This window comes from Ambystoma mexicanum, chromosome 8 (assembly GCF_040938575.1).
Source record: "Ambystoma mexicanum isolate Mex_15411 chromosome 8, UKY_AmexF1_1, whole genome shotgun sequence".
Lineage (NCBI taxonomy): Eukaryota > Metazoa > Chordata > Amphibia > Caudata > Ambystomatidae > Ambystoma > Ambystoma mexicanum.
This window is the reverse complement of record NC_090929.1, coordinates 453,349,040-453,637,397: the sequence shown is the minus strand read 5'-3', so window position 1 is coordinate 453,637,397 and position 288,358 is coordinate 453,349,040. Positions and strand designations below refer to the sequence as shown.

The 288,358-nt window shown below is 45.5% G+C and overlaps 1 long non-coding RNA gene across 1 annotated transcript; it reads left to right on the top strand.

Annotated features, from left to right (window-relative positions):
- The first annotated feature begins 147,099 nt into the window (after positions 1-147,099).
- LOC138473611 (uncharacterized) lies at positions 147,100-250,095 on the top strand. Its single transcript, XR_011268811.1, has 4 exons — positions 147,100-147,411; positions 248,875-249,046; positions 249,169-249,289; positions 249,465-250,095. It is a non-coding gene; the product is annotated as an uncharacterized lncRNA (long non-coding RNA).
- The last annotated feature ends 38,263 nt before the right edge of the window (positions 250,096-288,358 follow it).

Here is a 288,358-nt window from a genome sequence, read left to right as displayed (position 1 = left end):
AAAAAGAAAAATGGAAGAAAATCACCTGGCCCACCAGGGACTGGGTGATCTCCAAAAAGAACACCAGAACTTGTTAGAGCACACCAGGAGGATGGAGGATGCTCTAGCAAGAAAGGAGCAGGCCAATAGGGACACAGCTCAGGAGGTAACCCTCCTGCAGCAAAGACTGGCCCAGTTCTCCAGGACCAACCAGGAAGCACAGAGGGAAAACGAGGCCCTCTGTGAACACAATGATAGGCTCCAACAACAGGTAGCGATGCAGGAGAGACTGATAGAGTCCAGTAAGGCCTTAACTGAAGAACTGAAGGCACAAATGCAGGCTCTTGCATTGCAACAGGGAGCAGGGGCGGATAGAGATGAGGTTCGCTGGGAAAGGGAAACTCCGGAGCATAACCTCAGGAGCCCTAGTACCAGAGGCCCTCATACCTCTCAGTCCCTGGACTCTGCCACCCCCATGTTCCCTGGCGCACATGAGCACAGGGCCACAGGGATGGCAGATTACTATCCAGCTAAGAGTATGGGGCTCATAGGCCAGAACCACTCAGGAATGGAGGGGTGGGCCTCCGGGTATGGGCACCCAAGTACAGTACAGTTCAATGGGGAACCCCAGGAGAGTAGGCCCATTAAGGGCATCCTGAAAACCTCTGCCCAGTTAGGTCAGTGGAGGGGGTACCCATCAAATCCTGGCCGCAAGGAGGAATCTGAAGACTCCTCTGAACTGCGCAGGGCACAGGAGACCAGGTCCCCACATTCTGCCAGCCATTCCCAGGCTCGCAGAATCCGGGAAAACCTGGAAGAACAGATGGGAACCTCGGGGAGCAGTGCCTCTGAGTCCGAGGAAGAATGGACAAGGGTTACCCGAACCAAAAAGGCCAATAAGGCAAAAAGGGCCTTGCTTAAGGACCCCTTAAAGCAGATTAAGGCGATCAGGAGCGTCATCACGCCTTACCATAAGAACGCTAAGTATTCTGTTTGGGAGCACTTAGAGTTGTTTGAACAAATGATGGAGACTTTCCATTTGAAGGACAGCCAAAGCTGTATTCAATATGTAAAGTGGACATTCTCCCCGGAATACTCCAGTTCTTTGCGGGGCTGGAGGATCAAAATCATTTAAGATGGTCCACATATAAGGCGGCCATCCTGAAACATTTTTCTGTTCACAGAAATCCTCAAGAGGCTCGCAAGGCAGCCTACAATTTGCAATGTGGGGAGGATCAGGCCCCACAAGAATTTGTGCAGGAGTTAAAGCGTGCTTTCGCACAGACCACAAGAAGGGTGCGCACAGACAGTCGAGAATTCGTTAATACATTTTTTCATGCCTTGCCCAAATATATCATGACCCAGCTCGTGAGGGATTTTCACGAGAAAAGATCTTTAGACTGGGTCATTGAACAGGCTACCCGGATCTATGAGGTGCAGAAACCGGTAGATAGCAAAAGTAATGCCCAGAAAAACCCCAAAGCCAACAGCACCCCTGCTGCTGCCAAGGTGGCAGAGGTAAAGGTCACCCCCGTTTTGGATTTGGAGATGGGGGGGCCTAAAAACCTGCCTGCACCTAATAATGCTAGGCCCAGGAGGTCCTCGGGTCAGTCACAGACAGGGAGCCAAGGAGGCAGCCCCACAAATGGGGTCCCTCGCTCTCCTGATTATGTAAGTCCCCGTTCCAAGGGAAATCGACCCATCCTGGGTTATGTGTGGACTCCTCCAGCCCAAGGGGGGGGATCCAGACAAGCACCTAACCCAGGGAACTTCCCTCCAAACTTCCCACAGGAGGGCAGAAATTTACCAAACCCTGGGCAGAACTTTTTCCCCAGATATCCACCCGACTTTCACCCCCAAAACCATCCATCCTTCTTTCCCCAATTCCCTGAGCCCAGACCACTGAATCCGGGAGAGGGGAGGCCAAGGGTGGAGGGGTACCCAAATCTTCCCAACCGGGGGTATTACCAGAGGAGGGACAGCTACCCTTCCCGGGATCAGCCCAGGGGAGAAAACAGGGCCCCGTATCAGCCTGAGCGGGTTTCCCAGTTAGAGCGCCAGGTTCAAAACATGGCGCGGAACCTGGGTCACATACTGAGGGCTCAGCAGAACCCTCAGATGGGCGTGCCGGCGCAGAACGCACCCAACTCTGGACCTGGTGCTCCAGAACAATGACGGGGGCAGCACCCCGATAACTCACCGGTTCCCAGGGAGGAGGCACAAAGGGAAGGGGGGTGTAAAGCCTTGGAGGAAGCTTCCTTCCTCACTTGTAAACAGCCCCTGGAAACCCAGGAACCGGAAACGAAATCTCTTGCCCCTGAAAGTCTGCCTCCTAAGGAGCAGAGGGGGGGGTAGGAGAAACAAAAGACCCAAACAGACTCAGTTTGAGGAGGAGGTACAGATCTTCCAATTTGAGGGAGAGGGATCCTCAGAGGATCCTGGGAAAAGGATCTTCTCCTTCAGAGAGGGGGGAACTCCTCCTAAAGAAAAATGGGTCCCTAGGGATGCAAATCCAGACTGGGGAGATGTGGAGACTGAGCTACCGCCGCCCACCATCTCATCCCAGAACCAACAGCATGAAAATCCCCTGGTTCAAACCCATCCTGGGGACTGCCTCCAAAAAGGGGGGGGCAGCCCAGAACCGGAACCAGGGGAACCCACAATGGCTCTGATCTCCAGTTGCCAACTTTTTCTTTCAGATTCCCAAGGCTCTCCACAGAATTCTGCCCAAATCTCTTCTCTTGCAATGTCCAAAACCAGAAAATTAGCCCACCAGTTGTCCAAAAATGTACATTATCTGTGCCCCTTGGGGAGAAGGAGGGAAGATATTATGCCCCGGTACAAGTACAGGGGCAGGGTACAATCTCGGCACTGGTGGACACTGGATCTCAAGCTACCCTAGATTGTGTAAACAAGATCCTCTGGACCCAGACTAGCCGACCAATAAAATTAAAACAGAGTGTCAACCATGTTAGTTTAAACGGCACCTGCCACATGGTTGAACAAAAATCTGACCAAGTAGAATTTCACTTCCAGAACAACCAGATTCCAGACGTGACAGTAATAGCGGTAGGACAACAGACTGGTGATGGGGGGTCCTCTCTATTTCTGAAAATCAACCTTCCTTCCAATTTAAGGTGGTATTCCACGCTGGAAGGAAACACTCTGAGATTCTATACTAATCCACAATCAGAAACTCACACTCCTATAGTCCAGAAAGATGTGAAATCAGCTCAGAGCCTGGCTGATATTCAGCAAATTGAAGAGCAGTTGTTCATCCCTGTTCAGTTAAATGATGGGAAGGACTCTGTTCTCGCTCGAGTGTGTGTGAACAACGGTAAGAGCTTCATCAGCGAAGCCATGTTTCGCCAACTCCCAAAAGATCCAGCCATTCCCACCTTCAAACTGATAGACAAATGGGAAATGGACCTGGAAGCACCTAATTCCAAACATCTCCTGCCAAGCAGGTGTATGCTCAAAATCTCCATTGGCAACAAGAGCATAGTCCACAATTGTTGGGTCGTGCGAGACGTCCCTGCCGCCTTTTACTTAGGCAGTGACATTCTCAATCGCTTTGCCATTAGTTTGGACCTAATAAACTTCAAAGCTTGGTCCCGATTAGCGGATAATCCCATGGGCTTTGATGATCCAGAAAAAGCATTTAGGTCAGCTCAATTACTACCTTATGCAGTTGAAATTCAGATTAAAGAGGAAGTCACCATCCCAGAAAGGACCCGACAATTCTCCCTGGAAGTGAAAGTTAAAAGGGGACAAGAGTTGAAAAACCCTGATGCTTACATACATCTAAATGCTTCTCTCCAACAGCAAGGGTTGGGGGTAAACCCAACACCATTAGTCAACATAGAACATGACACCATTCCAATAGAGGTGGATAACAGCGACTTAAAGAGTATTACTCTAGCCGCAGGCACCATTATTGGAATGGCGGTTGATGACCGACATTTTTCCATCGACTTAGTAAATGAACTGTTAGGACCAATCCCCAAGGACTGTCTTGACAGTGACAGTGATGACAATACAACACCAGACAGGATCTTTACCCGGCATGGGGGGAACTTCCTGGTGTACACTTCCTGCCCCTATGGTAAGGAAGATGTGACTTGTGACTTCAGGAGGGATGAGGTGATTTTCCAGGTCCATGAGGGCTGCCTTTCCCACCTGAAGCCTCCGGTCCAAATCGGCACTCTGACCAGGGACTTCTCCACCCAGCTGGAGGAGGCCGCTGAAATAGCCAAACCAGAAGTCTTTCCAGGCTTCAGGCAGATGGTGGAAGAGAGAGTCAACCTAGCTGATGCCTGTGTGACTCTGGAACAAAAGCAAAAGTTGAAACAAGTTTTCTTGGATTTCCAAGATCTCTTTGCGGTAGACTCATATGACTGTGGTCGCACTGACATCCACACAACAACAATCCCCACGGACCCTGGCATGACTCCTGTGTTTGTGAAGCAATATCGCTTGCCTCTCGCATCAATGGAGTCCCTTACCGAAATAATTAAGAACCTTGAGTCCCGGGGAATAATCCGTCCCGTCCACAGCACCTTCAATAATCCGGTGCTGGGAATATTGAAGCCAAACGGCCAGTGGAGACTCTGCGCCGACCTCAGGGAGCTCAACAAACGGGTCCATACTTCCCGATGGCCACTGCCCTACATTGACCAAGGGCTGGCCCAGATCCAGGGGTCACAGGTATTCACTGCAATAGACCTGACCAATGGGTACTGGACCGTGCCTGTCAGTAGGGAGGACCAATACAAACTGGCTTTTACCTTTGGGGGCCAGCAGTACCCATGGACCCGGACTCCCTTCGGATACCTTAACTCCGGTAATGAGTTCAATATTTTCCTACATAAGGCCATGCCCGACCTGGGTGCAAGGGGTAACCTGGCTTATGTAGATGATGTCCTCATCAAAAGTTCATCTGTGGAGGAACATATAGCGGAGATCCGTTATGTTCTGACACAGTTGAGGGCCGCCGGAGCAAAACTTTCCTTTCAGAAAGCACAGTGGTGTAGAACCCGTGTTAATTTCTTGGGGCATGAGATTACTCCTCAGGGTCTTTGTCCCCAGGAAAAGAAAGTGGAAGCACTTCAGAAACTGAAAGACCCCACAACTCTGCGGGAACTAAGGAGCCTCCTTGGACTGACTAATTACAGCAGAAAGTTCATTGAGGGCTACGCAGAGATCACCAGACCCCTGATTCATCTCCTGAAGGGGGGGGTCAAGTGGGAATGGGGTCCAGAACCAGCCGAGGCAGTAAGACAACTCAAGAGAAGCCTCTCACAAGCGCCTTGCCTAGCTTACCCGGTCAGAAACAAGGAGTTCTTCCTGGAGACAGGTTTCTCTAATACGTGCTTGACGGCAGTATTATATCAAAAGCATGACAAGGTCAATAAAGTAATCTCCTATGCGAGCAAAACTTTATCCTCTGTGGAGGAAAAATTCAACGATTGTGAGAAGGCACTCCTGGCAACGGTGTGGGCATTGAAGAATTACCGCCCGTTTATCCAGGGGGAACACATCATAGTGGAGACTCCACACCAGCCTCTGCAATATCTCCAAAGTGACAGAATCCGGGCCGGAAATGTGAGTAATTCCCGAATTACTTCCTGGATTCTGTCAATGCAGGGCTTTCCTGTGGAGGTCCGATATGGCCAAAACAAGAAGAGTCCCCTCGCGCAAGGTCTGGCTGACTTGCATGATTGTGCCAGAGAAAACTGTCTCGAGGACGAAAGTCTAAAAATCAAGGACAACATGGAGGCATACCTTAATTCCCCACACAAGGTCTTTGAAGAAGACAAGTGTGAGGGAATGCCCACTGTCTATGTGGATGGATGCTCTTACCATGTTGACAACAACGGGGAGAAAGAACTGGTGGCCGGCGTAGGGAATGCATGGGTGAATGAGTCCCCAGAACCCTCCGCTGGATACAAAATTGGTCCCCGAAGTAGTCAGGTGGCAGAATTGATGGCTGTGCATCAGGCCATCCTCACTGCTGTCCAGCATCAACTCCACGAACTGGTCATAATCACAGATTCGGATTATGTACGGAACGGGTTCGTGGAGCACCTGGTTAATTGGAAAACCAGAGGCATGTTATGTGCTAACAACAAACCCTTGAAACATGGGAAGTTGATCCAAAACATTGATGATCTGGTCACATCGAATGGGATGACCATCTATTGGAAAAAGATCAAGGGTCATTCCAAAGTAGAGGGACCAGACAAAACTGGAAATGACTTAGCTGATCAGCTGGCCAAAACCGGGGCCATCCAAGGGGATCTAATTGAGATTGAGTCCCTATTGGGGGAAATCCAGGTCACTGCTATCACTAGGTCCCAGACAAATGCTCACAACGACCTTTCAATTGCACAATGGAGCAAGGAGACCCCTGATGCTGATTTGATTACCGCTCAGAAGGGGGATCCAATAATTGGTAAATTTTACCAGCACCTTGAGGACCCTGAGAACTTTCCCCTGACGGATACCGATTACACTGGGAAAGAGGACCTAAGAGTGTTGATGAAATGTCCAAAAATGTTCAGAATCCAAGACGGTTTGCTGGTAAGGAAATCCAAAGCTGGCCACGATCAGTGGGTGGTTCCTACCTCATTCCGAAGCCTGATGTTAAGTCACGCCCACGATGCGGCCACTGCCGGTCATAGGGGGTTTCACACAACATTGGAAATCTTAAGAGAGGTTGCATACTGGCCACACATGGGGCAGGACCTCGACCAATACTTGAAGGGGTGTCTTGTGTGTGCACAATTTCAGCCATCATCCCTCACGCACTGGGCGCCTTTACAAAAGAGGGGAATGACACTGCCATGGTCAGATTTACAAATCGACTTTGTGGGCCCTGTGATTCGCTCGGCTAGGGGGAATAAGTACATGTTGACTGTGACATGCTTGTTTACCAAGTGGGTGGAATGTCTCCCAGCCCCAAACTGCAAGGCAGAAACGGCAGCTGCCTTGATGATTAACCACATCTTTTCCCGTTTTGGTCTACCTCAAAGGATTGAGTCAGACAGAGGTAGCCACTTCACCAGTGAAGTAATGACAAAGATGTGGGAGATACTGGGGGTCAAAAGGAAGTTGCATATTGCTTATCGGCCAGCTTCTTCTGGGGCAGTAGAGAGATATAACCGGACAATTGTGAGCATATTAAAGAAGTTTGTGGCAGATTCTGGGCCAAGTTGGGATATCCGATTACCTCTGGTCCTAATGGCTATCAGATCTACCCCTTCATCTGCAACCAAAATGTCACCATTTGAGTTGATGACTGGGCGCAAGATGGTGCTTCCTCAGCATTTGCTCTACAGGACCCAAGAGCAGACACTGATAAATGCCTCCACTACTCATGAGTATGTGGAGAATTTAAGGAAACACCTTCAACATGCTTTTGCTTATGCTCAGCGGAATCTAGAAAGATCAGCTGATAGCATGAAGACCCATTATGACCTGAAAACTTCCAGGAAGGAATATCAGGTGGGAGACCGGGTCTATCTATACAACTTCCAAAGGAACCAGGCCAAGCAGCGCAAATTTTTGCCTACATGGAAAGGACCCTTTGAGATCGTCGATAAGATCTCCCCTGTGGCCTACAAAATCCACATCCCCAAAGGCGGTTCGGCAGAGGGGGAAGACAAGTGGGTCCACATAAACCAGTTGAAATGTTGCCATCCCAGGCACACTCTGCAACAACTGGAGGAATCCTCTGGAATCCTAGCGGGTACTGTCTCAGACTAATTCAGTTCCAATCATAAAACATACCACATCTAGTCTCTAAAATATTGTGATTTGCATGAAACTGTCTCTTAGTTATACTGTTTTCTTTATCAAAATAAGAATGTAATGTTTCGTCATGATGAAATGCATATGCTGTCCCACCATCTCAACAGTGGTGGAAAAACGTCTATGAGTAGGTATTGCCGCTCTTCCTTTGTCGTCCTAGGAGAAAGAAGACCTTGAGACTGGCCAAGGAGGATGATCCGGAGACCGGGAACGAAGATCCAATGGGCCCAGTGGACCGCCCAATACTCCCATCAGGACTGGCGAGGAGAACCGCTCGATCAGTACCGGATGGAGAAGAAGATGCTGAACTGTGCCATCTACAGAAGAGGAAGAAGATTATGCGGACAGACCGGTGCGTGGGTCAAAACCCATGGGCACGCGACTCCCCATCGACTCAAATTCAAAGTGCAGTCGCGTGGGGGGGGCTTGTTGGGTGTCCTGACCCACGTTTAAGCTATCATGCTGCAACATTTGGTGCTGTGGGCTTAGAAAATTCAAGATGGCGGAAAACCCACATGTGCGCTGAAAACCAGGAAAGCTGCGCAGTTTGTGCACACACTAAAATGGTTGCCTCACTTGCCACCCACCAGTGCGAGAATGAAAGGCTGGGTTGCCATGAGGGAAATGGGTTGCCAAAGGAAAAACAGTAGCGCCGGTTAGCTTCAAAGCGCTTTAAAACCACCATTGGACTACCCGCACAGTAGTCTGAAACCATTGGGAGTGGCAATGCTGATTGCCAAAAGCAAACCCATAACTGTTGGGAATTCATTTTCTTAAATCCCAAAAATGGGTGCAGTACCAGTACTCACCACTATCCAAAAGCCGGCAGTTTAAAACCACCCTGTGTTTCTCTGAAGGCAGGCTCAAACTGTCTATTTTAAACATTGCAACACATCTAAAAACTCACTGGACACCAGCAGACATTTGGTAGAATGGAGTGTTGTGTGCCTACAAAATCTGGGAAATGAAGAGCCCAAAACAATGCTTATAACAAAACTGCTATGGAGTCAGCAGTTTAAGTTGCACTGGATTTAAAGACACTTAAATCGAAAATGTTTAGATTAAATGAGTGAGCTATGTTTGGTGTCACATGCCTTTGTAACTGTTTAAATGTCATAGTTTTAAACTTAGAATCAGCCTTCTAGCTGCATATGTAAAAATGTTTAGTTTTATTTGAATGCAGAAACTGGGGAACAAAAAGTGACATTTTATCTGAAACCCGGCTTAAGGAACTGAATTCTGCCTGGCAACTACCCCCATCAGGAGGGAAATTTGAGTCACCACTGTGTTCCCAGGCCAACCTTCCTTTTGCTGCCCACACGAAGGATATGCCATCTATCTGATAATTGAATTATCTGTGCTCTGCAGGAGAGTGAACAAAGCCCTCTTCACTCAGGCAAAGGTTTTTATTACCGCAGTCGTAAAATGTAGCTTCCTCTTGGCAAGAGCTGGGAGGGGCACTGCCTGTGAGAGCAAGCTGGCTTGGCAGAACTGGAAGAACCAGAAATTCAACCTTTTGCTGAGGGTAAACCACACCCCTTTGGAGCCAGAACATAACTTTAAAAAGATGAATAACTCATAGAGCGGACATGTGAAAATTTTATAAATGATACCATAATTCTTGTGATTTTTCTGCCCACATTTTAAGAGGTTTTTCGACCCGGTGGCATGTTCAGGGGGGTTTTAGCGGAAAAATGGATATTACTCTAACTGTATGCATGTTAAAAATCTGAAACTTCATCAGTTAATGTCCCTACTCCCTGCACACATGTATGTAAAGTTGGGTCAATGTCAGAAATTGCAAAATCAGTTAAAAAGTGAAATATGTGCCATTTCTGAATGCAAGCTCCCAGGAAGAGCAGAGTTTGAACAGGGTATACCTCCTGTAATGCATGATGGGTGCATATGATTTTAAAACAATATGTACCTCTGCAAATATGTATTTGTTTCAAATCTAGATTTGTGTGTAAGTTGACAGGAGGAGTGGACTTTCTGCAGGCTGTAAAATGACATCACTCTGACTCACAGTTCATTCCCCAATCAAATGATAAATGGAAGTTTGACCAATTGGAAGCTGAGAGAGAGGTAGGGTCAGTGATGCTAGAACACACCCACATTCTAAACACATAAAAGCAGACAGACAGGACAGATAGGGACTTTCCAAATCCATCTGCAGCGGGACGCTCTGCCGGAAAAATCCATACTTTACCTCCATCAACCCTCCAGAGAGCCAAACTAGAGACTTCAATCTATCCAGAACTAGAGACCCAGACCAGAGAACCAGAGAGAGCTGACCCAGATCACTGTGAAGTGCAGAGGCCAGACCAGACCAGACCAGAGTCCAGTCTAAAACCCTGACCAGATCCGTGGCGAGGCCCATTTCACTCAAGAATATAGTGTGAGTACCTAGAAAACTGTGCAGAACCAATCTCTTAGTTAAAATAATATAATTCAATCCTATTTTAATCTAAGTAGAACTGTCTCCTAACTGTCACCTGTCACTTGTAAAGCTGTCACCTGTGATTTGCTAGTTGCAAGCTGCACTTGTCATTTGAGCTTTTGAAATTTGCAAACCCAAAAACGACCTTTATTAAATCGCTCATATCTCCGCGACCGTTTGGGCTAGAGACTTGCAGTAACTTTCCTCTGATAGCTTAGAATCGTAGCTTTGAATCGCACCAAGAACCGCATTCCTACCCCTTATAGTTTTACCGCAATCGCGGAACACGCATCCGCGAATTTTACCGCGATTTGCAATTTCTTCACATGTAAAAACTGCTGCTGCTTGCTTTCCATTTGCCAGAAATTCGTTTAACCTGCTAACTATCCCTGCATCATTGCTAGTGTGAGTCTGGACTAATATTAACTAGATACCACTCACCCTGAACCTCTGAAAGGGAATTAAAAAGCATTTCCAGCATATTTCTCATCCATTGCTAGCACATATCAAAGCATTTGGGCCTGTGTTTTCAAAACTCCTATCTGTTTTCTGTAAGCTTGCTGGGATTGAACTGAATCACATTTGATCGCATTTCTGAGAACTGTGTGCTTCCTTCCATTTCCTTGCCTTGCATCAAGGGGGGGAGGGAATTGCCAGAGAAAAGTGATTACATTGTTTTGTTGAAATCATATTGAGTATTTCTATACTGCATTTCATTCATTCAACCTTGCATCCATTTGAACTCTATAAAGCATTTTGTACCACCTTCTTCTTTTGTTCCTATTTACCAGTGTGCTACCTTATCCATTTCATGTCAACTCATTAGTGATTATAAGAAGTGTGCTAGTGCCAGATTCTCCGTTGTTGATCTTTATCATATCAGATTAAGTGTGCTATTCAATTATTAATTTATTATAAAGTGTCATATATATATCTATTGTTTAAATTATCAAATAAACCTTTTAAACTTGCAAAACAGAACTACTTCTTGGCTCAGTGGGGTCAGGGGGATTCCAAGAGAGGGGTGTTATATAGGGGTAGTCATCCAGAACGCATGAACTGGACCTAAAGATATATCAATAAGGGTTTTCATTCAGTATTATAGACTAGGCGTTGACTTAGCTGTAGTGTTGAATTGAATCCTCTTACAGGATCAGGGGTTCAACTGGCAGGTAAGTAAGCAGCATGGTCTGCTGCAGGTAAGTCCACCCAAGCATTATGAGCCCGGCGCTTCCAGCGCTGGGACTGGGCATCTTTATGAGCCTGGTGCCACTGGCGCCAGGACAGGGTCCAAAAGGTCCCAATTGGGACTGGCTGGCACTCGGAACCGGGGTTATGGGTCTGCTTCCAAGGGAGTCGGGCAAGTCCTGATCTTTTGGAAGCAGAGATCATGACAGTGTTGAGTTCTATCCGCCAGTCGCTGTACCACTTTGCGATGGTATCCAATGAAGCTTGCAGGTTCTTCGCCACTTCCTTTTCGCTGAATGACTGGGAGATGACTGCAACATCATCTGCATACAGCGCCAGGTTCGTCTTGTGGAGGTGCTCAGGTTGCAAAAACATTGCTTTTATCAGTGGCAGTCAGAGCCTTTTATATGCATGATGGAACATTTCCAGCTCAAAGAGCTCACAAGGCACCAGTTGCCTTGCAAATCTGTGCTAGTTAAAGTGAGTGACACACAGCGCCCATTTAAAAATGTGTTTATATCCATGATGTCTCTACTATCTTGATATGCAATGCAATAAAGTTGCTTTAAGTCACTAATTAAAGGTTTTCAACAACATTAATTAATTAAGAAAAACGGACAGACTGTGGTCCGCGGCATCACAGCAGCACAGTGTGCCATGGTAAAAAATCTGCACTGAGAGATGCCGTGGCAGAAGAGGTTAACAGCTGTAGGATGCAGGAAGCCAGGAAGAGTGGTGGAGAAGGGCATGCTCTCCCGTGTCGGGTACATTTGGGTCAGGAGGCCGAAATAAAGGCAGGCGCGAGCACGTTTTCTTTTTTTTTATAGCAGTGGGCGAGCACCCAGTGGGGCTCGTGGCCGGCCCCTGCTTTGGGCAGACACTGGCCCAAGAGGGGGGTCAGGCCAGAGCCCTAGATGGTGCTCGAGCCCGCCCGAGCCCCGCCGGGCTTGCCACAGCTATAGTGTGGAGCTATGCCAAACACTGTGAGGCAGCCAAACAAACAAGCACTGGCAATGTCAACAGTTTGGGCTTTTGCGTGGGCATGGGAATGGCACTTCGTAGTGGCATTAACTGGCTATTGATGGAAGCAGGCGAAAATGGTGTGGGAGTACCTGGGTATCTAACACCATAGCCTGGCAAATGCCTAATACTTCTACACAAGCCAAAACTGTTGGCTTTGCCAAGGCTTGTTTTAACAGATCTTCAGTGAAGCACATGCATAGTGCTTATAAATCGAGTGGCTGAAAGCAGACATGGTTGACATTTTTATTACACTCTTAGAGGGTTCACAACTCCAACTAAGTCATTAACTCTCAGAAGACAGCTTTGAGAAAACACTGGCAGGCGCTTCCAGTGCAACGTTTAATGATAAGGCTTGATTAAAGCAAAATAAAAGAGTTCCCATAAGGAGGCGTTTTGGGCATGGAGGGGCAGGAACCGGGTAGGAATGGCCATAGGGATTAGCATGGCCATGGACAGTCAATGGGTGGCCAAATAACCAAACAACATCTACAAGCTTTGTGTCCTTCCTCGTATGCTATTTCTCCCCATCTGTACTCTAATGCAGTAGTTTCGGCTTATAGGTGACATTAAAGCACCACCGAATAGCCCAAACTAAAAATACATGTGTAACCCTGCATTACACAGAGGAGACCTGGTCCCCCATCCATAGTGTTTCCTTTAAAGGGGCATGATGGTCGGGAAACCAAGCATTATAATCTGGCATTTCAATCCACTGTGGCAGCATGTCCGGCCCTTGACCTCCTCATCACATCATTCTAATCAGAAACTCTTCCAACAGAACTCAAAATGCCCTTTGCCAAACACTTACTCAAGAAATGCACTCTTGAGTATGATGCCTTTACCCGAAAAGACAGACCTATTTCAATGGCTACTTCCTGATAGGAACACTGAAATACCATCCCACCTAAAGGTTCTCATCCGCAAGCAATCCTCTTGAAGGCCAAGCAGAACTCCATCCACGCGGTGGGACCGAGTCATCACTTACCAACCCCGTGGACAACTTCAGGAATCAGTCAGAGAGGCTTGGAATGCCTGTCCTCACCCTGCTGTGCCTATTTGCTGCCTTCAAAACAGTAGATCATCTTGTCTCAACCGTCTAGCCCAATTAGCAATTTAAGGCCAAGCTTGAGACTTCATAGCCTTGTTCCTCTCAGTCAGACCAAGGCCAAATATTCTCTTGCCCGACTTTTTTCTTAACTTCTCCCAACACACTTTAGGATTCCCGATGGCACCACTCTCTTTGCCCTCTTCTATTCAATCTCCATTTAAGCCCATTTGCCATCCTGATTCCATCTTTCAGAATCACCTGCTGTAACTACACCCCTAAAATCCAGATGTTTAGTTGAAATTGACAACTGGAGGGTCCTGACCTATCCAAAATGGAATGTATGCAGACAAAGGTTTTGACCAATAGCTGCTCCTGCTGCCATTTCCTCCATACCTAGCTGACCTGCCTACCCCTCCCAAAGCAACTAATGCAGTAAAGAACTTGGGTGATATCTTAGAGTTGGATCTCTTCTAAACACCTCAGGTCAATGCAGTACTTATATCTTTCCTTCACTTGCTGACGGGCCTAAGGCACATGTTTCCCTTCATGACCTGTTGCCATTACATTTAGGCAAAGTGCCATTAATGCTCTCATGTATCGAATGTGTCAACAGTCTTTACTTAGTGGCTCCTAAATGGCAGAAACACAAACTCTGTCATGCACAGAGCTATCCTCCACTGTGTTGTACAGTGGGTACTCCAGAGATTTGGAAACTAATCCCTGCAGTCCAAACAGCACATCTACCAACAGAACTTCGATCAGAATCCCCAGATTCTCCAAATCCGCCAGAATCGTGCTTCCTGTGTAGCCAAACTACCAAGCTCCAGATATCTGTTCCAGCACCATATGGCATTTTTAAAAAGCCATTAAATGTGACTATTGTCCCCTTCTCCATGCCCCCATTTCCTCCTACAGACCCTTACGAATCTAGTCAGGCAAAGAAACTGGCAACATCCCATGACTACTTGAATTTCCCCGATAACTTGGACAATTGCAAGTAAACATATTCTTTCAAGTACCTATGATAAGACTTTTTGAAGCAACACAGGCATGCATGCATCAGAAGCATTGAGAAGAAAGCAGTGGCATAATCCGAGCACACCACTGACCTTCACTCATCTGGAGAACCTTGTGAAATTCTGGAGATCTTGTCAGTAATATTGTGCCTAGATCAGAATCGTAGTGCTTTAGAAATATTGTACCTATGTCCGGAGTCCAATTCCAGTTATGATGTTAAATTGTTAGTATTGGGTCCACTTCTAGTACAACATCTGGAGTATTGTTGCTAGTTTTGAAGACCATGTCTGGAGTATTCTGTATGGCTTGGGAGTATGTGTCCCACCTGAAGGGGTATCTGCAATCCCTCCCTAACCACCAAAGCCGAAGGGAGTACGACCCTCCCACCTTGGTTGTGCACGGGTCCATGATGCTTATTAAACAGGTCACCACGAGACAGCCAATGGGGGGGGAGAGAGTTAGGGAGAGGTTTTGGATAGGTAGGGAGATGTTATGGTCACTGGAAAGAGGGTTAGGGATGCATACATGAATGGGTATGGGAAAGTTAGGGAAAAACCATTCAACCTACATGCACAATAGCTTAACACTCTTTTAGTTAAGTTTGGCCTGTGGTTATCTCTCTTACTACCAATACCTAACTGGGGTAATACATGTCTTACTCTTAGAAATGAAATCACTGTAGTCCCAAAAATGCAGCCCGTTGCATCACAAGACTAATTCATGTACACCGTGTTGACTCTTTTTCCACAAACATGATTCAAACAAACATGGTTCCACGTTACATCGTTACAGTGCTGTACTTATCTTTGGCTCGGGGAGCCTTCGCAGCATCCCCGAGCAGGTTGCGGCAGTTGTTGGAAATATGACGCTCTCAGTCTGGCTTTCACCGGCAATCACCACCGCTCCCCATGTCGAAGAATATGGGAAGCCTTTCTCCCCGCAGGTCACACCGGAGCTCTCCACCACTTCTGGGACCAACCCAGTCCCATTATCCGGATGTCTTTTGTGAAACAACATTATCAACCTTGGTGCATGTACCTCTTCTGCCAGCTCCCAGGAGCGATCTTCCAGTCCATAGCCAGCCCAATCCACCAAGTACCATAGATGTCAGTGGCATCTTTTGGAATCCAGTATACTTGGTACTTCATTTTCTTCCTGCCCATCCTCCAGAATGATAGGTGGTTTGTTGGGCTGACTACCAGGGGATGCAGGTTTAATCAAAGATACATGAAATACAAGATATGTTCTCAAGGTACCAGGCAACTTTAATTTCACTGCTGTGTCAGATAAACATTTAACCACTACATATGGTCCTATAAATCGAGGGATATGTTTTGTTCCCCCACCATACGTATGTTCTGGGTAGAAAGCCACACCTCCACTCCTGACACATACTTGGGAAATGTCTGTCTTTGCTTGTCTGCATACCCCTTGTACGTTGCTTTAGCCTTTTCCAATTTTTGGCGTGCCTTTTGCCTGATGCCCGGAAGCACCCATTTGCACTCCATGAGTGCTGGCATGTTAATTGTTGCTGAAAGATGTTCAGGGAGCATATTTTGTTCCTGGCCATATAAACACATGTTGGGTGACATTCCCAGGGATGCATGTTCTGAGTTGTTGTAGGTAAACTCTGCTACCCAAACGGCATGTACCCAAGAGTTCATTCCATCAGCTAATAAGCACAGCAAATATTGATCCATAGTTTGATTCACCTGCTCGGTCTGTCCATCTGTTTATGGGTGGTAACTTGTGAATAGCGCACAGTTGATTCCCAGCAACTGGCAAAAACTTTGCCAAAGCCGCGAAGTAATTTGTGAGCCCCAATACGCCACAATGGTGTGAGGTAAACCATGTAGTCGAACTATGTTGTGCAAGAATAACTCAGATAATTTGCCAGCACTTGGAATACCAATGCAGGGAATGAAATGCGCCTGTTTTGAAAAGTAGTCTACTTCCACCCGAATAGTGTCATACTTGTCTTCAGGTAACTCTGTCACAAAATCCATCGATAAAAGTGACCACGGCCCTTCTGGAGTGGGTAATGGCTGTGACAACCCTCGCTTCTTCACATGATCTGCCTTGCTCCTCGTACAAATATCACACTGCTGAATGTAACCATGCACTTGTATGATCATACCCGGCCACCACCAAAAGTATTTACCCAACATCTGTTGAGTCTTGAATTCGCCTGCATGCCCTGCTAAGGGGGACTTATGGCACCATAGTAATGCTTTGTCTCTCAACTGTACTGTATGAAGAAATAGTCTGCCCATGTTATAAGGTAACCCATTGCGTATAAACCTAAGAGATTCCTGAGCCACCCAATCTTGCAACTCTCCCTTCTTGAAATGATTCCACACTTCTTCTAACAGACTTTGTGTGATGGCTCCCACAATTCTTTCCGTCACTATTATGAATTGAGATTCCAGTGCAGCTGTTTCAGAGGCTTGCTGTCTGGTTAGCGCATCTGCCTTCCCATTCTATATCCCTGGCCTGTAGGTGATGACAAGATCAAACTCCCCAAAATACTGAGCTCAGCGCAGCTGCCTCAAACTCAGGGTCTTGGTGGTCTTACGGTACAGCAAATTTCTATGATCAGTCAAAACTGTTATCTGATGCCAAGCACCCATAAGGAAATGCCTCCACTCTTGAAAGGCTGCACTAATAGCCAGTAACTCCATATCTTTGATGGAATAGTCCTGCTCATAATTAGTCAATTTGCATGAAAAAAGGCTACTGGGTTGAAGATCCCCTCTTGATCTCTCTGCGAAAGAACTGCCCCAATGCTGCATTAGACATGTCAGTTCAACTTGAAATGATCTCTCAAAGTTTGAATGCTGTAAAATGGGTGCCCTGGTAACTCTCCCTTGAGCTGTTGAAAAGCGAAGTCTGCCTCTATGTCGCATCTGAATTGACTTGCCTTTCGTAGCAATCGGGTGACTGGTGTGATAATCTGGGAAGTATTGGCAATAAATCTCCTAGAAAAATGTGCAAAGCCCAAGAAAGTCTTCACCTCTTTCACATTATTTGTGGGATGGCCAACTGCTTGAACCTTTTTCCTGTCCATCTCAATACCTTAGGGTGTAAGGATGAATCCTAACAACTTGACCTTAGAAGCTTGTAAGATGCACTTCTCAAGCTTAGCATACAATCAGTGTTCTCTCAAGCGTTGCAGAACAGCTTGAATGTGCTGAACATGCTACTAAAAGGTTTCCAGTATCTCAGAATATCATCAATATAGACGATTACAAAAATGTCTATGTAGGCCTTCAGTACGTCCGTATGAAGTGTTGGAATGCTGCTGGGGTATTACACAACCCGAACGGCATCACCAAGTATTCATACAGGCCAAACATAGTACGAAATGCTGTCTTCCACTCATCACCGGCCTTAACTCTGATCAAATTATAGGTCCCCCTATGGTCCAACTTTGTATAAATGACTGCTAATTTCACCTGGTCCAGCCAAACCGATATCAGGGGTAAAGGGAATATGTTCTTAATAGTCACTTTATTCAAGACCCTATAGTCTATACATTTTCTCAGGGGCCCTTTCTTTTTAGGAACAAATAACAAAGGAGGTGATATAGGAGACTTGAACACCCTGATTAATCCACAAGCTAATATGTCATCCAGGTATTTTCAGAGATGTTGATTCTCTTGCTCGGTAAGGGCATACATCTGACTCCATAGTAGCTTGGCATTAGTCTCTAGGTCAATCACACAATCATATGGTCTATGAGTTGGTAAATATTCCGCCTGCCCTTTATCAAAGACCTCTGCGTATTGTGAAAAACCAGAGGATATTTCACTGCCTTAACCCCGGCAATCCCTTACTCAGGCGGCCAGGTCACGGACATCGGCTTTGGTTTCAAACCCTGGAGGCGGACAAGTGTGGGAGGATCACCTTTGTGAGCGGTCCTCAGGGAGTGGGGGAGGAACGCCCGATGCGAGATATGGTATCCCCCCTTTTTAAATACCCCTGTCCCATCCTATCTTATAGTATATTCCAACATCCCAGATCCCCCCCTTTCCTACACAAACACTGAGCTGAGGAAGAGGTCGTCTGAGGCTGAAAGGAGTACATTGGACCTGTCCCACTAAAGAGATCAGGCCGGGTCAGGCACTTGATCTTAATTACAAACACCTAGTACCTATTAGCTCTAGCAACATGGCCAAAAGGTGGAACCCTGAGACACACTCTGCGCAAGGCGATGCATGAGAAGGAGCAGTTCTTCCAGGGCAATGGCGAACCAGGCAGAGCAGAGTGACAGACCGAGGGATGGAACCGAGGTACAGAGAAACCTTGGAAACCCTGGCGAGAGATCTTTACCTCCGAAGGGCCTTCAAGGTTGCTCAAGGAAGCCCAGCTAGTGAGAAGAGACAAACCTCTTTTGTGTTTCAAGCATACCGATCCGGCCACCCTCCCGGGTGCATGACAGAGTTGGGGAGGTGCAGCAGCAGTTGCAGTATCAGCCTTGACTTCAGGATCAAAGCCGCGAAAGACGAAAATGAATTAACAGAACCGGTGAGTTGATGAAAGCAATGAAAGTCAAGTCTGTTTTTTTAATGAAACTTGACGGCAAAAGTATCCGATGAATGAAGGTTGCGTGTGTGCCAATAATATGTGAGAGAAAGCAAAGCATTGTAAAGAACTGTAAATTAAAGATACAAAGTAACAGAGTGGTCTGGCAAAAGAAGATAGCCCAATAGAAAGTCTCTGTGAAATGGCTGATGCCGTAGAAGTGGCAGGAAGAGAAAGAAACGGAAATGCACGATTTGAACTATTGTTAGGTTTGATCCCGGCAGAGGGTAACCTGGATGTGAGAGATGTCTTTGAACTGTTAGGTTTCATCCTGACAGAGGGAAACATGGATGTGAGAGATATCTTTGAACTTTGAAATAGGTACTGTGCTGTAAACTACATTTACCAAGAGGCCTTGGTATAGGAGAGAAAAAGTGACGCTGCAGGAAAGAAGGTCAAAGTGGTCATGCAGAGGTAAGAGCAAAAGCGTTGTAGTTTTGAAAATCTTCGACAGCGGAAGGAAAGTGATAGGAGGGTTGAACCTGATGGAGGGAAGCCTATGAATGTGTGATTGAAGCTTGGGGAAGGGAACCCCACAAATTGTGATTTAAAGGTTTGAGCCCGGCAGAGGGAAACCTGTACTAAATTGTGGTAACCAGAAGGAAACAGACTTTTATTGAACTGTATTACAAGCAAAAAGGTGAGCACAGTAAGCAAGGGTTCCACGTCTGGATGACCCTAGGAAACCTAGGGTGATCAAACCAAAGTCCCTTAAACAATCAGAAAATAGTCCATAGGCGCCCCTCTGTGAGAACGAACACAGCTTCACTGTACCTTTCACAGAAGGGAAATATCATTTGCATATCACTCTTTGTCCCGCCCACATGGGCAGTCCAGCACCGAAATGCTATGACAATTCTCTTCTCTCCTCTTCTGCTATGCTAACGGCTGGGAGGGGGACTGCATTTGGTTTGGGTGGTCAATCTTCTCGAATGGGGGCTTATTGTTAAGTCACATCTGAACGGGTATCTGCAACCCCTCCCTAACCACGCAAGTCAAAGGGAGTACGACCCTTCCACCTTGGCTGTGCAAGGGTCCCTGATGCTTAGTAAACAGGTCACCACGAGACAACCAATGGGGAGGAGGGTTAGGGAGAGGTTGTGGACAGGTAGGGGGATGTTAGGGTCACCGGAAAGAGGGTTAGAGACGCATAAATGGGGTACGATGTACTTACATCGCGGGATGTTTTTTCGCAGGGTTTTTTACCGCAATTCTTTTTTTTTTAAAAAACCCATCGAATTTTTGGAAAAATGGTGGGTTTAGGGGGTAACCCCCCCAAAAACAATTAAAAATAAATTCGATGGGTTTTTTTCGTTAACAAAATTGCAGTAAAAAACCCTGCGAAAAAACATCCTGCAATGAAATGACATGGAACCATAAATGGATGGGTAAGGGAAACCTAGGGAAAACTCATTCAACCTGCATGCACGTACGTGATAGCCCCTACACTCTTTTAGTTGAGTTTGGCCTGTGGTTATCTCTCTTACCACCAATACCTGTCCACCTTCTGCCAACTGTTTAAGGCTCACTACCCTGCCTTTCTCCCTGTCACCTGGTTCTTTCTCATACTCTTAGACATGTGAACACATGGATGAATGTGATGTACAAACACAAATACATGATGAGAAGTAGTACATCCTACAACACGCAATGCATGATGAGGAACACAACAACTGATGTTGGGCACATGAAACATAAATGGACAAGGGCTTCATTACGAGTTTGTCGGTAAGTAATCCCAGTTTCCGGGATTCCGGTGCCACTGTTTACGGCAACCTGTGATGCCGGAATTTCTGGATGATTACGTGTTTTCGTGCACATGCATACCAGCATGCCGGAAATGGCAGTACCGGCATCACGGAAAAAGCATCAAGACCCCCCAAAAATGGCAGCATCTGTCGTGCTCAGTGCCGGTGCCTCCGAATTTCGGTAACACGGTCCCGGACCCACCGGCACCGGTAACAGTGGTCCCGCAAATAATGTGACCGGAACAAAGTGATCACCGGAACAGGAAATCGTCCGGCAGCCATTAAAAAAACACAATCCATTGCGATCCTGAAAACACAGGTAACATCCACCCCTCCTGACCACACAAACCCCACTGTGACCATGACATCAAGAGACTGTGAGACCCGAAAGCAGAAGCCAAGCTTCAGTGAGGCTGAGTTGAACATGCTAGCGGACACCATTGTCTAGCATGCTGCAGAGCTCTTCTCCAATGACCAGCGCAGGCAGGCCCAGCTGTGAAAAAAGGGCATCTGGGAGGAGGCGGCCCAGAAGGTCTCTGCAGTCAGCACAACCCCCCTGCACAGTGCGAGACTGACACAAGCGGAGGGATGACCTGCGATTGAGGGTACGCAACCTTCTCTCAGCCCAGCGCAGATAGGGCATGGCCACAGGTGTTGGGTGCGCATCCCCAATACGCCTGCTGCCATGGAAGGAGATGTGCAGCAGTGTGCTGCACCTCGAGGCCATTGAAGGGGTCGGTGCTGTGGAGGCCGGAGCTGGGACACCTGAAGAGGCTGGTGTGTACACGTAACCCCAATGTAATGTCAACCTCCCTGTCCACCCTGCACCCACTTCTGTACCAACATATGACATGAATGTCAATTACATCATCCACAACACCAAAAAAACCTGCATGACCCCCCAAGAGGCCACCAACCTGGGTGCATAAACCAAAATACACCTTGGCTGCAAAAACATGACACATGCCACTAATACACCTTGAATACAGCACAAGCGCCCTGTACTGTCAACAGAACATGGTTCTGCTTCCACACAGACACACATCACCCTGCCACAGCTTAATGTATGTGTGCCCGCTATGACTCCCCTGGCACAAAGTCACATCAGTGCTAAGCCCCATCTCTACCCACAAATGACCACCGTCACACACAAAGGCAACATGTGAACCCCTCGTCCCAGCCAGCCCGACCCATGAGCATAAATGCTCACGTTTATCTGTACCTGCTACAGGCAGAAGGCACATGCTTACCCCATCCATACCGCCCCCCTCGCCGCCCCAACTTCCCACAGCAGGAAGGTCCAACCCCTAACCCTGTATCCAGCAATTGGCAGTACACCACAACAGTATCCCTAGTGCACTACTCTACCATGTACGAACATCACACATCCTCCCGCACAGTACGCATGACACAAGCATGTGTGCACCATGCCATGTACCCCGATATGTCCACAACACAGCACAGCCACAACCAACATAATGCATGTATCTCTGCTTCATCAATCCACATTGTTCACTAACAACCTGCCTTTCTGACTCCCTCAGGCACATCATCTGACAATAAGGAGGCCCAGCCAAGCACCTCAAGCGGCACCAGCCGTCGCAGGACACCACAGACCACCACCACCTCCACAACAGGCACAACTGCCACTGCCACCCCAGCTGCACACATCCAGGCAGCACCGGTTACCCCAGCTGCACCCATCCAGGCAGCACTGGTCACCCAAGCTGCACCCATCCAGGCAGCACCAGTCACCCAAGCTGCACCCGCTCATACAGCACCGGTCACCCCAGCTGCAACCGCCCAGGCAGCACCAGTCAACCCAGCTGTACCCATCCAGGCAGCCCTAACTGCTGCAGTACCACCACCACCAGCAGAGCAGCCACTTGCACGTGCACATCTGTCCAGTGTAGAGAACATAACAGACGACAGTGGAGTGGACACAGGGGAGACCACCGACCACAGCACCTATGAGCCATTGGTGTTCAGCCCCATGGACCCAATGAGCCCATAACACCCACCCTTCCTCAGTTTGAGGGAAATGGTTGGCAGACTCTGGTGCATAGAGGAACGCCAGGATGCCTTGACTCCCCTAGTGCAGCACCACCTCCAGGAGGCACAGTTGATGCGGGAGAGTGTCTGGGCTACTGGGCGTTGAAATGCTACTGCACTTTGTCATTGTACGAACGCCAAAGTACAGATGTCCCGAAAGGTACAGGAGGACAACAGTGTGATGTCCTCAATTGCAGAGACAATGGCTTTGTTCCTTCAGGCATTCCTAGACAGACAGTCCACGCACCATCCACCAGTTTAAAGCCTGCTAGTTCCGTGCCCAGCAGCTCAAGGTGGCGTTCAATACATCTGTCCAGCTCTGCACACAGTCGCACGCCAGACACAAATAGGTTACACAAATAGGCCCACAACAGGAATGTGCCCTGTCTGTGACTTGTGCAAGGACTACTTGCAAAACATGACAGGAATTGTGCAGAGACAGTTGGGGAGAGGGAGTGGGGGGAATAGTTGGGGAGGGTGAGGGGGGAGGGATAGTTGGGGAGGGGGAGTGGTGAGGGATAGTTTAGGCAATTGTTGTTCCAAATGTGTTAATCATACCATTGGACACATGAAATCATGACTGGACATTGATTTTTTAGTGTAAGTGAGTGATTTATTTACTGTGCAGTGCTCAGTGCGTTAGCTGCCCTGTGCCAGGTGTGTGCGTGAAGTGATACAAAATAGTGGGGAATCAGTGCATCGCATGCATCACAGCCATCCATGGCATCCCTGCAATGTGCCAATGGCAGTTCATCATCACTGTCATCCTCCTCCACCTCTGGTGGGTGCATGTCCAATTCGCGGGGTAGTGGGATGTTGCGCCTGATACACATGGTGTGCAACATGGAGGCCTGACTATCTTGCCCACCTTCACAGAGCTATACATAAATTCCTCCTCCCCCCAATCTGCTTAGGCAGCAGAACCTTGCCTTTAACAGGCCAAATGTCTGCTCAATGGTACGAGTCCGGATGTGAGCCTGATTGTATCCCTGCTCGTGCTGGTTCTATGGTTACCTCGCGGGGGTCGTCAGCCATGGCATCAAGGGGTATCCAGCATCACCTGCACGTGAGCGACAGAAAGGTGAAAAGGTCATTGTTGGGCCTGTATCTTGTTGGAACAGTCTGTATAGTGTTCAGTAACCAATGCCAATGTTCACATGCAAATTGCTGAAGACATAGCATATGTCATAGTTGGGCAGGTTGACCTGCGCATTGTCAGTGGAAATGGATGTCCATGCATTGCATGGACATTTTTGTGTGGAATCAGGGTGATCTTAGGGATTAATGTCTGCATTAATCAAGGTCAATGTAATGACACATTCAAAATGCACATGTGGCTTGTGCGAGTGTAATTGTGCCAGTGCTATTTCAGGTGGCATGTTTCTGGGCCTGCAAAACAGTATTCGGCCTGACACAGCCGGTGTGCCTGACACGGCAGACCCTGCAGGGGGCCACAGACCTGGTAGGTAGAGTTTATTAATTTGGGATTCAGTACATGCCTGAAGGCATACTTGCGTATTGATGTACATGATGTGCTGCATTGGAGTGGTTGCACAGCATCAATGAATCTTGAAAAATTTTGGATGTGGATATATTCACAGAGGGGTACCATACAAAGAATTGAATGGATGGGGACGGCGATGACAGCCTAATGATTGCCAGCCAGCCAATACGCCTTGTCAATATGCGTGATAGATGTGTGGTTTGCAGTCGTTTTTCCATGGCCCATTCACACCCACCTTGACCTCTGACCCTTTCACTACGACACACACAAATGAGACTGGTGTGTGTTCTTCAATTCAGGCCTGCTATTTCTGTGTCAGACATTGCATTGCACACATGCACTTCAGGTAGGTGTTGAACATCCCTCCATTCAACAGTGCACATGCTTTGGTAAATACACTCACCCAACAGCCAGGTACGCTATAGTGTATCATGCCCCCCCCCCATTCAACAGTGTACATGCTTTGGTAAATACACTCACCCAACAACCAAGTACGCTCTCCGCTGTGACTGCCATCAACCCTGGCAGCATGGAGCTCCGCAGCACCATGGAATCATGGGTTGAACCTGGGAATCTGGCACAGCAGTGGGTGATGAGGTGGCGGGCATCACACACCATCTGCACATTGAGTGAGTGGTATCGTTTTCTGTTCCTGTACACTGCCTCAATGGCATGCCTGGCCACCAGCTCCACGTGTGTGCAGTCCAATGCACTAATGACATTGGGCATGCATGCAACGGCATGAAAGGCTATTTTCGTGGCATTGACCTGGTCAGCTGTTCTGGGTCGGCCTTTGTGATCTGCCACGTGCCGCAGGAATGCATCAATAACCTAGAACAGGACACGCGAGAAACAGGGTTGTGGTAGCCCATGCAGTTCACCCACAGTGTGTTGATAGGTGCCCATGGCAAGGAAGTGTAGCACAGACACCACCTTGAGCAAGTGGGGGATGGCAGTATGGATCTGTACGAGGCTGACAAGGTCATCATGGATCAGGTCCACTATGCATGTGATGGTGTCCCTGTCTAGCTGGTACAGGGTGTGGATCTGGGTTTGGCTCAGGTTGAAGTGTGTGGTCCTTATGCATGGTATGGGTGGCTGCCTGCAGGCTGCAACCTGCTGGCCATTGTTGTTTTGAAGCATGGCAATGATGGCTCTCCTTCTCCTCCAGCACCTCTGCTGCATCCTCTGCCTCCCTGCCTCTTCAGGTTGTAGGCCTCCATGCAGGGCCTCCAGCTCCAGTACTGCTACTGCAGCTGCAAGCTTGGTAGTGTTGGAAGGTGTGTGGACTGTGGGAGTGGTCCTTGTGTGCTTTTGCAGTGCTCCTGGTGGCCACCTGGGCTGATTTGGACCACCTGTGGGCTGTTTCTGCAAACCTGACTCTAGTGAACAGCTGGTTCGCGATGCCGGTATTTCCAGCGTGGAATTCACGGTGCTACCAGCATTTCCATGCCGGTGTTTCTGTGTATGTGGTGCTTGGAATGTGCATGTACTAAATCCATGCCGGTGTCTCAGGGATGCATTTTGCTGCAGATTCCACTCATGGTGTTGCTGGATACGGTAGGTCACTTGCGGTGACCGTGTTAGCGGCATCGCAACTCAGAGTATGCGGGACCGGAAAAAGGCTTTTTCCGGACCGGCATACTTGTAATGAGGCTCAATGTGCCTCATTACAATGTTGGCAGTCCGGAAAAAAGGGTGCAGGTAAGCTCACCTGCACCCTTGTTTCCAGACCGTAAAACTACAAGCCTGTCTGCCGGACCGCTGTGCCCAACAGGTCTGACCCTGCCGGGCACAGCTGCCATGGTAGGCAGACATGTCATGGGAGCACCGGCACCGTTGCTAACGGTGCCGGTGCTCCCATGTCCCGACTCCCATAGAGTCCCATAGGACTCTATGGGAATGGGGACTAACATATTTGCCGGCGCCTGACCTCCCGGCTGCCAGCCTCGTATTGAGCCGGTGGCACCAGGAGGTAAGGTGACAGTCAATTATTCCGAGTTCGGTGGCAAACCGCCGGTAGCACTGGCAGGGTTACCGCCAGACTCGGAATGAGGCCCAATGTCTCCATGCAATGAAAATACATGGGACTGAGGTTCACTGCCCTACCAAACGCGCCCCATTGCCTCACAGGGCTAATGCATGTGTAGCTCATCAGAACTGTTCTTTACTGTAGTCCCATACGTTGCCCCATTACCTCACAGGGTTAATACATGTATTGCTCTTAGAAATTAAATCACTGTAGTCACAAAAACGCTGCTCTGTTGCATCACAGGACTAATTCATCTATGAGTGCAGATTCTATTTCCACAAACATGAGTCTCAAACAAACATAGTTCCACCTTACACTGTGATGGTTCAGGGAGCCTATGCTGCGTCCCCGAGCAAGTTACTGCAGTCGTTGGAGATATGCCGTTCTCAGTTTTGCTTTCCGCCGCAATCACAGTCGCTGCCCGGGCCGAAGCATAGGGGAAGCCTTTCTCCCCATATGTCACACCGGAGCTTACCACCACTGCCGAGACTGACCCAGCTCCGTTACTCAGCCTGCCGAAATGCTGCTGAGTCTCCTGCTGTCCTCAGATGCAAGCCTGCCTGTGCCTCCGAAGGTCAAAACAATCAGCAAAGAGCACAGGCAGGTGCAGATCTTTTCAAGGACCCGGCAGCACGTGCTGCAGGCAAGTTGCCCCGGGGATCGTGGGAACTGTAGTGTCACGGCCCTCTGGTGCCCACAACGCCTGGCCAGCCCAAAAACCCTCACAGTATTCAACTGTAACCATGTAGAGCATTAAGTGGGGTGGGGGTACTTTGTGTTGACTTTGTCTCAGCGCCCCAGGCCGCCCCTCACGCATACAAGCATAACGCTCAGTAAGACACAGACACGTCTTGTCGGTATGGGATCCCGGCGGCAACTGCCGTCCCAGGTCCGCGTTTATTTGCAAACCACATGCGCGAGCCGGAACGAAGCTCGCGCATGCGCATAACTTGCGCATACTAGGCAACATCCCTCCTTTTCTTTAAACAAGAAACACAATTAAACGTTAACATAGCAACAACCAAACATGAGTTAACCAAACTGTTCTCAGCCTGTTAGGACGCAGGGTCCATGACATAGTATAGGAACCTGGTGGAGCGTTAGCGCTCTTCTCTGCTCGGGTACCTTCGACTGCCCTCTGGGGACGGCACGGGCGATTCGTAGTGGGCCGGACTCCCACCTCCCTCCGGTGCCTCTGTCGGCTGGGTGTTCTCTGGGTCTGCTTCCCCGGTTCTTCTCGCAGTCTCCTCTGGCTGGTTGGTTTCTATTCTCTTGAAATAAAACACATTTCTCGTTACAGTTCCTCGCCCGTTGGCCCCAGGTACCATGGATCCCTTTGCGTGGGTCACCCCGAGAGGCTGCGGTTCGTACGTGAGGGATAGTTTCCCTTCCAGATGACTATTCCTCACCAGCACAGTGTCCCCTACTCTGATCTGTTTTTCCTGGAGATTCCTCCGCTCACTTTCCTTCTCGTTCTTGGCCTGTCGCTCCTGCCTGACTTGTTCGTCATCGATTACCCCTGGTGTTCTCCCCTCAGTCTCTGGCATGAGTCCTCTAGGGCAGCGGTTAAACAAGGCCTCGGTCGGTGCGACCCCTGTGGACTGATGTGGGGTTGTCCGATATTCTCTCAGGAACTCGAAGAGGTTCTGGCACAGCTCCCCTCCCCCATTCATTGAGATCCTGAAGGTTTTATTGAGGGTACGCATGAAACTTTCGGCCTCTCCGTTCGCTCTCGGCCAGAGCGGGGTTATTCTCCTGTGCTTGATGCCTCTCTCCTCAAGATAGTTGGCAAACTGCTGCCCCTGGAACGGCGGAACATTGTCCGAGCACAGTTCCAGCGGGAACCCATGAGTGGCGAAGATCTTCTCTAGTGCCAAGATTGTGTGGTCAATTCAACTTCGGGGTATCTGGACCACTGATCTACCACAGCCAGAAAGTACATCCCCCTTCCCGTGGACCCAAAGTCGGCGTGTACCATTCCCCATGGCTGCTCTCTCCTCTCCATGGACCTCATCGGGGGACCTCTTTCCACCGGGCTGGCAGCCTGGCAGGGTACACAGGCACGTACAAACTCATCTACGCGCCCCTCTAGGTTGGGGAACCATACCTTCAGTCTCAGGTGTGCTTTTGTTTTAGCCGCTACTTGGTGCCCGTTATGTGCCAGCTCCAGAACCCTGGCTACTAGGGCTCGCGGGATGATAATCTGTCAACCTCGTAGTGAGAGACCATCCTCAACCACCGATAGTTCATTGCATGCTTTCCACATCCCCTGCAGGGCTCTTTGTGCTCCAGCCTCCCGCCTGGCGTTGTTGGCTAGCACATCTCTCCACTCACAGATGTTCATCGCTGCTCGGATGACTTTAAATATTTCATCACAGTCGGATGCATCCACAATTTCTTGATGCACCAGGGCCACCGGCATGGCTGCCTCCACAATGTTGCAGACCATTTCGATGCAATTTACCACTTCGATATTGTCTCGATCATGACCAGATCCAGGGTGCCTGGACCAATAGTCTGCCGGATTGTGGGTGCCCGGCCGGTATTGCAGTCTCACTCCATACTCGATCAGGGACAACATCCACCTTTCTATCTACGGCGGGGGCTTGGAGGACGCCCCAGCCGTGATGGGTATGAGTGGCTTATGATCGGTGATGACTACCACGGGTTTGCCCAAGATGTACAGTAGATGTACCTTTTCTCAGTTTCCGTGAGGGCTTTGCTAGCATACGCTATGGGGCGCATATGTCCTTGTATGTCTGCTTCCAACAATACAGCGCCCAGTCCAACTGGACTGGCGTCTACAATAATTTCCGACTCTCTGTCCGGGCTAAAGTAGGCCATTGTGTCTTGGCCTGACAGTGCATTCTTGATGTCTGTAAATGCCTTTTGTTCTTTGGCTGTCCATGTCCATGCCACATCGTTCTTCGTCAGCGCCCGCAGAGGCTCTGATAGAGAGGCCAGGTCACGAATGAACCTCTCACAGTAGTTCACCATGCCCAAAAAGCTTCTAATTCTGTCTGGAGTCTCTGGGGGGGCTGCTTCGTGAATGTCTCGCACCTTTTCAGGGTCCGGAGAGATGCATCCTGCGTGGAAGACAAAACCGAAGAACCCTATGCGGTCTTTGAAGAACTCGCACACCTTCCTATATAACGTGAGGCCTAGACCTTTCAGTCTGTCCAGTGCTCATTCCAATCTTTTCAGATGCTCGGCTTCTGAGGGCGCAAAGACTAGGGTATCATTGCTCATGTTAATCACCCCTTTTAGTCCCGCCAGGGCTCCATGAATTACATTTTGGAACACCTCTGCGGCTGACGAGACTCCAAAGCTCAGTCCTTTGAACTGGTATAATCCTTTGTGTGTGGTTGTGATATAACGGGACTCAGGGTGAAGTTCCAGCTGATGATATCCCGACCTTAGGTCTAACCTGGAAAACACGTTGGCCCCTTGTAGTTCACCCACAATGTCGTCCAACGCCGGTGTGAGATGTCTTTCCCTTTTGATGGTGGCATTTGGTAGACGCATGTCAACGCAGATGCAAACTGCTCCCGGCTGCGTGGGCTTGGGCGCCACTACAATTGGGGACACCCATGGAGTCGGGCCTTCTACTCTTTCTATGATGTCCATGTTGATCAACGATGGAAGTTCTTTCTCGACTTTTGCCCTCAGATGAAATGGTATTCCCCTATGTTTCAGGGCTGTCGGCCTTACAGACCCATCGATATTTAGTCTGATCGGGTCTCCCTTCAGCTTGCCTACTCCATGGAACAGGCTTTCGTACTGGTTTAGGAGACGGTCGATATCTGTTTGGCATACCAACATGGTAAAATTGACAATGTCTAGCACTTCTGAGGCGCGCACTTAATAGGGAATGTGGGCTTACATCGGTGACAAAGAATCTAGCCTTGATTGTATTTTGTCCATGGGAGACAGGTGCTACAAAGACACTGTGAATTGGCAGAGGTATATTCCCTGCAAAAGTGTATATTCTAGCTTTGGAAGGTTCAAGTTCAGGAGGACCTGGGAGAGACTCATAGTGATTGGCAGCTAGAATACAGACCGACGCACCCGTGTCAATTAAAATGGACGCTGGTGTGTTCTCAATGTTTACCATGCATGTTGGTTGTCTTCTTTTCTTTGTCCCCGTTGCTTTGTTGGAGATAAAAAATACTTCCTCTTCGTCCTCCTCTTCCTCCGCAATGTCTAGTTCCTGCACCCCTTGTTTGATGGAAGCCACATTCCTGAACCTTCTGGGGTTTCCCCCACTTACTCTCGCTGGTCCTCTAGAGGTGGCCACCGGGGCAGCCGCTCTACACACCCTTGCGTAATGTCCGGGTGTGCTGCATCGGCCACATATCCTTGCCTCTGCCGGGCATTCACCTACATGGGGCAAATCATACCCACAATATTGACAGGACTGCGGGCTAGAGGAAGTCGGAGGGCCCTCAGATCTTTTCTGGCCCCATCGTGACTTCACCTGTGTGGGCCGACCAACAGCAAAAGCTTCCTCACTTCTACCTGGGCGCACCGCCGCGTCCATCTTGGCTCCCCTGCTCTCCGCCAGCTCATAGGCCCGCCCAGTGTCCAGAATCTGCGCTAGCGTCAGGCCGGGCTCTCGTAGGACCTGTCTCCTGAGTTTCCCTGAGCTGCAACCTTAGATTAATTGTACCACACCATTTCATACTCATTCACCCACCTGCGGGTACTACCCAGGTGCCTCACTCTTGCACAAAATTGTTCTAGGGACTCTTCCAACAGCTGCTTCTCAGCACACATGACGAATCTATCGAAGTCCACATTCGCCATGGGAAGGAACTGGTTCTGGAGGGCTTGTTTGACAGCGGCATATGTAGTTGCTTGTAGGCTTAAAGAGTCAAATATTCTGTGTACTTCCGTTCCTGCTGAGTACAATAGGGTGGCCGTGTTTCCTGTCTCTCCTGTGGCTCTGAAGAACATTTTGAGCTTTTACACCGACAGCAACCATTTTGGTCCAAGTTTGGAAGGGGGGCCTGAAGTGTCAAACTCTGGCATGGGCGCAAAGTACCTTGTTGCCTCGCGTGGAATTGGCGCAGGCGCAACAGCTCCATCATCCTCTTAACCCATTTAAGCAGACTGCACGAGCACCTCACGTGGAATCATGAGGCCGCAAGTCTGTCGAATCCCAAATCTGACAGGGGTCCCCACTCACTTGGTGTGATGACTTGTGCCACTTCTCCACTGGTGTGCTCCTCCCCAGGGTTTGTGCCTTCCCAGTTCTAGGGTGTGTTCCCAAAGAGCTTCAACACCTCTGTCCTGAGGTAGGCTGTCTTTGTCCAGTTGATCCTTGGGCCCTCACCCTTTTGCCAGTAGGATTGACAGGTTGCAGGGGCCGCTGACGTACGTAGGGTGTCTCCAGCACCTTCAAAATGTTCCAAAACACGGCCACCGGGTGACCGATAGCTGTGTGGGTCCAAAAAATTGATTCTTTGTGGCTTGTGAATGGCGCACGAGCACCCTTTCCGGCCGCAACCGTCACAAGTAGGAAGTTAAGATGGCCGCCAACACGCTGCGTCGGATCCGTTGCTGTGTAGCGTGTCGGAGGGCTTCTTCCGACTCATTAATGTAATCAGAATGCCTCGCATACACACACACAGCACTTCCTCGTCGCCAGTGTTGACTTTGGCTCAGGGCCCCCAGGCCACCCCACACGCATACAAGCATACCGCTCAGTAAGACACGGACACGTCTTGTCGGTATGGGGTCTCGGCGGCAACTGGCGTCCCAGGTCCGCTTTTATTTGCAAACCGCATGCGCGAGCCGGAACGAAGCTCACGCATGCGCATAACATGCACGTACTACGCAAAACTTTGGACTAGCCCTGATTGGAATATAAATGTACTGTGGAGATAGGGCCCTGCCAAGCCCCCCTGACCATTGGTCAGATTTCCCAATTCTCTTACAACAAGCAACTCTGAACTCAGACTCTGTCCAGGCAAGGGCTTAGTGTCAGCCCTTTTTGATGAAAGTGGGGCATGAGAGGGACACCATTATGGGGAGATGTAGATAGGGAGGCTGTCTCCTGAGTAACTTTGGCAGTTGCCTGTGTTGTGGCTTGAACTGCTCCCTTTTCTTAACAGTTATATTATTTTCTGTTTCTTCGAGAAAGACGTTCCCAAAGTGTCATAAAAAAGCTCTCCACATGGTTACATGCCTTGACCACAGGAGACAGAATGGATCTAAAAGGGGAAGAAGGTAAATGAAAACAAGCATTGACAAAGTTAATAGTTTGGGATTTATTGTAGGCATGGGTTATGCATTTTCCAGACAATGCCATATTGGTATTATCTGGTCATAAGAGGGAAGCAGCTGGTAAAGGGTGTTAGTATCTGGGCAAATTATGACAGTCCCTGGCAAATGCTTATCTGATGCCATTACTGTTGCCAAAAAGGTTAACTTTGTGAATGGGTGTCTTTTAAAGTGATTTAGTGCAAGGAACAGATACAAGGACACATATAGTTTATAAATCAAGTTGGCCAAGACACACTGGTTAAGCATGTTGTTATTATACCGGGAGTTGGTTTACAGCTGCAATTAGGCAATTACTTTGCAGAGGACTGCTTACAATAGCATTGGCATCCCCACCAAATTCACAAAGCTAGCTCAGAGAGTTTGTTGTTGAGCTTGTGCAAGTGGCTCTATGTCACCAGCCCTAAGCCCCACCCACCTATCAATCACTGGTGATCTTCTGGTGCATTCTTGTTTTGCCGCCCTTTTGCCCTACTTAGGTACCCTTCCAGCCTCTTTTCTTTTGCAGTTGGTGAGCTGATGCAAGTCTTTCTAGGTCATGTGATCTAAGCCCCACTCACCTGCTTGTCCTTGCACCTTCCTTTCCTTTCTTAACTTTTAAATCAAGGGTATCTCTCGCCTATACATCCATAGTGAAGGGCAGTAGAGGAAAAGGCCAATTCCTGCTTGGACCTGTTCAGAACGGGTCGACCAATGGACCAGAACCACTGTTCCTCTGGCATAAGGTAAGCTACCTTGAATATGTGTTTCACCCCTCACTCACAAAAGCCCATCCCCACCATCACTACTCATCGGCAACCAAGCTGCACACAGCAACATCAAGGACACTGAATTGCAGCAACCTCACCCGCATCACCATAGACCCTATCAGCACTCTATCATCCACCACTACATGAAAACGGACGTTAGCCAATTTTGGCTCAGCAATTATAATAGTTTTTTTTTATAACGCACTTAATACCAAAGAGGTTTCTAAGCACAGACCCGGGATTCGAACCTGTGTTGCTCTGCATTGTCTTGCTTCCAAGACGAGCGTGTTGCCACTGAGATATACTACCCGGGCCGATGAGATGAGATGAGATGGAAAGTGGCTGGGTCCATTGGGGAGAGTGGGAAGTGGCAGGAAAGGTTTTTGAAAGAGCCGATGGTGGCGACACCCAGTTGGGTGCATGACCATGGTACCTTATGAATGATGGTGAGACCTATGCCAGTCTTCTTTGGATGGTCTCATTGTAGAACTCTGTAGCTGTTGGGGTTGAGTGCATCTTGGATGTGGGTGGAGGTGAATGTCATCCAAGTCTCAAAAATGAAGAAGTCATGTGTGATAAAGAGGTTGGCGATGTCTGCTGCGTGTTTGATTATAATCTACAGACACACATCTACAGACACAGAAGCCCAACACTTCCTTTATAGAAGACTTCCTATACGACTTCAACATCCCTGGTAACCCAGCCACCAAATCAATAAAGGAAGAGCTCCTGTCCCTACTCAGCGCTCTGAACCTTACAACCTCACATAGCACAAGAAAGATCCAATTTACAGGAAAGGTAATATCCTCAGCCTCATCATCACTTCCCTGCTCAGCTTCCATCACTGCTCTCCAATTTCGCTCAACTGGTCGGACCATCTGGAAATCCCGACATTAGTCACTCCACCAGTCACTCCACCCTAAACAGGCACAGCCATCAGAAACCCAGCAAACAAGCCTTCAGATCATTCAAGAATGTCCCACTGGAGGCTCTCGCAGAAGACCTCGCAAACCTCCACGTCACATGGGCCGTCCTATGTGAGCCCTACCAGCACTGCGACTTGCTTCTCCAACAGCTCAACACTACCCTCACAACCATGCCTGAGTGAAACAAGACACCCTCATACAGAAACCGTTCACATCCTGCTCAACTCAAGAACTCACCTTCAACACAAGAACCATCAGTAAACAAGAAAAAACCTGCCACGCCTCCAGGCCCCACTGCTCAAGGAACTGCATGCTACACGCAGATGATCGATCACCACTGCCAAGGCTAAGTACTACCAAAATACCATAGCCAAGGCTAACAAGGAAAGCAGAGCCCTCGTCAACGCCATCAACCAATGCATCAACCCTCTGCCCTGTTATCTTTAGCAGGGGTTTGCAACTAACCACTGTGCCGAGGAAGATGACTCCCGAGACACTCTCTCTTATGGTTAGCTTCTGCTTTGGTTTGTGGCCAACCACTTCGCCTGGGAAAATGACTCTCGAGGCACTCTCTCTAATGGTTAGCTTCTGCAGTGGTTTGTGACCAACCACTGTGCCAAGGACAATTACTCCTGAGGCACTCTCTCTTACGGTTAACTACTTCTGTCACATCCTGTCCCCACCTGGACTTTCTCACACGCCACCTGTTTCCCAGGAGCTCTTTGGCAGTTCTTGACAGGGCTGCGGGTCTTGGCTTTTGCTTTTTCCTTCTGCTTGGTATGCTCCTGCGTGGCTCTGCTTCAGGTTGTTGCTGGAGGTCACAGCGACCGTTTGTTCAACCCGCTTCGGATCATGCCACAGCCCTTCAGCTTCCAGCTCTGCCTCATACTTGTCCCACACCACCAGGTTAAGGATTCCCCACTACAACCTCTGCACTTGGGGAGTGGGCTGCTTGCAGCTTCCTTGTGTCCGCTCCTTGAACTTATTGGGCTGGATTTCGTCTCGCACTGGTTGGTTGTCTCAATTGTTGAAGTCCTTTGACTATTTTTATAGCAGTTGGTTGGCAATGGTTGGAATTAGGGTGTAAGTCCTTCTGTAATGTCTTTTATCCTTTGATATTTATTCCTATGTCCCTCCTCCTTGTCCCAGTACTTCCATCATCAATCTCCTTTGAGTAGTCAATGCACTCCCTCGTCTCAGTAAAAGTCAAGTCTATGGCCCCACACAGGTACGTGGGTTGGTTAGGTGTGTGACTGTAGTCTTCAAAGTGGGGAGATGTGTAGGGTGTTGGGTGAGGGGTATAATACACTGTTTCCCTTAGATGTTTGTCCTTGGCCCTGGAGGGTTAGACTCTCCCCATGAGATCCTCCCACTGAGCACCACCCCTGAGAGACTATTGGGTAGCAGCCTCACCTCCCTAGCCTCATGGGAAGGGGCTCCCCCTTGGAGAGAAGTGGACAACATCTAAGGATTTGTCACCTTAGTTTAAAATAGAGAGGGCAGGCCATTAACTCGTTTGCCAGTGTTGATGTTTTGAAAAATGGCCCTTGATGCATTAAAGCCTCTTTTATGTGAGATTTCAGGGTGCCCAGATCAGCCTGCATTATCCTTATATTAGTCACTAGCATGCGCTGTTGACCTCCCATGCAAAGGACTTAAATCCAATCTCAACTCTGAGGTACTCAATCAGAAGTTCAGATAATGTTATCAATTATTTATTCTCCAGTAAACTTATACTTTTCAGTCGTTTAGGCGCCCATATAGCATGATTGGATAAATCTTAAGTTTAATGGTTTTAATTAGTGGGATAAGGCTACATAGGTAGAGTTTAAGTTTTAATGTCAGTGATGAGCATTTATCTGTAAATTGTATGATCCAGTTTAAAGTTCGATCAATTGTGACACGCAGATGTGTACGAGGATACGACCTCCAATTTGTCATCGTCCATCATCCATACATTTTTAGTCGTGTTCGAACATTAAATCTCATTATTTTAGTGCTTGCTAAATGAATCCACAAACACGGGATTTAGAAAACTGTTGCAGCTCTAACAATATGTTCTGGAGGCCAAAGGATGTTGTATCCAACAGAACAATATAACCGCCATATCCCATCCATCGTAAATGAGTAAATCCCAAATTGGGTGTGAATGCATGACATCTATTTAATACAGTTGTTAGTTCCTTCAGTTATAAATTAAACAAAAAAATTGCCAAAACACAGCCTTGCATGTGTCCAACAAAAATAACAATATTACGGCTAAGCCAACGAGTGGTGTCCAGCTTGACTTTCACCGAACTATTTGCATGCAGTGCCATCATCTTTTTTTTTCAACTTAACATTTTATTAGCATTTTAAGAAATAAGAAAGACATCAGACATTGCATGCATACATATGAAAATACGGTATTAGCACGCTCTTAGTGCAGTCTCATTTAGGGGTTTTGGGGCCTGAGGAGGTGTGCAGGCTTCTGGGGGAATGGACAGTCAATGCAGTATTATCTTATAGTCTCTCAGCTCATTCCAGCCAGCGTGTTAGTGGGGGCCTTCGGGTGAGAGCAGGGAATTTTACTGCGTAGTCCACGAATGGGGCCCAAGTGTTATGAAAGGGGTTCAGGTTCCCTGATTGTAGTGCTGTGCTCTTTTCGGCTACTACAATGCCCAAGACTTCAACCACCACAGTGGGAATGAGGGGCCCTCTGGTTTTTTCCAGAGCCTTGCTAGTGCGATTTTGGCTGCTGTCAAAAGGTGGGTACATAAGCGGGCTCTGTGGCCTGTCAGTGGAAATTCCCTGTCACTGGTATCCCCCAACAGTACGATCCCCGGATCCTAGGGAATTGTAAGGCTTGTGATCGACTTTATGTGGTCTAGTACCCCTCGCCAGTAGTTCGCAGCTTGCGGGCAAATCCATAGCATGTGCCATCATCTTTTTAAGTTTTCCAACTGGTAAACCCCGGTAGAATGGTTTTTGCCAAAGTAAATTCTGATTAGCCATATCAAAAGCTGCAGTGTAATCAATAAACCTTACAAACACTGGTTTGTTATATCATTTTTGAGCCTGTTCAGTAATGGTGATGAGAGCTCTAGGATTGTCCGAATGCGCTCGTCTACATCCAATTTGGTTGAATGGAATGATGTTGAATTGTGTCGCCCACTCTTTAAGTTCGTCCAATAGTACACGGCAAAAAGATGTTTTGGGGGTTAATCGATCATGGCTAGTAGTAATTTTTTGAGTCAGGGCAGGCACCTCATTTATGAACCGGATTCAGGATACTTGTGTTCCAGGTTCTAGAAAGGACCCCTATTGTACGTAAGCAGTTAAACAGGACGTGTAGGACTTGCACCCATTTATTAGGTGCCTTTTAAAATAATGAATTACAAATACCAGCAGAGTCTGGGAGGTTTTTAAAATGTTTCTATTGGTCTGGTTATGGTACAATTTGTCCTGCTTTGACCAAATATTACTACTGTCTGTTTTATTATTATCGCCAAACATTTCTCTATATAGCCTATCCAAATGTGGGTTTTTTTGCATTCTCATAGGTCTTTGCACATTTCCACGGGGATGGATGCACTCTTTTACATGTGGTGGGTGTTTAAGGCAGAGTGGGGCAGGTAGAGAGGGGGGAACTGGCCACAGAATCTAGCATAGCCATGGACTGTCAATGGAGAGGCAAAATAACAAACTAAACCCACAGGCCCCTCCTCACACCCCTCTCCTATCTTTACTTCAAATGCCACACACATCCCAATGTTGTCAGGAAAAAAACTGATTGGCCCTGAATCCTTATATATGAATTCCTTATATCAGCTGTATAGATGTGTATTGATGCAGCTGCCATGTTTAAGTCAGGCCACAAGCACATCGACACCAGCTCTGCATGCTACGGAGCCACGTACCACTTATGCACAGGCTTGTCTTGCGTGGGCAGCATAAACGTACATCACTCAAGTCTCCCGTGGCCATTCGTGAGAAGACCACCCAGTCCCAGGTGGGCGAAGTGGGCGGGAGCGGTTCGAAGCAGTGCTCCTCTACTTTTTCTTATTAAGTTTTACTGTTCCAATACTTTTATTTTAAAAAGAAACCATTCCGGAATGGTTTGATTTTGAAATAAAAGTGTAGGAAGAAGTTGAAACTTGGACTATCAGTGCATTGCACTGAATTTCCCCTTAAACAGAAGGCACATGTCTTTGGGGGTTTGTATTGTGCGTGGGAGGGGTCATGGTGAAGGGGTTTGTAGGGACTGGGGGCAGGCCAGTAGGGAACATAGTTCCACTACTTCTTATCATACACTTCGACCAATGCCCAAGTCCTGTTTTTTCCGTTTAGATTCTGGGACTTGTTTTTTCTTTCTCGTTTGAATTATAGGAAAACTACAAGTCCCAGAAGCAAAAACAGACTTATGCCCGGGGTGCACAACATGTGGCCCGTGGGCAGAATGCGGCCCTTCGGGACATTATTCATTGCCCTCCAAGTGACACGAGTCGAACGATTAATTGTTGCCTGCCATAAAGTCAGTCCATCCTAAGTCTGTCATGTCAGGTGTGTTAAGCCTCTGTGGTCCATTGTTTGTCTTTGCATCATGATATGTGCACTTTTACTTCGATTTAAGATACTATTTCAGTGTCATAATTCAGATCAATCAAAATGTAAATGGCATTAAAAGGATATGTGAACCTCAAACAGGTAGATATATTACCCCAAAAGTTGACTCCTAACGGTCAGCCTATCTCCATGGTCTGGGGTAGACCTATATATGCATAAAAAAGAGATAGATACACCACTTTTGACAATAACTATCTCATGAAGGGTGAACGAGCAGTGGTGCTCTCACAACTAGTTGTCCTGAAAAAATTGACCTAATTGTCATACCACAGTCATGTACATTTTATAATAATTCAATTTATTAATTCACACATTAAATCAATTCATTAAAACCCATACAGTCACAATGCGAGTCATCACTCGATACAATAACACTTACACAAGGTAAAAGATGTATCAACATGTACACGGTTCAAAAGACACAATGATAATGTAAACTTGAACACTCCTAAAGTGTCTTGGTATTAGAATCCCAACATGTTTCTGTTCTTGGCTACCACGCTGGTCGAAAATTCATTTTTTTCATAGTGTACTTAGGGACAATGCTATGTGATGCCACTTCCTGTTTTGTCAAGGGGTGAAAGGTCGTGTTCCATGGCTTCCTGTGATGTCACTTTGGGATGGGGTCAAATGACATCACTTCCTGTGATGTCATCAGAGGTCAAGGGCCGTGTGGTGTCACTTCTGCTACCCCTGGCATTTTGGTGAAATGACGTCGCTGGAACACAGCAAGGCAATCTTCATGCAGTCGCCATGCACTCCACTCTGCCAAAACCTTGAGCATGACTAGAGGAAGTGACAATGTGCTGTTCGTTTCTGTTTAGGCCAATCATAAAGGGGCAAAAAGAAATAATTTTACAAGAGGCCACTCACTGAGACCAATGAACTCGTATTGGGACAAAGGGTGTATTGCGTGTAGGCCAATATTACAAATGCCATATTGATATAGTGTCTCATGTGAGATTTCACCTACTTCCAAAGCTGTAATTCTAAGTTCTCTTATTACACAATGTAATGGTACACAATTTGTCAATTGCAGGCGGATGAAAGGGCATTCCCAGATTTTAAACTTGAGAGTGGCTTTAAAAACATCCCTGCAGCAAGTGTTTTACTCATCGCACTTACCTTACAGACACCAGAAAACGTTTCTCAAGGTTAGACTATTATGGAACAGCCTCCAGCAGAAGATGTGAATAAATAAAAAAAGAAACTGTATCTTAAATAGCATGTAACAGATAAGGGAGAACAGAGGTGCCTGAAAAGCAGAGTAAATCTGGAGACCAGGTAAGGGGTGCCGCCCTGCCGAGCAAAGAGGCGGGGGCGGGGGGCGTCGGCAGACTGGGCCCGGAGATATGTCCGCATTACTTACGTGCATGGCTTTGTGTGCATGGGAGGTGCTGTTATCTGAAACTAATCTCTTATTGGTTGGGGTGCACTGGTCCACGGATGTACCAGCCCTGATTTTGAGTTTATTTCTGGTTGGAGAGGGAGAGAGAGAGAGAGAGAGCGAGAGAGAGAGAAATGTGGGCGAGAGCGAACGCGTGAGAGAAATCGCATTCTTCTCAAAGGGGGAGTGTGAGGAAAGCGGGCGATCCATCGTCTGGGGAGAAAGGGGGAGGCAATGTAGAGGCGCTGAATAATCCATGCGATGGGAATGGTGAATTCCTGGGCGCCTTCATTATTTATGGCAAACACAAGGTGCGGGTCTGGCATCCTAGGATGTGTAGACGTGCAGACGCACACCAATGGCTTTCAGGTGGGCTGGGATGCAACGTCAAAGGAAGGGTTGGCCTTGTGCATGCTCCCCCAAAGCCCTGAACAACACTTCCGCAGAGGTAACCCCCCAAAAGGCGCACAGAGGCAACACATTGGAAAGGATTGCAGCACGATGCGCAGAAGAGCACACACGTAACACTAGTCTCTGCAGGGCCGGCCTGTGTGGACAGCAAACAAAAATGGGGCGCCCCCTCCTCCTGCCTCTCAGCAAATGTTTCAATAGGCGCTGATGGGTAAGCATCATCGCCCTATTGTTACTAAATACGCCCCGCTCAAGAGAGGGCGGTTCATTTAATTTCAATAGGGTGCCTGCCGCACCTTCACCCACAGCGCCAGCTCAGGGAGAACTTGAAAGACTCCCCCCCGAGCTGGTGTGGCGGGGCGACAGAAAAGGGGCCAAGGACAGGGCGCCCCGGGCGGACCTGCCCTAAGGCCGGCCTTGAGTGTCCACTACATCATTAGAGGCTGACCGGCCCCCGCAGGGGGCGCTAGAGGGACAGCCTACATAGCGGGCTGTCCCCTCTGGCCACCCCCTTCCGGTTGCTGGGCATGCCTCTCCTCTTCCTCCCACCTCAGCGAGGCGGAAGAGGTGTCCCCGGGGACCTGGCTTCCGGTCAGATCTCCCCGGGGACACTTATAAGGGCGGGAGCGGCAGGCCATCAGTCTTTTGCCCTGCAGCTCCCGCCTAGTGTTAATCCCCACCCACCCACGCTTGATAGTAAAGTCTTGGGGCAAACAAGTCGAAGGTCTGTAAGATTTGGAGTGTAACCAAAAGCGCTGTCAGCCTGTGCCAGTGGCATATATGGGACAGTGTCCTACTGGTAGTAATCAGTGTTCTCCTGGTAGTAACCAGAAGCGTTGTCAGCTTGTGCCAGTGGCATATATGGGACAGTGTCCTACTGGTAGTAACTGGGAGTTAATACGTGCAGACCGGTGGTAGAGTAGGATCAGGGTGAGGCTTTCGCATCATCAATAGGAGTGATAAGGTGAACAGAGTTAATTAGTGATAAGATAAGTTTAGTGTGTTGTATGAGTTGTTCCTAATTCTCTTCTCTTGTTACAGGCGGAGTATCGGGGCGGTCCTAGCCAATGAGGGACTTCACGCTGCAGCTGCAGCGGCTCGGGATTGGCCGGGCTCGAGCCGATCCCTCGACGGGCACTGACTCCCTTACTTAGGCCTTTAGGCCAACAATCTCCTGGTCAGTGCCCCTGAGTGTCCTGCTGGTAGTACCAGTGTAGCTGGAATAACCAGCAGTTTTTGTCAGTTTGGCCAGTGGCTAAAGAGGTGACATGGTTCACCCGTATCTGACTGTGGCCAGTGGCTAAAGAGGTGACATGGTTCACCCGTATCTGACTGTTTTTTGTGATGTGGCTGGGACCGTCCCAAGTTGTCTTGCTCCAAATAAACTGTGACCTTGTGTTTTCCAAAGAACTTTAAAAAAGTTGTCTGTGTATTAATTTCAATGTACTATTATTCTGACCTAAGGAGGTGGGGGTGTCCAATGGGGATCTCCCCGCTAAGCAGTGCTCGGGATCGCGCACCTGCAGAGGCACTCATTTTCAGTGTTCGGTGGGGCAGCGCCGGCCCAAGGTACGCTCAGTGGGTGCGGCTGCGCAAGGGCTCCCCCTGGTGCAGCAACCAAAGGGTGCCTTGCCGCCAGCTAAGTGTCATGTAAACATAAGTAAAGAATCACGCCACGCCGAAAAAATCTCACACCGGCTGCTGGCAGACCCGGGGCCGGCACTGCTGTGGTGCTCTGACCCCACCAAGAATTCATGCTGCAGTGGTCTTAGGGCACAGAGGCCTGCCCCGTATTTACCAGCGGCTACATAGCAGAGTGGCCACTGCATTATTTAATTAAGCACCCTCCTCACCCTTCTGAAGATTCGCTCTGCCTGCTGAAGGCTGCCTTTTTCAAGGTTTCACACTTCAAGCTGGAGTGGCATGCACAAGTCAATAGTCCCTTCTAGGGAGACATCTGCCACAATAGGGGTCTCCGGGTACTTAGGCAGACCTGGGTCAGGGATAAAAAGATGAAGGGGGAGGATGGAGAGGCCTAGGAGCAGCAGGAGCATAGAGTAAAGATGGGGGGTCATTAGGTGCCGCAGATGGATGGTGGGGAGGGGGGGGGCTTGTTTCTGCTCGGATATGTGGCATCGCAAAATGGCTGGAAGTAGAGTGGCTGTGACTGTAGCGCACATAGTTACAGCAAGTTAGTAGTTTTGCAGTTCTTACGAGTTGGATCTTAACTGAAAAAAGGGGGGTGAGTGTAATGCCCTTTTTTTGTCAGTGTGCCTTATTATTACTTTTCAAACTCATAAGGCACTATACATCTCGTAGTATGCATGGAATTATTAACTTCACAAAAGTGGCAGTATTACAACTAGTGGTAAAACCGCCATTCCCAAAGGAATTTTGATGACATTTCAGAATGGAGTATAATCAAAACTCATAACCAGGCAGAGGTTCACCAGTTACCACCAATGTTATACTGTGCGAATACCGTGCAAATACCTAGTGAAGCCCTTAGTACTTAGTTAAAAAAACGTATAGGAGGGCTGCGATTGTGTGTTGGGCTCTAGATGTGCCCAAGCCTTCCCATGACACAGGGCAGCATCTTTGTAGGGGCATGGTTATGTTCCGCCTTCATCCCCGAAGCTTATGCTAATCCCAAGAGGGAGTGCAGAGCTGATTGTGTAAGAAAGGCAAACAAGCAAACAGTAGGAGAGAAAGCTGAGGGTGGACTAGCCGCATTGGAATGTCAAACATCAGTGGCCACAGTCTGGGATTGACTGGCCTCGATCATGTGTGTGATACCTTAGACAGCTCACCTTAAGCAATAAAAATGATCACTTTCTGGTTCTAGCATAGCCCGTTCATCAAGGGTCCGATTCATGGAAACGTGCACATTTCCCCCGTAATTGCCACGTGCTGAGAACGACACTGCGCAAGCCAGCGAGAGCCTCTACGGAGAATAAAAAATGTGTACCCCGCGTATTCATAGAATGCACTGCGCAAAGTAACTGTATTCGCAAGCCACTCCCGGAATGCCCCCTGCACCCCCACACCCAATGGGTAAATAGCCAAAACAGCTACATGTACGTGCTCCCTAATTGCACCCACCCTTCAAACAGTGCATCGAGTCCCCTGCAAGCAGGCCTGCATCACGGGAACCCCTCAGGATCCCCCGTAACTGTTGCCGACACCCCGATAACATGCGTATGAAAATATGTAAATCGGGTCAAACTCCCGTAAACTGTACCTGCACCCCGCTATACTGCCTATGCGCATCCCTAAATTAGCTTGAAACCGTGGGTGCTTATATGCACCCCTAAATCTGACATGCAAACCCACCTCCACCCTATGATTAGTATGCACAAGTGTCTTTATGCCTGCCTTTGGGTGGCATAGAGATCGAGGGATTTGCGTGGCCATTTTGATGCTGAGAGGCTGAGAGGGTGGTTCCATGAATAAGTGTCATTTGGTGCAATTGTGGGCGTGCAAGGGACTGCCTGCGTGCCGTCCATCAGAACGCCCAATTTTTTTCGCTTCTTATTCCCCATTTTCTGTGTTCCACCCACTTCCCAGCCCTCTGTGCAAGCCGTACCCATGCTCTGAGTGGTGTCTCGCGCAAGATGCTCGTTGACTCGCACAGACCTTCCGGCCCTGCACAGAATCGACAAACGCGGATTTGCGCACAGTTGGGCGCGCACGTTCCCTATTTTCAGCTCAAATAATTCCATGAATCGGTCCTTAATTGCATAAAGACCTCAGAGACTAGACTTTAAGGGGAGAAACTTGCTACCTTCGTAAATATATTCTATACTGTGTACTCCCAGCCTGATGTGTCTAGAAATTGTCATTTAAACCAATAAACTGCCTCCAAAAGAAAAGTACAGCCTCAGAGATTAAATGGAACTCCCCTTTGAAGAAGTGAGTTACATGTCTGTGCTTGTATATATATTTACTAGTTTGCCGCAAATGTGACTCCAAACATTAATTTCTGTTTCTTTTGAATCTTAGGAACAAGAAAGGTATTTGAATATGTTTTCAGCCAGGTATCTGTGTATGTGATTTTGTAGGCCCAACCCGCTGTTCTTCCCCATTCTCTTCCAGGTCGCAGCATCATTTACCAGTCGACAATGGGAGAAGAGCAAACAGTAGTAGACGGATTGCATTTGAGTGCAGCCTTGTGATATTGGACAAACCCCATGTATATTGAGCTCTTGTGCCCTATTGTAAAGTATTACTTGGTACATGTGATGTGGTTGGATAGCTCAGCAAGTTAATTACTATTATGGTAGACTTGAATGCAACTTAGAATCAAAAGTTTCAAACTTGAAATGGGCAAACCAGACCTTTGCCCTCTGCAGTACATATAAATACATTGACTGCCATTTCATTACGTCATAGTAACACGTGTCATTACAAATAATCGAAGTTAGAGGAATCCATTGCTAAGTGCTATACTAAAAATGTAATATATTATGAATGTATATTTAATAACATAGGAAACTGCATTGTTTTTTTGTTTTTTTTATTTAAAATGATATCGTTTATAAATAACCTTTTTCATTTGTGAACTTTTCCAGAATACTTTACATTATGAAAATGTTAATTGAAAACGATTTACAGCATCATAGCAAAAACAAAAAAACAAAACGGCAGAGTAAAAAAGAGAAAGAAAAGAAAAGGAAATCAAAATGGTAAAAAAACTATATGCAAACTTTGTCAGTTTTCCCAATTCTAGAATATTGGAAAGAAATTGCGGGATCATGAAAATTGATTTTTTGTCTTGTTCGATCAGCATCAGCGCCCATCTATTTGCCGCGTCTAGTTGCAACGTAGAGATCTTAAACAGATTGCCAGACTTCTTTTTTGAGCAAGTGCAGGGCAAACCATGATTTGATGGTGCAATGTTTCAGGTTAATTTGAGGTCAGACAAAACCGACAGTATTGATCTGCCATTGGTAATTGTCTGGTTTCCGTTAGTCTTTCTCGGGTTGGCAGGATATTCAAACGAATTTTCAAAAACACCTTGTGGACTTTTGGATCTGGAAATAGTGACAGATATTTAGGGAGTTCATTGATCGCACGTATATATAACCGTTGGAATGGAGATTCATGGAGTACTTTGCTTTCTCTTCAATGGTCTTTAGCCAATCGTTCCGCTGGAGCTTAATTTTGGCATGTTGAGGACACTGGATTTGCATTTCAAGGGGAATGCCTTCTTTTATCAGTTTCTATTTAAGGTCATGTATCTAGGTTTTCAGGATAAAGTTGTTCATTGTGTTGGAAGTGTCTCGTAATATTTGTATGGCTGGCGTTTTTTCATCTGAAAGCACTTTTCAAAGAATGTCTAGTTGTTTCCATAAGACAATGGAGGCTAGGGACTGAGTTGCTATTTCATGTCTTATTAAGCCATTGGATAGTTATTTGGCAGTCTCAAAAATTTCCGCCAAAATAAGGCTTCCAGCTTTTGCCACTTGATGTTTCCTGCAATAATTATCGCTTCACTCCCACAGGTGGTAATAGGGATCACTTTTTGTCTGTAATAAGCGATTACCGGTTTTAAAGAAAACTTTCCGTATTTTCTATGAAGAAGGCAACCTTGTCTCGCAAGGGACTGCATTTTCTCTTCCACATTGGTTGCCGATTCTTTTTCAGACCTGGATTGGTTAATTTTTATTCCCAGGTACTTGAAAGTAGTAACTTCTGCAAGTGGTTTGCCATCTACTATGAATTTATGAGACCTTTTTTTTCCAACGGTTGTTTCGTCAGAGTCATATATATTTTTTTTTCATTGATTCGCAATTCATTGAGAACCATGTATTCACCCATCCTTCGCAGGCTAGTTTGTAGGCCTGATACCGTTTTATCCAACAGTACGATATCATCTGCATACATCATTGCGGGATATGGACAGAGTTGATTTTTGATGAGTTTAAGGAACTGTCTTTGAGAGGATCTTCATAATCTGTTGTATATAAATTGTACAGGGTTGCCACAAGGGGACAGCCCTGTTTCAATCTATTCTCTTAATTGGGGAGTTGATAACTCCTTCTTTTGAAAGTCTGATGGTGATTGTCATGTTGGAATACAAAAGTTTGATCAGTTCAATGATCTCTAAGGGGTATTTCCAGGTCGTTAATTTATTTCATAGTTTTTGTCTATTTATGGCGTCAAAGGCCATATTGAGGTCAACAAATGTTATATGGATTGTGGAATTAGACCTTGAGGCTTCATGTTTGATCACATTAAGGGTCAAGAGGTTGATGTTAGTACCAACATTCGCTGTGAAACCCGTTTGCCTCTACGCAAATCTATTAGTTTGTTTGGCCCATTCCATTAGTTTTTTAAGGAGAAAAGTAGCAAACAGTTTGCCTAGAGGGTCGAGGAGGGTAATGAGACGATAGTTGGAAGGATCATCCCTAGCACCCTGTTTAAAAATCGGTATCAGAGTTGCGTTTCTCCACGACGTCAGAATCTGATTTAGTTTGTCTATCAGGACAAATAATTGATCCATCAGATTCGCCCATATCTCAGGGGCTTGTTTAATAGTGGCGTTGGACAGGCCAGCTGGTCCGTGAGCATGTATAACATAGGAAACTGCATTGTTTTGTGTAACAATGAGCACAATTTAAAACAACGATCAGCCCTGACCTCTCGAAACCAGCTTCTCCATTTTAATATTATTTTCAACACCGACCATATGATTTGGGCCTCTATAATATGTGTGTGTGAATCCGGATCATGTGGCATGAGGGGTGTGATGGCCTATATTGATTTTCATGCAATTCTCTGTGAGAACTTGATTTGCATTAATTCATTACAGTAAGCTGTGATTACATGGATCTCTGTGATTGGATAATAACACCAGGTTTTTATATAGAGCTTTGTGCGGCATTGCTACGGGAGATGCCCTCAGATGCCCTCAGAAGGTGCATTCTTTTCAAACATCGAGCGAGGTTCTGCATATGTCTGTGGTTTTGCAAATGGTTCTTTCTCTTTGTTATCCTCTTCTTTCATACATTTGGGAAGTGACCGTTGCTCAGACCTTTATCAGCAGAACTCTTATCTCTCCCCATTGTTAGAGTTTATACAAACCTCTGGCCGTGGGACCTCGCATGCAGGGCTCTGCTCTTGTTTGGTTCTTCGTGTACTGCCCCAATTAAAGGATAATGGAATAATGACACAATTCTAATTTTTTTAGGTTTTAGAATGGTTAGGATATCATTCTTTTGAGTGTTTTTAAGAATCTTTAAGCGAGTATCTGACTTCTGCGGTCGACCTAGAGCCTTATTGTCGATACAGAAATACCTGCCACATTATTTGGTAATATTTGCCAGTGGTACAGTACCCACTCATTACAGATATGGGCAATACTACGTAGCTGTACATTCAACTCAGTACATCTATGCACCCTGGTGAAATCACTACTGCATTAAGACTAGTGGTATTTGTATTGCCTCGTGCTTTGACCAGCAAATTACAAAATATCACCTATCAATGGTGTAAATGACCCCCTCCCCAAAAAATACCAATAGCTTAGAGATTGTCATAATTCATAATCAGCTGCTGCCATGTCAAGACATCAGCCCCTCAAATAATGATGGAGGCGTGGTTTATTCTGCATAGACCCAAATATTGACCCTGACATGTAGATATATTTTGGCCAGGTCTTCTTTTTTTATCACCATCTGTACGTTTACCCAGCACCTTATTTATTTATTTAGTTAGTTGTTGTAAAAAATAGAAAATATTTGCCTTTCTAGTTCTGTTTTTACCACCCGGGGAAATCACCTCTGGTGTTATTTACTACAAGGTGGTATTTTCATACCATATACGGTATTTAAAAAATACTATTAAGATTATTACCTAGCAGAGAGGTAATCTGCAGGGGCCAGTAATTTCCCTCCTGAAGTAGTTTTTAAGGAATAAGCATGATAGTGTGCAAAGGCGTGCAAGGCATGACTCAGGGTGTACAGAGTGTCAATAAGGGTCTGCAAAATGTAACTGACTGTGTGCATAGCACTACTGAAAGTGCAAAGTGACAGGGTTCAGTATGTGATGGATGGTGATTGTTTTTCATTGGAGAGGTGGATATATCTCCCATAAACAATAGAAGCAACCAAGTGTAGCAAGGAAGCCATAACCACCTACAAGATGTTTTGGGGGGTTCGCTCCAGAATAAAATTGTTAAAGTAATAGGTTAAAATTGTGCATTTTGCAGCATGCTTTCAGTGAAAAATCAGGTAAAAGCCAAACAGTTTACTCATTATTGTAGGGCAACATAGGAAAGAATCCAATACACACCAAATCACCAATTGTGACGGGGGCATTTTACAGTGCATTTTCATGATGTCTTTGCCCACAATATATGCCAGTATAAATACAACGTTAATGCTAGCTGTGCCCATACATGTCCATGTTGGCTTTGCCAATGTCATCTGTATTTAGAGATAAGAACATACTCATGTTTCCTTTGCCCATAATGCCAGTAATAAATCTATAAGAAAACATGCTCATGCTGGCTTTTCCAATATATGCCAGCATCGCCATGTAAGAAGATACTCCTTGTAAAAATATACACCGGTTAGCTTTACCCATAATGCCAGTAAAACATGCCAAACCACAAAAGCAAAACATGCTCATACTGGCCGCACCAATGTAGGCCAGTATGGCCCTGTAAGAACGCTCATCATGTTGATTTATCTGTAAAACCAGTAGAAAATGGCATGCCACTGTAAGAAAGCATGTCCATAGTGACTGCACCAATGTAGGCCAGTGTGGCCACACAAGAACACTCATCATATTGGCTTTCCCCCATAAATGCCAGTATAAAATACAATGCAATACTGTCTGTTTGCACCATTGTATGCCGGTATCCACATATAAGAACACTCATCATTTGGGCTTTGTTCATAATGCCCTTAAAAAATGCACTGCCACAGAAAGACACCATGTCCATACTGGCTGCAACAATGTATGGTATTATAGACATGTAAGAACACTTGTCATGTTGGCTTTGCACATGATGCCAGTACAACATGCTACTGTAAACAAATCTATACTGGCTGTCACAAGTAAGGAGTCCAAGCCACACCAATAGCGCCCCTGTTCTCCCACTCCCTCTGAACCTACCCACACACATGCTGGCTGTGAAATTGCAGTGGCAGTGCCTCTTTCCCCTGTATCCCCCCAACCACAATTTGGGATCTCATCCTCCCAGCCTGCCTGCACACACATTACATGCAATGCCACAGAAAGAAAACCTGCCCGTACTGATTGCAACAATGTAAGCCAGTGTAGCCATGTCAGAACACTCATTATGTTGGCTTTGGTCATAATGTCAGTAAAACATGCCATGCTGGTGTCAGCATGTGTAACACACACTATCTCTGGCTAGAGGAGAAGCTGGCGATGCAAGACTTCCTACACCCACTGGCCTCTCAATATTACGTTCTGTGGCATTTGCATAGAGTCCGTATTAAAAAAAAGTCAAGTGGCATGGGATGCTACGTTCGGAGGCAGACAGGAGCAGCGACTTTGTCAGCAACACCAGGTCAGATGTGGCACGTAAGTTTAGAATTTTGATCTAAACTTACATCTCTCACCTATTTAAAGGGGGCAGCACTTGACAAAAGCTATCACAGGGTTCAGTGAACAAGTGTGGGTGTGCAGAGCATTGGTTACAGTGGATAGCAGAACGTGTGCAGAGCATTACTGAGGATGTGGAAACCCTGGCCAAGTGTGTAGAGTGGGTCAGTGAGAATGGCTACATTCTTCATTTCTTCTCACTGCACACCCACACCACGTGATTATGGGTGTGCTGTGAGAGGAAGTGAAGAGTGACTGTGATTCAATATGAGTCTTTCATGGCTTATAGAACGGTGGCAACACATTTTCTGTATCATGATAGTGTGGCCCCCACATTCCCAATGTGGGCTCCTAAACATACAGATGCCAGGATCCAGCAAAAATAGCCTAATGTATTTCATTGCACAGTGCCATGAAACTAGTAATGGCAGGGAAATCCATATGACGAATCTCTGTTTTGCCAGATTGATTCTGGGTGGATCTTCATAATGCAACCAACCGTGCTGCGGACAGGATGGATTGTACTTGGCTGCTATGATTGCTTTGTCTTGGTAGGAAGTGTGGGTGTTTTTGTTAGTCAGGGATTGCTGTTGGCCTCTGGCTCTGTCCCATGACGTGGTTCCATGGGCGTCATTTTAGGGGGGGACAGGGGTGTTTGTCCCCCCAACTTTCATGGCACACCATATTGTCCCCATTCATTTGGTTGGGGCACCTTTTCTACAGATGTCATGCCCCCCTCCCCAACATTTTCAGTAAAGTTACTCCACTGCGTGGTTCTGCTGGTCCTTCAACATATAGGCTCTGCGAGGCTTTTGGTGGACAGGCTGCGGGCAGTGTTTGGGGGATTGTTCTTAGGTCCTATTCATAAAGCCAAGATATTCCAACCTACTTGGCTTACAGTATTTCCTGTGCTAACCCGACTTTCCAAACAGTACTATAATTAAGCAGTTCAGGCAAACTCTCTGTAAGGAGAAGGATGAATAAAAGAATAAAAGGTATAGTAAACACTTTGAGTAAACACAGAATAAGGGACTGTCTATGCAATATATTATTAAAAATACATATTACTATATTAAAGTTGTGCAAATAAAAGAATACAATAAGAGGTAAGTAAATAACTTATTCTGAATATAATCTTACAGAAAATGTGACCTAACAGAATTATACAAGTGTCCAATAGTCGTACGAAGTCCAACAGGACATGTGAAGAGATGTACAGGGCTTTTTATGATTAAAGCCCCTCAACCTCAAGACACAGAATACTCCTTAGAATGAATCTCGGCTTTGATTGATTAAGTAGTAGGACTCTGCTTTCCAGTGGTCCAGTGCAATTTTATAGGTGAAGGTTTAAGGTCTGCACATGGAGCCCTCAAAGGTATGGGATCTACAAGAGGGCCCAGGAGAAGATAGGGGACCCCACTAAGGAAGTCAAGTTACTGATGATGACTCACCACCTTGCTGCCTTGAAATTGCTGTGTGGCGTTCTGATGTCAGCAGCTAAATGAATTGTGGTGCAATGCCATATGGGGAGAGGTCTACAATGGATCCCTATAGTGTTATGTTATGTTGTTATGTGATGTTACTGGCATTTCATTTCTTTTGTGCACCTCTCCAATTTTCATGGCCTCCAGGCATTCCCGTTGATCTTGATGAACAAAGGGTGAGTTTATGTCACGTTTGATAGAGGCAAGTGGACTATCTACAATATCTGATACATCAATGTCCTCCTCCCCTTCCTTCTCACCTGTCTCTTCAGAGGAGGGTTCTCGTCTGGAAGTCTTGTTCTTGGGTCTTTTCTTCTTTGTGAAGAGATACGGCCGTCCGCGGGAAGAAGCCACCCTGATTCCCTGATAAACAGGGAAGCAGCTGGCCCCCGTCCCACAGGAACCAATACGAAAGGAAAAAAGCAGCCGCTTAAAAAAACCTCTCTACGGATGTTGCTGTAGCGATTCCGTTCAGGACGCGATGGCAAATGGCGTCCGGACTTGCAGGTAAGACGAGCAGGAGCAGCAGGTAACCTCGGAGATGGAGGTACAAGTTCCACAAGGCAGCTGAGGACCAGAGACGTCCGGACTTGGAGCAAAACTGGTAATGAGCAGGAGGCAGTGCAAAGGACCAGAGAAAACAGGCACCGCAAAGGGGGAACCCCTTCCGGCCCGGGAAACGGGCTGTAAGGGAAGCACCGACAGGGACCAGGAAAGCGGTCCGGAAAAAGGCAGCAGGAAGGGAAAAAACCACTATGGTGCGGGAACCATAAGGAAGGGAAAACAGAGAAGAAGAAGAGAGGGGGAGCTTGCACGGGGGGAAGTACCCGCGCGAGGAAAAACAGACCATCAGGTACGTAGCAAAGGTATGGAGTAGCACGGCAACATAGTGAAAGGAAACAAAGTTGCAACGCACAGAGCCCAGAGAAGGGTGTGGCTAAATACGGAAAGGAAAAAGCAAAGGAAAAAGACTAGACTGCCAAACCAGGAAGTGAAAGAAAAACACGGGACATTCTAACGGCGCCGCCAACGCCAAATCTTCCATAGCCGCCATCGGCCACCAAAAGACGGCGGCATGACAGTTTAGGGGAGTAGAGGGAAAAGGCATGGTGCTGTGCTAAACTGTTGGTATTTGTATAACCAGGTGCAACTGGCATCTGTGTGGGTGTGTCTTGTAGGTGGATAGCGTTTTGTACACTGAAGGCGTTTTATTTCCAGATGGGAGACCTGTCTTGGGAGGATCTGGGGGTTTTGACCAGTGGGCAGGTTTTCAAGTTAATTCGAGAGGTGTTGAGTTGCGACGGTTTTGGCGAGGTTGACATTTGTGTTGGCAAGTTTGGTGAGCATCTGGTGAGTGAGGGTGAATGAAACGTGAGGTTGTCAGTGGGTTATATTCTTTGCAAGCAAAGTTAGTTTTGATGTGCTTGGATCTTCCTTATTGCTCTTGGAGATGGAGGACCTTTGAGAGAGGGTTCAGGTTCTTACCTTTGTTCTGGTTTTGGGCCATGTTCCAAAGATTATTGGTTGATTAGGTTCGTTCTGATGAGCTGCGCTTGAGTGGTGTGCTGGTCCAAAGGTGTTCTGGGTAAGTTCCATTTGAGTATTCCTGCAGGTTTGTTTCTAATTGGTAGTTTGTTCCTTGTGTTATTTCAGGTGAGATGTTCTTGTTTAGTGGGTGTAATGTTTCACTATTTTACATAAGATCCCAGGAGAGTTAAAATACCCTAAAGACGAGATCCAGTCACAGAAAAAGTGTTGGCATAGCACAGAATTTGAACTTGCAAAGAGTATTTCCTGGATAAGCAGCCAGAGTTGATGCCAGGTGAGCAGGGTCGGCACAGGGTCTGCATCCGAAGACCCCATAGATGGTGTGACGAAACCAACATCCCAGATATAACCTAAAAGATAAAAGATCAGATAATTGGTGTGGGCCAAATTCTCATTGATGAAGAGCCTGCAGAATGGTGTCAAAACCTCACAGCCAGAGGGGTGTGGTTACCCACAGATAGATGGGGACAGCAAAATAAAAACACCCCCATAGGGACAGAGCAACCACCTTGGGACAAGTTGGAGGAGTCCACATATGCAGCGAGAAAAAGGTATTGCAGCAGCTTCTTTTAGAAGATATCACAATGGTAACTCTAGCACGTGTCACAGAATCTATTTCTGGACAACATGCATCAGTACAAGTCACTGAAGGTTTCCACGTCGGATGAGCCATGCCCGAGATTTGCTTGATGGTCCAGGCAGTGCAGAAAGCATCAGCCAGCCGGAGCAGCGATGCCAGGCCATTCTAGGCAGGGATGTTCCAGGTTCTAGGATAGGCAAAACAGGTTCTCAGGGAGCACAACAAACCTTTCAGAGGCATGGTTTTGACTCGTCCCACTCCATCAAGGGGAGTGACAACCATACTCAGTTCCATCTGGCCAAAGGAGAGTAAGAAGTTTTTGTTAGGGGTTTTGCATGGTCTGGTGATTCTGGTGAAGATCTCCAATCCCCTTCTGCAGGTAAGTCCTCCTTCCTGGTTCTTTGTGGTCCAGCGTTTTCCAAGTTGCTGGAGAATAGAATCTTCCTTGTCCCTAAACCGGTGACCCTCACCCCCAATCAGAGACAAAATGACCTCTGCTTTGCAGGAGTGCAGGGCTAAGTAGTGGTCGAAAATGTAGTACTGTGATACGAAAGTAAAATAATTTTCAGCCAAGGTTCTATAAATACAGACAACTAATAAATGCACTAATAATCCAACACTGTAAGAGAAGACACAGAAATGTAGACATTGGAATAAAAGACAATGATTTCAGCAGCAATGGTCACGTTCAATGACAATGGCTTTAGAAATGTAGCGAGTGGTGTCTTCATTGTCACTAGGGTCCTCCAAGGAAAGCCTTGGGGAGAGAACTACTTCAAATACCTTGTCGACTTGTTCCGGACGATCGACATCATAGATTCAGGAGTCTGGGATCTTTCTCGGGTGGTGATTCAGCGTTTGGTTAGTGAGCGAGTTCCCTGGGTCCAACACGCAGTGTGGTTCAACAAGCAGCAGTGGCACTTCGCAAAAAGATACTTTAGATGTCTGTGTTGGGATGGCAAACACGAGTTTTGAGGCGGGATCCAGATCCTAGAGCCATAACATTTTTCCTGAGTTGCTGTGTTACCCGGTCCAGGGTCACAACAAATAAGGTGAGTCCTTCCTTCCCAGCCAGGATGGTTGCCAGAGAGCACTTTCAGGCCAGCCTCTTCCAGGCGGCAGTGTCCTCGATAGCAGTGCCTCAGCAGACAGGAAAGTCTTGTTCCAGAAGCAGATCACCTCAAATGTTCCTCTCGGTAGCACTCAGTTCCAGAGAGCTTATACACACAGCCCATGTCAAAGGAATGGGTCGAAAAACGGTATTCCTCACTTTCACCACATTACACTTTATCCAAATCTTTTTTGCTGCATTTTATACCACTTTTATTTGACCACAAATACACATATGGTAAATTGGGTTCAGGTATATAGAAGGGGGGCTACTGGGTAAGGGGCTGGGGTCTCCCCCTCATTTTTCTGTAAAGCAATTGGTAAAATCGGTAAAACATTTCAGGAAAGGTTTATTTCAGCGAAAAATTGTAGGGTGCATTCATTGATCCCTAGAAACCAGTATGACAATAAAATGATATCTAAAAGTTTGGGCCAGTTTAACTGTAGCGTGCCATAAGCCACCATATCAAATCAGATATGGATTCAGGCTTATTTTTAATCAAACCACTGCCACATCTAGGGAAGTTACAATTACATTGAGAACTACTGGTTTACTTTCAAAGGAATTCTCCATTTTACAACAAAAAAGTCAATGAGAAGATTAGAATGACATTGGTTCTATACACGCCAGATGGAAATATTCTGGATGCGTCTTCCGGAATTATTCATGAATGTTCCTGCCAAACTGATGTCACGGTTTTATTACAAGGCACACTCAAGCCAGGGACTCCTTCCCCGACAATGAATTTGGCGTACAATAATATGGGCTACATTGACCCACTGAACAGAATTTCGCCAAAACCAAGCTGCATTTGTTCAGAAACAGCAAAATGGTTGCGCTGGCTCCTGTGAGCACCATGGCCTTAAAAATGCGTTTTTGCAGCAATAAAAAGAAGGCTGCTCCGTCTTGCCAAGCACACATTGGGCAGGATGGAACAAGGGGGCACACTGAGGGAGTGTGCCAGTGTGTTCTTACCTGTACAAAAGAAATAGAGTGAAAAGGCAGCACTGCCTTACTGCAAGCCCAAAATCCCCATTAAAAAGGAAACTTTTTCACCCTTAAAATAATGCTGCTGACACTATTTCCATCTATTCTTCCTTAAACCAATGTGATTAATAAGGCCCTGCCATGCCCAGTATATCTCATTGTGAGCAAAACCAGGCATGATTTCTGAATGACAGGCCCTGTCAAACCAACTCTGAGAAAAATCAACAAGGAACTCCACTTTTACCCGCACGGGAAAACATGTTCATTTTCTTTACAAAGTATCAAAGCTCAGTAGTTCAAAGAAACTCCCGCTATCTGAGCCATGTCCATTTCAAGGCATCTGTGCTTCAAACAAAACTCCTGCATACACGAAATAACTATAGCTGCAAGACAGTGTAGCAATCCAGAGGGAGATGCAAAACCGAATTGAAAAATAAATGCCAGCTCTTCACCACACATGTAAAATGGGCTTTGCAAACTCAAGGAGAGAAAGCACCGTATTAAAAGTAAACTATTGAATGAAAGCCTGACATTATGTAGCATTGTGAAGTGGTTTGTTGCTGGGGAAAATACACACATCGGTTATTTCATTCAACTGGCTTGTTTAATTCAGGACCAAATATAAGAAAGTAAAACTGTTAAACTATATTGGCTGGATTTTGCAAGTTTCAAAAAGGAAAATAGGTTTCTGCTTGAGGGGGATGCTACCAACAGGAGGGCCTCTCTCAGCAGATACTAACACCCCTGTGAAAATCATTAGGTTGGATAGAATCTAGTCTAGGCTGAACCCACTGACAATGGAATTTCCAGGTCAAGGAAGTGATACGTGTGGAGGGAGTAATAAACCTTCAATCAAGCTGAAAACCCCCAGCTTACTCTGGAGTAAATGACAGTTGGTGGCAGCTGAAGAAAGAAATAATGGTGACAGACAAAGGACTGCCATTTGTTTCCAAAGACTATTTATGAATAAAAATGTAAATACTTTTATCTCTGCAGCAAGACTTTGTAAAAAGTTTGCAGTTTAAAGGTGATTTTATGGGCTTTCATTGAAGACATGGTAGAATTTACTTACTCCTTGGGAATGGAAACGGCAAAGAATCACGGATTACAAGGAAGGTATCCATGATGCCAATGCACATTTTTATACTTAACTCCCTTATGTTAATCCACAGATGTGTATAAAGTTATGGAATTTTAGGCCGAATCGTTCATACTCAAAATTACCAAAAAATATTAAAAGGGCAAAACAATGTCTCACAGATTGCAGAGTTGGAGTGCTATGCTCTACATAAAATATGTAACCTGTGTATATAATTTACTAAGAGATTTCAATTGTATTAATGTACCATTTGTGGCAAAATCGGATTTTGGCTAACATAACTGTGGGAGGTTTTTGAACATTGTAATCTCACATCATAAATCTGCCCTCCTCCTTTGAAAACCAATCAGTTGAGAGCGAGGCAGAGACTAGCACCCCTGACCAATCCCGTGAGTTAAAGGTGTGTATATCTAAGCCTGCCCAGCCATATACTTTGATGATGTCACTATAGATTATAAATAAGAGTCCCTGACAAGACTCTGAACACACACTCTTCCTGATTTTCCTGAGTCGGCGTTCCTGTTCCATTCGTCCTGCTGAGTCCAGATCCCAACTACAAGGCCAAAGCATTGCTGTCCCTACTCCAGAGCCACTGCAAAACCTGAGCATTGCTGATCCTATCCCAGCAAGGCCTCAATTCTAAAAATCCCAAATAACCAAAGGGAGAAAGCTGTGGTATTTTTTGGGAAGCTTCCTGAACCAGCCTGGCTTGCTGCCCACTAACTGCATCCAGAGATACCGGTGCCATCCAGTGCTAGAATATTCATCCAGTGACCCGACCCGGCTGTTCTTTGCCAGGCACACTGCTGGGTAGTTACCAGAACCCTTGACGGTCCAAAAATTCCAAAACTAATAGTGGACTGTAAGTATAATCCCTACCCCATAGAAATCCATAGCCTATCTTGTCTTGCATTTGTCCTTATCCCACCCACTCTCTAAGCCATCCTATCCTTATCCTGGTAACTTGTTAAAACTATCACAATTCTCTGTGTTCTTGCCCTTTATCTCCAAGTGTTAGCACCGCTTTTCTCTTCATTTCTGTCTTGCAAAGATCACAAGTCATTAGCGATATTGTGTTTAAATAAATACATTTTCCCTAAAGAAAAGGGGTACACTGTTGAACTTTTATATTCACGGGTGGCATTCTTCTTTTCTTAGCCATTAAATCTAGTTTAAGTACAATTTGCCTTTCACTTTTAAAAAAGATTTTCTCTTTTTCACTGCTGTATTTTCTTTAAAATGAACGTCACTCTACCTTCCGCATCCCTCTCAATTCACCAGCTAGAGACCTATCTTCACCTCTATGTTGTACCTGTGATATATATCTGTCTCCCATTCAGCCTAAAATCTGCTCAGTTTTCAATTGTATGCTCTTGGTAATCCATTGCTGGCGATTGTTAGTGTCTATTCATTGTTGCTTTAGTGAGAAATTGTATTTACCTTAAAGTTCTAACCGCACATTAATTATCCCTTTTCAGAGTGTCATTTCATAACATTGCAAGGGGTTTAAAATCCGTTTTACACTCTTATTTGGTGAGGGAAGGTCAGATTTTGATTCCGTTTTCTGCCTCTTATTCCTGATTACATGCTGTGTCTTTCTATCCATTCAGAACTGATTATTTGTGGGTTGAGGGAACATTGCAGGGGGAAATCCTAACTCAGGTGCCATCTTTCCTAAATCCAAAAGTGCTCCTATTCCCTGGGGTTTTGTATATGTTCCACTAAAAGGTTAAACCAAGTGAATTTCTTACATTCTCATTGTAACTATCACCCCATTGGTGATTGCTGCCCCATATTAAAAAGTGTATGATTTATTTTGACTTTTAAAATAAATAAATAAATATAGCATTTTACCAACCAGCCTGGTTCATGGTCCATTGTGACCCGGGGTATTTGAAAAGGGGGTCTGATACGAGTTGTGTACCATCTCAAATTGAATCTGCACAAAATAAGGAGAAAAGCATCTCAGTTGTGCACTACATACTAGGCCAAGACCAAAGTGTGTGTCGTCTGATTGAAATCCTTAACAATAAAGTGCTTTTTATTTTTAATAAACCACAGGTTCTTTTGTGTTTGAGTAGGCCTCCAACCCGTCTCGCACCCAGCCTTCACAAACACCCCAGGTCACAATGGACCAGTAATCAGGCCGGTGTGTATCAATAAGATATTTATTTTATTATTTAATGAAAAAGGAAAATCAAACATTTTTACAGCCACTAAAGTTGTGGTACACAATTGCACTAATCTCTACAAAACAATTAGGTTAAGATATCTAGTTACAATTCACACAATCTTTAATGGCAACACAGAGACAGAGCAATTTTAGAAAGGGAAAGCACTAGCAGTTTAGCACTCCCCCTGCAACACTCACCCCCAAACATTAGTTAACTTGATTCCTTTGAATGGAAGGCGTTGGCAAGGAGTATGGATATAGGGAGAAAATCGGATTTGGAGTAAAGCCCACCACCCCAAGATCGGAGGCCACCAAAGAAAGTGAAAACCCGTTTTTGGAGGAAAACGGCAGAATTGGATTTTGATTTATTACTCACATGGCTATAGGACAGAATGAAAGGAAATGTGTGTTGCTACACTTGAGGAGATAGGGAAGCTAAGAGACTACTAATCAGCACACCAGGGCAATTTAGAAATAAAGTAGGAAAATTGTTTTTTGGGAGAAAGCAAATGCAAAAGGAAAACTACAATGGCAAATGGAAATTCATTTTACACTGGATTTACAATGACAGGCAGCGCAAGGAAGGGGTTTAGCTCAGAATAGGAACATTTGTTTTTTACTGACAAGGACCGAGACACATAACAGATAATCTTGTAGGCAAAAAGGGATTGCTCTCAATGGGACTACGGTTTGGGTTTTTACTAGGACAGATGCAAATAGGAATTTGTGGGGTGATGCACACAATATACGGAAAAACTCGGTTTTCAGTTACAAGGAGACTAATTCTTTTGAAGCAACACTTTAATGACTATAATGATTAAAGCAAGACATCAGGGACAAGGTGGTTAATTTCGAATTGTGACCAACCTGTACCATGAATTTCAATGGGGGAATTAATTGATTTACTTAAAAATATGCTAAGGGTTTACACAGACACAGAGAGGTTTACCAAAGGGTATATGCGAATATACACAGGCTAAACACAGTTTCGTCTATGGCAGGGTGACTGAATTACACTAGCAATGTGGGGGTTTCAATGGGGGTTTCACTAGGGGGTTTCAATGGGGGTTTCAATGGGTGCAATGCTACAAAAAGGAAGGGCTTATGCAATTTAGGGCTGGGGTTATTTGCTACTTACAAAGTAAGCCTTGGCTTGGGATTCTGGAAAGCCAGCTGGATCTCAGGACTCTCTGGACAGCTAGGCAAGGGGTCTGGTCACCATACTCTCAAAGGTGGTATGGTTCAACTGCCTCCTCTTCATCCTCCTTCTACTGTCTCCCTGGATTTTTGTGTCCTCTTACTTAGTACAGTCCCCCTTATAGAGCCCAAATGACATCACTCACTTTACAATCTAGGGGTAGTAATCTATAATTACCCCTACCCCTCAGATAGGACAGGTTACCACTCCTTTCTCCACTCCCTGGCATGATTGGTTCAAGGGAAGAGAGCACCATCTGTCTGTTTGCACTTTATTACTAATCTTTGGTCTCTTGGCCACTTTTTGCAAAACCCAGTTATGCCTCATAACTTCATATTTCTACTAGCCCCTGTCATATGCATTAGATATGTGGTTTGAGTGGGTCATAGGGAATTAAGTAAGCTGATCGCCAACTCCTTACGAGGCGGCATGGACCTTTGCTACATTTTTGTCATTGTCATGAAATGTATAACAGTTATGACTCTGCAAATGGTCAAGCATGTTCCTAATTTCACCTTCCATCTTTCCATCAAATCTCATAATTGTCACATTTTCTGAGCAGCCACAAACTAGTCTTAACTGGCCATTTCAGTCCCCAAATCCCTAGGAAAATGCACTACAGCTCTTAAAAACTGCCTGGAAATTACATAAAAACATAGCATAAAATGAAATTATTTCTCATTCTAATTGCTGCAAAAATGCCTATAAATTGAATCGGGCCTTTAATGTCAATTGGGAGGATCGGCCCCCCTCTGTGGGAGGGGTGCTTTATCCCCCACAGCCAGTGACCAGAGATTTTTATTACCCCCTTTGAAGTTTGTCAGTTTGTCCTTGGTACTGGGTGCAGGAGGAACTCACACCTCCCAGTCAAGTTTTTAGCCACATTTGTTTTCCTTGAAATCTCAGAGTCCCTGCCTTCAAGTCTGGCAGAGCAGGGAATTATAACGCCCTCAGTACATCACATGTCATTGCAGACTGATTCACTAGTAGGTGTGATTTCCAGTGGGAAACAGGGCTTTCAATGAGTAGTTTCCTGCCTGAGCCCAAAAACAGTTTTTTCCGGTATTATGAGCCTCTTCCAAGGTGATTGAAGTCTTGTGGGTGGAAAGATAAGGTACATTGCTTAGTTAACCCCACTCCCACCCCACAGCATTTTTCCCTGCCATTTCTGTGCATGCAGAGCTATCCTTTCACAGTGGCTTTTTAAAGTCATTTTTCTTTTTCACACGTGTGCAAGCCGTTTCTTTGCCTGTTTGCAGTGTTTCAAAGGCTGCTGTTCAAATGAAATGGAAAGCAAAAGATGTGTCGGTTAGTAATGTTGAAATCCTTGCCCCTCATGTGAATTAAAAGTAAAACAAGGGTGTTTTTGGATGTAGAGCATAACCTTTCGTCATTCAGATGAAATAAAAGCAAGGCAGGATTGTTTTTGGGATGTAGTGCATAACTACACATCATTCAGGTGAAACAAAAGCAACGCAGGGCCGTTTTTGGATGCAGTGCATAACTTCTTGTCATTCAGATGAAATAAAAGCAACGCAGGATCTTTTTGGGATGTAGTGCATAACTACACATCATTCAGGTGAAATAAAAACAACACAGGGCCATATTTGGATGCACTATTCCAATGCTTGCCACTCATGTGACAGGGAAAGCAAAGCACAGCCGTTTTTGGTCACAGGGTTTAAATACGATGTTTCAGGTGGAGGGGATTTCTGTTTAGGGCCTTAAATGCACCCCACACTGAAGACACGTTTAAAAGGAAAATATATTTATTTATGTATTGTTTATTTATTGTTTGCTTGTGAGATGCTTATACAATAAGAAAATACTGTTTCAAAGCGCCCAAAGGGCAAGGGAAGGGAGCAGGAGTGGGAAAAACATTGAAATACATAAAAAACACAATATTTAAGAGCAGTGGGGGGAAAGGGAAAAGAGGACGAACCTACTATGCCTTGTGAGTATTCAGAACATGCAAGTGGAGCAAAGAGGAGGACAGGGGGGTAAGTTCCGGGGAGTATGAGCTGATGGGGGAGCCACAGATAAAGTGCTAGGAATGTTGAGTGATACACAGCCTGGAGCCGTGAGAAGCCTAAGTGTGAGCCTCCAGAGCGGAATGTGTAAGTGCAAGTGCAGAGAATAGACAGGAGCTGGGTCGATTGGGTGTGGGAGGTCAGGGCCCGAGGATGCATAAGGACCCAGAACACCAATCGCAGCAACTGTGGAATAAGCAGGGGAGAGAAGAAGGGGAGGAGAAGGTAAAGAGGTGAGTTTTAAGGAGCTTCCGGAGTTTAAGAAGATCCTGCTCAAGGCGCAGAGGGAGAGAGAGGCTGTTCTATAGGAGGGAGCCAGCTGAGGAAAGCGAACAGACACCTGCCCTCTGTTTAGCAAAACACTTTACCCACACTGAGTTGGAGCCAGAGGAGCGTAGTGGTCTAGAGGGAGAGTATTTAGTAAGATAAAGTTAAACATGAGAAGGTGTATAGTACAGCAGATTGTGTAGTATAATACAATTTTTTAAAGTTTGTTTAAAGTTAAGTGATACACAAATGTTGCAATTCACTTTCTCCCACTTTCCACAAGCTTGTACTGCTGTTGCAGATCTAGGTTTCAGAGCCTCCCCGGCCTGCACACCAGACTCGCAAGCAGGCCAGACTCACAGCACCTAGTCCCAGAGATGACAGGTTTCTCTTGGAGCACATTTCACATAAGTTCTCATTGCTTATTTTTTTTAACTACCCTCGTCCTCGTGGCTTTGCTAGCTTGGACAGGGTATGCTCTCCCACCCCACTCGAGCATTCCAGGAAAGTATCATGCCATGTAGTGTACGAGGCAAGCCACCCCAACTCCGCTAAACCCAGGTCTCCCCTGGCACACCTCCAAAATAGAAATGCCAAATTCTCACCAGCAGACACAGTCACCAAGAGAGATAAGAGCAGGAGCCACCAGGCTTATATCAGACTTGCGTGTATTGGGAGCCTACATGGACTTCTGCTCCCACCTGCACCATGTGCACTAAGCATGAATAAGCGCCCGCATATGTGCTTATGCTTGTTTTGTTTTCTATTTGTACTCCTGTCAATATTACACTCTGCAAATGAGGTGATATTTTTCAGTTCTCAATCTTAACTCACATGTATGTATGTGAACTACGTCATGCACATGCATGTGAACAATTGTTTTTAGCTGCAAAGAGAACTGGCAAGAAACGTCCTCCGCTAAACGAAAGGTGCAGTCAAACAACTTTGCCTTCCGTGTAACCCAAACAAAATGGGACATTTTTGCAACTGCAGGTTGCTATCAAGGTGGGAATTTTGCAAAATCATGCTGGTGGGGAAATATCCCTACCTTAAATACGCAGTGAATTAGTCTCCTGCACATTTTGCAGAAATCGGCCTTTAAAGAAAGCACAAATGTTGTACTTTTCTGAGATGCTCAATTCTTTGGGAACTGGGCACTTTAAGTCATTGATTGGAAGTTGAAACTTAGAGTCAAGTGGGAGGAAATGTGCTACTTTAACTCTATTAGTCAATAAACTATACATAACTCTCAGAAGTGCTCAACAATTAAAGACACCCTTTTCCCTATTTAGGGCTCATTTGTGTCCCTAATGGGTACTGGGGGGACTTTGATACTAAACAATCTCTAACACATTGAGCAACTTGGGCGAGATCAATGATGGCATTACCTCGGCTAATTCAGACTGGAAATTCTTTGTAATCCGAGTGAGTGATCGGCTGAATGAACACGAGGCGTTAGATGGTTAGACTGACAGTTTGTTTGTTTGTTTGTTTGTTTATTATTTATACAGCGTGCCACACCCTGAGGTATCTGGGCGCTTTGCAAGACATCTTAAGATACAGGAGTACATACAGGTAGAGACTGATACATAATAGATCGTAATGGGGGAGGGTAGAAGATATGTGGAAGCATAACAGTTAGGTACATTTGTAGCTACACACAGCTAGGCGTACAGGAATACATTTGTCAGTGAGAAGGCGAAATGCATCAGAGGAGATGTCAGCAGGAGTGGTCATAAGTGCGGGTGAATAAGACCAGTAGTAGCCGATTTACAGATCTCAGGCCAAGGAGGCAGTCATTTCGTTGGTGAAGAGCCATTGTTTGGTATTGGACCTGAATCTGTGGAGGTTTAGGTCAGTGCGTATGTTGAGTAGGAGGGCATTCCAGGCTAAGGCTGCTTGTACCAGGAAGCTGGTACCTCCGGCTCTTTTTAGGTTGAAGCGCGGCAAGATGATGCAGGGGGAGTTAGCTGATTTTGTAGGTCTGGATGATGTTTTTAGAGTGATTTTATCTGTCAAGTATTTAGGGGCAGCATTATTGAGACATTTGTGGGAGACAGAGACAAGTTTAAAGTACATTATGTCCTGGATAGTTTCAGAGATGTGGTCCTTTCTTGGAATGCCGAAGGCGATTCTTAATGCATTATTTTGTAGAGTTTGAAGTTTGTTTAGCACTTGTTTGTTTGCTCCTACATATAGTGCATTGTAGTAATCGAGTTTGGACAAGATTAGTGCTCGTGCAAGGATCATGCAGCTATTTGTGGAGAGATAGGTTTTGCATGCGTGGATAAGTTTGCATGTATAGGCGGTAGCCATCGCAGTGGCATTGACTTGTTTCCTAAGGTTCAAGGCGGAATCGAGATGGAAGCCTAAGGTTTTTGTTTCCTTGGCCGCTGTAATCAGGTTACTGTCTATGTTAAATGAGGTGTATTCGGGGTACAGTTTTTTGAGATAGGTAGGGGCGTCTAGTATGAGAATTTCAGTCTTCTCATCATTCAGGCACAGGCTATGGGTGGCCATCCAGGCCTGAATGACGAGGCAAATTTTGTTTAGTAAGTTGTTGTCAAAGTCGCAGTTGCCAGATAGTGGGATCAGTATCTGGGTGTCATTTGCCTAGTTGGTGTAGATGACACCCATGCGGTCCAGGATGTCGAATAAAGGTTTGGTAAAAACATTGTACAATGTAGGGGAGACACAAGATCCTTGTGGCACTCCTCAAGTGATGGCAATGGGGTCGGCAGCATCTGATGGAGAGAAGACGCTCATCATTCTATTATTTAAGAAGGTCTTAATCCAGGTTCCAGCTTCGGGTGAGAAGTTTGCCGCTGAGGAGAGATGCTCACAAAGTATATTGTGGTCCACCAGGTCGAAAGCGCCAGAGAGGTCTAATAGGAGGAGTAATGCACATTGTCTGTTGTCTTTTATTAGGTCTATTTGTGTTTTCAGGTCTATTAGAGCTGTATCAGTTCCATGGATGGGTCTAAAGCCAGATTGTCTAAGCCCTAGGAGACTGTTTACCTCTAGATACGTCTCAATTTGGAGGTCGGCGGCCTTGTCGATAATTTTGAGCAGGAAAGGGACAGTAGTTATAGGTCTGTAATTAGTTGGGATGGTAGGGTCGAGCAAAGCTTTTTTGAGTAGGGGGAGTACCTAGGCGTCTTTCAGATTAGAGGGAACCTGGCATGATTTGAAGGAAGCATTTATTAACCTAGTGATGAAAGGGGCGAGATCTCTTGCTGCATCTTCTATAATTCTGGCAGGGCAGATGTCACCTTGACAACGCAAAGGTTTCAGCGAGTTAATAATTTTTTCGACCTCTAATGTGGTGACTTGAGCAAATTTAAATTCTGGTATAGTATTGGTAAGGAGGGTGGTGTCATGTTTCTGGGCTATGTCAATGCCGTTGACGTTAAGTCTCTTAGAAGCAATTTTCTTTTGAAGGGTTTTGATTTTGTTGGCCAGGGCGTTTTGGATGCCTGTGCACCAGTCTTTACTTTTAGGGTGAGAGTCGTCGGGTGCTATATGTGATTCTAATTCCCTTACGATTCCAAATAGTTCCTTGATGCTGGAACTGGCATTCTGGATCCTGTCGTTGTAAGTTTCCTGTTTAGTTCTGATGATCGCTGCTTTGTAGCGAGCAGAGATTTCTTTTACTAAGTCTTTGTTCTCCTTAGAGGGTAGGTTCTAACATATAGCATTTCATTTTTTCAGACCTGAGGGTTTTCAGTTGTGGTGTAAACCAAGTATTAAGGTGGTCTTTAGGTTTACATTTACGAAGTTTCAGTGGAGCAATGGAATCTAGAGCCACGGTCATGGTATTATTGAAGAGATCTATTAATTCTTCTGGATCTTCAGTACTGGTAGAATTCAGTATTGGTATCAGGATATGGGTTAATTTCTCAGCTGTAATGTTGCGCTTGTTTCTGGTGAGCAAGGGAGGCGCGATAGTCTTAGTTTTAGTGACTGGGCGGTTAGCATTGATGGTGAATGCTATAAAGGAGTGGTCCGTCCAGGGTTGTGGTTCAATGGCAGTAATAACAGTAGCACAACTAAAGTCTGCCAACCAATCCAATGTTCGTTCTTTCGTGTGGGTAGGTTGGTTGATTCTCTGAGTGAAGTTTAGTTCACTTAAGGATTCTTCCAAGGATTTAGCGGCCCGGTCATTAGGGTCAGATAAGCCTAAATTAAAGTCACCAAGTATTAGGATTTGTGACGTTGGTTTGGTGTTGTCTGAGAGCAGTGTGATAATGTCCTCCTCAAAGTCTCCTGTAGGGCCAGGAGGCCGATATATGAGGTGGACAGTGAGGGTACTGGAGTGGGAGGTTGTTATTTTGACTGTTAGATGTTCACAGGATTTGAGCAAGAGGGTGGTCGAGGGTCTGAGCCAAGATAGCTCGAGCTATGAAGGCAACCCCTCCGCCGTTTGAATTTTATCTATCTACTCGGGTAATAGTGTAAGAGTCCGGAATGGCTAGCATAAGAGAGGGCCCTGCGGTGGCATGAAGCCATGTTTCTGATACTGCTAAGAAGTCGAGATCGTTGTCATTAATTAGGTCTGCTATGTCAGTTGCGTGTGCAATGACAGATCTAGCGTTTATCAGTGCCCCTTTGATGACAGAAGGCTTGGTCTGTACTAGTGGGTGAGGCAACACAGTGATTTTAACACCACAATGGCCTGGGGCTGGGGAGTATGGGGTTATAGAGGGGCTCCCAAAAAGTTGTAAAAGTAAGCAGGTTATCTTTAAATTTCTTGTAATACGGTATAATCTAAACTGTATTTCCTATGGGCAGGGCTCATGCCCTAAAAAGAAAAGTGGGCGGACTCCGGGAGCAATGCGAAATGACGCCACAGGACATCAACGTAAAATCTGCACATTTCATTCAGGCTTGTCATTCATGATTGAAAAAACAAAAAAACATTTGCCAAGGGAACAGATTTTAATATTACCTTGCTGCTTGCTTAAGTATAAAATGCATGCACCTTTTAAATCTGAGAAACTATAACACAACATGTCCGTATAGAAAGATGCCAATATGAGACATTGTACATCTTTCCTCCCAACGGCTGCTGTGGTCTTAGGTTTAGAGTCTCCTTTCAGATGTATGAGGCCAGTGTTCGATTCCCGTCCAGGGTTCAAAACTCGTCGGCAGCACTGCAGCCTGTTGCTATTCTTTCTTTCTTTTTTGATTTCTTACTCACAGGGGGGCGGTGCCTGCCCTCGCAAAACGTGGGAGGACGCCATCCACTTGGGTGTTACCTCGACTTGGGCCTTGACTATGCATTATGGTTCAGGTTGCCTCTGCTCTGTAGTAGAATGACAATAGTTGCACCCTCTTGTAGTGGCTCACTTCTGTGAGTTGCACAATGAGATGGCTTGACTGGTGCTTTGACTCTTAGAGACAGGCCTCTGGATCAGCTGTCAAATTGAATTCTGTGGCTTCCTGCCTCTCGTTAGCCATTCATAGGACAAACGTAAGAAAAGGAATGATTCTTGAGTTGCTTGGTCCAAGCACTCGGTGTGCAAGTGCCCCGGTGCAGCATTTTCCTAGTTCACAGGAGGGAACCCTTTTGGAATATTTCCCTGGATGATCATTGATGTGCACTCCATTGAACTGATTTAACCTTCCTTTGGTGAGAGTGACTGGCTGTGGCAGAACCAGAGGAGCCGCCCGCTTGCACCAACTCAACCAGCATAAAGGAGAGCCCAAGTATTTATTTATTGGTGAGTTACATGGAACCCATGACAGCAAGGCTGCAACATGGAGCCAAGAGGAGGAGTGGTGGGTGGAGGAGGGAATCATGTTGGAGAGACCAATAAGCAAAAGAGGCGGGCCTGGAAAGACCCAATGTGGTCTATACTAGACCATTCAGAGTATTATTTAACATTCCAGGTTATTTACGTGCACACAAACAATCCTTGTTCCTTATTAGTTGAAATGAATTGCTAATTTCTCTGGGAGTCCAATGTATGGGCTGTTGTACTAGCCAATACGGGTTATCACCAAGGTTCTTGGATTCTCCACTCTATAGTTCATGTTCAGGATATTGTGTTGGTTGTGGGTTCTTCTGGAGAGCTCCTTAATCTGGGATTTGTGAGGCAAATATGACCCCTGTATTTATTGCTTCCTTGGCAATGGGTGGAGGGATACCCATGGTGTGGGGTTATTTGAGTTGTAAGTGTGGGGGTTGCTGTTCCTATGAAGGGCATTTCTGAGTTAGATGCATTCAGGCAGAGGTCATTTGTTTGCCATCCGATGTTGCATCTGGGAGAGGCAAGTTGTTATATGTTGATAACCCATCACGTCGCTTGCAAGTTGCAATGCCATTTGGCGGTCGCCAGCCACATGCTTTCAGAATGATGAGAATGGACTGATGATGTCTGCCAGTGGTTTAAGAAGGGCCTTAGACTGCCAAGGCTAGAAGGCTGGGCTTTGGGATGTGCTGCAGGTAGCATCCTGCTCTTACTGGAGAGGTTCTATTGAATGTGAAGGGCGGTGGCCATTTCAGCGCAGGGGCTTCGATTCCCAGGAAGTGATTCAAGCAGAGGATGAGCTGGTGGATATTTTCTATATTTTAGGCTGTGGGCAGATCCAATAACGTGAGGATCGTTTGGATGTTGCCGAGCGGTGAAAAGTGGAGCAGATTCAGTCCATCTTGTGGGTCTGAATACTTATGGGCGGTCCTGGAATCCAGTTTGTGTTTTACTGTAATTTTGAAATTGTGTAATTGCTGCTTTTGACAATATTTTTCCCAGGAAGGGGATATTTGCAATGAGTAACAAGTTGGTGAGGATAAATAGGCACTTGTTACGTTTTTCTTTTTAAATAGTATTGATGATAAGTGTGTTTCAATGTGTTAGGAGCGCAGCCTTACTGTAATAAACTATTTCAGAATTCTGTAAATCCAGTGACAGAGGGCTGATGTTATCTTTGAAGGCTGTCACTGGTCAGGGGTAGCTGTGTTCAAATGAAGCTTCAGAGATTGAACACTGTATTATTTCCTTGGTGTTTAAGGGATTGAAGGAAGGGGACGTTGTCTGCGTTTTAACGTGTATATCCAGGAATGCATGTCATCAGTGATCTTATTTGTACGGTAATTCTGTCATAGACTCTGGGAACAAACTCATTTTCCCATGAAAGAATGTAGCTGGTTCTATGTGAAAAGACCACATTATTAAGGTCTCATGAGAAAAAGACCGATTTTTATTGGCCGTTTTTCTTTTGATCGAACATCATGACACCTTAATAATGAGGTCTTTTCACATAGAACCACCTCTTTTTTTAACAATTCGGGGAGTTTCACCCTCCGAGCCCCTCTTTGCTCCCCCAGACCCCACTTTCCCACACTATTACCTCGAAATCCTGTTTTATCCCCCAGAACCTCCTTCTGTCAGCCCCTGCCCCATCCCTCCCCCATTCAAGACTCCACTGATCCAAAACACATACATACACAACTACTCACCCACCCACACACACCCACACTTTTTACCCGGTCTCGTCGTCCTGCGCTTCCGGGTCCAGCCGAGCTTGTCAGCCCCTGCGCGCACTCATGTGCGTTTAGGGGTGTTCTTTCTAAATCGGTTTTCTTTGAAAGAGATCTTTATAAAATGATCTTTTCACTTAGGACCATTTAGCAAGGTGGTTGCTCAGGAGATTTTTTTAGTCCTTATGGTCAGGATCTTCAGGTGTGTCTTCGTGACTAGGTACTGTTAGTGATTGCTTCAAGCTAGACACTTTCTCTAAGTGATAGTAGGGCAGAGCAACTGAGGCCTAACTCTCAGGAGGTGGAGTGGGGGGAGAACAGGTACAGCACACACTTTTCCGTCTACCAAATGAGAGAACGGTCACACACTATTTGTATAAAAATGTAATCTTTATAATAAAACGCAAGAGAAATATCACCAATTTACAGGTAAGTAAACATTGTAAAAGAGAAGATGCCACAGCTAGTGCAAAACATCGGTGAAACAGTTTTAAGAAGAGTTTCCAGAGTTCTTTCCTAGAAGAGAAAATGCAGTTACAGGTTAGGAAGAAACATACATTTCCAGCTAGGCCAGAAATAAAGATGTTTGCAAGGGAGGGCAGTTATGCGAATTCTGGGCAGTATTTGGCAGGACAAAGTTATGCTCCTCGGAAATGTCCTAAGAAGCAGTTTCTAGAGTTCTGATGGAGTGAAACCCACAGAACATTGATGCTGACGAAGAGACTCAGGAATTAACAACAAATGAGGACAGAGCTCACTAGCAACACCAGAAAGTCAAGCAAGCAATTCCCTGGGACCAAAAAAGCAGCTCTGCAGCTGCGGTTTGGCAGTTTCCAGAGGCGGTCGAGCAGGAGCTGTGATACAAGGAGCTCTACAGTGGGTTCCTCCTGGTCATTCTGGAGAGGCAGACTTTCCCTGACAGTTTCTTGAGAGCATTTAAGAACGCTAGTGCAGATGTACAGTCCTTCCTTGAGCATCAGACCTTCCATGAATGCAGGTAGAACATTCCAGCAGTAGAGAAGGTGTATAGGTAAGGGCATATGCTTTTATCCCCCTCAGGAGGCAGTGAGGGAACACAGCACCCAATCACACACGCAGAATCATTTCAACAGAGGGATGGTCGGCAACTGGCAGACCCTCCCTCCAAACACACCCATATAATTTAGAAGGCACCCACGCACAAAGAACGTGACTGTACACTATCCCAAACAGTCATCTAAATATGCCAGCCAGAGGTGCTAGTCCAATCCTGGTTTTAACTTTACATTCTGGGACTTTGAGTCCTGGATTTTCCCATTATAAATCTAGGACTACAAGTCCAAGGATGCAAAGTTAGAACCAGGGCTGGACTAGAATCTCTCGAATGGAATGGATAATGTTAGCATGCATGAATATATTGCCAGGCCCTTTGAAAGGCCAAGACAAGTCGCAGTGTCTTTTTTGTCTTTGTGTCCTCTATGTCATGTTTTGAATATTAGTGCGTGAGAGGGGGAGGGTGACCCCAGGGGCTGAGCTATCTGCCTCCTAGTATAATTACTAAGTATATATCTAGGAACTTCCTGGGCGTGGTAAGCCACTTCTTCCTCCTGGAAACACGTGTGTATCAGTGCCATACAAATGTCCTATAAATTAAATTAAATTAAACTAAGGGTGGGTCATCGATAGTCTACGGGGGATAGGTGAGTCAGATGGGACCTGGCCTGCCAAGGACGGCAGGTTCGGCTGGAATCTGGGTCTGGTACCGCCAAAGGGCCGCATTACACTCTCTTCCACGGAGTGTCTGAAGTTTTGACCTGGAACTTCCTCTCTACGAGGTCATGGCCCCGGTCCCATTAGTGTTGCGGGCGGCCCCCACAGACTCACCGCCCGGCATCCGCATCGCTTAATGGCTTCTTGAACAGAAGGGAGGCTCATAACCCTCGCAGCTGGCCAGCCCCCGGGATCGCCGCAGCAATCGGAGCAGGATGGAGGTGATGCATCACGAGTCCAATGGTAATGCGGAGGGGCCGGCGTGGGGCCAGAGGGAATAGGGCTGTCACCGCGGCTGCGTCGCCGTCCTCTAATCTGCGCCTGTTCAAGTGAACTCTGTCAGAATGTGTAGCTTGGGAGCCTTCAGCACAGTGACAGCTCCAGGACAGGTCTTGACTGCTGCCAGATCTGGCCCCAGGCTGCCACTCACTTGGCATTCAGGCAGAAGCATGGCAGCAGGGGCATCGCGGTCCACAGGGGGAGTGGGGGTGTAGAGTCAGTGCAGCGTGTACTGGGTGTCCCCCTCCCTCCCTCCCCAGGAGCCTTCTGCCGGGTAGCATGCTCGAGCAAGGGGTGCTCTGCAAAATGCTGCTACATTCCCACCTTTGGCACCCCCTTGTATTCAGAGACCCAATTCTGACATGAAGCGCCCCTTCTATTCCAGGACAGGGCTTTCACCTAGCTCTATCAATGTACATCACTCCTGTTGTGCAGCACCATCTACCATTCCAGGATGGGAACCCCTGCATGCCTCTGCCAATGCACCGCAATCCGGATATCCTGACGTGCAGCATGCCCTTCTATACCAGAACGGGGCCCCAACCTAGCTCTACCAATGTACCTCAATCCTGCTGCCTGGACGTGCGCCACCCGATGCTATTCCAGAGCCAAGGCCCGTGCACGGCTCTACTAGAGCTCTCAATCCTGAAGAGCTGCACCCCCTGCTATTCCAAGGCTGGGATCCATTGAGCACACAGCTCTATCAAAGTACCTCAAACTTTTAGAACCATCTGCTATTCCAGCAACACCACACAGACCCGAGAATGAACCTCGATCCTGGTCTACACACCACCCCCACTGTTCCAAAATTGAGCCCTTGCTCCCATATAGCTTGAATGATTCTCCCTTACTTGAAACCCGTGGTGGGCTGGCCTACAGGAATTTTGCAGCTGTCTCTGTTGGCCTCTACCGCATAGACCTTTTTGTGTGGGTACCCTGTTTTTTGCATCTCTGGTCCTCTCTCCCAGTCACCAAACTCCTTTCCTTCCATCTCTCTCACCCCACACACCTGTTTGAAGCAATGATTTTGCTATAAGTCTTAAAGTATGTTATTCTTCAACTTTAAGAAATGTTTTATATTTTCTTTTCAATATGCTTTAAAATTCACTATTTGCACCCCATGTACCGAACCTTCTTGGGCTCTGCTTAGTGGGGATGGACTTTCACGCACAGTGTAATCTGAGGCCACTTTGAAAAACGTTTCCAGAGCCAGGGTTGCCAGTCTAGCCTTGCTTGAAACCCACACATCGCTCTAACAACGAACCTCATTTTTACCCTGCCGGATCCCCTGCCAGGAGAGAGATACCATACAATGCTACAGCTCAGATAGTGCACCTACACTCTTGCCTTCAGCACCCTCTGTGACTCCCCCCACTGTCTCTGAAGACGTGCCTTACTCCTGGCGTGCCGCACCCCCTGCTGTTTCAGTAATTGCACGGAACCCGCATACTGCTAATGCACCTCAATGTGGCTCTGCAGCATTTCATGCGATTCAATGGATGAGCTTCAGACAGAGTCCGCTCTGCCCCTGTGCTCAAGATATAAGAGGCGCCAGCCAACAGCTTGTCAATGGTTTTACCCTCAAGTCCACCTGACGCTCCTAGTTGGAACCTCGGAGCAGCTAGGGCAGAACTCTCAGCAGAGGGCAGGTGGCTAAAGCTTCAGTATGCATGTTGTAACATATAGTAAGACTGGCTATTCACTTGTTCTCTTCCCCTCCTTACCCTTTCTCTCCACTCCCCTCACCCTCCCTCCTCCCTCTCCTCTTATCATTCATGCACTGCAACAATTTTCATCAGGCATAGTAATGTTACTGCTAGTCTTGTCTCCTTTTTTCCTTCCTCTCCTCTCCCTTATTGTTCCATGCGCTTGTACTATCTGATATGATATGATAGTTATTTTTCACATTCTGATTTGTTTCAAGGACCTGTAAGAATGTAATTTTATTCTCCCATGTTCCCTCCCTTCTTGAAGCGCTTTGAAGCACAGTGTGTACAGGCGCTATACAAATAAACAATCAAATCAAAACAATCAAAAGTCAACTCGTGAAAATGCTACCTGAGAACATCTGTGACCACTGAAAGTCAGCATGTCATCGTGCTACCTGTGAACATCACTGAGCACTGGAAGTCAACTCGTGATTGCGCTACCTGTTCTCCTGCAACTAAATACCCTTCTTGCTGAATCTAACTGTTTGTTGGTCAAGGTAAGGGCAGGTCACCTAATCATCTCTTCTTGATCTCTAAATTTCTATCTATTTCGAACAAATGTACCCAGTAGTGTAATGTTCATTCATCTCATTGCCATTACCATTGACTTCTGTTTAATTTGTTCTGTTCTCGATATATAGCAAATGTCATCAGTGTCAATTGGGATAGAATTGCATCCTTCGCGGACCGTGTCTATAAGCATGTTTCCTTCTGATGCACGAAAATATATTCAACGTACGAGTAACAAGTACGATTTGCATCACATCCATCAATTCTGTATGAAAGTTATCCTAGTGTATAGTCGACTACGCTACACAGGTTTTGCTTCTGTGACCAAAACAAGCATTGCATAGAAAAATGCATGATATAATTCCATCTTTGTCAGGCATTCATGAAAAACAATTTTTTACATATGTGTACTTTTTTTTACAGGTTTTTCAACAATGGCTGCTTGTATGGTTTACGGTTGGTGTTCTAAGAACCATACCAAACCTAAAGGCACAATAATGCATACATTCCCGAGGAATATAGATCTAATAAGAGAATGGGTCAGATATTGTGGATTTGCGCCGGGCGAGCTTGAAAGTAGAGCCCAGGATGTCTTGGGGGACTTGAGGGGTGATCGATTCTGCATCTGCAGCCTGCACTTTACCCCGGATATGTACGACCAATCGCAGTACACAAAGAAGCATTGACTCAGAGCGTCTCATAAATTGTTTCCAAATCCAATTCCAACTCTATTTATGCACATGCTGCCTCAGGTGAGTCCCAGTTCATGAATTAGCTGTAGGCCTTGGGGTTCTGAACAGGTAACTACATGAATGGATTGGTGCTTTCGGTGTGAATGTTTCTTACTAAACTTGGCATATTTACCAGATTGTATTGCTTTATAACTATACCCCATTTTGCTAGACATCTGTCCCTGGTTTTAGGAGCATCAAAGAAAATAATTATGAACATAGAAAACTATGACATAGAGCCCTTCAAAATAAGCATAATCTTTTCGTAATCGAAACTTATATACTTATATACAAAGATTGCATTGGTGGATATGTGTATCGGACTAAGTTATATCAGTAATGGAATATTTCATAGGAATGGACCCAAGTAAAAGTCTTCATTTAGGCCTAATGGGGTCGTGGCATCCAATTTATGGATCCAGTATAGTTCTCTTTGTGCCAATCGTTTGGCCAAGTCCCCCCCTCTCGGGGCTGCTCGAATCACCTCAAGTACCACTAATCTTAATTGGGATATGTTATGTCCGTTTTCTTTAAAGTGTCTGGCAACTGGGGATTTAGTGTTGCCTGTTCGTATGTTAGATTTATGTTCAGTCCATCTCTCACGTGCTTTGCGAATGGTCTTGCCCACGTAATACTTTCCACATGGACACTTTAGTGCGTAGATCACATTTTTAATTTCACAATTGGGAAAGGGCCTCATTACGACCCAGGCGGTAAGTTACCGCCTGGGCCGTGACTTTACCACCATGGCGTAAACTACGTTTACGCCATGGTGGTTGGCGGACTTACCGCCCCATTCCGACCTTGGCGGGGCGGTAAGTCCCCAATCCCCATTTACCCTTCCCCATTCCCATTTTTGCCCCATAGGGCATAATGGGAGTGGGGAAGGCGTTAATTACGCCACCGTAAATTACGGTGGCGTAATTAACTCCATGGTCCCTTAGCGCCATGGATTTTAACACCTGCTAAAAGCAGGTGTTAAAAGCGCCATGGCGCTAAGGGACCTCGTACTTAGGCGGTAAGGGTCGGCGCTGTTAACGCTGCCGTAAACCCCTTACCGCCTGGGTCGTAATGAGGCCCAAAGTCTTTTAGCATTATTTTCTTGCCGCTGTTAGGATGTCTTATGTGGTCGCCCTTGATGAGGTTGGAGCTGTGTTGGCAATTGAGGCAGGCATGTGTTCCTGTCTTCTGTTTTCTTAATGTGGTTTGTGTTGGTTTCTTCGTTCTCTCTGCCCTGATTAGGCTGTCTTTAAAGTTTTTGCCCCTCTTGTAAGCCAACATTGGCGGGTCAGGGAATAGGGTGTTCAAATTTGGGTCTGATTTTATCAGATCCCAGTTTTTGTTGATTATTCTTTTTACTTGAAAACTTTGGCTGGAATATTTTAAGGTATGGATGAGTCTCGTGGTGTCTTTCTTGGGTTTATCCTGTAGTAGATCCTCTCTGGTTATGGCGTTGGTGCATACTAATGCTTTGTCAATTATCTCAGTAGGAAATCCTCTTTTCTTAAATCTGTCTTTCATAATTTCCTGTTCTGTTTGCAATTCTGCAATTGCAATTTTTGCAATTCTTCATAGAACTACAGGAAGACTTATCATGTGCAAATCTAACCACCCATATCCCATCACGAATTTCCTGTAAAAATTCATTTAAACAGCCACCACCTATGTTGGACCTTTTTTTCTTAACCCAGACCAGCGATCACATATAGGCACCATTCCGCCGCAAGAGGCGTAAGCTCATAAGCTTCTTTCTTTTAATTCACACTATGAATTATTCTGCTATGCTGTAATCAGCATCTATTTTTTCATTCCTCTAACTCCAATTGAGTCTCGTGATCAATAGTTAAAAATGTCCTCAATAATATTTTGTGTACAAGATGGACATTATATCCTATGACGTCCAATCATCTAGACGGCACACTACTCTTCTAAAAAAATATTATTGTATTCGCATTACCATCGTTATTCTTGTTACGCTCGTAACGCACGTATATAACAGTTTCCTAATGTTTATATTAGTGACGTCACCACACGCCATTACGTGGTGATGTCATTGTTAAGCGCTGCTATTTTTAGGGCCACCCGTTGCTCTGATTACGAGCACGGGAGCGGACTAGTCATTGTAACACTCACCTGATTCTCGCAGAGGCGCCGGTCTTGACTGGGCGACTACCGTATCTTCAAAGGTGATGTGTAGCACCCGGTTGGCTCTTTGGGCTGGACCTCTGTGCACTGTATGCCTGACGTGTAGAGTAAGATGTCTGCAGATAGAAAATAAGGGGTTAATGAACTGGGGTTATTGGGGTGTCCCTATCTCTTTCCTCTTCTCCTCTCCTGTAGACCCCCAAAGGTTAACGCTCTCACCTTAGGTAAGTGAATGCCGACCTCTCCATCTGCCTCGGGGCAGGGTGCTGTAACCGGATAGGTAGCGCAGGCCTCTTGACTTCAGAGGACTGCTGTCCGTCGTTTACTGCATGAACGGTAAGTTTCGAGTCATTCAAATGTCTGTAAAGTCTTTAGTAATGATGTCTCTTGTTTTGCAGGGTTCCGGCGATGGCGGATGACGGGCTGAAGTGAGTTGAAGATGGAGCCCGTGTGATGAATAGAAGCGCCTGGAAGCACGTAAGTAAGCGCTTGTTGCCTGCTTCACGATGCGCTCTAACTGTCTTTTTATTTTGCAGGTACGAGTTCGGAGCGGCTGCAGGGTGCCGGAATACCCACTGGATTAGATGTGGAAAGGAGTAATGGCACGTGAGTATTAAAGTTCCCCAATGTCTTAAACGCACCTTGTTTTGTCTTTCAGATGCGGGATGCAGCGCCGAAGGCCTCCGGAGCGTGCAAAGAGTTGGTAAGCTTTTGTCTTTCAGATGCCGGAATGCAGTGTGAAGACCTCCGGAGCGCACAAAGAGTAGGTAAGCCTTTGCCTTTCAGATGCCGGAATGCTAACCTGTTCTTCCTTGTCTTTATAGGTGTTGCTGAAGACTGGATTCAAGATGGTAAGCCTTTGCCTTTCAGATGCCGGAATGCTAACCTGTTCTTTCTTGTCTTTATAGGTGTTGCTGAAGACTGGATTCAGGATGGTAAGCCTTTTTCCTTAGGCCCAGGACCGGATGCAGAAGACACGATGAGCGTTTTGCTGCAGAGGTTGCAGAATAACGCAAAGCAAGATTCATCCACCGGGTGTGGTTTAAATAGCCTCCTGTAGTGCTTCGGTGTCTCCTTCCACAGCCACGCCTAGGTAAGAAAAGAGTTCCTGCTTTCCAGAAGAGTTCCAGTGTTCTGAATCTAGGGAGTGGCTCCAGCCCCACCCAACAGGAAAAGTAGTTCCAAACAGAAGGGGATCAGAGACTCACTGGCAGGCAAGTAAGCAGCATGGTCTGCTGCAGGTAAGTCCACCCAAGCATTATGAGCCCGGCGCTTCCAGCGCTGGGACTGGGCATATTTATGAGCCTGGTGCCACTGGCGCCAGGACTGGGTCCAAAAGGTCCCAATTGGGACTGGTTGGCACTCGGAACCTGGGTTACGGATCTGCTTCCAAGGGAGTTGGGAAAACCCTGACCTTTTGGAAGCAGAGATCATGACAGTACCCCCCCTCAAGGCCCCTCCCAAACCGGGCTTCTCCGGGGGTTTTGGCTTGTCAGGAAATGTTCGGTGAAACCTTTTGATTAGGCGAGGAGCGTGGACATATTCAGCAGGTTCCCAGGATCTCTCTTGGGGGCCGTAGCCTTTCCAGTCAATTAGGTAGAATAGTTTAGATTTGGAGATCTTGGAGTCCAGAATGCTTTTGACTTCAAACTCGAGTTCTCCATCAACTAGGATAGGTTTTGGAGATTTGGTTAGTCGGGTTTGAGGTTGCACGGGTTTTAATAGAGAGACGTGAAAGACCGGATGTATCTTCATGTGCGGGGGCAAGTCCAACTTGACCGCTACTGGGTTTACTATGGTAGTGATGGAATAGGGACCAAGGTATCTTGGGTTGAATGTGCGTGGCCCTTTTAGAGATAGATATTTGGTGCATAACCAGACTTGATCCCCTACTTGATAGTGAGGGGCTTCCTTCCGATGTTGATCTGCTCCTTTCTTGTATTGTTCTTTATCCCTTTGAAGGTGAGAAACAGCTTCCTTAAAGGCTTGGGTGATTGTAGAATGCAGGTAGTCTACTGCTGGTGTTTCAAGATCTTGGAGGGGATCCAACTCCGAGGTTCGAGGGTGACTGCCGTACAAAAGAAAAAACGGGGTTTTCCCAGTTCCCGAATGGACAGAGTTATTGTAGGCATATTCGGCTATCCAAAGGATATCTTTCCAAGTTTTTTCAGTTTGTTGCAGCATGCAGCGTAAATACTGTTCCAGAGTTTGATTGGTCCTCTCGGTTTGTCCGTCGGTCTGAGGGTGGTGACTGGTCGATAGTCTCACATCAATTTGAGCCGACCGACAGCAACTTCGCCAAAAATGAGAAATAAATTGACTACCTCGATCCGAAATTAGAACCGAAGGAAAACCGTGCAGTCGGACGATGTTTTTGAGAAATTCTCGGGCCAGAGTTGTTGCTGTTGGCAAGCCTTTGAGCGGAATGAAATGCGCCATCTTGGAGAATAAGTCCACGATTACTAGAATCGTATTGTATCCGGAGCATGGAGGCAGTTCGGTGATGAAGTACATAGAAAGCGTATGCCAAGGGCGAAGTGGGATGTCAATAGGGCGTAAGAGGCCTGCTGGTCTTTCCTTTTGACTCTTGTTTTGGGCGCATACTCCACAGGACATTATAAAGTCTCTGATATCTTTCTTCCAAGACGGCCACCAGAAGTAGCGCTTGATCTTTTCTGAGGTCTTGGCCATACCGGGATGACCTTCCATTAAAGAGTCGTGATAACAAGAGATTACTTTTTTCTGTAAATCTGTGCTGGGTAGGTATAATCGTTCTTGGAAATACAATAAGTTGTCCTTTACTGCAAAGTCCTTTCCCTGCAGATGCCAATTCTGTATGTCTGCTGGAGTTACAAGTTGCCTGGCTTTATCCTTAACTTCCTCTATGGATTCGGTGGCGATTACACCCAGAATTCTTTGTTCGGGAATGATTGGTACAGGTTTAGGGTTGATCAAGTGTTCTTCCACTCCCATCCGAGAAAGGGCATCAGCTTTACCGTTCTTTGTACCAGGTCGATAGGTAATTATGAAGTCAAACTCGGCAAAGAATAATGCCCAACGGAGTTGTCTAGAGGATTGGGCTTTTGCGGTTTTCAAATATTGCAGGTTTCGGTGATCCGTAATCACAGTAACGGTGTGTCGGGCCCCCAGCAGATAATGCCGCCAAGCCTTAAAGGCAGACTTGATAGCCAGAAGTTCCTTGTCAGTAATCGTGTAATTGATTTCAGGAGGCGAGAATTTGCGGGACCAAAATGCCACGGGATGCAACTGATTGGTTACCGGGTCCTTTTGTGATAGAACTGCCCCCATGGCAAGGCTTAAAGCATCAGTTTCCACGATGTAGGGGAGTTCGGGGCGAGGGTGTTTTAAGATTGGTGCAGAGATAAATTTAGTCTTCAAATCCTGGAAAGCTTGTTCCGCCTCGGTAGACCATTCAAAACGTTTGTTTTTCTTTAACAAGGCAGTGATGGGCTGGACTATTCGAGAGAATTCGGGGATAAACCTGCGGTAAAAGTTAGCGAAGCCTAACATGCTTTGCACACCTTTTACGGAGGATGGTGATGGCCATTTGAGAACTGCATCGACCTTCTTTGAATCCATACGCACTCCGCCAGGTGATAATATGAATCCCAAGAATTCAACTTCAGTCACGTTGAAAACACATTTTTCCAATTTAGCGAAAAGTTTGTGTTGACGCAATCTTTCGAGGACCATTTTCACGTGTTTCCGATGTTCAGATTCCGATGAAGAATAAACGAGGATGTCGTCAATGTAAACAACAACACATACATCTATGAGCTCTCTGAGGACATTGTTCATAAAATATTGAAAGGCGGCCGGGGCATTGCAAAGTCCGAAGGGCATGACCTGATATTCAAATAGCCCATACTTGGTGCGGAAGGCCGTTTTCCATTCATCGCCCTCTTTTACTCGTACCAAGTGGTAAGCTCCTCTAAGATCCAGCTTTGTATATATGCATGCTTTTCTGACTTGGTCCAGGAGTTCAGGGATCAAAGGTAACGGATATCTATTCTTAACGGTGATCTGGTTCAGGGAGCGATAATCGATACAAGTTCTAAGGTCTCCTTCCTTTTTTGGAACGAAGAACAAAGCTGAAGAAGCAGGGGACTTGGAAGGACGAATAAACCCATTTGCCAGGTATTGATCCAGGTATTGTCGAAGGTGAAGGTTCTCAGGCTCGGTGAGGGCATAAATTCTACTACAAGGAGGAGTAGATCCAGGTATCAGGTCTATCTGGCAGTCATAAGACCTATGAGGAGGTAGAGAGTTAGCCTGATCCTTCCGGAAAACATCTAGGTATTCGGGAGGTAACTGGGGAGTCTCTGAAGAAATTGCGGCCAGTGCAACACCAGGTGGAGGGTGACAAGTAGAGACACATTCTGGAAACTGGACCGTTCTTGCTCGCCAATCGATCAGAGGATTGTGTTTCTCTAACCAAGGTATTCCTAGAATAATCTGAAACTGAGGGGCCTTGATCACATCGAACACGATCTTCTCATGGTGTCCATCTTGACTTACTAGCGTCACCTCTTGAGTGGTATGCGTTACTGGCCCGGAGGCTATCTCCGTACCATCCACCGTAGTAATGACGTCCTTTACAGCCTTGGGACAAAGAGTTAGATTCATCCTCAAAACCATTTCATGATCCACATAATTGCCGATGGCACCGCTGTCGACGTAAGCTTCAATTGCATGTAATCGATCCGGATTATCAGGGCTAATGAGGACCATCGGTATCACGAAATGCGAGGTCACGGAACTGGTTTTCACGCTCGGCAAGAGGACCTCTATTCTTGTCGGGCGAGGTCGTTTCCCTGCTCAGAGTTTGTAACTTTGGTAACTGCAGCTCCTACTGCCTTCTTGGCAGGTTTCACCGGACAGTCTCGAAGAAAGTGTCCTGAGTTTCCGCAATATAGGCATAATTGCAACTGTTTCCTCCTTTCCCGCTCCCTTTGTGTTAGAGGACCTTTCAGACCCCCTATTTGCATGGGTTCCCCGGAGTCTACTCCTTTGGAAGGAGTTGGCGGTTTGGAAAATACTCGAGCATCAAACTTGGAACGATCGGCCTTCCTGTTCTGCAGCCTGTGATCTATTTGAACGACCAAGTCTATATAATCCGAACAGTCTTGTGGGGGATTCACTACTTGGGCTAAAACGTCTTTGAGCTCTCCACGTAGACCTCTATAAAACAGCGTAATCCTTTTGTCCTCAGGCCATTGAGTTTCCACTATTAGTCTATTGAAAGATGCAATATAAGCCAAAAGGTCTTGATTACCCTGTCGCAACGAAAGAAGCTCATTGTCCAAGGCCTGCCCCTGTGAATGTCTTGCGAACAGTTTTTCCATACTAAGCTGAAAGGCTTGAAAATCATGGAGAACCGGATCACCCTGATTAACTAGAGGGATCGACCAGTCTGCCGCATTGCCACTAAGGTACGAAAGTACAAAAGCTACTTTTGCTTGATCAGTTGGAAAGGCTGCTGGCCGGCATAAGAAGTGCAACCGGCACTGATTGATAAATACTGCAAACCTCTTTGGGTCACCAGAAAATCGTTCGGGCGGAGCCAGAGGTACATTCCCAGGTAGGTTGATCTGCACTGGATTCATAGAGGAGGTTGAAGGAAGATTTGCCCCTGATGTGGGTAACGGGATCTGTCCGGCTTGTGACTGTAGCACTTGTCTAGCAAGATTGTCTGTTCTCTCCTTGGAAATAATTAGTTCCCTTCTTAGAGCATTTGTTTCCTGACGAGCTGCATGCACTTCTGCCCTTAGTTCCCCAAGTAACCGGGCTAGGGGGTCAGTATCCGAGGTTTCCATAGCGCCTGGGCGAGAGTTTTGCGGTCGGCTTTGCGTTCTGTAACGCTCACCTGATTCTCGCAGAGGCGCCGGTATTGACTGGGCGACTACCGTATCTTCAAAGGTGATGTGTAGCACCCGGTTGGCTCTTTGGGCTGGACCTCTGTGCACTGTATGCCTGACGTGCAGAGTAAGATGTCTGCAGATAGAAAATAAGGGGTTAATGAACTGGGGTTATTGGGGTGTCCCTATCTCTTTCCTCTTCTCCTCTCCTGTAGACCCCCAAAGGTTAACGCTCTCACCTTAGGTAAGTGAATGCCAAGCTCTCCATCTGCCTCGGGGCAGGGTGCTGTAACCAGATAGGTAGCGCAGGCCTCTTGACTTCAGAGGACTGCTGTCCGTCGTTTACTGCACGAACGGTAAGTTTCGAGTCATTCAAATGTCTGTAAAGTCTTTAGTAATGATGTCTCTTGTTTTGCAGGGTTCCGGCGATGGCGGATGACGGGCTGAAGTGAGTTGAAGATGGAGCCCGTGTGATGAATAGAAGCGCCTGGAAGCACGTAAGTAAGCGCTTGTTGCCTGCTTCACGATGCGCTCTAACTGTCTTTTTATTTTGCAGGTACGAGTTTGGAGCGTCTGCAGGGTGCCGGAATACCCACTGGATTAGATGTGGAAAGGAGTAATGGCACGTGAGTATTAAAGTTCCCCAATGTCTTAAACGCACCTTGTTTTGTCTTTCAGATGCGGGATGCAGCGCCGAAGGCCTCCGGAGCGTGCGAAGAGTTGGTAAGCTTTTGTCTTTCAGATGCCGGAATGCAGTGTGAAGACCTCCGGAGCGCACAAAGAGTAGGTAAGCCTTTGCCTTTCAGATGCCGGAATGCTAACCTGTTCTTCGTTGTCTTTATAGGTGTTGCTGAAGACTGGATTCAGGATGGTAAGCCTTTGCCTTTCAGATGCCGGAATGCTAACCTGTTCTTTCTTGTCTTTATAGGTGTTGCTGAAGACTGGATTCAGGATGGTAAGCCTTTTTCCTTAGGCCCAGGACCGGATGCAGAAGACACGATGAGCGTTCTGCTGCAGAGGTTGCAGAATAACGCAAAGCAAGATTCATCCACCGGGTGTGGTTTAAATAGCCTCCTGTAGTGCTTCGGTGTCTCCTTCCACAGCCATGCCTAGGTAAGAAAAGAGTTCCTGCTTTCCAGAAGAGTTCCAGTGTTCTGAATCTAGGGAGTGGCTCCAGCCCCACCCAACAGGAAAAGTAGTTCCAAACAGAAGGGGATCAGAGGCTCAACTGGCAGGCAAGTAAGCAGCATGGTCTGCTGCAGGTAAGTCCACCCAAGCATTATGAGCCCGGCGCTTCCAGCGCTGGGACTGGGCATATTTATGAGCCTGGTGCCACTGGCGCCAGGACTTGGTCCAAAAGGTCCCAATTGGGACTGGTTGGCACTCGGAACCTGGGTTATGGATCTGCTTCCAAGGGAGATGGGAAAACCCTGACCTTTTGGAAGCAGAGATCATGACAGTACCCCCCCTCAAGGCCCCTCCCAAACCGGGCTTCTCCAGGGGTTTTGGCTTGTCAGGAAATGTTCGGTGAAATCTTTTGATTAGGCGAGGAGCGTGGACATATTCAGCAGGTTCCCAGGATCTCTCTTGGGGGCCGTAGCCTTTCCAGTCAATTAGGTAGAATAGTTTAGATTTGGAGATCTTGGAGTCCAGAATGCTTTTGACTTCAAACTCGAGTTCTCCATCAACTAGGATAGGTTTTGGAGATTTGGTTAGTCGGGTTTGAGGTTGCACGGGTTTTAATAGAGAGACGTGGAAGACCGGATGTATCTTCATGTGCGGGGGCAAGTCCAACTTGACCGCTACTGGGTTTACTATGGTAGTGATGGAATAGGGACCAAAGTATCTTGGGTTGAATGTGCGTGGCCCTTTTAGAGATAGATATTTGGTGGATAACCAGACTTGATCCCCTACTTGATAGTGAGGGGCTTCCTTCCGATGTTGATCTGCTCCTTTCTTGTATTGTTCTTTAGCCCTTTGAAGGTGAGAAACAGCTTCCTTAAAGGCTTGGGTGATTGTAGAATGCAGGTAGTCTACTGCTGGTGTTTCAAGATCTTGGAGGGGATCCAACTCCGAGGTTCGAGGGTGACTGCCGTACAAAAGAAAAAACGGGGTTTTCCCAGTTCCCGAATGGACAGAGTTATTGTAGGCATATTCGGCTATCCAAAGGATATCTTTCCAAGTTTTTTCAGTTTGTTGCAGCATGCAGCGTAAATACTGTTCCAGAGTTTGATTGGTCCTCTCGGTTTGTCCGTCGGTCTGAGGGTGGTGACTGGTCGATAGTCTCACATCAATTTGAGCCGACCGACAGCAACTTCGCCAAAAATGAGAAATAAATTGACTACCTCGATCCGAAATTAGAACCGAAGGAAAACCGTGCAGTCGGACGATGTTTTCGAGAAATTCTCGGGCCAGAGTTGTTGCTGTTGGCAAGCCTTTGAGCGGAATGAAATGCGCCATCTTGGAGAATAAGTCCACGATTACTAGAATCGTATTGTATCCGGAGCATGGAGGTAGTTCGGTGATGAAATACATAGAAAGCGTATGCCAAGGGCGAGGTGGGATGTCAATAGGGCGTAAGAGGCCTGCTGGTCTTTCCTTTTGACTCTTGTTTTGGGCGCATACTCCACAGGACATTATAAAGTCTCTGATATCTTTCTTCCAAGACGGCCACCAGAAGTAGCGCTTGATCTTTTCTGAGGTCTTGGCCATACCGGGATGACCTTCCATTAAAGAGTCGTGATAACAAGAGATTACTTTTTTCTGTAAATCTGTGCTGGGTAGGTATAATCGTTCTTGGAAATACAATAAGTTGTCCTTTACTGCAAAGTCCTTTCCCTGCAGATGCCAATTCTGTATGTCTGCTGGAGTTACAAGTTGCCTGGCTTTATCCTTAACTTCCTCTATGGATTCGGTGGCGATTACACCCAGAATTCTTTGTTCGGGAATGATTGGTACAGGTTTAGGGTTGATCAAGTGTTCTTCCACTCCCATCCGAGAAAGGGCATCAGCTTTACCGTTCTTTGTACCAGGTCGATAGGTAATTATGAAGTCAAACTCGGCAAAGAATAATGCCCAACGGAGTTGTCTAGAGGATTGGGCTTTTGCGGTTTTCAAATATTGCAGGTTTCGGTGATCCGTAATCACAGTAACGGTGTGTCGGGCCCCCAGCAGATAATGCCGCCAAGCCCTAAAGGCAGACTTGATAGCCAGAAGTTCCTTGTCAGTAATCGTGTAATTGATTTCAGGAGGCGAGAATTTGCGGGACCAAAATGCCACGGGATGCAACTGATTGGTTACCGGGTCCTTTTGTGATAGAACTGCCCCCATGGCAAGGCTTGAAGCATCAGTTTCCACGATGTAGGGGAGTTCGGGGCGAGGGTGTTTTAAGATTGGTGCAGAGATAAATTTAGTCTTCAAATCCTGGAAAGCTTGTTCCGCCTCGGTAGACCATTCAAAACGTTTGTTTTTCTTTAACAAGGCAGTGATGGGCTGGACTATTCGAGAGAATTCGGGGATAAACCTGCGTTAAAAGTTAGCGAAGCCTAACATGCTTTGCACACCTTTTACGGAGGATGGTGATGGCCATTTGAGAACTGCATCGACCTTCTTTGAATCCATACGCACTCCGCCAGGTGATAATATGAATCCCAAGAATTCAACTTCAGTCACGTTGAAAACACATTTTTCCAACTTAGCGAAAAGTTTGTGTTGACGCAATCTTTCGAGGACCATTTTCACGTGTTTCCGATGTTCAGATTCCGATGAAGAATAAACGAGGATGTCGTCAATGTAAACAACAACACATACATCTATGAGCTCTCTGAGGACATTGTTCATAAAATATTGAAAGGCGGCCGGGGCATTGCAAAGTCCGAAGGGCATGACCTGATATTCAAATAGCCCATACTTGGTGCGGAAGGCCGTTTTCCATTCATCGCCCTCTTTTACTCGTACCAAGTGGTAAGCTCCTCTAAGATCCAGCTTTGTATATATGCATGCTTTTCTGACTTGGTCCAGGAGTTCAGGGATCAAAGGTAACGGATATCTATTCTTAACGGTGATCTGGTTCAGGGAGCGATAATCGATACAAGTTCTAAGGTCTCCTTCCTTTTTTGGAACGAAGAACAAAGCTGAAGAAGCAGGGGACTTGGAAGGACGAATAAACCCATTTGCCAGGTATTGATCCAGGTATTGTCGAAGGTGAAGGTTCTCAGGCTCGGTGAGGGCATAAATTCTACTACAAGGAGGAGTAGATCCAGGTATCAGGTCTATCTGGCAGTCATAAGACCTATGAGGAGGTAGAGAGTTAGCCTGATCCTTCCGGAAAACATCTAGGTATTCGGGAGGTAACTGGGGAGTCTCTGAAGAAATTGCGGCCAGTGCAACACCAGGTGGAGGGTGACAAGTAGAGACACATTCTGGAAACTGGACCGTTCTTGCTCGCCAATCGATCAGAGGATTGTGTTTCTCTAACCAAGGTATTCCTAGAATAATCTGAAACTGAGGGGCCTTGATCACATCGAACACGATCTTCTCATGGTGTCCATCTTGACTTACTAGCGTCACCTCTTGAGTGGTATGCGTTACTGGCCCGGAGGCTATCTCCGTACCATCCACCGTAGTAATGACGTCCTTTACAGCCTTGGGACAAAGAGTTAGATTCATCCTCAAAACCATTTCATGATCCACATAATTGCCGATGGCACCGCTTTCGACGTAAGCTTCAATTGCATGTAATCGATCCGGATTATCAGGGCTAATGAGGACCATAGGTATCACGAAATGCGAGGTCACGGAACTGGTTTTCACGCTCGGCAAGAGGACCTCTATTCTTGTCGGGCGAGGTCGTTTCCCTGCTCAGAGTTTGTAACTTTGGTAACTGCAGCTCCTACTGCCTTCTTGGCAGGTTTCACCGGACAGTCTCGAAGAAAGTGTCCTGAGTTTCCGCAATATAGGCATAATTGCAACTGTTTCCTCCTTTCCCGCTCCCTTTGTGTTAGAGGACCTTTCAGACCCCCTATTTGCATGGGTTCCCCGGAGTCTACTCCTTTGGAAGGAGTTGGCGGTTTGGAAAATACTCGAGCATCAAACTTGGAACGATCGGCCTTCCTGTTCTGCAGCCTGTGATCTATTTGAACGACCAAGTCTATATAATCCGAACAGTCTTGTGGGGGATTCACTACTTGGGCTAAAACGTCTTTGAGCTCTCCACGTAGACCTCTATAAAACAGCGTAATCCTTTTGTCCTCAGGCCATTGAGTTTCCACTATTAGTCTATTGAAAGATGCAATATAAGCCAAAAGGTCTTGATTACCCTGTCGCAACGAAAGAAGCTCATTGTCCAAGGCCTGCCCCTGTGAATGTCTTGCGAACAGTTTTTCCATACTAAGCTGAAAGGCTTGAAAATCATGGAGAACCAGATCATCCTGATTAACTAGAGGGATCGACCAGTCTGCCGCATTGCCACTAAGGTACGAAAGTACAAAAGCTACTTTTGCATGATCAGTTGGAAAGGCTGCTGGCCGGCATAAGAAGTGCAACCGGCACTGATTGATAAATACTGCAAACCTCTTTGGGTCACCAGAAAATCGTTCGGGCGGAGCCAGAGGTACATTCCCAGGTAGGTTGATCTGCACTGGATTCATAGAGGAGGTTGAAGGAAGATTTGCCCCTGATGCGGGTAACGGGGTCTGTCCGGCTTGTGACTGTAGCACTTGTCTAGCAAGATTGTCTGTTCTCTCCTTGGAAATAATTAGTTCCCTTCTTAGAGCATTCGTTTCCTGACGAGCTGCATGCACTTCTGCCCTTAGTTCCCCAAGTAACCGGGCTAGGGGGTCAGTATCCGAGGTTTCCATAGCGCCTGGGCGAGAGTTTTGCGGTCGGCTTTGCGTTCTGTAACACTCACCTGATTCTCACAGAGGCGCCGGTCTTGACTGGGCGACTACCGTATCTTCAAAGGTGATGTGTAGCACCCGGTTGGCTCTTTGGGCTGGACCTCTGTGCACTGTATGCCTGACGTGTAGAGTAAGATGTCTGCAGATAGAAAATAAGGGGTTAATGAACTGGGGTTATTGGGGTGTCCCTATCTCTTTCCTCTTCTCCTCTCCTGTAGACCCCCAAAGGTTAACGCTCTCACCTTAGGTAAGTGAATGCCGAGCTCTCCATCTGCCTCGGGGCAGGGTGCTGTAACTGGATAGGTAGCGCAGGCCTCTTGACTTCAGAGGACTGCTGTCCGTCGTTTACTGCACGAACGGTAAGTTTCGAGTCATTCAAATGTCTGTAAAGTCTTTAGTAATGATGTCTCTTGTTTTGCAGGGTTCCGGCGATGGCGGATGACGGGCTGAAGTGAGTTGAAGATGGAGCCCGTGTGATGAATAGAAGCGCCTGGAAGCACGTAAGGAGGCGCTTGTTGCCTGCTTCACGATGCGCTCTAACTGTCTTTTTATTTTGCAGGTACGAGTTCGGAGCGGCTGCAGGGTGCCGGAATACCCACTGGATTAGATGTGGAAAGGAGTAATGGCACGTGAGTATTAAAGTTCCCCAATGTCTTAAACGCACCTTGTTTTGTCTTTCAGATGCGGGATGCAGCGCCAAAGGCCTCCGGAGCGTGCAAAGAGTTGGTAAGCTTTTGTCTTTCAGATGCCGGAATGCAGTGTGAAGACCTCCGGAGCGCACAAAGAGTAGGTAAGCCTTTGCCTTTCAGATGCCGGAATGCTAACCTGTTCTTCCTTGTCTTTATAGGTGTTGCTGAAGACTGGATTCAGGTTGGTAAGCCTTTGCCTTTCAGATGCCGGAATGCTAACCTGTTCTTTCTTGTCTTTATAGGTGTTGCTGAAGACTGGATTCAGGATGGTAAGCCTTTTTCCTTAGGCCCAGGACCGGATGCAGAAGACACAATGAGCGTTCTGCTGCAGAGGTTGCAGAATAACGCAAAGCAAGATTCATCCACCGGGTGTGGTTTAAATAGCCTCCTGTAGTGCTTCGGTGTCTCCTTCCACAGCCACGCCTAGGTAAGAAAAGAGTTCCTGCTTTCCAGAAGAGTTCCAGTGTTCTGAATCTAGGGAGTGGCTCCAGCCCCACCCAACAGGAAAAGTAGTTCCAAACAGAAGGGGATCAGAGGCTCAACTGGCAGGCAAGTAAGCAGCATGGTCTGCTGCAGGTAAGTCCACCCAAGCATTATGAGCCCGGCGCTTCCAGCGCTGGGACTGGGCATATTTATGAGCCTGGTGCCACTGGCGCCAGGACTGGGTCCAAAAGGTCCCAATTGGGACTGGTTGGCACTCGGAACCTGGGTTATGGATCTGCTTCCAAGGGAGTTGGGAAAACCCTGACCTTTTGGAAGCAGAGATCATGACAGTCATTCACGGTTTTCAGACTCAGGAGGTAAGCACATCTAATCTGCCCCTATTTTCTACTCTACTCATTCTTCATCTACCCTAAATACACCTTCTTTATACTTCCCTGACTCTAGATTACGTCACGACCCAGGCTACTGAGATGTTTTTCTACTCGTGTTCTTCCCCATCATCCGGGGTGAAATTATCATTATTTACCTTCATGGTTACAACTTTTCTATCCACATGGGAAAGCTTGAACTCTTGTGATGAATGCTTTTATGTAGAGGTGTAGCCATTCCCCCATGAATATCCAGTTCTTTTAAAATCTCTGTTTATGACCAGCTTGTCCCATTATGATGAACCTCACGGCTACTTGCAATTTACTCATAAACATAATGTTATTACTACAAAGAACGCCTTTATTAGGCAATAATATGTTAGAATTATCTAAATGAAAACATGAGCATTATACAGGGTACTGTTTTTGAGTTATTTGCAGCAGTATATGCACCACTGACCACTTGAAATCTTAATTAGTTGACCTTGTTTTGGACACACTTGATTATCCGTTGAAAAATAGACCGAACAACTATGATGTTGAATAGCTGAGTGAATATTTTCTTTGTTGATGAAATGTATCTAAGTACTCTACACACTGATGGAATTCTATCAGAGAGTGTATGTGAACAGTATATATTTAACCATGAATGCCTTGGAGAACAAGTTACCATATGGGTAATTATATGTTTTTTTGATATTTCCCTTTAGATGTGATACATTTTGTTGAATATGCCCCTGAAGAAGAGATGAATTTCTCGAAACGCGTTGGGCCATCTATGAATTATTGAAAATTAAAGAAACTGAAAATATCTTCAATTGATGTGTTGAGGTTCTTCATTGAATACAAAACAAACTTCTTGTGTGTTACATAAATTAATAAGTACTGTAAAATTTCTATACACTCTCTGGGTGTATTCAAGTTATATTAACAGTTTGGCTCATCCTGAGCTTGTGAAAGTGTGCAGGGGACGGGAATTCCTCCATTAGGAACTTACTTTGTTTTCGTTTGTTTACATAATGTTTCATTTATGGGTTTTCATTTATACGTACCATTGTCTGCATCCGATTGTCTCTGTTCAATTTCACTGTCAACAAATTTCAATTGAAAGGACATTCTCTTAGAAACGGTTATGGCTAGCTGACTATGGGCAGTGTGACAGCCCCGGAGTTTCAGCAAAGTACTGCACATATCACTTTCAGGACATGGAAACTAAAAAAATGGTGAGTTTGGTGGTCGTGCAGGTGTCCGAATGTAAATCCTCAGTGGCCATGGAGAAACAGGGTTTTATAAAATCCCTGGAAGATCTCCAATCGAGGGGAATGTAAATAGACCTCATAGCCACCAACAGACATGTTTCAATAGCCAAGGCCATGCGAGAGCAGTTTCCAAACATTCGCCATCAAATTGATGTATGGCACGTTGACAAATCAATCAATAAAAAAATCACAGCTGCTAGTAAAAAAAAAAGGGTTCTGAAAATATTATACAGTGGTCCCAGTCTTTGAGCAACCATCTTTGGTGGAGCTCCAAAACTTGTGGTGGGTCTGTGGAAATTCGACTTGAAAAATGGCTCTCATTAATGCACCACTGTTCCAACATTCAATCTTGGACAGAAAACCTACATTTTCACCAATGTGCACATGGAACTTTATCGGAGGAGCAGGAACGCAAGAAGAAGTAGTTGGTTCCATCTTCACCTCCACACAAAGCTCTTGAGAAGATCATGTTTGATAAAACTGTATCAAGAGATCTGAAGGGACTCACAGAATTCTGTCACACGGGAGATTTGGAGGTGTTCCACAATATGTGCCTAAAGTACAGGCCCAAGAGATTGCATTTCAGCATAGACGGGATGCAATACCGAACATTACTAGCGGTATTAGCACATAACGAGAACATAGGGAGAGAACAATCGAGGACTGCAGGAAACTTTAGGATGCTTCATTACACAATGGCCTTTGCGAAAAGAAGCAAAAAATTGGTGGTCAAGCCAATATTCCAGGAAATGGAATTCGATTTTGTGAAAGATCTCACTTTGGCTGTGTTGAACATGCATACTCAAGGAATCGCTCATGATTTTGTTCCTAGGACACATACATTGCCACAAAACATTGCAAACCTGCCCTGCCCACCGAAAGCAGACCTCGTGGAACACTTCACTTCCCGGTTCAAATGATTAGCAGCTATGTACTTGTTCAACAATGTTTATACAGTGTACATGACCAATGGAAATCCATTAAACTTAACTTGAATTTCAAAGCTATTAAAAGTATAAATTGTCAAAATAAAGCATCCAAATTGTCTTTCCAAATTAATCCTCTTTGTCAATGGTCCAAATAAAGCGTCCAAATTGTCTCTTCAAATGTATCTGTAACGCTCACCTGATTCCCACGGAGGCGCAGGTCTGGCTTCGAGTGCTGGTGCTTCTTCAATGGTGAAGCGCAGGACCCTGAAGATGGACAGGAAGGGCCCCTCTACTCTGGCTTCTCTGGCTTGCAGGAATATTCCCCTGTGCGTGAAAAGGGAGTATTACCTACTGACTGAGTTATGCTCAAGCCTCCCACTCTCCTCCAGCCCTCCACGATACCCTTCCACGATTCCCCGTGAAGTCTCACCTTAGGGTCAAGAAGGATGAGCTCTCCATCCTGCTTCTGATGCAGGGGCGCGTTGAAACCCAGTTACTTCACTGGATTGAGGATTGATGGGAGTTCAGGTAAGCTTGACTATTCAGGTAAGGCACTGTAAAAGTTCTGCTGCAAGTTCTAAAGTCCAAGCTTAAAAATAATGTTCATTGTCTTGTTGCAGAATGCCGGAGATATGGCGCCGACCCGAAGTGAAACGTGCAGTTCCAGTAAATGACAGGTAAGTTCCGGATGAGCGCTCGGGTAATGTCTTTGCATTCGCTCATTCAATGTCTTTGTCTTTTTTCTCGATAGGGGCCGGGGTCCGGAAAATGCCTGGAAGCGCCAAGACCCGAAATGAAATGGGAATGACCCAACAGAAGTCTTAGAAGGAAACTGAGCTTTTCCTATTCCTTTCCTTCTCTCACCTTGTTCTTGTCTTTTTCTCTCTAGGCTCTGGGAAGTGGCTGTGGATCCGGATGATCGCTGCTGAAGATGGAGGAGTCCAGGATAGGTGAGTGAAATGCAGCGCTGCAGCGATCGTAGCGAAATGCTTTTAAAATGATGTCTTCCTTTTCAGGATCGTCGGTGTGATGTCTCCGTGGTGCTGATTTAGCAGGTAAGGTCTTTTGTCTCCCTTTGCAGGTGACCCAGGATACTGACAGGCGTGGCTGAGGTCCAGATGCAGGAGCTGACACGGTGAGCGTCCAGCTGCGAGGAGCAGAACAACGCGAAGCGTGAGTTGCTGATCGGGTGTGGTTTAAATAGCTTTGGAAGAAGTTCCCAGTGTGTATCCTTCCACTGATCAGTTATGTATCCTTCCCCGACCACACCCGGGTGGAAAGTAGTCCCACAGGTAAAGTAGTTCCATTCAGGCCTCAAGAGGGCCTGGATGTAGCAGCATGGTCTGCATCAGGCAAGTGCACATTAAAACACTTGAACACATGTCTAGCTTTATGAGCCTGGCGCCTAAGGCGCCAGGACAGGGGTCCAACATGAGCCTGGCGCCTAAGGCGCCAGGACTGCGTCCAAAGGGCCCCAGCTTGGGCCCGCTGGCACTCCCCTGGGGGAAATGATGCCTGCCTCTGGGTCGGACCTGGCTCCTTGGAGGTAGGCATCATGACAGTATCCTCTTTGTCTATTTATTTTGCAAGAAGTGCCTGTTGGAGGATGCCATACATTGCAACGCTGTGCTTTCACACTTCCAGCTTTCGTCGAGCTCTTGTGGGTCCCTTCACTGATCGGGGGAGTGCCAGATGGATATCAGCATGAAAACAACTGCAGGGTTGTAACGCTTACCAGGATACTCGGCGGGGATGCCCTTGAAGAATCCTCTTCTACTTCTAGAATAGCAATTCCTGTAGCGATGACAAAAAATAATAACCTTCCTCACTATGGTTTCCTAATAAATTCACTCCACTAAGACTAAGTATAAATGAGTTTACCCTATACCTCTTTTGGCTCACCTTAATCTCTATTTTTGTGAGCTCTCCATCCTGCATTCACACAGGGGCGCATGTCCTGAAGAGTATTGACGATGTAGTGCCAGAAGATTATTTAAAACGGACAATGACAATGGGCAAGGAAATAGGGAATTAATTGGAAACTTGTAATTATAGGCTGTAGTGGAAAACTGGCTGTGGAGATAACATCATCATGTAAAAGGAGTTCCTAAAACATTAGGAAACAACTGTACGTAACCAAACCAGTTCAAAATATGTATTGTACATGAATGACCAAAGTGGGGTAAATAACCCAATTCAGCATACAATACTATTACCAACTTTGGCTCTTAGGAAATTCAACAACAATTGGCTCTGGCTCTGAGGAAATTCAACAATTTGCGCTGGCTCTGAGGAAATTCAACAAATTCGTTCAACCATGTTCTAAAAGGACACGGTGAACAATGGCGTGTATCTAATAATTAAACGTGTTAGAACTCTGCAGAGAGGAGCCGTTAATAACATGTACGCGGAAACTCACTAAGCGCACAGCTGAGGTGGACTGGCAGAAAATGCTAAACAAATGACTAAAACACAGTCGCTGCACAATAAGTGAGTAAACTCACACGAATCTCACAAAAGGCGTTTCAATAAACTTGGAAATACTGACACTGTACTTGCGTGAGAAAACCGCTGTCCTCCTTCAGAACCTCTGAGAGGGAAACCGGGTGTCGGAAAACTACGAGTGCAGCTAAGGAGAAAATAAGTAAAACGGGAGGGAGGCTGGACACTTGACTATAGTGAAGGGCAGAAAACGATAATCTGAGGAAACATGGAAGGGGAAATAACGGGCCTAGATTAACAGGCTGAATACAGTGAATGGAATTCTAGGAACAACCGCAGTAAGCGTCCGTACTGCAAGGCAGTCAGTAACACGAAGCGCGAATTGCCTCATGAAGCAGCTAGTTATAACCAAGGTCAGTCAAAGACTAGACCTGTAAAGTTAGTTCCTCAATGGCACAACAGGGCGGCCATTGAGGAAACAAGACTTCACTTGATTCTAAATTAGACTGACTTGAAACATAGGACCTCCAAATATTTGAGCAGGATTAACCCCCTAAGGGACCATAGACTTAATCTGGGAACTGGCTGGTGTTCCTGACAAGGGTCTGCTGTTGCCTTACCAAGCATGTGTTCACATAGCTGAATAAATGTGCATCCCACAAAGGAATGAGACGTAGGCTTGATAAGAAATTTGGCACGCAAGAACTACTGACTGTAAGCAAAACAACGCATGAAGGGGGCTGTTGGTGTGAAATAGGTGCATTCAAACCTATATTTTTATGGGGGCATGTGCTAGGGGGCGTTGCTATAGGATGCCTTATCAGAGGGGCCGATCTTTGATTTGCAGCCTTTGTAGTCTTACGATTTCAAACGCAGTGGGGACAGGTGTCAGTGTTACCAAAATATATGACCACTCCTGATTAGGTATATGGGAGGTGAATTTGAGGTGGTGCAGGGGTAGGGTCTGGGGACCAGATGCGTTCAAAGGGAACAGGGGTCATGGGTTCAGGAGACCGCAGCCTGGCAGGAGGGAGTTGGAGAATGCATGAGTCAGTGAGCAGAGATGGATTGTGCACTAAGGTTGGAGCAGGGCTTGCTCTGACATTCTCGTACGAGCACATTTTGTCAGGGCTCGAGACTCGCTACTTGCAAAAATGAATACCTGCATTGGCGTGAGAACAGGAGACTGGCTGAGCTAACAGGTGGTGGGGGCTGGCTGTGCGAGGCACTGGGAGAGTGAGCAGTTCCCCAGAGGGCCAGAGGGATACACATTAGCAAAGCGTTAATACACATATATGAAACATGGGTGATGCAAATAGGTACAGGAGGGGTGGAGGTGTCTCCCACCGTAGCTTAGACATCATTTGACAGATACAAGAATGGTTCAGCGGGGGCCGGATATACCGCCTCTCCAACATTTGTTGGTGCGTGCGAAGTTCAGTGGAGATGGAAGGGTGCCTGTATTTATAACTACTTGTGAGTGTCTCACGTAATCCACACATCACATTCCTCCTCGAAAACAGGGCGCACACAGATGTGACAATGGGGAGGACACTAACTGTAACTGTTTTCATAAAAAAGTAAATCACTGGAAATTGTGCGCAGCATTGGTGGATGCCAGCAAACAATTTGTTTTTAGAAAATATTTGAAATGCAACGTTGGTCTGCAGGGCTAATCGCTCCAATGGGAGTGAAGGTCACCGCGTTTGAATTTTGCTTGTGAGCTGTGCACACCCACGCATCCTACACAGTATAAGGTTCGGTTTATTTAGTCCTTAGAAGAAATGGAGGAATCGGAATAGAATTAATGAAGGGAGGTGTGTAATACCGTCAAATATGATAAGGTTCACTGTTCCAAAACCTGACAAAGGAACATGTAATTTCATTTTATGAAAAGTTGTTGATCTGAACAGACACTCTGCGTTACGCTGAGAGACTGGAAATGCCGAATATTATGCACGTTTTACTGAAGACAAGTTTAGAGACGAACAAATCATGGTTTCAGTTTATGACCGGTATTGCTGGCTAACATTGAAATGGGTTGTTGTTTTTGGCATATTGAAACGACACGCAAAAACAACCTGTGTGTACTTGTCTTTGTCCCAGGCACATGGGCAGTCCAGCACCGAAATGCATGGAGTCCACATCTGGGTTCCCGTAGGTACCACCAACGCCAAATTCTACACTAATATTCTGTTAAAATGCAGTATATGTGTTCTTAGAATTCTTCCGTCAGCTTCTGCATCGGCATCCCATTGCAAGCTAAACATACTCCATAGCACTAACCTCTCAAGCACATCGTAGACTCCAACATTCCACAATGTTTCCTCTGTGTTTACATTGTTTCACATTTGTGTTTATCATTGGTTTTCGCATGGTGCAGAATTAATGGGTAAATTGATAAATCAGAATAAAGACTGGCCACTGAGACACATTTCTGTTATGTTTTCTACACAGCTACATCATCCCATTCTGCAAATGTCATCGTTTCCAAATACCAATTGATGGCTTCTTCAGCAGGCAGTTGTAGATACACCTAAATGGCTGGATTTCAATCACGCTGTTTTGGGACGATTGCCCCAGGCCGATATGCCCTTTCACGGTACCAGCATTAAGAAGCAACCTAATATTGTTTACGATGGTCTAGCAACAATCTGATGCAGAAGCCTTGTGATTCACGGTGTGTCCATTTCACTTCTTATACCCAAAGGACCACCGTGTGACTCACGATAGAACATTTGTGGATCGAGAACAAAGAAAGAAATTAACAATGTGGTTGAATATGGAAATCAGCAGATGTTCTCGGAGCGTTTATTGTGAAATAAAAGCACAATATAAATTGCAGAGTATTGCGGTTTCCTTTAAAAATTATGTTTTGTATTCAGAATTGGGACGTGCTGTGCTGTGAGAGGATGTGTGTTGATATTCCGAGTTCTGCATAGGCGGAGAATATCGCCAGGAATGGTGATGTCAGCTTCAGGCAACAGATACGATTAGCACAAGATGGCCGCGCCCTGCTGCCTGATTTCACATGTGTAAAAGTGAGGAAAACTACGCTAAGGTGCATAGGAAATGTTTGTACGATCGATCAATGTATGCTTAAAAACACATGCCCGAACGCTCGGGACAATAATATTTTTGAGCCCACTATTCCTTTAACTTAGAACTTTCTTTTTCCTACTTCGCCTTTGCGTGGCTCGTCCTCTTGCCTTCTTTGTAAGGAGCAGCTCTTTCCTCATCATCCTATTTAACTATCCAAGTCATTCCCAGGTGCCAGACAATCCGTGTCCCTAGAGAGGCAAGTGAGTAAGGGATTAGTGAGAAGACCAGAGTAGAGGGTATTTAATATTGACATTATCTCCAGGTCACCTCTATCACTCCTTTCTCACCATTGAGGCTATATTATTAGTGACTGGGAGCGGCTCAACAAACTACAACTCACACATAACTGAACGCAACACCTATCTTTATCTATCACTGATTCAATTAACCACACCCTGTGCAATAAGGCGTGCTGCAAGCACAATACGTGGGCGAGGCACGCCTGCTAAAATATACGCCTTTACTGTTCAAACCCAGATCCCCCTACCCAATTTGGCAACAGAGGTCTTCCTCCAATGTCCGCTTTTTTCAGGGATCACACTTTTTAATGCGTTCTATCCCATTTAATTAGCACAGAACGTGAACATAGGGCCTAATTCCGAGTATGGAGGCAATCATGGCGCTATTTGCGCCATGACTACCTCCCATACCGGTACCGACTCCGCCCTGGTTCAATGGGGATTTACCGGTCCATTCCGACCTTGGAGGGACCGGTAAATCCCCATTGAAAAAAACATTCCCCATTCCCATTTCAGCCCCCATAAGGCTCAATGGGAATGAGGAAGTAGCTAATAAAGGTACCGCTATTAGCTCTATGGTCCCTTAGCGGCTCCCGCTAAGGGTGTCTGGTAAAACCAGGCGCCCATTGCTTGAACCGCTAAGGGACCTCATAGCAGGGCGCAAAGGGATTACCGGCACCAATGTCCTTAACGGTGCCCGGTATCCCTTTGCGCCCTACTCGGAATGGGGCCCTTAGTCTCTGTTCCTCCAGCCCTTTTGAGGGTGCTCCAAGGGCAGGCAAAACCACTTCCTGGACAAACCTAATAACAGAGGAAAAACTAAGCAAAATCCCAGTCCTGGCCCCAGAACCAGACCGTTCAGTAACACCTTCAACTACGGTAGTCCACAAGATAGGGCAACAAAGCAAAGCAATCTCCTAACCAACGAAACAGCTTCTTAAAATAATGTTTTACAGCCAGGAGATCCATTTCACATTCATGTAAAGATTCAAATGGGAGCTTTTGCAGAGAATCCATAAGCAATTGTAGGTCACACGACGGAGCAGCACATTTGCTTAGAGGATTGAGAAGTGAAAAACCTTTTAATAACTTAGGAACCAGATCATCCAACATTGACAAACTTCCCCAAGTTTGTGGAAATGCTGGTACAGCTACTTATTGTTCTGAAATGGAAGCCACTGCTGAACCTTGAGAACCCCTTCAGTGCCAGGCTCTGATGCAAGTCTATGCAAAAAGGACGAGGATACTCGTCCTTGGCACTTAAGAAAAACATTCAGCAAGAAATACAGAATGCTAGGGAGCTTGAACGATAAAGGATGCATCCCTTTAATCAAGCACCAATACTGAAAGGACGTCCAATGATGGCAGTACGCTCTGGTCATAGAAGGTCTTCCTGACCCCCGAATAGCTTCCACCTTACTTATTGCAGGTCTTGCTTCTCAAAAAGCACTGAGTATATTTATCAATTCTGTCTGGGATAACAGTGGACACCTCAGAGGGGACATATAAACACTAATCTCATCACTGAAGCTGCAGTCAATTTCTGAAACACCAAGATAATCTCTGACCTGGACACCATTCTCTCGGCCAATAGTCTTGGTATGAGTGGATATGTGAGGAACGCATTCAGGAGAACATCTTGCCATGATAATTTCAGTCTATCCACGTCCTATGCCTTTTAACTCAGAGTTCTGGAACAATACAGAGTGTGCTATGCATTGGGGGTCATTACGACCCAGGCGCTAAGTACGCCAACTTTACCACCATGGTGTAAACTACGTTTACACCATGGTGGATGGCGGATTTACCGCCCCATTCCAAGGTGAGTGGGGCGGTAAATCCCCATTTCCCATTTTCCCTTCCCCATTCCCATTTTTGCCCCATAGGGCATAATGGGAGTGGGGAAGGCGCTAATTACGCCACCGTAAATTATGGTGGCGTAATTAGCATCATGGCGGGTTAGCGCCATGGATTTTAACGGCTGCTAAAAGCAGCCGTTAAAATCAGAATAGGCGTTAAGGGTTAACGACGGCGTCAACCCTCAACGCCTGGGTCGTAATGAGGCCCATTGTCCTGATCCACAAATAGTTACACTCAAAGTTGACCCTGGAGTTGGCATATTGAGTTAAATGTTCTTCTTGATAGACATATGTCCATTAATGCAAGGAACACTTTTCTCAAGTGATTTGCCTCTACATTCAGATTCCCTTGACTATAGATTGGCTTCGGATCTAATAAGTGAATCTCATTTGACCTGCCAGGAATGTTGAATGATGAACTAGCTTAAAGATCCTTGCAGACTTCAAAGAATCCCGAATCATCACCAGAATAAGACAGTCGTCCAAGTACAAGTGTATCCATGTTCCTTCCAGGTGTAACTGTGCCACTACTGAATCAACCGTCTTCTTGAATATGCATGTGGCGGATTTCCAACTGATTGGGAGGACTTGGTACTAATGACTGCCTAACAGGGTGAACCAGAGATACCAGAATGTGGTGGTAAGCATCTTGTAGATCCTAGGAAGTCATATTTACATTGTTCTCCAATGATTGGATGACATTTTACAGTGTCTGCATTTTGAATCATATCATCTGTACCAAATGGTTGCGTAGTTTCAGTTTCAGCATTAGGCACAATTGTCTGTATTACTCTGGGACCATGAGAACTCCTGAGATTAATCCCATCTTTTGCTCATTTTTGGGTGCAAGAATGACAACTATTTTGCACAGCTGGTTGTCTGTTATAGTCTTCCTTGCTTCTTCTTTTCCTTTATTTTAGGATTTTGGGTCCACCCTAGTTCTCACCCTGGTGCAGAAGATGTGTATTGTATCATATATTTTGATGACTCCAGATTGCAGACACACAGATCCTGAATCGAGGGGATCTATTCCTTTGGATTTTCACTCAAGTGACCTCCCACCAGACTAGACTGCCAACTAACCCGCTCAGGATAATCAGGATTGATGTGATGCAATAGCTGGTTTCGTTTGGATTTGGGATTTTTTTACCGGGCCTGGAGGTGGGTTTGAAAGAAATTTTTGGAAAGTCCCTTTTTTTAAAATGACTTCTAACTTTGAACTGGAATGCAGGCTTTGTAACATGTAGAAGCGTTGTTTACATTGCAGTGGTCCAGAATATGGTTCTGGTGATGACGTTACAAGACATTGCCGCTGTTATTATAACATTCCTTGAAGTGTCAGAGGCTGTTTTATTTTGTTGTTGAATCCTCAGTAGGTCCTCCCCAGAATCTTTATCTGTATCCCGCTTACCATACTTGGCAATCAGGTCTTTCAAATTAAATTCTGACAAGCTTTCCTGGTCTGTAATCATGCATGAGGAGGAGTTTGAGCTTGCATCTGGCTACTTTAGATCAGCATCTACCTTTCTGTCTACTGCGTCTTTTGGTGTCATATTTCCAGCTCTCATGGAAGGTTTGCTGGATGGATTGGGTGTCACGGATTCCACTTTAATCTGAGCCTGGCAGTTTTGCATCCCCTTTATTTATAGTATGATAGAGTGAAGATGGTTCCAGTGCAAGTGCTCTTACATAAAATCTTTAAATGGCAGGTTTGTTAAGTTGACTTTGCAGATTGTTTACTATATATAAATTGTTACTTCATAATGACACAATTATGATCCACGAATAACTTCACAATGATACATTTATGATCCTCTGGTAAAGGATTATAAGGTCCTCATTACAAGTTTGCCGGTAAACCGCCGGTACGACCAATAAACTCGCCTTACTGTTTCCGCTGCCCGATATCCCGGTGATTCCGGGATATTACGGGTTGCAGCGGAAATGTAAGTTCCCATTTCTATGGAGTCCTATAGTACTTCATGGGAATGGGATCACTGAAGCACTGGAACTGTTGTAATTCAAGTGTGCACATTTCCTTACTTCTGGTGTATTGAAGGCCTCCGGACATCATGAGTTTCTCAGTGAGGGAGCTTGAGGACTTCAGGATGACAGCCTTGTAGTTGTTGCAACAGGATTTGAAGATGATACAGGGGCTTGCAGTGGGATACAGTGCAGTTTGATGGGGGTCGGGGAGATATGGTTGAATTTGCAGAGTCCTTTAATGAATCTTGCTGCAGCATGCAGGACAGATTTCACGGGTGCCAGGGTAGTCACCGGAAAGGCCTGCCAAAAGGGCATTGCCACCATCCGGGTGGGAGAGGACAAAGGCTTGGACAGCAGTTCTGAAGTTGTTTTCTGGAATGAAGTGCTTGATTTTCCACAGGAGAGAAAGTTGTTACCAGGCAGGTTGAGTCTTCCTTGCTATACGCTGTTTGAACGTGAGGTGTCTGTCGATATTGAACTAAAGGGACTTGGCACAGAGGGCAAGCTGGGGTGTGAAACCTTCCGAGGGTCATAGCAGAGAGCCAGGTCTGGATGTCAGGGTGTTCAATGTTGTTGGGCTGCAATAGGGATTCAGTCTTGGAGGGGTTGAGCTTCAGGTAAGCACAAGACATCCAGGACTGGATCAGTGTGAGACAGGACTTGAGCCTGTGGATGTCTTCGATGGAGGATATCTTGAGGTAGATCTGCATGTCATCTGCGTATTGGTGCATGTGGAAGTTGTGTGGAGAGAGGAGGGTTAGGAGCAGTTCTGCGTAAAGATTGAGGATCACGGGGGACAGGGTGGATCCTTGTGGGACTCCACAGGTGATGGGTACAGTTGGTGACAGGGGTGTTGCTAGGTCTGGAAAAGTAACAGGGCTACGGTAATGTTGGGACAAGACGCTGCATGTCAGCCAAGAAGATGCTTGCCAGTGGGTGAGTTTGGAGTCAGTGGGCCTCATTACAAGGTTGGAAGTAGCCTTGCCTGTAAAACCGGCATGGCTACCTCCAAACATGCAAGAAAGTCCGGCACCCACGAATGGGCAATTACACATGGCCATTCCCCGCTGGACCCAGTAATTGCCCTTTGGTGGGTGCAGGAATTGGGTGATCCCCATTCCCATTTGATCCCCATAGGGCTCAACGAGAATGGGGTTGCCTGTAGCACCGGCACCGTTCATAAGGTCAGACCTGGCGGAATGAAAGGCACCCGCGAGCACAACTTGGAGTTTGCCGGTCCGGATACAACAGTACCAGCAAGCTTGCCAGTACTGTTGTATCCGGACCGGTCAAGACTGGAAAGGTGTGGAGCAACTGTCCTCTGGTCATTTTTCATACCAACACAGGTATTTAACATTAACACTGTAAGGGAAAGCAGTAGGGTATTAGCAATAGGGGACATATAAGAAAACCGTAATTACCAGTTGTTTCTCCATTCACAGATGCAGCCTCAGAAGGGTTCCAATTGAGGCAAAAATGGCCGTTTACACAAGAAATTGCAAGAAAAAGGCAGTGGTTTTGCCGCCGCAATCCATGTAAAGAATGCGGGGGATACCCCCGCAACCCCTAGACCCTTTATACCATTTAAGCGCATAATGAGGCCCAGTGAGAATAAAAAGGCATTGTGGGAACTGTAGTATTTTGCATGTGGATGACGGTGTGGGACAATGGTAGGGGTGGTACTATATGCTTATGTTTTGTATTGGGTGATGAGCCATCCACACCCACATTTTCCCACCAGATAATCACGCTGTTATTTTATACGCAGTTGGCTGTGACACTTTATATGCTGTTGTGATGCATCATTACGTTGTCACTGCTATATCGTGTGCCCTTCAGTAAGTGAGCGAAGATGTCTCGAGAGGGCAAACCAGGGCAGATTCCGTATCATTGCTGCCTTGGGTTCTTAAAAATTCCAGGTTATTTTTCATTCTGTTGTTCCGGCTTTTTGGGTATATTAAAGGAAGTATGGAAAGTATTTTTTCCACTTCAGCCAGTTTTTACAAGCATATGTGGATGTTACTTTAGTTTTCAGTAGAAATCTTTGGGTGAGGGGGTAGGGGGGGTCTTCTGCACTTCGTAAGACAAAGTACCCTTCTTAATGTGAAGTTCATACAGTAGTATGGCAAATTTCTTGACACTTTCAGAGCACCTCAAAACTGGCCAGTCTCACTGGTCAACCTCTTGACACTTTCCGAGCACCTCAAACACGGCTCCATCTTTCATTCCTGTGCTCTTCGTTGGTCATGAGACAAACTAGACCCCCAACTCTAACTCTAGGCGACTGGCATTGGTGAGGGGCCCCTTAACTTCCAACACCAAACAAGTAAATTGAGTGCCTACTGCATCATGGCGAAGGGGTGCAAATTACAGCTGCGAGCGCATGTGTCAGGCGATCCATCATGAATATTCATGAGATAAATTTGCATGCAATGGATCCGAATGGGAGCTCAGTTACATGTTCAGGGCTGACCCTGAAAACATGGTAGGTTTGCAAACACAGGGGGGCAGAGTTGCGCACCATTGCCTCGAAGCGCTAGCACATGTATGCCCGGTCTGCGTCTACTTCGCCAATGCATGTGGCTGATTACAGTCTCTGCCTGGGCCCACAGTGAACCCAAGCTTGGATCAGTCATGCCCGCTCTGGTCAGTGGTATCAACTCATTTCATGGACTGGTTAGCACTCTCCACCCGTGGGTCATCTACCCGCCTTTCCTGCCTTCACAATGTTCATCTAGAAGCCGCTGCAAGGGAAGGAAGGGATGAGGGAAAAGGAGTGAGATGAGCCGCGCGAATGAGCAAGTGAAATGACTACTCTAGAAATGATGGACATGTTTACTGGAACCCTGGACTGAACTCTACTCTTTTTCAATGATGTCACAAAGTGTTGAAGCAAAAGCTTGATGTCTTGACTTGCACCCGTGCCTTTGGTTGGTGGGAGCCTCAGGCCTGCATAAATATGTGTTTGTACGAGGTTTCCTGTGTTTCTCGAAAAGCGAGTCCTACTGGAAGGTCTTCGTAAATTAGCTTCAAGCATTGCAGAGATGGAAAGAGATTGCGTATATTTTCAGGTTCTCTGTCTGTGGCCAGCAGAGGTTGGAAGCGTTTGGAAGGTCAGTACTAGAAAGGAGACTTTAAGAGTAATGAGTAATTTTGCTAAAGTCCTTAAGTAGTAATGTGCAAAGTTGAGTATTGCCGCGCCATACCACGATGATGACCAAAGAGATGGAGAGTAGACATGAGAGTCACATAAACATAGCTGCCCCGTGTCATGTGCGACACCTTTAGTCAGTACTGGCTTTGAACTGTGCATGCTGTGCCTTGCAAGCCTATGTGAACAGTGGGAAAAACTACAACTCCCAGCATTCAGAGCGAAAACCAGCACAGGTTTATAAATAGGGCCCGATTCATGGAAAAGTATGCATATATCCCGCAGTGCCTGCGCACCGAGTACGACAGTGTGCAAAACTAGCACACGTAATAAAAAATGCGCACCCAACGTATTCATGGAATAGTTCTGCAAAGCAGGCCTATATGCAAGTCGGGGCCAGAACGCCCCCGACACACCCCCACGCAAAGCCAAAACAACCACATTCACTTTCAATTGCCTGCTCCCAGGTTGCGAACACATGCATCCTGTGAACAGTGCGTGGGATCACCCCCAACCAAGTCTGCACCTCAGCACGACTGTGCGGGGTCCCCCGTTACTGTCGCGATCACCCCGAGGACATGAGTACAGTTCCCCAGAAAGCAGTTTTTGTTTTTCCGATCACACTACGTGCAAAGCCCCGTAGATAGTCCCTGCATCCTGCTACGCTGCGCACGCGCATCCCTAAGTACGAACGGAACACCGATGTGAGAATGAGCTGTCTCCTGTACCCTGCCCTTCTGAGCGATCACCTGAGATGCAAGTACTGACATCCCATCGCCATTTCAATGGCCTAAAAATGTATGCATATCAATAGAAGTGTTAACAATGAGACGCTTAACATTATTAACTGCCAGGCCTTTGTTAACTGTGCAGCCACAAGCAGCATTTATTGGGCCTCATTCAAAGTTTGGTGGTATCTTGGCAGTAAATCCGCCGAGATACTACAAATGGATTTACTGTTCCCACCACTTGGTCCGGAGGAATTACTGACAGATTACAAGTGGTGGTAGGGGGTGTTAGTCCCCATTTATTGGAGTTCATAGGACTCCATCAGGATTTTGGCAGACTTTGTGCCTGTAAAACGGATGAATTATGCCCAGCGTTCCGCTGGCGGTGTTTCCTCCCCCTTACCTCCAAACCCATAGTTTGGTGGTGTGGTAATCCATCAGTAATGCAGCGGTATCACTGCATTTCCACCGTTTTTGGCCACACCACCGAACTCGTATTGTCTGTGGCTTGTCCTGCCACGGCTCTGTAGGTCACCCAGGTCAAGTCAACTAAACCCAACATTTCAGGGGGCGCAGGGGCTAAAGCCTGGTCTGCCCAAGGGCTGTTGTGTCACTAGTCAGAATGCTGGCTTGGTATACTGCAGATCCTGGGTGATCTTTGGAGCCCTGCCTGCTTGATTGACAAATCTTTTGCCACCATCTTTGTACCCAGGCCCACTGTCAGGGCCTTTCACCCTTTCAATTGAGATGGGCCCACTGGGACTCTGAAAAAGAAACCGTAATAACTTTTCTTAAGTGGTCATTTGGGGTTCCATCTCAGGGGATGGCTGCCTTTCTCTATTCAGTTGTGCAGAGAGCAATAAACCCATCCCTTTATAATCTGCAGCTCTCCCTCCATTGCTTAATGTAGAATGCCACAGGATGAGGTTCTAAGGTAGGGCTGATTGAATGCACATATTCCCTAAGTAAGCACCAGCCTCAAACACGAAAGGGTGCATAACTTTAAGTAGGCATCTGCTGGTCAAAGGCAGATCTCTCTAAAAGATATCAAATGATCACACACAGCGGGGGTCATTACGAGTTTGGAGGTAGCCATGGTGCTATTAGCGCCATGGCTGCCTCCAAATTCGTATTCGGGCCCGGGATCTCTGAATGGGGACTTACCGGGTCATTCCAACCTTGGAGGACCCGGTAAGTCCCCATTCAGAAAACCATTCCCCATTCCCATTCGAACCCCCATAGGGCTCAATGGGAATGGGGAGGGAGCTAATAACGGCCCGTAAATTACGGGCCTATTATTAGCTCCCTGGTCCCTTGGCGGCTCCCCCTAAGGATGGTTGGTTTTACCAGACGGCCTTAGTGGAACCCACTAAGGGACCTCGGAATGCAGCGGTAAGGGGTTATGCCATTAACCCCTTACCGCCAGGGTCGTAATGACCCCCATAGTTTCCCCTGTGTTCAACTCTTGTTGAGAGGCAGTGAATATTCAGGGTGATTAATGAAGTGCAAGTTGGGGCTCATATTGTGCAAACTCAAGGATGAAATCGGGGAAACCACACAGTTCAATTTGCATTAGGAAACATATTCTCTATTATAATCTACACGCCACCCAGCAGCCTCCGCCTCCTTTGAAACAATTTAATTCACGTAAAAGCGCCTTGCAAATGCACAATAAATAAATAAACAAAGCCTTTACCCATTGCACTGAGTTCATTCTTCCCATTCCATTTACTACATTGATTGTATACATTGATTGTGTGATAAGACATGCGCTGCAGTGATGCCAAACTGCACTACCTAAAAACTGTGCATGCCACAAAGAAAACGTATTAACCAGCTACATACTAGAGTAGACCAGGGCATTTTCAGTTGCTGACATATGCAGACAGATGTTTCCAGCTTCAGGCAAGATGACCCAGAGCCATCATTCTGGAAGGGGATTCCGGACGGCTTCTGCCAGTATTGCCGGCACCATTTGGGGCCCCATGCAGCATGAGTTACTGCTACACCGATGAAGGACCTCCATTCTGAGTGTATATCCTAGGGTAGAAGTTTCTGTGTCGCCTTGGGCTCCTCACACAGAAGTCTGTTTTTCTGGTAGTCATTTTGAGACTTTCCATTTTCCGTTAGGCTCTTCAGCTGGGCTAGTATGTTTTGTCTGAATTGTAATTGGAATCTTGGTTTTTATTAGTTTGTTTTATAGACATTATTCACATACTATTTACTATCGATCTGTGAAATTTCTAAAGGACTTTTGTAATGTCCCAGCATTAATAATATGCCACGAGGCAAACATTGCACGCTTAGCACACAAAAAATCATGTTTTTGCAGTGGTGGAAATGGAGAAAAGAAACTAGTCCTACTCAGGCTGTATCCATAAACGAGGTAGTGGGGTGGCGGGGGAGGGGCATGGTGGGGTAGAACAGGGCTTGACCTTTGGCTTACAATCTTCATTGGCTCTTGTGGCATTGGCTCTTCACTGGGCGATGCTTTAAATAATAATACAAATTGGCAATAAAATCTGATAAAAAAATCTAAACAACATACAAAAACTATGCAAAACTAAGCTCCCTCGGCCTGCAACACACAGGACTCTGCCTACAAGTCTGCAAGCCATCTGTAGCACTGTGATTAGCTCCCAAAAGGACATGTGACATACTGTCTCCCATATTCATTTTCCCCTGGCCGTCCAACGCAAGTGTCTGCAACCAAGGGCCAAAAGCAGCAAGGAGCAACTTCCTGTTTGGACCTGTGAGTGCTCGAAAGGGCCTTGGACAAGAACTCTGCTCAAGCCACCACTTCACCGAGCTCACCCTTTACCCGACTTATGCTTCCATGCATAGGGTTCCTTCCATGCATTCACTGTAGAGCTTCTATTACCTCATAGGTCCAGGGAACATTGCTCTTTTGCCAACCACCCACCCCTTCCCTTTCTGCTCACCCACCTACCCTCTCTATCTCTGCACCTTTTGTTCATTGTCTTCACTTGCCTATTTATTGTACTCTTCATCATGCATCTTGACTTCGCTCCATTGCTCCTTCTGCTCACTCTTCTCCTTCCCTTCTCTCCAGCCTCACCATCTTCCTCCTTTGCCCCTGTACAGACACCCCTCAAATAAGACGTACCCATTCTCATAGGATCTCCAACCTCATCTGTTCCCTTCGCCTACCGCACAACACCTGCTTCTCTCCCCAAACTCCCATCACTCTTTCACCTGGCCTCTGAAATGCACAATCCATCTGCAACACGTCTTCCTACATTACTGGATGCTTCAACTCTCATCACCCTCAACTTTCACTTCTTGCTATAACAGAAACCTGGATCTCCCTTCATGACTCTGCTACCGTAGCAGCGCTGCACACTGACTCTGCTACCTTCTCCTACTCTCTCTGACCTGTTGAGAAGGGCAGTGGCGTGGGGTTCCTCATCGTAAAGCCTGCAACACTGCCCCCCTACTCCCATCTGACATCACCTCTTACTCATTTCAATATGCCATTATTCAACTCTTCCCTCCTCCTCCTCTCACAGTTCTGGCTCTCTATCGAACCCTGGTCCTCTCAGCTTGCCTTGCTTGATCTGACTTTTCTCCTTGAGTCACTTTCTACTGACCTCCCTATTGTCATGCTCAGGGACTTTAACCTCCCCAACCCTCTGCAGCTACCGGCCTTGACCTTAACTCCCATCTGACCACTCCCTCCAGGACCAGCCTTCCCACTCTGGTGGGAACTCCCTTGACCTTGTCTTTTTTCTCTAATTCATTCTCCTCCTCCGACCTCTGCATTGACCCCTCTCTCTCTTATCTCCCTCTTATCACTCCATTGTTCACTTTAATGTCCCTGTCCCTCAACCATCTACTCCCCATCTCTCCTCTTCTATGACAAAGAGAACATTCAGGCATGGCTCTCTTACCCCTTGCCTTGATGATGGTAGCACCTCTATGATGGACTGTGCATTCTTTGAATCACATACAGGGACAGAAGTTGAGACTGGATAAGGAGGAGCTAAAACCAGATCCTAAGTATCCAGCATAACCAGTGACCTGCGCTACCAGTGGAGAACCATGATCTAGTGCATAGTGTTCCACAAATCTAACTTCCACATGAGATGCCAACGTATAATTTTGTCCCTTATTTATGACCCATCATGCCCTAAATGTCATATAAATGTCTGCCAATGTTACTCGCTTCACCTCTATTACAGAAGGCCTGGTACTGCAATCTGCACTTATCAATGCTACATCTCCCATAAAGCACTGTGCTGTTCTACTAGAAGACCACGATTTGCAGTTTTCTGTTGCTAGAAAACACGCCCCAAAACCTACATCCCCCTGAATGCCTTGTACACTGAGCTTTTAGATATACCAGATCATGAATCTGCACTTTCAAAGAAATTAACGGGCAACTGAGGCAGCACCTAAACAGATATATATCACAAACATAGCTAGGAAGCTCCCCAAATAAGTTGTGTTTAACAGAGGTTGGTGGAAGGGCACATTACAGGTTATTATATTACCTTGGGTATTAAGATTGGCTTGGCAGTCCCAGAAGTACTGATGTGGGAAATGTCAGCAGTAATTCAAATGAATGCAGCAGATTAAGCCGACTGTTGTGCTAGGATTGCCTGAGCATGTTCTCTAGCCCCTCACCTACTCAACACTACTCAATATTTAATACATAGCACCCCGAAACTGCCGAACAAAATGACTTATGTTATCTCAACACATATGTCTATTCTCCAACCACCTCCAGAAGACAAGCCATTTAAGATGGACTGACACGCATCCACCCTTACATAAAGCACTTCCCTTTGCTCACTTGCCCAAATTGCCTTCTACTTTCCCCACTCTCACTCTAGCAATCGTCATCTTGCTCAATTTTCATCCAAGCAGATTAAGGTCTGGAGCGCCCAGGGGGGGGGGGTCACAATACGTCATGGACAAGGACCAGGTGCTCTAAAACTGCTATGGTGGAGATTTGATGCATTATAAAAGCAGAGTAACATAACGTAACAAAACATCCCATACTACAGGGATGGTATGTAGCTAGTTTAACCGGCTGTAAGGGACCCTCTGTATTTCCTGAGGAGCAGGGTCGTGAGTTCCTTCCCGAATTGCATGAACTTTGGAACAGCCATGATTTCGACTGGGATGATGTTAGAGTAGGCTGGTGTATAGCAAGAGAAGGCATATTTGTTTTTCTCTTTGCATGCCAGTTGAGTCTCGATCTTCACAAGGGTCCGGCTCCTAGAGCAGGACATCCCACCGGAGGCAACGTGTTGGGTAGCTGGGCAGGCTGGTGTCATGGCAGTAGTTGCCTTATAGGTGATGCAAGCAGTTTCAGAGAGTATCCTGGCTGGGATGGGAAGCCAATGCTATTCTTTTAGGGGGAGATGTTGCCAAATGTCTTAGTTTCCATTATGAGGAATGTGGTTGCATGTTTAATGGTCGTAAGGCAGGCCAGGTGTGTGGCCAGGACTGAGGCGGATGAGGTGTGAGATTACCACGACCTGGATGAGGTTCTGAAATCTTCAGGTGGGAGGAACGGTTTTATCTTCTGGAGGAATGGTAGTTGACACCAAGCATTTTGTGCTTCATTGTTCATTTGTTGCTGGAAGGAGATTGGTCTCAATAATGAACCCGAATAATTTGGCACCAAGTGAGGTTTATGTGAATCAGCCACCCTTGGATGGCCTCTTGTTTAGATGGAGCGCATATCAGGAAGAATTCCATTTTGCTGGGCCTGAGTGTTTGGTAGGTGCTCGTCAACCAAACGTGGGAGGGGGCAAGGCATTTCCTGAAGCATGAAATGAATTGAGTAGTTCACTGGTCAATGGCAGTATGGCCCTTCTGTATGAGCTTTCTGACTCATTCTCGAGTCATCCAGTTATTGCACATTTTGCAAACAACAGTCAATCCACCTGACACATCTTCTAACCAGACATTGCCCTGATGAAGGCCCTGGAGGTCTGAAATGCATTGGCCAATTAGGGTCTGCATGCTATCCTTGAAGATGATGTAACCATGCAAGAATATGTTGAAAACCTAACATTACATTTGATATAAACGTTGTCTACTGTTTATGCACGCTTTAATGTAACTCATATTGGCCCTCATTACGGGTCCGGCGGTAACCGTGCCAGTAAAACTGGCAGGTAGCCACGGGACCCGTAATGATTTACCGCCGCCTGACTTGCCGGAAACACTGGGGCATAACAAACCCGCTGGTCCGGTAAGTCAGGTGCTGGTAAAATGTTGATCCCCATTCCCATAGAGTCCCATAGGACTCTAAGGCAGTGGGGACACAGAAGCACGGCACTGTTAATAACGGTGCCGGTGCTTCCATGAACGTTTGCGGGGGGGTGCCGTTCTGTCCACCAGGTCTGACCCTGGCGGGCGGTAAGCTTACCGGCACAGGTGTTGCCAGACCGGCAAACTTGTAATGAAGACCATAGTCTTTACTACCAAGGTGCAGAGAGTATGATTTCCCCTCTCTTTCTTAAGTCCTTATAACCGTTTCTTCACACATATGCGAAGCAGCAAATCATATTTTAAAACTGAGTTTATTGGATTGAAATTTTAATTGGTGCCCACTCCACATCATTGTTCAGACCTGGCATGGTAGCCATTTTGATGTCGACTACAGTAGTTTCAGGGTTCTACCGAATGGGGTTACCCAAAGTGCTGCGTTCTTCTGAGGGCAGGTACCCTAAACTGGCTGGCTGTGTGCAGACTATCTGGTTGGCGGCAGTTGCACTGGTATGCTGTAGCCAGGGGTCATTCCTACCAGCCACCATAATACAAATGCAGGTAGTGGGACAGCCAGACTGTGATCGCTGAAAATGATGCTTCAGTGAATGCTAAAATAGAACAACTTAATGCAGGGGGAAGCCAGCCATGACCATTTAACAAGCTGTTTTTCTCTGAATGGCTTCTAAGGATGAATTCATAGCCTGTTTGTGCCAGAAAGCTACTGGGTCCTATCAACCAAGTTTAAATGGAATGCTTATGAGTGGCCAGAACGTACAAATTCAAATAAATGCACAAATCTTATTGGTGCTGTGACCACTGTCTCTGCCTCTAGCTCACCATAAACACGGGAGCCTTTGCATCAGTACTTCGACCTTGAATGGAGCTCCATGAAGACTTCTGAGCTGCTTCCGTTCTAGAGTGTGGCTTTGCCATTCGCTTGCTGCCCAGTGGAGGGAGCCAAAACTAAATCCATTTCATTTTGGAAATGGCTCCTCCCTATCACCTAAGTCCATACACCATCCACTCCCACCATACCTGAGACTCGGTGATCTGATCCCCACTATTTCCTCCCCTAGTTACTTGATGATCCATTGCTGGCAATTGCTCCCACCCCTTCCCCTGTTGTTAGATCCCCACTCCCTTGTTTCTGTGCTCCCTAGCCTTGTTTACTGCCCTATGATGGTAAAGCGCACCGTTGCTTCCCAAAGCTAGGCCTTGCGCTCAATAAATACCCTAATAATAATAATAATAATTTTGGACCCTGCTGCCTGCATGTAGACTGAAGAAGTAACTATGCACCAAAAGGAGAACCCTTCCACCAGGAGTCTCAACCTTTTCCCGCTAACTTCTGCCAAACCCCAACCATCCCATAGTAGGCAGAAACAAGAGAGAGTGAAAGAGACCAGCAGTTCTACATATATGACTCATGTCACAAGGTGGGAAGTGACACCAAAAATCCCACAATGACTGATAGTGGATTCAGCACTTGGCAGATGCACCAACTCACTCACCTCACTCAAACACTCTTGAGAACCTCATGGTGGCGGCTCTGCCGGGGGAGTGCACCCCTGGCCACAGCCTAAAGAGTGTCAGTCAGGCACTGGTTGCGAAATGTGCCTGCTACCTCTTCTCCTGACCCCACCACAGCACCCAGGCCCAACAGCATTATGTGTTTAACCCCCATGCAGTTGAGTTCTGGGGAGGGGCCACCTTTGCTGTGCCTGCTGTGATGGAGCCACAGGCGATGGATCAGGAAAAAGATGCAGGGAGACCTTGGGCACTGGGGAAAGCCACCTGTTAAATGATATCAACCTGGAGATGGTACATGGTGGATCCACAGGGCCTCTTCCTGACCTCCCACAATGTGTCACCTAATGGGCCCCAGATAGTTGCAGAAGTGATCCTATTTCCAGAGGTTACCATGGGTCAAAGCCTGAGCACAGTCAGCAAACCCCTAATAGCCAGACTCAACAAACTGCAACTTAAAACAAAGCATAAAGAAGTTGCAATTTGAAAAGATAACCACAAATACCATCCACGGTGTAAACTGCAAGGCTCACCAGCACTGGAAGTCAGAGGGTCACTGCTGGGAATTTGGGACAGAGGGATAGATAGGCCACTGAGCAATGACACTGATGAAGCCATTTTGGAGTCGGGAGGCAACCATGTCGGGACTCCCTGATTCGATGATGGTGAATCACAAATGTAAACTCTCGTCCTGTGACTCTGTGGGTTGACTAACAAGACGTACAGAGAAACATCCATAAAAGGGTGAAAGGAAGGTTGACATTAGAGAAGGGGTGGACATCTGTAAGAAAGAATGAAAGAGGAGACAGGCAAAAGGAGAACAAACCAGAGACGGTAGAAGAAGTAAAGAGGGTGGCAATCAAACCCCATGAACCTTATGCCTGGCTGAATTAAGGGAGCCAGGAAGTAAGAAAAGTGACAGAAAATGGTAGGTGGAGTTAGGAGTTGGTGGAACTCCAGTCTAGATACCCCTACCAAAATTAAAACTGAGGCTAGCCAAGAGCACTAAGAGAACTGGATCTGATGGAATCATCAATTCCAACAATGACAATAGAGAACACATGCTACTCAAAAGAAAAGAGAGTGCGCCAGAGAGAAAGTGATGCTTAGCTGGCATTCAACACCAAGTTTGTCAGTAGCACCAGCACCGGATTTGGTAGGATTGGTAAACCCACCAACATTATTAAAAACGCTTGCCCACCAGTTTGAAGTCATTGGGCCTCATTATAAGTTTGCCGGTCCGGAAACAAGGCTGCCGGCACCTTTGTTTCCAGACCGGCAAACTACAAGTCCGCCTGCCGGGGCCACTGTGCCCGACAGGTCTGACCCTGCCAGGCGCAGCAGTCACGGTAGGCAGACTTTTCACAGGAGCACGGCCACCGTTAGCAACGGTGCCAGTGCTCCCGTGTCCTCACTCACATGGGGATATACAACGATACCAGTACCTGACTTCCCGGCCGCCGGACTCAGAATGAGCCGGTTGCACCGGGAGATCAGGTGCCGTACTCGGAATGAGGCCCACTGACTGCTGGACAGAGGCTCCCTAATCATATCCAGGACCAGGAGGCGTCCCCCAAGATCGAGCTTGGATGCAGAGGAGAAAGAAAAGATTTGAGCATGTGATAAAGCTTCTGACCAAGGGAAATCCACCAAGCCCAGTGAGATGCACATAGGAGGAGGGGTAGGAGACTGTAATGATGACAGCTTGAAAATCTTCCGACACCACCAATGGGGATAACTTGTACAGTCAAATGATAATTCATTGATATCACTCTTCACATTCCAAAGGCTCTCACTTGCACAGGGCTGAGTATTGAACTCTGTGTTTCTTTGTGGATCTTGTCTTTCAGCTTTCATCAGTTGAACTTTGCATGAGGGGAATACCCACTGTCAGGAATCCTGTCGTCAAACTACAAAGTGTTCGGGCTCCTAGGAGCCCCACAGGCTGGTGGTTACTCTGGCGTTTACACCAGCACTCCCGCCATTCCTGTATCACATATCCCAGAAACACGCAAGCAGAGCAAGTTGTTTGTGATAACGCCACAACGTTCTGAAAGTGTGCAATGACATCACACATGCTGGATCAAGCAGCCTGTACTAAATCATGAAAACACTGGAGTTCCAAGACCCTGTCCTTTCAAGGTAAGCTGTTGCTGTGATTAGCACTTTGTATTGTTGTCCTCTGTTTCTGCATCCCATTTTAGACATTGGTTGGGTAGCCTGGCTCCAGCTATTGGACTACTGGACTATCCCTCTTGGTGTTGGGTACATTCTATGGAATACCTGGTGTTTTACCCTGAATCTCTTGACATCTGCTATTGGATTATCCCTATTGGTATTGGCTATGTTCTATGAAATGACTGGCTTTTGACCCTGCATCCCCTGTCATCTGTTATTAAATTGGTTCCATGTCATTTCACTGAAAAAAATGATTATTGACAAATTTTACTTTGATTTTCTTTTTTGGGCGTGTCTTACAAAGTAATTACTGTTGTTGAAACCATGGGATACAATTGGATTGACTTGATTGGTTGTTAGGCTGCACTCTTTGGTTTTTCTTTCTGTGTTCTACTTTGGGTATGGACTGTGCTTTGGTTTTTGTTCACATCTTCTTGGATTCCATGGCTATCAAGACTCACCTTTTTGGGAACTGGAATGTACAAGCCTTCCTACCTTTCAGTTTCACCTCCTTTCTGCCTGTCCTGCTTAGTTTTGCATCCTCGTGCCACCTGGACCAGGTCACTTACAAACTGCTTCCCTTCCTCGGCCGAAAGGCAATTATCCAGCGGCCGGTTATTTGGCCTATGGACTTTTCACTGTTTCGCTACACAACGGAGCAACCATACAGTGCACACATAGGTTCACCAGTAGCTCTATCAGCACATACTGTGGGATATATTTACCCACTCAGTTGTACTCCCTTCCATAACCAAGCTGCACTTCAGCAGAAACAACAAAATGGCTGTGCTGGCTCCTGTGAGCACCATTGCCTCACAGCAAAACTGCATTTTGCAACTACAAAAAGATGACCGCACCATCTTGCCAAGCGCATATTGGCCAGGATGGAACAAGGGGGCACACTGAGAAAGCCTGCCAGTGAGTTCTTACATGTACAAAAGAAGGGGAGTGAAAAAGCAGCGCTGCTTTGCTGCAAGCCCAAATTTCCCATTGAAAAAGGGAAATATTTACATTTAAAAAGATGCTGCGCTGATGAGCTTTCCCTCTGTTCCTTATCACAGTACTTTTATTAATGAGACCCTGCCATGCCCATCCACATTCACATTGTGTTCCAGCAGACAAGAACAGTATCCCTGAATGACAGGCTGTTGTTCAGCTCTGAAGAGATCAAAAGAAGCTTTACTTCAGCTACACGGGAAACACTTACTTTTGGGCTACAAAATATCAAAGATCAATGTGTCAAAAAGACCCTGGCTCTCTGGGCCTATGTCAGTTTCAGTGCATCTGTGTTTAAACAAATTGCTGCATACAAGAAACTAACTATGGCTATTAAACAATGTGGAAATTCAGAGGGAAGAGAAACATTGAATTTGAAAGGATAAATGTCAGCAGTCACCACATGTTTAAATGTACTTTTGCAAATAAAGAAAAATACTTGTTTAAAAGTAAATGTTGGATAAGGCCCTGCCCTTATCTGGCAATGTGAAGGGGTTTTGTGCTGTGAAACATGTATGGGAGATCTTATTTAACAGGCTTTATTCTGATGTATAACAAAAATACATAAAATAAGGAATTAAATTGCATTGGCTACATGGGGGAAATCAGCCCAAACAGGTTTCTGCTTGTGGGTTGCCAGCAACAGAAGGCCCCTCACAGTAGATGCTAGAACACATAAGTGCTAATTGCTACCTTGGCAGACTTTTGTCTGTGCTGAGGGTTCTTACAATGGAACTTCTGGGACACCAACCTGTGAAGTGGAGGGGGCCATAAACCTTCAGTCAAAATGGGAACCCCTTCCCCCCCACACTGGGCTGAATTGACAGTTGGTGGTAGCTGAAGAGGAAAGAAATGTTCCAGTGATGGACAAAGGATGCCCATTTGTTTCAAAACACTATTTTATTAAGAAATGTTTAAAGACAGTTATTTTTGCAACAGAAATTTGCAGGAATGTAAAAAGTTAACAGTTTTAATGTAATTTTGTGGGTTTTAATTTAAGACGTTGTAGCCTTCACTGCCACCTTGGGAACAGAAATGGCAGAGAATTGGGTATTCCGAAAAAAGTGTACATGATGCCAATGTAAAATTCAATACTGACATGCCTAATGATAATCCATATACACGTGTACATTTATAGAATTTTAGCCCGAATATTTCATACTAAAAATGACAAAAATTATCAGAAGGGAGAAACAATATCTCACAAACTGGTGAGCTTGACTGGCATGTTCTGCATAAAATATGTAACCTGCTTATGTAATTTGTTAAAATGCCCCAACTGTGCAAATGTTCCATTTATGGCAAAATTGATTTTAGCTAAAATAACTGTGTGAGGTTCTGGACATTGTAAAACTCACATCATAAATCTGTCATCATGCCCTTGAAACCCAACCAGCTGAGAGGAAGGCGGTAACTATCACCCCTGACCAATCCAGTTATTTAGAGGCGTGCTTAGCTAAGCCTGCCCTTCCTTATAATTCTATGATGTCACCATGCTCTATAAAAAGGGTGGCTGCCAGAACTCTGGACACACACTCTTTCCTGAAATTCCTGCGCCTGCGTTCCTGATCTTCTACATTCATCTTGCCAGATTCCAGATCCCACTGCAAGGCCAAAGCATAGCTGATTCCAGATTCCACTGCAAGGCCAAAGCATTGCTGACCATCCCAGCAAGGCCTCAATCCTGAAATCCCACTAAAATTCCCAATGACCAAAGGGAAAGCTGTGACGTTCTTTTTGGAAGCATCCTGAAACCAGACCGGCTTTTTGCCCACTAACTGCATGCCCACTGCAAACCTGCCATGCAGCTGTCCTTGTATCCAGTGAGCAGACAGGTTCTTCTAGGAGAGTCTGCCGCTAACTGGTGACCCGAGCCCTGGATTCCAGACCCCGATTGACTGTTCCTAATCCAAAATCTAAGAGTGGACTGCAAGGTCTCGGGAGGATAGCTCAGGGCAACGTGCTTGCCTTGGAAGCAAGACAACATGGAGCAACACAGGTTCGATCCCCGGGTCCACGCTTAGAAACCTCTGGGTATTAAGTGTGTTATAAAAAACCTATCATATCATGTCATATCCCCCATCCCATAACACATAGTCTACCCCATCTTGACGTTTGTCTTTGTTCCACTCTCTAAGCAACTCTATCCATACCCTGATAACTTTCCTAGACTGTTCTAATTCTCTGTGCACCTGTTCTTGCTTCCTAGTGTTAACGCAACTCTTTCATTCACCTCATCTTGTAACTCATTAGTAATATTTGGAGTAATTTAAATTAATTCCCACATAGATCAGAACACAGCAGGAAAAGGTTGATGCCGCAAAGCAATTTTTGAGCGTACTGTGGCTTTCTTTAACAATATAGTCTAGATAATTTAGTTTAAGCAAAATTTGCCTTTCATTTTTTAAACTGATTTTCTCTTTTTAATTGCTCTATTTTCCTAAAAACGAACCTCATTCTACCTCCAAATCTCTCTCAATTCACCAGCTATAGCCCTCCTTTCACTTCTGTATTGTCCCTGTGCAGTGCACCTATCACTCTGCCCAAAAACCGCATTCCGATTCAGTGTTTTTCACCCGTTTAAAAAGAAAAACGTTTTGGCATTTAAAACTGCAAACTAGAAAAATTCAACTTTTCCATGTGTGAATTCGGCTGCACTGGGTTTTCAATTTCAATCTGTTTTGTGAACTGTATGATTTTGTGATACCTTACCTTATGGTTGATAGTGACATACCATCCCTGATACTGTGATAAAGTATATGTATAGCCTTATTTAAACACACATATAATTAATTATTTGTAAAAATCTGAGTTTCATTTTAGGCCTTGCAAAGGGTTTAAAATCCGTTTCTGCCTCTTATTTTGTAAGGGAGGTCGGAATTTTATTCTGTTTGCTGCCTCCTATCCCTGACTACCTGCTGCTTCTTTCTATCCACTCAGAATTCAATTATTTGTGGGTTTATGGAACATTTGCAGGGTGAAACATTAACTTGGATGCCATCTATCCTAATTCAAAAAGTGCTCCTATTCTTGTGCTTTGGATATGTTCTACTAGAAGGTTAACCAAGAGCATTGGTTCAATTTCCATTGTCATTATCACCCCATTGATGATTGCTGCCCAATATTAAAATATTGTGTGATTTTTGTGAATTTAAAAAATAAATAAATATTGCATTTTCACCAACCGGCCTGGTTCATGGTCCATTGTGACCCGGGGTATTTGTAAAAGGGGGGTGTGAGACGGGTCAGGTACCGGCTCAATTTGAATTCGCTGAAATTAGAGAAAAAGCATTCATATTGAACACCACATCCCAGGCTAAGACCAAGTGTCCTGGTCCTGTGTGTGATGCTCGACTGGAATCCTTAACAATACAGCCGAGTCCTATGTCATTCTGCTCCTTCTGTCTATTCATCTGAGCCGCCTGGTTACCATGTGTACTTATCTATTACGGAAGCCATGCTCTCGAGAGAAAAGTCACCCTGTTACCGGAGGCTTTAGGCCGCTTTAATTTAGGGTCGTTGTGAGGGGGTGTTCAGAGAGTGTGAACACCGACACCCCGTCAGAGACTGGCCAAGAGCCTGGAGGATATTCCCTGCAATTTCTCTTGGCCTCATCACCTTTGTAGAGTTGCATCCAGTTTTGCTTTTCACTTTTGCTCCTCTTCAGTTGTGTGCACTGCAGCACAGTAATCCTTATTTTATTAGTTCACTTCTCTGTGTTGACTCCTCTATTCGTCCCCTTTTTTAATTGTTATTTGGTTACTTTTTTTTTTACTTTTAACAAAAAACTAATTTTATGAAAACAATCAAAAATCATTGTCGATTTAAATACAATATATAAAATACACAATACCGTTCATTGTCACATTTCATGTTTCAACAAAGAAATAAAAATAAGAAAGCAATATAAAGAAAAAAGAAAAAACTCAATAGATAAAAAAAACTATAAACATTGCAAGGGCCACATATTTAAAAGTAATTATCATGTATGGTTAAGTGGTTTGTGGTAGTACTTGTTTTAGGAAGTCCAACGTAGCAAGAATCCAAGCGTTTGGGCCGTTAGAGTTCATAATATTTTGCCAAACAATTCCACTAGATAAGGTCCTGTGTCTTTCTATAAGGTCTTTAAAATAAAAGGATCACCGGTCTTTAAGGCGTGACAGTCCAAAATAATATGGCTCAGGGTTTCTATTTGGCCTTTCATATTGCAAAATACAACACAGCGTCAAGTCCCGCTGTACTTTTTCCATAGCCTGCAGATTTTCCCTGGTCAAACCTTTGCTTCAATAATTGTGAGCGCCAGTAAGGACTTGGAAATCAGATCAGGTAAGGTGGTATTGCTCCCACAGGTCACACGTCAACCAAGACACCCAAATACGTATGGTGTTTCCTCACTTCTTCGATTGTGTGAATCCAAACAAATTCCCAAAGTTTCTGTTTGGTCTTATTTGGGAAAAGGTTAATCGACTCGATGGTTACATTATATATATGCATGATGTCATTAATGTCTGACACCCACTGATTAAACTGGGGCTATGTTTCGGCTCCATTAACCTCTCTACTGTCACACTGCACAGCCCATTGTGCTCCTTGTTCCCCTGATCTAACCTCTGCTTCATCAGTACACCCTGAAGCACCACCAAATCCATGTTCACAGGACTGCCATCACACCTGCACATATCCACAGAAAACATCCATTCAATGTCACCCAATCTCCAGGAACTACCATGACCAGTGGACAAAGTGACCCTCTGTTTCTGAAGCAGGAGTGGTTCGCCTCAGTATTGTACCTCTCTGTTGTTTTGAACCAACTGCAATATCCACAACAACAACACCAACAAAAGGCACCAAAAACCCCGATCATGAGGCCTTGTTCTCAAGAAAATGATGTGATACACTAGAAATCGACAACCAACTCCAAGGACCAAACGGATGTAGAACTCCCTGATCTTTAGGTCGAGGAACATCATCAAAGTATAACGAAAGGGAAGGTCGCCCCTACTCTGGTAGGATTGGGGACAGCGAGAGATCAGTACAACAAAGGGGGTCCTACCAGGGAGAAAGAAATCCATGTATTATTTTAATTATTAGTCTGGATCTGTTTCTTATGCGTGTGTCAACTCTATAGTTCTCAGGAATAATAGCAAAGGTTATATTACTACACCATTCACAATATGATTCAATCAAATATTAATTCAATGATTTTTTAAATATATATTTAAAAAAACATCCACAGGTGTGGTCACATACTAGGCGGATGGATTATTTTATTAATTTATTGATAGAAAATAATAACTGAATATCAATCACCAAGTTGTGATGAGACACAAGACAAATAGTGACCAACAGATAGAAACTAACTATCAATTGGAACACATCAAAGTAAAGTACCAGTTTCCAAGGTCGACGCATGTGCAGCATTTCGGCTGAGCTAGATGTACCGCCTTCTTCAGGACAAAGTACCCATGGTTCTTCAAAAGTTCAACCGTCTCAGTTTCCATGCGTGGAGTGAGTGAATGGCCTCCTGGTAAAAAATATAGCCAAGATTGAGCAGCTCCCTCCTGAATCTAATCCTCTGTGTTGTATGGTTGATCTAATGTTAGCATTTTCTATGCACAGTGAACTTTCACCTCAAAATTCAGGCAGCCGATCAAGAAATAAGAACCCGCAATGGCACATGTTGACCTAACCTACTGTACCATATACCTAGGCTAGGACTTGACCATGTCTGGTTTCCATGTACAATCATAAGAAAAAAACATTCTAATTGTAGTGCAGATTAAAAGGAAATTAACATAATCCCTCTTTTTTGTTTGTTTTGCAAACTCAGCCTTTTCAATATAAATATATTTTTAGAGATATTATCAACAGCTATGCATGGGGTTAGTAAGTGCAATCTTTCATACAAACAGAATAATATTTAAAAAATGATGGGCTATCATTCACCATGATTATGAACTGAGGGAGATTCAAGAATACATTAGCGCTCTTGGAAAAGAGTTTCAATCTCCCGTGTGATGAATCAAAGTTTAAAAAATAATGTATCTGTATACCAATCCTCAGACATGTGCTAGATATTACACCAGTAAAATAATATGTCACTAACCAGTGTTTCAACCATTGTAGGAAGATTGCATGATGTTGCCTCTGTACCACTATTTAATGGTTTAAAAGGCCTTCATCAGGACATACAAAGCTCATTTTTATACTCTATTAATGTGTTCCCATTGGGCTGGTGCTATTGATTCTGAAGAAGCAAAAAAGGGAGTATACAGTAGAATGAATTAGAATGAATATATTTAATATTGCTGGTTGTCTGTTCATATAGTGTGTATATTAGGATAATGGTGATCATCAGAGCCATTCCATGAAGACGTACATGCAGTTGAAAGCAGCGTACATGTTACTGTGTTGTACCTAGTTAAGGTCAAGGCAGGGATTGATGCAGACGGGGCCAACTGTCAGTTCTGCAAGATTGCTTTATGGTGCAATCGAAGCAGAGTCTATTTACCAGAAGGGTCTTGAGGCAATGAGAATAAGCAATTTTGTAGGTCTTCAAATGTACACAAGATCAACAAGGTTCAAATCCTTAAAAAGTGTGGGGTTCATCTACATACGCACAGTAAGTGAACATATCTTAAAGTGAAATATGAAAATGATATCCAATTGGCTTTCCTAATAGAAGAAATTGCACAAGACAAATGAGCACTGGCCTTTTCAAAAAATGAATCATCAAAACCTGAATTTCTTTTTTGTATTTTGTATTTATTTGTTATTTATATAGCGCCTTATGCCAAGGCACTGTACAAAATCAATTTACAGTACAATAGAAATGCAAAGGATAATACCATAAAAAATTTAACTTACAATGAGACTAAAATACTATTAAGATAAAAAGTAAGAAGGTTTTCAGGGTAGCACGGAAGGTAGAATAATAGTGAATAGAGTGCAGAGAGAGCATTCCATTAGAGAGGAGCCAACAAAGAAAAAGAACGGAAGTGAGAAGAAGCACATGGAGGTAGAGGTATGGTTAAAAGAAAGCGGGATTGAGAGCAAAGAGTATGAGAAGGAACATAAAAGGAAACAAGAGAGGTAAGATTAACGGGAGCAAGTCCACGGAGGGATTTGAATACTATACAGAGAAAGTTGAATTTAAGTTGATTGTGGAATCGTAGCCATCGAAGAGAGGCCAAAGAGGCAGCGATGGAGTCATGACTAGGGAAGGAATACAAAATACAGCTAGAGGAATTAAAAACAGATTTAAGAGGAGCTAGATGACAGACAGGGAGACCAAAGAGGAGTACAGAAAAATCAAATAGTCCAGAAAAGATTAAAGATGAGATTAGAAGCTTAGTTGCACCGAATGTTAGAAGAGATCAAGCTTTCTGAATATTGAAAAGATGGAAATTACAGGAACGGGATGTGATCGAGATGTAATGAGCGAAAGAAAGATTAGTGTCAAGATGGAAACCAAGATTGCGGGCAGTAATAGAAAAAAAAGATGAGAAGGGGAAAACAGGACAAAGGGAGGAGAAACAAGCAGAGGAATAGTATTTTCAAGAAAAAAGAGGACTTCAGCCTTACATGGATTAAGGACAAGAAAGTGGTCCAATATCCAGATTTTGATAGCAGAGAGACAGGCAGAGAGAGTTATGTGATGTGTATAGTAGGTGCAAAACAATAAAAGTATAGAAATAGTTGGGTGTCATCAGCATAACAATGGTGAGACAACCCAAAAGAAGAGATAATTTTAGCTAAGGGAGAGGTATAAAGAGAGAAAAGAAATGGGCTAAGAACAGACCCTTGAGGAACACTGTGCGAAGGAGGAAGGGGATCAGAGAAAACACTGGCCCAAGATACTGAGTAAGTGTGTTTAGATTGATAAGATTGAAACCATGTGATTACAGAACCAGAAAACCCAAAAGAGGAAAGGGATTGAAGACGTTATGTGTGATCCACTGTATCAAAAGCAGCAGATAAATCCAAGATTATAAGAATATAATAGTGTTCAGCAAAGGGGTGGAAAGAAGAGAGTCACAGACAGAAAGAAGAGCGGTATCCATAGAATGAAGGGGTCGAACAACCAGACTGGAAACAAAACTTGAAAAAATTAAGAGTGACTAAAGAAGAAACCTGGGAGTAAAGAAGATGTTCCAACAATGTAGAAAGGTAAGGAAGGAGAGAAATAGGATGAAAATTAGAAGAAATGGCAGTATCCAAGGTTTTTTTTAAGCCAGGAAGAATAATGGCATGTTTAAATACAAGAGGGAAAGTAGAAGTGGTAAGAGAGATATTAAGAAGACTGGTAATGTAAGAATTGAGAGAGGGATAGATTTTCGAAATAAGAGTAGAAGGAACAGGTTCTTTGGGAGAAGCGGTTGGATGAGCCCAGGAGATAAGTAAAGAGAGGGGTATCGGAGTTAAAGATCATTGAAAAAGAAGAAAGAACCACAGTAGAAGGGGAAGGGGAAACAGGGCAGGAAGAAGGCAGAAAAATAAGAGAAATGGCAGAACGAAGAGAATTCACTTTATAAGTGAAGAAATTAGCAAAGTCAAATACAGTAAGTGTGGAGAGAAGGGAATGATCAGATGAGAAAGGGATTGGAAAAGACAACGTGGGTGAGATGATTGAGAGTGCAAGAGATCAGAGTAATAGAGGTGTTTAGAAGAAAGAAGTGCATCATCCTGTAGAGTACAATAAGAAGAGAAGGACACACCATCGGACATAGATCGAGATCTATGCTAGTAACGCTCGAAGCAACAGCGAGCCCCTTGCATGGACCGAAGATAAGGAGTAAGCCAAGGCTGTGAAGGTTTATGAGAAGGGAGACATTTAGAGAGAGGATATAGAGCATCAAGAGAGGTAGAAAGGGAAGTGGAGAAAGCTGAAGCAGCATCATCCATTGAGAGAGCTAAAGATGTTGATGGAAGAGTGGCAAAACAGGAAGATACAATGAGAGGGTTATTGAAAGTATGAAGATCGCGGAGGGAAAAAGAAGGGGTAGGAACAGAAGGGGGTAAGCAAGTGCCAAGAACAAGAGGGTAAATAGAAAAGAAGAGCAAATGATGATCAGAAGAGTAAACAGGATTGATAGAATTTTCCTATGTAGACATAGAAGAAGCACAAATAAGATCCGAAGAGGATATAGAGATGTGAGAAGCGAGGATTAAGAAGGGGAGAGAGAGAGAATAAGAGTCAATAATAGCAAGAAATGGAGAGGCAGCATGAATATAAGAGAGATGTAAATTAATAACCAGATAGAAGAGAGTTTCCTTTAATGTTGCTGGCAAAGTATAAAAGATGTGCACCTTTTAAACCTCAAAATCTCCATTGAAATATTACTGAAAACCATAATGCAAATATGAGACGTGCTTAGAAGACACTTTCATGTGGTCTTGTGGGTGTCTGGAAACATGATGAACTGGGTTCAAATGCTGGTGGAAGAATGTGATGCTGGAAATGCATTGGAGGAACAGGCCTCCCTGTCCTTATCCTGTAGTCCTTTTTAACTTATGTTCTGTATTGCTTTCTGCCCAGGAGTCCATGTGGGACTCCTGGCGGTGCAGCTCTTCCTGGTTTTGGTTTGGTTTACAGACCCATGGGATACCCTTATGGCACCCACAGGTGGGGGTGTAACCCTGTGCCCCTAGTGTATGATTTTGGGCACCTGAGTGTGTGGCCCACAGAGCAGGGTAAGGGCTGGTGGCAGCTCCATGCTGAATGTGACCGGTGCCCTGAGTATCCTCCATTTTGGGATACTCAGGCCCTGCTATTGGGATCAATTGATTCCTGATAGGAAACAAGATGGCCCCTGTGGCCTCTTTCTTTCTATTGCCTGTTACCTTGTTTTCCCAAAGTCTTGGGAAGCCCTGACTCTGTCCCTTCCCCCTGACTGGCTGTTGGGTGGAAGTTCCATATATATGGTGTTGTTGTGAAGTCCAGGCCAGACTGGATGGAGCCTTCCCAGTAACCGTATGTTGTGGGTACACCCTGTGGGTGGGACATGGGTGAATGGAGTGTGTGACCAATATGCACTTCTTGTTGTGGGTGTCCGGTTTCTGGTATTAGAGACAAAGACTGAGACAGCCCTGCCCAAAACTGGTATGAATGCAGTGTGTAGTGTTGAATGGCTGGTTACTTGTCCCAATACACATTCCTTGTTGTGAGTGTCTGAGAGGGAGGAGTATGGCCTGAATGCACTGTATGCCTGATTGGCTGACTGACTGCATGAATGCCCTTCTGTATGATTGGCTGCTGAGTGGGACCCAGCAGTGTGGATGAGAGGCAGAATAGTATATCTGGGGACCTCTCACAACTGGAAATTGTTCAAAAGCTAAGTCAAATTGAAGAGTAACTGGAACTGCTTATCCTCGACGCCCAGCTGGAAGAAGAAGAACTGCTGCTGCATTTGATTCGACACAATCCGAAAGCTGTCGAGTTGGTTGAGGACTGATCCGAGAGAGGACCTGGCTAGCCGCCCTCTTCCCGTGCTCCGAGGGACCATCAAGCACCGCTAACTTCGCCGAAGCCCCCTGGGAGTCAGACCCTCGAAAGGCTGCCGACCGGAGACGGGGACTGCCGAGGAGAATGAAGTGAAGCACCCAGACATCGACGCTGTTGAAGTCCATTGCCGTAACCGCTGGAGGCCCGTCGAAGCCGTGTTGCCCAGAAGAGGGGACCACTTGACGTTGTGCCGCCGACAACCGGAGCCGCCCCCTCGTTTGCCTAAAACTGTTGAATCGAAGGACTCCCTTGTCCGCACCGTCGACCACTTTATCCCACCGGAGAAAGTCGAGGATGCCGATGCGCTGAGGATAATCCGCCGGTGAGTTTCCCGCCACCCAAAGACCACAAAGACTTCGACGACTCGACACCCTTGTCGGGCCACAGTTCTTCAGAAACTCTTTGCGGTCCTGAGCTATCCAACGCTGAGGTGCCCCGCACACCTCATCCTCGCAGGACGTCGCCGACGATCACTGCCGGGATCGACGCCATGGTCTCGGCACCCTCAAACTTTTCATCAACGCTACCTTCTTCGATGCCTCTCGACGATCCGTGGCTCCTGCTTTAAAGGGAGTCACTCAAGAAGGCTCCATCGACGCCTCTTCGAAGAACTCTGCTCTACCAGGTACATTGGGGGGGTATAAACATTATAGAAGGAAAAAAGACTTATAGAACAATATATGGACTGGGCTTGTTATATCTCTTTTTTTACAGGTTGCCCAGGTGGGGGGATCTTCACACAGAACTGTGTCTAGTGGTAGGAGCCAGTATTCTGCCAATTGTTCTAACCAACTGCGTTCCTCCTATGTCTATTGTTGGCTACCTTTATTAATTGATTTGTGTGACATTTAACCAGAGTACAGTTGATGCGCTTAAATGAAATCTGATAATAATTGTGGTACCACTTAGAACTGTACATATTTGCCATTGTAGATTTTCTGAGCACAAAGTGAGTTATTGTGATAGTGTACATAACCTTGAATATTAATTATATAAAGACTGTATTTTCAGTAATACAGTGTGTGGACATTCCTTTGTGGGGGCTTGGGGACTACACTGTGCTTAAGAACCAGCCTGCATCAACTCCTGGAGAGCTAGGCCTTGATTGCTCGACCACGTACAAATAATAGAAAATCTTGGCTGGGGTCCTCTGTGCCTCTCCTCTGCCATATAGAGAGCAGAAGTACAGACACCCCCCTCCAGTCTTTACAAAGAACATTTAAGCAAACTGTTTTTGAGTGCCAGCCTCAGTAACACCCAAACGGGATAGAATCCACCCTCTGAAAAAAAGTGGTTGTACGCCATCCCCCCACGTGCCCTAAATATCATCAATGGGCCAGTACCAGGGAGAACAACATCTCCGGTCTCAAGGTCAGCAGCATCAAATTCAACATCCCTTTACTTGTAAAGATCAGGACCCACTAACCCTTTCCTCTGTTCCCTTCCTCACCCCCATGTTTGGCTTTCAACAATACTCTGTTTTATAAAGAGGATTTGAAAAGTACACAAATCTTGATAAAGTACTTGCAGAAATATGCCTTGCACATTGTTTATGTCGGTAAAACCATAATACAAATACACCAACAATTCATTGGTTGGTACACAATAGAACACAAAATTGAAACAATTACCTCTGTCTATATAAAGTATACCTACAATACCAATGGATAAAATAAATTATGAATAAGTTTACAACTTTTTAAAGAGCTATAGAACAGCCTACAAAACCATGCCAACACCATAAAATAAAAACGTGAAAGACGTCAAATAAACCTAGAACAACTGATTTAGGAATTGGCTGCCAGAAAGGCTATTCTCTTCCACCAACCACCCCTCATGTACTAAATTAGTTGGTTTTATTTGGACATGTCATTATACATTTTGCAAAATTTGAGGGCCGGTTGTACATCTCTTATACTTCCAAACAAAAAGAGTGATTTCAACCAACAGCTATTCAGCATTTGTATAATGGGCACATAAAGAGAAAAAGGACTATTGACTCATCAAGTGTTTTACAATAATCATAATTCGTCAAATGAATCGCCCTCCATTTGGATGCCAGTGTCTTAACTGGCAATATGCCCATGTAGAGTTTAATCAGGGATACCCGATACTTGGGGTGTCGCTTTTCAGAAACATATTGGCGAAAGTAATACTGCCCTCTGCACTCAGGCGTCGAGTCTCCAGGTCCACCTATATTGAGTAGGCTTTAATTAAATGGGCTTTGGCTTGGGTACCCATACAATGTGGGTTAGACCAGAGCTCAGGAGGTTGCACTCTAGCCAACATAACTTTGACATTGTTGAGCCATGGTAGTTCCCCACACCAGGGGTTAATTAGAATCTCCCAATAGGCCCTCAGTGACTCAACTAACCATATTTGTGTTACTTGGTTTTTTATATAGCGCCTTATATATCATTGATATGGCCTCAAAGCGCTGGTAGGTTGAACGCCCTCAGGAACCGTAGTTCAAGTCAGTAGAGAGAGAGAGTGTCGTATGGTGCGTGGATGCACCGGATATGTGTGCAGCTGGTGTGGTTGTTGGATGATAGCTGCTTCATAGCAATAGGTGTGGTGCTGAGGAAATCAGTTGGATGTGTTCAGTCTGGAGGGTGGACACCCAGACTGGGTTCTGGCTGCGTTAGGCCTGAGGAATGCCTAAGCTAGCCAGAATGTGTTAAGCTAGCTGTGTTTGTGTTAGGGTGATGAGGTGCTCATGAGGCTGTGTTTGTATGTGAACAGCTAAGCGGTATAGCTGTGTTCAAGTTGAATGATGGTGTATAGAAGAGAGTAAGCGTAGTGGTGTGATATGGTGGTTATCAGTAAAAGCGCCTGAGGCAGGCACGTGAGTAGGACAGTGGGAACGTACATAGGGACATACAGATATATAGCAACAGGATGGATAGAGGTATATATGGGATACAGATAAATATGGGGATATAGGTACATAGCATATATAAGTGATAAAGATAATTTGTAGCATCATGGTGAACAAGTGTTGCCTCTATCCGCACCATCCCCGGCATCCACACCATCCCTAGCATCCACACCATCCCAAGCATCTGCACCATCCCTAGACTCCACACCATCCCTAGACTCCGCACCATCCCTAGCATCCACACCATCCCCAGCATCCGCACCATCCCTAGCATCCACACCATCCCTAGACTCCGCACCATCCCTAGCATCCACACCATCCCAAGCATCCGCACCATCCCCAGCATCCGCACCATCCCTAGTATCCGCACCATCCCAAGCATCTGCACCATCCCTAGACTCTGCACCATCCCTAGACTCCGCACCATCCCTAGACTCCACACTATCCCTAGACTCCGCACCATCCCGAGCATCCGCACCATCCCCAGCATCCGCACCATCCCTAGCATCCACACCATCCCAAGCATCTGCACCATCCCTAGACTCCGCACCATCCCTAGACTCCGCACCATCCCCAGCATCTGCACCATCCCTAGACTCTGCACCATCCCTAGACTCCGCACCATCCCCAGCATCTGCACCATCCCTAGACTCCGCACCATCCCTAGACTCTGCACCATCCCAAGCATCCACACCATCCCCAGACTCCGCACCATCCCTAGACTCTGCACCATCCCTAGACTCCGCACCATCCCTAGACTCCGCACCATCCCCAGCATCTGCACCATCCCTAGACTCTGCACATCCCTAGACTCTGCACCATCCCCAGCATCTGCACCATCCCTAGACTCCGCACCATCCCTAGACTCTGCACCATCCCAAGCATCCACACCATCCCCAGACTCCGCACCATCCCTAGACTCTGCACCGTCCCTAGACTCTGCACCATCCCAAACATCCACACCATCCCCAGACTCCGCACCATCCCTAGACTCCGCACCATCCCTAGACTCCGCACCATCCCCAGCATCTGCACCATCCCTAGACTCTGCACCATCCCTAGACTCTGCACCATCCCTAGACTCCGCACCATCCCCAGCATCTGCACCATCCCTAGACTCCGCACCATCCCTAGACTCTGCACCATCCCAAGCATCCACACCATCCCCAGACTCCGCACCATCCCTAGACTCTGCACCATCCCTAGACTCCACACCATCCCTAGACTCCGCACCATCCCTAGACTCCACACCATCCCTAGACTCCACACCATCCCTAGACTCCGCACCATCCGTTACATCAGTGCCATCCGTCCCCTGTGTTCCATCCGTTCCGTCCGCCTGAAATGTTAACAATCGGGGTTGGAGACCCATTGGCGGCATTTTTGACAGCAGAATTGCATCATGAGCATAGAAATTGGCGGCAAATGTCTAATCTCCTATCACTGGGGAGTCCGTTGGGGTACTATCACTTTAGTTATGAAATCATTTCTAAATAATGAAAATAGAACGGGTGTTAAGACGCACTCCTGACGAACTCCAATATCAATATTAACTGGTGCACTGAGGCCCGCATGTCCGTTACCTCTCACTCAGGCATAGTTATCTGTATATGGGAGACATACAGGGTTTAAAAGGGATCCCAGCGACGCTAGTTATTCCAAATCGTTCCATAGCCTGGGGTGGGATACACTATCAAAAGCGGATTCAAGATTAACAAAGGGAAGGTAAATCGGCTGCTTGCTAAGAGAGACAAATGTATATAATACCAATAATAAACGAGATGCCTGCTCGATTGTCGAGATGCCTTTCCTAAATCTGGCTAGCATAGAAGAGAGCACCCTGTGTTCGACAGACAAGTTTTCCAACTTTACCTGGAACAGTTTACTGAAAATCCTGCCCAAGGAGTGTTTGAGGGAAATTGACTGGTCATTTAAGGCCAAATTGATGGCCCCCTTCTTACAGATGCGGACCAAAATGGCTCCCTGCCAGCTTCATAGGATTTTCCCTGCCACAATGACCTAATTGTAAAACTTGGTAAGAAAGGAGATCCGAATGTTAGGGTGTTCACTAAATATATCTGCTGGCACAGAATCAGGGACTGGGGCCGTGTCTGATTTTTGGGATAGCACTGCCACCTCGACCTCGGAGCAAGAAAATAGACTTAGGGCCTCATTACACGGTAGGCGGAGAACCAAGGTGCTACTAGCACCTTGGTCCATGCCGGTAAAATACCGGCACCGCCTTGGTGGAAAGGGGAATTACTGCCCTATTCCAAGGTCGGCGGGGCGGTAATTCCCCCTTCCCCCATTACCCTTTCCCATTCCTGCCCCATAGGGCTCTATGGGAATGGGGAAGGCGCTAATTACGGTGCCGCAAATTGCGGTACCGTAATTAGCACCCTGGTCCCTTTGCGGGTTGGTTTTTAACGCCTGCTAAACAGCAGGCGTTAAAGTACCTACCCGCAAAGGGACGTCGTAGTAAGGCGGTAAGGGTTTACTGGTACCGGTGCCCTTACCGGAACCAGTAAACCCTTACCGCCGTCCGTGTAATGAGGCCCTTAGCCTGGTATCCTTCGACTCTAGTGTAGAGATATTTTGCACAGATATATACATTGTTATAGAAATATGGTAAACAATACGAGTATTATTGTGGCGTCCTTTTCCCACATCTTGAAAGGATCATAACACAATCCAGCAGCAGGCTAAAAACAAGGTCTATGTGTTTTGAAATGTAGTGTCAAAGACTCAAAACAAAACACAATGTGAAAAGATAACCTGGGTGTTTGTCATTGTTTGACAATGTCATGCTTCATATATGATTTAACGAAAATGTGCCATTGAAGCCCAGGGAGAGACCTACAATCCATTGCCTAACCATCCCCAACTGGTAGGCGTAGGGAGGACATTTTGGACCTCTTGTGCAAACACGCTGCCAAGTTTACAGAGGGATACCACAATAGGCAGGGACCTCCCCACTAAAAGTCAAGAGAGAGACCCATTGCCTTCCTAACCTAACCATCTCTAGCCCTGGGGGGGTAGGAGGCACACCTCCACGACCCATGTCTGAAACACTTGTGTATGAGTGCGATAGAAATAAAATATTAATATCAATATCAATGTCCACATACCGCTAGACTTCTACAGAAGACAATTACCACACTGCAAGGTACCTGCCGACTAGGATGCCAAACAACATCACAGCACGCAGGATGGTCATAGATGCCGACCACAGAAACCAAAGCAAAGAGGTACAAAAGAAAGCCTGCTAACCCAACAGTAAAACCTAATTTGGCGAAAAAAACTCGAGGAAAACGACACAGTAGTCGGATGGCGCACGATGACTAACACTTTGAACTAACAAAGAATGCCGAACAGTTAAGAACTGACTGACTCTTGGAGATATCTGACATGCAGATGGTATACCTCTCAGAGGAGTATGGAATCTTTTCCTTTCTTTTTAAAAGTTTGTAATCAACTAATAAAATAAAAAATAAAAAATAGATAATAAAACCTAATTTTTCCACAAACTCTTCTACAGAAACTCAGACGACCACATCTCTGCACAGCAAACCACACATACTTCATGACACTGAAACAACATACAAACAACACATAACCATGCACAACAGCACATGGGAATTGCCCAGACTCGAAAATCACACCGAAGCTCAGCGAACAGTGCAAACCGAACTGAAGCTGCCAACAGAACATCATATCTCACTTTCCTATTCCCACTGCACCCTACTAACCGCTCCCGCAGCCTCCCTGTTTTAACCGTCCATTTTCAGATCCGCCACAGCGCCAGGGGACCACTCAGGTGGTGATAGTGCACGGTACAAGTAACCTTTAACATTAACATGTTGAATGCAAATATATAAACATAAGGGAAATAGTTTGAAACTTTTTTTGTTAGTGCCATATTTTAATTGTCTTGAAATGAGGCATACATTTGAGCAGCTACCTCGTGCTCTATTTGTTCTTGCACAATAAAATGTCCCTTTTGCTGTGGTTACTTAAATGAACCATTACTTATTAATAGATTCTACTTTAAAAGCTTTGCCTCGCTGCGACTGGCAGATAAATATACCATGTGCCTGGAAGCAGAGCAGCCCCTCTTGAAAATAATATGTGTATTACCTGGTGTACTCGTGGCAGGTAGGACCCCCCTGAGAGTAGAGATCCTGGGCGGTGGCACAGACTGCCCATGCCTAGGGCCGACCCTGATTGCTGGTGCACCAGACTGCCTGCCTACCGACTGGTCCGGACGTTGACTTGCAAAAAATGCAGGCAAGCTGTTTGATTGCCTGAATCGAAGTCTCCTTCCATCTTTCTAGAAGAACAGAGGACTGTAGACTTGGTCAGTCATGTTCTTGTCCAACACATACTGGGGGTAAATGCTGTGGATGTCTTTTTGAGAAGGGCCTGCTTTCAATCCTGCTTGTTCGTTACTACTAAATAAAGAGTTATAGTGTTATCAAGCATTCACATCCGTTAACCTTTGAATCTGCCCTGTTCGTTAAGGGTTCATTCATCCACCGTCAGTAGCGCTAAGAAGCTCGCCCAGAGGAATCCTTATGCTAGGGTATGCTTATCTCAGCGCCAAATCCGCAATTCCGGCGAAAAACACCTCAAGGACCCAGTCAAGCTGCCAAGGGCCGCTAGTGCTCTAGTTAAGATGTTGAAATGGGAGTATTTTCCTCCCTGTTCTTTGCAGTTGGGAGTGAAATTGTGTTTTAAGGAGTTAAAAGGTCATTTCCAATGGGGATAGTTTAAAAAAATGTAGGAAGTTAAAAATATACTTTACATCTAAAACAGTTATCTTTTGCTGATCTGTGTTTCACGTTATGATCTCTTTAGAGCAGGCAGGAATAGCATTGGCACACCTTCCGGTCTCTGTACCACTGATCAGAGCAAATCCCTGATATGATAAGTCATGTATAACGCGCCTGTACACAAGCGTTTCTAGGCATAGGAAAGACAAGCAAGGGAGGACAGAGGGAGGACAAAACAACGATCGTACCGGAGGCGGAGCAACATTGTTTAACGCAAGCGCTTGTTGCATGTTTTTGTTGAGAGTATTGAGCGCCGACTTGGGGGTGTAAAAGTGCCCTGCATGCCGCCTCCGTGCATGGTGCCTGCTGCACTCACGACAAACCAGCCCCTTCTGCAGAAGTGAGATCTACGAGGCGTTATATCCGGAGCTTATCAGCGCCTTGGATAGTAACAGCAAGACTCTGGTGGTAATACAGCTTTGCGCAGACACATGACTAGGACAGAAGTGCAAGGGTCCTGGTATCTTCTTAAAACCTTGCACAGGGTTACCACGCCTTTAAACACTGTTTTGTGCCATTTCACGAGAATGGTTATCGACGAAAAAAGCTCCTCCGTTGATCACATTTTATTGTGATCAATGCATTAATTGATCACAATAGCTATTTCTATTTACGTTACCAGCATTAGCTAGATGTTCCTAGATCTAGATGTATTCACTGTTTGTTGTTTTACACAGTCTCGCACGCACTCAGCTCAAAAGAACTGTTTCCATGGTGCGCCTTGATGTTTGGCCTCGCTACTAAAGATGTACCAAGGAAGCTACAGACCAGTGAAGTAGTTATGACCGCTGGGTTGCCAGCGACCTTGGGCAATACCAACTTTGCGACTTCCCAGCTCTCACTAATCGCTAGACATCCGTGAAGTACCAACAACTACCCACTCTAAATATGGACGGATTTCTTCCGCTGTGCACCTTATTTTGTTTTCAATGTTGCCCTATGCACCCAATCAGAGCAGGGAAAGATTGTGTGCTTCCGTTACCCAGACCAGCTGGGGAATAATTTGAACATTCGGGAGTCCTTTGGCTATTCCATGTCTGCGCCCGCAGGCTAGCTCAGCATCTCAGTGCAGATGCTGCTGTGATTTCTGCGCATAGATGCAGCGTGGTTGTGAAGATAAGATAATATGCCTGACTGTGAGGCCGAGATGGCGCACAGGAAGGCGTGCTGACCGGGAAATAGGGGCGATGTGCGGGTTGGGATCACGCCGCAGCTGATTGTTTAACAAATTGACCACGAAGAATGAACGCGGCCTAATAAGAGTCATCGACGGGGGGGGGGGGGGGGGCAGGAGGGAGCCTGTGTGGGCTGCGCGTGCTGAGTGATGGCAGCGGGGCTTGTATCAGACACCCCCACGGATGCCATACTCGCTACGCCCCCCTCTCCTCCGTCTCCCCATCCATCCCCCAGGCCTTCCGCGGTGATAGATGGCTATTGGCTCTCGTTTCCTCCTAAGGAGGAATATGTCACGGCAGGCGGCCCTGGGTGACAGCAAATCGATCAGCATGCGGCCGGCACGGCGGCGGCGCGCTCGGAGACGACGCTCAAGGCCAAGGGGCTTGTGTGCAGGCTTTTTGCGCTTTGCTTTTTTTTCTTTCTTGAGACTCATGCCAATAAATCATCATTATTAGGTGGGGGCCGGATGGGGGGGGGCGCTTGTGTGCAGCCAACAAATTACACAACTCTGTCCACTGGGGATCAGGGGTGTTTGTGCAGTCCAGAAATGTAGAGGGAAAATCTGTGCACGGGGAGGAGTGCACGTGCAACCCAAGAACTCACACAACATTGTGTATTGAAAGATGGGGTGCACTGCCAGTATAATAACTTGCCCAACTGTTTGCGGTGGGAGTTGGGATGTGCATTCTACACGTTGTGTTGGTTCACAGCCGGTGTGCACTTTAAGACCTTGCACACAGGTTTGCCCTGGGAGATGGCACGCACGCATGTGCAACGGAAAACATTGTCGACCTGATTCACAGAACATTTTCCTATGGGATTGTGTCATTATAAAACACTTCTGTGAATCAGGCACTGTGTGTGTGCATTGGGGAAAGAGGCACCGTGTGTGTGCACTGGGAAAGAAGGAGTGTGTACAACCCAGAACTGTCTGCACCAGATGATGAGATGCACGTGCAACGAGGGACCTTGCACGACTGTGCAACAGCAGCATTGGCTCAGCTGTGTTCCCTAGGCAGTAGAGTACACAGGATCCAAGAACCTGCACGGTACGTGCAAGAGGAGAGGAGGAGCTTTTAAGCCGGAACATTACACAACTGCGTGCCCTAATTTATTTATTTATTTGTTTTATTGGTTAAAGCGCGGACCTAGCTCGCGAGCAGGGGAGCGCTGTGCAGGGTGCATGTAGCGCAGTACAGTGAGTTGCAGTCTGTGCTAGGCCTGTGCCTCCATTGGGATTAGTCCTTAGTCAGGTTTTGTTGAAAAGGTCATGTTTTGAGACGTTTGCGCAATTGGGGAATTTTGGGGGCATTCCGAGCAGATGCCAGGATCCAGTTCCAAAGGGGGGGTGCGTGATAAGAGAAGGATTGTACATTACCTTAGTACATAGTACATAGATTGTGAGTGCTACAACTTACACAACTGTGTGAACTGGGAGAAAGGGACCGTGTGCAGCCCAACAAGTTACACAACTCTGTGCATCAGAAGATTAGAAGCAATTTGCAATCCAAGAAAGTGCACAGTGGTGTGCACTAGATAGGTACATGTGCGATGCAAGAAATTACACTTCAGTTTGCACTGGGCTTGTGATTCACATGCCATTCAAAAATGCACACAGCAGCGCGCACCATGCGAGGAAGAGCTTGTGCAGCCTAAGAATGAATGCACCTGTGTGAACTGGGAGACAGGGTGTGCACCCAGTCCAAGGTCTTCCACAACTTTGTGCACCGAGAGATGGCAGTCCGTTTGCAATTTCAGACTGCCTTGAGCGCGCCCACTGGGAGACAGGGAGTGAGTCCAACCTGAGCAATTGCACACTTCTGCATATTGGTGCAGGGGGCGCTCTATGCAACTCGAGAACTTAAACAACTGTGTGTTGCGGGAGTTGGAGTGCAAGCCCAACTCAAAACCCTCTGTGTACTTGGAGAGGGGTTGTGGATGCGTCCTAAGAGCCTGCACTCGGAGAAGGGGACTCGGGAACTTACAGTCCCACGTGCAGTGGGAGAAGGGATGAACTTGCAAGCCCGGAACTAACACTCAAGAGCGTCTACAACTGTCTGCACTGGAAGTTAGGATGCATGTGCAACTCATTACATTACACGACTGTGTGCAGATGGAGCTGGTGTGCACACTGGGAGATGTGCACGTGCAGCTCAATAACTTACGTGCAACAGGGATAGAGCAGAAATGTTCCTTCTCCAGCCTCTGAAACCAGCCATTGAAGAAGAGGCAAGGAGGGCCAGGGGTCTCATCCTGTGGTCCCACTATACTACCAATGCAACAACGCTTGTTTCCTGGTCCACTGTCCTCAGAGGCACCACCAAGGGGTGGCCAAGGGCAGAGCCGGCCTTAGGGGGTGCGGGGGGCGAGCCGGGCGACCGCCCGGGGCACCACGCCCCCCCAGGGCAACATTAGCCCCCACCACGCCAGCTCGGGGGAGTCTTTCAAGGGCTCCCCCAAGCTGGCGCTGTGGGAGAAGGCACAGCAGGTGGCCATTTACTGTAAAATGTGCCCGTGGCGGCGGGTGCATTTAAATGTGCCCCTCTGCCACGGGCACTTTTCATAGGAAAAGGCGCAATTAGCTCCACACCACGCCAGCTCAGGGGAGTCCTTCAAGGGCTCCCCCGAGCTGGCGTAGTGTCAGGCACCTCATTGTCATTGAATGAACCCGCGGCGGCGGGCTCATTCAATTACAATGGGGTGCTAACGTGCCCCATTTAACCTCCTCCCTGGAGCGAGGAAGTTAAAAAAAAGAAAGTGGCCCATCCTGGTCCCGCCCCCTTCTGCCCCGCCTCCTGTTAACCAGGGGCGGGGTGGCGCCAATTCGCCCAGGGCGCTGCTGCCTTTAAGGCAGGCCCTGCCAAGGGGGGGCCACGGCTACCCTTATAAAAAAATGCTGCACCCGTCTACCCCCCAAACCCCACACCGGCCTGGCTGACGGTTATGTGTTTGTTTTGGTATGCCACCCCAGTGATCTCATCAGGCTACCACTATGAAAAATGTCTGGGGCGCCACTGACTGACCTATACTCAAGTTAGATGTACAACGTAAGAACTCCTACAGCTGTGTACAACGAACGATGAGGAAAGCGCTTGTGGTCCAAGCAAATTACACTACTGTGCGCCGGGGAGACAGAGTACAAGTGCAACCTAAAAACGTACACAATTGTGTGCACAGCGGGATTTAGCGCACAGGCCAACATAGGACTCCGCAATGTGCACGGGGAGAACAAAGAACACAAATCCGTGAACCAGGAGGTAAGGGGCACATCTGGCACAATAAAGTACACACCTGGGTGCAATGAGAACTACTGAGCATGTATAACCGCAGGAATTACAGAACTGTGCCACTAGGAAAAGGTGTGCAAACCACACAGACGGTGTGCACCTGGAAGACCATGAACCCCTAAGGAGTTACACATCGTTGTGCACTGCCAGAGGGTGAATGCACCATCAATCACACATCCCTGTAAGCTCTGCGTTGAAGGAGCAGGAACGCACGCGACCCGAGAGATAATGCAACTGGTGTTGGAAGACATAGTGCACACGAAACTCACAAATGTACACCCTTTTGTGCACTGAGAAAATGGGTGCACACGCAACCTAAGAAGTTACAAAACAGTATGCGCTTAAGAGGAGATAGGACGTGCAGCCCGATGCTTTGCACATTTTGGGGGTGCTGCCAGATGCGGTGCAGCTGAAACCAGTGAACCAACTGTGCACATTGGGAGATGGAGCTCAGGCATGTCTGGGAATACATGCAACCTAAAGAATTATTCAAGATATGCTTTGTACTTAAAACCCAAGAATTTACTCTGTGAGTAGGTGGAAATGCAACTACACAACTGTGTGCACTGGGAGAGGAGGGGTATGTGGGGTCCAAGGAATCACACAGCTCCGCAGAGGAAGGGGTTATGTGCAACTCAAAAAACGTGCATAACTATCTACACTGGCCTGGGATAGGCGAGACTGCTCAACTTACAGATGCGCATGCTGGGGCCACTAGAGGTGCGGGGGGAGTGTCATATGCTTCCCAAAACGTACGACTGTGTGCCTGGGAGAGCGAACTTACACAATTGTGCGCAATGCTGTGCAGGGAGTGTGTGAGGTCTAGCAATGTACACATGCGTGCCCAGAGATTTGGAGTTCACATCAAACCTGTTGTGGCCCGCTCCCGGGTCACCGGAGTGGGCCACGCAGATGTCGGGATCACCCGACCAGTATCATTGGGGGCTGCGTTCACACAGCTGCTGGATCACAGGGATCACCCTGTGAGCTCCGGATCACCGGAGTCAGCCACGTGGGCTGCGGGCACCCAGCTCACCGCAGCCCTGGCTCTGGCCTTCAGCCATGATCACATGACCCATGCAGTCAAGGGGGACGGTGTTGCCCAGCAGAGGCACCGTCCTTGTGCAGGGCCTCTGGGTGCCCCCACTGCGTGCTCGCGAGCCCATCCGCACACAGACTCAACTCGGACACGTCTGCACGCTTCGGGCTCCCCGGTCGCTCTGACGCGGCCGGGAACGCCCCGTTTATTTAAGGCGCACGCGGCGACGTGCAACGTCACGCCGCCGCGTGCGTATCCCCTCACGGGGCAACGCCACACTCCTCCTTTTTCCGGGAGGAACAATAACAAACAGACACGTCAAACATATCACTGCACACAATATCCTTTGTGAACTTACAAGACCCATGCCCCCTTTTATTATCAGCCTCCCAGATCCCCTTCACTCCGGAACACAGTCAATCGGCCCCAGCACGTAGTCTCCGAGGTAGGCAGGTCTCCCTCGCCCAGCCCTCTGGGGGTACCTCCCACCTACCTCAGCCGCCGGACTCCCCGCCGCTCCAGTGTCTCGTTCTGGTGACCCCAAGAATTCCCCCCGGGGGGTATCTTCATCCGGGAGGACAGTCTCATCCGGGTCAGGCGGGAGTTCAGTCCGAGAGTCCCCTAGTTTCTTGAAGAAACTCACATTTCGGGTGACGGCCGACTTCCCGTCCGAGGCCGTTACCATCGATCCCTTCACTGCCACTACGTCCAGCGGCTCGGGTTCATATGGAAGCGAGAGTTTCCCATGGGGATGCCGATTCCTAATTAGCACTTCGTCGCCTGGTTCCAGCCGCTGCGGACGAAGACCCCGCCGTAGGTTTTCCTGATGTGTCCTTGCCTGTCGCTCCGCTTCCACCCGTTGGTCGTCTATTACGCCGGGTACCTTTTCCTGCACCTCCGGGAGGAGACCTCGGGGGCACCTACGGAATAGAGCCTCAGCCGGGGCCACCCCAGTCGAGGCGTGTGGGGTGGTGCGGTACACTCTTAGGAACTGGTATAGCGCCCGCTGGAGAGGCTGGTCTTGTCCCTGGGCTATCCGGAACGTTTTGTTTAATGTCCTCATCAGCCTCTCTGCATCCCCGTTCGCGCGGGGCCACAACGGGGACACCTTCCGGTGGGCCACTCCACAGCTCTCGAGGAACTCCGAGAACCTCGCGCTTTGGAATGGGGATCCATTGTCCGAGCACAGGGTCATGGGGGACCCATGGGTGGCAAAGATTTTCTCCACAGCGCCCACCACGTGCTCAAACGCCACCGACTCGACGAATTCCACCTCCGGGTATCGCGAGTACTCATCGACGATGGCTAGGAAGTGAGTACCCACGGCCGTGGATCCGAAGTCCGCATGTACGACCTCCCACGGGCGGGTCCCCCATGGCATTACTTCAATTTCGGGCTCCCGCTGTACTGGGGAAGCCGCCTGGCACCATACGCAGGCCGCTACAAAGTCGTCCACTTTTCTCTCCAGCTCGGGGAACCACACCTTCAGCCTCAGCCTCGCCTTCGTTTTGGCGGCCCCTTGGTGTCCCTGGTGTGCCAGGTTGATAACTTCGTGGACCTTGGAGCCCGGCACCACCAGGCGATCACCCCGCAGCAGCAGGCCCGACTCCGTGAAGGACAGTTCATCCTTCACCTTCCAAAGTTGCTCGAGGGTCACCTTGGCTTCTTGAGTGCGCCCTGCCACCAGCTCCAGCACGGCCTTCCAGGACCCCGACTGCATCGAGCTCCTCAGGATGCGGAAGCATTCATCATTGGCTGCCGCGCTCTCCAGCTCGGGTAGCGGCATTGCATTGGGGGTGGCGCTCTCGACCACCATGCTGACATGATCATCGGCTTCCTCTGCACACGACTCTTGTGCGGGTCCGCCCCTGCCCACCGGATGCCTGGACAGGTAGTCAGCCGCATTATTGGCCCCCGGCCTGTAGATTAAGGTGACGCCATATTCCAGGAGGGCCAGCATCCATCGCTCGATCCTGGCTGGTGGTTTGGAGGAGGATCCGGCCATGATCGGAATCAGTGGTTTGTGGTCTGTTACCACTGTCACGGGTCTCCCCAGTACATAGAGCCGAAAATGCCGGCAGCCCCACAGAACCGCCAGGGCCTCCCGTTCAATCTGTGAGTACCTCTGCTCGGTCTCGGAGAGGGCCTTGCTCGCATATGCCACGGGCCTTATTCCCCCATCTCTGCCCACCTGGGTGAGGACCGCCCCGAGGCCAAACGGGCTGGCGTCCACAACAATCTCCGACTCCAGGGCGGGGTCAAAGAAAGCCACGGTGTCATCTGCTGTCAGGGCACCCTTGATGTCCTCGAATGCCGACTGTTCTAACGGGCCCCACTGCCAGATGGTATCCTTTTTCGTCAGGGCCCTCAGAGGTTCCGACCTCGAGGCGAGATTCTTGATGAAGCGCCCACAGTACGTCACCATTCCCAGGAAGCTCCGCACCTCTGATGCGGACTCAGGGGGGCGTGCCGTCTTGATGTCTTGGACCTTCTTGGGGTCAGGAGATACCCCGCCCTCCTTGAAGATGAAACCAAAAAACTCAATGGTCGGGCGGAGGAACTCACACTTGTCCTTGTGGAGGGTGAGCCCCAGCGACTGCAGCCTCTCGAGGGTCTTGGCTAGGCGTTTCAAGTGGTCTGGTTCGGTCCTCGCAAAGACCAGAATGTCGTCGCTAATGTTCAGGACGCCCTCCAGGTCCGCGAGAGCGCCTCGGATTAAGTTCTGAAATACCTCGGCTGCAGACGACACTCCGAAGCTCAGACGCTTGTATCTATAGAGTCCCCTGTGGGTGGTGAAAGTCGTTATATAACGGGACTCTGGGTGGAGAACAACTTGGTGATACCCAGCTCGTAAGTCCAACTTCGAGAAGAACCGGGCCCCTTGCACTTCAGCAATGATGTCATCGATCGTCGGGGTCAGATGTCGTTCTCTCCTGATGGCCTTGTTGGGCAATCGCATGTCCACACAGATTCGGACGGAGTCCGGTTGTTTAGGTTTCCTCGCTACGACAATGGGGGATACCCATGGTGTGGGGCCCTCCACCTTTTCAATTACGTCCAGGTTCACCAGGTTATCGAGTTCCCTGTCCACCTGGTCCCTTAAATGAAATGGAATTCGCCTGTGCTTCAAGGCTATGGGCTGTACCGACTCGTCAATGTGGAGCCTCACGGGGTCGCCGTTCATCCTCCCGATCCCTTTGAAGATGTCAGCATACTTGTCCAGCAGGTCGTTGATGTCCTCCAAGTATACTGAATAGGCGAAGCTGACTATGCCAAGGGCCTCCGCTGCCGCACAGCTGAGCAGGGTGTTGCTGCTCACCGGGGTCACATAGAAGCGGGCCCTGATCTTCGACCCGTCGTGTTCCACCTTGGCGACGAACGCCCCGTCGAGTGGCAGGGGCTCCCGCCCACCAAATGCGAAGATGCGGGCTCTTGGCGTCGCCAGCCTCGGGGTTGGGTTGAGCGCAGCGTAATGTCCTCTCGCCATGACATTGACAGAGGCTCCCGTGTCGACTAGCACTGGGACCGGCGAGCAGTTTACCTCCACGATACATCTCGGCTGTCTTCTGCTCCTTCCCTTGAGGACCTCCATGCTGGAGACGAAGAAGATGTTCTCCTCATCCTCCTCCTCCACTTCTTCCGCCAGCGCCTCCTCTGGTTCCACTTGTTCCACCTGAGCTACATTCGGCGGGCGGTATTGCCGCGGGGCCCATAGACGGGGTTGTCCTCTCGGAATAAGTACAGGCAGAGTCGCCCTGCACACCCTCGAGAAGTGGTCAGGCACACCACAGCGTCCGCAAATCTTTCCTTTTGCCATGCACTCCGATGAGTGGGGGAGGTCATATCCGCACTTCTGGCACGACTCTACCAGCTTCCCCGCTCTGTCTCTGGGAGGTATGCCGGGTTTTCGCACTCCTCTGCCGCCCCGCCAGACGGCGCACACCTCCTCCGGTCTCGCAGCGCGGGATCCGGCCTCCATTTTGTTGGCTCGAGCCTCCGCCACCTCATGGCACCTCCCGAGCTCCAGGATCCTGGGCAGAGTGAGTCCGGGCTCTCTTAGGACTTGTCGCCTCAGCTTGCCTGATGAGCATGCCTGGATCAACATGGTCCTTATCATGTCCTCCGCATCCCCCCACGCACACCCTTGTGACAGGCGGCGCAGGCGGCCATAGAAGGTGTCAAGCGTCTCCTCTTCCTTCTGTTTGGCCGACAGCATGACGAACCTTTCAAAGTCCACGTTGGCAAGGGGGATGAAGTGCGCGAGGAGGGCGGCTTTGGCTTGATCATAGGAGTTGTCCGTTGGAGTTAATGATTCAAAGATCTCCTGCACGGTCGCTCCTGCGGAGTACAGCATCGTGGCCACCTTGCTGTCATTGTCCGTGACCTGGGCGGCCCGAAAGTACATGTCCAGCCGTCCAATCCATCTCCTCCATCGGGGCCCCAGGCTGGAGGGGGGGCCCGTAGCATCAAACTCCGGAATCGGCTGTAGGGCCGCTTGCGCCCTGGCTTGGGCCATGGCCAGGGGTGGTGGTTGGATCGGAGGGGGAGCGGCACCCACCGGTTGCGCAGGCAGTCCAGACGTCGTCGGACGCGGGATTTGCTGTGGGGGGTTCTGCTGGAACAGGTCTACTAGGCCTTCATCCTGCGAATCCTCCGAGGCCGTGGCAGTCGCACCCTCCAGGGCACCAGGATCACTCATAGGCGCAAGCGCACAGGCACCCTTGTTCCACTCCTAAGGGCCGCAACTTGCACCTTTCCCCACACTGCCACCACCCACGTGATGATGAAAGGGTTGAAGGATAGTACCTCGAGGCGCCTTGTGTCCACGTGGGCCGCAGAAACTGGAGCGTCATCCCCCACGTGATGATGATGAAGGGGTTGAAGAGGGTCCTGAAAAGGATCCGTGGATAAATGTTCCCAAAAATTGAGCTTTGAAACGGAATGGGCTGAGAAGGCCCAGCCACCTCAGTCCATCTTCCAGCTACAACACGACGTCATCGCCTGAAAATTTGCCAAAATGTCAAAATTCTGGCATGGGCCTGCGGGTTGTACTGCCCGCAGTCAGTAAATCCAAAAATTAGGCTTGGATGGCCTTCCTGCTCCAAACCGGAGCTGTTGGAAGATCCTCCACCTCGTGGGCAAGATGGCCGCCAGCCGCGTGTGGTCCGCGGCCTCGGCGTGATGTGAAACATCCGCGGATGTTTCAATCGTAATATGAAAAATTGTCCGGGATCGCGCTCACCGCCGGGCCCGGGCATCCGACACTCGTCGCCACTGTTGGGGGTCTCTGGGTGCCCCCACTGCGTGCTCGCGAGCCCATCCGCACACAGACTCAACTCGGACACGTCTGCACGCTTCGGGCTCCCCGGTCGCTCTGACGCGGCCGGGAACGCCCCGTTTATTTAAGGCGCACGCGGCGACGTGCAACGTCACGCCGCCGCGTGCGTATCCCCTCACGGGGCAACGCCACAGGCCCCATCCTTTGGCCTCCTTCACGCGGTGTGGCACCAGCATGGTGCCTGGAAGAACGACACCAGAGTCAGTTTAGTATCGACTGAAGAGCAGGGCCGTCACAAGGGGGCCCAGGGGGGGCAAACTGCCCCGGGCATCGCGCTCAGGGGGGGCCTCGCGCGGTTGCGGGTGTCATCATGTCACGTTGTCACTAGAGAAAAGAAAGATTCGTGCAAGGTCAGGTGTTTGTGCCATTGATGATTTGCTGGCTGAAGAGGCAGTGCCAGCCTGCAGGCATTCACACACAACAAAACAAAAGTTAAGTGGGAAGTGGGGGGTCTGCAGTGCAGGCCCCGCAACGAGCACTGAAGTCAATTTCCAAGGTGTGAATCACACCATGAACAAAGGGCTGGCCTGGCCTCACTGCCGCCTGCCCTGGATGTGTGAGCTCTCTCAGCACAGCCAGGCCCAGCAGCCAATTGGTGACATTTTATGTCCCGCCAACCCGGCGCCATCCCAGGCCGCCCATGCGCATTGGTCTGGCAACAGCTGGCTGGGTGGGTGAGGTGAGGTGCCACCTACACCACACTAGGCATATGCTGCCTGGCTGGGAGGCTGACGACTGGTACTGGACCTGGCTGGCCTCATAGTGCAAGCGGAGAACGGTCTAAGAGTAGAGAGGCTGTAGGCTCACCCCATTATTTTTGGAGCTGGGTGCCTCGTGCCTGCCCTGCTGCTGCTGGCTACTTGCTTCTTGGACTTCAGGCCAGGGCACTAGTTGGCGAGGCGAGCCGTGAGAGGGCAGGAGCTGCGACTCGCTGGAGTACAGAGAGAGGCAGACAGACTCATCCGATTGCCCCTGCTGCACAAGTAAGTAACTAAAGTGCAGTGCTGCCACTGTTATTTTGAGCATGCATTGGCTTCCATTCCTGCCCTGTTTGTGGCGAGGTTAGACTGAATAAGCACCAACTTGTTAACTCGATTAAAGCGAGCCCAGTCATTTTATTTTTACACCGGACCACACCAAAACACCACAGGGGGAGGGGGTACACCCTCTTAAGAAAGAGACAAAATGTTGTCTTCATGCGTGTTTCCTTGACTGCTGCTGTGGTCATTCTGTACTGCATGTACTCCTGTCTAACCAGTATTGCTGTGAAGCACTCATTCAAGAAATCCATTATGCCGTAGCTGCGAATGTGTGAACGGGAGGCTGAAACAAGGTGCTGCATTTGCCCATTTGCAGGTGCAAATTCAATTTGGCACCTTTGCACGTAGCAATCTATTGGGTCTGAGGTTCTTTCATAATAATGAAGTCTTAATTTATTGTTATTAATTCCAATGAACTCTGTTCAGTTCCTGCATTCGGCAATATTATTTACCCATCTCTAGTTAATTGTATCTTGTTATGGAATCCTTGCCTACACCATCATTGCATGTAAGCTCTGCTCTATAAGGTTGTGTATGACAGAGTCGGAAAATATTCCTTCTGAAATACATGTCGACTCAAGGTAAGGGACCAGCAAGTAGTACTGGTCACTGCTTTAGATTCTACTTATCCATTATAAAATATGTTGAGTTTAGGTTAGCAGGAGTGGCGTCTTGTGTTGAATTTCTCACCCTCAACTCTGCAGTCACACAACACCACTCGAGTGCGAGTTGACACTTAAGGAGAACTAACGAAGCCCTCCCCCCCCTTGTAGCAGTGGCCAGAAAGGGATGCATCACAGAGGATTCATGCATGTAGCATCTAGCATGTTGGTTTATCATTTGCATGTATTGTGTTTGAATCGGTGTGCATGGCTGTTGTTGGTGAAGGAGCAGGAGGCCAGGAGCGATGATGACCGTGGCAGTGGAAGAAATGCAGCGCTGCTGATGCACAGCTTTTCTGAGTGATGTATATCTATAGTGATCTATAGCAAGAAGCATCTCGCGGCCTGGAGACTTTGTAAGTGTGCAAGCATACCTCAGGGAATTTGGCACTGGCAGGCCTACAAATAGCTCAATTGGCACACATTTACCATGATCTGTCATTTATTTTCTGGTTGGTGCGTTTCTCTTTGGGACACCTTTATTGTATTTCTTTGGCCTGTCTGTCGTTGGTCACATCTCCACGGCACGGCTCCACAGGGAAAGCACATCCTAAATAAAGACAAGCAAATCAATGCTTTCTTCTTCGGGGTTCCCATCAGTTGGAGCAGTAGGAAATGAAGTTCTTTGACACATTTTTAATCATACTCGATACCCCCTCAATAGCTATATCTTCCATTCCATGAGTGCTCAACATCTGTGTTTTGTAGTGTTTAGATTAACGTACTGTGAACAGGTTGACTTGCTTACACTTGTAAAAGGCTGTGGGCAGGGCCCTGCCTGACATTATCTGGAGGAAAAGTGCTAGCACGTGAAAGGCCATTTACAGCAGAGCCCTGATGTTGGGTGCGCACAGCACACCGCCTTTCTGTGTAATGCCCTGGCTGTCTTTAGTTCTGCACTCCAGGTCTGCCAGCACACTACATCCACGAAAGCATCAGCAGTGTGCATTTTCTCCCAAGCCACGGACAGAGCTGTTAGGGCTCTTTCCAAAATGTCTGTTATTTGGCCTGCCCTTGCAGTACCTTTTTTCTCCATGTGCCCGGAGTCGGAGCACAGGCACGGGTGGACTAGCAGCAGAGAATGGCAATGTCCCGAAATCTGCGGAAGCATTTGAAAGTCTAGCAATATGTTTGTTCCCAAAGGACTTGTGTAGGATCAGAAGAAGTTCTCTTGGAGCGTCTGCATTGCCGAACTTGCATTCAAAGTTTGCACGCTTCCAAGTTGAGACTTTTCCAACCCGTTTCCTCCACTACCACCCTCTCCTGGCCTTTCAGTAAGGTGATGTGCCTGGCCCTGGCCTGCTGAGCGCCTCGCTATGCGCATTAGTTACAGGCGTGTAAGAAATATGCATGACTAAGATACAAATAATACGAATGAAAACTTTTACAAAGTGATGTCCGTACTACCAGGGAGAGATACCTGCCCTGAGGGAGGGGCAATTTATCAAAACAAAGCTCTTGCCTTGCTAATTCGCAGTGAGCTGTACAGCAGTGTAGATGCATACCTGCCAACACGCCCTATTCCAGTCTCTATTCCAGTTGGGAGATGCTAGTCTAGTCCTGGTTTTAGGTTTGCATTCTAAGACTTGTAGTCCCGGATTTACCCCATCATAATCCAAGGATTTACGACTACAAATCCAAGAGTGCTAAGGTAAAACCAGAACTGGACTACCATCTCCCAGCTGGAATGGGTCATGTTGACATGCATGTAGATGGGCAGCGATCAGCAAGGCAGACGTTTTCTGACAGCTATGTCAAGTGACAACACAGACATCAAGGGTGGACCTGCTGTCTGCTGTCACTTGAAGCGCCTGTTTCCCTAAAACAGTGACAGCTGCCCATTTTAACAAGGGTGGCTGCTGTTACAGTGGCCCAGAAGTCATTGAGGGGTGTCAGTGTCCAATCTGATGTGAAGGGACTGAGTCCTGCAAGAAGTGGCGGGGCCCAGTCGGTGCATGTCCAGACTCAGTGCTGATTGGACGTCACACCAGTGTGCAGTGAGTGACTTTGGATGGTCCCAGGGTGCTGGCAAGGCAGTTCAAATCCGCTCTCACAATGCAGTCCTGGTTTCAGCACAGAACGAGATGAGTAACTAGATCAGTGTCACCGGAGCCAAGAGGTCAAGTGTGTACTGCAACAGGGGACACTCCTTTGCCTTATTCGAAATCCCTTTTTCCTTCTCTTCTCAGGGCTGTCACGAGGGGGTGGGGGGCATCTGTGCGCCATACAGCCCCAGTCACCTCTGTCTCATCTATGATCTATCCCTCCCTCTTCCCGGCAGCCTTTGGCTCATTTATGAACCAAATAGCCAGTTTGACTCATTAAGACAGCCATTGACCCAGCACGTTTGGAAAATCTGCTTTTGAATCCAGCAGGTTCCAAAGCAAATGTATGAACCTTTAGGCCACACGTCCCCCTCCCACAGCTGAATTTGATAAATCAATACCCACTGTTAAGGCTTGCACATTATCTCAGTGGGCCAAATAGCGCTCCCCATTCTAGCTTTTATTCCCTGTGCTGAAATTAAACAAGCTACTGCACTGGTAGCTGAAGCCCATCAAAACAGTGGCACACTGCAGACCTGTGCAGGGAGGCCCATGGAAGATGCAAGCAGGATAGGGTGTGTGCGGATGCAAGGAAACTGAATGCGGAGCAGCATAGATAGAGGGCTAAGTTGGTGTGGTGAGGAGTGAAGGAAGTGAAAGCCAGAATGGTGGAGGTGGGAAAGTGAAAGAGCAAAGGGGTGGAAAGCAGAAGACGGGAGTGGAGGAAGTGGAAATGAGAGGGACAACAGCAGAGGAGCAGTAGATACATCATATACCTTTTTGTTATCTTGAAGTAAGTTTTTTAAAAACATCCTTATGTTTGGCAATTATTAAGGTACTATTAAATATTTTTAATTTGTTCAAATATCTGATAGCGTTGGCATTTCTTTTGGTTTTGTGAGACGCACACACGCCATAGTACTTGCTTTAATGCCTGATGCATGTTTATAGATAATAAAATAAGACTTCATTGTGCTTCCAGTCACCATATTAGGAGCAGTATACATTTTTTATTTGCTTTAACAAAACGTGAGAACGCTAGCCTGCACACTTTGGTGCATGTCACGTGCTGTAAACCATTAAACTAGCTCAGAAGTGAAGCAGAGAGCTGCAGATAAGACACAGTGTCATTAAATGATCTGCCCAGGATCACACACTTTGGTTAAATGGTGAAACCGAGATGTGGACAATTTAAGCAACTGGGCACATCTTCACAGGTTTAGTTGATATACATATTTATTTCTAATAAGCGCTTGAAGATAATGCATTCACTACTTTCAACAGTGCAAATGCTTTGCTGTGACACGTGCGTCTTGACTATGACAATGCTCTGTATTTGGGGCTCCCCTTTTCAAGTCTCTCCTAAATGCAATCTTTTTACAACTCACCTGCTGGACTTATTGCAGGCCTGAATAATCATGGCTGCATTAACCAAATTCATACTAAATTACATTGGCTTGAAGAGGTTTTCTCTGGCTTTTGGAGCAATGTTTGTAATGGAGGCAGTGAGGCACTTGGGGAAAGGATAGGGATTGGGTGCCCTGCCATACACATCACTATGGCAAACATGGAGACTGTGCAGTGGCTGCCTCTGTAGGATTTTAAAAAGCATTGTGCAACATTAGACGATTGGAGGAGGAACATTGAAGGAGGGGAACATGGTACACCTGTCTCCCAGGCAGGACTGTCACGAGGGTAGGACTGGGGCAAGTAATTGGACCTCATTCCGAGTATGGCGGTAAGGGATAGCGGCCACCGGTAACGAGACCGGTGGCGGTATTCCCTTACCGCCATACTCCGAGTTCCCTCTGCGCCCTCGCCCTTAACGCCTGCTTTGAGCAGGTGTTAAAGTCGAGGGCGCAAAGGGGCCTGCAAGCCAATAACGGTGACCGTAATGAACGGTCACCGTTATTTGCATCTTCCCCATTCCCATTGAGCCCTATGGGGGCTCATTTGGGAATGGGGAAGAGCCTTGGTGAATGGGGAATCACCGCCCCGCCAACCTTGGAATGGGGCGGTGATTCCGCCATCCACCAAGGCGCTGCCGGTCCGGGTACGGCGTCAACCAAGGCGTTAATAGCGCCATTGGTTAGCGCCGTACTCGGAATGAGGCCCATTGTCTTGGGCACCAATGAAGTGGCCATAGTAGCAAACTGCAGTTCATTCATTTTGTGACAGATTGTTTGAATAGAACCCAAGAGGGAGTTTTCTGATGAACTATGATGCAAATTGTGCAATATAAACAATATTTATCCAGCCACAATGGTCAAAACTACTAGCCGCATAGTAAAGTAACTCATCAAACTGGCCCAGCCCAGAAAGGTGCAGTGCAGTGCTGTCTCTTCGCACTGAGTTTTTATTACTACTCAATAACTAAAAGTAATGCTAATCATTTTCTGGCATACCTGTACTTTTCAAGTTCAAATGTCGGCGGGGCTAATTAGCCTTTCATCTTTCTGAGGTTGATAAATGAAGTACCATTCAATAATATCTAGTTTTACTCTTTCAGTGCTTAGAAATTGTTTCAGAAATGTTGCTTAGCCAATACCCAATACCTCAACTTCCCTATGACCAAAGATGTACTTTCTCTAAGGATGGATGAATATTTTACTTTTAAAGATCTATTTCCATTTGCCTTTTATATAGAATTATTTGCCTGGGAGGACATGGGTCGTACACGTGATATCGGAAGAAAGCATGAAAGTGGGTCTGTGAAAAGACAAAGAAAATTGCAACGTGAAAAGGCCCTAACAGAAGGAAGAAGGACTCTACTTGAATTTGGTATCACAAAGACTGCAAAGAAGGCACCTATCTCGCAAGCAGAGGAGCAGATACCAGAAACTGTTCAATCACATGAGGAAGAGAGGATCCAGCAGGACAGCGTAAAAGAACCTGCAGGTGAAGATCAGGAACCTACATGTTCAACTAATCGCCTTCCATTGGCCCAATCGTCAGAATTGCAACCTCATCCTCAATTACAACTTGACAGTGGTACAGAAGACTGTCTTAACATAGCTGTTGCTGCTGTATATGTAAGACAAACAGCCACAAACATTTCTTCTGATCCAGGAACATGGGGAGAGATTCTTGCACAAGGTGAAATTGACTTTCTCATTAAAGAAGGACCACCAGTGATTAAGGCTAGTGGTCTCCCAAGAGATGGTGATAATGGAAAGTTTCCTAAACCTGTACTCTTCAGTGTTCTCCCCAATGGCAAACAATGTTTTAGAAACTATCTCTGCTGGAGTGAGAAGAAAGAAGCTTTATTTTGTTTTCCATGTCGCTTGTTTTCTAACGAACATCCGTCACAAAGATCAAGCTTGTGTCTTCCAGATGGATACATGGTTCGCAGATTTGGTGCTTATAAAAAAATACGTGAAAAAATAGAACTACATGAGGAAAGCAAACCTCATTTGTTTTCATTTCTACAGTGGCAAAATAGATGGAGCAGTTTAAAGGGAAAAGGCATCGATGCTGCTATGCAAACAGCAGTGGTTGATGAGGTCCAGAAATGGAAAGGATTGCTGGAACGTTACCTTGATGTGACTCTGTTTTTGGCACGCAAGAACCTGTCATTTAGAGGCAGTAGTTCTTTAATTGGTAGTTCAGAAAACGCAAACTTTCTTGGTCTTCTGGAACGTTTAGGCAAGTATGACAACTTATTAGGAGACCATCTAAAAAAAAATCAGCAGTCTCAGGAAGCTGGAGAAAAGACAGTACATTATCTTTCAGGCACTTCTCAAAATGAATTTTTATCACTGTGCAGTGAACAAGTCAGCAGAGAAATTATGAAAAGAGTAACAAAAGCAAAGTATTATGCATTGATCTGTGATGCTACTCCAGACATAAGCCATATGGAGCAAACAACCATAATTTTGAGATACACAGAATTTGACATGGCCTCAAAAAGTTGGACAATTGAAGAAAGATTCATTGAGTTTCTGGAGAATGAAGTTTCTTGCCTCATTCTTGTGCTCCGTTTTAGAGAAACACAAAGTTAGTCTTGCAGACTGTAGAGCACAGGGGTATGACAATGGGTCAAACATGGCTGGAATTTACAAAGGCGTTCAGGCTGAAATTCTTCGTAAAAACAAATGTGCACTTTTCTCTCCTTGTGCAGCGCATTGTCTCAACCTCTGTGGAGTCCATGCTGCCGAAATGTGTTCTGAATGTGTGACATATTTTGGAAGCATCCAAAAGTTATATACACTTTTCAGCTGTAGTCCAGCAAGATGGAAAATTGTTAATGAAGAAATGAAGATTACCTTCAAATCACAGTCTCAAACTAGGTGGAGTGAAAGACTTGATGCTGTAAAACCAGTCGCCAAACACTTGCCATCTGTTATTAAAGCACTTGAGAAAGTTCAGGCAGAAATCAATTTAACACAAGATGCGAAGGCTGAAGCAAAATCGCTGCAGCTTTACTTTTCTTCATTTCCTTCGATCTTGATGTCTTGCATATGGTTTAAAATTCTTCTGTCTATAGATTATGTGAACAGTGTTACAGCAAAAGCAGCTCTCCCTTTCCAAGTCAGTGCAGCTAGGTAAGCAACTTGTGTCTGATCTTAGAAATCTTCGTGATTCATGGCCAAAAATACTGCATGAAGCAACATTAATTGCAATAAATCTAACCATCCCACCAGAATTTCCAGCTCGACGGATAAAGAAACGGAAAACAATGTTTGATGAAACACCAGAAGAGCCATTACCGCCTGGAGACAGACTTGAAACACTTGAAGAAACCACTTTCCGCAGAAATGTGTTCTACAGAGTGGTTGATAATTTGGTTGAAGAAATGAGCAAGCGCTCAAAGTCAGCAGAACAGATTTATAACAAATTTCGTGTATTGTGGAACTTTGACAAAATGGATCCAGAATCTATTCACAGCAAAGCCACCAATTTGCTAGAATTTTATAAGGAGGATTTTTCTGGAAAGCTCCTAGATCAACTTGACCATCTGCGCAGTGTGGGGAAAACACTTCTCAACCTCAAAGATTTTACAGAACCTGATCCTCTAAATGTATTGAACACAATATACAAGGAAAATGTGGAAAATGTATTTCCACAGGTGTGTATAGGACTTCGGATTTTTCTAACAATCCCAGTTAGTGTTGCTACAGGGGAACGTTCCTTTAGCAAACTGTCATTAATCAAAAACTACCTATGGTCAACAATGGGCCAAGAGAGATTAAATAGCCTATCTATTTTGTCAATTGAAAATGCACTGACTTCCAAAATTGACTACAAAAGAATTATTTCTTCATTTGCAGAGAAGAAAGTTCGAAAGTGGAAGTTGCGGTGAAAGCTGGGTGGCATGTGTTCATATATTCAAGTTTTGACAGATATATTGAATTGTAATTCAAGTTACTTCAGAAAGTCTCTTTTAAAAATAAAATGCATGCAAATATATATTTAATGCATATGATACAATACCAAGTCTGGAATAAACCATTCTTCCACTTAGAAACATGGCTTTGCTTTAGTTGATTTGCAGTCTTAAAAATAAACCATATTCAAGTTCTTCCATATATAAACTCAAATAGAGATTTCCACTGGCCAAGTGCAAAAATAGAAGGGGCCTCACCAAATTTGTTGCCCCGGGCCTCACCTCACCATGTGACAGCCCTGCTGACGAGCCAGAAGCGGCTCGTTCTTTTTATTAACTTGGTCACATGGTTAGCACCATGTGACCATACACAGATCCATGGGAGGTACCATGTTCCCCAGGAGGGGTGACATGCAACAAAACCCATAAAGCCTACACATCTGTGCATACATGGAGAAGATGCACCTTGGGAACATTAGAACTGCAACCTGTGAGCTGGACATCAGACACTGAGAAATTCACAAGTGTGTGTAACAGTAGAGGAGGTGGATGTGTCTATCAATTACTTACAAACCTCTGTGCACTTGGAGAGAAGATGCATGTGCCACCCAAGAAAGCAGACCCCTGTACACAAGGAAATGAGGCGCACATGAAATAACATCCACTACATACGTGGTTTTCATGGTGTGCGTGTGCATCGTGCGTGTGCATGGACACAACAAGTCGCTAACGTTTAATTGGCAGACTGACTCCACCCGCACCCCCCCCCGTCAAGTTTTCTAGTACGATACGTGACACCTCGAGCCAGTCCGAGCTTTTGCTTCCAATTACATGCTGGAACTTCTATTTTAGTTTTTCCCACTGCAAAGATGGACCTACAAGTCCCAGCGTGCAGTGCGAAAAAAAGGACTGGCTCAAAGATTCTGCATGCAACTGGGAATCTTGGCAGCTGTGATGAGAGCCTTTAAAACGGGGCAGTGCTGTAATGTAAGCATGCCCCTATAATAAATGGGATATGTCACGCGTCGTTCTCCAGGACAGCATTGGCAGACTACCGATGGAGAGTAACACAGTCTTTGCTTTTACCGCGCTGCACCACACAACAGTGGCACGGAGGACGGTGCCAGGGCTGAATAACAGCAAAAAAGAATCCACAGCGGAGATACCGTGCGAGGCTTGGTGGGCCTACTGGGAACAATGCCGTGGTGTGAGTGGTAGAGTGGTACATACGAGGTGAGCAGGCGTGATCCCAGATATCAGGAAAGGCCCATGCACCTGCAATTGACACCCATCCCTAGCAGGCGACACGTGGGGTAGAGGTTGCGGCTCCATCTGGAGTGCTTGTGCACCTCAAAAAAAAGGGGGAAAGAAAAGATCAACAGTCACACCCTTTACACCACGGAGGACATAACTGTGGGCTCAGCCAAGCCAATAGAAAAGCTCAGTCCAGGCCTCCGGGAGGCGGTCATTGAAAATAACCACACAGAGGAGCGTACCAACACAGCTAATCATGGCTGGCATAGTGGAAGGTGCGCAGGAAGGGGGAAGACTCCCCAGGGTTGTTGGCACCGCTTGGTGAATTTGACATTTCAGGAACTCCATCCACTCTGGGCCCAAGTAGGGTCAAACTCGTAGAGATGTACTTTGACACCACTGGGGAGCTAAACGACCCCACCAAAAAGTCTACACTGCTATACTCCGCTGCCCCTGCAGTACGTAAGGTGTTCAAGACTCTACACCCGAATGATGCCCCACAGCTGCCCTTAGCGAGTATCTTAGCCCCATGGTCAGCATAGATCATGAGCGTTTTCTACTGCGAGATGCAAAACAGAAAGAGACCGAAATGCTAGATGTGGTTCCTAGGAGACTCTGTAAATTGGCATTTATGTGTCAATGGGGAGGCTGAGGTGCAAGCACAAATTATAGCAGGATGCTTCTCAGTTAAGCTACACAAACCAATCCAATGCAAAATAGGCATACCTCTAGCACGCATACTGGAGCTGGGAGGTCACATGAACTGGTGGAGGCAACAAGAATGGACGCCACCCTGAAAGTGGTTAGAATAGAAGATACTTTTGCTGTGGGAAAACAACCAGCGAGAATGACGAAAAGAAGTAGCACGGCCAAAGGGGAAAGACCTCTAGAAAAGGCATCAGTATGGCTGAGTTGCAGATACAATCTTCCACATACTGGACAATGGCCAGCAAAAGGGCACATGTGTGGTCTTTGTGGGCAAGCAGATCACTTCGCCAGGGTATGTCGAGCACAGATATACAACAAAAAGTTCAGCAAAGCTAAAGGCAGCTGTTTCAAAAACAGAAAGAAAAAGTGGCGCTGCTTGATCCCACTGAACAAAGTGAAGAGCAAAAAGGCGAAGAAGAAGACGATGATGTGGAAGTATTCTTAATTTCCAGTGTATTAAACGCAGGAAGAAAGTGGAAACAGCAACCAAAGTGCAATGTACACATCAATGACAAGGATGCCCCACTTCTCATTGAGACAGGAGCATCAGTCAACGTGATGGCTACATCCCATTATAACAACCTGTGCAGTCCTCCACCATTGGAGCCCACACAAGTGCGGATTTTGACCTCGAGAGGTACAACACCTCTTCCACTAGATGGAGTGTTCATGATGAAGGTATGACATGTAGACAGTCAAATTAAAGCAATATTCTATGTTACAGCTGTCTGTGAAGACACTCTACTGGGATGCACAGTGGCGGAAGCAGAGAAGATTGTCAATTTTGCATTCAGAGTGTATGTAGAGAACATACAGTCTCTAATTGAGAGATTCAAGACAGTATTCACAGGAATTGGTTGAATGATAGGGGAACCTGTGAGGTTGTACATTGACGAGACTAAACAGCCATTGGCCCTAAAGCACAGAAGTGTGCATTTTCCATCTCAGGGAAAAGGTCAAAAGAGGAGATTGACAATTTGGTGAATCTAAATATCATAGCGCATGTAGAGGGTCCTACTCCTTGGGTTTCACCAATTGTCATCACACGCTAGCCAAAACAGTCAAACACTGTGAGGATGTGTGTAGACATGTGTCTACCCAATAAGGCGATTAAGCGTGAGCGACACATTACTCAGCCGATTGATGCAGACTTGCAAGAGGCAACTCTCTTCTCCTAACTGGACCTACAGACAGGGTACCACCGGCTGGTATTACACCCAGCCTCAACATCCATCATGACGTTTTCGACACACAAGGCTGTACAGGTACAAGTGACTGAGCTTTGGTGTGTCGTCAGCGGCAGAGGTGTTCAGAACGTGATCCGGGGTGCACTGGCTAATATACAGGGTGCCATCAACATCAACGACAACATATTGGTATACGCCAGAATGGAAGTTGAACATCTGGAATTGCTGGAAAGAGTGCTGGAAAGGATCCAATCAGTAGGACTATCACTCCACAGGGAAAAGTGTGTGTTCCTACAAAAAAGATTGTAGTTTTTTGGCAACATTTTTCAAGAAAACGGCATCTCCCTGATCCAAAAAAGGTGGCTGACATTCAGGCTGCCCAGGCCCCGGTAAACGCTTTGGAAGTAAGAAGCTTTCTGGGCATGGTGACCTAGTGTGGGACATTTATCAAGAATTTAGCGACCCTGTCTGTACCCCTAAGGATCTCGACTAAGGAAGAGTTGCCATGTTAGTGGACCCCATTGGAAGAAAATGCATTCCTGGACTTTAAGGAAGTCCTGACAGCGGAAAGCACAATGTCGTTATTTGGGCCAAAACAACAATGTGAGTTGAGGGTGGATGTCAGCACCCTGGGGTTAGGGAATGGGCTCTTTCAAGAGGGGGATGAAGGAACCGTCTGGCAGGCATTGTATGCAAGCAGAGCGTTCTCGGCCATGGAGCAGAGGTATTTGCAGATAGAGCGCGAGGCCCTAGCAGTGCTGTGGGTTTGGCACCACTATCATATCTTTATATACGACAAGCCCATTTTTGTCATCATGGACAACAAGCCTCTTCTCCCCATCATGTCCGGGTCGGCAATGCAAACCCCGGCGAAAATTGAAAAGTGGCTTCTGGGGCTGCAAGAAAATGACGTAAATCTGTTGTTTCGACCAGTAGGAGACACCGCTGTGGACTACCTGTCCAGACATCCATTCCCACATGGCCCCGAGTTGGTGAGGAAGGAGAGCATAACAGAGGACTATGTGTGCCTGGTAACGGAAGCAGTGATTCCGAAGACAATGAAGGCACATGAGACTGCGCATGCGACAGGGGAAGATGAGTGTTTAAAAAAAAAAAAGCAATGACGAATGGTGAATCTCGAGAAGCGCACTCTGCAAAGTGACACTGGAACAGCTATGGAAGGTTAAGAATGAAGTAACCTTTGTGTCTGATGGTCTGCTGCTGAAGGGGTCGCAAATAGTGATCCCAAACAAGTTGGTGCCAAAAGTGATCAGTCTGGCTCATCATGGACATCAAGGTACAGCAAAAACAGAGGTGTGCATTCATAAAAAAGTATGGTTCCCAAACCTCGAAGAACAGGTGGGTGAGTATGTCAGGAGCTGTGTATGGTGTCAGGCTGCTGCTCTGGAATGCAAGGCACCACCAATCCAGTCCACGGAAAGCAGATGCAAGCCATTGGACAGGGTTCATATTTAATTTTGATTTACTAGTCTAGAGGATAATTTTCTGGTGCTGATAGATCAGTGGTTACGCTACCCGGAGTTGGAGTGTGTAACAATGGATGCTGAGGGACATGATACCAGTGATAGAAAAAATATTTGCCACACATGGGTACCTGACTGAAATTTATTCTGACAATGGACCGCCGTTTCAGGGTGAGGGGTTTTGTGCGTTTAGGCAGGAATACGGTATCAAACACAGGAAAATCACACTGCTGTGGGCGAGAACGAATGGCGAGACAGAACATTTCATGCAGACTCTCAATAAGACATTTCGGATCAGTCAAGAGCAAGGGTTGTGCCTTTGCAGGACATTGTATCAGATACTTCGGAGTTATCGGCTAACCCGCACTGGTCCACGCAAGTTGTTCGATTGGAGGCCATGTTTCAGAGGAGCCTGAGGGAGTTGATCCCCAATCACGACTCTCGAGAGCCGGTGGCCATCGATGGTGATGATGCTGTTGAAGTGGCCAGGCGGCAGGTGAACAAGGAAGACAGTGCAAGGAGGAAACTGATAACCAGTGAGTTGGGGGCAGGGGATTCTGTGCTGCTGCGGTCATGACGCCCTACAGCAAAATGATCCCCCACATAGGAGCTTAATCCGTTGCACGTGATGGATAAAAAGGGGTCAATGATAACTGTGTCGGACGATCGAGAGTCTGTGACAAGAAACATGTCCTTTTTTCAGAGGTTTGAAGATTGTCTTGATTAATCAGCTGAAAGGGAAGATGGTCTGCCAAGTGGCAGCACATGCGAGGACGATGAAGATGAGCTTCAAGGGGAAGGGTCTGATGATGGTGCTGCAGGAGAAAGGGGTTGCTGCAGTGAATATCAGGAGAGGGAAGATGGGGGAAGACCTGACGCTCCAGATAACAGTAGGAGATACCCCACAAGAAGTTCCTGATGTCGGCCAGAATATCTAAGGGACTATGTGCGAGATGTGTAAGGTGGCCCTCATACCAAAGTGGCATAACTATCATGTTTGTTGGTTGTTTTTATGAAAAAGAAGGAGTGTGGTGTGTGCCTTTAAGATGGGCCAGTGCTGTGATGTCAGCACACCCCTGTAATAAATGGAACATCATGCGACAAGCTCCAGGAGAGCTCGAGGGGCCTCCAGACAGATAGCAACACGGCCTCTGTCTCTATTTTCATTTCGCTGGATCACACACCAGTAACTATGCCTCGCCCTTTCCCAAACCTTCTCCAAGTACTGTACCTCAGACCCAGTCATTTGAACAACATCCGCCGAGACCCACCACCTTCTCAGAAAGACAACATCCCAGAGTAAGGCCTGCCGATACGCCTTGCTTTCATTCCCTGGAGGGACACGCTTCCAGTCTGCCTTCCTTAACAACACCGCATGCCTGCACATCAAAATAAGCGACCAATCCATAAACAGGTAGCCTGTTCCCAAGTACGAATCTGTAGTCTGCCACCGAATAGCCACCGATCTATCCATAGCCCTGTGGGGCAGGACTCTTGATGGAGTTAGCCCAGCAGGCAGATGCACGCAAGTCCGGATAGGGGATGGGTGATGGGCTAGTTTAGGAGGGGAGAAGAGAGTTCAAAATTATATCCAACTGTTGGGAAATCCTGCCCTCATGTGTCAAAAACAAAAATGCATTGCTGTGGTGTAGTTTAACACATGTATTTTTCTGACGCACCGGCAATTTCAGATGCTGCGGTTTTGTATCACTTCCGGTGCACTTAATGGTCACTGTGATGAATCCGATGGGGAAGGTAGTCGCTGTGACATGGGGAAGGTAGTCGCTACCTGATACTGACCCTGTGGGTGGCTATATGAGGGAGGATCACATGGGGCAGACAACCTCCAGGGAGTTGTCATGGCTTCATCGGGTGAGACATGGTGTCCCCCATTTTCTCTTGAAAATATCCCTCCCATATCTAATACAATCCTGGCTTATTGTTATACACCCACTCCTTCTCCCATGAGGAATAGGGAGATCACCCTTTCCAATTCCACCTATCATGTATCTAAGATTCATTCACCATTCAAGACTACTGAAAATGTTTATTCAAGTTTTCCGAATCAATTTCCAAAATTGGACTTCCTTTCCCAGAATGACCAAAATACTGGGACGAGGAAGAGAAATAGAGCAATGCAGAGCGAGAAAGGACACAAGTCCAGTGAGCACTCTAGTACTTGCTTGTACACACCTGTGCCCGGGAAGTTCAAAAGGCAAGTGAAGCAGGGAATGAATGTCTGCTGCTGGCGGGAGAGAGCAGTGGCTCTCCGTGAGGTTGAAGAAACCGAAAGGCAATTACCGGCATGGTGGAACCAGGCAGATCACCTGTGAAGATAGAAGAGGCTGCTGCGCAAGTAGGATATGCTGCGGGAATGCTAGGAGCTGGGGAGAGACTCCTGGGTGTTCGCAGATGACAAAGAGCAGCGTTTTAGTTACCGGAACCCGGGACGAAGCAGACATGTCAAGTGGAAGCCAGAGAACCAACAAAACCAAGAGGAAGCAACCGTGAGAAGCTTCTAGATGGACATGCTTCTCTGGTTGACCGTGGGAGAATCCAGGGATGCCAACAAGAGCTGGTGAGTCCACCCAGAAGCAGTGGGGACCCCAGGGTGCATCGTCAGCCACGCATAGTGCAAGAAATTGAACAACAAGAATGTGAAAGAGAAAGAACGCATGAACCTATTATTAAAAGGGGAATTAATTTACAAACAAAACCCCTACAAGCAGATGAGTATACATTGTGCGAACGTAAGAGAAACCAGGACCGGATAATATATCCAGAGAACATATTTACAAACAAAGTGTGTGTACAACTTTGGGGAAGGGCAGAGAGCCCTTGTGAATAATAGAAGCCCTGGCAGGACAGTTTACCAGGCAAACACAAGTGTGTGAATACAATAAGCCCTGGCATTAGAGTATATCGGGCAATCACAAGTGTGTGAATACAAGAAGCCATGGCAGGAGAGTATACTAGGCAATCCCATGTCTGTGAATACAGAAAGCCCTGGCAGGGGAGTATACCAGGCAATCACATGTGTGTGAAAACAAGACATCCTGGCAGGAGAGTATAAAAGGCAACCATAACTGTGTTAAATAAAGCGATCCGGAGAGGAAACATCAGGACTAGACAAGGATTGTGTGAACCAGGTGTTCAAAAGTGACATAAGTGCAAAGTCAGACAAGTTTGTACATCAATATTGTTGTGGGCCAAGAAAGGCACAATGAACAGTTGAATGTGGAACTTCACAGAACAAAGAGGATTCCAGGGGATGGGAACCACCCTATGGAGCAAGGACCTTTATCCTAGAAGAAAGAACCTTTGTGTTGGAACCTTTCCTTCTTCTTTTGTTAAAACCCTTCTGATCTTTCCAAGGTTAAACACATTTCCTGTTTCACTCTAGACTTTAGTTTTAGTGTGAGGGTTAGAATAGCACTTTGGACATGGGACAGTTTTGTTTTGGACATTCTGACAAAGACTAATGCTTAGTTTTGGTTTAGGTAGGGAAATTCCTCTTAGAGCAGGGCCAGCGAGGCATTTTCACAACCCCCTTTTACTTTCAATAATAGTCTTCAACCAAAATCATGGCTAACTTGTATCTGCGTTTAATTCCTGACTCCACATCACACAGTCAATTTATTCTAAGCAATAATATATTCCAATCAACTTGAAGAATTCTGGGAAAATTATCAGTTTGGTTTCACTCACCTAATGGCTGAAAAAGTAATGTTTTGAATGAAACTGATTCTTGATGTCATGACTGTGCCACTTGGGCACCAATTGGCACCCATTGTGGACTATTTGGGACTCATTCATTCCCGTAATCCTCCCCGGACAATACCCATTAATATTTTTGTTTTTACTTTTACGTTTGCAAGATGTTGGTACTTCATTATTTCATTTCACAAACTGTTACGCTAACCTGGTCTCCACTGGGGCGTTGCACGAAGCTGAGCGATGAACGTCTGCGTGCGTCTCTTCCTGTCCCACTGCTTCACTCACGCTTGGGCGTTATCCTAAAATGATGAACGGAGAAGTTAACTTGCTGCGTAGGGTGGGCAAGACTCCCACCTCCCTCAAACCTCCAACCGCTTCCCTCTGTGCTTATGTCTCACCTTAAGTATTTTAAGGATGGGCTCTCCATCCTGCATCTGAATGCAGGGGTGCTTTAATGTTTTAGGCACTTTCACTGGATCTAGTTCTGTCACTGATCCTACGGCCTGTAAGTGGAATCCAGTCCAGCTGTGACTCAGTAAGTACGTCTTGGTACCAGTTGGTTCTTGGTAACTGTTCTTTCTTAATGTGTTTCTTCTTGTTGCCAAAGTTTCACTATTGTCTTTATTATTTTGCAGGAGTGGTCTTGGAGATGCAGGTTAAGCAATGGACTCCTAAATGCGGCGCTGAGAAATATTTATGCAGGTGGGTGTTAGCGCGAAAGTGCGTCGTTGAGATGTATTTTAAAATGGGTATTTTTCTATTGTGCTACTAACCTGGTGTCTTTTTTTCCTTCCTCTGCAGGTGCGGTGATGCTCCGGAGCAGCGACCGTGTGGACTGCTTCGATGGAATCCTGAGATGACTGATGATTCCGGGTAAGTTTTCGTTATCCCTTCTTGTCTCCTTTCTGCAGGTGCAGTGGTCCTCAGGAGCGGCGGGAGAGAGAGCCGTTCGGACGGAATTGGAAAGACTGCTTCTCTCAGGTAAGAACTTAACTACTGTTCTTCTTCTTGTTTCTCTCCCTATTTCAATAGGTGCTGATGGTCCGTGGTTCCCGATGAAGATACCAGGGTGTGGCTGAAGTCCAGGTAAGCAGGAGCTGAGCTGGCACGGTGAGCGTTACGCTGCAGAAGTGCAGAATAAAGTGAAGCGTGTTCTGCTCGTCGGGTGTGGTTTATATAGCCCAGGTAAAGTAGTCCCTGGTAAAATAGTTCCAGGCCCAGCCACACCCTAGAAACTACACTGCATAGCTCAGTTCTTTTGGACTGGGCTATATGTGCCTCCATGTTCACTGGAACCTCATTCCATGTGGTCAAGTAGTAGGAGCCTAGTGCCAAAGGCGCCGGGACTGGCTCCAGGAGAGCCTCTGATAGCGGTTTGTGGTCTTTAAAGCCCCAAAGGAAGCCTGCAACTTGGGAAGGCTGGTTTGGCCCTGAAGACTGGGGACATGCATCATGACACAAACTACATATCCCATAATGCACCGTGTGGCCAATCCCATTCCCTGGCTATTCCTATAGAGCAGTCTGAGAACTACAATTCATAGAAGCCCTAGTGAAAAGTTCTGTTTTCACTTTCCCAGGTTCAGAGAGGGAGGAGGCAGATTACCTTCAGGTGTGGTGCTTCAGGTGCTGCTTACGAGCGTGTTTCAGCAGTGGACGAGCCAGTATTTAAGCAGCTGTCTTCAGGAGCACAGGGCTCTTGCATTGAGTTTGCTCTGAGCCCATTGTACCTTGATCCTTAAATGCCTGCTGTGTCCTGTTGTTTCCAGAACCTGCTACTGTTCCAGTGCCCTGTGCTCCCTGCCTTGCAGCCCTACTACTCCGCCTTCACTCCCCACCTTCTGCCCTGCACCTCTCTGCTTCCTGCACTGCAGCCCTGCTCCCCTGCTTGCAGTCCTCTGTTCCCTCTCTGCAGCCTCTTGCTCTCTACCACCAACTATCTTTTTCCCTGCCTGCAGTTCATTGCTCTTTGCCTATAGTCCATGGGCCTCATTCCGAGGCTGGCGCTATCCATGGAGTAAATAGCACCATGGTAAGCAACCATGGAGCTATTTACTCCATGGAAATCCGGCATGGTGAATGGAGTTATTACCGGTCCATTCCAAGGTTGGAGGGACCGGTAATTCCCCATTCACCATACCGGTTCCCCATCCCCATTCCTGCCCCCATAGGGCTCAATGGGAATGGGGAAGGAGTAAATTACGGCACCGTAAATTACGGTGCCGTAATTTACTCCAAGGTCCCTTTGCGGGTTGGATTTTTAACGCCTGCTAAAAGCAGGCGTTAAATGCCAACCCGCAAAAGGGAACTCGGAATATGGTAGTAAGTGTTAACGGTCACCGTTGCCATTAACGGTGACCGTTAACCCTTACCGCCAGCCTCGGAATGAGGCCCCATGTCACCTGGCTTTAGCATTCTAGATTTGAGTCCTGAGTTTACTTGTTATCTGCAGTCCAGCCCTTATTATAACAGTCCGGAGTTTCAGTTCCTTGTTACCAGATGCAGTTCAGTCCTTGTTATCCTAGTCCAGAGTTTTCTTGTTCCTGGTCTATAGTTCCGTCCGCTGCTCCTTGATTCTGGTCCATAGTTTCTAGTTTGCAGTTCCAGTCTCCTGCAACTATGCACTTAGATTTTTGTCTTCTTTCTTTTCCTCTTTCTTCCTGTTCTGTCCAGAACGTTGTTCACTTTGGCTTCCTATCCTTTCCCTGGATAATTCTGTTACTGTTCTTGTCCTCACTTGTGCTTGTGAAATTCCTTTGTTCAGAGTTTGGCTGCTAGGTTCCCCATTGTCACGTTTTAGCATTGTACCTTGTGCCATATTGTTAACAGTGTGCTGGTTCCTGTTTCATGGGGCAGTCACTGTTCTGTTCCTGCTGGACTCGTACAGGCTTCAGTCATGTGAGTACTGTTTCCTTGTTCATGCCTCAGGGTCCAGACACAGACACCCAGGGGTAAAGGGGAGGGGGAAAGGGAGAGAGCAGCAGAGATGGCCTTCTGCAGGCAGCCCTCTGCAATGACAGCCTTTTGTAAGCAGCCTTTGGTCATATATCTAGTTACTGGTATGTTATATTGTGTTGAGTTACACCGCGCACTGATATCACACCAAAGAGCTGGAACCAGGGTGAAGCATTTCTGATTATCATCAGAATGTTCATTATTCCCTGTGGTGCAACAGAACAAAAAAAAGGCAGCCAGAAAGAAGGCACATATAAAAAGCTATTTAGCATTCTTTGTCCGAGTCAACTGTTTTCCTCTAAAGGTGTGGGGGCTGTGAAGAAATTCTAGGGATGGAGTAACCATGGTGTACATGTGCAGCCTCCCATTAAGTGATGCACGACCCGCGGGTAGTGTGGGGATGATCCCCTGGTCTGTTCTTTCGTACACGTGGCAGGGACTTGTCACTGGGCACCACCACTGCACTCACTAGTACAATTACTGAGCAGCGGGGAGACATCAGACTAGCTGCCATAGAGCAGTTTACCTCACAGAAAAGAATGGCTGGAGCTGATACAATCCTGGCTATCGACTGTAAGCCACGCAGCTGGAGTAATCTTCTTGCAAGCATAGGGACTTGCACATCAGGCAAACTTGCAAAGCACACAACCCTGCTCTTCCTGACCCAGAGTGAACATGCATAGCACTGATTACAAGATGTTCCTGGCCCCATCTATATCCGCCCACACAGACACAGACCCACAATGGGGAGGGCTGGAGCATGTGATGAATTCGACCATCTGCTCAGTGGGTGTGCGGTCGCCTGGGTTTTTTCGAAATTTTTAATGAAATTGAATGATGGTAGATCAACCCCCGGAAAATGTGTGGGGCTAATCTGCACACATTTTCCTATGTTCACCGTACAACATATGCATAGCCCTGTGTACTCTGGGTACACACAGTCTACAGGTGCAGTACCCCTGTCATATTTAGTTGGGTTCTGACAGGTGGAGTACACAATGCATCTCCAGAAGGGGAGGGCCAAACCTTCCCCTTGCCATGGCCAGCCTGATTAATTGGCAAAGGCCCCATCGATACGTCATGTCCTTTTGTTGAGCCCTGCAGCTGGGAGCGGCAACTAACATAATTAACATACTAATAGAGTGTACTTCTAACAGTCCCACATGGGGCCTGGCTGCAGAGACTAACAAAGGAGAAAGGAAACCCCATCAACCTTTCATATGCAACTGTGTCAACCTGGTGCCAGCTCCCGCCATCAGTATCGATTGACAGTGAAATGTCATGTCTAGGACTGCATGTTTACAGTTGTCATCCATGCAGGGGAAGCCCATTCAGAAGGTATGCGTATGTGGTTTGATGCCACTTTAATCAGGAATCACAGAGAACTCCATTAACCAGAGGGACCCTTTGATCCACAACAGACAGGAAGATGGGTGGGACTTAGTATTACATTTTTTCACCCTGTTACGTTTTCTGTTGCAAAGCACTCTGGTTATGACCTCATGCATACAGGAGATTGTTGGTGGGGACCCAGGATTGGTTCATTAAGGTAGGCTTAGCTTACACCAATCCATGTGGTCCATTTGGCTTTAAAAGAGGGCCGTGCCCCTCTTTTGGCAGATCATCTCTAGGCTTCACCGGAAGCAGAAAGAAGAACTCATTATTGGACGCTGGCTGAAAGTACAGTCTGCCTTACATCTTCCAAAAGTGAAGGAAGGCCAGGACCTCCAATAGGGAGGCAAGACCCCTCCCCTAAATATCTCCCAGGGAACAGAGGGAACCAAATCCAGAGGACCTCCAGCAGAAGTGCCAGAGAGTCTCTGAACCCTAATCCAAGTACAAGGCAGCTGCCTTCAACACACTCATCAGCTTTGGGCCGTCCGCCTTAAAGGCCGGCACAAGTCCAGTGAAGAATCTAGGAGAAGTGCATCGATGAGCATCTACCGACGTCCAGCTTCAAGGACATTTTGGAGCCGGTCGAGTTCCTCAAGCTGCAGCCAACTGCAATGCTGGCTGTTGTTACTCTGCAGTCGCTTAAAGACATCCGAGATGACTCGACCAGTGTTTCAGAACCGCCGTCCAGCACTGAGATAATGATTCCTGAGCCGCCATGTAGGCCAGCCTGCAGCCGTCTGTCCAGCTTCGTTCACCAAACTATGTCAAGTAGAGAAGCAGGCACAGTCAGAACAGCGGCAGGAGGTTGGAGGTATCCAATCGAGGAGGGGCAGAAGATAAAGGAGGGGAAGTTCCAAAGATCTCTGGTTTGAGGAGTGAGTTATCAGCTGGAAGATATGGTGGGACAGCAGGAGGAGGTGGTGAGATATCAGGAGGAAGAATTGTGGAAAAAACAGCTGGTGGATGTGGTAAAACATCAAGTGGAGGTGGTGAGAGACCAATAGGAGGAAGTTCGAAGCCAGAGGAGAGTAATGGGACAAGTAGAAGAGGTGGCAAGCGATAAAGAAGCAGGAAGATATCACCAAGGGGAAGAAGGTGCTGACAGTTCAGAAAGAGGAGGTATTGGAGATACAGGAGGAGCAGGAAGGGATGAGGAACAGCCTGGCAAGGCTAGTACAGAGAGGGAAAGTACCCAACATTCAATATATACCTAGTGGCTTAGAGTGATGGAAGGGAGGACGACCAAACATGTGGCGAGGCAGCGAAGAGGTGATAGGAAGTAAGATTGTGGCACAGCATGGTGCCAGAAAAAGACGGGGAATAGAGGAGTTGTCCCAAAGAAGAAATGACTGCAGAGGCATAAGGAGGATAGCAAGCACAGGGGCTGGGACCTACTGAGAGGGGCCTCTACACCAGAGCCAGTGGAGCCTTCTGTAGCTGGACCATCCAGAAAAAAATCCAGCGGCAAGCCTTGGTCGGCCACACCCTCTTCCCAGTAGCTACACAATTCTGGACCGTGGCACCATGTGATTCCCTGGAACAGGATCATACTAAGGATATGACAAAGAAGAATTCAAGGCAATCGAACACAAGGAAAGGATCACAGAGACACTTGAACAACTGAGACTTTGACCAACAAAATCTCATAAAGATTGTCAGAATGGAGACAAGATTGCAAGACTTTAGAAGTCATAGGAGCTTTCTTTTGGTTTTGATTGTTGTGGGAATCAAGGGGAAGCCACCCTCCCATTTTGTTGCTGTAGGCTTTGCCTATTGAGGCGAAGGACTGCAAACATATCCAAAAACCCACTTGTTCCATGGGTACAAGAAACAACCCAATTGGACATTCACCTACAATCTATCTGGCAGGGCTGTGAAAGTCTCCTAAACTCTCCGATGGTAGGTTGCAGTCTGAGAATACTGTCAGGGCCCTCTAACTCTACTATTGCTCTGCGTTGTGTCCGTAACACCTGGATTTTCTTCCAAATCACTATGGTTCCATGTGATGGTGCCCTGTACCACCAATCCTAGCATACACCGTTTGGGCTACAACACCACCTCCAAGAAGGGTGCAAGAAAACATTACTGCATTCAACCCCAGTTTCCCCATGTGTTTTAAATGTATCGTAAAGCTCCCACGTTCTCAAACAGACAAAGGGAATCAGCATGTCTAGCCTACAGGAAGGCCTTAAAAATCCCACAACAATTTTACACCCTGCATCAAGGGCCACACCACACATTTGCCCTGCTCCAGACCTACCGGAAGTGAGAGATTCCACCTTATCCTCTTCAGATATAACACTCAGCCTCCTGGACTGTAGAGCACACAGTACCACGCGTGTGATAGTTCCTGGGCCAGAGAGAGATCAGGTAGTACTACACCTGTGGCTGTTCCTGGGCCAGAGAGAGATCAGGTAGTACTACACCTGTGGCGGTTCCTGGGCCAGAGAGAGATCAGGTAGTACTACACCTGTGGCTGTTCCTGGGCCAGAGAGAGATCAGGTAGTACTACACCTGTGGCTGTTTGTGGACCAGAGAGAGATCAGGTAGTACTACACCTGTGGCGATTCCTGGACCAGAGAGAGATCAGGTAGTACTACACCTGTGGCGGTTCCTGGACCAGAGAGAGATCAGGTAGTACTACACCTGTGGCTGTTTGTGGACCAGAGAGAGATCAGGTAGTACTACACCTGTGGCTGTTCCCGGGCCAGAGAGAGATCAGGTAGTACTACACCTGTGGCTGTTCCTGGACCAGAGAGAGATCAGGTAGTGCTGCACGTGTTTGTGGACCAGAGAGAGAGCATATAGTACTAGATGTTTGTGTGTTTCTTGACCAGAGGGAGAGCAATTAATACTGCACGTGTGGCTGCTCTAGGACCAAGGATTGAGCAAGTAGTACTAAAAGTGTGTGTGTGTGCCTTAAAAAAATAGAGAGAGACAGAGAGAGACAGAGAGAGAGAGAGAGAGAGACAGAGAGAGAGATAGAGAGAGAGAAGATCATTCTACACATATGACTTTTCATGGCCCAGCGAGAGAGACCAGATGCTACTACACATGTGGGCTGTGGCTGTTTCTGGACCTGCGGCCGAGCAATTAGTACTAAACATGTGGTTGTTCTTGAACCAGAGAAAGAGAGAGAGAGCAGGTAGCAATACAGGTGTGGCTGTTAGCTGCTTCCACTGGGTCCCGAGATCTGGAGAAATGTCTAAGTGTGCAATCCAAAACATTACACAACTGTGTGCATTTGGAGAGAAATTCGTGGGCAAATGAAGAAATTAAACGACTGTGTGGACTTGGAGAGGGCGTACATGTGCAAATGAAACAATCACACACGGTGTGCACTGGGAAATAGAGTGCACACACAACTCAAGAACGTACTCAACGGTATATATTCGGGGTGGGGGTGTTCCTGGATCCCTGGTGCATCTGGCAATGAAGAATCTACCCAGTTCTGGGTTTTGGGAGGGCAGGCGCATTGAATTGAATTTACTTTTTATTTATATCGCGCTCGTACATAGGTGTTTCATGCTCTTGCTCTTATATATTTGTGTAAACTTGGGCACAATGCCGGAATGCATGCACAATGTATATGTCTGTCGATCATTGGATGTCCCCTGTTTAAGTCGCCACACCATACCCCCGTGTTAAGTGGCTCGCCTCCACTCACATTCTGTATAGGCACCTTAAAAAGGCACTGACTCCAATTCCTTGTTTTATTCTTTGCATGGCACTTCTGGCCGAAGTGCCGACGCAATCAACGAATTACATACAAATACAAATGCATACCCAGAATGTACACCACGGTGTGCATCGGGAAAGAGGGTACATGCCTAACCAAATATATGTCCACATTTTATATACTCGGTGATGGCGTGCATGTGCAAGACGAGAAATCCAACAATTCTGTGCATGTGTTTTCCAGGAAAATATGGGATATGAAGGAATGGGCAAGTTATTTACCTGTGCTGATTCTCCAGCATGGATAATGCATAACTAATATAGGATACAGGAGCATAATGGACACTGTGTTCTATACAAAAACAAATTTCGAAGGGATATAAGCAATACACCACAAGGGGTTATTGATGAGCCATGGTCAGAGATACTTCGATACCTTAACATACCCTAAATTCATATGGGCAGTTGGGGCAAAAAAGCACTATCCCCCATTTTCTGAGATGGACACGGGCAGAGAAGGACGATCTTAAGATCATTGGGCATTCCTTCAAGACACGTTTAACTGGTCAACTTCTTGCTGCCAGTGCATGTATTGCCTCCCAACTCCATTTCGGAGAATCTTCGGGTTCATAATTATAGTCCTTGGATGGGGACTTATATTCAGACAGTGGGCACCTCGCTGGAGCTAAGTCTTAAGAAAGGGGTCTGCCACCCATTGCTATTAGGAGCTTCTCTGCATGATCACTTAGAGAAGCGAAATCCCAAATATGGTCCAATACCTCTGTCTAATAGCCGGATGCGGGATTTAGTGATTGGTTCCTTGAAAGGTTCCACCTCCTCACCTTGTATCGAATTACAAAAATATCACGTATTATAGTCCAATTGTCCTATGATCCAGATATGCAAAATATTTGGAAACCAGCTGAGCCTACTTCTTCTCCAGGCTGTGACTTTGGAAGTAATGTACAGTCGGTTTATTCCATTCTTGCCGGGACCTCGGTTTCGGGTGCAGGGGGAATAACATGGCCTTGGTATTAACCCGATACAGATTAGCCCAAAAGAATTGATCAGAAATTATATGCTTGTTGGCGGTCAAGTGGGAAAATTGGGGATGTGATTTACAAGGTGTTCAAGGCCATTACTTCCTTGTCCCTCTTCTTCATCCCGATCCTTACATAATGAGGCTTCAACCTCTCCAGACAGGAACTGCACGAGGAGCAAAATGATACTTTGTTATCTGAAAAGATTGCACATCTTTTCTGGCATGGCTGTCTGACCAAAAATGTCTGCAGATCTTAAGGACACATTTCCAGATAGCAGTTTTACAAACTTCAGCCGCGGGTGTTTTAAGCAGAAGGGCTGCGTTCATCACTTTTTCTTTGTTGAGTAGGAGGTGTGCTTGCTAGGAAAGTGCTGGGTAGCTTCCTGATAACTTACAGAGGAAAAGCACTTGCACATAGTTATCAAGTGTTTTGAACATTTCTTGACCCCTTTAAAACCTGGCTGAGGGCATAGGTCCACCTGCCTGCCCTGCCCTCACATGTCCCATGATATCGAGCCAAAATAAAGCCAATGGCACCTGCTTTACTTTCACCTTAGCTAAAGTCGCCTTGCTCATGGTCACGTTTCCTGTGACACTCTTGGGCGCTGGTGCTCAATGTGATGAATCCTGCCTAGTCCACACAGAAACCATGCCTAGAGTCTCCTCCCAGGTGGCCAGGGTAAGGCAGCCGCTACCTGATCATAACCGTGGGGGTATGTATTAGCTGGGAGGATCACCTGGGAGGAAAAGGCCACCACGGGATGATGCTGTACACATCTTCTTCAGAGGGTGAAGCTTCCATAATGCCAGAATACCTAATGGCGTGCTGTCAAAGTAAGGCTCCCCTTTCCAAGAGCACCCAAAGTTTTAGTAGTAAAAACCCTTATGATCAGCATGGGAAAAGAACATATATGAATCAGATCATCAATACCATTACTTCTGATACATGTGATGCCCCCTTTTATTAGAACTATGAAATCAAGAATCAACCAAGGTATACTCCAGAGCCCTTTCCTAGAAGTACATTCTATAAACAGAGTGAGTTAGATGGGAGTAAAATTGAAACCTTTGATAAAAAGGGGAATAAGTTCATTAGGGACTTCAAGTCCCATAATGCCATAGGTACTGAGACAAGGAAGAGCGGCTTAGAGGCACAGAACTGCAGTATGCAGTCTAGTTTTCTAATGGCCCACACCTGAGCAGGGCTTTTGAATATTTAAAGTCCCTTCAGGTGCAGGTCATTAGAAGCAGAAGAAGAAACAGTTGGAGAAGTAGTCAGCGGCCGTCTATGCAGCAAGGGCAGAGTATTGCAGATGCTGGGACCGCTGCCATTTGTGTAGCGGATTCTGGTGCAAAAGGAGTCGCTGGAGTGAGAAGCCTGAACTGCAGAGTTCGCACAACAGGGAGCGTTGCTGTGACAGACTGCCCCATGGGAGAGATAAGCTCTCCATTTCCTGTACCTGACTCTGGTGGCTGGCGAGCATTGGAGACCGCGATGAGCAATGCAGGCTCCTGCAGTGAGAGTTGCGGGACACAGGAACACAACCGGAGCTGTCAGAAGCTCTGAACCCAAAGACCGAAGAAGTCGTTGCAACAGCAGTGGGGCAGGCAGTCGCATAAGAAGAGACCAGTGAGTTGACCTATGATAGGTGACCCCGGGGAGTTTTGTGAAAGGCTGCTGGGGCTAACACATGTTTTAAATGCCGAACTAATGAAAGAAAGTATTTTTTATTTTGTTAATTATTATACAGTAAGACATATAGTCAATTTTAAATATTATCCATATCTTTATAGAAAACAATAGATACTCTCTTCTTCATAGATAATTTCAATAGTTAATAATCTTTAAAACAGACTCAATAAAAATCCATAATTTCATTAAATACATAGTGCCCTGATCATTGTTGCCAGACATATAGATTTCCCAAATGGCATTCCCACTTTTTTGTTTGCATATACCCCAAGCTTGTATGTTGCTGCGCCTAATTTCTTTCAACGTTATGCAATCCAACATCAGATGTTCAACAGTCTCAATAGTTTCATCTCCACACAGTCGACAAAGTCTTTCACCCTTCGTATTCCAATGCATGCTCCCAATATTTCAATTGTGAGTACACAGTTGAATTTGATTCTTACATATGTCCATATCGGATGATTCACCAAAAAATGTTTGAAATAAGAAGGAACGCCTACACACGCCCTAGGAAGTATGCAACATATAACTCGGTAGTTGATTTACTTGCTAGCTCTACTGGATTTTTGGTATAATACTTGTACTAAGAGGAAACAAGAGGAGGAGGCTTGCAACTATCATTGCCCAAGTAAAGATGGGGCAATCTTTAACCCAGACTATAACCAACAATGCCAAAGTAAAAAGGGGGCATTTCTGAATTCAGATTGTAACAAACATTGCCAGAGCAAAGGAGGGGGAGAGCAATATTGCAATTAAACTGTAACCGACATTGCCAAAGCCAAGAGGAGGCATTATTCATGCTAGATATCAACCAGCATTGGCTAAGCCAAAGAAAGGCTGTTGCAGAGAAAATGGACGACCATTTTCTTAAAAAAAGAAACTTGAATAAGAGACCTTACCAGCAGTTACCTAGTGTGATAGTAGAAACCCAAAGGTGGCAGAAGAGAAGCCCTGCTTTTGGAAAGTGTCAAGGGGGAAAGGAATATAACCTGCAATGCCTGTGGTAAACTAATCAGAGGACTAAACAGCATCAATGGGTGTTGTATCCTTTTGAAAGAAGTTATGAATCTCATTGTTGTTGAAAGTCAAAGACTTCGCTGATGTTTGAAGTTAACCGCACCAGAAAGTACTTGTAGTAGTGGTAGGAGTTTTATCCCGGCAGGTGAGTACACCAGGAAAGGGATTGTTAGCGGTAGACCTGGCAGGTTAGTTGACCAGGAAGAAGATATTGAAGTACTGCATTGTGTTGAAAGGTTGTGGTGGAAGGAAAGTGGCAAGGCCACTAATGTGTTTGATCAACTGTGGTAAAACCATCCTGACAAAAATGTTGTTTATAAAGAAGAAATGTGAAGCAGTTGTCTTTTCCAAAGAGGAGACGTTATATTGAAATGTTCACTGGAAATGTGAAACAAAGACTTTTTGGTTTGATAAAACTTTATTTTGCAGAGTGATGAACCATGTTTAAATCATATCCAAGTGCCAAGTGAAACCCTAAAGGATGAAAGGAATGTTGTGTTAGTTTTTGAAGGAGAACTTGACTATTGAAAAGAACTTTGTAAATTGGAACTTTTAACATCCTCCATTGATCCTGGGGAAGGGGATCCAACCCTGGTTGCAAGGGTATTTGGTTATAAAGTTGTGTTTGAGTATAACTGTTATTTTGTTGAGTTTACACAGCCATATAAATACCTGTACGATTCTGTTGTATCTATAAGTGTGAGGGACAGACACCCGTTGATGTTACAGTGTTTTCCTTTAGTATTAGTTTGACAGGCAGGGAAATCTTTGTTAGGTATGGGAAAGTGAGGCATTTGTCAAATCCTTATAATTTAATAAAATGGCTACTTTTGAAAAACCTCTTTCAAGTTGTCTGCCTTCCATGTCTGACCCCTCACATCAATTATTGTAAAATAAAAGATCTGCACCAGTACTGCACAACCTAACCTGTAACTATGACAAACTAAATTTCCGAAAAATGGTGAAAGCAAGATCACCATTTGGTTAAATGTGGGCATGGGTAGGTATGAGTTAAGAATAATAATAATAAATAACATCGGGTTGTGCTTGGATTAGAAAACCATCTTAATTGAGCTTAATATTAGAAGATTCACTGGAATGTTTGTTCAACCCACAAATTATGTTGATAAACATATTTGAGCATTGCCCAACAACCATCTGGAAAGTGGAATGAGGAATGTGGCCAGGGCTATAGAGCATAGCCTTCAGCCACACTAAGACTTACAGTGGGATGTCTTGCGACTTCACTGAGCACCAGGCGCTGCCCAGCTGGGCGCATCCAAATATCCGAAAGCAACCCGACTAATCAGTCCCCTAAAACTGATCTTTCCCCATGGCCATGCTACCACCTGCAGGAAGGCTGAGACCAATATGCACACTCTGAGCAAAGCCAACATCATCTGTCCTTAACCAGATCATCGGTCTCATAACATACAAAGCCCGGTGTAATCCCGACCCATAACGCTCCACCATAATCTGTAACTATTTGATTAACCCATGATCATTGACAAAGGCTCTCTGAAGTGACCTAAGGTGGCAACCGTGGCACTATGCCTCCTAATATATAAGGAAAGGATGTGCACTATTGGAAGGAGTTCCCTTGGGACAGATCAGCAGAAAAAGGGATTTAACAATGGAGAGGCCCAACCCCAAGAACAAGCAGTGAGGTGGTTGGCACTGAAGGAGCTGCATTAGTCGTTGCTGGTGCCGGTCATCAATGCTGTAACATCACAAATGAGACTGGAAATATTGGCCGGTAAAAGTCTGATCAAGGGAAAGAATTGTGCATGCCAACGGGTGCTGAATAACATTGCTGCATTCAAAAGTATGAACCCGGAGAAATCCTTTTACCTTCGCATGAGGCTAATCCCTAACTTCACATTCACAAATTTACAAAACATTTATTTTCCAAATTCATTATAATTTCCAATTAATTGTCGATGCATTAATCGGCAGATAATAACACATGTGTTTCTATATCAATACAACATATATATTAATAATTTAGCACCGTACAATACACATACACGAGTCACACAGCAAATATTAAAACCGCATAATAAAGAAATAGACTACAACATAAAGAAGATAGGAAACATGTGACTACAGAATAACATTGACACTGTAATTACATCTCATAGTCCTAGTCAGCATGCCATGGAGATCCTAGCAGGGCACACATAGTTCTTTCAAGAACACTGGATTGGTGCCGCGTATGAGGGCCTTTTTTTGTCTTAAACTGGTGTCACGGCATATCCTGCTTTACGTTGGGCCTGTCTGGCTCTCTGCAACGTACCCTCTTGCCTTTGTTGTCCCCAGCACTCTTTTTAAAAAAAAAACTTTATTTAATGCTTGTGGTACATGACATTGCAACAACAACACATATTGCATATATTCGGAACATCAACATTCAGTTCAGTTATATTACAGCATAAACAGTATTACTGATTTGATGGATCGCTGAGCCCTACCGGGCTGTTACTGGCCGAGTCTGCATTGCATAGATATATTCTAAACGGGGCCCAGATGTCCTTCAGTTTACTTGAGTTCGGGAGTGACATTATATAGTGTTCTTCAAATTCATTGACATACATCAATTCCTTAAGAAAGTGGCTCACTCTTGGTGCCTGTGCACTCTTCCATTTTTGCAGAATGCACTTTTTTGCCACTGCGCATGTGATGTTAAAGAGCCTCCTTGTTACCTCCGATTGTTTACCAATGTCCCCAAACAGATATTTTTGTGGTGTGAGGTCTGCCGGTATCTGTGTCCGGAAGTCTCTAGGATATTTGCTACCTCGCCCCAAAACACGCGCACATGAGGACAGCTCCAGTACATGTGTATCGAGTCAGCCCAATCCACCCCACATTTCGGACACTTACCAGGACTATTATTTGTAAACTTTGCCACTTTTTGGGGGGTATAGTGCATCTTATTTAGCATCTTAAACTGAATCAGCCGGAGGCCCGCGTTCATGGATACCCTCTTGGTCAATTCACAGTATCTCTCCCAGGTTCTGTCAGTTATATTTTCACCCAGGTCTGCTTCCCAGGAGGCCTTTATTACATTTACCGTTGGAGTATTAGCCTGCACGGCTGCATATAGCCCCGAAATGCTGGTTCCAGCTTGGGTTGCCAGGGTCAGCAGGAATGGGTGTGGTGGGGGTTCATCTGGGAACATTGGCCACCGGGCCTTGAAGGCCAATCTCATTCTATGATATTGCAATATCATCAATTGGTTCCTTCCCATCCCTGTTTTGAATTCCTCCAACGTTATGAATATACCATTCGGGAATATGTCCTTGATTTTAAATTCCTCGTCTGGGTCCCATTTGTTTTGTATACCTGGATCGTATGTGGGTGTTATACCTGGGAAGTTCCAAAACGGGGCCTTAGCGTTTTAAGGCGTCTTCACCCCAAGCCTTCAGTAGAGTTTGAACCATGCCTGTGCTGTTGTACTAACTGGGTCAAATAGGCATTCATCCCTGTGTTTGTCTTTAAAGATGACTGACCTTATGTCGGTTGGGCGTGCTGCATGTTTTTCAAGACAAATGTGGGGTGAGGTGTCGTGTTCGTCATACCAGTGCTTAAAAAGTTGGGCCTGTGCAACCAGATAATATAATTCGAAGTCAGAGGCTGCTATGCCGCCTTTATTATATGGTTCCACCATTTTTTCCCACTTCATCCTGGCCACCCCCCCGCACCAGATAAATTCCACCGCCATGGATCTAAGAGCGTCGAAAAACCGCCTAACGGGCCAAATCGGGATGAGAGTAAATATATACAGTAGCTTAGGAAGGATGACCATTTTTAGTATGGCAACCCGGCCGATAAGTGAAATGGGAAGTTTAGCCCAGAAGCAGAGCCTAGTGGAAATCGTAGTCAGTAGGGATTCGTGGTTATTCAAAAATAGGGATGTTCTGTCTCCCGACACGATAACCCCCAGGTATCTTATCTTGTCTGGGGACCACTGTAGACCGTGCGTGTTGCTTGGGCATCTGGTAGCAGGGGTCAGGGGAAAGATTTCAGATTTAGAACGATTAGTTTTGTATCCCGAGTATTCTGTGAATTTGTGCACTGCTTCCATCACTGGACCCAAGTGTGTGTCAGGTTCTCGGATGTATAATAGCATGTCATCTGCATACAGGGATATTGATTGGGTCAGGCCCACATCCATATACCCCTCTGTTTCTGATGTTCTCTAATTGCTGCCGCAACTGGTTCCAGGGTCAGGGCAAACAGTATGGGGGAGAATGGGCAGCTCTGTCTAGTACCCCTCCCCAACTCAAACCAATCTGACGTAGTGTGGTTAGTCAACACCCTGGCTCCCGGGTTATTGTACAACACCTTGACATATTTCAGAAAGCATGGGCCCAGTCCAAATTTTTCCATCACCATGAACAGGTACGTCCCTGACACAGAGTCAAACGCCTTTTCGGCATCTAGGGACACAGCTGCCGCCTGGGCCTCCGGTTTGATCTGGGCCATGACGCCAAGTAGCCTATGTAAATTGAGTGCTGTAGATCTAGTGGGGATGAACCCGCATTGGTCAGGGTGTACTAATATTGGCATGTGAGGTAGGAGTCTATTGGCCAGAATCTTTGCAAATATCTTGGCGTCACAGTTTATAAGGGACAGGGGCCTGTATGAGGACATCTCATTGGGGGGGACGCCTGGGCTTAGGGAGTACAGTGATTATGGCCTCTCTCATGGATGTTGGCAGTATCCCTACTTCTGTGGCCTCCTCCCACATGGACAGTAATATCGGGGCAATTTCCTTCTTCAGCTCCTTGTATAATTCGATTGCCAGACCGTCTGAGCCAGGAGCCTTTCCATTGGCTAGTGATTTAATCGCTTCCTTAATTTCTTCAATCGTAAGGGGCTGGTCTAACAGTGATTTATTTTCAGCTAACAACTTTGGGAGCGTGATACTATCTAAGTATACTCTGATATCATTGGGAGTTTTTAGATCATGGTTGGCATAGAGTTCTTTATAAAAATGGGAAAACTCACTATTAATACCCTCCTCGCTTGTTGTCACTGTGCTGTCGCTCGCTATTATGCTGGAGATCAAGGTGCGGCCTCTTTCAGCTTTCAGCAGGTTAGCTAGGGTGCGCCCCACCTTGTTCCCTTCGCCATACCGGCGTGCTCTGGCCGGAGTGGCCATATACAGCAGTTCCCTTTAGCCAGTTTGTTGAATTCTTGTAGGTTGCTATTAATATCTGCAAGGGTGTTGTCTTTATGCAGGGATGTGTATCGTTGCTCTAGCTCCCACAATCGTTTCTCAACCTCTGCCAGTTCCTTCCTGACCGATTTCTGGGCTATTTACTGAATCCTTATTGGTTTAGAGAAAGAATTCTACCTCGGTGTGTAATTCCTCTACCACTGCAGGGTCCTTAAAGATGTCGGAAGGCATCCTCCATCTTCTGACCGGGGGTCTAAGGTTTCCTAGTATCATGTCTAACACAATAGGGGAATGATCTGATAGGGTGCGAGGAAATATTTCACTTTCGTTAATTTGGTGCATGAGAGATACAGACACCAGCCAGTAATCGATGTGGGATTCGGTGTCATGCACTGAGGAGTAAAAGGAATACTGTCTCTTTTGGGGGTGCAGTGTTCTCCAGGCATCTACTAGTTGCAGTTGTGAGATGATTTGTTGTAGAGTGTTAGCTGTTCTCGTGGGATTCCAGTGTGTGGAGGTGGAGCGATCTAGTTCTGTGTCTAAGATAGTATTAAAATCTCCTCCCCACATTATTTGCTCGCCCCCACACACACCAATCTCTTGCAGTACATTTGTGTAAAAATCAGGGTCATCCATTTCGGACCATACGTATTTATCAAAATCAGTTCTTCCCCCGCGATGTTTCCCCAAACTATAACGTAGCGACCCAACGGGTCTATTTTACTCCTCTCAAATTGGAACCCAAATGATGGGTGAATCAGGGTCAGTGCCTCTCTTGCCTGCAAGGAGTATTCCGTACAGTATCTATGCTTACCCCACCCTTTCAAAAACTCAGTGTTAATCTTCTGGAGCACATGAGTTGCCTGTAGCATGACAATCTGAGGCTGATGACGAGTGACATAAGCTCCCACTTTGTTCAATTTGACTCGATTGTTCAGCCCCCGGACGTTCCAAGTAAGAAGTTTCAATTCAAGCCATCGTCCCCTCTAACAGGGTTAGCCATGTCTGTATACCCAGTTTGCATTTCTTGCCTTGCTGTTATTTAGGAGAGTTCCATGTGTTGCAATATCACCACGTTTTATACTTGAGGGACTCCTTCAACTGAGTCCCGGTTCCAGGACTTCCCTCCCTCCTCCCCGCTTTGCTTAATCCCGCAACATTTTAATCCCCCACCCACATCATCAACCCCAACTTGACAATGCGGCCCCGCAATAAACAGTCCCTTAAACACGTGGAACTTTCCTGAGGGTCACTAGTTGCAGCCATCTGGCGCACTCTATACTGAGGCTCACAGCCCGGAGAAACAACAGTTTTTGTTCAGTTCGTCACCATTACATAACTTCCAATTTCTTTATTTTTTTTTTGTCAGGTGGCAGGCGGTCGAGCCTTAATCTCACTTTCCACTCTGTTGGGTCTCGTCTCTCACCCCTCGGTTATGGACTCGCATTTTGATTTGCCATTCGGTCTCCGGGGGGTAATGGGATGGAAGACTCTACGTACGACATGGCATCTGTGGGGTTCTCGAAGAAGTGGGCCTGTCCCCCATGTTGTATTCTCATTTTCGCCGGGAAGATGAGGGCATTGGGCACATTTCGCATACATAGCTGCCTTTTCACCCCTTCATATGATCTTCTTTGCATTTGCACGTTGGTCGAGAAGTCCGGGTATATGTGGATTTTGTTCTCTTCGTACCCTAAGGCTTCTCTCGACAGCCGGAGTATAGTGTCTCTATCTCGGTAATTAAGGAGACGTGCAATTATAGTTCGAGGGGGAGCTCCTGGTTTCGGGTGCCGTGCTAGGGTGCGATGGGCTCTTTCAATCAGAAAGATCCGAGGAGTCGGCACCTAGGATGTCTTTCAACAAGGCCTCAACTTGTCTCTCCATGGGACCCTTGCCAAACTCTTCCGATACCCCAACAATCCGGATGTTGTTTCTCCGGGATCTTGATTCAAGGTCCTCACACTTGTTTTGGGTTTTATGTAATTCTGTTTGGAGGTGGGCTATATCTCGACTGTGTTGTAGTATCGTGTCCTCGCTTGCGCTTATCCTATTTTCCGCCTCCGTAACACGCGCGCTTTCTTTTTCAACACGTGCCTTCAAGGATCCGATCGTCGCCACTATATCATCTAGTTTTACGTTCATAGCCATGAATCCGTTCTGTACCAGCGTTGCTAGGCGTTCCATCGGGTCAGTCTCCTGCCCATCAGGTAGTTGTGGTTCCCCGCTAGCCGCCCCCTGCGGTTGTGAGCTGGTGAAGGTGTCCATCGGGCCAATCTTCTTCCCACCTGCCCCCCTCTTCTCGGTGCGGCCCATGTGGTGCGGCCTCCAAGGAAGGATGGACTGTGTTCCCCCACGTATTGTTGCCCTGTGCACCGCTATGTGGCACAGGTGTGGAGAGGGGGTATCCTTTATATATCCGCCCTTATCGTCTGGTGTACTGCCAGTGTATAGGAATTAATTTCACAATGCTGCGCTGGTGGAAGCCCCCCCAACCACTACTCCGGATCATATGTTGAAGGGCCCCGCCAGGGGATCCTGCTGTGCTCAAGCGCTACACGGCAGCTCCGCTGTGCCCGCGCGGTGTAGGGCCTGTGGTCACGGGTAATTATTGCCCACTTAAGAATGTATGTCTCTCTACCCAGGTGTTTTTTGATGGGCCTCTATGATGCGCCGGTATATCCCACGGTGCTGTAGGGCGACGATCTGAAGCAGCTTAGGGTGCTGTAGGATTGTTGCCCCATGACAGTGGGGGCAAAATGCAGTGGGCCCAGGTCGCGGTTGCAGTTCACTATGCAGGGCCTCTCTTTATTGCGGCCACTTCGATCCGCTTTGCACACAAAAAACAGAGTTATTTTGAAATACAGGTTATGTTACTTAGAAATAACTTTTTCGGAAGATCCATCTCACTTCTGAGAGGAAAATTGCCACGTGGTATTTTTGGATAACACTCGGATGACATAATGTGCCTGACATTGTCCGACTTGTGCAGCAGTAATTTACAGGCATCTTTAAAGTGGTGGCAATTAGAATAATCATTAAAATGTATCTTAACTTAATTACGGAATCCATGCTAGTTTACGGTCAAATGATCAGTAATTAACCTGCAATTACTTTTATTGCGCCCACATTTCATTTGTTACCCTGGAGGCCCGGAGAAAAGCTTAAAACCCCAGAGTCTCTGGGATAAACCCGGAGACTAGGCAGGTATGATAGCAGAGTGGAGGTGCTGATCACAAGTAGACCGTGTAGCCATGGCAATTTGTCAGCCTCCATTCCATCTACTTTCTTGATCAGAAAATCCCTTCTGTCGGTGCCTTTCCCTCGGTCCATGCACTATAATTGGGCCGACTGTGGGTGGCACGTTATGAAACCAAGAACCAAGTCCAGCATTCTGTAGTTCTTCGCTAGGCAGGCATGAGAGCACACCGCCAGTGAAGCCGGACAAGGGAGCAACTCTGTTGTCGGCTGAAAAATACTTCTGACATTTAAACATGGTAGCAATACGGAAATAAGTTACACGGAGCACAGCCTGAATTGTAATATCGAGCTTCCGTGTCACCTTCTGGAGCAAACCTACAATACAGCCTTCATGGACCTTGTGTGATTGAATATTGCTGCGTCAGCTAAATCCTCCCTGGGCTCTAAGTCAGAAGCAAGCCCCTGGTCTTTCATTATAACAAGTGTGGTGCAGACCACTGGAGTCCCATACGTGATCAGGTGCTCCACGGCGTGGAGACAGTCCACGGAGAATGTGATGTTCACAGAAGGGCTGCACGCAGAAGCACGGAAAAGTCTAACCCAAGCACACGCATGTAGCACAGAGATTTCAGTGCTCAGAAACCTAGCAACTAGATAAAGGAAGAGACTGCTACTGCCAAGAAAACATTCATCGTTAGCAAATGTGCTTCAGGTATTTCCACCTATGCAAAGAGTGCTATGCCAATGAACAATTAGACACAGCTCCTCCCCCGCCCATTAGTAGAGCCCCTGATGTTTTGTCACCTTTCTGGAACACTTCATTAATTGAGAATTCCGTAGTTGAGTATCCTTGGGAAGGTACCATCAAACAGAATGAGAGACAATGTTCACCCGCCACATGTTAAAATATCCACACACAAAGGTACAAGGGAAAAGGCAGACAAGGACATTCCCCTCCCCAAACCAGGGGAATAATCAATGCTTCTAAGACAAGACCGAATGATGAGGCTCCAATCCTTCATCACACATGGTTAAGACTGCAAGATGTTTCTGTAACCAGAGGGCTGAACTATGTGATGTTAAATTATGCTGCATTCATCTGATTTTGTATTGTGACTAATCGCCACTATGGTAGTTTCAAAGCACACTTCCTTGTACGTAAAGTGGGGTATAATGCCCTAACCCTGGGAAGCCAGATCTCAAACTGATGAAAGAGAGAGCATTAAAAAGAGTAAGGTAAGACGGTTGGAAAGCAGAAAAAGAGGTTGCACACATGGGGGGATTCAGCAGGGGGCAGAATATGTGGATATTACTACGGATGTGTGTTAGTCCAAAATATATGGACTTCATTCTAGAGAGAGGCAGTGCAAAGATGTTTGTGTTGTGATGTGTCCCCATAAAACACCCAGATTCATCTCCATCCATCTTAAGAAGATGCATTTATTGTAAGATCAGAGTGAGTTTTTATCCTGGAGAATGACTGTGATCGGGTTCCAAACACACGCTCAACTCAAGGATCCATACACATTTCTATCTCCAGCGGTGCTACTGGTCCTGATGCGTTCACCTTCAAGAAAGTCATTTCGACAGGCACTGATAATATTGAGAAAGAACCCAAACTTTAGGGAAGGAATCTCTTGATTGAAGAAATCAGAGCCCTAAAGTCCCGAAGCATTGATAAGCAGCTCTTAATCAAACCCAAAGGCAAAGGGAGGCCTTTTTGCAGTATGTTTGCACTTTACAAAGACTGAAAATCAAAGAAGTAAAAAAATAAGCAACATGTCTCCTCTGAGAACACTCAAAAGCGTGCTGGGCTTGCATCGAATCAGAAACAACAACAAAAATTATTTCTTCAGACTATAAGTATGGGTGCAACATTTGCACCCAGCGTTGCCTCTGTTGTAGAAGTCAATATTATACAATACATCTTTACAGGCTATAAACCTTTAAGCACCAAAATGACCCTTTGGCAACACTATGTAGACAGAATTCTGATAATCTGTAAAGCAAGGAAATTGCAGCTCGATGGTTTTGCCTCTTTAATACCGCGAGGAGCCAGCATCTGCAATTCACTCCACAATGTATCGCAACTCGGAATGAGCCATAATGATTTTAAAGCCATGTTGCATACTAAGCCCAAGGATAGGAATATTGTTCTTCAGTTTGAAAATAATCATCCTCACGGTGCAAGGTAAAATCTCCTGGAGTGCATTTCTTTCAGCATCCAATGAAAAACGATCAAGATTTCGAAGGACGTGCATAAAAACCCACGATCGGCTTCAATAAAAGAAGATACACACAAAGTATTGACCAGGAATGCAAACCAGCAAGACAAATCAATGGGCTCCTGCTGTATTCTCAAAACAACTAACCAAAAATACAAAGAAAGGCTGAGATGATGTAGTCCAACGGGGAATAAAGAGAAATCTCTAATTTGATCAAATTTCCATTTTTTGAAAATAGAAGCATTGTTGCTTCCCGCTAATAGAAGAAAAAAAACATGCCAGGGAGACTTGTCAGAGCATACACCAAAAAACCTACAAGTGAAAGTCTGCCAATAGAAGAAATAAATATGCCAGGCAGACCTGTCAGAGCATACACGAAAAAACTGTAGACGAACAGCTGCATGCCTCTGCAGGAAACCCTGCCCCCCTTCCTCCCACATGTTGGAGACATGAGACCGTGCCATGTTTGACACCAGCCGTTGTGCCAATACCACAGCATGTGTTCAAAAGAAGTTACCCGTTGAGACAACCCTACCGAAGGTATCCCGAAGTGATGACAACCTAAGGGAGGAACTCACTGAAGGAATATGAGAAAGAACAAAGAAAAGAAGCTAGTGACGTCACAAAAAGTATGCACAATGTCCTGAGATACTGACTGAAGAGGATGTATAGATCCTAAAGAAACTAATGATGAAGTGAAGAATCAAGTGAACTTTTAAACACAAAAAAGAAGATTACACGTGCACAAAGTGCTGAAGAAAATCAACCGTTCAATAAATGTACAGATGCTGAAACGCAAGGTAGACCAAGTCATCATAGAAGCTGGCTATAACGCATGCAAAGCCGCCATTATATAGAAACTGGACATCAGTATCATGAATTTAGTAAGCCAGGACCCATGAAGCAGCAAGGGAAAACTGTGTTGCAGCAAGAATAAGCAGAATCGTGGAACTGCAAGATGAGGCTGTCTGGCCTGGAGCCAAGACTGAAGCAGCCAAGGTGAGCTATCTATTCTGGAAATGAGAGAACGTGTGGAGGATGAATCATCCCGTGTGAAGGTGCAAAAAAGAACACCAAGAGTGCCAAGTTTAATTCATTTAGAGCTTTTAAAACCTGCAAAATGGACCAAATCGTGGTCTCCTGTCAAGTGAGCCAAAGATGAAAACAGAGTTCAAACTCTGAGTCCCAGAGCACAATAGTGAGTGCTTTCACTACCATGTATTCTAAAAGACAAGGATACTTTACAAGGCCAAGTTCAAAGACAATCTTGATGGAAGAAGGCATGGGCGATAAGAGATGCTGGGCTAATTGGGAGGTGGGGTAGCTTCATGCCACATCTTCTTGCACCTGGGTCTGGGCTTACGTGCTGCTAATTGAACCAAATGTTCCACACCTGGCACAAGTGTGCCAACCAATTTTATTAGTCCATATAACGAAGGACCTTATCATTTGAAGACCAATGAGAAACTGCGTATCTAATGTTTCTGAAGATTACATGTTTTAGAGGTAGACATATGTTGTCCACCTGATAGTGGACAGCCAATCACAATCCTAGTCCCTATAGAAAACTATACTTAGATGTTCCCCTTAGCCAATCCCAATCCCTGATAGGTTTTTCATTACTGCCACATAGTATGACGTCACCTTTGATGTATTTCTGGTATAAAAAACTATGTTTTGTGTAAAGATCGCTGAGAAACTGAGCGTACATCCGTTGATGTTCATTGTAAACTCCCTGTGTTAGATAATTGTTAATATAACAGTACTTTTGCCATCTTCCTGGGTTGGATCAGTTATTTGGACTTTGAATTATTCTGTATGATCCCACCAATTACATATGCACGTTCCTAAAGGGCCCTAAGCTCACCTGGTAGTGGTGCAGATGGTTCAAAGATCCAAACAAGCTCTGCTCCAGAGTTTTGGACGATCAGGCATCCTCCGCCATTAGCTGGAAGATTGCAGAGTTTTCTGTGGAGAGCGGCCGAATAGAAATAAACTTGCAAGAAGAACCGAGACGGTGAGCAGGTCCTCCTTTGAAGAAATCCCTGCTTGGTTTCCACGGCCTCTCTGCGGATGGAAGGTGAAGTGGTCGGATTGAAGGAGGAGTCAATACCGGACGCCTCAAGTCAATTAACGAATGTTAAGTAGACTAAGGGGAATGGCAATATAAAGGAACAGGATTGTGATCATTTTGAGTAACGGAAAATATTGCGAAGATAAGAGAGACCGCCTAGGAGTCCTAATTCAAGGTAATTAGAAGGAGACATTTCAAACTTCAATGGGAGTAGAAATAGAAAAAAACGCACCGGTCAGGACCGTGTAAGGTAACGTCTCAAACCGTGTATAGGGCAAAATAAAGGCGAGAGAAGAGTACACTGTATTTATAAATAATAAATAAATAAGTGGGAAGTGATCACAGTGTTTTAAATGTGTAATTTGTAACTAGTCTAAATATTGTTTGTTGAATAAAGTATTGAGGAGCGATAGAATTGTGAAGACTTTAAAAAATACCAGTAATTAAAGATAAAGTGTAGCAAAACGATTGGTGCCACTGCAAAGAATAGATAGTTTATTGAAATAAGAGGATTGAGCAGTGATTGATGGTGCTTGCTCATAATTGTTTTAAAACGTTAAAAGTGGTGATTTAAGTCAAGGTTAAAGATTTATTTAATGATATGGTAAGTATTGACAGTCAATTGAGACTTGTCATTATGGAGGACACTCCTCTCATGCACCTATGCAAGACATTGCCAAAACATGCGCCCAAGCTAAAACAGTTCAGTGCAGAATGGGTAATGGGCACAGCAGATAAAATGTTCATGTCATGGCCACAAGGGGGATCATTGTCAAGAGTGGTATTGCAAAACATGACCAGATACTTGCACGCCGCGTATACAGGGAAGAAATTAGAGAAAAGATTAGCAAATCTAGAACTTTGGAAGATGTACCAAGAGGAAAAAGAAAACCCGCCACTTGAGGAGTGGGTGCTTAATCAGCAGAAGGGGGAAGGTTTTGAGCCCTCATCCTCCCCTTACCTTGCCTAAAGCAAAGAGTGTTGCTACAGAAGAGATATGAGTGCATCCTTTAAACGAATTAAGAGCTGCAACGGGGTATGGTAATCTGATATATGAACCCCCCGCTTACAGTAGTGACCATAGTCCGGAAGAGAATAAAAGAAAGGAAGATATTTGTAAATTCATACAAGACAAGGAAGAAATAAACGAATGGTCAAATTTGTCGACAGATATAGACATAGGAGTTAAGAGATGGAAAGGAGAAAAAGATAAGGCTGATGAGGTAGCACTCATACAAAACGAATGGATGTGGGGACAGATATTACTTAAAATAGATGGGAAAAGTATTGAAGAAGTTAGGCAAAGAGAAGACAAGGACGAACAAGAGAGGAAGGATACGGAACGAGAGAGGAAATTAAAGGAAGTTGAGCAAAGAAGGAAAAGTCAGGATCGACGAGAACAGAAATGTAGGGAGGAACAAGAGAAAGATGAAAAATGGGCAGAGGAACAAATAAAGTACGACAGTAGACAAACAACAATAGAAGAGATGGTTAGAAAGAGAGAAGAGGAAGAAGCAGAAAGGGTAAGGAAAACACGATTACAGAGTCGAAGGGAAGAAGAGGAAAGAAGGAAGGAGTAAGGAGGGAAGAACGAAGGCAGGAGGAGGAAAGAGTTAGTAGAGATGCAAGAAAACAAAGGGAAGTAGATGAAGAAATAGAGCAAAAAAGGAGACACCGAGGTTCGGATACCAGTCTTATTTGTAAAGAACAAATGAGACTGAGCCCAGAAATACAATGGGATAGAGTGGAAGAGATTCTCCTGATAAAGGAAGTAACATCAGCAGCATATAAAGTAGCGCTAGAAGAAGAAAGAGATGATGCGGAAAGCATTGAATAAAGGATCGATAAGGTCTATCAGCAATTAAGACGAGATAGCGAGTATGGCGCTCGAGGGAAGGATGATCGATCCCCAGTACCTCAATCACAAAGTGAGGAAGGAAACCTGTTTAGTGAGGAACGTCGAGCATTGTCTTTGAGCAGATTGAACCTAGACAAAGGAGAGGAGGATGATAGTCATACTAGTTGGGATCTGAAAATGTCAGACGAGGACAGAGAGTCAGGACGTGAGGCAGACAGAGATGGTTCTTACACACCCCTGAGAAGCCAACAGATGGATAAAGAAGTAAGAAGGTCAGATCTTAAACATCCTAAAGAAAGAACGCCAGATCGCATAGCATATCCTGAGCGACCCGAGGATGATCGTGTTGTGAGAAGGGAGAGTCTCCACCATTTATACGCAGGTTAAGGTTATTACTGGCAAGAAGCAGACAGGGACGATTAACCCTGCTATTGATAGACTAATAGTGGGATCTGACTATGGGGTGGGGTTCACGCAGTTCCCCTTGTTAGAGAAGGGAGGAGCAAGGCTGCAATATATTCCATGGCCACAGATGGACAAGGATAACTTAAAATGTAAGCTCCCTAGTTTGACTTCGGGGGCTGGGAAATGAATATACAAATTAGAGAACATGACAGGAGGAAATACGCTGGTCATAGGTGACATAAAAGGTCTCTGGCAGCCATTCTTGGAGAGAGGGCTGATGACATATGGAGGAGAGTGGGATATTCAAGTGTGACTGCACAAAATATAGCTCATGATGGAGCACCATTCAATAATTGTAGGGCAGATGTTTAGAGGGCTCTCATAGTACAATATCCTGATACATCAGACATGGGTGCAATTATGACACGTAAAATGAAAGAAGATGGAGTCCCCATTGCTTATATTCAGGATATTCAGGAGAAATGGCAGCTTGAAACTTGTGAGCTGTGGGAAAAGATAGTGGCATTATTTTACCATATTTTATGTCAGGGGTTGCCAGAACAAGGGCAGAGACAGATGAAAAAACAAGTGGGATGGAAGCGAAGCCATGGGCTGAGATACAGTTGACAAGAGTACACCATTGCCAGTTATTATAAGAGAAGAATAAAAAGAAAGATGAAAATAGAAAGATTGAGGAAGCCAAGTTGGTTCAGAAAAAGTTGTCAAAATGTACCATAGAAGGGGTGGTATTGGCCAGTGGAGAAGGACTGGGAATGCAGGAAGCAAGGGGTACATCACTGGAAAATAATCTGTACCCGATGGACCAAGTTGGGTATGGGCTTATGCCACGAGGCAGAGCTATCGGTTATGGGGAAGAGGAGGTGGATTTCAGAATAACCAAGGTGGAGTTTAACTACACACAGAATGAGGAGAACCAGAGTATTCAGAGAGGATATAACCAAGGAGGGATTATCAGAAAGGCTACTCCACTATGTTGGAATTGTGGAATGACAGGACATATTGCAAATGTATGCAAGAGTCGAGGGAGTGTACAAAATGGCCAGTTTTCTAGAGGGGGGACAGCTTATCCTCCGCCATAGAGCACATAGACCAGAGAGGGCTTTGCCCAAGATCACACATCTTATCAGGCACACGCACCACAAGTACAGCAGGTGCCACAGCAGGGAGAAGCACAAATGCATGTGCCACAGGGACAGTTGCAACAAGCCCCTATGCAGACACAGCCATATGCGAATACAGGACAAGTACTAACACCTAGAATATGGGGTGTCACTGTGGTAGGAGGAAATCCTTTCACAGGGACGGGGATGAGCTTGTACCCACAATAGGACAGCTCACAGGGTGACTTGATGTGTTTAGTACTATATGTGACACCAGACTCCCAAGAGGAACCAAGGGTCAATGTCACGATAGGAGGCAACTCTTTCTCTTTTCTTGTAGACACTGGAGCAACTCGTTTGTGTATATGAGAGGGAAAATATCCAATGTCAGGTATTGCCATGAATGTTCAAGGGTTCTCTGGAGCTACAAGCTGATTTCCTTTTACTGATCAATTACTGGTCTCCATAGGAGAATGTGACATGTCTGTTCCTTTGTCATATTCACGACAAACATCAGTTAACATTTTAGGAAGAGATTTAATGATGAAACCTAACATGACGATTTCATTTAATGATCAAGGAATAGTCTGCTCCACTCCAGGAATACACTATTTAAACATGGAAGATTTCATTCTGGCATACACAGGGCAAGGGGCTCTGCAAGTCGCCCCAGTAGATCCAGAGATTTTTCTATATGGAGTAAGCATTTTGTTGTCAGGGCTACCTGGCCTGGTAGGGAAGATTGTGAGGATACTTGATGAGTTTTTATTTAGACCACAAATACTTATGGATGAGGAAGGTGGGCAAACTATTCCTATAGGGTTGGAAGCAGCTACAGTACGAAGAGAGATGGCAATGCTCGAAGGGCTAGACAGTGAGGGTAGACCATGGAGAACAGTGATAGCTCTTGAGGAGGGGTACAGAATGACTGACATAACCAATGACGATAAGTTCAGGGAAGACCGAAGTGATGACAAAGTGATGTTCTTCATGAGCATTACATACTGGATAAAGATCGAAAAAAGGGAAGTCACACAAAGAATGGCGATAATGCGGTAACGACCATCATTTATTCAGGAGGATCTTGAAAAGGTGCCGAGTGAACTATGGACCACAGGCCCCTATGACATAGGTTTATTGAAGGGGATAGAGGAGGTTAAATTAAAACTTAAGCCAGGAGCAATTTAACCTGAGCAAAGCAGTACCCTATGTCTCAAGAAGCTGATGAAGACATATTTCAGAATATTTCAGCACTGATGAATCAGGGGATTCTGGTGCCTTCAGAGTCATCATGCAATACTGCGGTGTACCCGATTACAAAATCTAAAGGGCGGTTGTGGAGATTTATCCAGGATTTGAAACCTCTTAACCAGATTGTGGATAGACACTGAGTTCCCTTTAGTTCCTAATCCTGCGACAATATTGTGCAGTATCCCAGTAGAAGCTGAGTATTTCACTGTGATTGATTTGAAAAACACGTTTTTCTCGATCCCGTTGCACAAAGAGTCACAAGACTTGACTTCCTTTACATTTCATCAAAAGAGAATAAAACATACTCATTTGCCTCAAGGGTATTGTGAGTCCCCATCGAACTTTGACAGAGTTCTCCAGATGGATTTAGGCAAAATCGATCTCAAAAGTGTGGTGATACAGTATGTAGATGACCTATTGATTTGCAGTAAAACAGGGGATGAGTGAAGACAGGACTCTATCCAACTAATGACTATTTTAGCAGAGAAGGGATATAAGGTGGACAAGGAGAAATTACAGTATTGCCAGGAAGAGGTGTTGTACATAGGTCAGTTAATTTTGCATGAAGGAAATTAAGTGACACCTGAGAGATCTGAGGCAATCAGAAAACACCAAGTTTCTGGGTTTGTGCAAATACATTGGAGCCTGGGTGTTTGATTACAGCACATACACAAAGTCACTTCTGCAAGCATTAAAGAAAGCACAAGTTGGTAAAACAAAACTCCAATGGACCGAAGAAATAATTGAGGAAGGATTTGAGGAGTTGAAAAGAGGAATTTGTACAGCCTCAGTTTTAGGGATTCCAAATTATGGCGAGGAATTTTGTTTTCACACGCAAATGGGTCAGTAATACCAGCAGTGCTTACACAAAGGACAACCTTGGGGTATACACCTTTGGCATATAACAGTGTGATTCTAGACCTGGTTATGAGAGGACACTGGAGGAGAACCATCTCCGGTTCTGGAATCACCTCAAGACCTACCTTCTGCTTTGCTTCTGCCTTCAATCCCCCTCTCCCCTGCTAATCTGCTCTCTGTTGGCACTGTGCACCTGGCCACCCTCTGTCCACTGGGCCCAGGTACCTGCTCACCCTGCCACCCTCCTGCACTGCCTCCCGGACACCCCTTGCACTGGGGACTGTATCTGTACCCATACAGCCCCCCCCACCCCTCATTTTCTTCTCTTTCTGCACTTGCCACTTGCTGGCTGCAATACCACTGTTTATTGCCTCCATTTTCTATTTATTTTATTTATTATTATTTATTGGCTCTCCTCTGCTCCGCCTCTGCTCCGCACTTTCCACTCTCCCCTTCCATGCACCTTTTCCCTTTTCCCTTTCCCATGCACTTGCACTTTCTGAATGTCACTGGGCCTAGTAAGATCATTGTTGTGTTGTGTTGTTTCTCCCCTGTTCCCCTCCCTTGCCTAGTCGTGCTCTGAAACACCTGTGTACGAGTGCAATACAAATAAAATATCATATCATATCATGACACTTCCCTTGCAAACAATCTTTGGCAGCTGCCACGTTTGCAATTGAGAAGTCCACAAGTATTGTCATGGGCTGGTCTATGACCCATTACGTGGAGCATCATCTATTTGCCATTCTAGAGAAACCCAATGGTACATTGACATCCCAAAGAGCTTCAGCTAATGAGTTAATGATTTCTAACCCAGCGATTAAAGTTGTAAGATGTAAAATAGTGAGCCCAGCCACATTTGTAGCTTAACCCATAGAAGAAGGTGATCATGTGCATGACTGTGCAAATATGTTGAATTGTATGATGCTATACCCCGTATTAAAGAGAAAAAGAGAATGCTTTGGCGGGATGGGAAATTCCTTTTGTTGATGTTCTTAGAAAATTAATCAGACTAGTGGGAAAAGGGATCCAGGCGCCGCAGTAGTAAAACACTGATTAAATGGAGAATTTGAGGTAGTAGCGAGTGCAAGGCTACCGTTTAATTTTTCAGCGCGAGCAGCAGAATTAGTAGCGCTTATTGTTGCGCTTGAGAAACATGAAGGACAGGAAGTGACGTGTACAATAACTCTGCCTATGTGACGTCAACCGTACATGCAGGGTTGTCACGTTGGAAAAGGATGGCTATCTCGATGCACACGGCTCTCCAGTGCATCATGCGTCCTTATTGGATAGGCTCGTTAAGGCACTACAACTCCCATTAGCCATAGCGGTCATAAAATGCGAAGTGCATACTAAATTAACAGACTTTATCTCTTGCGGGAACAAAGCCACAGACATAGAAGCCAATAGGTTTGCATATTCTCCAGAAATTTTGTGTTTTGATACTGAGGATATTAAAGAAAATTCCTAGACGTCCATGTTAGTACAGGAGGGGTTTAGTATGCTGTCAATAACTCAATTAATAGAGATTCAGGGACGCGTACCACAGGAAGAACAAGAACTGTAGAAGCAAAGGGGGTGTTCATTATCGCCCACAGAAGCTTTATGGCAACAGGAAAGCACTGGAAAGCCAGTGATGCCAGTAACTTTGTTGAAAGTCACGCTTGAACAGCTGCATTACCCAGCGCACGTAACTAGAGAAATTCTTGCTGCCAATATTTCAGAAGACTGGTTCATTCCTAATTTATTGGAACACGTTGCACTGTTTCTGGTGAATTGCATTGTGTGTCAAAGGTTTACTGCTGGGCATACACTGAGAATGATTAGAGGAGTAATACCTCAACCGAATGATACATTTCAGCATTTACATATAGACTATGTCGATATGCTGCAGACATGTAATGGATATAGGTATCTATTAGTGGTGGTGTGCCCCTTCTCTAGGTAGATCGAAGCAGGTCTGTGTGAACACCCTGGTGCCACTTGCGCAGAAGGTTTTTTTTTTGTTATTGATAATATGCTCACAGCAATCAATGCTTTGCATATATATATATACATCCTCATACATCACATAAACAATCATTATTAACAAAAGTGTACAATCTCAAGATATTTCCAGTTAAAACATCTATTTAAAATCCAATATTCCATAAAATAATTCTTTTAAGATTTATAAAACCACAGCATAAAATATCATATATAATATTAAGTTTAAATCGTTACCCTCTAATATAGTCTTACCCAGATTTCACTTAGGTTACAATTATTCTTTGTATTATCATAAGCCAGGATGTACTTAAGCTGTAGCAATAATAAACTTTCACATTCACATAAAATATGTTTAGCAGATTAAATTATATTCATGCCACATAATCTGCAATATCTAACCTCTTTCTGGATCCCTACTTTTGCAATCATTATTTCTAAAATATCACACATGTTAAATTTAAACAGTAGATACCATTGAATGGTTATACAATCTGGAAAAGCTGACTGATACGGTGGGTTACGTTCTCTATTACACCAATATTCCCAAAACATGCCACTATTTGCATTTGTTGCCAAATTAACCATCTTTTGCTCTCTATCAAGATCATATGTCAGCTGTTTCAACTTCGGTTTGATCTTAATAATAGAGTATAGTAACCAACTGGAGGCATTGTTATTTGTCCATTTAAGGTATTCTCCACACCATCTATGTAATGTCATTAAAGCTTGTTTGTTATTTAACTGTACATATTGTTCTATTATCTTAACTATAAAAGTGCCGTTATTTAATCTTGACAGTTTAGCATACAAGATAGCCATCATGTATTGAACTCTACTGTTAACACTATTTAAGTTACATTCTAACAAAATGTATTCATAAGGAAGATGGTTGGGCATTCTCAATAAGATCCTCAATATTTTGGCTTCCAATTTTTCCTGTTCTCTAGCAAAGTAGCTTCCCCAAACTTCTGCTCCTTATAGCATACAAGAAAGGTTTTTAGTACATGAGGTTTTCCCGAGGTCAGGTGTGTGCGAAGTACTAAGATCCGATAATGGGCCACATTTTGTCAATGAGCTATTGAAACAAATAGGGCTTTTATTATGCACAACTTTTCTGCATATCACCCACAAGCTAACAGCATATGTGAAAGACTCAACGGCCGCCTCAAAGAGAGGATCGCCAAGATTAAATTGACTTTGAAAAAGGGATGGCTGTATTGCCTACAACTGGCCTTATATGCCTTCGGCATCAGCCAGGGTCGGACCACTACCTCACCCCGCACGAGCTAGTAACAGGGCGTCCAAAGAGAACGTCCCTTACACCTCTGTCTAGGATCAGGAGTGATGTCCAGAGTGTAGCCAAAACTCTAGGTGATTAAATGCATGATTATTTGACATGTATGACTACCAGTGTTTCTTTCATGTCAGATCAGGTCAAGCATCAGGAGAAAGGTCTAGGAACATGGAAGAAGATAATTTGGCAACCAATCCAAGTGAACTATTGCCATCACTTAAGTTATATGTTGGCAGTCTGATTCCGATTAAAAATGTCACCCCGAAGTGGCATGAGCCTCAATTTAATGGCCCCTTCCTTGTTGAGGAAGTTTCCCTTTCTGCTGTTAAGGTTCGGGAAGATGAGCTTGGGTGCATCTGAACGACATGAAGATTTATAAAGGCGAGACCCTCCCTCACACCGTTGCTGATCTAGAAGCAAGACAAGAAGAAGAATTTCTGCCTGTGCAGGCTCGATAGATGACTAAGAAGAAGGACGATAAAGCAATGAGTGACTAACACGTACTTTATTTGGACTGGAATTCAATAGAAACTTCTTATATATTTTAGCAGGAAGTGCAAGGACTTGCAGAGATATTGCAGGGGTTCAAATGAACTTTTAGAAATATATTTAAGCAGTGAATAATGCTCCAGAATTATGCCTAAATGTCAATTCTCGTTCAGAAATTGGAAGAGAGATCAATATCGAGATTCATTTTGTGGAGAATATCTGTTTTAGGTGATAAAAATACATGATACCTGCCAATAACGATGTTCATCGGCTTGTGGTTGCTGTCTTTGTATTTATACTTCAATCTTACCCTGTTCTTGTTAGAAGTGATGTTAATGTTCACACTTTTTTACAGGATGCAAAAAATGGTCCAGTCATAAGAATACTCCTTATTGCTATAATTGAACAAGTTGCTCAGGTACAAATGTAAAAGAAACTCGATGATTGCATTAGAAATGATTAATGAAGAAGACAACATGATTATAGAGAGATCACAAGTCCAGCGAGCAGTGGGATGGCACGAAAAATGGTTGTCAGGATTTCTATGCATTATATATATTTGCATGATTGTTCTCTGTGTTCCTTATTTTTCGCAGTCTCTTTATCATAATGGTTCTACTGAATAAAGAGCTCCCCTAATTCTCCCCACTATGAGTACAAATTATGACAATTTCCTTGATCTCTATGGGTATGTTAGGAGACATAAAAGAGAAGCAGAGGAAGATGATGAAGGGATAAATACCTATCTAGATAATTCAGCTCACCTGGGGAATAACATGTGGTATCAGCACATGAAAAATGTGGGGGAAAGAGCTTCTGATGAGAGTGGCTATGTCTGCTCTCTCATCCCCTAGGCCATGAATACAGTAAGGACTTTCATTTCAAAGGTGGTGTCAGCAGATGATGCGAAATGTCTAAGCCATCTTGCAGCATGTACTATTCGAGGCCATCCAAGGAAGCTGGGCAACCTTGCGATGGAGATCAAGATGGCTGTTTTCATACCAGGATGACTATATCTAGACCATACGAATGGAAAAGGAGCCTGGATGAAAGACAAAATGGTTGTATATCCTGCTGTAGGACAGGATGAGGTTATCATTGAAGAAATGAAGAGAATAAATTGTCCTCATGTGGCAGAAATAGCAGGATCGCCTGGATGTTGGGATCGATCCCAACTGTTGATTTATGGATGACTGCATACCAAGAAGGGATGGGAAGATGGAATGATGTCCTGTGCATCTCATCAGCTGAAAACGGAATGTGTACAAGAAGTGCAGAGAGTGAATGATGGATGCTTTAAGTCCTGGGCCAAGCACTCCAAGTTACTGGCATGGGTAGAAGATGAATCAGGCCCCGTAGTTGTAATCCCATTTGTTAATGCAACAATATGTTTCCGGAGCCATGGAAAGAACCACGCGGAATATAATAAAGGATGCAAAACCACTATAGACATTCCTGGAATGAGAGAAGAGACAGCTGTCCTTATGGATCGATATTGGGCTTGCGGATCTAGAGCCTATATGAAGTTGCCCAAGGATTGGGGTGGAGTATGTTGCCTGGCTTTCATCCATGTTCCAGCACTGGCAATTCCTCAGAGAAATCTAAACAATAACGACTTTCCAAAAGTAGATGACCATTTGACAAAAAGGAGTTTGCTTGAACTCCGGTGGACAAATAGAAAAAAATGATTTCTCAGCCAAATCAATAACAGCCTATGAAACCATTCCTTATGAGCACAAGTTGTTCAGCAAGACTGCTATGATAATGACAGTTATATTTATGCCTGGAATTCAAACAGTGGTGAATGGCAAATGGTTGCAAATCACCAGATGGGAGCTTCTGGAGACAATTAATGCTACCATAAAGGGATTCAACGCTATTAAAGAAGAGTTGAGGGCCATACAATTGATGGTTGTATCACATAGATAGCCTCCCAGCGCTTCATGCAATGAGTTTGTTGCCTAACTTCTCCTTATTTCTTGCTCTGTGGCTGTTGCTTCTTCCATACGCCTCCTTGGTTGTTGCCTCATTTACATGTGACCTTGCCTACTGCTTTGTGTATATTGCTCCTCGATTCCTGCCTTGTAGTTATTGTTCCTCGATTGACTTCTGCCTCGTGAACACCACTTCTCAGCTGCTGCTTCATGAGTATATGGCTCCTTCATTGTCGCCTCATACATAGGTCTCCTTGACTGGATGCTGCTTTATGTACACACCTCCTTGATGGATGGTTAATTGATCGTTCCTTAATATATTGGGCATCACGATTTTATGCACCCCTCGCTTACCTGGTCAACATTCTAATTTCTCCTTAGACATTACACTTTGAATAAACACATGCTCACACTGCATGTGAACACTAGCTAGTATCACCTGCCCTGCACACATAAAAACCAACTGAACTCTACACCTCTCCCCCCAGTCTGACAAACACACTCCTCCAGAAACCTTTGTGCCCGCCTCATTCTCAGAGCAGACCTAATCAGTAGCAAACTATGTAATACAATATACCTACAACTAGCGCTCCCCTCTGGGTTCATGATCCCCCACTTTCTGTTTGAAAACATTAGTAACTAAGGCATCACCGGCTACAGCTACACAGACAAAACGTGAATCATCTACAAACACATCCAACCCGCAACACCAAATCAACGGGGCCTAGGTATTGGTCTCTCACACACAGAACCATGGATGATGGCAATTGATTAAAACGCAACCCAGCTAAACCTATGTGCAGTGCCAAAACAATCCATCAGGCAATCAATCCTTGGCCTGAAGAAATGAGACCCTATCTAAGCCGATGTCGACAGTCATAAACCGCAGATTCCTCATGGACAGTTCCACCACACTCAAAGCCCAAGTGAAATCCCTATGTATCCTTTAACTCAGATCTATTCGGTGCAACATACCTAACCTGATATTCCAACCAGAACCATGGTAATCATCATCCTAGCACTGTTCAGACTGTATCATGCCAGACACCTCTACTTATGGAGAATACTTGCTACAATATCTACAAAAAGTGCAAAACATAGCAGCTAGACTCCTCCTAGACTGTGAAGATGGGAACACATCCCCCAGCTCTCCAAATGCTCCACTGGCTCTGAGTCAAGCACAGATTGCAATTCAAAACCCACTCCATTAGCAAATCCAACTTTCATGGCAAGGAACCAGAAACCACCAAGAAGAAATGTATTCTCCACAGACCTGTCAGAACGCTTCTTTCCAGCAATGCAGCAGTAGTCCTGCGCTTAAACCAGAAACTTCATGGAGGAACCTTCTTCCTATTCCTCGCAACCAAACTTTGGAATTCAATGACCACTGGATGATTGCCTGGCATTCATAAAATCTCTCAGAACCCAGCTGTACTCCAGACTAACACACACACACACACACACACACACACTCCCTCCATAGACAGGACCAATTGGGTTGATGCTACATACTAAGCATCCTGGGCTCAGGACTCGAAGACTCACCAGAGCATGAGCATTGCAAGCAAAAAGTCACTCACAACTGGAATCACTCACCGAAGTGTCATCCCTTCTTGCAATCAAGAAGGCTCTCAATGCCAGACTTAATCAGATCTGCAACTTGTCTTCCTACGAGTCACGTGACATCAACGCTCCCTCTTACACAAAGACCATATTGGGCCCAGAAGGACCACAGCACAGATTTTGCTGCAAACCAATCAGTATCCACTGCGGCCCCACTACATCAATGCTTGAATTGAAGTCACCTCTTTCATCACAGAATCTCCCCCTCTAACCAAAACCCTTCCCAGTCTGTTCAACCCATCAACCTAAGAGAGAGGAGCCATCAAGACCATTACCAACTTCTAACACCCAAATGTAATAAATAAATCGGAACCAAGGAGAGATAGAAACTTGAATACTAAAATTACTAGACCACCTCCTATTCAACCGTAATCATACTGTAACCATGCTGGCCTGGTCTACCCATTCATCCTCAGGAACAGATTCCTCAAGAACCTCTCTCAGTACCTCTCCTACACTCAGCCAACAAAAATCACCTACTCCCCTCTCTATCTCTTATTACCTTTACACTGCACCACATTAACCACCAAAGAGCCCGTTACAGCTCCCTCTTCACTCTGACCCATCTTTAGCCATAAACCATGCTACATCCTCCTCCTGCTACACCAGTGACGCTTCTTTCAATTCAGATCCATCGGCACATCTGGCACATCATGCCAGATATTGGGACCTGAACTCTGGGTAAAGAGACACTAAAATAACACTGCCACAACCTATGTTAAATCATACCGGCACACAAGACTCTGGTGCTTCCAGGCTGCACTCATCAATATTTTAGGTTTGAGATCTGCCTCTGCCTCTAGTCCTTACCCTCCCCCCCACTATTCCAGAATCATGTGGCAAGAGGTCACGGAAATGACAAATGTGTACTATACATAAAATTACATATACTGCAAAAGCCCCTGCAGCAACTCACTTAGAAACACACCATCACAGAGAAAACTAGATATTAAGACATGCACCGACTTCAAATTTTCAAGTTTGCCTCTCATTCTCCTCCCAATAACTCCCCCTCCACCTCTTTTACAGGACCTGGTGTGCTCAGTGGTCACACAACTAGCAGATGTGTGCTTTATAAGACCATTTTACACTGCATTTCATTACAAAAAATAAAAAATTGACATCAAACCAAAGCATTTTGCTGCCACCTTTGAGGTGGTAGAAAAACTGCGTGGGATTATCATGTATTTCCATGTGGTATTCATACTCATTATTATTGGACTTACCCAATGTTACATTTTCTGTTCTCTCTCTGAGGTAACTATCGCATTTAGACCCAACTCTCAATAAGGGTGATGGTAAAAAATGCTCTGATTACTTACCTTTAATCTTCATTAGTACTCCGTGAGCGGTGTGTGGTGGCCTCCCAACCAATGAAGAGGCTCAGAACAGGGTCTATACCACACGGTACAGACCCCGCTCTGAGCCTCCTCGGAACGGGAGACTGTGATCTTCCCTAGCCGGGAATCAGGTAAGTGCGCTCTCCCATGCATTCCCTTCCCCTTTCCCCCACCCCTAACCCCCTTTTGAACATACCCATTCCCCCTCACTCCCACTCCACTTACCTTCACCAGCGCCGGGAACAGTTCTCTTCCCGGCGCCTCTCTGACTCAAGAACGGCCACAATGAAAAGGGAGAAGGGACTAGGTGTAGTTCCCTTGTCCCTGATCCATGGTGGCCATCTTTATTTGTTGTTTTTTTCTCAAGTTGAGAAACAGTTAACATGCCGTTTCCCAACTCGGGAAAAACACACTATTATTACACTGGTAAAACGTGCAATATAATCTCTTGGAGTGGGGCACTACCAGTCAGGTAATGCCATGGTGCTCGTGTTTGTAACTGATGCCCCAGGGCATTACCTGACCAATAATGCCCCCCTGCTCGTGTTATATTGCTTAATTAATCCCAGTCCTTCTTTTGGTCATCACAGTACTAACTCTATGAAGGCGTTCCACCTTCCAACAGAAGCTTTTCCCAAAAATTATTTTAGTCCCTCCCATTCAAAGCACAGGGTATAAAGAACTTGAACTGTGCCATGATCCTCCTGTCTATACAGAAGGAGCCAAACAATTGTTATACTGGGGGGAGAGAGGAGGCTCTGCATACTTTGACGAAGAAGAGTAGGGCTAGGCGTAATGAAGATTACTTGCAGGTAATCAGTGCATTACCACTACATCCTACTTCCTCGCTCATCACAATACTTTTCAAAGCATAACAAATATACAAGATCAAACCAGCACACACTTCAACTAAAAAAGGAACCCTAAGGTAGAGAAAGGTAAGTGCAGAGGACATCTCTCAAGAGAAACCAATCGGAGAGGGGCAAACACCCAGATGCTATGGATAGATAATTAAACATACTGCTCAACCAGACCCCTTCTGAGAAACCAAAGGCTCTTGCCCTGGAAACTCCAACCCGGTGACCGGCAGAGAATCACAGAAATCCCAGGCAAAAGATCAGGAAAGATGGCATCCCTAGCCAACCTCTAAGGCGAGAAGCCCCAAAGAACAAACGAAGCAAGTTTGGATCCCAGCACTCACTAAAGCATAAAAGTGCAGCAACTGCAACTCTATTAAAAGAATCAGATAAACAGAAAAAGACTTCCAGAAAGACCCCTCATCTTAGATTGCCAATGACTACTGGCGTGTGGAAGTCTGACCAAAAGAGCCCCAAAAGGGCTGCTAGGGACCCATGATGCCCAATGAGCACCAGAGCAGGCACTACTCAACGAAGCAATAAAATGAGGTTGGAAAATGAGGCCTATAACCTTGCCCCACCAAGGCATGGGTGAGAGAAAAAAACCTGAACAAGGGAGCCAATGCCGAAGACCTCCGACCCAGAGTCTGATATCTCAAAAATAACCAACAAGTCATCCTCCATCCTTCAGCCCACAGAAATGCACCTGAGGTAGGATGAAGAAGCAAAAGTGGCAAGAACCAGATGCCACAAATGCACAGATTCTGACCCCCATCCACAACTTTCAACATGTCACCAAAGCAGATACGCTGGCTACCCCGGATCCAGAAAGATCTGAGGTGGGAGGCAATGGAGGACAGTGGGTAATTCAGGAGACAGCCACCCCAAAACCACCAAATCAGTGCTGGGCACAACAGATCAGAATACCCAGCATGCAATGAATCTCACCCCCCACAACTAATATAATAGTGTAAGGGGATTGACAGGGAGATTCCTCTCAACCATGTTCCAATGTTCTAAACATGCCATACTACAACACTACAAGAGAAGGCCACACGCCTTCAGCAGGCAGAAGGTAGGAACCCTTTTTCCTCGCCAGGGGGGTGAGGCGGTTGAGGCTTAGTAGAACTCAGAGGGTCCTCCTCACCTATTGCAGTGCTAGGGCCCATTCATAGGTTATAGAGTACAGAGGGCATTACCTGCTGCAAACACCATATGCACACAACTTTAATGAGCCAACTACAAACTGCCAACCTTTACCACCTTCATGAATCTTTAGAGGGCAAGCAAGGAACTGGTGAATCCACCAAGGTATCTCTACAAATGTCACATACACATAGACGCCCTGTTGGATAGTCTGTGTGTAACTCTACTTCAAGCAACCCATGACAAGCCCACTTCTATAGCTCATTAGCAAAGCCAGTCTTGACCCGCTGAGGTCTGATGCTGTCATGGTATTGGTGTAATGCTCTGACTCTCAGTACTTCAGAACCAACCTACTGGCAGGGCTGAGTCCAGAAGGCCACCAAATTCACCCCCTGTGGTACTTCACTTACCACAAGACATCATATCTAATCCAGACGGGAGGCTACTGCAATCCCTGAAACCTGTGGCCACTAAACCAGAGGTGGAGATGAGCACATCCCTCCATTTAATACTGTGGTCAACAACTGGAAATGGGCAGGATATGGGAGCACTCAAGCCCACACAAATGATCTTGGTGCACCTCACAACAATAACTGAGAAAATGGTGAACTCATAGATCATGCGTCCTCCCGTCCCCTGCACACCTATCTATACTGGTAGATAATTGCAATCAAGATTAGTATAGTTCTGTTGGTTAGATATACATTAATGATTTTCAAAACAAGAGCTTACTTGTGTACATTTTTGTATAATTTTAAAGAAATATTCAAGAAGTTTTCAAGAAAACATCTTCAAACAGTGCTTTTTTAGCGTAATGGTTGTATTGGTTACATACAAGTCTTTTATGCTTATGGAAAAGTAGAAAAGTAATAGGTGCACAATATTCAGGTGCAGAATTCAAGGGTCAAAAAAATAAACGGTTAAAAAAAAATAATTCTACACGATTACAGATTTATAAATTCAGAAAAATTTGGAAAAATGTCAAAAAATGATATGCAGAGGATGCAGATTGTCACCATTGATCAGCATGCTCAATTTCAAATTAACATAAATGTAAAACATTAGGCAGGGAGCTCAACGCGTTTCGAAAGTATAACTCTCTTCTTCAGGAGCCGTGTATCCTAAATCTCTTAATCAGAGAAGGAACTTTACATTCTTTTGTACAACAATGTCCTTTTAGCATCTTAACGCTAACATTTGGCCTCTCAGGTCATATTCATTCGCCTTGTGAAGTGATGGTTACCAAGTTATTAAATGCAGAATCCTGCAATTAATATAGATAACGTAATATTAGTTTTGGGGGGAGATAGGTTGGTGCTCATATACTTATGAAGTGTATTTAAGCAGGTTACCTGTAGCGCGATAGGGGAATATCCGTGGTAGATGAAGCAGTACTTCAGAATCGTGACGTAGTCTGTAGATGCAGACAGAGCCTGTAATGCAGGGTATTAACTTTAAATGTCTGCTAGTCATGTTTACTAATCATGCGCTATGTGTGATGAGATGTTAATGGAGATACTTTCGCTATAGGTGAATGCATACGCCGTGTTCTTGCTCACCTTGGTAATTGTAGTAATATGGATGTTTGTAACTCGTGATATGGAGGAGAGGACCCCATCTCAGTGTCTGCTTAGACCAACTCCGCGTAGCGAGTGAAATCCAGCGTTCGTGTTCATGGAAGAAGCGAATCCGACATTGTGGCCGTGACAGTGTGAGAAAGACAAGTGGTGGCTAGGAAATGGCCGTGTGATGAACGGCACGTTATCTGACAGAACGTCTGTATGTTTGTTAGAAGGATTTATGGGAAATGTAGTGTAAAGATGCCTCTATTCTTATGTATTGTAACTAAATGTTAATTGTAACTATCCTATAGAAATATATGTGTGTACATTGTGAACATCCAGAGATATCAATGTAGTGCAAGCCATGTGCAAGAATACAGCTAATGTCACCAAAATGCAACATTTACATACAAGTCAATTGATGATAAAAGCTGCTAACTTGCAGCATATCCAGTCGTGCGGTGCTCACTGATGAAAGTATATGATGGTAGTCTATAATTAGTTATTTGTTACGGTGGTAAGCATCATTCCACAATTTTGCCACAGTTTTTAATTACATCTGTTTTCTTATTTTTATAATATTACACGTAACCCCGTATGAGTGGTGTTTGAAGGAAAAAATAAAATGACTGTGCCAGGGTCAGTACAATAAGAAAGAAGAATAAGGAAGAGAGATAGAATGTTGGGGATGTTTCTAATCTAGAGGAGTCTCCCCTGAAGTATATTATGTGTTGTAGGGTGTGTCAAATTTGGGATAGTTATGTTGTGCTTAAGGACATTATTTAGTGATGTCTATAGTGCCCATTGTTATACGAGTGATCTCATGACAGACTGCGCATGATCATATGACCTTAAGAGGGTCATACTATGGCTTTATGGAAGTCTGTAGTATCTACAAGAGCATATTTAATGCCTCTTGGTTCCAGGGATTCTAATTTGTAGATCCAGAACATTTCTCTGCGAGCTAAGATTTGTTGCAAATTGCCTCCTCTCGCTGGTCTGATTATCAGTTCCAGAATAATAAATCTTAGGTGCGAGATTGTGTGCCATTTTTTCAAAAAATGTCTGGACACTGGAGATTTTTCAATTTTTGTTCGGATGTTTGACTTGTGTTCCGAGATTTTGTCCTTGACTCTCATCGTGGTTTGCCCTACATAGTATTGTGCACATGTGCAGATTATAGCATATATTTCCCATTTGCTGTTGCACTTTGCATAATCATGAACTGCAATTTTTTGTCCTGTGTATGGATGACTGATGAGGTTTCCCTTCTGAACATTATTACAATGACAGCAGTTTAAGCATGGAAATTTTCCTTTTTTGGGTTTTGAGAGAAAGAGTTGTTTAGTTTTCTCTACTTTTTTGGCTTTCACTGGTGCATCTCTCAAATTCCGGCCCCTACTGTATGCCATCAGGGGTTGGTTGGGGAACAGTCTGCAGAGTTGAGAATCCAATCTTGTGATTTCCCAGTGTTTCATGACAATCCTTTTAATTTGTGAACTTTGTCTTGAAAATTGGGACGAGTAAATTAGTGGAAATTGGTCTTTCTGAGCCTTGTTGCTTAGTTGCAATAATTTTGTCCTTGTTTTTGTTCTGACCTTCGCTACTGCTTGGCGTAGGGTCTCCTCTGGAAAGCCTCTGTCTTTGAAGTGTTTGATCTGGTCTTCCTCTGCTTTTTTATAGGATTCTTCTTCAGGCACAATCTGTCTGATTCTCAAAAGATGGCTCAATGGGAGATTGTTTTTTAAGATGTTGCGGGTGATTGATTGTATAGAAAAGGCTGTTATTTACATCAGTAGGTTTCCTGTAGATAGTAGTCTCAAGTCGGTTGTTCTTCGGAGTTACTTTGACATCAAGAAAGTGGACTTCCGGTGTGCCCGTTTCAAGGTTGAATGTAATGTTTGCATTGCAATTGTTCAGATATGTTAGGAATGTGGCTATTTCCGATGGTGGTCCCTTCCAAATCCCAAAGATATTGTCTATATATCTTTTCCACATGACTATCTTGGATGACCATGCGGGATTGTCCAAGATGTATGTTGATTCAAAATGAAACATGAATGTATTCGCATATGTTGCAGCCATTGCTGAGCCCATGGATGTGCCGAAGATTTGTAAATAATATTGTCCTTGAAATCTAAAGGAATTGTTGTATAGAATCATGTTGGTTAGTTCTATTGGAAATACTTTGTTAGATGGAAAATGTTCTTGTTTGAGTAGTAGCCAGTTCAATGCTTTAAGACCTTCTTCGTGGTGTATTGAGGTGTATAGTGATTGTACATCCAAAGTAAATAGTGTCCAATGTTCTTCTATTACTTGTAGGTTGTTTAAGGTGTTGAGGAAGTGAGTGGTATCTCTGAGATATGTGGATGTGTTCTGGATAATGGGTTGTAGAAATTTGTCTAGGTATCTTGAAAGTGGGTCGAACAGACTTTCCGTGGCTGCGACAATTGGTCTAAAAGGTGGATTATTGAGGTTTTTGTGAAATTTCGGTAGACCATAAAATACTGGATTGATTGGAAATTTGGCAATCAGGAAATCTTTAGTTTTTTCAGTGATCCAGCCTTCTGTTTCTGCTTTGTTGATTACATCTTCAATCATCAGTTGTATTGCGTTTGTAGGGTCATCCTCTAGGATTATGTAAGTGTTTTGGTCTTGAAGGAGTGTTAGACAGCCCTCCTTGTATTTGATTGTGTCCATGATCACTTTGTCCGCTGGTTTAATCTCTATTGTTTTAGGCTCCAATAGTTGTTTCAATAATTTATATTGATGTTTCTGTAAATTTTGATGTGACGTGTCTGTAAATTTCATAGATTTAAAGTCTGCGCATTTTGGTTTCAATCAGATCTAGAGCCGAATTCTTTAAATTTGTATTGAAGTTGCTTTTGTTTTTCGTTTCAAATGTAATGGATCTCTCCTATTGGGGCGGTATAGTGTCAAAGAAGACCTCTCCTTTCATTTTTCTGATGAGTTTAGCTAGATTGATTTCTTCACTGAATAGACTGGTGTTATTTGTCGGTACAAAAGATAATCCAAGACTTAACAGATCCAATTGTTGTCTCGAGAAGGTTTTGCTTCATATATTGCTGATCAAGTCTGTGTTTTCTTTTTGCTCCGAAGGTTTCTTATTCCCTCTTCGCACCCTCCGTCATCTAAAAAAGGAGCGAAGGGAACCAGGGCTGTTACTTGGGAACTTAGTTCTGCTGTGATGATGCCCGAAACTGATGGTACTGCTGGGACCAGTTCCCTCTCTTCAGGTGATGTGTCACTTGATGGTTCCGTGCTTCTGCTTTCTCTCCTTGGTGGTTTTGAAGGTTGGAATTTTTTACCAAGTCTGGCTTGTGCCTGATTAGGTTGGTAAAATTCTTGCCAGGAATATACTATATCCCTGGGGTAGTTAAGGGTGTCTCTTCCGAATTTCCTGATTTTCCTTTGTTCGATGTCACGTTTATATGAATCCAATTTGGCATTGGTTAAGGCTAGTGTGTTTTTCAGTTCTTCAGCCGATGTTAGATGTTCTAGCTCCTCTTTCAATTATATGATTTCTGAGTCAAGTTTAGATAAAGATGATGCCAATTCTTTGATTGTTAAAAGGATGAGATCTAATGAGCATTTATTAAGGATGTGTTCCCATTTGGCTACAAAATCATTGTTTTCTCTGCATAGAGTAGGTCTAGGTAAATCCTAAGTCCTCTAGGAATCCGTTGTGACTTGTAATACTCGGTTAACGTTGATGCATGTTATTTCTGAGAAATTTCTTTTCTAAAAGGTTTTTCTAAATTATTGATAATTGCCTGGCGTGGTTGTGGATTTGCCTGTACTCTTGATAAGTCCCAGGACAGGGGACGGGAGGACTCATGATCTATGAGTTCACCATTTTCTCAGTTATCTTTCTCTGACTTTTGAGACCAGAGACATCTTTCTCTCCGCCGCACCCTTTACTTACATTTAATACTAGGGAGCCTTATGTGCCCCACATGTCAAATAAGTGTACTGATTCTGAAGAATGTCTAAACATATGGTGTGCATGTACTCTATTTCTAAATAGTCCACCTCACAACAATGCCAGGATATACAACCTGCTATGGCACCATTACCAATGAAGAATGGGGCACAACCGGTACAATCCAGCAGGCACCAAAACCTGCCAACAGCTGAAAAATTATGAATGCAGTGATCCAGCACATAGACTAGTCTGTGAATGTCTCCTGCAGCATGCTCAAACCACACCCCTAGGTTTCCAGGGTGCCAAGGGACTACACAAAGGGCTACCAGGGGATACCCAACCAAAATCTTCACCATAAACCTTAACAAATAATGTTCTAATCACAAACACCCAGACCAGGCTGAAAGCATTGTGATCCCAGAGGAGCAAGATACAATAGCCAACAAGAGGGGGCTGTCGTGCCAACTTCTTTGCTGTTGCACCACTAGGCAAAATGCCCAGAGACCAGTAATTTCCATACCCACAGCCTCCCCAAGGAGATACTGCCTTTTGTTAGCAGAAGCCCTAAAGTCCCTCCCCACTTCTAGAGGGACTGTGACTTTGAAGCAATGACATCCCTGCATTCCCCTCAAAAATGGAAGGTAAGAAGCAATGCACCTCTAAAATGTAATCTGTGAGTTTAATATTGTTGTTAATTTTCTGGATCCAAAGAAGTAGAAGGCACAAATCCAAGATTCAGCCCTGTGTGGGAAATTAATCCTCACCCGTGAGGCTTGGAGGCCATCACTCTAACCATTGTGCTATGCAAACTCTACCAAACTAGCAGCCGAATAATAACCTACATGGAAATCATTCTCCAATTCCACTTGTAAATGTACAAACATTTTTCACTGAAAATAAGACCTGTGTTCTTGTTATCACCTTAACTTTTTTTTTTATAAACACTCAAAGCCTGCCACCAACATAATCTGTTTGTGGTCAAACAGATTTCAGCAAGAAGGAAAAGGTAACACAAAAACAGGCTTCGACAACCCACAACTGAATTTGATTTAAACTGTAGAGCTGCCAGGAAGGCAGCTGGATTCACCAATTACTTTCAGCTGCCATCTTACAGGGTTGCAATAGTAACCAGTGGAACCATATCAATTCTTAAGGGACAGGCAGTCCTGACAGCACAGAGATGAATAGCCTCTCCCTGCTGCTAGGAACCCCACTCCTCATGTACGGTGCACTGAAGAGAAGAACATCCACGAGCTTCCCCATGTTATGCAGCTTGCCAGGCCCTTTCATTAGGGCAGCACCAAAAGCCCCACCTGAATTCCTTTTGTGGGGAGCTATTGCTTATCCAGCATCACTGGCACTCTGCCAACTCTTCTGCAAGGAATCACAGCAAACATATTGTCCGCCTGCTATTGGCATGACAGAGGGCAGCACCCAGCTCTGTACTCACATGAAGAGACTGGGAAGCGCAGAAAACCTGCAGGTGGTCATGTCAAAACCTGAGAACTTGAGATTGTTGCTATGTTGGCACATGTTTAGTATATATCCTAGCTCTATATGGGTGGTTCTCTGTAACCCAAGTGAAACGAAACAAAAAACAACCAAAAAATAACAATAATAAAAATGAAGGACCCCCAGCATTATATTGCCATGACGAGGACCCTTCATTCAAAAGAAAAAAAGTTGCCCATGGCACGGGCTGTTCACCACTGAGGGCAGAAAGAGAATGCCCAATCCGACCAATGGCGGGTCAAGCTGGCAAGCTGCTCAGCACCATGCCAAAAATTCACCACTGAGGGCACAGTTTGAAAGTGTGGCATTCCCACGAGAGGGAGGAAAGCGCCCAAAGGGACCACTGACCCCCTTGGCACCCTGCTCCACTGTCGCAGCGTGGCTTACAGGTGCTCACCAAGTGGACAGTCTATTCATTCACTGTAGCCCCACCGGGCTGCTCCTGAATGGAGTGGCGCTTCTCGCCAGGAAAGGGAGTGCCTTGTATACACTTAAAGTCTGCAGCCTACATAGGCAGGCCTCTGAGACTCCCCGAGCCACTGCTGGCAGATGCAACCCGGGTCGAGGAAGTGCTAGGGGCTCCTTTCCTGTTGAAATACACCAGGCTGGAACCTGACATGCACATCCCGGCCAGAAAGATTTAAAAGACTCTCCCACGTTGCTGGTGACTTGCTGACTGCTTCTAGCATATGCAGCACAGCGAATAAGAACTGTGGGGCCCCAACACACTGCTGCTGCCCTGCCTGCCAGATAAAGACCCTGTCTGCCAGAAAACGACAGACGAGCAGAGGAAAGGAAGACCTGTAATCAATAAAGGACCTTGAGACAGCCCTGGCCAGGCTATCTCCCAAGTCTTATTTTGTATACATAGTTTACAGTGAGTGCACTGTATAAACAACTCTTTGCATATATGTTTAAGAATTACATTTTTAAAGAACATTTTTATATTTTTGAAAGGGCTAGTGTTTTGGGCTTTTATAGTTTTATTTAACCCGCTGCTTAGATTTAGGGATAGTGATAATGTATATAGTGTCTTGTGATTCCAGCATTTTATAACAAAATCTTAAAAAACTGCTGATGTACTGGGAGGAAGGAAATATCTAATACACCAACTAAAGAAACCACACACCAGCATTTTGCTCTCTGCCTTTCCTTGTGTGTTTTTAAACCTATTATAACCTAGTGTTTCTTCCTCAGTGGTTTGGGAATCTACTCATGACCTTTGCCTTTCATCCTACCTCCATGTCCCACAGAGGTGCACCAAGGTGAACCCCAAGCCCAAGCTCAGGTAAGCGGGGGTTCGAGACAGGTAAGTGGTCAGTTAAGTATTTAAAGGTAAGAAAAGTGTGATAAAAAAGTGTATTGCTGTGCCCGCCTGTCTCTCAATAAATGCGGTGCAACACTCCCCGCTACATATGTAAACAAAAAAAGCCAAAGCAATTAAAGAGAATTATAGAACAATTTAAATGTTTTATTATTTCAAGTTTTGTAATGAATTTGATACAATTCTAACGATGTATTTATGTTGTTTTGTTATCGCTATCGAAATACGACATTTTGAACTCTCGAAACTCCAATCAGGTTTAAACATAGTTAGCAGACTGTCCTGTCATTGAAAAGACACCATTGTTCAACGGTGTGCAGTCATAATGTCGACATCAATAATGTCGACAGTCAAAATGTCGACAAAATAATGTCGAAAATGTATGATGTCGACATACAAAAATGTCGACACAATACATTTTCGACATTATTTTGTCGACATTTAATAAAAGCATAAATACATTCTCTATATATATACACACAAATACAAACAATATATAAATATAAATATATAAATATAAATATATAAAAACAAATACGTTGTTGATGGTAAGTTTGATATATCAGTATGTTTATTAAATTGAAAGTAGTATGTGTAAGTAAACGTAACTGTACAACATAATAAATAAATAAAATTAACAATACTTTTACTTTAATAAATATATAATTAAATACAACACCTTTTTGTAATTCATTTTAACTTGTTATATAATAAAGAACCAGTAGATGGCGCTTGAGAGCTAAAAATGTATGTCTATAATTATTAACTTATAATTGTTTTGACTTTCTACGTAAGGTACGTAGCACAACGTAAACGTGAGCGCCATTTTTAAAGCTCACTTTCGACTTGTTTTTACCGCGGTCGCGTCCTCGTCCCTTCGCTCCATGGATTTGTTTTTTTTTTTGGGCATTTCATCATTTTTTTCATGGTTTTTCATCTGACGGACCGGGTCTTTGTGGATTTCAAGGATTTTGTCGTACGGATGGTGGATTTTTTTTTTCGGATATGGCTTTTTTGGAAGTTTTTATTTTCATGCAGTAGCGAGATTACCCGGAACTGATTATTGGACTTTCGAGTAATATGGATTTTGGACACTTTTCGGTGAGTTTGGATACCTTTTTTTACTGAAGCTGTGGATTTCAACAAGAAAACGGTACTTTTTCACGGTTAATGCAACGTCATTTTGCACCTGGATTCATGGATTTTATGGGGGATTCTTCACCTTTTTAACACGGAATCTTGGCCACCATGAACTGTAAGTACTCTTTTTAGCATTTTAAGTTAAAAGCTATGGAATCTAAGTAAATGTCCTTGTTCTCTACTGTGAATGCTTGTACTAATTGCACTAATTTACTATCATAGTCTCTGTATTTTTTGGTTTTCGGTGCCTGATTTGCCAAAGAAATTGTTTGCGAAATTCTCATTTCTTGGTGTTGTTCTTCTAACTTTAAGTCTCGCAAGAAATGCCACAAACTTGGATTTTGGGTATTGAAATTTTTACTTATGCGGCTATGCCAGCCTTCTAATGCGTTATTTGTTCGGGGTTTGTTCTCCATGGTGTTGCGGTAGCAGTTCCATAACTCAATTGTGTATTTTGGTCGGCGTCTGTTGCCACTCCGTGTTAACTGGCCTATCCATGTATTTTCGAAGTAGTCTAGTAAATTTGTTAATTCATTTTCATGATTTTTATAGTATTCACTGTCAATTAAATGTTCGTAATAATTAATAACATGATTCTCCGGTACAAAAGCCAATGCAAAAAGTTTTTTTACGTTAATCTGAAAGTAACTGTCCTCCGTATATTTTGCTGACAAACCTAATTTCTGTATTTTTCTCCAAACACTTTGAGTGAAATGAAAAAAACAACCCTTTATTGTAGTGTCTTTGTACACGCATGAAAAACCCTTGATTTGTGCTGTTTCAAAATCCATGATTATTGTCTCTGGTTGTGAATCGGGTGTAGTTTCCTTAATTTTATTGTATACGATTTTGTAAGCGTCCTCTGTTTTTTTTGGCATCAAAAAGTAAATCAGTGGTAATGTTTTGTCATTGATTGTTCCATGGACAGTATAAAATTGAAAAAACGGGTGGGGGCATACTTTAAACGTGGCGTCACTTTGCCAATATTTGCTTTGACTTAGATGGCGAAAGTTTTCAGAGGTAGCGAACACCAAGATTTTTTCATTGTTTATTCCCATTTCGCCACAATAAAAATGTTCTCCTCTCGCTGTAATCCTAAAAATATCCGGAATACGTATATGTTCAAAGGATGTAGGTGGAGGGGGTAGGTTTTCATTGGTATGTTTTGCTCGGTTCATAGTGCGTTGCATCAACTTTTCAGCTGGTAATTGCGCTGTTACATGCGTTGGTAATTGGCCACAAACTTCCCTGAGTACCGATCCACTAGTTTCCCCCTCATGTTCTACTGCTTTTCTTTTAAGTTCCGTTAATGTTTTCCTGATGATTATAGTTGTTTGATCAGGCATATGATTGTGTTCAGCGTTTCCCTTTACTTCTGTTCCCACTGTTACTGCGCGGGCTGAACATTTATTTTTTGTATATTCTGTGCAGCGCCAGTATATTCTCTCTTTTCGCTGAAGTTCTTTACAGAATATGTATCCATTCCATACCAGCTGCTTACTTCCTTTTTGGCTTTCTATAAATTCTATTTTGTTTTCCATTTTATCACCTGAAACGACACGTAAAAATAATTTTTTTGAGGTACTGTATACTATTTCCTTTATTGTAGACGTAATTTTTCATAATGGTAGTGCGTCTTACCTTTTCGCTAGAAAAAAGTACGAAAAAAATGCTGTCAATTGCCCGAAGTAACCTCTCAAGAGATGTTCTGTCAGGTAATGACGGTTTTTTCACAGCCGTTAACCGTTTCCTGCTATCAAAAACAAGGTGCTTTACTCAGGAATGTCATCTAGCGTGTTAACCATTTCGTAACCTATCTTTATCCAGTGTCACAGACAAGTGGGTGATTACGGACGAAGGGAAGGGGAGGGGGTGCTGGGATGGTTCGTGATGGAGGGTGAGGTTGGGGGGTTGGGGGGGGGACCCCCCCCAATGATTATTTCTGGTTATTGTCTATGATAATCGACCATTTTTTTTGTCGACATTTTTTTTTCGATAAATTGACTTCTTCCATTCTATGTATAGGATGTCGACATTATTGTTTTCGACATTTTTTTTTCGACATTTTTGCATGTCGACATTTTTTTGTCGACATTTTGACTATAAACCTTGTTCAACATTACAAATCAGAGGTTATATCAGGTGGAGCCGACTGGTGACAGGCAGCCATCACAAGCTATTCAATGATGCACTACTTTCAAAGCATCACCCGTGAGCGCACTGGGCCCATACCCCAACAATCCTGATACTCCAGGAGGTGCCCAGTTCATCAGTGGGAAGTTATCCTGTCCTTCTGGAAGTGGATCTTGGAACTCGATCATGGAGGCGTTTTCTTTGACACTGTGACCTCATTTCCAATGGGAAGGTAAAGGTTAAGTGCATCCCAGTAATCTTCATCCCATATTCGTTTTCGACTCTCTTCACCTTATGAATTCATATGGATATTATACCTGACCATTGCTCAGGAAGGTTCTTTGGGAAATGGGACCCAATCAGGCTCCACTGCCCTTAATCTTGATGTCTTTGCCGTGGCTACCCCACTCTTGTGTAAATTAGTTGAGTCTCAATCATCTTAACACCACGTATCGAGTTCGGCTGTTGTGTAGTGTGAATCTCATTAGGTTTCAAAGCTCTGTGGCGTAGATGGCATCTGGATTTCAGGAAACTCCTCTTTTCTGCCAATGTAGGGTGCTACTGCCTTGTGTTGAGTCCTATAGCGACAACAGTACATGCAGACACAATGGGAGCCGGTGTAGGTTAATTGGAGACCATGCACCCGCACTCACCACCTTTCAGAAATACTGTGTCAGGCTCCTAACATGCATTATTCTATGACCCTTAGAGTGCCTGCCACCACTAACTGGAGATGTGGCATGCAAACATCTCTCCTGTGACAAATTAACTTACGGGGCACCAAAGGTCCAATGATGAATTTCTGTTTCTAAACCATATATCAGCCCCATACCTCTAGTACACCAGAAGGGATCCGAACAGATTGGAAACACAAGCAAATTATAAACCTCCAATTTTGGTAACATGGACAGAACGGCAGGCTTATCCCTGCAAGGTCATGGATCGTTGGTTAGTTGCAACACAGCAAAAATACAATTATTACCCAATGATAAAAGAGATGTTCCAGTCAAGGTTGTATACAAATATCTATTTTATTATTGTCACATCAGACAGTTCTAGCACACTACAAAATACAACCCGACCTGTAAAGGAATGCAGAGGAAAGACCGTTTCAAGAAGGAAAGGGGATGCAGTCTGGGGGGGTAGTCGGTAAAGTAATTAATCGCAATACCTTGTGCTGGTAGAAGTTCTTGGTGTTCGACAGGGTTGAGTCGTTTTCAGGGAGCTTTGTACCTCCTGCGACAGAGTTCAAGATGGGAGACAGCTGCAGGCATCAGGCGGCAAGCAGTTTGGCAGCGACACTGGATGGACGTCTGCAGGCTGGTCTACATGGGTCAGGAATCATTGTCGTAGTGCTGGTTGGCAGGCCTGAAGCACTGGTTGAGGCGTCTCAGATGACGTTAGTGACTCTGGCGTGATAACAGTCAGCATTGCAGTCAGTTGCAGCTCGAGAGGCTCGACTGGCTCGAAAGACCTCCTTTAAGGCGGATGCTGGTTGATCCTTGTCGATGCACTCCTCGTAGCTTCTTCGCTGGACTTGTGTCGTCCTTTAAAGTGGACATCCCAAAGCTGAGGAGAGTGTTGCAGGTGACGGCCTTGTCCTTGGTTTGGTTTAGAGACATTCTGGCACTTCCCACCTAGGAAGCTTGCTGTAGAGCCTAACAGGGCATGATGTGTGTGTTAGGTAAGATTTCCACAGAGCTGGTAAATCTTCCTGTTCTGGATCAACCCCAGAACTTTTTTGCTTTTCTAGTGGGATATTTTTCATTAATACCTTAGTGAGTGGGAACATTTTTCCACACTCACTTAATCTTTAACTCTTTTTATGGGTGTAATTTTTAAGACTCTCCATCGTGTCCTTTTAAAGCTATCATGTTTAACAACTTTTTGGCAATAAGTGCCTTTTGTTGCTGGGTTGCCCTAGGGGCTCCCCATTTAACTTTCTTGTGCTAACCTTGAGTGAACTACAGGTGAACTACTTTCTGTGTAGTCCTGGGGTGTTTTCTGTGATTGGGAGGTCCCTTGTCCAGTACACCCAGTCTCACTGCTAGAATCCTGATGGGGTGTCTTCTGTGAAGCCCCTGGACCCCTTCTAACTCTAAAGTAAAGTACTCACCTGTTTGCCAGTTTTCCTAAGGAAACTCTGATTTTTGCTACTAAAGTACTTATTATAACACTTCCTGTTGGTCACTAGTCCAGGTGACCCCCCCCCTTCTGCCACTGAGAACACTCATGCTCCAAGAATAAGGAAAAGACTTTTAAGGGATTGGGACTTCTGCCTAGAAAAGAAATCAAGTGTTTTACTTACTTGTAAGAGTTGGTTGGTAACTGTAATTTTAAGAGTGAACAGTTACAAAAGTTCTTACTGATCTTGAATGTGTGATGCACTATTCTTAAAAGTATGGTTAACATATTTTCTTCCTTAGCCACTGTGTTGCCAGTCTAATAGAAAGTAGATGTGAAGGTATTTTACTCTCCTGTGATTAGGTTGTGCCTCTTTACAAAAGTTATCTGTTAGTTTCACCAGATTATTCCTGTAGGGTAATTGTATGAGTGTCCTCCAACTGTTGGTATCACCAGGTTAGTCCTGTTAGGATAACTGTATGAGTGTCCCCCAACTGGGTCTTGCTTCCCCTGACTTTCTGCTAGCCTGTCCTTAATAAGTCTAAATTAGTTTGTTGCCTACCTGAATAACTATTCAGTAAAGTGTGACATTGAGTTTTACTTTTCCCTTCATTGTGAAGTTAAAGTATGTGGGTTTTACTTACCTTGTGTTAGCTGTGTGCCATCCAAAACAAGTTACCAGAGTTAATGCTTACCTCAATCTTGGGTTCCCTGTTTTCAAAAGCATCTGTTATTGTATATTACATCCTCAGGTTTTACTCGCCTGGTATAACTGTGTGTTATGACAAAAGTAGTTATAGGTTTTTACTGCACCTAGGATAAGTGTTTCACTATTCAACAAAAGTATATTCTCCAGTTGACTGTTTATGTGATTTGTTCCAAGAGTCACTGTACAACTGGAAGGGCCTATTGCCCTTGTATTACTGACTGTAATCTGAAAGTAACCATTGGTCTTTTACTCCCAAAGAATAGGCTTGATCTATACTAAATGTGTGTAACAAGGTTTTGACTTCCCTAGAACTACTGTCAGGTGTTCCAAATAAGGTTTATACTTGGGTCTGTGGATTTCAAGTATAGTGTTGTGTTTTTATATTGTGATTTTATATAATGTGTTAGTACTTACTTAACCCCTAGATTTATCTGGGCCTACTTGTATTTACATAAATCCTTTATTTTTACAATACATGTGGCCTCATTACACGGAAGGCATTAAAATCCAAACCGCTAAGGGACCTCGGAGCTAATTACGGCACCGCAAAATTGCGGTGCCGTAATTAGGGCCTTACCCATTCCCATAGAGCCCTATGGGGCAGAAATGGGAATGGGGAAGGGCAATGGCGGAAAGGGGATTTACCGCCCCTCCAACCTTGGAATGGGGCAGTAAATCCCCTTTCCGCTAAGGCGGTGCCGGTATTTTACCGGCATGAGCCATGGCGCTAATAGCGCCATGGCTCACCGCCTACCGGGTAATGAGGCCCATAGTGTTTCAGTGTTTCTTTGGATCATTTGTATTACAATTTCACTTGTACTGTATCTACTTCCCTCTCTCCCTCCTAAGATAAACCTGGCTGTTCTGCCTACGCTGCCATGTACTCAGGTGGTACAGTCTTATACTAAGAGTGGAGTCTTGTACTACCTCAGTTGAATGGTTTTACTAAGCCCTTAGTTGGACTTCAGAAAAACTGTCCTAACACTGCTGGCATGCTCTGGGATAAATGTGGATTGCATTACATTGATTATTGATATACTTTGTGTCCAAAGGAAACCACCCAGTAGGTTTGATTTAGCCAAGGTAAAGTGTACTTATTGTATTTCACACAAGAACCAACACCATGGCCTACTTTAGGCCTGAGGACTTCTCTTATGCTGCAATTGAAAATGTGGTCACAATGTGTATAGAGAAGGGCCTCAATTGTGAAGGATGTAAGCTTGACTCACTACAAAGGTTATGAGACCATATGCATGGTTTCGGTGAACCTGTGTCCACTTCTAACAATATTGCTGGGAGTGAGGCTGATGAGGGTTCAGACAGCTGTCCAAACTCCTCAGAGGAGGAATAAGAGGGTTCTGATGAGGAGGATGTTAGTTCACCTCCCTCTCCTTCTCTTGCCTCTACCTTACTGGCTACCATGTGCTCTGAGATACCTAAGGATCTGGATATAAGAAAATACCTGTGGAAAAACAATTTGGAAATGTGGGAATATGGGAAAGAGTATAACGGGTCTGTAGAAGACAGTTTTCTGCACCTCTCTTCTTTTTCCAGGTCTTCTGTGTCTGCAGCTTCCAGGTTCCCAGAATTGGTGAGTCAGTATGATATGAAGTATCACATTGTTGTATGGTTGAACACTTCTGAACTCACTTGTAAAAAGTTTGGTCTGTGTGAGAATGATAGAATACCCTGGGTTCTTTTTAGACTTCCCAAGAGAGACTACCAAGTGCTTTTGGATTTACATGAAGTAGAAAGAGATAACTGGGATAGGGTAAAAATTGCTCTCATAGATAGATATAAGAAGAAAGCTTCTCCATATCTAAACTCCTTAAGGGACTCTGAGAATAGAGGTAGGTCAAAAAGTGCTGTCCCCTCATCCCTTAAGAAATCTGTCAATACTGAGTATAGCAGAAAAGCTGTGGTCTTAGACTCAGCTTAGCCCCCTTGTAAAAAGGTTGAGGCTCTTAACCTTGAAGTAAGAGAGGTCCCCTTAGGAGACCCCTCCTTAGAGGGGTCTCCTAAGGGGCACTTGGTTGTAACACGCATAACTTCAAATAGAGACAAAACCCCTAGGCCCACAAAGCTAGAGGTCACTCCTGTGACCCCACCTTTAGCTGCTGCAAAGGTGATAGAGCCTTTTAAAAAACCACATGTGATGGAAGTGGTTCAACTAGTTCCCAGAAACTTAAAAGCTTCTGTCCTAGTACCAATATGGTGTAACACCATTAACCAGGTCTCTCTTGTGACCCCACCTTCAGTTAACACTGAGTTTAAAGAACCTCTTGAAAACCCACCTAGAGCGGAAGTTGTTCACCCTGTGGATATAAACTGATATATTCCTGTCCAATCTGTAACACTGTGTAAAAACTTTGTTGAAACTGACAATAACCTTAGTGTTCATGTCACACACCCTGTGTGGTGTATGTCCTTTAGAATAAAGGCCCCTTCAGTTAAACCTGTAGTGGCTGAACCATTTGAAAACCCACTTACAGTGGAAGTGGTTCCTAAAACTCTAAGCATGGATACACCTGAAAACCCACTTACAGTGGAAGTGGTTCCTAAAACTCTAAGCATGGATACACCTGAAAGCCCACTTACAGTGGAGGTGATCCAGATGGATGTACAAAGCTTAGGTGTTTTAACAACCCTAGGAGGGCATGGAATTTCGTTGACCCCAAGGTAGAAATTGAGTTTTCTCCTTTAATTCAGAGTGCCCAGAATGAAACTTCTAGGCCTGAAAAACTGGAAACCAAAAAGAGTTATAAGAAACCTAATAATAGCTTTCTTACTAGGCCTTCTAATAAAAAACCCTGTGACTCCAACTACTTCTACAGGAAAGATAGATAGGTGTTCTGACAAGGCTAGCGTCTCTGTTTCAAGAGACCACTCTAAACCTGTGGGATGCTCTAAAGAGAATCCTACTGAAAATCCTAATGTTATAAGGGAAACCGCTAATAAAGGCAAATCAAAATCTAGAATATTAGGGAAATGGGAGCCAAAACCATGCTCTACCTTTTCAGTTTCAATTATAAAGTCTTTGACACACACTGCTTCTGAGGAAGGGGTGGATAGACAAGTTGGAAACCTAACTAGGCCTTTGAGGACTGGTAAACCTCAAAGCTGGTGGAAATCCAGAAAAGATATGTCTAAGGCTAAACCCCTTGACATTGTGGGCTCTTCTGCTAAAGACCCCCTTATAAATCCTAGTTTTAGAAGGGAAAACTCTAACCAAGGTAAAAACAGATCTAAGAGAAAGTAGAAGGATGTACAATGCTTTTCCACAACCCCTCCAACTAGGATACCTGAGACCCAAACTGCTCATGTGAGAGAGGTGGTGAGGAATCATGGAGTCCCCTCTATCTAGGTCTAAGGGATTTCTTTATAGGAACCATTTTAAAAAGCCTATTGTTGGTTCAGAGGTTGTCGCAACTTCTGAGGGACTGTTTAATCAGATCCCCTATACCTTACACAAGAGTAAAGTGCCCAACACTACTTGTAGGTCATATAGTTTGCAAATGATAACTAACATAAGAAAAAGTATCACAGCAAGGGTTACAAAAGAATTGCTAGTTGACTTAGCAAACAGTTTAACCAACTTCAAACAAGAGATCCATCCAGGTGAGGATTAGCTTCTCCTGTTCCTTAGTCTGGGGGGACGAGTGTTAGGTAAGAGTTCCACAGAGCTGGTAAATCTTCCTTTCCTGGTTCAACCCAGAACCTTTTGCTTTTCTAGTGGGATATTGTTCATTAATACCTCAGTGAGTGGGAACATTTTTCCACACTCACTTAATCTTTAACTCTTTTTATGGGTGTAATTTTTAAGACTCCCCATAGTGTCCTTTTAAAGCTATCATGTTTAACAACTTTTTGGCAATAAGTGCCTTTTGTTGCTGGGTTGCCCTAGGGGCTCCCCATTTAACTTTCTTGTGCTAACCTTGAGTGAACTACAGTTCCCAAAGGTAGAAAGGATCTTTGTATCCCTTTTACATTTTGTTAGGTGAAACCAGCACACCCCACCTTATGTGGAGTGCTGGGGAGATACATTGGGCCTCATTCCGAGTATGGCGGTAAGGGATAGCGGCCACCGGTAATGAGACCGGTGGCGGTAATCCCTTACCGCCATACTCCGAGTTCCCTTTGCGCCCTCGCCCTTAATGCCTGCTTTGAGCAGGTGTTAAAGACAAGGGCGCAAAGGGGCCTCCAAGCCAATAACGGTGACCGTAATGAACGGTCACCGTTATTTGCATCTTCCCCATTCCCATTGAGCCCTGTGGGGGCTCTTTTGGGAATGGGGAAGAGCCTTGGTGAATGGGGAATTACCACCCTGCCAACCTTGGAATGGGGCAGTGATTCCGCCATCCACCAAGGCGCTGCCGGTCAGGGTACGGCATCAACCAAGGCGTTAATAGCGCCATTGGTTAGTGCCGTACTCGGAATGAGGCCCATTGTATCCCCTTTCACACTAAAACTGTAACAATTCTGTTACAGTGACAAGCTTACCTTTAATAGCTGGTGGCAGTGATACCTTTTACTAATTTGGTGCACTTTCACCGCGGGTTGTGATCACAGCTGCAGTAAAGGCATCTATGGGTGCTCATTTTACCAAAATGGCCCCTGTCTTCGTCTTCTGCCATTTTAGTGTTTCGTGTCATTTCTTGTTCCTTGCCCTGACATCCAGGGTGGGAAATTCCTTTGTGTGGGTTTTGTCTTCGGCGGGAGTCCCCTGGACAACCTGCCCCGGCTCCAGTCAGTCTGTAAGCACAGGAAGTGGGAGAGGAGTCCAAAACTTACCCCTCCTTTGTCTTATACCTTGCTTCAACTGGGACAAATCCCAGTGGTGGGCTGGCTGTCCTGATTGGACAACCAGATGCCCTTCCTTGTAAGGTGCGGGGAGAGAATGCAGAGTTTGTGCTGTAGTTCCTGATAAATACTGGAACCTCAAAGCTGAAGTCATGTCGACCACTGGAGCTGAAACCGAAGAGGATGATGAAGGAAAAGTGGCAGAGACAATTTCCAGCGACCAGAGAACCTGCTGTGTAACCCGAGCCTGCTGCAGGCCTTCATTCCAATCGACCTGGGGACTCCGAAAACAATGACCTGAACCCAGAGCCTGGTGAGACCCACTAGACTCGAGATGACCAGCATTTTGAGCCATCCCACGCGTTGCTGCAACCTTGCGTTCTTGCAATACCCCAATACCCTGGGACCTCCAGCCACTGTGCGGTGCACAGTCTTCTGAATTCCAAATATTGCTAAAACTTTGTGGGCATCTTGGTGCATCTCCAGAGACAAAAATCAAGACTAAAAAGTCCCCTCATAACACTGCTGGACCTTTAAAATGATGGGAATTCAACCGCAATTTTCTGTCTTCTTCTGTGCTCCTTGAAAAGGCGCCAAATCCGCAGACCTGCATTCAACCATGAGAGAAATCTTGCCTAGAGCTTTCTTCATCGATCCCTGCTGCAAAGTCACTTCTGAGGTCTTGTTTTCAGTCTGTGGATTTCAAGTATAGCGTTGTGTTTTTATATTGTGATTTTATATAATGTGTTAGTACTTACTTAACCCCTAGATGTATCTGGGGGTGTCCAGTCATTTGGTCGACTGAAAACTGGTCGACTGCAATTTGGTCGAAAACCAAATGGTCGAATTTTTTTTTTATTTATATATTTATTTTTCGGGTTTTCGTTTTGTAAAAAAAGGGGTTTTTAGAGAAAAAAAGGGGGTTGGGGGGGACCCCCCAAAAAAATAAAAAAAAGGGTTAAAAAAAAAAAAATTCGACCATTTGGTTTTCGACCAAATTGGTTCGACCATTTGTCTGGTCGACCAATTTTTTTCGAACAAATGTCTGGTAACCGTATCTGGGCCTACCTGTATTTAAATAAATCCTTTATTTTTACAATACATAGTGTTTCAGTGTTTCTTTGGATCGTTTGTATTACAATTTCACTTGTACTGTATCTCTCCCTCCTAAGATAAGCCTGCTGATCTGCCTACGCTGCCATGTACTCAGGTGGTACAGTCTTATACTAACAGTGGAGTCTTGTACTGCCTCAGTTGAATGGTTTTACTAAGCCCTTAGTTGGACTTCAGAAGAAAAATTCTCCTAACAGTGTGCTGGCTGGGTACCGGTTCTGGAGCTGCTGCAGGGTCCTCTGGATTCAGTATCTCCCTCTGTTCCCTTGGAGATGTTTACGGGAGGGATCTTGCCTCCCTGTTTGGAAATCCTGGCCTTCCTTCATTGACAGAAACTGTAAGGTAGACTGTACCTTCAGCCAGGGTCCAATGCTAAGTTCTTTTTACTCCTTGTGAAGTCTTCAGATGATCTGCCCAAAAGGAGGGCTCAACCTTCTTTGAAAGACAAATGGGCGACAGTGATTGGTGTAGGCTAGGCCTACCTTAATTAACCAATCCTGGGTCCTCACCAACAACCTTCTGTATGCATGAGGTCATAACCAGAGTGCTTTGTAACAGAAGACATAAAGAGGTGAAAACATGTAATACTAAGTCCCACCCATCTTCCTGTCTGTTGTGAATCAAAGGGTCTCTCTGGTTAATTGAGCTCTCTGTGATTCCTGATTAAAGCAGCAATTCTCCCTTGAAGCTGCGGCGAGAACAGACTTTCTATCTCCATCAATACACATACTCGTACCTTCTGAATGGTATCCGCCTCCGGGGATGACTACTGTAAACATGCAGTCCCAGACATGACACTTCACTGCCCTTGATACTGAGAGGTGGAAGCTTGCTTCGGGTTCACACAGGGCATATCAAAGTTTATTGGGGTTTCCTGTCTCTTTTGTTAAACTCTGCAGCCAGGCCCCATGTGGGCCCGTTTGAAGTATACTCTATTAGCATGTTAATTATGTTAATTGATCTCACCATCTGCAGTGCTTACACAAAAAGACAGGGCAGATTCCATGGAGCCTTTGATAGTTAATTAGGCAGGCCATGGCAGGAGGAAGGTTTTGCCTTCCCCTTCTTAGATGCATTGATGTACTCTTGGCTGTCATATTTCAACTAAATATAACAGGGAGATGGTGCCTGTAGGCTGTGTCCACTCCGAGTACATGGGTCTATGTGTATGTCGGGCGATGAGCATAGGAAAATGTGTGCAGATTAGCCCCCCACATTTTCCAGAGGTTGATCTATCATCATTCAATTTCATTTAAAATTAAAAAAAAATCCTAGGCGAGCACACACCAACTGTGAGGATGGTCGAATCCTGCACATCTCCCCACTGAGGTCAGGATGGCAAAGACATGACACCTGGCTCAGCTGGTGATAGTATGCAGCACCAGGAGTGAGGCAATACAAAATACATTTGGTCACGGTCTATAGATGATCACGGATAGGCCCGGATTCCATGTAGTGCCGTGCTTGAAATACTCTCCCAAAGTACCTGCTTACAGGGGCGCTGAGTACGCAGGTGCTCCGGGGCCCGGGCACCCGCCGGCAGAATGAAGTCGGGCTGAGCCCCCCGGGCCGGAGAGATGTGACGCAGTAAAGATGGCCCTTTGTTCCATCCATACTGTGTCTCTCTCTGGCAGCCCGGGAAAAAAACGATGCTTGGAAATTGAGGGACAGATGCAAATCAAGAACTTCTTGCTTTGCATCTGTCCCTCAATTTCTAAAAATCGTTTTGGGTTGTGTATACTTCTACATCTGTGCACCGTGGTGCACAGATGTAGAGGTACACCTAACACAAAACGATTTTTAGAAATGGAGGCACAGATGCAAAGCAAGTCTGTCCCTCAATTTCTAAAAATCGTTTTGGGTTGGGTGTATTTGTACATCTGTGCACAACTCTTTGCAAGAGGGGTGCACAGATATAGAGGTACACCCAACCCAAAGCGATTTTTAGAAATTGAAAGCACTTTCCATCTGTGTATGGATAAAATGCAGAATTATCACATAGAACCCAGTATGGAGCTTGCAATACTGTTGACCTTGTTCCGAGTAATAGCATTCAATCGGACATTACTTGGCTGCTGTAACTCTAATGGTGCAGAGCTATTGTCCTTTTTTTATAGAGACAGTAACAGAACTTCTCAGCAGGGTCATGTACTCTATATGAGCCAGCACTTTCTAGTAGAGCTGCCATATTTGAAATGGAGCAATGCTTGTACTCCTCAGTTAGCTTGCTATACTCTTGATGGAGTAGTACTGCTGTTTCCCAACATGGCTTCTATAATTGTTGAATCTTCTCAGCGGTAATATTATGCTTTTGTTGAGGCAATGCTAGTTCACCTTAGTGGGGCTGCTATACTTTTGATGGGACAACATCACTACTTCTCAGTTGTGCTACTAGACTCTTATTTACAAAGCCCCAGCACTCCTCAGCAGATTTATTTATTTTTATTGGTTATTTATAATGCGCGTAATACCCAGAGGTTTCTAAGCACGGACCGAGGGATCAAACCTGTGTTGCGCGGATGGAGAGATCGAACCTGTGTTGCCTCGTTTTGTCTTGCTTCCAAGGTGAGCACATTGCCCCTGAGCTATCCTCCCGAGGTTCTGAAGATCTGAAGTACATTTAATGATACAGAACCAGAAAAATTGTGCAAGTCTGACATCATCTTCATCAGAATAACTCAAAACTGTCATGGTCATACAAGAGCTAATATATTTAAAGGGATGGAATTACTCAGAGTGTAGCAGCACTATTCAATAACCCTAAATGCTTAAGCATAGTTAATGTGAAAATAGTACACTTCTCACCGTTGGGACAGTACTGCCACTTCTCACAGAGGCTTCTACACCTTTTATGGGGCAGCATTTCTCCAGCCTACTGGACAGCTTCACTTTTAATGGCACTTCTCAATAGAGCTGTTATACTTCAATAGGACATGACCAACACTACCCCGCAGGGAATTGCATACTCTTGATGCCACCGAAGCAGCACTTCCACCCACCACAGCTGCTTTATTTTTATTGGCACAGTGTGTGTACTTCTCAGCCACTCTGCTTTAAATTTAAACGGATCGAATTGTCATTTCTCTGCAGGACTGCAACACTATACAATTGTGTTCTGTATGTTGAGTGCTTCTTCACCACCAAAGTGGATTCATGGCACTCTCCCAATGTCTAAACAGTAGATCTGGCTACATTCAATTGGCAACAGACATGTCCCGAGCTGCCTGCTGTCCATAAGATGCTGCTCAGGATGTTGGAAGCCGTGATGGGGCAAGGGATAGAAGGCTCAAGCCTGTAGGATAGCAGAATCAGCAGGGTCTTAAAACCTGCTCACTCATCCTGCAGTGAGGGGCCATGGGGCAAAATGAGCCTGATCCCACATACAGGGGGTTATTACCCCTTTAGCTCTCCTGAATGAAAGAATGAGCTCTCTCAGACACAAGTTATCACCGCTGCACACACATTGAATGAATATGATATGGATCTAAAGATCGAGAAAACTGGAGTGAGAATTCAGAGTGTTTTAACAGAAATATCATTGTCTTCCCAGATGGGAGACTGACTCCATTAATATACATGGGTCACTGAGATGACCAACAGTGAAACTATACGTTCAGTTCTGAGATTACCAGCAACGGGTGATACTATGCTCCAAAGAGTGAGGTGCCCACTCAATATATCACACTGTTTATAGATGTGAGACCCATCCTGAATGCTTGTCCAAAGAACCTTGGCCAGAGTTTCACACTGAAGACGTGAGCATGTGATCCGGGGTCTCCAGCCCACACGCACGCATGGGATTCCCATGCACCCACGTGTGAGATTTGCACCAAATTAGTGAGATTGTGCTGCAAGGTAGGAGGCGCACGCACAGTCTTTGCTCTGAGGTTTGACACACTCACAGGATGGGATGGCATTTCGTTCTCCCATCCTAGTTGTGTTGCTCTGCCTTTTGAGGGCAACTACAACTTGGATGATTATAGAGGGGTGCAGTAGGGGCAGTGTTGACCTACTGGAATGCAACTGAAAGGTTTAAACCTCCTTCTTACTTGACTTTAGTATATGCAGTACATGCTAGCCAATGCTTCCACTGTTCTGCGCCCCCCTGGCCTCCATTGCACCAAGTTGGCGACTACATGCAAATGCGGTCATGTAACTGCCGGTGATGTCACTTCCTATATTTGGGCAACCCCCGGGAATTTCATAAATCAGCTCCCCTGCCTGCTTACTGTTGTGAAGTGCTCGTAATCTCTCATTAAAGTAATGGCTTCCAGGTGAGAAGTGCTGGTACTATGGGCCTCATTACAGGTCGGGCGGACCGCCCGCTCCTGACTCCTGTAGGCGGGAGGTTATCTTCCCTCCAGGTCTGACCTGGCGGGTTTAACACCTCCCGCCTGCTGGTGGAGGTGGAAACACCAGCACCATCGGACTCGTATTACCATAGGGCTCCGTGACTCCCGGGACACCGGGGCTGTAATGCCCTGGTAATTCCGGGAGTCATGGAGGCGGAATGGTAATACGAGTCCGGCGGTAACCAGGCGGTTTTACCACCGTGGTTACCGCCGGACTCGTAATGAGGCCCTATGTCTTTCAAACAAAAGAAGTGCGGGTACTCAGGTCGGCAAGTACCTGTCAATTTAAAGCGCTGATGTAGTGTACTTATGCCGGGCAATTTTGCACCGGGCCCAGGCAATATTGAACAGACATTTGCACGACTGACCAATGTACAAACAATATTTGCACTAATTGACTATTGAAAAAAAGAAAACATTTTTCACCAATCACTTTGCGCAAATCCTGCTGCAAAATGTTCGGCACACGGGACAGAAATGCCCAGCACCAGTGCACTTTACATGCTCAGACCCGTTGTGTGTTCAGCCTGTGTTTTTATTCTCATGTCTACACCTTCTCCAGTCCCAAATCACAGGGTACTAAGATCTGGCCAGAGCAAGGGGGCAGGCTCTCCCCTCAATCCCTTTGTCTAGCGGCCCATATTAAGAGGGGTCGGGATCTTCTCAGTCAGAGCAGCTACGCACTGCCTTCAGCGCCAATGTCTGCAGGCTCTTGACTCGCGCAGCCGGAGTCCCAGCCAGTAGGGAGGTGTCCTGGCACGCCTTCCCTGCACCTGCGTGGGCGCGCGATGAAGGGAGGTGAATAGGGCAGGATGGGAACCACCTGGGGAATTCCTGCGGAAATGGGCAGCGTGCCACGACAATTCCGCCTCCGGCACAGCACTTTGTTACAGTTAGTACAGGGAGAGCTCCCCTTACGATCTGCCAAGGAAGCGGCGCACACATGGTTAGAGCGCTGCTAAAACATCGGAGGATTCCATTTAGATACATAGGCACACGTTAGGGCTGGCCGGCAGTGCAATGCCAGAAGGCCGGACAGGGAGGCAAGTTTGGGGCAGTTGTTTTGGTCAAATGAGTGACCCTTTAATGACTTGCTGCACTGTGCAACTGGTAGTTTTAACCAGTGCTGGAAATGGAAAAAATGTACTTGGCAAACCCTGTCATCCTTGGAGGGGTGGGGCCGTGGGAAGGAATGGGCGGGCTGAGGTGCGTGGTACCAGACTGGGTCACACAATAAAGGATCTCTTCATAGAACCCAATCCTGGTGATTTGATTAAAAGCAAACAACATTATGTGAACATAATTATGTCCCGAATTTTTAAAATTGTCTTGTGTGATTCAGTAAGAACCTCTTTTGAATAATGGAGGTTGGGCTCTGCAGTTTTAATTGGTCACACTACTCACCGAAGACAATGGGCCTCATTACACGGAAGGCAGTAAGGGTTAACGGTCACCGGTAAGGGTACCGGTGACCGTTAACCCTTACCGCCTTACTACGAGGTCCCTTTGCAGGACCCGACCTTAACGGCTGGTGTAGACCAGCCGTTAAAGTTGGGACCCGCAAAGGGACCTTGGTGCTAATTACGGTACCGCAATTTGCGGTACCGTAATTAGCTCCTTCCCCATTCCCATTACGTCCTATGGGGCAAAAATGGGAATGGGGAAGGGCCATGGAGAAAGGGGGAATTACCGCCCCGCCAACCTTGGAATGGGGTGGTAATTCCCCTTTCCTCCATGGTGGTACCGGTATGGTACCGGCGGCAACCATGGTGCTAGTAGCACCATGGTTTACCGTCTACCGTGTAATGAGGCCAATGTCTCTACTTTGCTCGACATACATACCAGTCTGGACAGCTACAACAAATATATGAGGCATTGACTGTTTCTGTATTCAGTTGCTCATGCCAAGTATACTGAAAGTGTCTGTTGAAACGTGGATTGCTCGTGCATGTGATAACTCAGCTACCGCTGAGTCTTCTATAGGGCTGCCTGCTGGTTGTGAAAGTGTTGTGAACAAGCTGCTGGCCCTGGGGACACTGCGGCAAGACATGCTTTGCAAGAGCTACATTCCAGCAATACATGTTTTTTGCCAGAGCCCCGCTCCATCGTTTTCCGGGCCACTCCCTGTTCTGGTTTTCACCATTTTTACTGGTCCCAGGGATTTAAATGCATCATGTTGCTGAAAATCCTCCAAACGAATCCCCTCCAGATACTAGTCAATTTGTCACATATTGCGATTTGTGAATGTGGTTATGTGGGCCACCTTATTTGTTGGCTGGAACTTTGTTTTGAAACTTTCCAACACTGTGTGTAGCCCAAACCATATGGATGTCCTCCTCGTGCTTGCCATGGCCACAAAAGACAACATAATTAAGTGCCCAATACTAAGAGATAATATTGTCCATTAAAGCACGCCCTGTGGCATCCTTCGTTCCTCCACGCTTTCTTAGTCTTTGATTCCTCTCCCTACTTCTTGCTCTCCTCTGTCTCCTATGACCTACTTCTGGCCAATCTCTGAATCTGATACTTCATCTTTCCTACACAAAGCCCACCGACCGCTGCTTCTAGCAATCCTCTTCCTTCATCTCTTATCCCATCAGTCTACTCTTCACTTCCCCATTATCTTATTGCTCTGTTTAGTTCCTTTCTTTGTTCTTCCACTTTTCCCCCATTTTCAAGCATGCATTTATACTCCCCATCCTTAAAAAAACACTCTTGATCCTTCCTTGCCCTCTAATTTCCGCCCAATTTCACTTGTTCCTTTTCTTTCTAAATGACTTAAACAGGTTGTCCATTCACAGGTTTCTAGCTTTCTCTAAACTCGCTTCTTCCTTCTTGTCAGTCTGGCTTTCAGACCCTTCACTCTACAGAAACTGCTCTCTTTGCTGTCTCTGAATGCCTTATTTCCTCCTGCTATTCTAAACCCTCTTGCCTTCTATTTCTCCTCGACCTTTCAATATAGTCGACCACTCTATTCTTATTTCTTCTCTCAACCAGCTTGGTTTTCTTGATATTGTCCTTGACTGGTTTCGACTTTATCTTTCTAACTGTAGAGATTCTGCCACCTGTGCTGGGCACTCTTCTTCTGTTCTTCCCTTCTCTCACGGAGTGCCAGAAAGGCTCTGTCTTGGGTCCGCTACTCTTTTCCTTACACACTATACCCCTAGGCTCTACGATCACTTCTTTCGTTCTTACACATCACCTCTATGTGGATGATATGCAAATCATCTTGTCTTTTTCCTCCTTTTCTGATTCCATTCACTCTACCCTGGCTAACCGCCTCCTTTCCATCCAAGCCCCTTTGTGTCATCTCACTATCTGCATCTTAACCCATCTAAAACGGAGGTACTCTTCTTTCCAGCCTCCATAATTCCCCATCCGCTTCCTCCCATGTCTGTTTCTTCTCCTCCTACTTCTCGTCCGATGTCCACATCTGCCAGTAATCTGGGCATCACTTTTGACACCTCTCTTTCCTTTATCTCACATATTGTTGCTATCTCTAGCTCTTGACGCTACTAGCTCTTTCATATCCGCAAAGCCTCTCATGTTTGATGCCACCAAGCTTCTCATCTCTTCTCTAGTCTTTTCTCGTCTGTTCTATTGTTCTAGTTTCCTCTTTGACATTCCTGCCTATCAGCTGGCTCCTCTTCGTTCTGTCCATCATGCTTCCATATGTTCTATACTTTGCCCCATTGGTCTGTGACTAGGGGCCTCATTACACGGAAGGCGGTGAGCCATGGCGCTATTAGCTATTAGCGCCATGGCTCATGCCGGTAAAATACCGGCACCGTCTTGGCGGAAAGGGGATTTACCGCCCCATTCCAAGGTTGGTGGGGCGGTAAATCCCCCTTCCGCCATTGCCCTTCCCCATTCCCATTTCTGCCCCATAGGGCTCTATGGGAATGGGGAAGGCGCTAATTACGGCACCGCAATTTTGCGGTGCCGTAATTAGCTCCGAGGTCCCTTAGCGGGTTGGTTTTTAACGTCTGCAAAAAGCAGCCGTTAAAGCACCAACCCGCTAAGGGACCTCGTAGTAAGGCGGTAAGGGTTAACGGTCACCGTTACCAGTAACGGTGGCCGTTAACCATTACCGCTTTCCGTGTAATGAGGCCCTAGGTCATGGGACTGGAACTTCTGCACAACACCGGAGAGGCCATATGTTGCATCAGAGCCCACCTTGCAACCCATTTGGCCTCTCTGTGCCTGAGTGCAAGCCTTTTCTGGTGAGTTCCTTTTCCCTGCTGCACTCGCTTGCACGCCTTCCTGTGCCTTCATTTATTTATTTGTCTTGGCTTTTTCCCCTCTCCCACTCGCCATCTGCATCTCGTCCTCGTGCCCCTCCTCCCCCCAGTCTCCCCACCCGACTCACTTCACCCCATTGGTCCGTAAGTAGGTAACATGACCAGGACTTCTCCTCTTAACTGACCCTCCTAGGGCAGCCATGCCCAGGCAGCTGGCAAAGGGCCACAGGCAAAGGGCAGCTCCTCTGGGCAGCTCCCATTACCTGCTTACCTGTTCACAGTGTGCACCGTCTGCAGCTACAAACAGATGAGGTGTCAGGAATTGGGAGCACAATCCTGTCACTACCATGCAATTCCAACCACCGTTTGAAATCTCGCTACGCTCCAGAGCTGGCCAATGTACTGCATTTAGATGAATATTGAGGATAGCCAAGGTATTGCATCTAGATTACATTTTTGAGGATAGCCAACTTACAGCATTTAGATAAATTGTGTGGGTAACCAATGTATTGCATCTAGATAACTTTTTTTAGGGTAGCCAATGTATTGCACTTAGATGAATTTTGAGGCTAGCCATAGTTATTTGCATCTAGATGAATCTTTAAGGGTAGCGATACAGCACTATATTAGGTGCATTTATATAGCCAATGGCCAGAAGTTAGCCGCGTTTTCATTTCACCAGTTCTAAATCCAGCTGCATCTACGCAACCGAGAGCCAGCCAGGACACACGGGTATAGATCACACTCCATGCTTATGGATGCAGGCCGAAGGCATGGCCACCCACCCGCACGCATCTGCTATCATGCACGACTATAAGACACATTGCACAACACCTCTGCCATTAGAATGCAGCTATCCCTAACAATAAAAATGTGGTTTAGCTGCACACATCATTTAATTAATTTATTTTATTGTGCATTTGTAAGATGCTTATACATCAACAGGGAGGGAACATGGGAATGAAAAGCAAATATGGCAATGAGAGATAGAGGCGGACCTACTGGGCCTTGTGAGTATGCAGAACGTGCAAGTGCAGAGAGAGAGAAGTGATGAGGGAGTGGGTGGTAAGTGCTAGGTGTACCAAAGAGGGAAGTTCTAGGGAGTAAGCAGCTGTTAAGTGACTAGGTGAGAATGGTCATCTGCCAATAAATAAGTAAGTACAGGCCTCTAGGAGGGACCTGGCCACCCATAACTGCCTTTATATTGGCTAAAATGCACACAAGCATTCTAGAACTCTCTGACAAATTTCCCATACATGGACTTCTGTCCCCAAAGGGTGTTCAGCCTACAGCACGTTGGGACCATACCAAAGGGGAAAAGCGCTATACAAATGCACCTTACATTACATTGCATATGTGTTCTTTGTGTCCTTTCTCCTTGTGACTTTGTCTCTGCATCTGTGAGACCTCTTTCTTGGCTCCCTTTTGAGGCACGTCTTCTCTTCAACTTTAAATGTATAGGGCCTCATTACGACCCTGGCGGAAAGGGTTAAACGGCGCCGTAAAAGGCTGCGGCGCCGTTCAACCCGTTCCGCCACATTACGAGGTCCCCTCGCGAGACACGTTAAGCATGCCTGGGAAAACCAGGCGTGCATACCGGGTCCCGCGAGGGGAAGAGGGAGCAAACAACGGGCCATCTCGTAATGGTCCGTTGTTTACTCCCTCTCCCATTCCCATTCAGCCCTATGGGGGCTGAAATGGGAATGGGGATGAACCGTGTCCTCGAGTGAGGAATTACCGGGCCATCCGAGCTCGGCATGGTCCGGTAAGTCCTCATTCCGAGGACACGGACACAGACACGGATGCGGTTTTGCCGGCAGCCATGCCGCAAATTGCGGCATGGTTACCGGCATAACTTGTAATGAGGGCCATAGTCTTTAAAATGTCTCTACAGCCTCGCTCCTCCCTATCTTTCTTTTCTCATCTCATTTTCTACTCCTTCTCGTTCCCTCCGATCACAATCACTTTTTCTTCTCGTGGTCCCTCGATCCACCCTGTGCTTCTTCTCCCTTTCATTCCTTCTCACTTTTAGCGCCAAAACATTGGAATGCTCTCCCTCTGCCTCTTAAGTCGCTAATTTCTTTTCCTGTCTTTAAATATTGGCTCAAGGACCCTCTTCCTCTTACTTCTCTTTAAGCCTTTGTGATCTTGTTTTGAATGTTCATTAATTATTGTACCCTGTTCTGTTCTCTGTACAAAGTTTAGGCATAAGGCGCTTTATAAATAAAATACAAATACAAAACCACCATTGCAGGTCCAAAATGACCTGTTTTGGCAAGGTTGGCACCCAGCACTAAAGAAGGTCCCTCATCGAATGCTCATGCATGTACTTTGGCACCCATAACAGCAGACCTCCCGCACTGGCGGGATAGGCCCATTGGTACTTACAAAGGCATTCTTGCTTAAGGCCATTAGTACCGGGAAGGGGAGCCCCTGTGGCACCTGCTAAGGCAGTGTTGCAGCCAGTGCTGGACTGGATTTCCCAGTGGGCCTCTGCACCATGGGCCTCCTGTGCAGAGGCCCACTGGTGTTCTGCTCTTCTTAGAAGGGGTGGGCTTGCTCACATGTTTAACAGGGGGGCTGCTTTGAAAAAAAATATCCTGGCCCACTTTTGTTCCCAGTCCCCCCTGGTTGCAGCACAGGCCACAGAAGCACAAACTAGGGCAGGACCGTTGACACTACCAGGGAAAGGAACCAAGCACTGGTTAAAGTTGTTGTACAGCACTCATTTGTGCAAGTAACACAGCACCTGCTGCAATAGGGTCCCTGCTGGGTACACAATAGGACAAGATCCATATCCAAGAACACACAACACACACGAACACGCTAACCCATTGCAGCTGGACCACCCAGATTTTATTACAGCTGCACCCGTAGAACCGGTGCCACTCCCTGGGGCATGGAGCTAAGCACTGGTCATAGTTGAGTGAACAGTACTCATTTGTGCAAGGAGCACAGCAGCCTCTGCATTAGGGTCCTGGGTACCCACTAAAACAGGGTCCATGTCCACGAACACACCTTCCCATTACAGCTGGACCACCCGGCGTTCAAGAACTTGTTATTGCAGGGCTCATTATAGACATTACTGGCAAACAGGAGTGGACTGACCTAGAGGGAATTCTGGAGATTTCCCAGTAGGCCTCTAGACCCTGGGCCTCTTTTGTGTGGTAGCCGATTTTATTTACTCATGTTCTCATACGAAATGGTCTGGGCTTGCTGAAAATGTGTAATATGGTAATATGGGGCCACTTTGAAAATTATTTCTGGGGCCTCTTTGGGTTCCCAGTCCACCCCTGGTGCCAAATGCCTCAAGGTTTAGAGCACCTGCTATACCAGTGACTGAGGAACCCTCCACAACAAGTCAAGGTGCACACACTACAGCACGACTAGAGGCACCTCCTGCAACAGGGCACACCATGTGACATAGGGGCCCCTGTAGCCCTTAGCCTGCACTGGTGTGAGGAGAGTCAGTGGGAGAGGCACCCTCGGTCTGTGCTGTTCTCGAGAGGAGACCCCTCTGTCTAAGCTGCGATGTTCTGAGGAAGAAGGAATGGATTCCCCCTCCGTCTGTGATGGCATGGGGTGATGAGGACAGCATGGATTCCCCAGGGATTTCTGGGTCAGGGGCTCCATCAGTCTATGCTTGTTTCAGGAGGATATTCTCTCTCTGTCAGGGCTGGAATGTTCTGAGGAAGAAGGCATGGATTTCCCCTCTGTCTGGGCTGGGATGGTGTGGGGACGAAGGCATGGATTTCCCCTCTGTCTGGGCTGGGATGGTGTGGGGACGAAGGCATGGATGTCCCCTCTGTCTGGGCTGGGATGGTGTGGGGACGAAGGCATGGATGTCCCCTCTGTCTGGGCTGGGATGGTGTGGGGACGAAGGCATGGATGTCCCCTCTGTCTGGGCTGGGATGGTGTGGGGACGAAGGCATGGATGTCCCCTCTGTCTGGGCTGGGCTGGTGTGAGCTATAAAGCATGCATTTCCCCTCTGTCTGGGCTGGGATGGTGAGAGGTAGAAGGCATGGATTTTCCCTTTGTCTGGGCTGGGGTGGTGCGAGGCAGAAGACATGGGCTTCCCCTCTGTGTGGGCTGGGATGGTGCAAGGTAAAGGGCATGGGGTTTCCCCTCTGTCTGGGCTGGGGTGGTGTTAGGTAGATGGCATGGATTTCCCCTCTGTCTTGGCTGAGCGAGGTAGAAGACATGGATTCCTCCTCTGTCTGGGCTGGGATGGAGCGAGGTAGAAGACATTGATTTCCCCTCTGCCTGGGATCGGATGAAGCAAGGAAGAAGGCATGTGTTTCCCCTCTGTCTGGGCTGGGATTGTGTGAGATAGATGGCATGGATTTTCCCTCTGTCTGGGCTGGGGTGGTGCGAGGCAGAAGACATGGGCTTCCCCTCTGTGTGGGCTGGGATGGTGCAAGGTAAAGGGCATGGGGTTTCCCCTCTGTCTGGGCTGGGATGGTGTGAGGTAGATGGCATGGATTTTCCCTCTGTCTGGGCTGGGGTGGTGCGAGGCAGAAGACATGGGCTTCCCCTCTGTGTGGGCTGGGATGGTGCAAGGTAAAGGGCATGGGGTTTCCCCTCTGTCTGGGCTGGGGTGGTGTTAGGTAGATGGCATGGATTTCCCCTCTGTCTTGGCTGAGCGAGGTAGAAGACATGGATTCCTCCTCTGTCTGGGCTGGGATGGAGCGAGGTAGAAGACATTGATTTCCCCTCTGCCTGGGATCGGATGAAGCAAGGAAGAAGGCATGTGTTTCCCCTCTGTCTGGGCTGGGATTGTGTGAGGTAGATGGCATGGATTTTCCCTCTGTCTGGGCTGGGGTGGTGCGAGGCAGAAGACATGGGCTTCCCCTCTGTGTGGGCTGGGATGGTGCAAGGTAAAGGGCATGGGGTTTCCCCTCTGTCTGGGCTGGGGTGGTGTTAGGTAGATGGCATGGATTTCCCCTCTGTCTTGGCTGAGCGAGGTAGAAGACATGGATTCCTCCTCTGTCTGGGCTGGGGTGGAGCGAGGTAGAAGACATTGATTTAATCTCTGTCTGGGCTGAGATGGTAATTCCTATTGACTACGAGCACACCTCGATGTTAGTTCATGATTAGTGTTATCTTTTGGACAAGTAATAGTGTGTGGGGGAAAAAACAACCCCAACATTAGGTTGTGTTACCAATTAGAATAACAAAACAGGTGTCCACAGACGTGTGGAACACTCCTGTCCCCTGCACACCTAATATGATTGTGATCCAATCAATATTTATGACTAACTAGGTAGTCAATTAAGGTTATTGGTTATATCTTTAACAAAATAATTTTACTTGACTATTATTATATTGACGATCTTGATTGTTTATAAAAAATGTTTCGGTGAAAACAAACTTATACGCAATTATTATTTCAACACTGATAATAAATTCAACAAAACAATAATCACCTTTCTTAATTCATCAATCCATCAGTCATAAGCTCTACGTGTTTTGGGAATCAATTCCCACAGTTGTGTCGACAACCAAACAAAACAACAGGGTTTAACCAAAAAACTGTGTAACCAGCTGACGAATGTAGCTTTCACATTTGTACACAGCCCCAAGATAATGCAAAGGGGTCGTTTTACATTTATATAAGTCACATTTTGTGTACGTATCTGACAAGTATTGTTGATTGTTTTTTGTATATGCAATGTACGTTTTATGTTCTCCTGTGCTACACCTTTGATGTAGTGCAATTTATTTATGCTACTTCACATTTACCGTGATGCACATGGTAAATGGGATAAAAGAGTGGGTCATATTTTATACGCGTTTGCCCTGATCCTTTTCGCATATATATATATAACCATTAAAGGACTGTACTCCATGCTGCAGCTTGACTCATCTCTGATATATGGAAAATCCAAGCATATCACAAACACACTAACCTTTCTTCATTAGCTCCATGTTCACTTCTGCACTCAGACGAAATGGCTACTGCTCTGCAGGATTATAGGGATGTGTAGTAGCTGAACCCCCAACTCATCCCGACACCAGTGTAGGGGAGGTCCCAAATATGGCCTGCACTCCAGCCACCCATTTTGAAGTACCAGGAACATTCACGCCGAGTTATGTGACGTACAATGAGCAAATAAACCAGCAGAGAGCCGCACTAGGGCTCTGTCCAGTGCCAATCAGAAGAGCAATACCTATTGAAATGCCAATAACCAGACAACCATGGACAGTAAGGTATCCATTGAGACAACCATATCAGCAAATGATACGAAATGAAGATTGCTTAAACACTGTCCCAGAAGAAACTCAAGAGGCCTTAATTGAAAACGAATGGTGACGTCACTAGGGCCCGGACAGACGTACAGATGAAGAACAACATCCAAAAGATGACACACAAAGACGAAACACCATGGATAAGGATATCACAGACATAGAAGAAGAGACGATGTTGAAATAAAAAGAAACGTAACTGTAAAGCAGGATGAAAGTATTCAACCAGCTAACGTCTGTACATAGGCTTTTAACGCAAGAAGCTAAGAAAACAGTGCGTGGCTTGCTACGCTGATTAGAATAATAGAGCGGCAAGCGCCAACTACATATCTACCTCAACGAAGCACATTATATAAGTGCAGTCCACTTTATACAAAAGCAGAATTAACCCAGGTTACTAAAGATCAAACAGGCCAGGATTCTCATTCCAGCTAAAACAAGAAGAGAGATGGCAGAATCGAAACTCAGCAAGAAGCAGGCCGTGCCTAGGAAATCAAGGCCAACCCAAGAGAGGGAGGCGGATGGCAACTTCGGGGAATCGAAACTGAAAGAGCAGAGCAGCCTGCCCGGTGAAGGTCGAGATAAGGGGGCCCAGGCAGGTGGCGGCCGAAAGTAAGTATTAAATGCACAAATAGAAGGAAAATGAAGCCGATTCACGGTGTGCTAACACGTGACCAGCCAAGCGCGAAGAGGTACCAACGTCTGATGTCACCCAAAGCAGGAAATACCATAACTTTTCCTGACAAGAAGCTACAGTTTCGAGGCCAACCTCAGCCAACTAATTGACACATAGCCATAAAGTACTGATTGATGGAAGGGAGGCAGGGTGAATCTTGGGGCATCCTGTATCTGGGTGAACATTCTGCAGGCTGCTAATTAAAGTGGAGATGTATGCTTAGTCTTGTAGCCAGCCCAATCACAGTCCAATCAGAGTGGGCCAAATAATGTAAGGTCCTACAGATAGTAGAACCAATGAGACGTCATACTTTTAGTGACGTTTGCATGAATAATGTAGAGGGAAGAGCGTAGACGCCCACCCGATAAGAGTTATCCAATCCTCACACTCCGTTACCATATACAGATATAGCACCTATACTTAAGTTACCTTTTCCAACCAATAGAATTGCATGACAAACTTTTGAGTGTTACACGTCAATGATGATGAAATTTGACTATAACTATTGTTGTTTGAATGAAGATTGTTGGGAGTTGGAGCGATACGGACCATCGCATCATTGCTGATCTCCATGTTTCCCTGTTTCTTGTACGTGTCATTAAACGGACTCCCCTTTGCCAAACCATTGAGTTGTCCTTATTGATTGGTGTTGGAGTAGTAAACCTGCACCCCCATCGACCTCAAGGTGCAGCAATCTCGTCTTAAAGTACTTGCGGGCGAGCTCTGATTCTATGGGCCCGTCAGAGGTCAATCGACCTTCATTTATACTACTATTAAACCAGCGGTGCTCTCAATAATAAAGGTCAAACAGACACAGCCCAGCAGGTATTCCTCTTTTGCCTTATGTGGCAACGTGGGCCGATGCCACGCTATACTCTCAAAGGGGGTGTGAAGCAATAACATTAATAAACCAAACAGCAATAGTACAAAGACTACAAAATAAAAGAATATCTAATCAAGGTTAGGTAATATAAAAATATATATGCTTTAATTAGACAGTCAAAATGGAAACAATTAACTAAAAAATACAAGCAAAAAGCCATTGCTTTGGAAAGAACACAGAACATGCAGAACCTGTAAAGAATAGAACGCTGGGTACATGAGATGGGGCGATGGGGCAATACATTACAGCAATGTCACTTTAAAGGATATGTCTTTTCAAGAAAAGGTGCTAAAAGAGGCTTAAAAGTCACTATTGCCCCAGAAGTGGACCATGGGTCAGAGCCTCTTCATAGTACCTTATTTTTGCCTTGGGGGGCTCAACAGCATAGAGACAGGCTTCTATGAGCTTCCTCAGGGGACTTTTTGGCATTGTGTAGTCAACTGGGTCCAACAAGCAGTGTGATCCAATAAACAACAGCACATGGCACGAAGAAGTTTGGGACAGGCAGGTGATATCAGAGTATGTGTAGCTCACAAGTGTCTCAGTGTAGGAATCAGGGCCCAGAGCTGTTCCCTGGCTTCTGTGTTGCTATGAAGCCCAATCCAGAGTCTCTGGGGACAAGGTGACTGATTCTTACTCTGCTCTCCCCAGTCCAAGGAATGAGGCTGACACTTCCGGGGGTTCCTCCACCTCCTGTGAGGAGCATGGTTCCAGTGCAGCTGCGTGAGTGGCAGGTCTTGGTCCAGCTGTTCACTCCCAATGTTCCCCTGTGGGTGGTTAGGAGAAATATTTCTCCTCTGCCTTGGATGCACCAGTATTCACGTCTATGGCAGAGGACTTTGGAATGGATGTTCTCCCAAAAAGGATCCAGAGATGTCTTCTTCTTGGTGTCCAGAAAAGAATCAAGGAAGGAGTAGGAGACCCCTTCCTTATAAAGTCAAAAGGTTGAGCGGATTGGACAAAAGCAAGCCTGTGGAAAGGGGTGCAATCCATGTTGATGTAAAAAGTGACCCTTGCCTTCTTGCATCATACCCAAGGTGCCTTGTCCCACAGGAAATGGAGGGGATAGCAAGAGAGCCCCACAGGAAAGCAATATGGCAAAATCCTTCTGTGCCCTAGCACCTTGAAGCATATTTTGTGCTAGATGTAATTGCAAATATTGATCTCAAACCAAATAATCAGATTCAAGGAATATGGCAAAGTACTACTTTATTGTGAATTAATAAAGCAGTGAGAACTCGCAGACATCGGACTGATGCATTCACACTCGCATAGCAGCTTGATTACATTGAGGACTTATACCCCAATATGCATCATCGATGACATTATTCTGTGTGTCAAAATACAAAAGCTATCAAAGGAAGGGATTGGTTAAGGGAACATATCGATTTACACAACATATAAGGATTAGTACATCATTGGCTACCCCTTATCTATAGGGCACACCTTGAATTACCTCTAAATGCGTATAGTACTGATTATAGCAGACAATGCAACAGTGGATTGGTCTATGCTACATTGCACGTTAGGTTGTCCCTCAACTCCATTGATTGGTTGGCATACTATCCCAACCTTGAACCTTTGGCTCTTTATCAGCACATACATGAAATGAAACTTAGGTGCTTGAATCACATCATACTACTCCCTGTTATCCCAATTAGGCCATCGTCTCTCATCGGTAGGCCATCAGCCTAAGTCTTCCATTGTAGTTAACCTTGTTGCCTGTTCACTGTCCTTGAACGTTCAAGGGAGTGTGAGCACACCACTATCTTAGCTTCAGGCTCTAATGAATAGCCTTTTTGACTTCTGAGTCATTTCAGTCTTCTATTTACTGCTATTTGATTTAATTATGCAGGGTGCTGTTGCTCCTTTTGGCCTCTAGAGACTTGCTCACTATCTCATATGAACTTTGAATACTTTTAATTGACCAATAGTTTGGCTCTCAGAGATGTTTTCTTCTTCTTTCATCTATGAAGAAGGTCCCAAATTCAGAGCTTATCCATGTACTCCCTTCTTGCTCTCTGCTTATCCCTCAAAATACCATCCTTAATTCTGGGCCAACCTTAACTCATCGTCGGGTCTGCACACAGAGATGCTTTTCTGTGTCTCCTGATTCTACAGCCTCGGCCTGTCTTTTAGGTAGCTTGGTTAAGTTCAACGTGAGCCAGCGTCCATTTTCTCATTATGACCATCCTTGCCATGTTATATATTTCCTACAGCAAGCTTCTATACGTTTTCTTTCTACTTTGCGTTATTCCGTATTTACACGTATTGGTCAGTAAGTTACTTCATCTTCCTTTTTTCCACTATTACTTTAGCTTTAGGTGCATGATACTCTTAGTGCTTCAGTTACATCGCTACCTCCAGGCTTGTTTCTTGGCCTGGGCGGGCGACAGTCCGGGTCACAGGGGTAAATACCTCAGGAAGCGGCCCACCAAGCTGGCTGCTCTCTGTTGACTTGTAGATGACTGTGATGTGTTCTGAATATGTAAACAAAAGAATGCATATTCCAAACGCAGCGTGTGAGATGCTCTGAAGTCACACACCCCTCATTCTTTGTGTTGACAGCCTTTTAAGTGTTATGTTATGTTATTCAGCATTTATATAGCGCTCTACATATCATTGGTATGACCTCAAAGCGCTTGTAGGTTGAACGCCTTGGGGGACCACAGTCCAGATCAGTAGAGAGAGTGTCGTAGGGTGCGTTGGTGCACCAGTTATGTGTGCAGCTGATGTAATTGCCTGATGGTAGCTGCATCCTAGCGTTAGGTGTGGTGGTGAAGATATCAGTTGAATGTGTGCAGTCTAGTGGTGGACACCCAGACTGAGTTCTGGCTGTGTTATGTCTGTAGGACGCTTATGTGAGCAGCTAGTCCAGTTTGTCATGGGATATAGATGTGTTTTATTAGAGTGATGAGGTGTTCATGCGGTAGTGTTTGTATGTGAGCAGCTAGGCTGAATTTATCGAGGGGTATATCTGTATTCTAATTGTGTGAAGGTGTAGAGTAGAGGCTAGGCGTAGTGATATAATATGATAGTTCAATCATGAAGCGCTCATGCACAGTGCGCTTCGAAAACGCTAGGTGACAATGAGGAACGAGTGAGAACGCAAAGACACTCCTGCAGGCCAAGCGCAGCACAAATGTGAAAACTAGCTACAGTATTTGGTCTGGAGAACCCAGACCATGCATGTGCTAAGGCATAGACAGGCGTGCATGCTTGGGAATGGTACATGGGGACCTGAGGGCTAGGTACATAGTGACATTGTGGGGGCCAGGGTAGGGCAAATAGCAGGCATGAAGGGGCGAGAAGCATAGAGAGACATCACTGGACCAGAAGTGCTGCGGGTATACAGCGACATCAGGGGACCAGGGGACCAGGGGTGCAGGACACACAGCGACTACATGGGACACTAGAGGGGCAAGGGGTGCACTGTGAGATTTTAGGGGGACCAGGTGGGACACTAGGGGGGCAAAAGGTACACTGCAATGTCATAGGGGACCAGGTGGGAAGAGGGGTGCATAGTGACTAAGCGGGAGCCCAGGGGGTGGGCACAGGTGGCGTCATAGTGGACCGGCGGTTTGGCGAAATGACGAGATGGTCTGGGCAACCTAAGGGGTTGTGGGTACACACGTCCTTGGGACCACAGTCCAGGTCAGTAGAGAGAGTAAAGTCGTAGGGTGCGTGGTTGCATCAGTTATGTGAGCAGCTGATGTAATTATGTGAGCAGCTGATGTAATTGTCTGATGCTAGCTGCATCCTAGCATTAGGAGTGGTGGTGAAGATATCAGTTGAATGTGTGCAGTCTGGTGGGTAGACATCCAGACTGGGTTCTGGCTGCGTTAGGCCTGTAGGATGCTTATGTGTGCGGCTAGGCTGGTTTGTCATGGGATATAGCTGCGTTTTATTAGAGTGATGAGGTGTTCATGGCGTAGTGTTTGAATGTCAGCAGCTAGACCGAATTTATCGAAGGGTATAGCTGTACTCTGAGTGATGGTGTAGATTAGATAGTAAGCATAGTGATATGATATGATATGATATGATATGATATGATATGATGTGATGGTTCATCAATAAAGCGCCTAAGCATAATGCGCTTTGAAAGCGCTCAATGACAAGGGAGGAACGTGGGAAGACGCAGAGACACTGCCACAAGCCAATGAGCAGCGCCAGTGTGAAGATTAGCTACTGCACTCGGTCTAGAGACACCCAGACTGTGCAAGTGCTAAAGTATGGACAGGAGGGCATGCCTGAGGACTGGAAGAGCTGGGTACACAACAACATGGTAGGGACAGGGTAGGGGCAAACAGAAAGCATGCAGGGGCTAGAGGTGCAGAGAGACATTACGGGACTAGAGGGGCTGGGGGTATACAGTGACATTAAGGGGGACCGGAGGGGGCTGTGCACACAGTCACTAAGTTGGTCTCGATAGGGGCATAGGTGTGCTGCAATATCTTAGGGGACCAGGAGGGGAGCTGCGGGCGCGTAATGTCACCGCGTGGTGGCAAGGGGCTGTGCACACAGTGGCATCATAGCGACCTCACGGGGGTCAGGGGCGGGGGTATGCAGCGACAGCATGGGAGGCGGGGCACATAGGGACATCACAGGGACTAGCAGGCAGGGCATACAGCGACAGGGGCAAGGGGGTATGGGCGGGGACCAGATGGGCAGGCGTACGTAGCAACAGCATGTGAGCTGGAGGGGGTAGGGGCACTCAGGGACATCACAGGGACAAGAGGGCTGGGCTTACAGCGACAGGACAGGGGGCCAGAGGGATACATAGCAACTAGAGGCTAGGCTTACAGCGACAGGACGGGGGGCCAGAGGGATACATAGCAACATCACGGGGAACAAGAATGCAGGGTACACAGTGACACAGGCACAAAGGGGCACGCAGCAACATCACAGGGACTAGAGGGGAGGGCAAAACAGAGGGATATATAGCGACATCACAGGAACGGGAGGGCAAGGGTACACCGGGACACACAGGGCACAAAGAGGCACACAGTGACCTCACGGGGAATAGATGTGTTGTTGAACAGCGACAGCACAGGGGACCGGAGGGGAACACTTATGACAGCAGGAGGAGCTAGAAGGTCAGGAAACATAACGACAGCACGGGGGAACAGAGGGGCAGAGAGGGTTGGGCATACATCGATAGCACGGGCGGCCAGGGGGTAACAATGAATACACGGGTAGCTAGTGGGCAGGGAAACAAAGTGAAAACACTGGGAGCAGGTGCCTGGGGGCATATGGAGACATCATGTGGATTGGAGGGGCTGGGCAGACAGCGATAACACATGAACAGAGGCGTACATGGCAATATCACTGGAGCCAATGGGTGGTGTGTACGCAGTGATAACACAGGGCTAAAGGGTGGGGCACAGCAAAACACAGGGAGCTTAGGGGCGTGGGGATATGCAGTGTTATACAGTGGACTAGGGGGATGGGCATATAACCAAAGGCACTGGGGCCAGAGGGCACACAGCGATATTGCAGGGAATCCGGGCAGGGGCGCACAGCGACATCATGGACCAAACGGGCTGGGGGACATAGTGGCCTCATGGGAATTGGGAGGAGTTATGATCCAATGAGATCATTATTCTGTATTCAGGGATATGGTTGTTTATGGCCAAATTAATGGGCGTAGTCGATGACGACATGTTTGGGAGTCCCATGGTGTATTTAGTCATTGGGTTGTTGGAAATTCTGTTGCTTCTTAAGGTTGTGGATGGTATTATGGAAAGAGCCACGTTTTTAGTACTGAGCGGATTGTCATATAGTCTTGTGTGTGTCGAATATGTGGGGGAAGCAAGTTCCACAGAGTTGGGGCCAAGGCTGAGAAAGCGGATCCTCCGATCCTGACAGAGTCGGTGGTTGGGATCGCTAAAAGGAGTGCAGTGCTTGATCTTAGGGTGCGGGATGGGAGGTAAGGTTTTAACTTTTCTTTCAGATATAAAGGACTGGTCTTGTGCACTGCACAGTGAGTGATGTACAGGGTCTTGAAAGTGGCCCTTCGTCCGACTGGGAGCCAGTGGAGGGTTCGGAGTCCTGGAGAGGTTTGTCTCTTCGACCCAGGGCGAGAAGCATATTAGAAACCGGGTTTTGCGCACTTTGGAGTTTATTAAGGATTTTATACCGGGACTCCTAGGTATTGGGAGCTGTCCAGTCTCGATATTATATTATAGAACAACTTTACTGAATGTGTCATAGTACTGCTGTGTTCTAGTTGAATGGTGGTGTATAGGAGAGAGTAGGCATAGTAGTGTGATATTGTGGTCATCAGTAAAGTGTATGCGACCAGGCACACTCAATGATGTTGGGAATACCTTCTAAATTAATTCAACTTTTTTAGACAGTGCAGCTAATTAGGGCACATTTAATGATGTTGGGAATACCATCTTAATTCAAGTCTAATACAGTGACACTATTAGGGCCTATTCTAAGTTCAACTTTAACACAGTGACGTTATTGGGGCATACTCAATGATGATGGGAATGCAGCACAGTGATGCAATTAGGGCACACTTTCAAAGTTCAGCTTTGACACTGTGACGCTATTAGTGCACAATCTAAGTTCAACTTTAACACAGTGACGTTATAATGGGAGACTCAATGCTCCTATGAGCCTATCCCATAGGGCTGCATGTTGCACTGGAGTGCCATCTGCACGGAGGCAGTCCCTCCTTTTCCAACATGACAAACCTGCATGTACGTGTACGGTTGACATCGCATAAGCAGAGTCAGAGTACATCATCACTTCCTCATCCTCAAGGCTCTTTCAATGAGCACCAGTAATTCTGCAGCCTGTGCTGAATAATTAAAAGACAACCTCATGCTCGTTACTACCTTGAATTCACCTTCTCTATTCAGTTTCACTACCGCTACTCCAGTATGTCTTTCCCCAGTTGCCTGGTCAATTTTTGAAGAACCATCAATGAAAACTATTTCCCCCTCCCGAGGGTAGTTTCTCTAGCTCGGGGAATATCCTTATAACACTCAGTATATGTTGGGCAGTCGGGTACATAATCATCCTCACCTACTGGTTCTGCTGTAAACGATTCTGGAGTCACTGACTTACATCTAACATTTTTAATCATGGGGTTAGAAATGATCACCTCAAACTCTGATGCTCTTTGTTTAGTCAATCTACTTTGGGGCTTCTCTAAAATGGCAAATAATGCATGCTCTACAAATAATGTTGTTGAGCACCCCATCGTTATACTTGAAGCTTTTTCAATTGTGAATGTAGCAGCAGCTAAAGATTGCTCACAAGGATAATGTCCCTTCATAACTTGATCTAATATCCCTCTGTGGTATGGCAATGGTTTATGTCCATGTCCTAATGTCATCTTCTGTGTGAGAACTGCTGCAAAAAATGTTTTGGTTTCAATACTCTACTTATACATATACATATGTTTTTACTTTCGCCCCACTATCCAGTACACCCAGTAGTCACGTGGAGGCTGGGAACGGATTGCCCCCGCCACTGAGACATTCCGCCACCACAGTCCCACTTCCCCACTTCCAGACCAAATTTATATAGCACGGGCTGGCGTGCATTTGCACACCATGCTCCGTGTTCATTTTAGCACAACATGAGCATTTTTTAACTCTACCCTGGTTTTCTTAATCCAGGGTCCCAGAGCCACACCAGGGGACGGCCACATGCAGATCCCAGCACACTGAGACCTCGAGCGTGACTGCGAGATACTGCCTGCATGCCACCTACCAGGCACTTCTCAAAGGGATTTCTCCCTACTGCACACAGCCCAGCACCTTCATACGGCTGCAAGACCTTGTGCCCCAGGTATTGTGTTGTCCTTTTGTTCAGTCTAGAACAGCACTTCACTCAAGTGACTACCAAATGTTTTGGTTTCAATACTCTACTTATACATATACATATGTTTTTACTTTCGCCCCACTATCCAGTACACCCAGTACATCGGCTATCCACCTGCAGCAATCTCCTTGAAGAGGTCCGCCACACAACACTCCCAATTCCCTGTCAACAACGACTGGAAGTAAATACGAATTCCGGACTTCCGTCCAGGTCAGTAACCAAGTGCCAGCAAGCCAACGAACAACGCCACCGTTGTACCCATAGATGGTCCCAATTAGATTTTAATGCATGCCAGTATCACTAGCACCAGACTTTTCCCTTTTTAGATGAGCTCTACAATAAACTTGATCCCCAATTTTACTTTCCTTTCCTTTGCTTTACACAGGGGAGACCAAGTCGAGGCCCATGAAGAAGGCTTCCTGCGGAAACGTCACGGGACCACATTATCTTGAGGGCTTCATTTCCACAATCCCGTTCCATAACTCGATCTGTTTCTTGACGTTGACCAACGACTAGGTCCCTTTTACTTCAAGAGCCAACAGAAACTAACCCAGTTTTAGAAAGAAATAATGCCCTTTTCTTTTACACATGGTTCTTGATTTCACACACTCCATGTAATTGTTTGCCTTGTGTCAACAGAATAAACCATGTTTCTTTGCATTTATTGCTCACTGAGACAAAACATGAATGATGGTGTACCTGTTTATTGAATTTGTTAAACTTTTGCTAAACAATGATGTTACTCTTTCTTTAATGCATTTGTGGAATAAGATGAATGTGTTTTGATCAAAATGCACACTAGAAAACGAAAAAGTTTCTTGTCAAACTTAAATGCATAAAATTTGATTTGCACTTATTAACACTGGCCAAATAAAAAATCTATAATGCACTCTTGAAGGGCTCTATAGCTCGTCTTTTAGAACACATATGACAGTTAGCTTAATGAAATAGCTATTGCCATATTTAGCATGTAGAATAAGCTAGCCTTTACCAAAATGTATAGGTAAAGAGACCTAAAGGAAGTGGCAGGACCCCATCCCCCTTGTTCCAAGTATTATATAGCTCCTAAATCCTCCCACTTATTTATGAGCTTACCCTCCAGTTATATAGATTTTAGATATAGCATCTGCTATACTAGGGTTTTCTAAACCAACAAATCTGATCTCGTTTTTCAGTTATTTTCTAATCTATTGACCAAAGCTTGCTTCGCACTAACATGCTACCCTGGATACTCTATACTCATAATGGAACAAATTTTAAGCTTTTCGGAAGAAGAAACTTCTGATATCATTCAGGGACCCCCTCTGTTTAATCTTGATGGCGCCTCTGCAGCATCAGGGGACGACCTGCTGAAACTAAAAAAGAAATGTTTCCGAAAAGAGGTCCACGGACATTTCCTTAGGGAATACTATGGTCCCATTGGGTCTCATTGTTCACAAAGAACCAGCATTATTTCTGGAGGACCAAGAATATATGCTGGGTTTCAGTCAGATATCTACTAAATGTTCACAAGATCTTATGGTCTTAACCATTACCACGGCCAAAAGGATACATGCTAAAATCAAACTGGAAGTAGCGACAGAAGAAGAAAAATTCCTTAACAATGCAGACTTACAAAATGCACAAGATAAATTGAAAGAAATTAACACCACTCTTGATCAATTTATGGCTCTGACACTGGAAAAGAAGCATAAAAAATTGGCCAAGGACATTCAGAATTTCAAAATAGAAAATATCTACTCCTATTTAACAGCAGACTATAAAGACAGAAAAGAAAAAGAAAGAGCAGCCAACCAAGCCGGACCCAGGAGAGGAGGCAGAAAATGGGTTTCGTTCTCGGACATCTCCAGTTCGGGTTCATCGGACGACCTGTCATGATGCCTACCTCTAAGGAGCCAGGCCGGGCCCAGCAACCCCAGAGGCAGACATCATTTTCCCCAGGGAAGTCTCAGCGGGCCCAAGTCGGGGCCCTTTGGACTCAGTCCTGGCGCCTTAGGCGCCAGGCTCATAGCGGACCCCATTCCTGGCGCCTTAGGCGCCAGGCTCATAGAAGAGGATATGTGTTTAAGTGCTTGGGTGCACACTTACCTGATGCAGACCTTGCTGCTTCATCCAGGCCCTCTTGAGGCCTGAATGGGACTACTTAACCTGTAGGACTACTTCACCACCCGGGTGTGGTTGGGGAAGGATACATACCTGATTGGTGGAAGGATACATACCAGGAACTTCTTCCAAGGCTATTTAAACCCCACCCGAACAGCCACACATGCTTCGCGTTGTTCTGCACCTAGCAGCTGGACGCTCACCGTGTCAGCTCCTGCATCCTGACTTCAGCCACGCCTGCCAGCACCCTGGAACACCTGCAAGGGGAGAAAGGAAGAGAATAGGAGAAGAAAAGCCCTTACCTGCTAAATCTGCATCCCAGAGTCATTTCTCCAACGGCCCTGAAAAGGAAGACATCATTTTAAAGGCATTTCGTTTCGATCGCTGCAGCGCTGCATTTTACTCACCTTTGCAAGGCGCTTCCATCTTCAGCAGCGATCTTCCGGATTCAGCTACGCCCCGGCGCCTAGAGGAAAAAAGACAAGAACAAAGGTGAGAGGGAGAAAAGGAATAAGGAAAGCTCAGTTTCCTTTTAAGTCTTACCTGTTGGATTATTCCCACTGCATTTCGGGTCCTGCCGCTTCCTGGCATCTCCGGACCCCGGCCCCTATGGGGAAAAAAGACAAAGACATTGAATGAGCGAATGCAAAGACATTACCTGAGCGCTCATCCAGAACTATTTCACTTCGGGTCGGCGCCATATCTCCGCCACTCCGAACCCCTTCCCCTAAGGGGAAAAAGACATAAGCATTAGCGCTTGCTGCAATTAGACAACGAACATTATTATTAAGCTTGAACTTTTGAACAGAACTTTTACAGCGCCTTACCTGAACAGTCAAGCTTACCTGAACTCCCATCAATCCTCAATCCAGTGAAGTAACTGGGTTTCAACGCGCCCCTGCATCAGAAGCAGGATGGAGAGCTCATCCTTCCAAACCCTAAGGTGAGGCTTCACGGGGAATCGTGGAGGAGGTATCGTGGAGGGTTGGAAGGGAGTGGGAGGCTTGAGCATTGTTCCACAGTTGGTAATACTCCCTTTTCACGCACAGGAGGGTATCCAACGAGCCAGGGAAGCCAGAATAGAGGGGCCCTTCCTGTCCATCTTCAGAGTTCTGCGCCTTCGACGCCGCGCCTCCCTGGGAACCAGGTGAGCGTTACACGAGAAATCACAAGCACCAGGGAGACGACAACAAGGAGGCTATTTCCAACAATCACCTCCCCAGGTTCGTTTTTTAGGGAGAGGGGGTCGCAGAGACCGATACTGGGGCCCTCCGCCTCCAATGCCCATGCCCATGCCTTACTAACCCTTCAACTACCAACAATGGAGCCAACCACCCAGAGGGCGGCGCAACCAACGGAGACACTAGAATATATCCCTATCTTCAATCTATCGGGGATTGTACTATCCCAAACTGAAATACAGGTCTTAACCAAGGGTCTCTCATTTGTCCCGTCTACCAGAACCAACTGGATCAAGAAGTCTCAACCTTTTTCAGAACTATAAGATGTAAAGCATTTTTTCAAGACAAGGAACCCATGGAACAAGACGAAGAGTCAGGTCTGAGAGTGCCTTCCAACTTTAATCCGAGAGAAAATGAGATTGCGCCTCACATTATAACATTTGAAAATGTGTCAGAAAAGAGATCTCCAAACTACAGGATACAACAACAAAAGCAAGACCGAATTTATCCAAGGAGGAACATAAAGCCCTGAAGCACCTTTCCTCCAACAACCAAATAGTCATCAAAATGGCTGATAAAGGCGGGGGCATAGTAGTACAAAGTCTCACCCAATACAAGGGCATGGCCAAAAACCTTTTAGATGTTACTTCTAACTATAAAAAACTCAGAAAGGATCCTACCAAGCAAATCAAGATCAAAATACAGGAAGCAACAAGATTAGCTTTCGAACGAGGGTGGATATCAGAAAAGGAAGACATTTTCCTCAACACGTCGGAGGGTAGAACCCCGGCATTCTATGCTCTACCAAAAATGCACAAAAACCAACAAAACCCCCCAGGTAGACCCATAGTTTCGGGCTGTGGGTCCATTCTCGAACCAGTATGCAAGTTTGTAGATCATTTTCTTAAACCTTTGAGCCAAGAAACCCCTACCTACTTAAGGGACACTATGGCTACAATTGCCATCTTTGAAGATCTGACCTTCCACCCAACAAGGGAACATTTGGTGTCCATGGACATTGCTAGCCTTTACACTAGCATCCCACAAGATGCAGCCCTGGAATGCATCTGCCACCACCTCAAACAACATATGACACAAAGGCCGGTCCCAGTTAACTTTATCGTGGAACTGTTGGAACTGGCCATGACGAACAACTTCTTTTTATTTGATGAGAATTTCTATCTGCAGGTCAGTGGGACCGCAATGGAGCGGCTTTTGCCCCCAGCCTGGCAGTGATCTTTATGTCAGAATACGAACAACAACATATTCTTAGCCTACATAACCCATTCATAGACAAGATCTCGCATTGGTACCGCTTCATCGACGAAATCATCTTTATATGGCAGGACATTAACACCCCAGTAGAGAACTTTTTACACTTGGCGAATGAACAAACTGAAGAAATCCATTTCACACTCTGCAAAAGCAACCAGATGATTAATTTTCTGGACTTGGAAATCAGTGCCAAAGAAGAAAAACTAATCTACTCCCTATATGGGAAAGAAACAGATAGAAACACTCTCTTGCATTATAGGAGCAACCACCCCAGGAACCCTAGAAATAATCTACCATTTGGCCAATTTCTACGGCTCAGACGTAATTGCACGGAACTTGAACAATATAAAGAACACACCAGTATTTTGAAAAACAAACTTCTCAGCAGAGGATACCCCAAAAAATGTATTCGCAATACCACCAAGCGAGCACAATACACTCCACTTGAGACTCTACTCACCCCCAAAATACGCAATATGGAGAGCCAACAACTGATGACATGTGTGACCACCTTTGGCCCCAATACAACCAAACTCAAGGCCATCATCAAGAAATGTTGGCCTTTGGTGCAATTGAGCCTTCCGAATGAACCAACCCCGAGAATGGCACTCAAGCGAGGCAAGAATCTTAAAGATATGTTGACCCATGCCAGGCTCAATAAAAAGTCCCAAAGGACCAGACTTTGGAATATCTGGGAAATAGTGGGCCACCACCCATGTGGGACATGCAATGTGTGTAGGTTCACCAGAAAAACAACATCATTTGAAATTGAAGGAAAGGAGTGGAAAATCAAACATTTCTCAAATTGTAAAACCACAAATGTGGTATACTTTATTGAATGCCCTTGCGGGCTCAGATATGTTGGCCAGACCCGGAGGCAGGTCAACAAAAGAATTGGCAAACATCATTCCAGGATTCGATGCCGAGTCCACTCAGCACCATTAGTCTCGCACTATATGGAATACCAACACAGTGCAGGCGACATACACTGGTGGATTGCAGTATTGAACACCACCAACGCATCTAATGCACTATTATAAGGAATCATGGTGGATTTTCAAACTTAAAGCCACAACGAAGGGCCTCAACGAGGCCATGCCAACCACCTTCGGATGAGCAGGCAACCCCTACCCCTACAACTTGGCACCCGGGCAACCCACTACATCTTTGTCCCCACACTAACAGGAGAGCATTCTGTGGCACCGCATGTTAGCAATTAGCAAAGCGTGCCTACTACATTTGCCAGCAATCTCAAACTGCAGCACAATACAAATACATAACATGACCGCCTGGTGCCTGTTCCTTCACATTTTCACGCACAGTAGAATATCAATTAGGCATGTGCCTCCGTATGTATAATTTGAGAAAATGCACATGAGATGTATTAATGGAAACTAATTAATGTTGTGCAAAAAAGTGTGAATCTACAATGCTTTACCCTCATAAGCAACCTTGTTCTCTCTTGCTGTGCCTTTGTTCTACTTAATTTATGTATTTGCATATACACACGCAACCACGAGATTTGAACCAATTTTTCTCATGCATAACACTTGTGAGGAGCACCAAGATTGTGGTAATGTGTGTTAGTTTGTCTTTTTACGAGGCACACAAACAGCATGACGATACAATGCTATTCCATTCGCCCCACTCGAATCTATGAGTAGAGGGGGGCATTTGATATCTTTGCACTTCCACTCACATGCTCCACTCCTCTCACAGCCCTGTCCCAGCCGATCCGATTCGTCTTTGGTTCCCCTCCTTCTCCCAATGTACATTCACGCAGCCCAATTAACAGAACGGTTGCCAAGCCAACCTCTGGGCATTAATTAAGTGCGCATGTGTAGGGACATAGACACTCTACACCCTTCGCCTGCGCTGGGCGTATTCCAGACACAGCTCGGTTTTCTCACTGCAGCTACGCCAGCTTCAGCAGTCGGGACACGCAGCAAAAGAATACGATCCACTCATTTAGGGACCCTCAGGTAAGAGCATCCTGCTGGGCAAGTCACGTGGAGGCTGGGAACGGATTGCCCCCGCCATGGAGACATTCCGCGACCACAGTCCCACTTCCCCACTTCCAGACCAAATTTATATAGCACGGGCTGGCGCGCATTTGCACACCATGCTCCGTGTTCATTTTAGCACAACATGAGCATTTTTTAACTCTATCCTGGTTTGCTTAATCCAGGGTCCCAGAGCCACACCAAGGGACGGCCGCATGCAGATCCCAGCACACTGAGACCTCGAGCGCGACTGCGAGATACTGCATGCACGCCACCTACCAGGCACTTCTCAAAGGGATTTCTCCCTACTGCACATAGCCCAGCACCTTCATACAGCTGCAAGACATTGTGCCCCAGGTATTGTGTTGTCCTTTTGTTCAGTCTAGAACAGCACTTCACTCAAGTGACTACCACATTTTTTGGTTTCAATACTCTACTTATACATATACATATTTTACTTTCGCCTCACTATCCAGTACACCCAGTACATCCGCCATCCACCTGCAGCAATCTCCTTGAAGAGGTCCGCCACACAACACTCCCAATTCCCTGTCAACAACGACTGGAAGTAAATACGAATTCCGGACTTCCGTCCAGGTCAGTAACCAAGTGCAAGCAAGCCAACGGACAACGCCACCGTTGTACCCATAGATGGTCCCAATTAGATTTTAATGCATGCCAGTATCACTAGCACCAGACTTTTCCCTTTTTAGATGAGCTCTACAATAAACCTGAGCCCGCTTTTACTTTCCTTTCCTTTGCTTTACACAGGGGAGACAAAGTCGAGGCCCATGAAGAAGGCTTCCCGCCGAAACGTCACGGGACCACATTATCTTGAGGGCTTCATTTCCACAATCCCGTTCCATAACTCGATCTGTTTCTTAATGTTGACCAACGACTAGGTCCCTTTTACTTCAAGAGCCAACAGAAACTAATCCAGTTTTAGAAAGAAATAATGCCCTTTTCTTTTACACATGGTTCTTGATTTCACACACTCCATGTAATTGTTTGCCTTGTGTCAACAGAATACACCATGTTTCTTTGCATTTATTGCTCACTGAGACAAAACATGAATGATGGTGTACCTGTTTATTGTATTTGTTAAACTTTTGCTTAACAATGATGTTACTCTTTCTTTAATAAATTTGTGGAATAAGATGAATGTGTTTTGATCCAAATGCACACTAGAAAACGAAAACGTTTCTTGTCAAACTTAAATGCATACAATTTGATTTGCACTTATTAACACTGGCCAAATAAAAAAGTTATAATGCACTCTTGAAGGGCTCTATTGCTCGTCTTTTAGAACACATATGACAGTTAGCTTAATGAAATAGCTATTGCCATATTTAGCATGCTGAATAAGCTAGTCTTTACCAAAATGTATAGGTAAATAGACCTAAAGGAAGTGGCAGGATGCCATCCCCCTTATTCCAAGTATGAGAACTGCTGTCATGACTTCTCCATTTGAATGGGAGAACACATAAAATTCTTCATTATATTCAGAGATCCCCAATACGGGAGCTGTACTGATTACTTTTTTTAATTCTTCAAACCCAGTCATCTCACCTGTCCGTGTTAGTGTGCTCTTATCTACCTGGGCTTCTTTGAGTCCCTTTGAAAGTGGTTGAATGAACGTACTGTAATCAAAAACCGAGGTCCTGCAATAATTGCATAAACCTAGAAACTGTTGCATTTCCCTCAATGTTTTAGGAGCTAAGATTTTTAGGACTGCTTCTGCTCTTAGATGTGTCACTTTTCTCCCCTCATGAGGGATCAACTCTCCTATGTAAAAAAACTTCTTCTTGACAATATTGTAATTTCTCCTTGTCTACCTCATATCCTTTCTCTGAAAGTATGGTCATGAGTCTTCTCTATATTTTTCTTCTGTCTCACTACACACCGAAATGTCATCCACATACTGAATTATTATGCTTTCGAGTTGGACGTTACCCAGGTCCATCTGAAGGACTCTGTTAAATATAGAAGGGGACTCACAGTACACCTGGGGCAAACAAGCATGTTTCAGAAGCGTATTTCTATATGAAAAGGAAGTCAAATCTTGTGAATCTTCATGAAGGGGAATCGAAAAGAATGCTTTCTTCAAATATGAAATATTTAGACGTAGATGGGGTGTTACACAATATTGTCAGAGGATTTGGAACTAAAGGAAGCTCTGCTTCGACTATATTGTTTAGGGACGAAGGTCCAGAATAAATCTCCACGGCCCTCCCTTTGATTTCCTCACAGGGTACACAGTAATGTTACATGATGAATCTGATAGCACCAATATGCCTTGCTTCATTGAAGCAGAAATGGTCTCAAATATACCTTTGTCCACCTCCCTAGTCATGGGATATTGCTTTGCTCGTTGTAAAAGAGCTCCTGGTTTGAATTTAATTTTAACTGCACCTATCCCTTTTAAGAAACCTGCATTATATGTGCTTGTAGTCCATAAAATCTCTGGCACTTTCTCTAAATGTTCATGAAAGAATGACAGTCCTCCTTTTACCAACGCCATTCTTTGCAGTATTTCTATATTTTTTACTTTAATCCAATAAGTGATAAAAAAAACACTAGTTCATCATCTGTCCCATGAAGCATCACACTTTCTTCTCTGAAAACTGCTGCTTCTGATTCTAAGGCAATAATCTGGCCTTCCTCATTGTCTATAGGGATTTCTGGTCTGAACAAGAATTCATCAGGTATTCTCAATATTTTACCTACCAGTCTTGGTAACCATGATAATAAGATAGTCACTCCATATAAAAATACTTACGGATCTAACGGAACTCCTTGTAATGCTTTCTGGCCTGTAAAGACTATTATAAAGTCTCCCACATTCAAATAGTGTATCCCTGCAGTAGAGCAAACTACCCCTTCTTCAGTAAATGATATCATCATGTTAACCTTTGCCATTAAGTCACATCCCAATATATGGTTCATCCTAGGGGTCCAGTGTCACTGATAGCACTGAACACATCAAGTCACTCTGTTGGCTGTCCTATTGTGGATACAAATTCATCCCTGTACCTCTGAAAGGATTTCCTCCTAGCACAGTCACACTCACCAATTTGGGTGTGGGTACTTGTTGGGCCCCCGTGGTTATGTTCCATTGTGGTACCATAGCCTACTGTCTATATGCTTGCTGCAGTTGTGCCTGTTGTGTTTGCATGGGCACCTGCTGTGTTTGCCCTTGCGGAAACTGTATTTGCAGTGGCACTGGTTGTATTCATTCTGGTTGTGGTGCATATGTCTGAGTATATGTGTGAACCCCCTCTTGGAGCCTGCCAATTCTGTTGCATCCTCTGCTACAGAATATCCTAGCTATAAGTCCTATTCATCCACAATTCCAACATCATTGTGGCTGCCCACCATTAAATCCTCCTCTTCCCTGAGAGTTTTGAAATCCACCTCGTCCTACTCCTCTAAGCCCATTCCCTCTTCTTCTTGCCCAGAAACTGTACCCACTCTGGTCTGTGGCATATCCTGCATTATTTTGCTGCACTGACTGCATCTCCTGTGTAACCCCTCCTTCATTACATGTCAATACTGCTCCCTCAATGACCATTTTGGATAACTTCTTCTGAACTAACTTTACTGCCTCCTGCTTTCTGTTCTCAGCTTTCTTCTTATTCTTCTGCATTACTCAGAAGTGATGCACAATTGTCCATTGTATTTCTGGCCATGATTTGCTTCCAATCCCACCTGATTTTTCAATTGCTGTTGCCCTGGCTCGGTCAGCCCTTGACACAAAATATGACACAATAATTCTACTGTTTTATCTGACATTTTCACAAGTCTCATGCCAACATTTGTCCCAAATATCTTGAATATAAGTAACAGGGTCTTCATCCTCTCCCATTTTCCTAGTCATAATCGCACCCATGTCTGATATATCGGGATATTGCACTCTGAGCACAAACCATACGCCTGCTCTGCAATTATTAAATGACGCTCCATCATGTATCACACCTGTGTATCCTGCTCTTTTCTAAATGTCGTCAGCTCTCTCCCCTAGGATAGCTGCTAGCAGTTCTTTTACATCACCTATAGCTAACATCATTCCTGATGTCACCCTTTCTAACTCATAAATCAATTTTCCTGCAACAGAAGTTTAAATCTGCAATTTAAACCAGAAATTGTCTTTATCCATCTTCCAGCCATGGTATATATTGTGGTCGTCCTCTAATAATGGGAATTGTGAAAATCTTGTTCCATACTCATATTTGCCTACACTCCTCATCGTCAAGGCAGAGCTAGCCTCGCCCATTTTGTTTCCTTCCTGGTAATGATCTTAACCTGCTTACATATGTTGGGGATATATCCTCTACACTATGTGATCGTATTTGTAGTCGCCCAGCAAATGGTGTTAATTCTAATGTCCTCTCTTTAGGGTCCTCTAAATCTGACCATTTTAGTCCGTTTTATACACTAGATCCTTTTGAAAACCTGCATGTGCCCTTCTCTTTGCACCCTCTCATTCTCATCCCTTTTTTCGTCTGACATCATTATGCCCCAACTCGTGTGACTAATGTCTTCTTCCACATCGTCAATGTCTAATCTGTTTAAAGACAACGTTCCATACTCATCTGTTGTGACATCATCTAATCTACCTTCAGTTCCCTTTAAAAGGGATCTTTCTACATTCAATTGGGCTTTGTAACTGTCTTTGTCTCTTATTTTCCTATATAAATTCCCCAATCTCTGCTCCATGTCTTCTGTTTCCTGCCCATCAGCCAATGCTGCTCTCAGCATTCCTTGTAGCTCCCAACGGGGCTGTTGGAACCCTCTCTCTCTTCCTCCAATTGCTTGCGTGCTTCAATCAGCACCATACTCCTATTGCGTAAATACTCTATCTCATCGTCTTTTAATCCCCCTACTGTTGTTTATTTCTTCTCTCTTCTCCTCATCCCCCTCAACTCATCTTCCTCTCGCCTTCGTTGCAACCTACGTACATTCCTGGCCTTCCTTCACTGGTGGAAAATGTAAGGCAGACTGTACCTTCAGCCAGGTTCCAATGTCGAGTTCTTCTTTCTGCTTCTGGTGAAGCCTTCAGATGATCTGCCAAAAGAGGGGCTCTGCCCTCTTTTAAAGTCAAATGGATGACAGGGATTGGGGTAGGCTAAGCCTACCTTAATGAACCAATCCTGGGTCCCCACCAACAATCTACTGTATGCCAGTGTGCTTGGCAGCACAAAAGGTAGAAGGGTGAAAACATTTAATACTAAGTCCCACCCATCTTCCTGTCTGTTATGGATCAAAGGGTCTCTCTGGTTAATGGCCTTCTCTGTGGTTTCTGATTAAAGCGGCACGTCTCCCTTGAAGCTGCAGTGAGACAAGATTCTCTGGCTCCTGCAAATCACATTCTCGTACCTTATGACGGAGTCCTTCTGCGCCATGGACTACTGTAAACATGCAATCCCATACATGACAGCTCACTATCAATCGATACTGAGGGCAGGAGCTGGCTTCAGGTTGATACAGTGCATATGAAAGTTTATTGGGGTTTCCTGTCTCCTTTGTTAACCTCTGCAGCCAGGCCCCATGTGGGCATGTTTGTAGTACATTATCTGTGTATGTTAATCGCTCCCACTAGCTGCAGGGCACAACAAAAGGACAGGGTGGATTCATGAAGCCTTTGTCAGTTAATCAGCTGGCCATAGCAGAGGGAAGTGCTGGTTCTCCCTTTTCTGGAGATGCACTGCATACCCCTCTTGTCATATTCCAACTAAATATGACAGTTGGGACTGTGCCTGTAGGCTATGTCCACCCAGAGTACACAGGTTTATGCGTATGTCATGCAGTGAGTATACAAAAATGTGTGTGGATTAGCCACACATAATTTCCAGAGGTTGATCTACGATCATTCAATTTCATTTAAAATTTCAAAAAAGCCCAGGCGAGCGCACACCCACCGTGCATATGGTCAAATTCCTTACATGCCCCCCAGCCTCAACATGTGAACCACCACGCTACTGAGGGTCTGGTTCATCATCTAGGCAAAAATGCCAGCTGAGGCCATCTGCATTTCCATGCTAGGAGCCTAGTTTGTCCTGGATGTCCATATCTAATCCCTTTAGGGATGTGGCTAAACACAAAATCTTGGGGTTTTCCTCTTGCATGGCCATTACCATTGAAGAGGCAGGTGGTCTGTTTGGATAGTAAAGTGCGACCCAAAGATGTAGGGTTTCAGCTTCTTTAATGCCCACATGAGTGCATAAGCCTCTTTTTCAATGACGACCCAGTTCCTTTGCCTTTTTTTGTCAATTAACTGCTAATGTAGGCAACTGGTTGCTCTGCCCCTTGAGAGTTCAGCTGCACTAACACTGCTCCAATCCCAAAATCATAGGCGTCTGTCTGGATAATGAACTCCTGGCCATAGTCTGACACTTTTTTTGAAATGGGGCCCTGCACAATCCATCCTTCAAATCCTAAAAGGAGGTTTGCAGGATGGCGTCCAAGTTACCTTCTTTGGCATTTTCTTGTAAATGACACCATTCAGGTGTATAGCAATGCTCCCATACCCCTTGATGAACAACCGGTAGCACCTGGTGAGACCTAGAAAGGCTCTCACCTGTGTCTGTGTGGTGGTGATTTCCCAAATCCTTCACAGCCTGTACCTTCACTTCGAGAGGTTGTTTCTTACCACTGACAGCCAGGTTACCTGAGTAAGTCACTGTGCCCTGCGCTATCTGGCACTTCATGGCCTTGATAGTCAGACCTGCGTTCTGCAGTGCCTTAAGCACTTGTTTCAGGTGGGATAAGTGATCTTCCCAGGTGTGGCTGAACACATCAATGTTGTCTAAATAGTCAACACTGACGTTTTCCAGTCCAAGCAAAACCTGCTTAACCTTCTTCTGAAAAGTGGCAGGGGCATTCTTCAATCCGAAGGGCATCACTGTGAAAGGATAATGTCCTTCTGGGTTTGAGAATGCTGACCTCTCTCTTGCTCCATCTGTCAAGCCGACCTGCTAGTACCCTGCCATGAGGTCACAGGTACTCATGTACTTGGCAGTGCTGAGCTTGCCAATGAGCTCCTCTGCGTGAGGAATGAGGTGAGCATCTGTCTTCCCACCACTGGTCGATTTGGGGACCAGTGCCACTGGGCTAGCCCAGGGGCTGTGGGATGGCTCGATCACTCCTAGGGATAACATCTTGGAAACTTCCTCCTTGATGGTGTCCCTGACCGTATCGGACATCCAGTGAATCCTGCTCTTCACCAGCTTACGGTCTCCAGTATCCACATCATGGGCGCACCAATCTGCGCAAAAACAGACCAGCAAACTGTGCCAGTGAACAACAACAGTCTGTCAGTTGCTGTTCCGACAGGTCCATTGCAAGGTGGACACCTTCAACCGACCCATCTCTAGCTCCTGAAAATCACATTCTCATACCTTATGAATGGGGTTTCCCTGTGGGGTGGACTACTCCAAACACACAGTGCCAGACATGACAGCTCATTGTCAATCATTACTGAAGACGGGAGCCGGCTTCACGTTGACACAGTGCATATGAAAGATTGTTGGGGTTTTCTGTCTCCTGTTAACCTCTGCCAGGCCTCATCTGGGCCTGTTTGAAGTACATTTTATGTTTATGTTAATCACTGCCACCAGCTGCAGGGCCCAACAAAAGGACAGGGCAGATCCATGGAGCCTTTGTCAGTTAATCAAGCTGGCCCTGGCAGGAGAGGTTTTGGTCCTCCCCTTTCTGGAGATGCATTGTGTACTCCTCTTTTCATATCCCAACTAAATATGACTGGGCGGACTTTGCTTGTAGGCTGTGCCCAACCAGAGAACACAGGTTGGGCGGTGAGCATAGGAAATATGTGTGGAATAGCTCCAAATATTTTCCAGAGATTGATCTACCATCAGTCAATTTCATTTCAAATTTCAAAAAAGCCCAGGCGAGCAAACACCCACCATGCGGGTGGTTGAATTCCTCGAAACATGCAACTGTTGAACCTGCCCTTCGCCATAAGTGTTGCAGATGTCAGGAGACTGATGCAGCAAGTGCACATGTATGCACAATGGTTTTGGCAAGGAGCTTTATGAAAGGGGATCTGATTAATATAGCAGGTCTTTCACACCCTCTCCAGATGGCAATCCATCACAAGATCTACGACATTACTTTGAGTGCAATGTTCCTGGGTAAGCGTGTATAGTTGGCAGATAAATTGCACAACGCTGGTGGCCCCAGACAGACAAAATATTCTGATATACTTCAGGTAAGCAATCCTTATTTTCGTTATGCTCAATACTGTGCCCAAACATTCTCGGCATCTGCCCCATAGAGCAAGGAGTTTCCATTCGACTTTGCACTACTTTGCGAGACTTTCGTGAAGCCTTAAAGACATATTTATTTCCTTTAGCTTACCATAACTCTTTTTGTGCCATATTCTCACTGCATGTTTCTTTTTTCTTTTAATTTTCTATTCTTCCCTCATTATGCTTTAAATCCAATTTCTGCTTCATCTACTAATTGTTATTGTTACTATTCATACGTTTTGAATTTTAAAAACAAAATGGCATATGCTCTTGTTTTAATGTATCGTATAGAGCTCATGCTGTTGGGGTGTGCTCTAGGAAAAAAAAAAGAAATTCTGTGACTGCACTTTTACCGCACTGCAAACGTACAGGTTTGCCAGTGGGGGTCACTGATTTACCTCCAGCCAAAAGCTGAAGGTAAATCAGGCCCACAATGACAAAACAACTGTCAGTGGAACCTGCATCGATAATACCGGTGGCAGTAATACTGGCAATTCCCACCATGGAGTCCTATATGAAATGGGTATGTGCTGTACTATCCTAGAAATTCCGGGATGTCAGGCGGTGGAAACGGTAGGTCAGTTTGCCAGTATCCCACCAGAATTACCGGCGGGATAGCAGCAAACCTATAATGAGGCCGATAGTTATAAAGCCCCAGTCTTCTAATGTGAAGGAACCTATCCTTCAGGCAGCACAGAAACAATCGTTTGTGGGTGGGAGATTCAACATTTCCAGGATCTGACCCCTGGGATGCTTCTGGAAAGAAGAAAAATACAAGCAGTAACAAGAGAACCTCCATACAGACAAATGAAATACTGTTGTTTTTTTCCATATGGCCTTCATTTCTAGCTAGAGGGAAAGCGCTGCACGATACACTCAATCGAGGTGAGATGCTGACTAGTGAGAATTCAGCTATAAAGGACGAAATACGTGCCAAGATAGTAAGCTTTGTGCAAACACGACATTGGAAATGGACGACTGTGTCAAACATTAGAAGCAAGACCAGTTAACCCCTGATGTTGCAAGATGATAATTGTAGAGACGCAGTTGGTTAGCTAGAATTCTCCTTGGGATTTAGTGCTGAAAACCATCCTCTTTGTATGGATTGCTTGCAGAGGTTCCGTGAAACTCAAACTGGAAATTTTCCTCACCCACTTGCCCTGGAAATACATAAACTATCTTGTCCTATCGGCTATATTAGTAGAGAGAAACGGATTACATTTGTTATGGCTGACGCTAAAGGCAAAAAAAATAATAGGATGTTCTCTGCACACCAATTGTCTTGAAAGGGTCAACAGAAACTCTCAGCATTCTGAGGCTGTTCATAGGAATTACGTTACTGGGGCTCATATCTGCAGTTTAGATGGTCCAACATGTGTTTTTCCACTTGTAACAATAGAACAAGTTTCGTACTTTGTTTATGTCACATATCACCACTGTTGGAAGGAGAAACGTTTATTATTACATGGAAAGTAATGTTGGTTATGTGGCATAACGAGGATCTGAACTCCCCATTCGACGAGGATTCTTACATAAGAAGAAGAATACATATCATATACAAGAAATACAATTATCACACAATGAGAAATAGAATGATACATGTGAGCCGCTGGTTCTACACATTGGACTGACTTCAAGGTAACCTACCTGCAGCTGCTTTTTTTCTTAGAGTGCCAGGGTGATTGGCACTGCTACAGTGCAACCAATCATTCCCCTGAGTGGATAGTAGCAGATTTGGCCAGACTCTGGCCAGTGCTGTAAAGCTACATTGCTTCAGAATACACAAGGTGAAGATCAAAATAGCTATTTGAAACCTGGCAGTGTGTCCTGTTCAGTGTGTCAGTGTGTTCAATGTGTCCAAGGCACAAGAGCAGCATGAACCGGATTCATGCAGAGTATGGCGCTACTCTGCCTAAAGTTTAATAACAAGGGTCTCAATGGCAACACTTCCAACTGGTGCCAAACTCAGACCGTCAATAGAATTTATTGGCCCATAATGGAGAGCCATTTTGACGCCCTTTGCCAATCAGCCTCATGAAATGGCATTCTATAACTATGTGAAATGTTCCTGCGTCCTATAAACCTATTTAGGAAACATCTACCAAGTTCACCTATCTATAACCCGTTCCTTTGTTTCCACCAGACACTGGGCCCCATACAAAGTATGGCAGCCGGGAACTAAGGGTCCAGGTAGCAACAAGCATACCAGCACCCTTTCTGGACCGCCATACTACGAGAATGCCGGTAGGGGTCCAGATCCCCCGGCAGCCATGGCCTGCCGTTTTTTTTGGCCCCTACCGACATGTCTCTCACTAAAGCACCTGGAGCTTCAGTGTCCCCATTCCCATGGAATCCAATAGGACTCCATGGGAATGGGGATTTACCGTTCCGCCGCCACTTGTAATTCTCCAGTGGCATCGGGATATCAGGCGACGGAAACATTGTTCCAGGGTTGGCGGCAACCCCGTAATGAGGCCACCGTCTCTTAATCTTCCTATTATATTTCTAGTTTTACAATTCCACGTTACCCTGGGCATGTTTTCCCACGTGTTAGGTCCCCCTCTTGCCTGACATTTGCAACTTAGCTTGTTATTCTTAGTTGCTAATCAAAGATGAAACTATTTTATGTTATACCACAAGTCACTAGAGGTGATGGTTTCACACATTTTCACTGCACCATCTTCTATAAAAAAAAGGCCAAAAAGGTTGTTTGATGATTTTCTCCAGAAAAACATATGTAAAAATTCAGAAATAAGAACATAAGAATGTGATACAGAAGTATGCATATATAATAAGCAAGTGAACAGCTAAATAATAAAAAGCTGATTTTGCTCAATATTAGTGTCTATTACGTACGTCTCTTTAGCTCCATTGAACACAGAATAAGTTTGATTGTGTTTAAACATGACAGAATAATATTGTGTTTACAGAAACCATAAGGTAAACCTTAAATTTCAGACGACAGGACGACCCCCTTGTGTTTCTATGTTTCCCAATTTGTCTAGCCAGAGTGTCACAGAATATTCTTTTGACCAAGACCACATTTGTTCCAGCTTACTTTTATTAATGAGCTCATTTGTTTCCCTTGCAAAATGCCAACATAATCATCCTTCTGAATTCATGGTGAATGTCTTTGTATTGGCAGTACTCTTCACATTATAGCTTTTTATTTCCACCATATCCTTCAATTTCTCACCAAAGGTTATTCATTAACATTTTAAGAACCCTTTTTTAAAAGCACAGGAAGTCTGGCAGAGGGCAAAATCGGGTGCAAAATCTGCGGCAAACCTTCTGCACCAGGATTTGCTGCGGATTTTGCCCTCCGCTGGATTTCAAATAGTTTGGCAGTTAGAGCTGGGAAGTGGAACAAAGTTAAAACATCCTCCTGCTTGTCCCGGTCTGCCTGCCATACCCTCCTGGCTTTCTGCCAGCATGGCATTTCCATGTTCTCACTGAGCCATAAGGTTCCCATGGAATCTGCCTGTTCTTAGCACCAACAAAAAGCCGGTGGATTGCATGGGAATCCATTTTAAATGCCACCAGAAGTCGTTCATTGCAGGAGTCCTTTACATTATTGCAAACACGGAATGGAAAAAAGGCGTCAAGGTTTTTTCGCCTATCCTAACATCTTGTTTACCAGAATGTATTGAACATGTTTAAAATTGCATGGAGGGGGCCAAATGCACCGAAGAGCAATCGTAATCCGTATGTGCTATTTACTCTTTAATTAAAATGATGTGCTAGTAGTGTGAGTGACTCTGCCTGCAGCCAACAACATTTACAAATGCACCTTTGTCTCCATATTCCACCCTTGCTTTTCTTGGGACTGATGCCTGCAAAACAGTCAATTACCAGATGTTATTTGCCGCAAATGCATTCAAATTACACTCAATTATGAAACCGTATATATTTAAGCTTCTCGTACGGAAGGTGCAGCTATAAGTGCCCAAATATTGACATTGTATGCGAGCTAAAGTCATTTTATGCCAGGTACAACCTCAAAGGCCCAGGTTTTGCCAGCATGTACCAGCTGCAGTATTTTATGTCAAAGTACTGGCATTTATTTATTTATTAAGTGTGCAGCAGCCCTGAGGCATTTGATGCCTATTACAGCCTCACATGACAGGTTCTGCCACAATAGGCCAAGTGCAGCCGCACATGGCCAAACAGTATTACTACGTTTTCATGTAGTGCTTCATGTCAGATTTGTCCTGCTTCCAAGTACTATAATAATAGCTTTTATTACTACCCAATGTAATCATAGGCAATGTATTTATCTCAGAAGGATGGAGAGGCGAGTCGACGAGTCGACCCTGCCGTTAATCCAACTTGCAAAGTGCCCGTTTTCTCCATGTCAAAGGTGTGCCTTCAATCTGTGAATTGTTCACCCAGACGTCATCCTGTTCCAGAACAAACATCCTAATCCATACACAATCCCCATATACAGCTGAGTACAGCCTCCCATCCCCAAGAGCTTCTGTTTCAGCATTTATTTATTTATATGCATTTATAAAGTGCTTACAATTGAGCGCTGCGCATCATTTAATCAAGTCAATACAAAAATACATGGATGAAAAATGTGTAACCATCAAGGCAGCGGGAAATGAAGCAAAGTAGAAGCAGAGCGTAGAGAAAAAGGTAAAGCATTCCAGAGTTTAGGGACAAGAAGAGACAAATAATAGAACCAGAAGGACGTAGCACAGTTAGTAAAAAGCGTTCTACGCCAAAGCACTGGCGCAATAAGAGAGGAAAGATATGACGGAGCAAGACAATGCAGACACTTAAAAACAATCCAAAGAAAATGAACTGAAGGTGCACACGAGCCAGCCCACAGGGGCTAGAGATGCAGAACTAGAGATATGAGGGGAAAGTTGAAATAACAAATGAATAGCAGAGTTAAAAATGGAGTTCGAAGGAGCAAGAACATGCAGAAAACCTTGCAGAAGAGAAGAGCAATTGTCTAGTTGAGTAAACAAGAGAAAGAATACAAATCCTAGTGGCTGAGAAAGTAGGAAAAGGACATATATAGCAGATATTAAAAAGTTGATAGCAACAGGAATGAGCAGCAGAAGAGATATTCAGGGAAATAACACAGAGATTATGTGCTGCAGAGAAATCTGCAAGTCATAAGGGGATAGAGCAGGGGAAAAAAGAAAGGTAGTACATTTCGATGGAGGCAATGTGAGAGCATTCACGACTACACAGCCAACAAACATCCAGAAGAGTGAAGGTCCTCAGAGAAGCAAGAACAGGAAAGAAAGATCAGGGAGTCATCAGCAAAGACACTCCAGACCAAAAGACTGAATAATGGAACAAGGGGATAGCATAGAGAGCAAACAGAGGAGGCACAGGGACAGAGCCTAGGGGGACACCATACTTATAGGAGATTTAGAAGACTAAAACCCAGCCCAAAACACAGAATAAAAGTGATCCAAGAGATAGGATAAGCACCAGGAAATAACTGCACCAGAGATTCTGGGGAGGAACAGAGTACAATTGTCCAACGCAATAGATCAATCCAATAGAATAAAAAACCAGGACTACTTATAGTGCAGAGTGGAAAGTGGGGATGTTAGTGACATGAAGAAGAGCTGTTTCAGTCAAGTGGAAAGATCTATAAATCAAATTGGAGCAAGGGAGAGTTAGAGTCGGGATAGGAGGAAAATTGGGAATGAACCATACAGTCTGGCCATTCGGACAAAAAGGGAAGAAGTGAGATATGATGCCACCACAACAACCACATTCAAGGTAATTCCACCAATTGCAAAGGTGCCCTCCACCCAGCACATATGAAATTGCAAACGTGGTTGGAGACCCTCCTGAGTGGAAGAAATTCCATAGAACAGTGTAGATGACCCATGTTCGTTCTCAGTAGAGGGGCTCCCACATCCTTGCTTAACTTGTCAAACTTGGGGTTTCAACCTAAGTGACCCAGGGTAATCCAGACGTGGACCCCTTGCTCACCGTGTATAAGAAAGGCTCAGCTTCACCTCACTGAGGAGTCAAAACAAGGCCGAAACACGTGTCTGGGGATGCTGATGGTACTATTGTTCAGAAGAGACTTGCCTAGCATTTCGGTCCTGGGCTGCCCTTTTGGGTGGGACAAAAACAGATATGCAAATGGGTATTTCTCCTCTGTGAAGGGTGCAGTGAGCTAAAACGTGGTTGTTGACACTCATGAGGGGAGGAATTTCCATAGAACAGGGTATTTGACCCATGTTTATTCTCAGAAGAGGGGATGCCACATCCTTGCTTGATACGAAACAGCACCCTCACAATTGAAGCATTATGCCAATTGAACATAGACGCGTAAATATACATGCATACATAATTAGCTGGGCAGTACATTTGGGTAAAGGCTGTGTTTGTAAACCAGTGCTCCCTTCATTTAAACACTAAACTGTATGCCTGGCTTTTTTTTGGTCAGTACAACAATTTTGTATCATTCTTATATGTGCACATGGTTTTAGTGTTAAAAGTAGTGACTACAATAATGCAGTGGATCCAAAATGAACGTCTTGAAGAGAAAGGTGGTTCCTCACGTTGTGGGGTGAAATAGCCCTAAAATGCCATAATGACAGGCTGGAGTCAGAGGGGTAGATATGCCCCTCATCAAAAGGCATGTGCTGGAATACATGCAAAATGAGGCCCTTGCCCAAACACGAAGGAGCCAATTTAGGCATCTAAGCATGGGGATGCCTGAAAATATTCCTTGCTACACATGACGGGAAGACCTCATGAAACTGTTGAGGAAGGTCGGCAAATGATGAGACCCCCTTGGAAAAAACAGTGACCTCCAGCATGTAAATGTGTGCAAGCTTGCAAAACAGACTGAGTGTTTTACTGTAACAAGAATGATTGCCTTAAAAAATCATATTTTCCCTCTCATTTTCAATAAAAGGCCTGCTCTTCAAAATATGTGCAGGAATGCCATTAAGGAACCGTGAGTTTGTTTATCATGAGCCCATCACAGATAATCTTTTAAATAACCAGAATCTACAAGGAAATGTGAAACTATAACAGCATGAAAAGTTTCAAGGCTAAAACAGTCCCCAGTGATATTGCAATTGGGTCTTCTAAATCAGCACTTTAAGTACTCAAATGTACAGCTAAAGTATTTAAACATATCATATTCCTTTCTGTAAATACTGTTGCAGGAAAGTACTGTTGCAAGGGTTAACATGTTAGATTGTGTGCATTTGCTAAAGTTGGACCAAATGTAAAATGCTGGGAAAAGACAACTCTTAAGTTTTACTTCCTAGAAATGAGCCCCAGGTATGAAACCAGCTGTGTTGCCATGGGAATGAGCTGAGGCATTCTGTGGATCTTCAAGTTTTACAAACAAAAGCAATCAGGTTGTCGTAAACTTAGCAATTAGCCTTTGAAGCTGTAGGCTAACCTCAGCAAAAGGCTCCCTCTTGACGTCAGAGCTAAGAACTGGATCTCTGCTTACAGAGGGGGCAGATTGAAGGCGGAGCTTCAAACCCATTGCACGCAATGGGAGATATGCAATTTTTGGAATAACTTGGGAAGTATTAATCGTACATTTTTCCCTTTCGGATTCATGAAAATCTGTCATTGAGCTGCTTGTGGTGGGTCTGGAACGATTTTGGTGACATCAACCTATCAACTCTCATCAAACAAATATTAATTGTGTTCTCTGTATAAATCTGACAATCATGAAAATGTGTGAAAAGGTGTAGTAGTTGATAGGTACTCTGCCCACCAAATGCCATATTTTTCAGTAATGTAGTTTTTGCGTAAACGAGAAAATACAGTAGCTTCACTCCAATGTGTGGCTCATTCACCAAACACGGTTTATGCAATTCACAAAAGTATGTAATATCTGAATATTCTGGCATCTGTGGCGTAATCTGATGAGAAAGGGTATTTTTCAAAACGTGAGATTTCTAGGTACAAGAGCCGGATCCAACCCCATGCCTATGTCATATGATTGATGGGGTATCCTCCACTGACTGCTCAAATCACGCCTACTTTCTCTGAGCCTACCAACTCAGGGAGGGCGAGGGAACCCTTGACCACTGCCCAATCAGTTGTGCTGGGAGGATGACACAGCATTGATGTCATTTGGCTTATAAATAGGTTACTCCTCCTCGACTGGAGATGTTTTCTACATAATCCGAGGTGTGCAGCTGACAAGCGGTCTGGAGCTATACTTGCAGAATTTGGGCCTAATCCTGGAGTGAAGCAGGACCTGGAGTAACTTGTTGGAAGCACAGCAAAGCCTTGATTGACCACGGTGATGGTCCTGACAGTAGAGCCCTGGCACCATTGATGACTGTACACTCCTTTTCTTCAGTAAGTACAGATCTCCACAGCCATAGATTAAACAAGTCCTATCTATGGAAGCACTAGCCTAGAGTTTCCATAAGGCAAAATCCTCTATTCTATCTATTTGGGAAATGTAGTCCTTTTTCTATTGAAAAGTATTTTTATTTGTCTGTGCAATTTGGTAACTCTCCCCTTGACAAATACTTTATTCCTCTGTGCCTTTAAGTCATTCTTCCTATGGAACAAAATCATCCCTTGTGTATCTGTTGTTCATAGTTCTATTTCCCCAGAAAGGTCCTTTGTTTGTTTGCAATGTTAAGTGAGTTATATCCCTAGTATTTTGCTTGGTTGATCAATTAATTCCGCCATTAAAATGAATGGAGCAAGATTGTTGCAATTCAAAACCAACCATCTTGTGCCCTGTGAGGTTATGTAATTGTTATAGTCATTAAAGTGTGGCCTCAAAAGAATTATTCCCATTATGAGCTAAAAACAGAATGTGTCCAGGTGTAAACTGTGTATCCAAAAACAAATCCCCATTTGCATCTGTCAAAATAAACCCAAACTGTTGCTCGCACTCTGAGAACCTCTTTGCCCAAAACGTCCCTGTGAGTTGCCCCTGTTATTTTCACAAAAAACCATGGTTTCTATGTGCTTTTCCCATTGTTGAAAGCTTATGTCATTTGCAGCTCCAGCCAAATTCATTGTGATTTACAATTTTGTTTTTCCAAAACCTTCTCTTCCTCCTTTAAAAAGTGATTTTCCTGCTCAGTCCTTTTTTCTCTACCATGTTCTGAGCTCGGATTTAGCATTGACGTTTCCTCTATTTCATGGTTTTGAGCTTGCCTGTCACTTCCAGCCCCAGTGAAACTTGACGTGATGTGCATTTCGGATTCAAATCCTATTCCCTTTTATTTTTTAATTTTATTTTCATTTGTTGCCTGTGTAAAAATCTGATTTCCTATGTGTGCTAGCTAGCCTGTCTTAAAGCCCTATTTGTTCTCTAGTGTACACAGCCTGAAATACCCTTGTGCTCTGTCCCGTGGTAGTAGTATTGATTATTGAAAAACCCACTTTTCCATTGTAACAGGGGCGAGCGCTTAGCCTTCCTGTCATCAGTTAAGAGAAATTATTTAGCACTGCTTTTCACAACACAAATTTGGTGTGGCATTGAAGTTAGTCGTACTATGCGATGTTCTACAAACCTGTGGAGTGTGTTGCCACCTCAATAGTGGCTGCTGTCATATTTTGTACTGAATGAATATGAAAATAATAAATTAATAAAGTGTTAATTGAAAACACACCGGCCTGGTTCCTGGTCTATTGGGACAAACGGTGCTGGTGGAGGTTGGGTGCGAGACGGGTTGGAGGCCTCCTTAAAAAACCATTTGGGCATTGTAAAATAAAAAGCGGTTTGATTGTGCACACACCCATTGCAAGGGAAAAAGGTTCCTGTTTTACTAGTGCTGCATAATATATTGTGACAATGTGCAATGTATGCAGCACTGAGTCCAATACCACAACTCTGCTAAAGGTTATAATTTAGTTGACCTGACGCTGCTAGCACTGTGTTTAAGGTAAGCGGCAGTGAAGGCAGTGCCAGGGATTTCAGGAGTAAGGGTAGAGTGCCAGTGATCCCTTTACTGAACCACCGAACCATGAGTTTGGCACTAAAGTGGATGCACAAAGCGGGAGGCAAATCAGCCACTTTAACTGTAAACATTTTGGATAGAGGGAACAGGGGTGTCATGACAAAGATAGATAGCCACAGGCAAAGCATTGCACCTTTGCCCACAACATGGGTGTTGGCAATTGCAAGACTGGAAGATGACTTCTAGCTAAGCACAGGTAAGCATCTGAAGCTGCTAGGAAGTCGACAAGTTCCAGTCTGATGTGGCCCATATATATAGTAAATATGAAGAGCATCGTACAAGCAGATATCCAATCATCTCACACCGCTGCGGCAGGAAACATAATTATAATTGGTTATTTATAACACAGATTCGGATTCGAACCTGTGTTGCTCTGCGCTCGCGTTGCCACTGGGCTATACTACCCCTACTACATGAAAAAAATGAGGCAATCCCTACAGCATTGATGCCATTTGCTTTCATTCGTACTTTACCAAGGTTTACACTAACCAATGAGCATACCTCTGTCATAGCGGAGGGAGTTCCCATTTAACACCCCGAACCCAAAGGTTCAATCATTCTTTGTTCCTCATTATGAATATGTCAGTGGTGTGGTAGAAAATAGCAGTTATAGAATTGCCACCACCTTGCCTGCATCACAATAGTCTGAGTTTGGCAGTAAAGTGAAGGAAAAAATTCAGCACTTGGCTGGGCTATTTTCCTCTGCTTTAAAACTAAAACAAATTGAGGAGTTACCAAAAGAGGAATCATCACCTGCGTTAAATGCCCGAAACCCTAACGAGATCGTGGAGCCATGAAAATGCACTCATTCTGATAACCCGCCACTCATAATTTGGCAGATTTTTTGCCACAATGAGTGGCAGTAATGGCGACACCGTTTGGCAGATTACTGATGCGCTTTGTTTTCACCACTCAGCAGAACGAAAGGATAGATTGGAAGGCCTATTCTGGCGAAAAGTGCTGGCTCTACCACCATCGTTTCCAATAGCTAGGATACGTTTCGAAATAGGTCTACAAACCATACATTCACAAGTTCTATGGAAATCACTGGACTTGTTTAAAAAAACAATAGTGGACGATGACATTCCTGCAATAAAAGGTTTGAGGTCACATCTACCTACCTCAAATAACTTCATGTTGAATGAATGGAAGATGATCTGTATAGGATGGATTCATGATCTGGAAACCTCACTAGATACACTAAAACAAAATCAACAGGCAGTCAAGAAAAAGATCCAAAATGAAGATTGGATACAGACCCAAAATCGAAAGTCACTCTACCAGTTGGTCATTGATTGCCTGTTTGAAGCTCGAACGCTGAACCAACTTCCTCCATATCTTTATATCTTCCCCTCTGCAAAACTATGTGATTTGTTCCTACGATAAAGGCTCAACTTACTTCCTACACGCAAAGTCCTGGGTCAAATGGAGAAATTGGGAGGTTTACCAAACCCCTGCCGGTTTTGCCATAACACCTCACGAGTGGAAACATTACACCATGTGGTGATGGAATGCGAGGCCTTAAATGAGACAAGATACAGATTCTCGAGTCAGTATCATGGTCATCCCTGAGGAGCGATGAAACTTTATACTGTTGGGCCAAGAAAAAACGGTGATTTTTGCAGTGCTGCAATTCTGGATTGAACTCTCGAAACTCTGAGGTCTGGTGGACATCAATTGGAGCAATAGGTAACCATTGCTTTGCCTACATGGCCATCGACTGCGTTTTCTTACCTTTACGGACACCTGCTTTCTCTCCTTTTCTTTTATATGTGAATGATGATCAAAATGAAAAAGCTTGTAATAAATTAAATTCATTAATAATCAAAAAATAATTTTTGTTTTAAGTAAACATTTACACCATGAATTTCCATTTCTAGTCAGAGTGTTTAATTTTTGCAGTTCTCACTACAATGATCTATGCTTCTGCAGTTGTGTGGTTTCCCTCGGTATAGACTCTTCCATTCATTCTTCAGTCATAAAGCTCTGCTTCCTCAAGGTGGGGCGGGTCCAGAGCTTTACAAAGGCAAAGGCAAAGACAAATGCACGTTCAAAACTGTTTTGCCCTGGGGGTGGGGGTTGTTTATCATGATGTTGGTATAGCCAAATGGTTTGCCCTATCCTTATATCAGAAATCATACATGACAACACCAGCCCACTGAAAAATTCTGTCCAACAAAATGTCCCACAAAATGCACACTTTTGGGAATAGAGTTATTTGGAACTTTCTGAATTGCAGCAGCAAAATTAACAGATGTGGTTTTTCTGATAGAAATGAAACAGAAAATGGTGGCTGGGCCTGCAAAGGCATTGCCAGCTTCTCATCAAACCCAGAGGCAGAGGCCTTGCTATGGGGGGCGAGGCTGAGGGGGCTATAGCCACGGGTCTTTTGTTGTACCCCCGGATGGGCTACAGCCAAAAGGTTAGCTAGCCCCGAGTCCTGACAGTCCCGACATTCGCAAAGCCCGGATCCTTTCCAGACCTAGCAACACCCCTGCTCAGATAAAAAATAAATTAAAGGATTTTCGAGATGCAGAGGTGACGCATCATCGGGAGTCACATGGATGGCCGGGTTTCCAGTCCCACCAGTCTGAAGATCACATTATTCAGCCAGACAAGTAAGGGCCGTGCTGTGGCCCCTTAAAGAAGGCGAGATTCTAGTGTCTCCAACTCATGCCAGTCTAGCTGCTATTAACCAGCATAGGGGCTAGATCTTTTAAAAGATTTTGGAAAATAAACATTGTTCTTTTAAACATCCATGAGATGCCAAGGCAAACCACCAGAGTGCATCACTTTTTCAATTCACAACAAGAGTCATTTCTTCCTTTCAGAGCATGGCCAGCGCAGAAGAGGAGATCAAGTTGCATGCAAGGTCTGTTTTAAGAAAGGACTTCACCTGTCCTTGATCTTGTCTGCCTGGTTGAACTCGGCCAAGACATACCCACGCTATGCCTGTTACCATCATGTGCTCCAAGCGGAAGAACAAATAAGGCTTTCCTAGTGCTAAAAGGAAGGAAGATCTCTCTCAGAAGGGACCTGGGGAGCCCCCTCAATTACCCAGCAGTGTCAAGAGTGGGGTACCCCTCTAGCCTCACAGGTAACAAAGATGTGTCTCAGAGGATGATGATAAATAGTAGACTTTGAGTCCTCTCCTCAAGGGATATAAATACCTCAACCTGCTTTCCTGCCAAAGAAGCTTGGAACAATTTCATTAATGGGAGATTCTGGAAAGGTATTGCATGCCTGTCCCGCTGCAAAAAGAGGGCACGTGTTCTGTGCTACTAGCTTGGACTATGGCTAGTTCCCCATCAACACAGGCGTGCTCCAGTTCACAGAGTGGAAACTGACACTACTAGTTTAATAAAGAAGTGTGGTTCAGTTACCCTCCCATTGCTGTATTTGGGAATGGAGCGCAGAGATGTATTTATTCATTTGGAGTTTTATGGAGTGCTACATTCATTCACAGTCCCTTCAGAGCACTAAGATTGAAAGAGGGGGAGGGAAAGGAATGTATAATGGGGGAAGGAGTCTTTTAAGATAGCAAAAGAAGCACAAATAAACAGGTGGGAATCTTTCACTACAGGTACTAGAATGCATATTGGTCCCCAAACAATATATATTTTAACAGTAAAATAAAAATGAAATAAAGCTGGTCGGGTCTCATAGGTTTTCAGCTTCATAGAAAAAGTCGTGTTTTTAGGATTGCACTTATCCAGTAACCAATAGATGAAGGGCTATTGGATCCCACCCGGGATGCACCACCTGAGCTCTTGGGGCCCAACAGATGGAGTGGCAGAATGTACATTCTTTTGATCCTATCAGAGAAATACTGACAAATCACTGTGTAGATGGCAAAGGCATAAACAATAAGATTTACAACCTGGGATAATGGAGAAGGAATGCACTGTCAGTAAAGATACAAAGTAGCCATTGTAAGCCACTTTATGACGATAACACTAGGCTAAACAAAAACAGTCATATATAAATCATAACTGTGCTCCTCCAGGTGGGCGAGGCCAGCAGCCATACAGTGAGCATCAGCTTCTATGAGCTCCTGCATGATCCTTCCTTGATCTGCTCTAATAACGTGGCAGGCAACCTTGGCTACTTGGCCACTGTAATATCCTCTGTGCAAGTCTGTGCAAGCTGACCCTGGCAGTGCTGGATGAAAACACCTAGCTGGAGGAGAATATACGTTTGAAGCGGTTTTTATGGTCATTTCATCTAAAACCATTGCATCTAATGCCATTCCATCGACATTTTTCCATCTAAAAATGTCCATCTAATACTTTTTTTTCTTTTTTTTGGTTTTGTTTTTTTTGGGCCTCCCTGAAAATCCGCCCCCCCACCCACAAACCTCTGTTTTTTACCCTTTAAAATGCACCTAAACGAAAGTTAACCCTTTACCCGCCAAAAACATGGATTAGATGGACATTTTTTAGATGGAAACATTTCAAAGGAATGGTATTAGATGGAACAGGTTTAGATTAATTGACTAGATACCGTTTGAAGCGTGACACGCGAAGATCCCAAAATGGCAACAGGGGCTATACAAAGTGCAGAGTGAGTCCGGTAGCATAATCGCGCACAGTGTAGTCGTAGGAGGCGGAGCAGTGTGCCTTCCGATTTTGCACTTGTGTCGAATGGGAGGCGGCCAAGCACATCCCCCGGCCCAGACAGAACGCCTTCTTGGGTGCCGTGGGGATTGGAGGTGTGCAGCAAGGAGCGCCCTGTGAGACAGGTATGGTATCAAGAGAGATGACACAAACAACAGGTATATATTTCTGAACAAAGCTCAGGTAGTTTTGGACAAAACGGTGAACTTTATGGCATTCTGGAGGAAACTCCCTCTGTCTATGGTAGGACGAGCTGCACTCTTGGAAATGGCAGTACTCCCATGTTTACCGTACCACTTTAATATACATTTCAATAGCCCTAAAAAGTTTTCTCATAAGTTAGACTCCATTGACAGGGATTTCATATGGGGAGGACAGAGGAATAGGATTGCTCCAATTACTCTGAGAAGGGACTATAAGAATGGTGGGATCAGGTTACCCCACTTTGAGCTGTATTATTTCACAGGACAGTTACAGTTTCTTTACAGTTGGCTGGAGGATGAGCCCTCTTTGGATACTATGTTACTGCAAACATCTATTAAACAATACTTTTTGAAGGAGGAATTTTGGGTACATGAGGCCCGATTCTCTTATTTGACCCACCTATTAGCATTGGGTAAGACTTTGTGGCATAGAGCCTGGAGACTAATGGGGAATTGCCAATCCTATTCCCCACCAACATCCCTTTGGTAGGGTTACTAGATCTGCATACAAGGGATTAGAAGTTATTGGGAGGCTAGCGGTGTGGCTACAGTGGGTGATTTGTTGCAGGAGGGGAAAGTGATGGACGTTGAGTCTTTGGTACGGATTTCGGGTATTCAAAGAAGCCAATTTTTATCTCATGTGGGCTTGCTACAAACGATAGATAGCTGGAATTTCGAGTCCGCATTGAGAGCGACCCAATACTGGAAGCCACGTAAGACATGTCTCGAGGAGGCCATGTTGTCTCTAGGGTATATGAGTTAATTTCAAGCAAATTCACTGAGCCCGTCCTGAAAGTGCGCTCACAATGGAAAGCAGACCCGTGTAGGACCTTCACGGATGTGGAAGGGGCCGGACCTTGATTTATACTAAAAAGGTCTCCAGGAATGCCCAATTTAGGTTATCACAACTGTACATCACACACAGGGCATACCTGACCCCAAACAAAATATCCCAGCTCCATGGGGCAGGCCAGAGGAACTTCACTAGATGTGCAGAAGATAAAGCAGACATCATGAACATGTTCTGAACCTGCCCGGTGGTTCAAATGTTCAAGTCTGCAATCGCAGCTAAAGTAGATAGGGGAGGAATTGAGATGCATGTCTGGCCCCCAGAGACCAGCCTATTAGCAATGTTCCTGCGGTGGAAGAAACATGCAACACACTTCACCAGACTGAAAGATTTGATTTGTGCGCTTGCAGAACGCAGGGTTGCAATGGTCTGGAAGTCGAAAGAGGAACCCAGTGTTGAAGCATGGTGGAGGGGTTTACACATATGGGCAATTGTGGAAACCTCTGTCTGGCACAGAGCAGTATTGAGAGAGGTGAGTGAAGATGTGAATACATGGAATGCCTTGACGCAACCAATGTTTGCTCCTTCGGACAAAATACCCTCATAGATGACTAATAACGGACGGTGTACGATCTTGGAGATTTACTTTATACTTACGAGCCTGCCTGGGACATAGAGGCGTGGCACCCTTTAAGGATTAAGGGGATGTAGGACCGGAACTGTACAAGCAGGAGCTACTGTAAGTTTCCTTTGGTTGTTTTTACCTTCATTGTTTGGAGGGCCTTTTGGGTATCGCACTGATCATTGTGACTTTGAGAAGCAAGCACATTGTGAGGTCACTTGTATCTGTTGTATGTTGAAATGGATAAAAAACAGTTTTAAAAAAATAAAAAAAACTGTTCTTCTCCAATTTCCTCCCATGGGGAGGTGGTACCTTCACCGACCCCATTTTCTCCCACTGAGGAGCATTTGCCAAACATAGGAGAAGGGAGTAGCCCTAACTAGAGGCAGGATTAATTTAGGTGGGTGAATTTCTGAAGTTGGAAATCAATATTAAGAAAATTAAACCACTGCTATATTGTGCAACACAGTAGTAATTGCATTAACGAGGGCAAATCAAGAATGGAATTAAATTTAATGCAGTACAACGAGGGTATGCCTCTGTTCTATGGGCTTACTTGTTGGTCTTCCTTTTGGAACACTTGTTCTGCCTCAGTGGCAGCAAGATGCGACCACTGGCATGGTCCAATCCATTATCTGCTCATCCGGTTCCCTTTCTCATGTATGGTTATTTAGTATTTGGTGCACAGAAATATCCGGTTCTCGTTCTATAGGTCTCAGTCATCTCATTGCCAATTACAGTGTGTATGCCCACCCCTTTTCAATTATCAGAGCCTTCACTGTTGCTTTGCAGTTGATCGGAACCATGGTCTCTGCGTCGCACTTTGACATTTGGCCACTTTTCTCAGTACTTTTGGGCTTGCTTCCTAAAATGGCAGCCCTCTTAGATCACATTGCTTTTGAGCTTGTCTTAGAGTAGAATTTGGGGGTTTCCTTCCAGGAATGGCAAACAGTGTAGCATGTTGCTTTGTGGCAGGTAGCTTTCATCCATCATGGAATGGCTTCCTATAGTGGGTTAAAGGCTGACAGCGAGTGCTGGACCTCAGGTTGAGAGTTGCTGGTTACATCACTTCTCCCCTGGGCTGAAGGCTAATATTTCTGGAGCAATTGAGTCCCTTTATTTGTGAGCCTGTTCCTTTCTTCTCACGGACTGCAGCTCACAGGCTTTCTTCAATGTCTATGCCGCTGAGACTGGACTGTGCACCTGCCTCCATAGGTCATCTTCAGGCTCATCCTGACCTTTGTTTTTGCATTCTTCAGTTGCATTGGCAGCAACCACTCTTGTGTTGGACTTGTCCTGTCTTCCCTCTGTCCGGCTGATTTTCAGGATCTTGTTTTCTTTAGAACTCTTTTGAAGTTGGTTTTCTACCCAACGACCTTGATATCTCATGCAGTTTTCGTCTCTGATGAGGCCTTATACTGTCTATTCTTGTGTACTGGCGGGGTTCAGAGATGTATAGGAAAAAGCATAGACAAAAACACGTCTGGTGCACCATCCTTTTATAGTAAGAGATAACCGACTTGTTTTAATCAGCAGGTTGGACCCAGTGGTCGAAGTAGGCTGGAGCGGTTGGGAGCGTGGCTCCTCAACTTAGAAAAAAGGTTTTACTGTTCCTATACTTTTATTTGCAAAAGAAACCGTTCTGGAATGGTTTCATTTTAAAATAAATGTGTAGGAAGTAGTTGAAACTTGCACTTCAGTGCATTGCACTGAACATTCCTCAAACAACAGGTGTGTTTGTTTGGGGGCTTGTATTGCGCCTGGGAGGGTGCGTGGCGATGGGCTTGCGGTAGCGGCCGTGTAGTTATGGTTAAGTTGCTCAAGTAATAGAAAGAGCACTTTTTGAGTGACTTATAATTTCGACACCGTTTGACGAATCCTCACCAAACTTTGCAAAAAAAGTATATGGCCACCTCGGAGTGATTTTGTGAAGTTTGGTGCAGTTTCGTCCAGGGGGGCACGGTTATAGCGAGGGTCCCAAAATCTTTGAAATCCTCATACACCCAATAGAAATAAAATGTGCTTGTGCCTACAGCCGAAACCACTGTACAGATGTTCACCAACCTTGCGCAAGGAGCAGAGGCTTGGTCCCAAGAGCGTACTTTTGCAAATTTGGTGTAAACCTGTCTAGTCGTTTTAAAACAAAATGGGCAAAAAGTAGGAAAAAAAATGTGTGCTATATGGGTCTGGTCCTGATTCTGAGTCCGCGGCCGCCACTGGACCAATCAGGGAGTGGCTTGGTGTCCACAGACATCAAAGACGCACGCTGAATGGATGTTCAAAAACGTGAGATGCGTCATAATTTTTTAAACAGTCGCTATATTGGATCCGCTGAACACTGCTGTTGTCCGTAGACAGCACAGTGAGAAAAAAGTCTGGAAATTGCATTTGGGGTTATTTTGTGACTGAAAGAGGGCCTGGAAGGGGGATGGAGTGGAAAAAAGTTGGTGGGAGCTGTTTAAATAGGTGAAAAAAGCAGTGCAGGTGCCGCTGAGTCTGCTGTCAATTTTACTGTCCGCGGATATCATTGGGATTGGGGAGGTTCAGGGTGAGTCTTGTTATTTGAAGGTGTATTGTACGTACTTGTTATATGGCTTAATGTTATTCTGGTGGTTGTGGCCATTGGCCAGAACACTACAGTAATACACGTATAGTAATCATAAGTATTGTAGGGGGAGTATACAGTATTTGTAATATGGTGGAATGATATAATTGAAGTGTATATGATACTTATGATCGCAGTAGAATTGAGGATAGTTCTTATGGAATCTGTATTTGTTTCTTTGTGAAGAAAAAAAATAGGATAATACTAGGTATGGTTACTTAGTTGCATATGGTAATAAAGCTGGAATCTCTGGTTCTTTTTCTGTGATTAAAACAGCATGTGAAGGTTTTGTTGCCAAGAGATACTTGGCCATGTGTGAAGCTAGTAAGCTTGTAGTTATTTTTGGTACCATCCGTATGGTACCTTACAAGCATTAGTATGACATATTGGCTGTGTGAGTTTATTTGTATGCTGGACCAATTGTCTGAATTGCAAAAAGAGCATAATATGCCATGATTTGCATTCTGCAGAAGCTGGTGAAATGGAATAAATTCACAATTTGGTATGGATACATACACACATCATTCATTAGGGATGTGCTCTTGTGAAACATGGTTGCAGAGAGTGGATGTATATTCCCACGTTTATGAAGTCTGGAAGATTGCATTTATAGGGATGTTTTTGGTTTCTAATACTTGCAAGTAAGTACATTAGGAATTCTTGTGGATCTTCCTGTGTCTTTATGGTGAATTTTACCATTCCTGTACAGTAGTCCAATTCTTGCCTTATACCTGAGGCTCTGTAAGTGCTGTCAGGATTATTTGTGGCATTTCGCTGAAGGATGAGCATTTGCAAACACAACTGGTCCGAACCACTTAAGTAAATGTTGCGAACAATTGGTGGCAATTGGAAGAGAAGATTGATTGCTACATTTGCATAGCAATTTACTTCAGTTGTGTTGCTGCATTTAAATGGACCAGAGAGTAGTGCCTCTGTATCCCTTGATGGGCCTGCAGTTGTTTTTTGAGAAGAGAAATGTGTCTCTTTGTCTTCTGATGGACGTTTAGTTCATTTTGGACTAGAGAGTTTTGTGGTGGTATTATTTGATGGAGCAGCAGTGCTTTGTTTTTTCAGCAGTATTGCTGGGAGATCTGCTATAGGTTCTGTTTGTATTCGTTTTCTTTTAAAAGGTCTTGTTTTTTGAAGTACAGGGTACATATCTAAATGGGGGGTTTACAGTGCACATAGCCTGTTGCATTCTAGGATGCAAGTAATGTCAGCATTGACTTTGTTTGCATCAAAGTTAACTAGGAATAGACCATCGAGTGTACAGATAAGTGAAAGTGCTACGTAACTCATACCTTCTTTGAAGACCGTGCTGCCAGTGTCAATAAATGCATGATCAAGGGTTAGACCTTGTGATTTTTGAATAATGACAGCATATGCAAGAGATCAAGAGAATCCTTTTTTATTGTGTTTAGTTCATTGAACTTTTCACAATTTATTTTTACAATATCAAAAATTAACAAAATTAAAATGTCAAATTCATAATACATTTCATACAATACATTTCACACAATTATCAATATTCAATTCATCTATTCCATTTAATGTATATTTATCTAAAATGTAATACCTAATAAAAACAATTTAACACCGGAGCACAAACATATAGTCACTTCTTCAGTTGGAATCTCTTTCTCGAAGGCAAACCAGACCTGCATCAACGCAATGGCCTGAATAAGGCTATGCCCCCATTCCATTGAGTCAAAATGACTCTTTTTCCACTTCCTCAAAACCAACAGTCAAATGTCTATAAAACCTAAGATAATGAGGTCTCATTGCCTGACAGCCCATTAATACATGCCTTAGGGTTTCAACTTAATTCGCCAATTCATATAGTCTACACCTTCTATTTTCCCTGATGATTTTCATCCATGCTCCAGTGTTAGCCAATACAGGCAGCTTGTTCAATCGGATGATCATGAAAACCCTCTGAAATCTTGGTCAGGGAATTAATACCTTTGGGGGCACATATAAACAAAGGATAATTTAGAGACATCCTGCAAAGATTGTAATCGACCAATATGGTCATGGTTGCAGACCCAGTCCCATGCAATGGCACATTTCTTAAAAGATGCTCTTAATACACCCAGACCATCTTCCCAAATCGGGTACCAGGTGATTTATTTCATATACTCCTCATTCTTCTGTTTAAATTCTGTTAAAGTCTTGCAGTTGTCCTCTAACATTCCCCTCTTCAATACCAAGAAGATTGTGTCAGCCTCTGCAAACAATATATTTAAGTACAGCATTCACCTTTTGATCTTTAACAGTGTACTTAGCAAGGTCAAGCAGAGTTCTATACAAATTGCCTGCCTGGGTGTTGCACACAATAAATCCAGAATTCTGCGCCAACCCATTCCTAACAGTCCATTAGCCCACCTCTAAAAATTTGCGAATTAACTCTGCGAAGCAAACGTAAGAGCAGCCGCCAGATTTTGATGGTAAAGAGTCACCACCCCAATCAGATTTGAACCCAAAATTACTTGAGACAATGTTCTTCAACATAAGCATCAACGATAGCGTCTTCACTTGACAACGCTTAATAAGTACTTGGTGGAGTCGGTGCAGAGTCTTGTGGAGCTGCCTAAGAAAACAGAGTGTATGGCGTTTTGCTGTTTCCCCGACTCCAATTCTTGCAGGAGGAGTCCATCGTTTAGCTCTACCAGAGGAGTTGGAGCTAATTGCACAAAGACCCCGGCTTACCGCGTAGCGGCGCAGAGTCCGTGCAGAGTCTTGTGGAGTCTTAGGGAGTCAGCAAGGAGGCTGTATGAAGGCGCCCGACTTTCTTCATTTTTGGAGTTCTCCTCATGCAGCTATTATGGAGCAGTAACCTCAAGTGAGTGTCTTTCATTTACTTGTTTTGCACGCAGCAGACTGTCATGATGCCTACCCCGGGCATCCAGACCAAGTCCAGCAACCCCGGAAGCAGGCATCATGTTACCCAGAGAAAGCCCAGCAACCCTTGTTAGGGGCTATATGGGTACAGTCCTGGCATCTATGGCGCCAGGCTCATATGGGGGAACAGTCCTGGCGCCATAGGCGCCAGGCTCATATGTTAAAACGTACCTGATGCAGACCATGCTGCAAGAGATCCAAGCCCATGTGAGGCTTGGAAGGACTACTTTACCTAGGGACTATTTTGTTACTCGGTGTGTGGTTGTGGAGGAATACTTACCTGGGACTACTTTGGATGCTATTTAAACCACGCCTGAAGGGCAGCACACGCTTTGCGTTATTCTGCATCCTGCAGCGTAACGCTCACCGTGCCTGTAGTCAGCATCCAGCCTCGTGCCACGCCCGCCTCGAGTCCAGAGCCCCTAGAAAGAAGGGAAAGAAGAAGAAAGGTTAGAACAAGAACATTATTGGGTTTCTTACCTGATTCCGGATTCATCGCACCTTTGAACGAGAAAAAGACTTTATTTTAAACACGGCGCATCGCCAGCAGCAGCGCCGCGCCATACTCACCGTTCCTCGCAGCATCTCTACGATCCGGCGCTGTCTCCATCATTAAGTTGCCGCATTCCAGCACCTAAGGGGGACAAGAAAACAACAAGGTGAGCCGAGGGGAAACAAATAAGGACAATCTCTTGCCACCATATACTTACCTGATTTTACCGCCAGAGGTATTTTTCACCAGCACGCCAAATCTTCTTACGTCGCACCTGTAAGAAAAGAGACAGCAGCGAGTTAAACTTTGGCATCATTTAACGGACAGTGTGGGATAGCACAGACTCTTCCCTGAACGCTTTCAGCTGCCACAGAACTATCTTCTTTTGGGTCTAAGCTGCAAGATAAACAAAGGAATTGGACAAGAGTTATTATTCAGACATTTTTGAAATCTTTAGAACTATATACTTACGGCCCTTTGCCAGGAGTTTTGGAGCCAAGATTTGTCTAGAACTCTTCCAATATCCTCAAGCCAGTGAAGTAACTGGCCATCAACGCGCCCCTGCGTTCCTCGCAGGATGGAGAGCTCATCATTCAAAACTATAAGGTGAGCTTTGTGAACGGGAATATCAGAGGTGATAAATGGGGACGCAGTGAGGGGCTATTACTCAACTCCACAGGTGGCTAATTCCCTTTCTCTGCCTTTAGGAAACTACTTCTACGGTTCAAGCAGACAAAGCTAGGTGGGCCAGTCCAGTAGTCATCTCTGCACTACGCATCACGTTGGTGGAGACCGTGGCTGTCCAGTTCCGCCCGACACCCCTGTGGGAACCAGGTTAGCGTAACACAGACCCTTAAGTGAGACATTTAAGTAAGCGAGTTGCTGGCTCAATTTAAAAATGCATTTTTTACATACCACAAGTCTGTGTTACCTGGGGTCATTTTTCAAACACTTTCTCAAAGGGAAAGCATCCAGCTGGGCGCTTACGTAGAGTAAGAACCCACAGCTACACATTCAGTTGCTTTCCCACTGCATAAAAGATCATCCCTGCCAGATATAATTTGCGGAGCAGCATACTCACAGACGATCTAAAGGCTTCTGAGTGGGAGGGTTCTCCCTCTTTTTTAATGCAAACCCAACACCTTGGAACCATGGAGGACATACAAACACAACAGAGCATTCCGGTCAGACAGGAAGTGCTGGTGAGTGCTGGTGAGTGCCCAGATAGACAATGGGGCCAAGGCTCGGATGGGGCCAAGGCTCGGATGCCTGGCTGTGATGGAGTAAACAGGGATGTGATGGCTGTGATGGAGTAAGCAGGGAAACAACCTTTGAGTCTACACTCAGGGTTGGAAAAGATTTCACTATCACAGCAACCAAAATCAAGAAAAAATCAAGGAATGCTTTTGTAAGCCAAGACATAAGAGTTTGGGTGATTTGCATGTAGACCTTTTTGAACACTCGTTTTCCCAATTAAACTACTTGGGTAGGAACAAAACAATGATCATCGAGACCCAAAGCGTTGACTTTACACAGGGTCTCAATGTCTCTTCTATTCATCCATCAAACAATCAAATAAATGTCCCCTTTCCGTTAAATTCCAACCACCATACTCATCTGGTCACAAATGTGCCAAGTCATAGGGCTAATGATGCTACCCATCAGTCTTCTCAACGCGAACAGACTCATGATCCGAGCCCAAATGAAGTAACCTTGGTAGCTTTGAACTTTGTTCTTAATTCACTGGTTAATGTTTCACTGGTTAATGTTTTTTGAAATGCAAACTCACTCAGGGATACTTCTGGAAATTTCCAAAGAAGTAGAGCAATGCGATTTCCCAATGAAATGCCATCATTTCCTTGCTTGCACTATCACTCACAGCCCTCTCAGAAGAGATAAAAAGCCAAAAAACAGAATTATCCGGGTTCAATGCTTAAAGAGATGAGCAAGGTCTGTATTGAAACCCAATCTTCAATGGCAGAACTCCTATGTTTTCAAACTGGGATAAAGTTCCCAGGCTGAGTGGGGACATATTTCCTATAGAAGATGGAGTTTCTCCACTTAGTGTTCAAACCCAACAGCCAACAGCAAGTCAAACACGTCTTGATTTTTCAACCAAAGCATCACAGTTAACATCACAGATGTAGAAGATAAATAGGGAGTGTGGCATATTTTCTGTAATGCCAGTGATCAGGTTCTACTTGTCCAAAATTTTACCTGTACTCATGTACGGTCTCGAATCTAAACCATTGGCCTGGAGCCTAAATTGACAGAAA